This window comes from Desmodus rotundus, chromosome 4 (assembly GCF_022682495.2).
Source record: "Desmodus rotundus isolate HL8 chromosome 4, HLdesRot8A.1, whole genome shotgun sequence".
In the NCBI taxonomy this organism is placed as follows: Eukaryota; Metazoa; Chordata; class Mammalia; order Chiroptera; family Phyllostomidae; genus Desmodus; species Desmodus rotundus.
In genome coordinates, this window is record NC_071390.1 from 83,854,886 (window position 1) to 84,089,147 (window position 234,262).

Sequence of the window (234,262 nt, forward strand, 5' to 3'; positions counted from 1 at the left end):
TCTCTGGTCAAGCCAGAGATTCTTATAGGGAGTTAGAGGGAATTTCAGAGGGAAGCTTCCCAGGGGAAGTGCAGACAAGCAGCTCCTCCCAGAAGCCAGGAGGGGGAGCCAGGAGAGTGGCAGCAGGGCTGTGGGGAGCCCCCTGCAGCTCCTTCCCAAGCTTTCTCTCCCTCCTTGTGGCCTCTCTCTTTTCAGCAAATGAGTGGATCAAAAAACTATGGTACATTTACACAATGGAATTCTATGCCTCAGAGAGAAAGAAGGAGCTTATACCCTTTGCAACAGCATGGATGGAACTGGAGAGCATTATGCTAAGTGAAATAAGCCAGGCGGTGAGGGACAAATACCATATGTTATCACCTTTAACTGGAACATAATCAACAAAAGAAAAAAGCAAACAAAATATAACCAGAGACATTGAAGTTAAGAACAATCTAACAATAGCCAGAGGGAGTGGGAGGGGACAGTGGGGAACTACTATAAAGGACACATGGACAAAATCAAGGGGAAGGGTGGAGGTGGGGGAGGGAGGTGGGTTTGGATGGAGTGGGGTGAAGGGATGGTGAGAAAATGCAGACAACTGTAATTGAATAACAATACAATTTTTTTAAAAAGTAAATTACAAAAGGCAAAAAAATTATTTTATAGTACAAAAATGATAAAATTTTTTATAATGCAAAAAACAAGTATCTAAATATGAATAAATGAAAAATTGAATTAAAAAATTTTAAAAAAGAAAAAAAGGTTTAAGGGGGACACCAGCAGGTCTCTCCCCCATCCCCAGCCCCAGTCCCCCCATCCCACAGGCTGCTCAGAAGTAAAAACACAGGTCTTTATCTACCTACTCTAAAAACCAGAGGGTTGGCTGTGACCTCGAGCAAGGCAGAATATACAACCTTTATTTTTAATTGAAATCTTACATCATGGCTACAACTCATAATGGGCACATAAGTATTTATTACAATATATTCTCTATACTTCTTACATATGTTTAAAATATTCTAGGCTATAAGTTTCACAGAAAACTTTTCACAATCACTTTTATTAACTGGCCAAATACTGAACCACTTATAACTAAAAATAGTCACAGGGATGTAAAGTAGAGCATAAAGAATAGAGTCAATAATGTTGTCATAACCATGTGTGGTGTCAGATGGGTGCTACCTTTATGAGGTGGCCACTTCGTAAAGCATGAAAATGTCTAATCACTATGTTGTACACCTGAAACTAATATAATGTATGTCAACTGTAGTAGACAAATAAAAATTAAATTGTTTAAAAATAGAACACTGAATTATTTAATTTAGGTATTGTCTTCATTAATACAGTTAATTCTTTAAATCATTTAAATAAAATTCTCAGGTAATTGTTCAAAGATGATTTTTGACTTCAAAGGTAGATTTAGGAAGAATGAAGTGCTATTCATTTGACTGACTGAGGCTCAAGCTTCCCAATTTTTGTAAAAAAAATGGAAACAATTTTAAAGACTTCACCATTAATGCATTTTGGAAAGGATATATATATATCTATACACACACACACATATTCCAATCAGTATATTAAAATGCCTGCTTCAATCAGAAAATAAAAATGGAAAAACATGAATAAACTGTATTTAATCTTTTACATCCATGCTGAATTTACTTTATTGAGAAATAGCATTTATAGTTCTACTATCTTCCCATTTGCCTCTTGATTTTGGAACTGTCACAGCAATATCTTGGCAATGCTAAAATATATTTGTCACTATATAACATAAATGTTTCAGTGATGTTTGTTACAGATGGTAACTTGAGTTTTCCAAAACAGTGTACAATGGAACCTTGACATTTAAACTAGTGTGGTATTTTCAGATGATGGGAAGAGCCTGGCAAGAGAACAACACAGGGATTTTATTTACTCAGATGCTACCTGTCCAGGGAGATTAGTTTCTCCTCCTTTGTTTAAAGAAAGAAGTGGCTTTTTTTAAAAGTTCTTTTTAATTGGCTATGCCAAAAGAATTACAATTTCATAATTGACAATTTCTAGTAAGCCTCCTGAGCTCTAACGCATGTTCATAACTTTACATAATTCACAAGGTGGGTGTTTCTGCAGCTCTCTCGTTCCCCCGTGTTGCAGGTCAACGTAGCAAAACAAAAATGATCAAGGCTTTGAATGAACGGCAACAGAAAGAGTAAAAGCTAAAGCTGTACTCTTCAAGGTGTAACGCCCACCTCCCCCTGGTACTTATTCAACTGTGTAAATGGAAATGTGTATAAACAGTGCAGTTTCAATATTTATTAAAAATGGGTGCCCCGGGAAGATGTGACTCCCAACCACCAAGATCAAAGTAGCGAGCTGAGAGCAGTAGCAGCACAAGACTATCTCTTCAATGCCATCTCTGGTTTTTGTTTTTTGTGGCTGCCTCCAGCATAAGAAGGGTGCTCAAAAACATTGTCTAGCACTGGCTATTTTACAGTTTGACTCGTCCACAGAGATCACAGAACGTGAACAGCACGGACGCTTCCGGTGAGATTCACAACTCTGCCGCTGTCTCCAACTGTGACTGTCAGAGCAAGTCTGCTCTCCTTTGTCCTTTCCTCTCCTGAGAAGTTTTGTTGCTTTCAAGCCTTATGCCATCTAGAAACACTTTGAAGAGTTTATAGGGTATGTAGGATAGTCATCTAAGTTTCCTACCATTTGGTTTGTTTTAACTGACAATTTGTTCATAAGCAATAGACTAATCAGACAGCATTTGAATTTACTGGCTAGTTTCATTAATTGTAAAGGCACATAATTAGTGAGGACTTTATGAGACCTTTAATGTCATAACTTGTGGCCCATTGTTTGGACTTCTTCTGTTTGAATTGTGAAGTTGCTTACAGAGCTTAACTTTGCCCTTTTGGGCTTCAAGACTGCTTGCAGACCAGGCAGGCCCCTTGTGCTGACTGTACTATTTGATAAATTGCACTTCATGTGTTGTTGTATAGTAACACTCCCTGTAGCACAGTTGTGTGATCGGAGACAGCTGCTCTGTTCCCCAGGCCGAGGCGGACAGGAGGACCTGAGGAAGGAAGGCTCAGTCACACAGAGCCCTTGGTTGTCTTCTCACAGCTTCACCCGCTTGGCCACGGGGTCAGCCAGTGGTTGAAAGTCCAGTTACCCCACCAATCAGAAAAAAGTGATGTAGTTGATGGTCATTTGCCCCCTTTCAACGGTCCTTTGATTATGAACTCCTTGCAACCGTGCCTGGATAAACCCTGCTCTCGCCCCTCTGCCTAGGAGGGTGTGTGTCTTCAGCTCACGGAGAGGGCTATGTCCCTTTGATTCACAAATCACATGTGAATAAAACTCTTTTCATTTCTTTTGGACTTTTGCTAACACTGGTGTAAATCGAATATTGAAAGATGATGATGAAATTGGCTATTTGTCAATAAGGACAAATTGAAAATCCATCAACAACAAATCAATAAAAATACTGAGAAATTTCCTAGGCGCACGACGCTTGTCATTTCTTGATAAATGGCATTCTGATTTTACCCCCTAACTACCCCCTCTAACTACCCCCAGTTTAAACAGAAATAGTAAATATTTTAAATGCTAATGGGGTTATTTGAAGTACTTTATACAGATGTGACAGGTTTAAAATCTTGAAAAGATGAAAATGTTTTATTTTCACTTTCCCTTAAGTGTAATTCCTGAAATTCCACTATTGGTGACTCATTCACATGGTTTAACCAATCTTTTTTTCAGGTTTCTCCTGCTTAAAATTCAGATCCACTCAGGAGTATAACTCATTGAAACATACACATTACACTAATAATTTTGTTAAATAGGCTGTAGTATAATCAAGGAATAAACTATAACAACTTTGGTGAGGACGAATATGCAATGGAGGTCAGTTCAGGCCAACTGAGCCCCTTCCAGATTCTATGCAGGATGCTGAACAACAGATTCAAAACTCAGTAAGCATGGTCCCTGCCTGCAAGCTCCCTGAATGCAAACACGGGAAGCATCCTGGGAGAAAAGCCGGGGGGGGGGGGGGGGGCGGCGGCGCTGCTGCTAAAAGAAAAGGTGAAAGAAACTGGAGAGGGCCAGCCGGGTACTTGAAGCAGTGGAGGGACCGCTCTGCAAAGTACATGATTTTCTAACCACTTTGCTGTACATGCAAAACACACACAGAATAATAATGGGTATAAACTGTCATTGAAAAATAAATAAGCAAATAAGGGGAGGAAGGAAAGAAGGGAGAAAGGGAAGGAGGGAAGGAGGAAGGAAGAAAGAAAGACGAACTGGAGAGGGTAAACTGTAGTTACTTCACAGTTTTATTAATCCACTGGTCATAGCCATAAACTCTACCTCTTTATTGATGTTCTCTATTTGAATAGACAGTGATATCATATAATCTTTCATTTCCTTAAGCATGATTTCCTTGAATTATTTCAATATATCTATAATAGCTACTTTGAACTCTTGGTCGACCAAGTCTGCTGGGCCCACACAAAGTCAGTTTCTGTTGCCTGCTTTGGTGTGTGTACGCATGGGTCATATTCCCTATTTGCTTGTCTCATAACGTTTTTGTTGAAAACTGGAAATCTTAAATAATACAGCAATTCTGGAAATGAATTTTCTGTGTCCCCACCCCTACTTCTTTTTGTTGTTTACATGTTTGTCCTTTAGTGAAGTCCATTTCCTCTACATTGGGAAGCCTCTGGGGCTGCTTCTCAGCCGGCGCAGTCATGGCTGTGCACACTGGCGTCCCAGGAAGACAGTGGTTTTGGCAAGAGTCTCATTGTCCCCCCATCTTGCTGTTGAGCCTCTGCCTCTGTTGATACCAGTTCCGTCTCTCGGGTTCTACTCATTGTTGGCTAATTCATCTATTGTTTTCAATAATGACTTGAGATATAAATTGCTCTGTAGTTTGATCCTATTAAATTCAGGTCCCTTTGAGGGGTACTTTGTTTTTCTTTAAAATAACTTTGATCACATTATTTTTTAAATTGATTTAGAGAGAGAGGAAGGGAGAGAGAGTGTGATTTGTTTTTCCACTTATTTATGCATTCATTGGTTGATTCTTGTATGTGCCCTGACCAAGGATCAAACCTGCAACCTTGGCCTGTGGATGCTCTAACCAACTAAGCTACTTCACCAGGGTGAGCAGTAATTTTGAGGCCAGTCTTTAGCTGTCTTCTTAGCTGCTGTCTCCTTCTCTGGTTCTCTCTGGGAAACAAGCTGGTAAATAGTTTAACTTGTTGATCTCACAAAGTAAGCTGCCTCTCCTTTAACTGCTATAACCACCATCTGCATTGTTTTCAAGAGCACTCTGAGGCTTGAATTTTCCCATATTTTGTTTCAAACAAACCCAATTCACTTGGGGGAAGCTGCCTTGTAGCACTCTCCCCAGGGGCGATCATTTGTGCCACTGCTCCAGGCAGGGACAGTGAGTGGCCCATCCTCTCAAAGTGCCACCCCTGCTTCATGAGTAAGGTCCTGGGCTGGCAGGGCAGCCTCTGGTCTCACAGCTTCTCTCTCACAGCATAACAACTCCATCCCACAATTTGAAGTTGAATGGGGGAAGAGAGCCTCATACCTCTCAGCCACTCTTGCCTGGATGAGAGGCTCTGAAACGTGGATTTGGGATGAAGGCACAGGAATGAGAGATGCTGGCAGCCACTTCCTCCCGGGAGCTGAGTGGGGAGGTTTTGCCACTCCCACCCAGTGTGGTGCTTTAGTCCCACTGTGGGGGGGGGGGGGGGTGGCACAAGCTAGGGCCCCTGGGGAGTCAGATGTCAGACTCTCTTTTTACTAAAACTTAGTGGATTTTCTTAAACAAATGCTTCTTTATTTGCTCTATGTCCTTAAGAAAATTTTCAGAAATTAAAAAAAAAATTAAATAATTTTCAATCGTTATTGTTGTTTCACTGGGGAGAGGGCCTGCAGAGCCCTCATGCCACCATTCAGAGGTTGGCTCCCATTTATGTCTTAAAATTATTTATATAATATTGCATATATTCAAAACAATGGCATCACAAATGAACATACTATTTAATAACTTCTTTATTTACTTCATATATTGTGAACATCACTTTATTTCATTAAATATTTGTTCACAATATAATTTCTGGTATCTCCTTAGAATTCCACTGTATAGTCAAACAATATATTTAAAGAATCTCCTATTGATTATTTAACATAATCATTTTTCAATGAAATGAGTTGCATGAAACCACCAAAGATCAATTATGGGTTAAAATGTCATCTCTGATCTTAATATAGAATTGGAAGGAGCCCTATCATTCAGTTTGACTGTTTCTAAAAATTAGCTTTTTGTAAAGATTTACTACTTCTTTTCCCATGTGGCTTAACTATTTGCAACTAAAATTATTGTTGGAACTTATCTAGGAAGAGCCGTTTACTAAATTCTTTACTATGTATTGACATTTTTAATGTAGCAAGTATGTTTATTTTAGACAAAATTTTAAGGGAATTTTGAAATTCATATAAAAATATTATAAAACTAAAGTTTGTGTTTTATACTGTTTTAAGAATACAGAACTCAAATACTCTTGATCCTGTGTTTAAAACCTAGAATTTGTACTCTAAATGGAGCTCAATTTTATGAGAAAGAGTTTTGATATTGAAAGTCCATCCATTATCAGAAGGTATCAATCAAAGTTTGGGTTTGCAGAAGGTTTTTTTGTTTTATTTTGTTAATTAGGAAATCATCTCACCAAATTTATGGGGAAGAAATCTATTTCTCATTAAAATAATAAAAAGCTTTCAGAAGTGTTCAATAAGCTAGGGAGACAAGCAAGAGCAAGTATTGGGGAGTAAACCCACTTGGAGACTAGAGGTGAGGCCTGTTTTTAATTCTATACAGTCAAACCTCGATTCTCAAACACCTTCCATCTCAAAAAATTTGGTTCTTGATGAAGTTGTCCATGGAAAAAAGTGTCTTGGTTGTCACACAAAACTTTGGTTCTCAACCCAACAACTCTTTCATGCTGGTACCTGGAAAAAATTACTCAGTTTTCAAATAAATCACTTCTCAAACAGCCTTCCGGAACAAATTAAGTTCAAGAACCAAGGTTCCACTGTATTATGAAACAATAATAAAATATTAGCAGAAAAATGGTAGAATCTGAAAAAAAAATGGGTAATTTTGAGTTCTGCCACAAGGAAATGCAAAATAAAACAGAAAGTACAGAATTTCTATAAAGGTCATGCTTCTGGTAGACTTGTGATGTAATAATGGCTATAACTGTTAAAAGATAAAAGATAAAAGATAAAAACAGGAGGCTCTGCCCCCAGCCCGGTGCTGCAACAACACGGCAGAGCCCACCCACCCTGCCACTGAATGATGGGTCTTCAATCTGGCAACCTCAGCTCTCCCAACTCCTATAATCCTGGCAAGTATTCATTTCTAAACAGGGGATTAAATGCATTGTGGCTCCTAAATGGGATCCCAGAACAATAGAATATACTAGTAGAAAAGTGGTGAAATCTGAGTAAAGTCCATGAGTTAATTGACAGTAATGCACCAGTGTTAGTTTCTTAGTTTTGACAGGTACCGTGGTAAATAAAATGCTGACATTAGGAGAAACTTGGCGAAGCATATATGAGAACTTCCCACACTGCCTGTGTAACTTTTCTGTAACTCTGAACATATTCCCAAATCAGAGTTTATTACAAAGAGGAGGGGGACTTCACTAGGGATATACCTCTCTGCACACAGGACACACAACAGAGTGGCCGTGATGGCCTGATGGGAACGACAGAGGGGAGTATCTGAGACACCACATCCCAGAGAGAAGTGGGGATGCAGGGACTGGGAGAGAGGCACAAGGGGGCTTCCCTGTGCTGTAATGCCTACTCCGTGACCGGGACTGGTGGGTGCACGGGGTGTTGCTTTTATGACAACTCTGAACTGTACTTTTCCCTACATAGCCCTTCAATAAAAAAGAAGTTACAAAGCACTTCCCTATTACTGGTAAATGTTAGAATGAACAGAAAATATGTGAATAAATGAGATGTGTATGAGGGAAGAAGAAAACCTGGATAGGATCAGTTTTAACAGTTATTACATCCCAATTCTAAAATTTTCAGAGTGGGAAGGATCTTGGAAATTGCCAAACCCTGGCATGGACCATTCTTTCTGGGGAGCCCTGGAGATACTGATGCATCAGGGCCCGCAGGGCGCAGACGTCTGTATTTGAGCAAAGGTCCCAGGTGATCTCATGCACGTAAACACTGAACAACCCCAGGAAGGGCCAGTCACCAGGTCCTGGCTCCCTGCAGCTACAGACCAAAGGCCTAGCCAAGACCCCTGAGACATTCTGATTCTACCACAGAGAAACTTCAGTAAGTTCTACTGACCCTACAAGGATTATCAGAGCTTTGTCCATCATACTGGCTCTTTTCCTCTATAAATAACATTGAGTTTTTCCAATATAGTTTAGATTTCATATTTCCACTACAGCATCAGTACATTCATTATTTCTCATTTATTAAATAATGCAGATCACAGATTCATATCACATTAGCACTGACATACCTATTCAGTTTACAGGTGAGGAAACTGCTAACAGGTATTAGTGACTTGTCATGAGATTCTAGAATTTAATTTATTTTGGGTCAGTTAATTGAACAATTTCTCCCGTGTGGGAATTGTCTGACTACATAAACTATTAGTACCTAATATCTCTAGTTTATGACCTGGGTTCTTTCATAATTTAGTTCATTGTGATTTCCATGAAGGCTTCTGTTGAAAAAATCTGGCTGATAAATAACATGATGTCAAATGAAAAGAAGACAACAAAATACTTCATTGAATACTTAAATCAAGATGCTCCCTTTTGATTTTACTTTATATTTCAAATTTTAATTTATTGATTTTAGAGAAAAGAAGGAGAGGGGGAGGGAGTGAGAGAGAGATAATCAATTTGTTGTTCCACTTATTTATGCTTTCATTAACTGCTTCTTATACGTGCCTTCACCAGGGATCAAACCCACAACCTTGCTGCGTCAGAAAGACACTCTAAAGCAACTGAGCTACCAGGCTGGGGCTAGGGTGCTCCCTTTTTATGTGCAGATAAATGTAAATTAGAGAGGAATTTAAGAACATTTTTTAAGAAATAATAACTTTAGGTAAGCAATTGTAAGGAAGATGACAATCATACATGCCAAGGCTACATGATTCTGCCACAGGCCCCAGTGTGAGAGGTCGATGCCCTGGCTTATCAAGAATTCTTCTCCAGTACATCTGAAATGAAACAGAAAAAATATAACTGCATTCTTAGCATCAGTCCAGTGCTACTCATTATACTTGTATGTTCCTCAGTTAAAGAACCCTGTAGATTACCAAGTCTTAAATAACTATCACTTCACATATAATAGGTAACAGTTAAAGAGTGTGCACAATTTTACTAGATACCGTGCTAAGCAACCTGCTTGTAACAGTTTAGTTAATCCTTAACACAACTCAAGAGGGTGGATATTATACACATTTAAGAGATAAAGAGACTAAGATTTAAGGAACTTGGCCAAGTTCACAGTCACACTTTGAACCAAGGTGCTGTCCTCTCCTGATTCATTGGTTTACAAATCTATGATGCTGCTCTCTTCAAAAGGCAGAGACAGTTAGCAGTAATTTTCCACTTCCTCCCAAAGGGGAAAACCTCAGCTTTGACAGATGATGTCTAAGGCCCTTACCAATGCCATCAGAGCTCTTACAGAAGTCGGTACCCACGAATCAGCCATACAAAAGAAATGCAGGCTAAGAATTCTGAAAGTAGAAAAACAGGTGAGGAAGGGCTTCCTGACAGCTGCTCTCTGGCAGCTCTTGAGCCAAGACTGGAAGGTGCAGGCCCCTTGTGAGGTGGAGGCCTTAGTGGAAGCTGGAATAGAGCAGGTGGAGGACCGGCCACAGGTTAGATCAGCACCTGGTACTGAAAATACTGGCACAGCCAAAGGGATCATCTGCTACCATTTTTGTACGACTCATGGATTTTAGCAGCTCCAGAAAAAAAAAAAATTCACACCCAGATCAAAAGGGGGTGAATGGGCAGGATAAATAAACCTCTTCCTACCTAGAGGTTTCCTGGCAGTACAGTTGATCCTTGAACGATGCAAGGCACAGTCCAAAACCCACATGTAACCTTTGACTCCCCCAAAATTTAACTATCAATAGCCTACCGTGGAAGGAAACCTGACTCATATCAAAAACAGTCGATTATCACACATTTTATATGTTACATGTGTTATATGCTGTATTCTTACAATAAAGTAAGCTAAAAAAGAAAATGTTAAGAAAACTATAAGGAAGAAAAATAGATTTACAGCATTTATTGAAAAAAATAATCCCTGTGTAAGTGGACCTGCACAGTTGTTACCTGTGTTGATTAAGAACCAACCGTACTTCAAAACAGCAATTTGCGCCATTATTCAGCATTATTTCTGCTCACTTGAATGGTTGTGAGATTTAGAATACCAGAATTCTCTTCTCTCTCATTAATTAATGTATCAAAATCAAACCATTGTCAACAGTCATTGAAAAGGAAAGCATCATTTTATAAAGCAACATCCTCTAATTTTATTAAAATCTGTCTTTCTATTTTATTAACATTACCACCCCCCCAAAGTGGGATTTTCCTCTCAGCTTACTGAAATATGTGTTCCTTTCTGTAGAAGATACATCCTTCCATAGGCACTATTTCAAGTCAATTTAAAAACAAAATAAAAACTGTGCACTTTGATTTCATGATGCCTCTGAAACTTAGGAGGAAGAGACAAGTGCCGGGACTGTGGGAGGAAAAGCTTCACTCCCTTTCCAGTTCTGCTGCCCTTACTCCTGGCCATGGGCTGGGCTCACAGGATGCCATAAGTTGATGGGTCCATACACTTTACATGATCCAGCAGTGCAGATACTATAAGGTCTTTCTAAAATATCAAAACACCTATTTTGAAAGACCAATGTTCTGAAAATCATCTCACACCCATAAGCAAAACAACAAAAGGATCTTTTATAAATAATTCAAAAAACAGCACATAAGAAACCTTTCTCCAATATAAATACAATTTTGACTATAGTAAATATCTAGGAGTTGTACCATAATTTCATATGCATTAGTGGATAACAACCCAGTTTACAGGTAAGGAAATTAAGTCTCAGAGAAGTCAGTGTCCTGAAAAGGACTCATACCATCTCTAAGCCCGGCAGCCTTTCTCCACCAACACACAGAAAGCAAACCCATTAGGACGCTGAATGCAAACGTACATTGCAAAGCTACAGGTATCATTTCCTGTTACACTGAGCCCTGGGCAGAAGTTTTGTCCCAAAAATTCATTATGCTGCAAAGCCTGTAACACAAGGGGGAGCAAGCAAAGTAAAGAGTTTTAATTTCAAAGTTTCCAAAGAATTATCATGAGATCATCATGCTACTGTAATGTTTATTGTATTTCTGAAAACAAACTAGTCTTCAAATTCACAGTCTTTGTCACACAAAAGCAATTAAAGTGATTTTTCCTGGCATTCAAGAGAAATGGAGGAGGGATTTTGAATTCTTACAAAGAAAACTATTTTGCCAAGAGTCCTCTGGCTATATGACAACACAGTATTTTCCTCCTTGTCTCCTCAATGTTATAAACCTATCAACACTATCATGAAAATGATACCATGGTACTCAACGACTATTGGTAATTTATGGTAACATATTTTATACGGTTCTTTTTTTTTTAATCAAACCCAGTTATAATTCTTGGAAATAAGAAACTGAGTTATACTATTTTAAGACACAGTTTTCTTTATAGTTGATTATAGTCTAAAGCCAATAGTGGCTATGATATTATATGGTCTCCATTTTTCTTCTAATTTAACTTTCAATATAAAATTTGTAGTCTAGGCTCCCATCCTGTCATATATTTCCTTGTTGAGCTGAAACCAACTACATTTTTTACATCAGTTGGTGAATCTTCCTCCTTAACTGTATCTCCCCACCCCTCACCTCCCTCACACAACAATGTAACAGAGCACTAGTGATTATGAAGTTCACCCACAACTTAACAGGAAACTGTCCTTCACTGCTCCTGAAAGGACAGTCCTAGGAGACCTCCACAGCTCATGTCTGGGGACATGAGACAGTCAGGCTCTACTCTGGTTGCTCCTAGCGTGGGAACAGTAGGCTAGTCACAGGGACAGAAGAGAAGAACTTACCACATAGCCATATCGAGGAATGCTCAGGTACTGAAGCCACGAGAGCCAAGGTGCAATGGTCCGGAGATTGACCAACAGCCCTGAAAAAATCTACACAGAGCAAATGCAACATCAGAACGGTGGAGTGATTCCATGAAGAATTCTGGAGGTTACCCTCTCTAAGTCCCTACAACCTTATAAACATTTCTGCTAAGACCGACTCTTTCTTGAAGCTCCTTCCACTACTCCAAAGACTTACCACATCTTCTTTGCATGTGTATTCCTCTCTACAGCTGAGGCTGTTTGTGCTTTTAAAGGAATGACAGTATACCTATATTTCATTTAATCAGGAGATCCTTAATTGTCAAGGCTTTTACTTCGTCTGTGATGGCACCCAGCGGAAGGTCCGTAGTCCTGACTGTTCTAATGCTGCAACCACTACCTGTTCCCACCAACAGACACACACGATGCATCCTGAGTACCCCACGCCCCTCCGTACTTCCATAACACGGTAGGTGCTGTTATTGACAAGCGTTTGCATTCTGTCTCCGCATGAGTTTAGGAATAATTTGGGGTTCAGAATGCATGCCTAAAATGGCCCAAAGCCTGGACCTAATGTGGCAAACTGCAGCATAACATATGGCCAATACCTTCATTTAAAGCGACCAAAGTCAGTATTGTCATGGAGAGCCCAGGAAGGACCGCTCCAGCAAGATGTGGCTACATAAGAGGAGGTTCCTACAAAATGCCCCCAGCTGGCCCTCGCCCTGTGGGGATGGGCACAACAGTGACAATGATGCTGTGGGAGTGCATATTTCCAATCTAATAAAGTGTTCACGTGTAACATCTCTCAGTGATATATGGTTATACATGTGTTTCCAAAGCTCTCTATATAAGCCATTAATTAATAACAAATCAAAGGATCTAATGTGTCAAATGAAACATTTTTATATATTGAAGGACATTTTATTTATTGGATGACATTACTGGAAACATATGCAAGGTTTATCACTTTCACAATAATGTTCAGATAGGTCGTTTTCAATGGCAAGAGTGTGCTATTTACAAACTTTTAAATACATCTACTCCTAAAAGATATATATAGTAAGTAAATAGGCTAAGTATCCCTGTTTATTTGAATGTGCTAACTGGGTCCTTCACCTGTTCATTCATCTATGTGCGTGCAAGATTCCGGGACATGGGAGAACAAGGTTAGATAACCATTAAAAAAAAAGTAATCAGAAATATACTGATGTAAGGGAATGTCGAGAATCCAGAAAGGAGGGGACCTAGTACTGTGTGGACTTTGGAATATTTCCCTATTTTTAAAACAATCCATTTCATAATATAGGAGGACCCCATGCCACATACGGTTCTGTCTCCCGTGGAGCTCAGTCTTTCCCTTGGAAAGTATTTGATCCAAACAAACCATCTCAGCTGCTGAGTAAATAAGCCAGCAGTTCTCCAACCCCAGCATGGAAGCCAGGCAACCAACCTGTCATTTCTAAAGGCAGTCTTTCAGTTGAAATATTTCTGATTTTGAACTTCCCAGTCACCAAGGTTTCACTGTAGGCCACCAAGAAGCATCTTTGAAACTCTCACATGTAACAACATGTTAACTAAAGTGATAGTAATCACATCAGAACAGTAGCAAAAAAGGCTGGGGAAGGTAGAGAAGAAGCTGGTACACTCTCTCATATAAGCCATCTTTTAACAGATGGCTTCCTTAAAGCTAAGAGTCCCATTGAAAGGATCCTCAAAGCAGGTTTCCCCTGACAGGGGAACTTGCCGGAATGAAAGAGGGGAAATAACCACTTCTCAGAGAAACACAGTTCCCACTCACCATCATAAACACAAAGGAGATGGTCATGAGCAGCGTTGCTATGGACACCACACTCTGACCTGCTGCTATGGCCAGGGCCATAGAACTGGCCGAATAAGCCACCATCATAAGGGTGAACATCATGATGAAGAAGGACTCCACCGCTGGCTTCAATCCTTAGGGAGAGAAGAGGAGATTAATCCAACCACCTAGGTCACTGTGCGTCTGGGATTCATGGTTTATTGTGCAAATATTTTAAGAAACAATTACCAGAATGAAAACTTCACCCTCTATCCAACCACCCTGAGTCACCAATTTCATTGTGCCCCACATGACTGCATAGAATTATTCAGTTTTCTGGTTTACACTACTGCACGAGCACTTTGTCATGTAACACCTGTGCTCCTTGTTGTGTATTATTAACAGTTGCTGGGGGCCTGGGATGAGGGCTGGAGGCTACACATTGCCTGGACTTCTGCTGCCTTCTCCCTGAGAAGGACACTTGTCAAGAGCACATTCTTTTCACCCAGGCAGCCCCACTTTACTCACTGTTTGCTCTAACTGGGGGAGTGAGGAAACTGGGGATATCAGGATGACGCAGCACTTTCACTATCTGAGGGAGGGTCTGCAGAATGCAGGTCCCTAGACAGAGTACCATAGAGCTGGGGATTCAGGAAACACCTTCTACACTATAATGGCGTACTATTCCACGTCACACACTCTGAAGAGTTTGGGACAGCCGTAGGAACACTAGTCAGGAGCCTGAGGATCCAGGCTGTATGCCTAATTCTTTAAGACACATCCCTCCTTTGTAAAATGGGAGTTGAAACTCAATCAGTGTGTCTTCTCCTATGGTGCTTTGCCAAAATTATATATATTACTAGTGTCCGTGTCCGTGTGTACAGTGAAATATATGTAAATTCCGAGGCAGTGAGCCTGGGGAGAATCCTTAACACAATGCACACATGAATCTGTCTTCATGGACTAAAAATGTATTCTTACTAAAACAATAAACGCCAAAAGTTGCTATCTTTCAGTTTGTATACCTGTGTGTATACAGATACACACACATACACATATACACATAAGAACATAAATATATAGGTAATAAATATCACAGCTCCGGCCCCTCCATCAAAGTCTTAATCACTTATGAATTCTTTGCATGTCTGTATATGACACAAGCCATCACTGAGTAACGTATCATTTTATGAAAGGTATAAACATTGGCGTGGGAAAGTCTTGACATAAATGTGCTCGGAGAACAGTTATTTCGGAGTGGACACAACAGACAGCGGCTTCCTTATCTCATGGTTTGTTTTACAACTTTGAGAACCAAAAACATTCTTGCAAAAAGAAATCAACCTCCCCTCACATCCAACACGACAGACAGGTACTTTTTGTCTTATTGCTTACCTAACAAGAAGTAGGTTATACAAGTAAATATAATACTTGGTAACATCCTCATGGGTAGTAAATCAGATAACAGTTTCCCAAAGAAATAAGATGACACTCTGTAGTATCCACTGATATATTCATGCCTAAAAAAACAAAAATTCATACCCCGCAGCCCACATGAGTTGAGGAAGGCACAGACCCGGTGATTAAGCCACTTGCTCCAGAGATCTGCTGCCACCAGGGGTCTGTCAACTGCAGCTTCCACATCCCCCAGGTTAACCCACCACCCTCACCCAGTCAGCAGCAGGCACCATCTCAGGGGCTCGCCTCCCCTGATACATCACTCCCGCCCTGCTCTGTGCAATGACCCCTCTTCTCACTGTAGAATTCCCCCCTAAGGCTGCCCACTTTGCCCTCGGAACCTCCACTCCAGGTGAACGCATTCTCAATCTCCTCCCTCCCCTCCAACACTGGATTTCCTTGAAAGGCAGCACCTCCGCAGCTGATCTCAGCAAAGTCACAGGGGCTTTGCTTTCTCCCACTTCTGATTATGAAGGTGGTGCTATTCCTGATACCCCCAGTGCAGCCCAGGATCACTAAGCTCTTTTCACTTCTTCTGTTCCAGTGATGGAAAAACAACATGGCACATCTGCCTTCAGTAATCGTGCCTCCCAACTGTAGACCCCTGTCAGCCATCAAATCCTCTCTTCTCCCCAGGGAGGACCTAGATCCCTCCTCTTCCTGACATCCTCCTCCTGTGACTCCCAACTCTGCCACCAGCGTCTTCATCCTCTCCCTCTGTAACGACTGCTTTCCTCAAGCACGTACACATGGGAACATCTCCTCCAACTTTGAAAACATGAAACCAAACCAGCCCGCACTTTATTTCAGGCTTCCTTCTGGCTCTTTCCATTCTCCCTTCCATTGAGGGATAAGCTTGGTCTATATTCTTTGTCAACTTTACATCCTCACTTTCAGTTTAGGGTTTAACTTAGTTCTTTTTCTCTCTAAGCCCTCAAAACTTTTTATGTGAAGCTCGTCATGACTTCTTAGTTGCTACAACAAAAGCTCCTTTTCAGCCTCTATTGCTTGCATTCCCCGCACCATTTGCATCTGAGGCTATGCCCTAATCTTGAAAGTCCTTTTGCCTTGGTCACAGGCCCCTTATGCTCATGATTCCCCTCCCATTGGTCTGACCAAGTAACCCTGACCCTGGACAGCCCCCTTCCCGAAACAGAGACACGCTTACATAAAGAGCTTCTTCTCAACCACGAAGAGCTCCACGGATGATATACTACTGAAACACTGGTTGGTTGTCAGGAAGAAGAGCACCCCAGCTCTGCAATGAGAGAAGACAACAAAAGCACCGCAATCAATCAAACATTCTTAGATCCATCTTCTACCTGCAATACTCTTTCCTCAAGTGATATCTTATGACATTGAACAAGTGTTCAGGTTAAAATACTGAGGGGAGGGAAGTACAAGCCCCCTCGGGTCTCTCCCCATCCCAGTGTCTCCCCAGTGGGGCCCCTGGGACTCCATATGGCACAGGTTGAAATTCACGGTCCTGGGTTGCCATGGATTGAACTGCTCCCATAGGGATGTTGAAACCCTACCATTCAATGTGAAGGTATTTGCAGGTAGCATCTTTGGGAGGAAGTTAAGTTTAGATGAGGTCATGGGGGTGGGGCCCTCATGATGGGATCAGTGTCTGAAGACAAGGAAGAGATGTCAGGGCTCCCTCTGTGCCACGTGAGGTCTCAGCAGGGAGCAGAAAGCCCGAGAGGGCCACTTCAGAACCCAGCATGGTGGCACCCACTTCTTCCAAATTGTAAGAAATAGATATGTGTTGTTTAAGCCATCCAGTCTGCGGTTGTTATGGCAGCCAAAGTGATGATTACAAAGGTCATAAAAATGCCACCACCTTTAATTTTAACTAAAGAAAACACAAATATCATCCTAATGCATGAACAGAGAAGTAGTCAAAACCTGCAAAGGTTAGAAACCTCTCTTAGCCAGTTTGTCACAGTTGAGTAAAGAAAGAAGTAAGACAGGAGGGGACCAAGTGAAAGAGAGTGGAGGGAAAGCACCACCGACACCTCATTATGCACATTCATCTCACAGTCATGAGAAGAACCTCGTGTTGTCCTTGACAACCCGCTGCCAACGTGGCTTCCTGTGCGCTCAACAGGAAAGCAAATCACACTTCTAAAGGAACAAATACCATATGATCTCACCTTTAACTGGAACATAATCAACAAAAGAAAAAAGCAAACAAAAAATAACCAGAGACATTGAAATTAAGAACAATGTAACAATAGCCAGAGGGGAGTGGGGAGGGGATAGTGGGGAGAGGGTTTACCGGAGCTACTATAAAGGACACTTGGACAAAATGAAGGGGGAGGGTGGGGGAGGGAGGTGGGATTGGCTGGGGTGGGGTGGAGTAATGGAGAGAAAATGCAGACAACTGTAATTGAATAACAATAAAAATTTTTTAAAAATTTTTTTAAAAAAGGAAAATTAACTTGTGCACGTTTAAGAAGAGGAAGACTATTAACGCTTCCCTCTCAGTAAAATAAGGTCTGAAAAGAAAGTACTCAGTTCACCTGCACTTCGATGGAACAGTCCATTTTACGAAAGCATGCCAGCATCCCCAAACAGTGTGCACTTCCCTGCACAACCACACAATTTAATTGACATTGAGGACTGAGTGGAAACTAAGAGATGAAGTAGTACATTATTTAAATGACACAAAATTAAGAGAGCATTTTAAAAAATGTAAACCTAAGTGTACAAGCCCCAAAGCCCATAGACAATAAGTAATTGTTTTTAACACCAAAATAATAATAAAAATAATAATCAATAACTTAGGCAACAGGCTATATTAAAAGTAAATGTTTACAAAAGAAAGAAGCAAATAAAAGTTTTTTTAAACAAATGTTTATATAATCATAAATAATTGAAAATGGCCAGGCAACATTCAGCTCAACTTGCTGTTTTAAATCTGACAGTCCAACAGTGTTCAGTATGATATGAAACTAGTAGACACTGAATTGCCTTTTAAATTATAAGAATTTATTTTACACTACTAAATATTTCTTGCTAGAGAATTTAACATATTCATTTGTTCATTTTTATTTATTTATTTTTGACCAATTTTAGAGAAAGACAGAGGAAGGGAGAAAGAAAGAGAGAGAGAAATCGATTTGCTGTTCCACTTATTCATACATTTACTGCTTCATTCTTCTCTGTGCCCTGATTGGACATCAAAAGTGCAACTTTGGTGTGGATATCGGTATATGGGGACGATGCTCTAAAAAATGGAGCTGCCTGGCCAGGGAGAATTTAAAGTATTCTAATTCTTTTCAAGGTAGTACTCCATGTTACAATTACAAAAAAAAACCAAAACAGTCCCATCTACCTCCTCACATCAAACAAATCAAAAAAATAGAAAGGCAAGTAACTCTAACTGACATGCAACAAAATAAAAATAGATAAACTGGACTATGTGTGTCAAAGAACACTCCCAACATAGTGAAAAGACAACCCACAGAATGACAGAAAATATCTGTAAATTTGTATCTGATAATATGTGCCGTACACAAAGAACTCTTACAGTTCAACAATAAAAAATCCAGTTAAAAGGTAGTCAAAGAACTGGAATACACATTTCTCCAAAGAAGAGATATAAAAGGCCATTAACTACATGAAAAGATGTTCACCATGGCTAATCCCATTGCAAATCAAAGCCACAATGAGATACCAATTCATACCAAGTAGGGTGGCTGTTGGAAAGACAAACAGTAAGTGTTTCCCAGGCTGGGGAGAAACTTAACTTTGCTCCCTGCTTGGAGAAATGCAAACTGGTGCAGCTGCTACAGGAAAACAGGATGGAAGTTCATCAAAAACGATTAATAGAATGCCAAATTATTTGGTAACTCCACTTCTGGGTATAGATCCAAAAGAATTTAAAGCAGAGACTCAAGCAGATATATGCTTATACAAGCATGTTCATAACAGCAGTATTCCTAACAGGCAAAGGCGGAAGCAACCTAAGTGTCCATGAACAAATAAATGGATAAAGAAAATGTGGGCTATCCATACAATGGAATATTATTCAACCTTTAAAAGGAATAAATTCTGACACAGGCCACAGCATGGATGAACCGTGAAGATATTGTGCTAAGCGGAATATGCCAGTCCCCAAGGACAAATAATGTGTGATCCACTTACATGAGGCACCCCCAGCGGTCAAAGTCAGAGGCAGAAAGTACACGGTGGTTTCCAGCGGCAGGGCAAGGGGGATACAGGGACTCAGTTTGGAAATTTGAAAAATATTCCGGAGTTTATGTGGGTGCTGATGGTTGCACAACAATGGGAGTGTAATTAATACCACTGAGCTGCACACCTAACACTGGATAGGAGGGTAAATTTCATGTTCTGGGTATTTTACCACTATACACATCTGAAAAGTAACCCTTCCATTCACCTTCAATTCACTGACCTATCCTATGCCTCAGTTTTTCCTATACTTGTCTGAAATTCGTATTTTTAATAAATTTTCCTAACTTTGAAAAAAGTAATAGCACTTTCTCAAAGTCAAGATCCAAATGCACTTACCTATTCTGGATTCCTGTAGGATCATTTTTCAGGTCATAGAAAATGGCACCAATAACCAGTCCCAGGATGACTGTTACAATTACCTTTTCAAATAGAAAAAAAATAAAGGAGTTTCAACTAAAGGTAAAAACTTTATACACCATTTATTGTTACAATAAGCAAATCATTCCACTGAGGTAGATACTTTGAAAGACTTGGCCAAAGTCCGTGGGAAAATATAAAACAGTGCATGCTACTAGACTGCCCTCTAAATTAGAATAAAAATCAGTTTATGTGTGTGCTGGGGAGACTGAAGGAGAACGAAGCAGACTGCTGGAAAAGCTAAGATGCCTCCCAGGCCTTCCCAGGCACTGCCAGTTCACGCCCCGTTGGGGCCTCTGGGCCTGGGAATGCCAGATAGAGTGGAGAACAGCGCAGTGTCTAGCAGAGCCCTTGGGGGAGTAAAATAAAGTCAAGTGACTCAGAATTGTATTTAAATATAAGAAAAAAGAAACAGTAATAAAAATGTTAGCTATCCCACCATGTACCTTGGAATCTTCAAAATTAAAGTTAAAAAAAATTGGACACTCCCAATGCTTTGTTTATTTTGCATTCGAACTTGATATCTGACACTTAACAGATTATCAGTATTATCCTTAGGATGTTTCTTAAAGATTTCAAAATTCTGAAAGTATTTCCAAAGTCACCTTTCAAACATATTGATAAAATAATTAATCCTGCAATATTGTTGTATTTTTACAAGGTGCTTTTATGTTATTCCTTCTTGTATTTGAAAAAAAGCAGACAAACACTGTATAGGAGATGCCGTCTATGTATCTGGCCTCTGTTCTGAACAGAAAAAAATAAAAACAAAAAATTCCCTAATATGTGACTGCATCTTTGTTCAAATGTGTTTACCAACATTTCTCAAGGTGAGCTTTGAGGGATGTTTATGGCCATCACTACCAAAATTAATCCATAGTCAAATGTTTAATATACTAATAGAAACAATGAATCTCCAAGAGATATGATGTTTTCCAAATTGATTCGATCAGAAAACAGGTAGCACATTAAATGAACATTAACTCTTCTTAAACAGACAATCTATTCAGTCCAAGATCTTCCAAATATAACCTTTTGTTAAATGCATTGTCACAAGCAGTCCGATTCAAGTAATGATTAGTTCAAACCTCAGCACAGCTATAAAACTGCAGATAACAAGATTTATCATCAGGAAGCCATAAAACATTTCTTAAAAATATATTTTATTGATTATGCTATTACAGTTGTCCCATTTCTTTCTCCCTTTTATTCCCCTCCCCCTGCACCCCTCCCCAGCATTTCCCACCTTAGTCCATGTCCATGGGTCGTACATATAAGTTCTTTGGCTTCTCCATTTCCCATACTATTCTTACCCTCCTTACCCTGTCTTTTTTGTACCTATCAATTATGCTTCTTATTCCCTGTACCTTTTTCCCCTTTCTCCCCATTTCCCCTCCCCACTGATAACCCTCCATGTTATCTCCATTCCTGGGATACTGTTCCTGTTCTAGTTGTTTGCTTAGTTTGTTTTTGTTTAGGTTCAGTGTTGATAGTTCTGTGTTCGAGGACCCCGTGGGCCCTTCCCATGGACTCTCCTGTGAGACTGGGTGTTTCTTCAACACTCCAATCCCCACAGGTTTTTACAGCCAGAGATTTTGAGGCTTTCTTTTCTCACACTGGAACCCTGAGTTGCATGGTCTGTCTCACTCCCCAGTTGTACCTCTCAGTTTATCTGCATGTGAACGTGGGACCACCAAGTCTGCCAGCATCTTCCTCATAGCCCGGCTGCCCTTCTCTGCCTCTCCTACCAGTCTGGATGAATGTTTCTTCTTTAACCCCTTGCTTGGAAGACTTTCACAGTTCGGTTTTCTGGCAGTTCTGCTTGGTTTTTGTTTTTAAATTGGTTGTTATCCTTCTTTTGGTTCTGCAAGGAAGTGAAGTATATCTACCTATGCCTCCATCTTGGCCAGTAGCCACCATAAAATATTTTAATAGATATTACATGTTCAAACATTTAGAGAAGCAAAAGACATACAGTCAAGTTTAAAAACCCAAAACTGGTAAGCTTTGGCCCACAGGCCAAATAGGGCCTGTCACCTATTTCTACACTACACCTATCACACTACAGAATGAAGTCCATTACACTGTCTCACTGGTGACCAGTGGGCAACCAGGTTGACCTGATTCACCACACTTGTTTCCAAATGACATCAAATCCACTCTAAAAGAATAAAAATTTACCCTTGATAGATGGTACACAGAAGTGCTCATATTCTGACAGAAATGCCAAATTACAGTTACCAAAAATATCTAAAGCAATTAGCAGTGAATCTTAAAGAAGGATCCAGGCTTTCAGTATTAACACTTAGAAGGCAACACTACTGAAGTATGAAAATTATGCTATGCATGTTAATATGTCAGTAATGGTTCATCAGAGCCAACTATGGGTCATCTTTTAGAAGTCAACAGAAATTCAATGACTGGTAATAAAATTAACAAAAAAAACTGTCTAAATGTGTTTTCTTAGAAATGATGGACCAACACACTGAAAATACCAGGGTTTTGTATGACAGGGAGCTTGAGAAAAACAAAGAACCATAAGGGAGTAATAATCAACAACTCAACAACTCCAGCCCAAACAGGAAAAGCACATGATTTCATCTTAATGAGGAGAAATTTAATCTGAAAGTAGCAACAGCCTCACTGAGCACAAGTCAAGCTTGCTCACCACCTCTGTGTTCCTCGCAAACTGACTGTGGTGCCTGGTGTCTCTCAGAGCAGAACCCCCAAATGCGGAAGGTCAGAGATAAGGAATGGCCTTTGCACACAGGCTCTTCCCTCAGACAGCAGCAGCCTCTCCCACGCTCAGGTGCACTCACTGACAACCAGGTGAAGGCTTCCCTGACCACCTGACTTAAAATGCAAACCAACCCCTTTCCCTCTCTCCCACTTTCCCCTCTCATTTCCTTCTCTCTCTCTCTCTCTTCCTTTCTCTACTTCCCTGCTGAAAGTTTCCCCAAAGCCCATTTTTCCTTCTGCTACACTATACATTTTGTTTCTGTATGAATTTATCAACTGTCTCTCCTCATAAGAAAGTTTGTTCCAGAAGAGCAGGGATTTTTGCTTTTACTCATTTTGTTCACTGCTGTGTACAAGCTCCCCAATACAGCGCATGCTCAACGGGGACTTGTTGACTAAGTCAGGAAATGAACATGTGCAGCTACCAGAAAACCACAAACGTGATTTAAGAATTCTTTACTTCACCATTTTTGAATTTAAAAATTTCTGTACAAAAGTGATCTATTACAGCTTGTCGAAAGCAATAAAAATTTTTAATTAGGTAGTCCAAAAAACGCTCAAAAATTTTTCCTGTGTATAATAACTGTGTTTTATTTGTTCTATTGACTTTCTATATTCCAAATAGAGTAGGGATAAATAAATGGAAGGGTGGGTAGAAGATAACCATAACCATAAAATAGATTATATCAGAATCTAATGGTCACATGAACTTTCACAGCACAATTAGAAGAATCTGTCAGGTTACCTGAGCTATGGAGGCCTGGGGATTACCCAGCAAGTTTTTGAATGAACGCTTGGAGATCCATCTGATTTGATGGCAGAAGGAGGTGGCATAGGTGATCTCCTTGATGGCCCCACTCCTCTTCGTCTTCTGAACCTCTGAGAGTCGATCTAGTTCAACTTTCATTTCCCTGAAGAAGGCAGAGTTGATATAAAACTCAGCTAATTTTTCTATGAGTGGCTTATCTCTCTTGGAAGGCTCTTCAGTGTCCTTGGCTTTGGAATAAAAGTAGACAGAGGAAAATATTAATAAAATAACTGACTTGGCCATTTTTCTGAAACTCCCTCCTTAAATTCTTCCCTAACACTTAATTCTAACTTGAATATAAAAATTATTAGATCTGGCATTGCTTTACACACTAGAGAAAAAATACTCAGTTAGCCTGACTACTTCCATACCTGTATGAGTACTGCAGACCCACTGACCTTTCCCTAACGATAACATTTGTACCCTGGCTCTTTTAAAATAAATTTGCCAGAGGAAGTTGTAATTCTTAATAGAAAAACTTCATCCTTGCTTTTTACTATTTACAAATACATAGAGTTTTCTAAGTTTCTTATGTCAAAACACTACATTAAACCATGAGCCTATTTTTTAAGGTAAACTCCCCTTAGAACTGACACTATATTATAAATGATCATTTATAAATTAAATAAAAAATTCTTACAGCACAGACAAGAAAATCTGTGTTGACCGGTGCTATACACTAAATGTGTCCCCCCCAAATTCATATACTGAAACCCTATCTCCAAGTGATGGTAATTGAAAGTGGGGCCTCGGAGGAGTGATTAGGTCATGAGGGTGGAGCCCTTGTGAATGAGATTAGTGCCCTTATAAAAGAGGCCTCAAGAGCCTCCTCCCCACTTCCATCATGTGATGAGGCAGCAAGGAGAAAGTGGTGGTCCACCTATGAACCAGGAAGCAGTGACTCAACATATATAAAAATTTGTTGTTAAGTCACCTAGTCTGTGGTGTCTTTGTTACAGCAGCCTGAACAAAATAAGACACCTGGTGCCTGAGGGCAGCAGTAGTTCTATAAATTCCCAAAGCCACATTTCCATGAGCTACCACACTGCTCAACTCCAGGCAATTCAATTAGGCAGTAATCTGTGACTCTCGGCAGATGCACATACCTTCACCATCTTTGTCCTCTCTGTTTAACAGCACAGCAGAGGAGTCTCCATTAATGACATCGAGGAAGAAGTCTGCAGGGTTATTATAGGGCTCACAGTGGTGACCTTCAAAAAAAGGCAACTTAGGTACAAAAACAGGATGGTCTTAGAAAATAAAGACTCATTTCAAGGGGTGAGGGAGATGAGGCTGGGAGAGACAGAATCTAATGACTTCTCCCTCTCTTCTTTCTCTCTTCGGCCCTCACTCACTCTTTTTATATATTTCAATCACACAATATGTCAACAATACTGTCTCTTGGCAAAAATCATACTCCAAGCCAACCTTGAACTCTCAGAAAGCCTTACCTGACATAATTCAGGAGACCTGAAACAACTATCAGTATGCTCTGGTGCTTATGAGCATGTCTTCAAAAAAATAAACATCAGTCCAAGAAAAAAAAAAGTTGAAAAAAAAAAAGAGCTGTAGGTAGAATTAAAACTCCTAAAAGCAAGGTAACAAGCAAAGTCAGGCGGGGTGTGTTCTGTTCTCTGGGTTCACCTAGAGGCTGCCAGAATACCAGTACCCTCTCTAGCAATGATTACTCCTCCACCTATTAAATTAAGGTTCACATTATCATCTCTTACGCCGCTATAGTTCCAATAGAGAACAAATCACCAGGGCAGCATTATTAAGAGAAAGTGACCAGCATGGCACACCTGAACGCTTTACCTTCACTTCTGCCTGGTCATCTGAACTCAACTTGGCCTATAATTTGACTCTTAGATTCATCCCCCCTAGACTCCACAGACCCAGGTGTGTTAAATGACAGAAATTAAACAAAAACAAATTTTCAAAGATAGCTAGTGCCCTGGCCAGGTGGCTCAGTTGGTTAGAGCTTCATCCCAACACCACAAAGTTGTGGTATTCAGTCCCCAGTCAGGGCATCAAGGCATGTACAAGAATTAACCAATAAGCCCTGGCTACTGTGGCTCAGTGGACTGAGCACTGGGCTGTGAACCAAAAGCTCACTGATTCAATTCCCAGTCAGAGCACTTGCCTGGGCTGCAGACTAACTGGGGAGTTGGGAGCATGTGAGAGGCAACCAGTTGATGTTTCTGTTGCATGTCGATGTTTCTCTCTCTTTCTCCCTCCCTTCCCCTCTCTCTAAAAATAAATAAATAAAATCTTTTAAAAAAGAATCAACTAATGAATGCATAAATAAGTGGAACAACAAATTGATTTTCACTTTTTCTCTCTAAAAAAAAATCAATTAAAATATTGAAGATAGCTAGAAAATATTTTAAACTATATTTAGGGTCATGGAGTATCATCTATAAAAACATCCATATATCTGTAAAATACAGCAGACTGCATGAGCCATAAAAAAATAATTACACCTTTTCCTCTGAAATAGAACTAGGCAGCCCAGAACTGTTATGAATGTTGACCCACTGAAGTCAGACTCAGGACCAGCTTTCTGTTAACAGATAAGTCATTCATATCCACTCAAGGACTAAATCTGCAATCTAATGTTACTAGAAAATTAAGCAGCATTTCCATGAACCCTCAACACCAAGGCAGACCAATATCCCATGCAACAGAAAAAATAATAATACAGCCTTATCTGTTATGAGGCCAAGAAGACAAATGATGTGGGGTATTAGGCCTTTCCAAAACTGTTCAGTTAGACTAATAACTGATCATGAGGCCAATATATTTATTGAACTCTTAGGAAAAAGACACCAGAATTGAGAAGCAGAACAGATATGGGCCCAATAGAAATAGTCCTATGCATACACAGAGTAGGTGTGCATACTGAAATAGTACAAGAAAGAGTCCTAAACAACCAGCCAGGGTGCAAAATGAAGACGAATTCTAGCACCAAACTGACCGAGGGTCCTCTGGAGTGGTGGAACCCATAACATGACTACACAAAGCTCAAACAGCACTCCCATCCTCCTCTGCTCTCTTTTAGGACACTGTTAATGAAGCAGGAATGCACGAAAAGGCAGCCTCACCAGCTGATGCAAAGTACTCCAAAGCCTCTTGAGCAGGCCCATGGAACATTAGTCTTCCTGAGGCCAACAACGTGAGACTATCAAACAACTTGAAGATGGAAAAACGAGGCTGATGAATGGAGAAGATGATGGTTCGTCCACCTTTAGACATCCTAAGGTAAAGGTGAGAAAGTAATGAGTCATTACACATATGAATCTTGCACTTCTTAGCCAGAAAACAAACAGACATAAACAACTTTATTCCTGCCTTTGGATCATTTATTCCTACTTCAACTGGATTTTCTCTTACTAAATTCTCATCCTATGTCATCTCTCAGAGAGTATAGAGTACCTAAAGTCAATGCTCTTATGAAAAGACTATGGTTTTTTAAAGCATGACCATGAACAGTCCAGAATCAACCACAACATTAATTAAAAACAGATTCCTGGACAGTTATCCCAGACCTACTGAGTCTGGGAAGTCCGTATTAGCAAAAGTCACCCAGGTTACTTGTAAGTACACTCAATTTGTTTTGTTTTTTTGTTTTGTTTTTTAATTTTTATTGTTATTCAATTACAGTTGTATGCCTTTTCTCCCCATCCCTCCACCCCACCCCAGCTGAACCCACCTCCCTCCCCCACCTGCACCATCCCCTCCAATTTTGTCCATGTGCCCTTTATAATAGTTCCTGTAATCCCCTCTTCCCACTGTCCCCAACCCCCCCCCCCGCCCCCGGCCACTGCTAGACTGTTCCCAACCTCAATGTCTCTGGTTGTATTTTGTTTGCTTTTTTCTTCTATTGATTATGTTCCAGTTAAGGGTGAGATCATATGGTATTTGTCCCTCACCGCCTGGCTTATTTCACTTAGCATAATGCTCTCCAGTTCCATCCATGCTGTTGCAAAGGGTATAAGCTCCTTCTTTCTCTCTGCTGCGTAGAATTCCATTGTGTAAATATACCATAGTTTTTGGATCCACTCGTTTGCTGATGGGCACTTCGGTTGCTTCCAGTACTTGGCTATTGTAAATTGTGCTGCTATGAACATTGGGGTGCACAGGTTCTTTTGGATTGGTGTTCCAGGGCTCTTAGGGTATAATCCCAGCAGCGGAATTGCTGGGTCAAAGGGCAGTTCCATTTTTAGTTTTCTGAGGAAATTCCATACTGTTTTCCACAGTGGCCTCACCAGTCTGCATTCCCACCAACAGTGCACTAGGGTTCCCTTTTCTCCACATCCTCTCCAACATTGGTTTGTGGATTTGTTTATGTTGGCCACTCTGACTGGTGTGAGATGGTACCTCATTGTGGTTTTAATTTGCATCTCTCTGATGGCTAGTGATGCTGAGCATCTTTTCATATGTCTCTGGGCCCTCTGTATGTCTTCCTTGGAGAAGTGTCTGTTCAAGTCCTTTGTCCATTTTTTAATTGGGTTGTTTGTCTTCCTGGAGTGGAGTCGTGTGAGTTCTTTATATATTTTGGAGATCAGGCCCTTGTCTGAGGTATCATTGGCAAATATGTTTTCCCATTCTGTTGGTTCTCTTTGTAATTTGGTGCTGTTTTCTTTAGCCATGCAGAAGCTTTTTATTTTGATGAGGTCCCATTTGTTTATTCTTTCCTTTATGTCCCTTGCTTTAGGGGACATGTCTGTGAGGATGTTGCTGCGTGGAATGTCTGAGATTTTCCTGCCAATGTTTTCCTCGAGGACTTTTATGGTGTTACAACTTATATTTAAGTCTTTTATCCATCTTGAGTTTATTTTTGTGTATGGCTTAAGTTGGTGATCGAGTTTCATTTTTTTGCACGTAGCTGTCCAGATCTCCCAACACCATCTGTTGAAGAGGCTGTTTTTGCTCCATTTTATGCTCCTGCCTCCTTTGTCAAATATTAATTGACCGTAAAGACTTGAGGTAAGTACACTCAATTTGAGGACGTCTTATGACTAAATATTAACATAATGGTTCTATGCCCCATTCTCATTGACCAATGAAGTCTTCATGTCTTTAGGAAATGGTGTTCATTCTTCTGTCCTAATAATACATTTAACAATACTGAGTACTTACTATGTCTTTGTTAAATACTTTATAAATACCTGCATCTGAATTTTAGCAATATTGTTACAAGGCAGTCATAAAGCAACAGCATTACAACTTTTTATTTTACAGATAAGGTCTAGAGGGTAAGCAAGTGGCCCAAGTTGTTACCGTTGGTAAAGGCAGGGCTGGGATAGCAGGGCCCATGGCCAAAACATTGCTAAACCACCTCTACACAAGTTTTACTACTCATGAGTATAAGAAACAAAGTCTAAAATCACTGTTGAAAATGGTTATTGTTAAATATATTTCACGAGATGAATCACTTCAACTGAAGCATTTTCTAAAGCACCTATTATATGCTAGTCATGTGTATAAGTTTGTTCTGCCTCAAAGAGGATCAGGTCAGGAAACTAATCGTTTGAATACAATGTGGAATAGAAGTAGCTAAGGATCCTTTGTAAGCAAAATGGGAGACTATACTCCCAGTCTGAAGATGATATGAGATAGTGTGGCAAGGGGGCCGACAGGAATAAGCCACAAAGAAAGAGAAACAGTAGTCAGGGTGAAGGAACATGGAGAACCATGTGCGATGACAGGATCTGTTCAGGAAACTGTGTAGTTCAGTGTCATTGCAGAGTTGGGTTGAAGGGTGAAGAGAAGAGAAGCTAACAAATGAGTCTGCCTCAAAAAATCAGCCCATGATGAATCCCTTTGTTGAGAAGCTGGAACTTCACTCAGTGGGCAATAGGAGCCAGTGAAGGACTGGGAGCAGGGAAGGGGACTATTGTAAGAGCCACGCTGCTCCCAAGTCTGGACTGAGCACCAATGGCATCAGCATCAGTATCTCCCACCGCAGTGGAGAATCTTGGCCTCCACTGTGGAGCTGCAGAAGAAGAATCTGTATTTTAATGAGGCCCCAGCAGATTACTGTGCACGATGGAGCTTGGGTAAGAGCTCTCCATCATGAGGAAAGATGCTTGTGTGCTAACTAGTCCAAAATGTAGTAAAAGCATTTATAGTATTATCAATTCATTATTTTCTAATGAACACTGTCAACATAGTTACAAATGATTAAAAAAAATACCAGGGATATATTCTCTAAGTAAACTTGAACCCCAGACCCATTACTTGGCATCTTCATTTTATGTGCAATTGACACCTCAAACTTAAGAGGTCTAAATCCTCAGACATCTTCCCATAGCCACATTTCTTCTCATCCCAGCACAGGAGCTCGATTGCGAGAGCATGGGCATCGGAGGAAGCTGGGTAGTCATGGTGAGGGAGGGCCATATAAAGGCAGTATTTCTGGCATCTTTTAAAAAATATACGGGGCCAGGGAAGGGGAGGTTCCCAGGAATGGTGGGTACAGGGAATGGCCAAAGGGATTGGCTACACTACACAAATAAGTTCGCTGACTGTGCAAGTAAGCAAATATATGGAGATAATGAAAACCAAGTGTCTCACTGTCTGAAAAGTCACACACATGGGAAGGGTGAAGATGAAAAAGAACAATCACGTGTAAGTTTGGAATTGAAATGACTATAAACTCATGGAAAACTTCTTCACAGTAGAATGTGAACTAATATATGAGGAAAGAATGATGAAAATGGAAAATTGCCACTTGGCAACCAAATCACCACTGTGTCACACGAGTGGCCACAGGCAGCAGGGGTTAGTACAGGCTAACACTGGTGGGTGGGGCTTTGATGAGGAACAGGCTTTGGCATAATATCTGATTCTCTCCCCTGACTGAACACTAATCAATTACAAAGGGGAGCCTAGTCATTTCACAGCAGAGAAACCCAGCAGAAACAAACATGACCAGGCGATGACAGCTGACATCATCCACGGTGGGAGAAGTCAGAACCACAGAGCCCCTGATATTACACACCACGTACAGCACCTCTGTGTTGTCCCTGCCAAGAATTCATGGCCCGATCTCATCATGAAAAAACTTACTGGCGAGACCTAGGTTCGGGACCACCCTATGAAATGCACTCTCAAAGACCAGTGAGGAAGACTAAGGAACTGCTCAGGCTTAGAAAAGAGGATTTCTGGAGAGGATCCTGAGACAGAAAGGAAAAACAGACACTTCTGGGGCAGCTGCTGAGGTCTGGCTGGAGTCTATGGATCGGGTGGCAGTAATAGTATCAATGTGACTGCCTGGCTGGGCGGTGAATAAGGTGATAATGTACAAGGAGTTTCCTTATTTTTAGGAGTTACTCTCCAGAGTATTTAGAGGTGATAGGGAATAATGCTAAAAAAAATACTGATGTAGGTGTGGAGGAGGAAGAGGACAGAGGAAGAACAAAAACATTAAATACTGAAGAGTTTCGGAGTGTTGGTAAGGGGACGCAGGACTTCCTGGTATAAGTCTTGTATCTTTTCTGTAAGATTGAGACTTTTAAAAGATTAATGTAAAAAAAGATGTCAAAAAACTTAACTTTTCAAATTTCAATTCACACGATTGTCTCAGTCTTCTTTCTTGATAAAAGGAAATGCCATTCCCTTTACTCCATTCTCCCATTTCCCAGTCCCCCAACCTTAGAAGTCATCCTCTCAATACTCACACCCACATCCAATTCACACCCTAACCCTACTGGTCTGTCTGCAAAATAAATCCAGAAGGCACCCACTGTTTACCAGCTACTCCTACCATCTGGTCAAAGCCACAGTCATATCACAACTGAGCCACTATAACAGCCTTCTGGCTGGTTTCTTTTCACTCACCCTTGCCCAGCTGTACAGTTTGGGTATGTATTCCAGTGATGTTGAAACCAAGCATTGAAAAAAGAAAAAGTATATGTTTTTGAAGAGTCGGGCTTGCATTAAAAGGCTATTTGCAGGCCTTTATTTGAAAGCGTTCAAATGCTGTATGTCAGTAAAGTGCACCGTGTCCTGCAATGTTTATTATTTTTCATCAAAGAACTCACTGGTATGGAACAGGCAACGAGACGTAAGACAAAGGCGTGGCATATTCAGACTTAGTGCCTTCTGTCCCAACACAGCGACATGTCACCGCTGCCTCTCACAGTAGCCGGAGCGTGTCCGTGTGTGAAACGACACTGTGCTGGAGTGTGAGTCTGAGCCTTCTCTGAATCACTTTGTTTTCATTGGGTTCGTCAGACAGTTGTCATTGGAACATAAAGAATTACTTCATTCAACTTTAAGAACATTTCTATGTTTAGGCAATCTTAACTATACCGTAAATAAAACTGCTTTGCAATAGGTTTATTTCTTTTTGCTTTCATGCAATGTTCTTAAACATCTTTTGGTGGGTAAACATCACCATGCTCATTGATAAACCATTGGGTGTTGTTTTTAAATAGCAAATTTCTCATCATTTTATCCTGGGTCCGGAAAGGATGTGACTTCTAAAACAGCCACCATTAGGTTTCAAAAGCTGAAGTCCTAAAGCACGTGGGGAGACTGCTCTGCTAGACAGGGCATGCGCGGCGGTTGTGAGGAGACCAAGTCCTGGGAAGACATCCATTTTTCTTGTGTATTGAAATGTAGAATCATGGTATCTGTATGGCTGCTGGTAGGATTGTTTTTGTAATTCTTATTGTGGTATACACAGTATTGTCAGACAATTGAATAAAAACAGCTTTTCTAATGTAAGCGCTCTGAAAATGTTGATACTATATATGGGGGGGACTGAAAAAAAAAAGGAATTCCTTTATAAAAAATTCTATATTTATTTTTACAGGTTTAAACTTCAGCCACTTTCAAAGCACTCTCCATTTGATGCAATACACCTATCGAAACTTTTTCTACTGCTCAAAACAGTTTTTGAACTCGTCAATTTTGACGCCTTTTAGTGCTTCTGCTCTTTTTTGTTTCACCTCTTCTATACGGGCAAAAGATTTCCCTCTGAGGACTTTTTTCATCCAGGGAAACAAAAAAGGCATTTGGGGTGAGATTGGATGAATAGGGAGGGTGGGGCATGGGGGTCAGGCCTTGTTTTGGTCAAAAACTGCTTAACACTTAGTGCAGAGAGGGCAGGTGCGCTCATAAATCCCCCATCGTGATGTGGGCGAATCTGTTGAAAGAGTCTTCAAAAAAAAAAAGGATCCAATAAAGAGTAGTATTCTTACAAGAAGAGCAGATCAGGGCACACATACCAAGGGAATATGAAGTGAGGAAACAGAGAGAAGGTAGCTAAAAGCCAAGGAGAAAGGCTTCAGAAGGAACAATCCTGACACCACCTTGATCCTGGACCCCTGGTCTATAAGACTGAAAAAATGAATTTCTGTTGCTTAAACCACCCACTCTGTGGTGCTATGTTAAGCAGCTGAAGCACACTAATTCCCTCACCAACTCGCCACTCACCTTAGGTCACTGGGTTGTAGTCCCCCTGGCCTCCTGAGTTCCAAACACATTACTCACAGTCAGCTTCAGGGCCACTGGCTGTTCCCTCCAACAGGAACTCTCTTCCCCCGGGAACCCAGGTCCCACTCAAAGCTCAAATGGCACATCACTGAGGTCTTCCCTGACCATCCTTCTATGCAATATGGTACCCCCCCACCCCATCACATCGGTCTTCCCTATACTCTTATCCTGCTTCGTTCTTCTTCAAACACTTATACTTGTCGATTGTTCCCCTCCGAAATGAAAACGAAGAAATGTGTGTGTGTACTGCTCATTGCTGAATGCGCTGAGCCAAGGTTAATTCCTGGCACACAGCAGGCCACCAGATATTGCATGAATGCAAGGAAAATGTTCCCATAGCATTTACCTCTTCAGGAGCGAAAGGACAGCATTTGCCGTGCTTGAGTCTAAGCCAGTTGTGGGCTCATCCAGGAACAAGATAGAAGGATCGGTAATAAGCTCCATTCCAATACTCGTCCTTTTTCTTTCTCCTCCAGACACACCACGGGTAAACTGAGTCCCAACCTAACACACAAGTGGTCTCGTTATTAACAATAACAAACATAGCACTATTGTTTGTTGAGCTCCTGGCATGTGCTAACCCTGTAAGAGGCACTTCATCTCATGTCCTATTTTTTCTGAACAGCAAAGAAGTGAGTATCTGGGAGAAGAGGTGGGTCTCTCTTAAATTAAACTGAGGCTCAGTTTAGAGCTGGTACGTGGACAAGCCTGATATGATACCCATGCTTTAAACAGTTCTATATGTTCCTTGTCAGGTCAAATACTTAAGTTTTAAGTCAGAAGTTACAAGTTAAAGACATGGCTCTGAAATCACAGTCCAAAAAGGGAGATAAAGACAGGAGAGGAATAGGTGAAAGCATCTAGAATGTGTTCGCCTTCAACACCCTCGTCTTCCTCTCCCACCAAGAAAAGCCCTGAAGTAAACTCAAGAACTGGGCCCTGGCAACTAAGAAAGCCCACGTTCTCCCATCCAAAAATAAGTGGTAAACGATAGCAGCTCAGACTTCTTCTTCCAAATAAAATACAGCAAAATACACTTTACATAAGAGACTGTCAGAAAGCATCACACGAAGCGGCAGCCCGCAGAACCCCCCACCGTCATTACCACTAAGTCAGGGACATTGCAGGCGGTTAAACTAGAGCCGTGACAATCTGGAAAGCTCATCTTCACCCAAAGCTTCCAATGTCTTCCCAGCAAATCTTTCAGGTCTGTTCATCAACTCCAAACCCTTCACTCACTCATCTCACTCCTTCTTCCTAATCCTGCACGACCCACTTGGTGCGTTACTTTGCCTCTCTTGCCCACAGCTGTTATCTACACAAACTAAGGGAGCCTGGCACAAGCTGGTCTGGAAGCAGCACTGGCAGAAGGAAGGGAGGAAACAGAAGAGGGAGGGAGGGATGGGAGACAAAGTGCCATAAGGAAGGCTACAGGAAAGCAACGGGGAGGCTACACAAATTTAAATAATAAACACTGATTTCACTGAGGATAATTTTGGAAGCCAAAGCACAGCAAAATGAACAACCAGAGCAAAAGCCCTGGGATTTTCATTGTTTATGAATTCCAGAAATATACCTCCAAGGCGACAGAATGAAGTCTCCTGGAAAGACAGAAAGAAAAGCTAAAAGGGAAAGAAGAAAAACAGAAAGCAAGAAAGTTAGTGAACAGATTTGAATGAGACACTTAGTGTGGGGGAGGAGCAGGAGCTGCAGTCACACGGAAGGGACACCTGGCCTTTGCAGAGAACACGTGTATATGGGACCCACACCGTCATTCTTCACTTCCAGGATGCAATTGTTTTTTGATTTTCTTTTCCTGGTTAACATTCACCTTCCTATTATGTAACTAGTCATTGTTTTCATCATTTCAGAAAGCAGCCACTTTGGACCACCCACATTATGGAAAACTTCTGAATAAGAGTAACACTGGCCTCACAGGGGAGGTCCTATTGGCTGGCGAGGGTACCACCAGTTCTTTCCACATTACCTTGGAATCCGCCACTTTAGCCAGACCTAACTCTTGAAGGACCACATTTATCCGTTCATTTTTTTCATGATTCGTCATAGTTGATGGAAGGCGAAGAGCTGCTGAGAACTGTAAATTTTCTCTCACTGTCAGAGTTCCCATCACAACATCATCCTTAAGGCAAATGGATTTTAACAAGACATATGAGGTCTTTTCTAGTAACATCACTCTTTAGAACATATAACTTAATCCACAAAAATAACATAGCCCAGGGAATGTCTTGGCTAATGATGTATAATTATACAAATAACTCCATACTTGGATAACTACAAACCTCATGGAATAATTCTTATTCTCTATTTGTACAACTGAATAGAACACAGGTAAGGATGATTACTATTAGCAGACATTTCCAGAATGCTTTACACAAGGATTTCACAAAACATCTTCCTGTGGTAGGGCAAGGAGAGAGGTGAGTGCAGGGGACAAAATAAAACAGTTATATCTTCTGGGAATATGGTAAGTAGACTTGATAGCTTTGCCCTTAGAAAGGTCATATTCTATAAGTAAAAGAGTTATCATTGTCCTTAGAAGGATAATACCCTAGATTCTCCCTACCCTTTCATTTAACATACTCTTCATCATTGGGGAGATTATGAAAAGCTGGCGTAAGGAAAGTTCTTTCTATGCCCAGCTTATGTAATCGATGGGAAGCACACTAAAACTAAAGCCAAGGGACTGGCCAACATAGAACCGTGAAATCTAAAATGCAATTCCATGGACACTTACCTGTACCACATAACCTGAGACACACTTGAAGTTGGCAGGTCGAGGCGCTCCATTTATCAGAACATCTCCAAATAATCCCTGTGGATCTTTCCTTGCAGCTAAGATATCTAACAACCTATGAAAGGCCATACATGTTGTTTTTCAGCTACTCTGAATCCAAATTCTGCTCATGTCAAAAATTAACTGATCAAGAATTCTATGGTTCAACTATAATGACATATTTTAATACTCAACTTCCTTTTGTTAACTCTACACTATAACAAAGCCCCAAAACATGAAAACCAAGCACTGTCAGCAGAGCCAGCACTGGCCTCCCAACCAGCCCCCCAAGCTTTCTGGACTTTGGACTCCCAACAGGTAATGTGCTGCTTTAGCTGACACTCAAGCCTTCCCTTAATCCTTTGGCTCCTTCTCCCCATGTACAACGTCATCCCCTTCCTTTTCCACCATTAGCAAAAATCAATGCTGACAGGCGTATGCCAATCACCCATCACGTCCCATTAGTAAAGCTGACCTAATAAGACTTCCTGCTCCTCAGGGCAGAACCACAGCTGGCCTAACTGCATGTGACCATGACACCTAGAATGAGACTAGACGTGCAGCGAACATTCAACTAACTCCTGCCCTCATAAAAGCGATCTTTGAAAGCACATTAAAACTGCAAGGGAAAGCTTCCTGATGGTCCCTGTTATACTCACGAAGATTTGCCTCCACCTGTGGGTCCCAGGATGGCGTTCAGGCCAGGTCTCATGATCCCACTGTCAATGCAGAAACAGCCAATTTACTGGTTCAGCTGAAAACTGGTTCTAAAAATGTAGGGTCTGCATTCAGGACACTCAGTGACAGTTGATGAAATGAGACAGACAACCAGCACAAACCAACTTCTAAAGGAAAGAGAAAGCAACTTGACAATCAATGAATGTCAAGTGTGCCAATGACATCATCACCCTTCAGCCCCATATGAAAACGGCTCAGGTCCCTCTACATTCTTTCAGCTATTCTCTAAACCACCTACACTTTTTGCAAAAGGACATACAAATTTTCAAGGTTCCGGGAAGTAAAAGATTCCGGTAAAACATCTGTCACACTTATTTCTCCTTCCACAATGTCAAGGGCACCACAGGTCTTGAGTAGTGCTTGTTGGTAACTATTTCAAGTCAGCTCCTTTGCTGCCTCCTCAGGTTCTACATAATTAAGGAGTCAAAGGAGTTCTCGAATCGTCAGCATTAATGCTCTCACTGCTCAAATCTAGTCAAACCAAGAAACAATGTATCTGAAGTGAAATTTAGTGGCTGGAAAAAAGCACCTCAGATACTAAAAAGAAAACCTCATGAGTTCTTAAACCCTGATAAAATTATTAATCCAACTGTAAAAGTAAAACACATGCCCTAAAATACATCACTTTCTTTCTTCTAAAGGTTCAAATAGACTGGAAAATTGTTGGTTTAGACGTGGGAGACACCACGTTCCACTGGGGAAGACATTTAAGGACATACAGATGTGATGAAGACACTGCATGAGCCAAAGAAATTGCGTGGATGTTTGAGGGCAGAGAGTATTCAGACACAGAGCAAGAAGGTATGAAAAAATAAGTCAGAGCTGACTGTGCTGAGACTGAAGAAGACCACAAAAACACAGTTCAAGTTTCACCGTGAAGGCAACCAGTAGAACGGTAAGGAGAACACGCTGGAGTACGCAGAACGAGTGTCAGGTCCACCGCAGTTACACAGGCTCGGTGATGGAATGGAGGGCTCACAAAGCCCTTTCGAGACCCTGGTGTCTAAGCCACTCACTGTGGAATTGGTAGGTAAATCCAATTTATTTCCCAGAGAACAGTGTCTATTCCAGTGGAAGGTGCAAAGCAGAAGGCTATTTCATTCCCAGATAATGACTTTCTCAGAGACAAATACTATGATACACAACAGTTGTGAGTGATAAACCTCACAGTGCAGCTGTGCACAGCGCTTCCATCCCGGAGGACTCAGCATTTACTGCCTATTGTGCTGGAGCTGGCACAGGGTAAAATGCCGAGTAGTGGCCATGGGGAAAGGCAACTTCTACTTTGCTCACTAACTGAGGCGCCTCTCACTGAAACACTGGACAAATACAATGAGTTATGTGAACCGGGCACAAACTATAAGAGAGAAAAATATTCTTTCAGTGGCCTTTTCCCATGATGCAATAAGACATGCTAATGGTTGGGTGAACTTTCAAGGTGCATTTATCTGTAGTTCTTAATGTACCTTCTGCAGTAATAGCTACCTAGTCACTGTGTTTCTAAAATAACCAGAGATAAGCTTGTGCTTCTTCTCTGAGACTTCATTGCCAGAAAACCTTCCCAGGTTTTTAAAATACCTACTCAGAAAAAGGCTCACCATCCCTAAATGATTAACCCAAAAGTGAATGGGAAAAGCCGATGTAAGGAAAAGAATTCTAAGACAAAGAACTTCACAGGTCCCCGAGCCGGGCTTCCTTTGGCGCTGCACTCTAGCATCACAGAAAACAGTAATGGACAATCCTAACCGCAAGAGTTCCAGCGTGGAGCCGCGGCTAATTACCCCTCCATTCACTCAACACAATTATTCAGTGTCTACTACGTGTGCACATGGCTCAGAGCTGAGAATTAAAGTGTAGCCTTCATGGATTTTCCATTCAAGTTCAGGGATAAGCAAACTACAGGTGGTCAAGTTTTCTGTTTTCAAAAACAAAGTGCTTCCACGCTACAATGAGAGAGATGAATAGTTACTGCACAGATGAAAATATTTACTATCAGGGCCTTTGCTGACCTCTGTCACAACCCAAAGTCGACAATTCCCTTGTTGCCCCACCCCACCCTCCCTCAAAACACATTCCCCACCCCTATTTATTGCTTTACAGCATTTACATGCATGAAAGTCTCCCTCACTCTATCGCCAAACCTTGCCAACAAGAACAATGTCATGTTCTTTATCCCCCAGGCCCGGACACACAGCACATTCTCTATGATGAAAACTAAACACATGAAATGAAAACTAGCCACAGGATTCTCCTCTCATCTATTACATTCTCGTCAATAATGATAAATCTCATTTAATAGTGAGAAGGCAATGTTGTCCCCACAGCCTGGAGAGCTGTCTTTCCCCACCCTGTCTGAGCACACACACCGGCTCTACTTTACCCCTCCCTGCCCCTGGCCTTCCAGGTTAGGGGTAGGGTCGTCCATGTCTTCCAGCCCCTCCGTCACAGTAGAACAACACAGTGAAGTCTCGAGTTGTCTGAATCCTCCATTGGACTAGGAGATTGCTGAGAACAGAGGGCATACTTCTGTCACTAGAACTGGGCACAAAGTCAGGCTCCTAGTAGACATTCAAATTTGGTGAATACATGAGTCTCTGTACTTTAATAAATGACAACTACTTATAGGAAAATCAAATGTTTTCAATAAAAACAAGTATCAAGAAGCACAAAAAAATTTATGGAAAATAGGCATAGCCTGACCGGAAAGAACATTTAGTTACACTCCTACATAAATCATGTTCAGATAATACATCGGTCATTTCTGTTAGACTTTCCTTTCTTTCCTTTGTGTGTGAAGGTGGTGGACGTGCTGGGTGGAGGAGCAGCGATGGCCAGACGCAAGGTCACAGGTTGCCAAGGGAAGTGGGGGAAGAGAGGACACAGCTGGAGGGTGGGGAGGTTGCTTATATTAAACAATAAGAAAATTGATTGGGCAAATCAGTAATAATGTTAGAAGAATGAGAGCCAGGTTTTTCATTTTTTGAGATGTTTTACACACATGGAAATGTAGAAATAATCCTGGAGTATTAGGTCAAAATTGGAGCTCATGGGTTTTAATCTATGTACCCAGACAGAAAAAGGTTTAGATGTGTGCACGTGTACACGGACATATGTTCCCTGCGTCTGTCTGCTGAGAAGGCCTAGCAGCTGGGACGTCCCAACAGCCACGAACATTCCAAACACCCAGATCTTGCTTTGTAAATACAACACCCCACAAAAAGGAACATCAGCTCATTCCAGGTCTGAGGCGGGGTGAGCGCACAGTGAGTCAGTGAGTCTGGAACCTCTGCTGCGCCAACAAAATACTCAAGAAACGAAAGAATGAGTTTTTGAAAAGTAACAAACCTCCCTTGAAAGGTCTCCCAGTGACCAAATCAGGAACAACAGGAGTATCAAAATAAATAACAGTAATAATGCATTAGTATTGAATGCTACTGGATAAAATGTGAATTATGAGTCTATGCTGATATAAAGAAATGAATGAAAGTGATGAATGAAGCTTCTTCCTCTTAGTAGAATGCAAACCAGTCCATTTGAAAAAGAGAAATGAAAACAGAAATCACACTTTGGTAACAATCACAGTGATATTTATCCCTGATTCAGGCAGGACACCTCAATGGGGGCTGAAGTAGGTGGGTTCGGGTCTTATAAAGACTAAGCTTTGGAATGATGTCAGGGTAACTCCCCTAATAATACTTATTAGTTACAAAGGGGGAAATGGCGACATTGTGGTGAGGGCTGGCAGACACCAGCATGACCGGGCAGCGAGGATGAACATCACCTAGGGCTAGACAGGGAAGTACCTGGTTGGACGAGACTAAGGAGACACCATGTGATGGTCAGTCTACTGCGTGAAGCGCATGGTGGCCAACGGCCCCTTACGACCCACCCTCACCTGTTATGAGGTTTGCATCCCCTGGGCTGCTCCCAGACAAGGACCGAGTGGTTACGTAGGAGAGGGTCCTTGTTTCTGAAAAATACACGCTGGAAAAGTTAGGAATGTTAGAGGACCATGTGGATAGCTGACTCCCAAATGGTGCAGAAAAATACCGGTGATAATGGGTTCTCTAAAGAGATAAATGACTAGCAGACACCGTGAAATGTAAACAGGTGGGGAATCTGGGTAAAAGGGCTACGTTCCCACAAGGGGTAAACCTGAAATTATTTCAAATAAATTATTAATTTAAAAAATCTCCAAATAATACAGTGAATTTCCCTGAGGCCTATATGATATGCACACCTACTGGAATGGACCATTTTGTCCATAAATCTTTAGCGTTAATGAGGAAACACTGATATGCTAGGTGTGGGCACACACTAAGCACAATAGAATAATTTTTCATAAGACAGTATAATCTTCTTTTTCCACTCGCATTGTCAAATTTTATCTTCTTCCCCCACAGAGCACATCAGGTCCTAGCTCCTTAGTTACAAAAGTGAAATTACAAAATGCCCAAAGGAAAAACAAAACCGAGCTGCTCATCTGCCTCCTTAGAATACAGTGCCTGTTGTGAACGGGAGCAGTACTACCACAAGCCAGTCAGAACAAAGACAAATGAGAACAACCCTCTCTCATCTCAGCAGCTCTGTTTACTTGAAGCCAGCAAATAGGAGAAACATTAGAAATGCTACATTGAATAAAATGGGTGACCTTTGTCACAGATGCCTAAACCAGGAATGGGAGTAAATAAGACAGCACCGGTGATCTCCGAACCTTACCAGGGCGATCCCTTCTAAAGGTATATAAACATCTAATTACTATGTTGTAAACCTGGACCTAACAGAATATTGTATGGCAACAGTAATTAAAGAATAACGAGATTATATAAATACAGTGACTGAGTTTTTATGGATGCAGGAATGCACATAAAGATAACTCATGTACTCCTACAGTGGATTCCACTGAACCCTAAAAACATTATGAAGCCTTGAGCACATGACGATTTTAGTGTACTGAGTTACTAATCCACTAGCTTTAAAATGCAGGCAAAATACATGTACACTCGCCCACTATGCATTTTAAATCTATTCACCTGCCCACATTCAAATCATTTATTCCTTCCACTTAGCACAAGATCTGATGTAAACAACAGTTTCCTGACTATTACTTGCCACAAAAAACCTTGTCAGCTTCCAAAACATCAATAAATTCTATCTAGGCTTTTAGCAAGACCTAACAGCTTTGTGTCTACCATGTCTCCTCATGTTTTCCCTGTCGGGGTATCTTAACCAGGACAAGAGAGCAAGAATTCGGAAGTAGGTATGATAAGAGCTGTTGCTACAGAAAGCAAATTCTACCTAATTCTACACAGCCTCTGACCTCACCACCACTCAAACAATCTCACAGCCTCGTTTTCTCTTCCCCACCCACATGCAAAAATTTTCTCCACTATTTGTCATTTCCTAGCCTTCTGGGAGCAGTTGGCTGCTACTAACATAACAAAAAGACCACAGTCCCATAGAACGTACCAAAAAACATGAGAAATATCTGATTGTATATAGGTTAGAGGCAATACCTGGTGAAAGCTTTATACCACCCCTTCACACTCAGAGAGTTAGAAAAAGTGCTTGTTTTATCTAGAACAATTATTCCTCCTATCAGATAAACAAATTAACTGAATGAAATACATAGGCCATGGTGTCTGAGCAAACCTAGATGCACTCCCTCCTCCACAGTGAGGGAGAGTCAGGCTCAATTTTCTAGATATCAGGAAAACACAAACAACCCTAATGGCCAGCATCTGTGAAAGAATAGAGAGCTCTGGTTCCCAAGTAGGTTCTGTTCTCATTTCCCTCCTCACTCTACGGCCCACTCCACCACCACATGATGAATTTGTTGCTCGAGGAAGAAAATGATAATCATAGTTTTGCATTGATTTGGGCCCTAAATTCTATCACGTTGGATTTTCAGTGCATAAACTTAAGCTTACGCTAAAGTTTTCTTTATTAGTTTCTATCTGCCTGTACGTGGGGGAAAAGCATTAGATAGCATTAGATGAATTGTTCTAGATGGTAAACGACTATATAAACTGGCCATTCATTTGAAACAAGTCTATTAGAAAACCAAAGTACTCTCACAGTATATTGTCATTTTGACCTCCTGACTCCTGCTTCTAGAACATAAAGTGCAGAAGTACCTAAAGTGTCTGGCTCATAACGCACAGGACAGATCTTTTATTTCACAGAACTGAAGCTCAGAGGTTACAATTGTATCCCCACAATCAGGAAGCTGTAAGTCACACATTCAGGCCTCTTTCCACTAAACCACAGGGCTCACCCAGCAAAGGCTGAATGACACAACAGTTATTCGGATTCTCAAACAAAAGGTGATGCAAATGGTACAGCCACTTTAAAAACAGTCTGGCCATTCTTTTACAAATTAAGCTTATACCTAACATGTGATCCATCATTTCACTCCCAGCTGAGACAAAAGAAATGCAAGTATGAGTCTGTGTATCTGTACAGACATGTACACAAATGTTCTCAGCACCTTCACTTGTAAAATAGGCAAAACCTGTTATGTTCACGGTATATCATTAAAGCTATTTAAACAAGATTTATGCACATACTTGACATTCGTCAGTATTTCTTTCTCAATTGTTTTCCTTCGAAGTAGAAAGCCACTCTTCACTTTTACTCGATAGCAGATGTTATGGAAACTTAACACAGCCCCTTCAGGAAACGTCTTCAGGTCATTGGGGGTCGTCCCGGGGAGGCCGCTGGTGTTTGTTTGTGACATCGGGATAAAAACTTGGTCATTCCCGGAAGACATCTGGAGAGCTCCTGCCCTTCTGCAGAGGGAAAAGCAACAGTAAGTTGATCGTCCAGAAAATGAGACTGTACCCACGAGCTAGAGGAACACTTAAAACAAGAGTGTTTTTATAAATGTCCGGTTATAAAACTAAAAAGTCTTGGGGATCTAATATACAGCCTGGTAAGTATTGTGCAATACTCTATCATATATTTGAAAGTTGCCTACAGTGGATCTTAAAAGTTCTGATCACAAGAAGAAAAAAAACCTGTAACTGTTTGGGAGGGATGTTAATTAGGCTTATTGTGGTGATCATTTCACAATATATACAATTATTGAATCTTTATTTTGTGCACCTGAAACTAATGTTATATATCAATTAAAAATCAGTAGTCCTGGCTGGTGTGGCTCAGTGGCTTGAGTGCCAGCCTGTGAACCGCAGTGTCACCATTTCGATTCCCAGTCAGGGCACATGCCTGGGTTGTGGGCCAGGTCCCCAGTAGGGGGTGTGCAAGAGGCAACCACACACAGATGTTTCACTCCCTGTCTTTCTCCTTCCTTTCCTCTCTCTCCAAAAATAAACAAATAAAATCTTAAAAATAAAAAAATAGTAAAAAGAATGGAGATCTAAGTCTTTGAAAAAAATGTAAAATACCTCATTAGTCAACTTTATATTGATTACACATTAAATAAAAATATTTTGTATATATTGGGTTCAATAAGATATATTGTTAACATTAAAAAAGAATGAGTCCACTTTTAACTTCCCTGCAATAAACAGCTTCCAATGAAGAGTCCATATTGCAGTGATAAAAAAAAAAAGCCTTGGAACTCTTATCACAGAGGCAGACACAACTCTGAATACATAAACTCCAATTAGATATCCATTAAATATCAAATTAGTAAATAAGAAGAATATGAAAATTAGTCAAAACTCATGAAACAGGAAAAGATGAGTTGGAGTTAAACTTGTCCAGCTTGGAAAGCATATGACTCAAGATCAGGGACAGACTACATGATCACCACCCCCTATTATTGTTTTTGATATTTTGGGGGTAATCTTGGAGTTTATGACATGGGTATCACCAAAAAAGGCTTAGCCAGGTAGGTAGGGACAAGAGAAATTTCTCTGAATTTGTAGGTCCAAGCTTTCTATCACTGTTTATAATGCTATTTCAATCAGTTAAAAAGGTAAATTTTAAAATAGTTTAAGACATAATCACTTATTTAATGGGAGAACATAAATTCTAGGTTTAAAATTAAGTATAAAAATTATTAAGAAAATCAAACCAATATTTAATCAGTTAAAGAGCTTAAAATGAAACTTGAGTATTAAATTAATAAATGAAGTTTAAAATGTTTAAGTAGGGAAGTTACAAAAAGTCCTTTAAAAGATTTTATTGGGGTAAGAAATTAACAGCTTGTGAATAGGTTTAAAATATAAAACGTCAACTAACATAGTTTTAATTTTAAAAAATCAAAGTAATCTATGAAGAGGTATCTCTCTTGCTATGATGGAGTAGCTGTTCAAAAGCAATTATCCACCTTCTGGCCAAGATAGAGGAGTAGGTAGGTACTGTGCCTCCTCACACAACCAAAAGAAGGACAACAACAAATTTAAAAGTAAAAAAACAACCAGAACTGTCAGAAAATCTGACAACCAAGGAGTTAAAGAAGAAACATTCATCCGACCTGTAGGAGAGGCAAAGCCAGGAAGTCAGGCAGAGAGGACTTGTGGCAGGCAGCAGCTGGTGGACCAGGCACTCCCACATGCGAATACACTGGGAATAACAACTGGGAAGCCAGACAGACAGTGCAACCAAGGGTTCCAGGATGGGGAAATAAAGCCTCAAACCTCTGACTGAAAACACCTGTGAAGGGAGATTTCTACAAAGCATTTAAGGAAGAACTAACCCCTATCCTTCACAGACTATTCGAAAAAATCCAAACTGATGGAAGACTCCCAAACTCTTTTTATGAAGCCAACATCATCCTAATCCCAAAACCAGATAAAGACACAACGAAGAAAGAAAACTTCAGGCCAATATCGCTAATGAACATAGACGCTAAAATTCTCAACAAAATATTAGCAAACCGCATCCAGCAATATATTAAAAAGATCATCCACCATGACCAAGTGGGATTCATCCCAGGGATGCAAGGATGGTACAATATTCGCAAATCAATAAACGTAATACATCACATCAACAACAGCAAAGACAAAAATCACATGATCATATCAATAGATGCGGAAAAAGCGTTCGATAAGATACAGCACCCATTTCTGATAAAAACACTCAGCAAAGTGGGAATAAAGGGAGCAGTCCTCAACATAATTAAGGCCATATATGAGAGACCTACAGCCAACATCACATTCAATGGACCAAAACTTAGAGCTTTCCCACTAAGATGAGGAACAAGACAAGGATGCCCTCTCTCACCACTCCTATTCAACATAGTATTGGAAGTCCTAGCCACAGCAATCAGACAATAAAAAGCAATAAAAGGCATCCAAATTGGAAAGGAGGAAATGAAACTGTCACTGTTTGCAGATGACATGATAGTGTACATGGAAAACCCTATAGACTCCACTCAAAAACTACTCGACCTAATAAATGAATTTGGCAAAATAGGTGGATACAGAGTCAATACCCAGAAATCAAAGGCATTCCTGTACACCAACAACGAAACTGCAGAAACAGAAATCAGGAAAAAAATCCCATTCGATATAGCAACAAGAAAAATAAAGTACCTAGGAATAAACCTAACCAAGGAGGTAAAAGACCTGTACTCAGAAAACTACACAACACTGAAGAAAGAAATTAAGGAAGATACAAACAAATGGAAGCATGTACCATGTTCATGGATTGGAAGAATTAACATCATCAAAATGGCCATACTACCCAAAGCAATTTATAGATTCAATGCAATCCCTATTAGAGTACCCATGACATATTTCACAGATATAGAACAAACATTGCAGAAATTCATATGGAACCATAAACGACCTCGAATAGCAGCAGCAATTTTGAGAAAGAAGGACAAAGCAGGAGGTATCACAATACCTGATATCAAACTGTATTACAAGGCCACGGTAATCAAAACAGCCTGGTACTGGCATAAAAACAGGCACATAGACCAATGGAACAGAATAGAGAGCCCAGAAATAAACTCAAATCTATACGATCAATTAATATTTGACAAAGGAGGCAGGAGCATAAAATGGAGCAAAAACAGCCTCTTCAACAGATGGTGTTGGGAGATCTGGACAGCTACGTGCAAAAAAATGAAACTCGATCACCAACTTACGCCATACACGACGATAAACTCAAGATGGATAAAAGACTTAAATATAAGCTGTAACACCATAAAAGTCCTTGAGGAAAACATTGGCAGGAAAATCTCAGACATTCCACGCAGCAACATCCTCACAGACATGTCCCCTAAAGCAAGGGACATAAAGGAAAGAATAAACAAATGGGACCTCATCAAAATAAAAAGCTTCTGCATGGCTAAAGAAAACAGCACCAAATTACAAAGAGAACCAACAATATGGGAAAACATATTTGCCAATGATACCTCAGACAAGGGCCTGATCTCCAAAATATATAAAGAACTCACACGACTCCACTCCAGGAAGACAAACAACCCAATTAAAAAATGGGCAAAGGACTTGAACAGACACTTCTCCAAGGAAGACATACAGAGGGCCCAGAGACATATGAAAAGATGCTCAGCATCGCTAGCCATCAGAGAGATGCAAATTAAAACCACAATGAGGTATCATCTCACACCAGTCAGAATGGCCAACATAAACAAATCCACAAACCAATGTTGGAGAGGATGTGGAGAAAAGGGAACCCTCGTGCACTGTTGGTGTGAATGCAGACTGGTGAGGCCACTGTGGAAAACAATATGGAATTTCCTCAGAAAACTAAAAATGGAACTGCCCTTTGACCCAGTAATTCCACTGCTGGGATTATACCCTAAGAACACTGAAACACCAATCCAAAAGAATCTGTGCACCCCAATGTTCATAGCAGCACAATTTACAATAGCCAAGTACTGGAAGCAACCGAAGTGCCCATCAGCAAACGAGTGGATCCAAAAACTATGGTATATTTACACAATGGAATTCTACGCAGCAGAGAGAAAGAAGGAGCTTATACCCTTTGCAACAGCATGGATGAAACTGGAGAGCATTATGCTAAGTGAAATAATCCAGGAAGTGAGGGACAAATACCATATGATCTCACCTTTAACTGGAACATAAGCAATAGAAGGAAAAAGCAAACAAAATATAACCAGAGACATTGAAGTTAAGAACAATGTAACAATAGCAAGGGCGGGGGTGGGGGGTGGGGGCGGGGACAGTGGGTAGAGGTGATTACAGGAACTACTATAAAGGACACATGAACAAATCCAATGGGGAGGGTGGAGAGGGGGGAGGGAAGTGGGTTCACCTGGGGTGGGGTGAAGGGATGGGGAGAAAAGGCATACAACTGTAATTAAATAACAATAAAAAAAAAAACAAGCAAAAAAAAAAAAGAAAAGAAAAAGAAAACACCTGTGAAGGTTGCAGTGGCGAGAAAAATTCCCAGCCTCACAGGAGAGTTCACTGGAGAGACCCACAAGGTCCTAGAAGGTACACAAAATCACCCACCTGGGAATCAGCACCAGAAGGGCCCAATTTGCTTGTGGGTAGCAGCAGGAGTGACTGAAAGCCAGCAGAGAGCTGAGCAAGTGGGATTGTGACGTGGGTCACCCCTTCCCTGGCAAATACATAAGGCTCCACCCCTTACAACAAAACAGGCCCACAGAGAAAAAAAAAGTGTCCCAAACGAAAGAACACATCAAAGCTTCAGAAAAAATACAACTAAGCAATGAAGAGATAGCCAACCTATCAGATGCACAGTTCAAAACACTGGTAATCTGGATGCTGACAGAAACAGTTGAGTATGATCCCAAAACAGAGGAAAAAGTACAGACTATGCAAAGTGAAATAAAGGAAAATGTACAGGGAACCAACAGTGATGGAAGGAAACCAGAACTTAAATCAACAGTTTGGAGAAGAAAGAAGAGATAAACATTCAACCAAAACAGAATGAAGAAACAAGAATTGAAAAAAAAATGAGGAGAGGCTTACGAACCTTCAGGACAACTTTAAATGTTCCAACATCCAAATCATAGGGGTGGCAGAAGGAGAATAGGAAGAACAAGAAATTGAAAACTTATTTGAAAACATAATGAAGGAGAATTTCCCTAATCTGGCAAAGGAAATAGACTTCCAGGGAGTCCAGGAAGCTCAGAGAGTCCCAAAGAAGCTGGACCCAAGGGAAGCACACACCAAGGCACATCATAATTCCATTAGCCAAGATTAAAGATAAGGAGCCAATCTTAAAAGCAGCCAGAGAAAAGGAGACAGTTACCTACAAAGGAGTTCCCAGAAGACTATCAGCTGATTTCTCAAAAGAAACCTTGCAGGAAAGAAGGGGCTGCAAAGAAGTATTCAAGTCATGAAACACAAGGACCTACATCCAAGATGACTCTATCTAGCAAAGCTATCATTTAGAATGAAAGGGAAGATAAAGTGCTTCTCAGATAAGGTCAAGTTAAAGGAGTTCATTATCACCAAGACCTTATCATATGAAATGGTAAAGGGATTTGTCTAGGAAAAAGAAGATAAAAACTATGAACAGTAAAATGACAACAAACTCACAACCTACAACAACCAAACCTAAAACAACAACTAGAACAGGAACAGAATCACAGAAATTGAGATCACATGGAGGGTTATCAGTGGGGAGGAAGGAGAAAAGGGGAAAGGTACAGGGAATAAGAAGCAGAAATGGTAGGTACAAAATAGACCTACCTAGGGGGAGGTAAAGAATAGTATGGGAAATGGAGGAGCCAAAAAACTCACGTTTGACCCATGGACATGAACTAAGGTGGGGGAATGCTGGTGGGAGGTGGTGTGCAGGGCAGAGGGGAATAAAGTGGAGGGAAAAAAATGGGACAACTGTAATAGCAAAATCAACAAAACATATTTTAAAAAAAGAAAACATATTTTAAAAAAAGAAAAGCCTTTAACCTTTCAGTAGAACAGAGCCATTCCCTGGCCAGAGATTGCCTGCTCCCATTTCTTAGGAAGTGTACTTTCCTTAATAAATTTCCCGCTTGCTTTGCCTTACAATACCTGTGTGGTCAGTCCAATCCTTTGTTCACCACCGCCAACAGCCTGGACCCCATCTCCATCTCAACACAACAATCTTTCTCAGATGGACAGCAGGGCAATAGTAACTCATGAGTTATGAATCAAATCATTAGAAAGGTATAACTGACACACACCACCCTGCTGATGCACATTCTTCCAAAAAACCCAAACTTTTTAGACTTCTAACATCATAATGGAACAAAGTATTACTCTAAGATGAAACAAATAATATATACCAATAATTACGAAATACAGAAAACACAATACCTCAACACCAAATTAACCTCAAAGTAATCAATCTCTAGTTAATACACTGTACTGGGTTAGACGACTCACTAAAAGTAACTGCCTGCAAGTAAACATTCATCCTCCTATGGGGAACAGCCCTCTGGGCACAGGTGTTGCTCTCATTGGATTAGCATTTTATACACACACACCCCCAAATCCCATCTAATGTCTTTATAACAAAAATCAGCTTCCCACCTTGCTGCTGTTTCCTTGCTTCCACAGCATCAGCTTGTCCTAAGTGGGCTTTTATCACTTTCTGTGTCCTAGACCTAAATAAAGACTACAGATCCTTACATGAAAGAGGAATCCAAATGCTTCCCAACAAACTGAACCTCTTACTTTGTCATCTGGCCTGATGACATCTCTTGGCCAGCTGGAAGAGTCCTTTCAAACAGGATCTAGGGTCTTGGAATTAATGAGATTCTTTTCCCCTTTTCAGCTGTCTGTTTTTGGTGGTCTACCTATGTCACTTTCCCCCTCTTCTTATTGCTTTGTAACTAGTGTGAACTATTTTTACTTTTTGACAAGTTCGAACAGTTTTCTTCTAGAGATGCTGGTCTATCTACTATAAGAATGGTAACCTGCATTTAAAATGCCATTTTCCTCTATATTTTACTTTTACCATGCTCTTAATCTGAGAGTCCATTTTAAATGGAGTGCATAATACAGTGAAAACTGCACATAGTTAAAAAAAAGGAGTCTACAGGTGGATTCTGAAGTTCTCAGCAGACACCTGCCCACAGTGCAACTATTGCACATGCTGCTGGGAGCCTGGGCCTTCCTCTTACATGTTTTTTCCAGGGGTAACACTAGGAAGTGGGGACTTGCACACTGTCTCTCAGTCCAAATGGACATGCTGTGCAAACCCATAGGTCCAACAATTTACTGAGGCTAATGCCAAGAGGTTATAATCCTGACAAGAAGTTAGGGTTCACAAGTCATGTCAGGTGATTGCTATAAACTTATGAATGAATGAAATGAAAGGATAGTATTAAATATCATTAGGGAATAACTGCAAATCTGAATTTTAACTCCCATAAATTAACTCTCGCATTTTAAATGTCCTGAATTGATTAATGGATTTTCACATTGCCTCTGATTTGACAGATCCACCCTGAAGCATCCAGGGTTGACACTCCAGTCACATCCCCAAAATGCTCAGCAATGTACAGCTGGAGTCAGACCACTGAAGTCTTCAGGCCAGGGAGCAATCTGCATCTGGCACTCTAGGCCCCCACAACACTGGGGCAGAGTTACGGTGGTACCGAGGAAAAGATTGGTCAGACAGAGAGGAAGAGACCGGTCATAGGAGGTTTGTACAGTCATCAAGAAGCCACTGAGGCCTTTTAAGCAGTAAAGTTGCATGACACTAATTTTGGTTTTAGTAAAAACACCACTCTAGCTACTGTGTGGCAACTCTGGAAGCAAGAGCCAGTCAGAAGGCTATTGCAGAAAACCAGGTGAGACATGCTTGGACACGGGGATGGGCCTAGGTGATGACAAGCAGGATGTCGAAAGGTCAAGGGCTCAGCTCCAATGCAGTAGGTTTTAGATGTCTGTGAGATGCCCAGGAAGGAATACTTTCAGTTAAAAAACCACACCACCCTCTTGGGATCTTCATTATCCAATAGTTTATTGCATTTCACTTTTTAAATAAGTCCTACAGATCCAAATTCAATTGAGCTTCCTAGTGTGAAATGTTTTCCACCAGGCATCAATGGACTTACACTGTCATATACAATTTTGAAGTTTAGATTTTGGTGACTGAAGGGAATTTCAAAAATCCATACTGATATTTGTCCTTGGTCTCCACAATCCCATAACCTTTTCTCTTCTAGTAATCTTTCCCTCCCTGCTACCTCAGCCATGTGTGCTCCCACCTTGGAATTGTAAATACAGACCCTGTCTTCTTTCAAACCTTTTCCATCTTTCATTCATTTATTTTTTCCATCCCATTCCCTCCATTTATGAGAGGCCAACTACACTAGGACTTCCTCTGCTTCTACCTTAGCTTGACCCTCTGCTCATGTAGCACTTCTCATTCTCTCTTTCTTACTCAAGGGAGGACATCTTTCCAGTAATGTCCACCACCCTCGCTTTTTTGTCCCAGGTATCAATTTTCCTTCTCTACTGATTATAAAATTTCTGTAACATTTCAACCTATTCCCATGTCCCTTCTCTTATTAATATGGTATATAAATTCCAAATTTTCACCATCCCCTTGAGTCATTCTTTCCTGTCCATTGGCCTCCATGTCCTCTCCCTCCCATTCCTTCTTAAACCCACTCCACTCCAGTTGTCATCTCACCCCATCCTCATATCAAAACTACTCTAAACTAAATAAGGTGACAGCCAAAGTGACATATCTGATGACCAATTTTTTTTTATTTTTTTAAAGAATTGTTCAATGACAGTTGTCCCCTTTTTTACCCCATTACTCTCCTCTGCCCTATCCACCCCCCACCTCCCACACTCAATCCTCCCTCTCCCCATTGTCTTTGTCCATGGATCCTTTATATGTGTTCCTTGACTTGCCCCTTCCCCTTCTTTCCCCCATTATTCCCCTTCACCTCCCCTCTGGTCACTGTCAGTCCACATCTCTGGTTCTATTTTGCTCACTTGTTTGCTTTGTTGATTAGGTTCCACTTAAAGGTGAGATCATATGATATTTGTCTTTCACCACCTGGCTTATTTCACTTAGCAGAATACTGTCCAGTTCCATCCATGCTGTCAAAAAGGGTAGGAGCTCCTTCTTTGTTCTGCTGCATAGTATTCCATTGTGTAAATGTACCAGTTTTTTGATCCACTCATTTACTAATGGGCACTTAGTTTCTTTCCAGCACTTGGCTATTGTAAATTGTGCTGCGATGAACATTGGGGTACATAGGTTCTTTTGGATTGGTGTTTTAGTGTTCTTAGGGTAAAATCTCAGTAGTGGAATTGCCTGGTCAAGAAGGAGTTCCATTTTTAGTTTCTGAGGAAATTCCATATTGTTTTCCACAGTGGCCTCACCAGTCTGAATTCCCACCAACAGTGCACTAGGGTTCCCTTTTCTCCACATCCTCTCCAGTACTTGTTGTGTGTTGATTTGTTTGTGATGGCTGTTCTGACCACTGTGAAGTGGTATCTCATTGTGGTTTTAATTGGCATCTCTCTGATGGCTAGTGATGGTGAACATCCTTTCATGTGTCTCTGGGCCCTCCATATGTCCTCCTTGGAGAATTGTCTGTTCAGGTACTTTGCCCATTTTTAGCTGGATTGTTTGTCTTCCTGGTGTGGAGTTGTGTGAGTTCTTTATGTATTTTGCAGATCAAACCCTTGTCCAAGGTATCATTGGCAAATATATTTTCCCATATGGTTGGTTCCCTTTTCATTTTGCTGGTTTTCTTTAGCTATACAGAACCTTTTTAATTTGATATAGTCCCATTTGTTTATTCTTTCCTTTATATGTCTTAATCTAGGGGACATATCAGTGAAAATGTTGCTACATGGAATATCTGAAATTTTCCTGCCTATTTTCTCTTCGGTGACCAATTTTTTAAATTAAAATACAATTCACAGACCCTAATATCCACCCTTTTAATATGTGGACAGTTAAGTGGTTTCTTCTGTATTGATGATCATTTCTAAGTCCTCATCTTAGGCAAACTATCAGCAACACTGAGAAAGTTGAATATTCTTTCCTAGAAATGCTTTCTTCCCTTTGTTTTCAGGACACATCAGGATGTTCAGCTCAAGACATATACCGTATTTTGTCATGTATAATGTGCACCCATATTTTTGACCCAAACTGTCAGGAAAAAAGCTTTTAATTTTTTGATTCAATTTTTTTATTTATTTATATTTAGATACCTGTTTTTTTGTATTTTAAAGGAATTTTAGCACTTATTTTTGAACAAATTATGGTACAAGAAATTTTATGCACAAATAATTATACAACACAAGAACAAGTACAAGGTATTTCAGGTACTACCCATGTATAATATGCACCCTTGTTTTTCCCTTAAAAATTTGGGCAAGAAAGTACACTTTATACACGACAAAATACGATACTTTTTAGATATTCAAGCAGAGATGAAGCAGATGGTTGGATGGTCTAGCATTCACAGGAGAGGTCCTAGAGAGCCGCGAAGATGGTGCTAAGGCCTTGTAACTGGGCAGGGTCAGAAGGGAAGTGATTGTTGAAATACTCCACTGCAGCCTCACCATTTTATTCAGTTAAAGGCATCCAATTTCCTGAAATCACTTATATGCCTCCTAGAGAACTTAATCATCATAAATCTCCCCAGAAGCAACCAGGAAAATTGACCCTTACCACCTGAGATGAAGATAAGCAGGCACACACCTAACATAAAGAAGAAAAAAACTGTCACAATACTGTGATATTGGAATTCCAGTCAAAGTGGTGGTGTAGATAAGCACGGCTCCCCTCCTTGCACAACCACATCAAATTACAACTAAACTATATAACAACCATCATTTATACCTGTCAGAAATCCAGCTGAATAGAAGTCTTACAACTATGGAATTAAAGAAGAAACTACATTGAGATTGGAAGGATGCACTGAGAGGTAGAACAGGCTGGTCCAGCACCCACATGTGGCAGATAAAAATCAGGATGGATATCTGAGGAGTGAGGCATCCCAGGCCCATGTCAGGCCCCCAGCCTAGGGTTCCAGTGCCATGAAGAGAAGTCCCCATAACTTCTGGCTGTAAAAACCATGAGGATTGAGGCTGTGGAAGACAGAAACTGCTGGAGCCATAGGCAATTCCTCTTAAAGGGCCCACGCACAGTCTTAACTTGGACTGACTCCCTTTGGGCTCCATCATGGGGGCAACAGATAAAAAGACACCAGAGACATATGGGTATAACTGAATTGTCTGGATTCAGGGCAAAAGTTGGGGGACAGTTTTATCCCAGAAAGAAATGCTGGCCAAGACCATTGTTCCCTTTCTAAGTGCTACCATAGCAGAGCCACAGAGCCAGCAGGCAGGTGCCATATCTGAGACTCAATGGATGTGGCGCACACAGTTTACCACACCTCAGTGATTCACTAAGGCTATGGCCCACCCAATTTTCAGGCCCACTCAAGTTTTTCCAATGGCTTTTCCATATAGATGGCCTGTGCTAAATTCTCTCAAACAAGCAAAATCTGGCTTCAACAAGTCCCACACTTTTTTCTCAGTAGCCCCAGGCCTGACACTAAGAGCAGCCAGTCTTGGTTCACAGCTTGGACTCGCCTGGGCACCTCCAATGCCAGCAAAGGTAGCAGCCATCTGCAGATTGCTTTGAAGCTTACACTGTGTGAACTCAGACAGAACACAACCAGTGGCTGACCTTGGGCATACTACCAGCAAGCAATGCTCAACCACAACAAGAGGGTGTACACAATCCACACAGTGGCCATACCTTGAGTACCCAGCTTGGGCAATAGGGGAGGTGCCACTGGACTGTACAGGACACCTACTATATTAGGCCACTCTACCAAGCCTGGAGATGTAGTATCTCTGCCTAATACATAGAAACAAATACAGGGAGGCTACCAAAATGAGGAAAAAAAGAAACATGGCCCAAATGAAAGCACACAATGAAACTCCAGAAAGAGATCCAAACAAAATGGAGACAATCAATCTACTAGATGCAGAGTTCAAAACACTTGTTATAAGGATGCTCAAGAAAATTAGTGAGGAACTCAAAAGCATTAAGAAAATAAAATAGTCAGAAATGAAGGATACACCAATTTAAATAAAGAACAGTTTACAGGGAATCAACAGTAGAGTGAACGAAGCCAGAATGAAATCAGGAATTTGGAATACAAGGAAGGAAAAAACAACCAATCAGAATGGCAAGAAGAAAAAACTATCCAAAAAATAAGGGTAGTGTAAGGTGCTTCTGGGACAACTTCAAGTGTAACAACATTTGCATTATGGGGATGCCAGAAGGAGGACAGAGAGCAAGAAATTGGAAACCTATTTGAAGAAATGACAGAAAACTTCCCTAACTTAGTGAAGAAAATAGACATGGAAGTGCAGAGAATGCCAAACAAGATGAACCCAAAGGGGCCCACACTAAGTCACATCATAATCAAAATTTCAAAGATTAAATACAAAGAGAGAATCTTAAAAGCAGCAAGAAAAAAGCAGTTAGTTACCTACAAGGGAACTCGCATAAGACTGTCAGATTTCTCAAAAGAAACTTTGTAGCCTAGAAGGGATTGGCAAGAAATATTCAAAGTGATGAAAAGCAAGGAGCACAAACAAGATTACTCTATGCAGCGAGGCTATTATTTAAAATTCAAGGACAGATGAAGAGCTTCCTAGGTAAGAAAAAGCTAAAGGAGGTCATCACCACCAAACCAGTATTATATAAAATGTTAAAGGATCTTCTTTAAGAAAAAGAAGAAAATGAAAAATATGAACATTTAAAGGGCAATAAATACATACCTATCAACGATTCTAAAAAACAAAATAAACAAGCATAACAGAAACATAATCATAGATACAGAGAACAACATTTTAGTGGGTGTGGGGGATGGGCAAAAAAGGTAAAGGGATCAAGAAGTACAAATTGGTAGATGCAGAATGGTCATGGGGATGTAAAGTACAGCTAGGGAAGAGAGTAGTCAAAGAACATATGTGCAATGATCATGGACAAGATTAATGGTACGGGGATTGCCTGAGGGAGTGGGGTGTGGGGCTGGGTATGAGAGGGCAAAGGGGAAAAACTGGGACAACTGTAATATCATAAACAATGAAACATAATTTTTTTTTAAATTGTGACATTTCCCATCTATTTTCCTAAAGGCCCATTTATCTTTCCTAAAAACCATCTGTTTTCCCTAAGTGCCCCTCTCCCATCCCCTTCTCTGGGTTTGAAGCCCCAAAGTCTAATGCCTCTCTTCTCATGTGATTAAATCTAATCTGCCTTTTATTTGCTAATCTGCCTTTCAACAACTTAATTTGCAGGCCTCCAATCACAACCTAAGAGAGTAGAGAAGGAGTTTTCTCTCCCCTAAACTATAGCTAGAGAAGAGCTTCAAGACTGAGCGAGCCATGTGGCTCTATTTAAATTTGTAGAGACTAGGAATAATAAGCAAGAGATAATGTGACAAAGTTAAAAATTAACAACTCCCTTTATTCCCACAAATTTCAAAACAAAGCACCTCTTTTATATATGGTAATCTGGTTCCTTACATGAAAAAGTCTCTAAGTAAAGGCCCAAGGAAGTGATTCTTGAATAAATCAGTTCAATATAACTGGGGGTCAGACTGAATACCTATGCTTCTTTCTACATTCTTTGACTACATTTGGGGGGAAGTAAAATATCACTGTCCTCTAGACACTGTCAAAATTTATGACAGAGACCTTAACCAAGATAGAAATTGGGAGGGATGGGGAGAAAAGGCATACAACTGTAATTGAATAACAATTAAAAAAAAAAAAAAAAGATAGAAATTGGGAGGACCTGCGGAAGGAGCTCTCACACCCTATGTCAGTAATAAAAAGCCACACAGGAGGAACTCTGTGGTTAAAACAAAGCTATTTGATTCTAAAAACCCTTCCTGCTTAACTTCTTCTCTAAAATAGAACTTTCTCCCTCTTACTCTACTCTTGTCTGTGGCTCATCGAGGCTGCATATACCAGATTACAATCTTTTTTTTTCCTGAATGAATCCTTTTGACACCTCACTGATTTTTTGTTTACAGTCAGCAAAATGTGGCAACTACTCAGTATTTGATATGTAGTAGTGATTTTTTTTTAATATTACTTATTTTCAATTCACTTAAATTTAACAGCCACATGTGGCTAATGGTTACAATATTGATTGATGCAGGTCCAAACCGTGTATTATTAAAAATATTTTTTTTTCATTTCTGGATTACTTTATGAATAACCAATCTTATAACTCTAAAAAAGACACATACACTTGTTTAAAATAATGTAAATGAAGCCACCTTGAAACGGAGCCAGAGCTGCCTTCCCAGAGGAAGTGACTTACACATCTCACTCCTCACACCTGTGGACTATCAAAATGGGGTAAAACGACCTTCCACACCGAGCCTAAAGCAGCTTCATTGTATGGGCCAAAAAAGAGGGGGGCGAGGAGGTTCTATGGAAACTAACCTCACAAGGTGATCTACTCATTCATTCCTACCTCGGCAGGTAAGGGTGGGGACTCACACTCCAGGCCTACAACTTGTTTAGTGAAAGGCTTTAAACCAGCCCTGTCCATTGTTCTTGTGCATCTAAGTTAACACACCCTTGAAATAACAGAAGTAACACCCCTCAAAGGGGAATTAACCCTCAAGGGAGCACATGATCTTGTTAACTATCCTGTCATCCAATCCCTGCTTGCTTTCTCCCATCTTCCCCTCCTTAATTTCAAATCTATTAAACAAGCTGTAAAACTTTTATTCTCCAAGGCATTTGAGATCTCGCTCCCCAACAAGTCCTAAATTTGGCTTAGATAAACTCATAAAAATTCTCTACATGTGTGGACTTTCCTAATGTTGACGATTGTAATCCAGATAACTGCAAAGTTAACAGGAAAACAGACATGAGCATCTTCTTGGGAAAAGTGCCCTGATACCTAGCTTGCAGGGTTCCCAGCAAGCAGCCTTTCAGCCAGTGTGCAGAAAGGGAACGAGAAGTACCATGCCTGAGGCTGGACATGGGCAACTTCACCCAGGGCTCAGAGTGTTGTATGTTCCAAACAAAGGGTATTGATGTTGTCTACACTGCATCCAAAAACAAACTGGTCCACATGAGGACCCTAACAAAGAGCTGCATCGTGCTCATTGACCGCACACCGTAGCAAGTGGGAACAAATCCCACTATGCTCTACCCCTGGACCACAACGGGTGGCAAAACTGACTCCTGAGGAGGGAGAGATTTTATTTGTTCGAGGGTTTTTTTCTCCCCTTTTTTTCTTTCTTTCTTTCCTGTTGTTTGTTTTTGTTTCTGAGGAAAAGGTACTAAACAAAAAAATAGTTACTGTTTCCTCTTTCCCCTTAATTTCTGCCTGGAAAGGTACATCAGCATTGGGCATCATCTTTAAAACCACTTCCCTGGTAAAAACATGCAACTGTTTGCACACGGTCAGCATCACCCCGGCAAAGGTGCCAGGTTTGGAAAAGTACTTTTTCCTTGTGTTTGTGTTGCAATGAATAAATACATAATTACAAGCTTATCAAGACACCTTAGGGGGCTTTTCTGGAGGTACCACAAAAGTAATAGTCAACCGGGAAAAATCTTTAAAATTCTCTTGTTCAAGTTGTTTTATTTTTTGTTTTGTTTTGTTTTTAAATTTTTATTGTTACTCAATTACAGTTATATGCCTTTTCTCCCCATCCCTCCACCCCACCCCAGCTGAACCCACCTCCCTCCCCCACCTCCACTCTCCCCCTTGATTTTGTCCATGTGTCCTTTATAGTAGTTCCTGTTCAAGTTGTTTTAAATAATAGAATTGCTCTTGACCATACCTAGCTGAACGTGGTGGGGTTTGCCGTTATTAACACTTCCTGTTGCACTCAGAATAAAACACCTCTTGTGAAACAGAGATGAACCATGATAAAATCTAGGCACAAGCCAAATGTTAAGTCCAATGCCCACTGACACCTCATGGTTCTTTGATTTCTTCAGTTGGCTGTCCTTAGGTATTGCCTCTTGGTTCAGATTTATTCTCCAAATTCGACATAACATTTTGTTGGTTATTATAGAAATTTGTGTCATTATAAAACTGTTTTTCATAGCTCAATGTTCTAAAGACACCACTCGGATAATGGTTGCTCAGCATTTTGAGGTGATCACCAAGGCCTGTCAGACTTCATGTGAGAAACCTCAAGAAATGACAGAAGGTATTTGCCCTTGCAGGGACGCGATGATAAAGCCTTCCTTTGTTCTGGCCCCCATGTGGCTCAAATGTGGCCTAAGGCTCCTAAGAAAAGCATGTTCCTTCCTATGGGGAAATGACATACAGGGAATGAGCTTTCCCAGTAAGGAGGGATGAATGATCTTTTTATTAACTGATCAGTGTTGCTTTCTGAGGACTGATCATGATGCTTTCAAGGAAAGATCTCAAGGACAAGGGGAAAATGTAAAAATAATATAAACAAAACCAGTTCAAAATGGAGTCACAATCGGGCACCTTTGCCGGGGTGATGTTGACCATGCGCAAGCAGTTGCGCGTTTTTACCTGGGAAGTGGTTTTAAAGATGATGCCCAATGCTGACGTACCTTTCCAGGCAGAAATTAAGGGAAAAAAGGAAATAACAACCATTTTTTTTGTTTAATATCTCTTCCTCAGAAACAAAAACAAACAGCAGGAAAGAAAGAAGGAAAAAAAGAGGGGAAAACCCCCGAAACAAATAAAATCTCTGCCACCCCAGAGGAACTGCTTTGCACTTCTTACTCCTCAAACTCTGTGTATGTTAAAATACCCTTTGGACTGGACCTAAAGCTGCACTACATCCCAGACAACTGTTTATAAAATCAACAGGAAAATGGCAGCATGACTACTGGACTGAAAACTAAAGAAAGTTTTTAGAATCAGTATAATTATTTTAGCTGATTGACACCTATAAAAATTCATTCCTTAGCTTATTAATACCCATAGAAATTCCTTCCTTCTATTCTTGTAACTATTCCCCTTCCCTTTCTCATAAAAACCCTTTGCCTTCACCTCCTAACCAGAATATTATTTGTGTTTCTGCCTGAATCAGTGCTTGCAGAATAGCTATTCTCTTTGATCTCAGATAAGTATGTGTTGCCTTTTATTTTTAGGTTAAAAGCATATCTCAAAGATAGGACCGAGGCATAGCTCCCCTTCACATATATTCAGACATTAGGATATAGCTTAATTAAGTTAATAAGCTAAAAAAAACTTCTTTCTCATGTAGAGCCTAATAAATGAAAATTGGTATGCTCATTCTGTTTTTTTCTATAAGCACTTATGGGTCATCATTTGAGAAAAGCTGGAAACTTTTAAAAACACTAAAACCTACCAATTTCATTTCTTTCCCGTAAGAGACTGAACACAAATTAGCAACCACAATTGGGTCCTCTGTAGTGTTTGTAATTTAAGGCATTGTTCCTATTTGTAGAGATACACTTACTAGGTCACAAATCTATTAAAGGCACAAAGTTACTCTGGTAGAGTACCTCCTGCAGAGTTACTCCTGCAATACTCTGGTAGTATTGCAGGAGATAGCATAGAAAGAATCCTGAGACACTGCTCCGCCTTTGCTGGCCAGCAACTATAGCATCCTGGTTGCCAGGCAAGACCTTTTAACACTTGGGTAGCAGCTAGGAAGGAGTGGCTAGAGGGAAATAAAGGCAGGGCCCTCACCATTACAATCTAACAAAGAACTTAATAAAGAAGGCTATTCTTTCCTTTATGTCCCTTGCTTTAGGGGACATGTCTGTAAGGATGTTGCTGCGTGGAATGTCTGAGATTTTCCTGCCAATGTTTTCCTCTAGGACTTTTATGGTGTTACGACTTATATTCAAGTCTTTTATCCACCTTGAATTTTTGTGTATGGTATAAATTGGTGATGGAGTTTCATTTTTTTGCATGTAGCTCTCCAGATCTCCCAACACCATTTGTTGAAGAGGCTATTTTTGCTCCTATGCTCCTGCCTCCTTTGTCAAATATTAATTGACCGGAGACGGGTTTATTTCTGGGCTCTCTGTTCTGTTCCATTGGTCTATGTGCCTGTTTTTAGGCCAGTACCAGGCTGTTTTGATTATAGTGGCCTTGTAATACAGTTTCATATCAGGTATTGTGATCCCTCCTGCTTTGTTCTTGTTTCTCAAAATTGCTGCAGCTATTTGGGGTCATTTATGGTTCCTGGAACATAATCAACAGAAGAAAAAGCAAACAAAATATACCCAGAGACATTGAAGTTAAGAACAATCCCACAATAGCCAGAGGTGGGGGGAAAGAGCTAGTGGAGAGAAGGGTTTTCAGGAACTACTATAAAGGACACATGGACAAAACCAAGGGGGAGGGTGGAAGCAGGGGAGGGAGGTGGGTTTGGCTGGGGTAGGGTAGAGGGTTGGGAGAAAATGCAGACAAGTATAATCGAACAACAATATTTTTTTAAAAAAGAAGGCTAAAGGCAAAAGCTCACACGTTGACCCAGTGATCCTGAGTCTGGTCCGATAAGGCTGCCAGGTGTCCCGAACAAGTAAACCATGATAGTGCAGGAGATGGGGAGCCCTTGAAATCTGTGTATTTCATCTTCACTGGCTGAGAAAAGGAAAACCTTGGGACTGTGCAGTCATCCCAAGGCCTGGAAGGGAGAAGGGGAGGGTGTCCACAGTGCCCAAAGAAAAAAACCCATAAAACAACTTTGGTTAACTGACTGCCTCCCATCACACGTGCAAAATGAACAGAGTCTGGAGCAAGATAATGATTTGGGCTAATAGACCCCCACACATACCTACATTTAGGTAGTCACATCTCATCCAGAAAGCTGGCACCACCTTTACCCACCAATCAAAATGTAACTTCTTCACCCCTACCCCACAAACCATATAAACCCTCAGAACAAAAACTGTCTCTCTTGGCCTCTTCTCTTGGCTCATGGCTCTCTTGCCACATGGGGGAATGGGGGTGGGTGTGGGGGTGGGAGGGCTCTGGCCACCCCTTTTTGGCCACTGGCTACCTGGGTGCTGTCCACCCAGGCCTTCGGCCACCATTATTTTTGCCACCCTTGCTTTTGCCCTCCCATTCACTAACAAACTTTGCCTGAATGCTAATATGCTCACTGACCTATAATTCTTTACTGTGTCAGCAAGAAGAACCAGGGTAATAGTAGCACATCTAGTGTCCAGATCTTGGATTCTTATAACATTCTGCAAAAATAAAAGGACCAGAGTGTCTTGAAAAAAAATAGTTGATATTTGGGTTGGGGCATGGAAAATGTACATTGAGCCTAGAGAATTTTGTGATAGCAGAAATTAAGAAAATGATTTAAAAGGGAGGAAGAGGCCCTTGAAAAGAATTAAGTGAAATGGAAGCAACCATGATACCAGATGCAGAGTTTAAAACAGTGGTTATAAGGACGCTCAAGGACCTCAGGGGAAGACTGGGTGATATCAGTGAGAACTTAAACAAAGAGATAGTAAGCATTAAAAAGTACATAAAAACCATAAAAAGGAACCAGTCAGAAATGAAGATAAAATATCTGAATTGAAGAATACACTAGAAGGAATGAATAGCAGGTCAGATGAAGCAGATGATTGAATCAGTGAATTAGAGGACAAGATAACTGTGAACACCCAAGCAGAGCAAGGAAATCTAAGGGATTTTTGGGACAATATCAAGAGTAACAACATCCACATCATAGGGGTACCAGAGGAGAAGGGAGTGAGCAAGGGATCAAGAACCTGTTTGAAGAAATAATGGTTTGGTTGCTCACTGGGTTAGAGTGTCATACCCATATGCCAAGTTGCAGGTTCAAGTCCCCATCAGGGCACTTACAAGGATCAACCAATGAAAGCATAAACAAGTGGAACAAATAGATGTTTTCTCTCTCTCTCGCTCTCCCTTCCTCTCTCTCTAAAATCAATAAATAAAAGTTTTTAAAAAGAAGCTACATCAAGACTGGCAGGAAGGCCATAAACACAGAATGAGCTGGTCTCACACTCTCATGTGCGGGATAAAAATTGGGAAGGATATCTCCCTGCAGAAGTGCCTGTTGAGGAGTGAGAAGTACCAGCCCCATATCAGACCCGCCAGCCCAGGGTTACTTTGTCAGAAAGAAAGGCCCCATCGCTTCTGGCTGTAAAATCCAGTGGGGATTGAGGCTGAGGGAGACAGAGGGTTCCTGGAGTCCCAGGAAGTTCCTCTTAAAGGGGCCCAAACACAGAATTACTCGTACTCACTCCCTCTGAGCTTCAGGGCTGGGTCAGCAGCTTGAAAGGCACCACGCACATATGGGGAGGAACTAAATTGTACTATATCAGGGCAAGAGACTAGGGGTGGAGGGGGAGCAGCTTTCTCTCAAACAGAAGTTCTGGCAGCGACCATTGTTCCTTTTCTGAGCCTTTCCCCAATAGGGCCAGCTGGAAGGTGCAAGAGCTGAGACTCCATCAACCTGGCTCACACTGTTTGCCCCACCCTGGTGATTCCCTGAGGCCTTGCCCCACCTACCTTCCAGGCCCACTAAAGGGTTTTCCCTAATAATGGCCATCTTGGCTCATGCTTCAGATTTCCCCAAAATCTCTCAAACAAGCAGCATCTGGACTCAGCTTGCCCTGTACTTCTCACTAAACGGCAGCAGACCCAGCACTAGCAGCAGTGGGCCTTGGTTTGCAGGTTGGCCCCACCTGGGCAAATCCAAGCCCAACACAAGTAGCAGTCACCTACAGATTGCTTTATAGCTCATGTTGGGTGGCTCCAGGAAGAACACAGGTGGTGGCCAATCTTGATCTACACCTCCCAGGAAGCCCCAGAGCCATTGAGCATACCCAGTGCAGCATCAGACCCCGCTGAAGCACCAACCAACACCTCCACAAGCAGCACAATCAAAGGGAGGACTCAGCAGGCACCAGAACCCTGCTAAAGCAGGTCCCTCTCTGTGGAGTGGGCACCTGCACAGCTGATCCTTCATGTTGGTTGGAGGTCAGTGGTCAAAGCCAGTCCTTGCATCCGACTGGCCTGGGGGTAAATCCCTCACATTGACATGCCAGCAAGCAAGCAATGCTCAAATAAAACAAAGAATGTACACAGCCCGCACAGGGCGGTGCACCTTGAGTGCCCAACTTTGGTGATAGGAGAGGCTATGCCACTGGACCCTACAGAACACCTACTAATTAGGCCATTCTACCAAGCCTGGGAGATACAGCCCCTCTACCTGAAACATAGAAACAACCACAGGGAGGCTGCCAAAATAAGGAGATTTTTTTTTTAAATGTCCCAAATAAAGGAATAGAATGAAACTCCAGAAAAAGAACTAAACAAAATGATGACAAGCAATATACTAGATGGGGAGTTCAAAACACTGGTTATAAGGATGTTCAATAAACTTAGTGAGAATTTTAACAGCATAAAAAAAATTACCAGTCAGAAATGAAGGATACACTAATTGAAATGAAGAATAATTTATAGGGATCAACAATAGAGGAGATGAAGCTTAGAGTCAAATCAGTGATTTGGATATAAGAAAGTAAAAAACACCCATCCAGAACAGCAAAAAGAAAAAGAATTAAAAAAAAAAAAAAAAAAAAAAAAAAGATGGGAATAGCATAAGGTGCTCTTAGAATCCTAAAAGCAGCAAAAGAAAAGCAGTTAGTTACCTACAAGGGAGCTCCCATAAGACTGGCAGCTGATTTCTCAACAGAAATTTTGCAAGCCAGAAGGGATTGGCAAGAAATATTCAAAGTGATGAAAAGCAAGGACCTACAACCAAGATTGCTCTACCCAGCAAAGCTATCGTTTAGAATGGAAGAGCAGATAAACAGCTTCCCAGACAAGAAAAAGCTAAAGGAGTTCATCACCACCAAACCAGTATTATATGAAATGTTAAAGGATCTTCTTTAAGAAGAAAAAAAAGATCAGAAATATGAATAAAATGGCTATAAACAAATCTATCAACATTGACTCTAAATAACAAAATAGATGAACAAGCAGAACAGGAATAGATTCATAGATACAGAGAACATCTTGACAGTTGACAGATGAGAGGGGGTTCAGAGGGATGAGTGAAAATGATGAAGAGATTGAGAAGTACAAATTTGTTGTTTCAGAATAGTCATGGGGATGTAAAGTGCAGCATAGGGAATACAGTCAATAATATTCTAAGAGCCATGCATGGTGTCAGATGGGTGCGAGATTTATCAGGATGGTCAGTTAGCAAGTTATGTAGTGTCTAATCACTGGGCTGTACACTTGAAAATAATATGTATTAACTGTAATTGGAAAATTAAAAAATGATGTAAAGAAATGCAGAAATAGCCCTGGCTGCTGTGGCTCAGTGGATTGAGTGCTGGCCTGCAAACCAAAGGGCCACCTGTTCAATTCCCAGTCTAAGGCACGTGCCTGGGTTATAGGCCAGGTCTCCAGTGGGGGTCGTGAAATAGGTAGCCACACATTGATGTTTCTCACCCTCTCTTTTTCTCTCCCTTCCCCTCTCTAAAAATAAATAAATAAAATCTTTAAAAAATAAAATAAATTTTTAAAAAATCTATTTAAAAATGCAGAAATGGATTTGGGATATGTGACTTTTAATATCATCTTGATGTAAAAGAATGTGTTTCCTAAGGAAGCTTTTGCTGAATTCCCAGGGTCTAGAACAAAGATGACCAATAAACACTTGTTACTATGAATCTACTTTTTTCCTGAAAGTGAAATGAGCTTCTATAAGTCTGCTACTAGCCAGGAAAATAAAACTATGCATCCTTACAAGTTATTTTCTTAACTATTTGCTAGATTTGAAATCTAACTTTTTTAGTCTTCTATTTTTCTGTTTTATTCTAACTTCTTTAGTATTATTTTTAATTATTATAATAAGCTGGTTAATTTTTTTAAAGTTAATCATTAAACTATCCACAGAAAAATTACAAAGAAGAACTCACTAATGCTCAAACACATCCTCCAAAGTTGTGGACGAACTTTATGTCTTGGGGATAAGAAAAAGATAAAATATATTGGTTAGTCCCTTTAAAGGTATTAATATTATCAAATTTTTGCTTCACCTTGTTGTAATTTCCATGCTCAATGAGTTTTTACTTACCAATATGAACTCTAGGTTCACACATTAGCAGAAAGGCAGGAGTTTTACCAAGCAGCCCTTATAACATGTGGAATCAGTTGCACCAACACACTGTTTTCAGAAAAAGCAGTCTGAATTTTCAGTTTGTATTTCATATTCACTTTTTTTATTTGTTTTATTTTTTCATTTTTTAAATATTTTTATTTTTAAATTACAGCTGATATGCAATATTACATTAGTTTCAGATGAGCAACATAGTGATTAGACATTTATATACCTTACCAAGTGATCACCGCATAAGTCTATTACCCATCTGACACTATACATACAACGTTACTAGAGTTTTATTGACTATATTCTCCATGCTGTACCTTATATCCCTATGACCATTTTTATAACTGGCAATTTGCACATCTTAATCTCTTCCCCTTTTTCACCCATCCCCCAGCCCCACTCCCATTTGGCAACAATCAAATGTTCTCTATATCTATGAGTTTGTTTCTTTTTTGTTTGTTCATTTATTTTCTTTTGGAGATTCTCCATATAAGCGAAATCACATGGATACCTATCAATAATTACTTTAAATATAAACATTCCAATCAGAAGATATAGAGTGGCTGAATGGATAGGAAAAAGGACACATGCTGCTACAAGAGACACACTTCAGATGGAAAGACACACACAGATTGAAAGCAAAGGGACAGAAAAAGACATTTCATGCAAATGGAAATTTTAAAAAGCTGGGGTAGTAACACTTATAACAGACACACACACGAAAAGACTTTAAAACAAGAACTAAAGAAGGACCCAGCAATTCTACTTCTGGGTATTTATCCAAAGAAACCCAAAACACTAATGTGAAAAGATATATGCATCCCTAAATTCGCTGCAACACTGCTTACTATGGACAAGGTATACAAGCGACCTAAGCGCCCATGGTTGAAGGAATGGATAAAGGGGAAGTACACATATACAATGGAATATTACTCAGCCCCCCCCCCCAAATCTTACCATCTGCAACAACATGGATCTAGGGGGTATTATATACTGTCTTTCATTTTCAGTATCAAATGCACCTGAGAGGGACTAACTAAAACCTAGACATCTCGATTTAACAGTTTTCTATCTTCTACCAAATGTACTCCCAACACCCACCAACCTTTCAAGCCACCGACATCCCAAGGGCTGTCACATCTCACCCAGCAGTTCAAGGGCTCTGATCTCAGGGTCCCCGCGCTTAGAGGCAGGGTTCTAATACACAAGGGCAGAGAGGAGTCCCCCAGACCTTCCCAAGGTCTGATTACCCTAAGGAAGCAGCTCCTGCTTCACAGGGACATCAAGCATTTGTAGTGCACTTTCCAAACCTGAAGTTTTCCACAATCTCCCCGGCTCCTTTCCAAGCTGCCTCCTTCCTACGCCAGCCCAGTCTCCGACCCTCTTCCCCATGTACTGGGTCTGTAACCAGGGATTCAGGACAGTCCCTGGAGCAAAGAAGCTCAACAGAAGCGACCTTCCCGGACCAACTCCCACAGCCCCACCCGCAGCCCACCCACTGCGCCTGCAAGTACCTCGCTAGCCCAGCACTCACGCACGCGGAGAACACCTGGGAAGGCGCCGGCCAAGGGGATCGAGTACACAGTCGGGAGCGCTGGGTGTCCCGCCAGAGCAGCGACGAGGCGAGCGGAGCCGGAGCTGACGCCGGCTACACCTCCCACGCTTAGGGTTGCGGGGCAGGTAGCTCGGAGGGCAGTGGCCCCTCCCTTAGCCACCCTGCCCTCTGGGGTCCGCGCCTCCCCCCCCCACCGCCCCCCCGCAGGGCGGAAGGCTTGGCGCCGCGCGCCTGGCTGAGATAAGCGCCGGGGCGTGCCCTCGCCCCCTAACTAGCACAGGACCAAGTACTGCACTGGACCTCCCGCCATCCTCCCCTGGTGTGGGTCACGGACACGACTGTCCCGGTCCGGCACTCCCAGGGACAAATAGAAAACTCTGTGTCCAGGGCTACGAAATGGACATTTGGGGACAAGCCCTGGTAATCACAGGATTCCACCCCAGAGGATCAATACCTGGTCTGGCCTGGATGGATTTGGTCACTGCTGGTGGCCCTAAGCACCAGGGGACACAGACACCAAGGCTTTTTTCAGTTTTACACGTTGCTCATGCAGATCGAGTAGGCAGTCTCTATTGATGAGCTTCTGAGAAACTGGGTTCCTGCTGCCTGGGGCCAAGAAAACCAGGAACTAAATCCACCAGGAGGAAATGGACACAAAACTTTTTGAATGCAAATGTTACTGGACAGTTTAAATGCAATCCTCACACTCCTGTAATAAATACTTCTTTGCAAGACACTGATTGTAAGTGGAAAAGAGATTATGCAGACTCAGGAAAAGAGCTGGTTATCTGACTTTATGAATGTGACAAAATTCACCTGCGTCCACTCTCAGAAATTAGTACTTGCCTCTAGATCAGTGGTATCAAACTCATTTTCACCGGGGGCCACATCAGCCTGGCAGTTGCCTTAGGACTGCAGGGGCAGCAGCTGGAGGGGCACCAGTAGTGAGTAGGGGCAGGCTGAGGTTTCTGGCCTCAGTGAAAGCAGAGACCATTGTCTCCTTTCTGGGCCCTCCCCACAGAGGCCCAGCAGACTGGTGCCCTATCTAAGATTCCATCAATATGGCAAACTCTGTTTGACCTACTTGGAGAACCCCAGAGATTCCACCCCACTCAACTTGTGGGCCCACCCAAGCTGCTTTTCCATATGAACAAACAAGTAGCAGCTGGCCTCACAGAGTCCCAGGCCTGAACCTAGCAGCCTAAATTCACAGGTTGGCTTCACCTGGAAATCTCCAAGCCCAGTACAAGTAACAGCCATCTCAGATTGCTTTATAGCTCAGGCAGGGTGGCCCCAGAAAAAACACAGGTGGGGGCTGATCTTGGCCGGAAACACCTGGGAAACCCCATGGCCAGCGCAACCAAGGGACAGCTACAGACCATGTCAGGCCACCACTAACCCGGCCCTGCAGAGCTGATCCTCCATGGAGGGCAGAGGTTGGTGGTGAGTGGTCACAGCCAATCCTTGAAGCTGACTGGCCTGATTAAACCCCTCTCATTGCTCTGCCAATAGCAACCAAGGCTCAACTACAGGAGGAGGGTGTACTCCGCCCACATGAAGTACTCGAGTACCCACCTTATGTGATAGGGGAAGCTGAGCCACTGGATCCTATGGGACACCTACTACATGAGGCCACATCACCAAGACACAGGGTCAAAGCAGCCCTACCTGATACATACAAACACAGGGAGGCGGCCAAAGTGAGGAGACAAAGATACTGACCCAAATGAAAGAACAGGTCAAAACTCCAGAAAAAGAGCTAAATGAAATGGAGATAAGCAATCTTATCAGATACAGAGTTCAAAAGGCTGGCTATATGGATGCTCAAGGAACTTAGTGAGGATCTTAACAGCATTAAAAAAAGAGCCAGTGAGGAAGAAAGAATACACTAGTTGAAATAAAGAGCAATTTACAGGGAAACAACAGTAGAGTGGATGAAGCCGAGAATCATATCAATGATTTAGAACATAAAGAAGAAAAAACAACCAATCAGAACAACAAGAAGAAAAAAGAATCCAAAAAAAATGAGGATAGTGTAAAGCAAACTGTGGGACAACTTTAAGCAACCCAACAATCACTTGATAGGGGTGCCAAAAGGAGAAGAGAAAGAGCAAGAAATTGGAAATCTATTTAGAAAAATAATGAAAGAAAACTTCCCTGATCTGGTGAAGGAAATAGACATGCAAGTCGAGAAAGTACAGAGTCCCAAACAAGATAGATGCAAAGAGGCCCACTCCAAGACACATCATAATTAAAATGCCAAAAGCTAAAGATAAATATATGGGGGGGGGGGTTGGGGGAATGGGTGAGAGGTGAGGGGATTAAGAAGTACAAATGGGTAGTTACAGAATAGCCATGGGGATGTAAAGTACAGTATAGGAAAGGGAGTAGCCAAAGAATTTACACATGTGACCCATGGATGTGAACAAAGGTGGGGGGATTGCCTGAGAGAGTAGGGGTGGGGTGCTGGGTGGAAGTGGGCAAAGGGGGGAAATCAGAACAACTGTAATAGCATAATCAATAAAATATATATTTTTTAAAACCCCAACATGATAATAAGTTGAATATAGCATTGTGCCAAAAAATGAAAATAAACCAAAAGCTTATACATAGAAAATAGTTGGCAATATGAGAAAATATTTGGTTTCTGGGTAGTAATGTGATTATTTTTTCTTCTACTTTAGTGTCATTTTCTAAATTTTATACAATGCAGATACACAGCTCTTATATTGGAAAAAAATGAATGTTTAAAAGCAAAATAGATAATGTCAGTGTTTATTTTTAGTCAGTGAAGTATACAAATAAAGACACATGACAATACTTAGAGTTATATCCTCATCCAAAATAGGGCAAAAATCACTAAAATAAGCAACAAAAACCTTTCTGTCTTGTTTTTAGTCTAATCTTTAAAATATTTTAGCATTTCTTCATATTGATATCAATTTATTTCCTAACTAAAGTTATATTACAACCTGACCTCACCCTAACACTTTCTCAAGCTGATCATTCCCATTCTGTTTGACAATGTGGCCCGAGCACTTGAGATGTTGCTTCCTGGCAACTGTCATCAATTTGGGCTCCAATAAACTCTTACAGAATTTTTTCACAGGTTTGAACATTTTTTATATCAACGACAAATTCAGATTAAAGCTGAATTTGAGATACAGCTGATGTGGAAAAAGCCTTTGGGAGCTTCTTATCTGATTAAAGGCAGGGCGTTCAGAGAGTAAAGCTGCCATAAGTCCCCTCTCATCAGAGATTAAAGCCAGCATTACATAAATGCGTTGCATTGTAAAGAAATGAGGTAATTCAACTATGTTAGCATTTTATTTTGGACTAATTATTTCCAAATGCCTTATTTTATCTTTTAGGTTTGGGGTATTTTAGAACATAGAGAAAACCTAAAGGTGACTTTTCTAATGGACTAACTAATTTGCACGGTCAAAAATTAGGAAAATAAACAGACCACAGCTCTCCACCCTCAACGCCCCACCGCATGACTTCTGTTATTTCACCTGAAGAGAGTAACTGTCCAATATTTATACAGCCTGTTATTAGGACTTCCATTCATTGTGTTCTCAGTCTGGCACTTTTTTGTTTCCATTTAATGAAACTTTTTTTCTCTCTCTTATTAAAAATCAAGCAAGAAAAAAATCATCTATACCCATCAGCCATATACAACTTGCTTTTAGTCTCTTTCTATGAATATATATATTATTAAAAAACAAGAATGAGCTTATATACAAAGCACAGGGATGAAGAGCACCATCTCTAGGTTTGCATAGCCTGTTCTGAATCCTGGCTCTCTCACACCCTAGCAATGAACTTGAACTAGTCACTTAGTCTTTAGGTGGTTACTGGTGATCAGGGGAAACAATCTCTCAAGGTAGTTACAGAGATGAATGAGATGATGGGTGTGTAAAGCACTGAACAGTCATTATTACTGGTTAGCACTCAGTAAATGGCTATTACTATTTTGTAAACTGCTTTATTGTAAACATGGCTCCCTGTCATTCAATATCTTGCTGCAACTTTATACTTCATGGCTGCATGGTGTTCAGTTGATTTTATGTACCACAATTAATTTAACCAATCCTCCTCTTATTCACAACACATCCTTGTAGCTGTCATTGCACATGCCCAGATAAATTCCAGAAGGGGAATTGCTGGGGCAAAAGGTTCTATCAGTTTAAACATTTTTATACACATAGACAATTTTCCCACAAAAAGTCTGTGCCAAATTTACAGCCTCTCAACAATTTAAAGGGTTGCTTGCTCTCCTAAACTTTCAGAAATATTGGATAGGATAATAAGTTTAATCTTTAAAAATTTAATAGGTGGCAAATGGCACATCAGTGTTTGAATTTATATTTCTTTGAAAGTGATTGAAAGTAAACTTTTTAATGTTTAATAATCACTTGTGGTTTGTAATTTTTCTATGTGAGGCTTTCCCATTTCTTTCTGTGAAGTGTTCAGATGGCTGAACAAGCAAACATGAAGAGCCTGGAAGTCTGATGACATCACTCTCTGCTGGACTATCCCCAAGGTTGTTGAGGTCCTTGTCATGCTTTATGAGCCTTGCAGTCAAACCACAGAATCATCAAACTTAGGACTTTGTGACAATCCTCTCTGACAGCTTTGGGGCCATGTGGAGGCCACACCCTTGACACACACTGGAGATCTTCCGTGGGCTGTAATGGGGTGAGGTGTCACCCTGTGTTTTTTTTAGGCAGTGTACGTGGACATAATAGACACGTAGGGACAATGACTTCCAGTGAAGGGAGCAGACAGACTCGTTCATGAAATCACTTGAACCCCTGGGAAATCTGGAGGGGGAGGGGAGGGTGTAATACTCCTTCCTAATAATCACACCAGTGAGGGCCTTGCTTGCACGGTTTTCACAAGGGTACCAGTGCTTGATGGAATGTCAGTGAAGGATCCAGGCAAAGGATACAAATTCACTTAATGTTGATAAAGAATGTGGCTTATGATACAGAACGGTAACCGAAGCAGTCTTCTCATTAAAGGAACAAACTTCCTGGGCCTGTTGCTCCATGAATCATGTGCTGTAATATCAAAACTCCCATATGGATCTATGAGAGGTTCTCTTCATCATTCTCATAGGATTTTTAATATCCTCCTAGCCTCTCCCAGCTGCCCTGAGTACTCAGTCTATTTGTCTACCAAGTCACCAAGTGCAAGAAGCTGATAAGATCCCACCCCTATATCCCACAGAATGCTGGCTTGTGCTGGTTCCACCCCAGCAAGCAAGATAGGTGGTTTCCCCTTATCTGGGGTGGGGAAATATCCATCTACCCCAATATCCCTATCCATCTACCCTATCCTAAGTAACCCCTGAGAACAGCAATTTCCAGCCCTGACTCAGTTAGCTCAGTTGGCTGGCCATTGTCCTGCACAGGGAAAGGTCACTTGTTACTATTCCCACCCAGGGCACATGCCAGGGTTGTGAGTTTGATCCCTGGTCGGGATGTGATAAATGTTTCTCTCTCTTTCTCCCTCTTCCCTCCTCTAAAAATAAATTAATTAAAATTTTAAAAAAGAACAGAGATTTTCAACCAATGTGCCACAAGAAGTTTTAAAACATGGAATACCCTGACTATTTTGTCAGGGACACTGACCTCTTTTCTCTTAGATTGTCACATAAAAATGACAATAGCCAATATAATAGCCATCTAGCATGACTAAATCAAAATTATACGTATTTTTCCTCAGATCAACAAAAAATATATAGATTTTGGCATGCCACAGAATTTTAGTAATTAGCTTATGTGAGCCATGAGATGAAAAGGGTTGAGATCGCTGCCTTAAAGCATGTCTCATGGTGTGGAGGATAACCATGGCATCTCGCTGCCTTCCGGGCAGCGCTTCTTCATATGTAAGTGCCCTTGATGACTCTTAATGTAATGACAGAGTTGCCGTCCTCTTCCTCTGGCCTCTCAGCCCCAGGAAATTTTCGCAACAACATCCACTGTTTCTATTTTCACTACCTCTCCAAGTTAAAGCAAATAAAAGGCAGTGCAAGAGGCTGTGTACATCAGGCTCCTCTGTGGCTCCTTGATGCACTCTGTGGAGAAAGGTCAGTCTAGCGGCTTGAGCACTGCCAGGTAAGTGAAGGAATGGAGGCAACATACACAACCCTTGCCAAAGATTTCAACGTCAGAGAAAAGTAGAACTAAAGGCTTCCTTGGGGATCAGAGAAAATGTTTCTTATTTGATTTAAATTAGACAGGTCAGGATATGTGTTCATGCCCAGATACAAGCCATAAAGGAGAAAAACGTTAATTAGTCCAGTCAGGTCCCTTTTGAAGCAGAATGGATATGGTATACAAAGGAGTTAGCAATAGAGAAGAAAACTTTTTAAAAATTATAGTAGAAGGGAAGGGACTCAGGATGTGTCCTCATGTAGATAAATGTTTTAATTAGAGAAAAAAGAAGAAATTGAAAGGAATGTCTGGCCCATAACTACACTTTCTCTCTGAAGTTGGAGGATCTGCAGAGAGTGTGGGCATGTATGCGAAGACAGGGGATTTGAGAAAATGATGAATACCGGAATAAGCCTGTGTTTGTTTCCTATGGCTACAGTAACAGATTACCACAAACTAGGTGTCTTAAAACAACAAAATTTTGTCTTGCATTTCTGTAGGTCAGAAGTCCGACACTGGCCTCAGTGGACAAAACTAAAGGTGTCGCCAGATCTGTGTTCCTTTCTGGAACCTTTTCCAGGTTCCAGAGGCTGCCTGCACTCCTTGGCTATGGCCCCCATTCCTCCAGCATCCAAGTCAACACCCTGCATCTCTGTGACCCTGCTTCTGTTACCACATCACTTTCTCTGACTCTTATCCTCTGCCTCCCTATTTTACTTTTATGGATCCTTGTAATTACATTAAACTCACCAGATAAATGAGGATAATCTCCCTACTTTATTTTTTATCAACTTTAGAGAGAGAGAAGTGGGGGAAAGACAAGTCTCAATTTGTTGTTACACTCATTTATGAATTCATTGGTTGCTTCTTGTATGTGCCCTGACCAGGGATCAAACTTGCAACCTTAGTGTATCAGGACAATGCCCTAACCAAGTGACCTACCTGGCCTGACCTACCTGGCCGGTGCTAACCTCCTTTTAAAGTCATCTGATTAGCAAAGTTCATTTCTTTGGCAACCTTAATTCTCCATTGCTAGGTAACCTAATCTTCACATTCTGGCTTTTAGGGCATGTACATCTTTGGGAGGATGCACAGAGGATGTACACAGAGAATGATAAGGTAGGGACGCACCCAGAGCCACAGAGTTGCTGTGAAGATTATTTTAACTGAAGGCATTTGAGATACAACTGATGTGGAAAAAGCCTTTGGGAGCTTCTCTTATGTGATTAAAGGCAGGGCGTTCAGAGAGTAAAGCTGCCATAAATCCCTTCTCAGAGGAGCTTCACCGCCAGGAAGAAGACTCACACCTGGATAAGAAATTGCATAAACAAACATTAGCAAAAATGGTCTCACTTCCATCTGTTTCTCTAAAAGCATCTCTCTGACTCTGCTTGTGTTACTGTAACAGGGTGCAGGGTCCCAATAATAATCCCAATACCATCAGACTGGGTTCTTTCGGAATCTTTCATAGGTGACTAAAACTTCTCAGAGGACAACAAAAATAAAAGATTGCTTGCTGTTGGGATGAAGGACTTTAGGGATACGAAAAAGGAGACAGGTCTTGACTGCTAAATGACAATGTGCTCACACACAGATACAAAAATATCATCGTGAACTTGACCACACAAAAACAGCTGTGCGTTTTAATTGAACTAAGAATGATCTTTAAAAATCTCAGGAAAAAAAAATACATGTTAAAAAATCTCCTGTTTTGTTCCTCAGGCCTCTGCAGCTTTACTTCTATAGCTTTCAACTTCATTCTTTAAATTCAGCCACACACCTCAAAATTATGCTCAGTCATTGTTTTCCTGATGTCCTCAAAGATTTCGCATGTTCCTAGGATCCAGATTTTCACATGATAACTCCCATTTCGTAATTTCCTGTCGCGGCTCTTCCGGGATTATCCACAATGTGGGAAACTGTGTGCCAACGGCCCGCTCCTGCTGAGCAGCAGTGTTTGGTAGACCCAGCTCCCTCTAGTGGGCAGCGCTGTCACTGCCAGTCAACGCCACTACTGCCATCACCCCAAGGGGCTACACTGTGCGCTGTTGCCTGTGGTTAAAGCCGCTGAGATGCCAAAGTAGCTCTGTGGGTACCCGAGTCACCTACACACCAAAGCGTGCAGTGCTTTTCGTTACACTGAGTCAACTGGGTACGGAGGTAGGGCTGCTTATACCCTGGGTTTTCAAGCGATTCAATTAAATTACTTGTTTCAGTTAAACCCAGAATTTCTTCCTCCCGAAAATGTGCTTGAGTCCATTGAGGGCTGGCCTAGGGTCAAATCGAAGGGATATAAACTATTCCACCACGCTACTCGTTATATTGTTGAGCTAATCTTGTCTGCCTAGCTTCCTGTTCCTTTAGAATGAGCCTTTCCCAGATGTCCTTGGCTCCTCCTGGGGGACCCACCCTACTCATCCCTCAGACATGTCCAAATTTAATCAGTAGAGCATAAATGAAGTTCAAACTGAACCCACAGACCAGAGGTCAGAATTTATTCACAAATAGCAGTTACCTTTTAGGGGTTTTTTTTTTTGTTTTTTTTTTTTTGAGTTTTGCTGATAGCAGCACTGAAGAATAAATCACCGCCGTTTGTTAGTGTGCCACAAAATTTCCTTACTTCACTGGCCTTCACCCCTTTTCCATGACCTATCCACAAGGGTATGTTGTAGGAAGCCACTAAAAGAAACATGATTTGGGCAAGGATGCTAGAAGGGGACCATTTGCTGCTTTGCATAGTGCCTTACATGTTTTTCTGGAACCTTTTTACACTATGAACTCTCCCACTGTCATATTTTCCTCATTCCTTTGATCAGCCAGAAATTTAGAGTCAAATCTGCAACTTACCTTGTAGTGGGTTGAATTGTGTCCCTCAAAAAGGTCTCAAACCCCTGGGAGCTATGAATGGAACTTTAGGTGGAAATAGGGTCTTTGCAGGTGTAATTAAATTAAGATAAAGTCATCCTGGATTAGGATGGGCCCTAGCTCCAATTACTGGTGTCCTTGTAAGAAAGCAGGATGCAGAAACTCAGAGATAACACCTGGAGGGAGGAAGACCACGTGAAGACTGACGTAGAGATGAGAATGATACAGCTACAAGCCAAGTAATGCCAGAGATTGTTGGAAGCCACCAGAAGCTAGAAAGAGGTAAGCTTCCTTACCTAAAGCTTTCCTAAGGAGCCCGTGACTGCTGACTTCAGACGTCTAGCCTCCAGAAGTTTGAGAAAATAAATTTCCATTGTTTTAAGCCACTCAATTTTGGGTGATATGTTATGGCAACTGTTGGAAACTAATGGAAGTTTTGGTGCTGATAACTGGCACTGCTGCACCAACCTCCCAAAATGTAGAAGTGGCTTTGGAATTAGATAATGGGTGGTAGTTGGAGGAATTTTGAGGCATATAATAGAAAAGAAAATAGACTGCCTTAAAGAGATTGTTGGTAGAAATATGGACATGAAAGAGATTCTGGTAAGGGCTTAGAAAGAAGTAAGAACTGTAGAGAAATCTATCATTTCAGAGAATACCTATATTATCATGGACAGAAAGTTGGTAGAAATAGAAATGTTAAAGGTAGCTCTGGTGAGGTCTCAGAGGAAATGATAAACATGTTATTGACACTAGGGAAAAGGCAACCCCTTTATAAAGTGGCAGGAACTTTGCTGAATTATCTTCTGCTGTTGGGTGGAAAGTAGAACTTGTACGTGATGAACTTCAATATTGAGCTGAGAAGATTTCCAAACAAAGTATGGGAGGCAGAGCTTGGTTTCCCTTTGTTTCTTATAGTAAAATATGACAGGAAAGAGATACACGGAGGAAGGAACTACTAAGCAAAAAAGGAACCAGAACTTAGTAATTCTGAAAATTCTCAGGCTCCAAATAGCAAAAAATGGAGAGCACATTCTGGAAGGAACATCAAGGGTATTTCTACAGAGATCAGGTGCGTGAGTGTGACCCATGGATACAATCCACCTTCTCAGTGATGCCAGGAATACGGGTGAATTTATCCAGGAAACAGCTGGGGAGGATCTTCTTGTCTGATGACCTAGACCCTCATAGAGCACACAGGAGACCCAAAAGTTTCTTGAGAACTTCTATCAGCAGAAATACTCTACGCTGGACTGAAAAGGGGAAAGACAGAATGAAGTAAAGGCCATCAGACTTACAAAATTTTATATGGCTACAAATGTGTCTTATCCTTTCAGGAAGAGAAAGAATGACTCCTGTTATGGGCTGAATTGTGTTCTCCCAAAATTCACATGTTAAAGACCTAACCCTCAGTATCTCAGAATATGACTATATTTGAAGATAAGACCTTTAAAGTAAGTAAGGTAAAATGAAGTCATCAAATATAACTGATGTTCTCAGAGGAGCTTCGGACACACACCCTCACTGAAGAAAGACCATGTGAAGACATGGAGAAGACAGTCATTTGCAAACCAAGGAGAGAGGCCTCAGAAGAAACCAGCTCTGCCAACATCTTGATGTTGGACTTCTAACCTCCAGAAATGTGAGAAAAACTCCTGTTGCATCCAACCGGCCGTATTTGGTATGGTAGCCCTGACAAATGAACACTTGGTGTAAGTGAGGAAGAGGGCCCTCCTGCCAGGTCCTGGCCAAGATAACGACCGACACTATTTTCATGCAGCTTTCCTTCATCCGCACTCACTTCCACTTCCAGGGGAACCATGCCCACTCCTGACAACGAGTGTATGTCGTGTCCCTTAGACTCCTAATAGGCAGGAACGATGATATTACTTCCATATCACCCAGAAACTTGTGCTATGTATTAAAAAGGCTCATGCAATGCTTGAGGATTGATTTATAAGTTCTCTAAACCTTCATTTGAATCTGAAGTTCAGGTTTACGGAACCAAGGGCAAGAGTTCATAGACGGACTTTAAGAGCTTGTCCACAGCTTTCATCAAATTCTCAAAGGGACACCTAGCACTTAGAAGGTTAAAAAGCACTTAAGCTTTGACACTGGCTTTTGTTAAACCCTTCCCCCCAGTGCCCATGTTATGTAGGTCAGTTCATATTCAGTGATGCGATAAGCTCTTCATCAGTCAAAGTTCCCCCATCACATTTAGACACTGGATAAGCTTTTAAATCTGAGCTACAGCTCCATCCGTTAAGTGGGCATTGCTGTAGGTTTACTGTCCTCAGCTTCATGAGCTGTATTTTATAAATGTATTTTATAAAGTCATCACTCTAAGTCTGTATAACTTTTAAATAAATAATTCTTTTCCTTTTCACCAGTCTCTGGCATTGAGAGACATCTTTCCTCTGGCCGCGGGCAAAGTGAACCTAGTAGGTGGGGAGGAACCCCCAGAGACAAATGGGGGGTTCCTTTTGGTAATAGTATACCATTCACTCCCCACCACAGGGTCTGTTCTGTAACATTACCACATCACTTTTTCTGACTTACCTAGAAGTCCTTTGTCTTCCTACAGAAGCCCTTTCCCTCACTCTCCTCTCCCCTATCAAGTTGCTTTGTAAACCTCATAATCTTATCTTTTCTCCCTCAATCTGTCTGTTGTCAGTTAACTGTCAGTTCCAGCCATGTCCCACTGGACCTAAATTGGTAGAAAGTTTTTCTTCCCAACACTTAAGGGCCTAGAGAGATCACACAACAATACCAAGAAACTCTAAGATTGGATTGTATAAATGTTGTGGCATTAAAGCCACACGTGAGCATGGTTTGCCCATTCACAAAGAAGTGAAGATGGAGAAGATTTGAAGGTTGAACAAATTTTCGGATATGGTTTTGCTGAAATGGTAGGGTAATAGAAAAATGGAGCAAAAAGTTAAATGGGTGAAATGATTCATCACTGGAGAGCAAAACCAGGTAGAATGGGAGCCATTAGAAGGGTCACTTAAAGGCTGAAGAGCTGAAACAGGAGGATAAGGTCACTGAAGAGGAAATTGACATTTAATATTGCCATTCCAGGTTTGGACAAGTCCCAATGTTTGAACATGACAGTAAGATTATGGGAAGTGGAAGGGAGATGTATTTGTCTTCTATTGCTGAGTGACGGATTATCAATTTAGTATCTTAACACATCTGTTACCTCACAGTCCTGGAGGTAATGAACTTACGTAGGCTAGACTAAGCTCTGCTCAGGGTTTCACAGGGCCAGCTCCTCCAGGCTGTTTTCCTCTTGTGACTCCCTCCATCTTCAACGTAGCTGAGTCCTTCTCAAACTTCATCTCTCAGGCTTCCCCTTTCAACTTTTTAAAGACTCCTGTGATTAAATCAGGTCCATTTTGGTAATCTCATTACTTTAGAGTCAACTGATTTGGGACATGAATTACAGTTGCAAATTCCTCAGAGCAGTATTTAGATTAGTATTTGATTAAATAACTAGTGGGTGAATTGGAATCTTGGGGGGCTTGGGGAGAGGGGGATCTTTAGAATTCTGACGACTCTTGGAGGAAAAGTTGAGATGATCAAAGAGCACAGAACCTAGAATGGTGGGTTGGTCATCCAGCTAAACACAGACTTTGCCAAAATAATAATCATCTTGAAGAGGAAAGAAAGGCCAAAATCCAGGTGTCAAAAGCTAGGCATGTTAAGAGCCCAGAATCTGGAAGTCAAGAGACCAAGTAAGAAATGAGTCATTTGGTTATAACGTTCACAGAGGGAGTCAAGCTCTGAAAAATGAGCACAGAGGGGCAAAAAATAAAACATGATTAAGCACTTACAATTAACCTGCAGAGCCAGAAAGTGGCATAGTCCACGCAAAATAGGCTGAAAGATTAAATGTTGAGAGTTCACCAAGCTAAATTTCACATAGCCATAAAGTCTTCTGTATAAGTAAAGTTTTTAACTGAAATATGACATTCATGCAGAACAAGTAGAAAATCTAAGTAAACAGCTTGATGTATATTTATAAAATGAACATGGCTGATTGATTATCAAAACCCCACTCTCTTATGCTCCATCCTAGTCATTGTCCCAGAGGTAGCCACACTTCTGATTTCTGTAATTATGCAAGAATTTTGTCTGGTTTTAAACTGTGCATCAATTAAGTAATTACTCTTTTGAGTCTGCCTCTTTTTATTCAACATTATTTGTATGAGATTTGCCCACATGTTTTTACATAGTAAAGATCTAACAATTTTAAACTCTGCATAGGATTCCATTGTACAAATATATTTCAGTTTATTCATTCTATTATTGATAGCCTTTGGATTGTTTCCAGTTTTTAGATAGACCCTAAAGGGTTAGATCAGGAAAGAATTCTAATGGCCAACTAAGCCCATCACCCACTAGAATGGCACAAGTGGAGGTCTGAAATTTGAAATCATCTTCTCCCCTTGATTATGCCTACAACAGCATAAAGAAAAAAAAACTTAAAGAGAAGATCAGAGTTGTAGAAGAAAGTAAACACATTAAGCATGGTTCCGTTTCTCCCTCCAGCAGATGCCAGCCACTCCCCATTAGGCAACATTTTCCTAAGAGCTTTCCTTGCTTTAGTTCCTGTGATTGACAATGAGGAAGAGAAAATAACACAGAAATGGGGAGGCAGATGTCTAAATGGATAAATCATAACGAAAATGGTATAATACGCGTTTTACCACCAGGAGTAGTAAAACTAAGTCTATATGGGGATGAGGGTCATGGAACGCTGAGATGGGAGAAAACCTCTGAGCTTAGTATGTCCATAAGTTTTAAAATTCCTGGGTGGTTGGGGATACTGGAAAAGTTTTGGGTACAGATACTGGTGATGGTTACACAATATTGTGGGTGTATTTAATGCCACTAACTTGTACACTAAAAATGGTTAAAGTGATTAATTTTGTGTTATATATATTTTACCACAATAAGACTTTTTTTTTCTAGACAGTTTTTTTTTTTAAATAGCTTGTTTCATTTTGTTAAAGGTTTCTAATATGAGCTCATGGTTCTTTTGGTTCATTTGTGGTCATGAATTACCAATACTCGTTTTTGAGTTATGGTGTAATTATACATTAGTACTACAAACATTGATTAGGTGTCTCCTGATTATTCGAGCATGAAGTTATTCTCAACTCCAAAATGCTGTCCATCACTTTCCACACTGTGCCTTGTGTTGTAGTAATTTGTGAACCTGCGCCAGGTATGTCACAGCTGCTCAATAATATATGATGAGTAATCAAACGAGGGAAAGACTGTTTCATCTTCCAAACTAGAATGAGTGTAATGAGAAAAAAAAAATGGAGAAATGCTAGATTAAAATAAGTTAACTAAGTAGGTTTCATCATTGCAGGACATGTATAGAATATTTGCTTTTTAAACCTATCCCCCAAGAAGTATCTCAAAGGTTGTACTCTTTTTTAAATATTTTATTGCTTATGCTTTCACATTTATCCAAGTTTTTCCCCTTTACCCCCCTCCACCCAGCCCGCCCCCACTTCCATAGTCAATTCCACACCGTTGTCCATGTCCATGAGTCATTCATACATGTTCTTGAATAATTCCTTCACATTCTTTCAATCAGTCGCCACTTCTTCCCTCCCCTCTTACAACTGTGAGTCTACTCCATGATTCTGTGCCTCTGGTTCTATTTTGCTCATTAGTTTATTTTGTTCATTAGATTCCAATTATAAGTGAGGTCATATGGTATTTGTCTTTCACTGCCTGGCTTATTTCACTTAGCATAATCCTCTCCGGTTCCATCCATGCTGTCATGAAGGGTAGGAGTTCCTTCTTTCTTTCTGCTGCGTAGTATTCCATTGTGTAAATGTACCACAGTTTTTTTATCCATTCATCTACTGATGCGCACTTAGGCTGTTCCCAAATTTTGGCTATTGTAAATAGTGCTGCTATGAACACTGGGGTGCATAAATTATTATTGAATTGGTGTTTAAGGATTCTTCAGGTATATCCCAGCAATGAAATTGCTGAATCGTAAGAGTTCTATTTTTAGTTTTTTAAGGAAATTCCATACTGTTTTCCACAGTGGCTGCACCAGTCTGCATTCCCACCAACAGTGCACTAGGGTTCCCTTTTCTCCACATACTCACCAGCACTTGTTTGTTGATTTATTAATGATGGCTATTTTTGGCAGGTGAGGGGATAGCTCATTGTGGTTTTAATTTGCATCTCTTTGATGATTACCTGTTGAGCATTTTTTCATACATCTAAGGGCCCTCTGTATGTCCTCCTTGGAGAAGTGTCTATTCAGGTCCTTTGCCCATTTTTTAATTGGGTTGTTTATCTTCCTAGTGTTGAGTCATACAAGCTATTTATATATTTTGGAGATTAGCCCCTTGTCCAATGTATCATTAGCAAATAGGTTCTCCCATACAGTTGGTTCCCTTTTTGTTTTGATCATGGTTTCTTTAGCTGTACAGAAGCTTTTTTAATTTGGTGTAGTCCCATTTGTTTGTTCTTTCCTTTATATCCCTTGCCCTAGGGGATATATTAGCAAAAAATATTGCCATGAGAGATGTCTGAAATTTTACTGTCTATGTTTTCTTCTAAGATTTTTATGGGGTCACAACTTATATCTAAGTCTTTTATCCATTTGAGGCTTATTCTGGTGTATGGTGTAAGATGGTAATCTAGTTTCTTTTCTTTTTTTTTTTTTTTGCATGTACCAGTCCAGTTTTCCCAATACCATTTATTGAAGAGACAGTCTTTATTCCATTTTATGCTATTGCCTCCTTTGTCAAATATTAATTGACTATAAAGATGGGTTTTCCAAGCACAGGTTATTTACCTCCTTGGTTTAAATTAATTCCTAGATACTTTATTCTCTTTGTTCCAATAGTAAATGGGATGGTTTTCTTAGTTTCTATTTCTTATAGTTCATTACTAGTGTATGAAAATGCCATCAATTTCTGAATATTTGACTTTGTCTCCTACTATTTGGCCAAACTCATTTATTAGGTTGTAGTTTTTTGGTGATACCTATAGGGTTTTCTATGTACACTGTCATGTCTGCAAATGATGACAGTTTTTCTTCCTTCTTTCTGATTTGGATGCCTTTTATTTTTTCTTGACTGATGGCTGTGACTAGAACTTCCAATACTATGTTGAATAAGAGAGGTGAAAATGAAACCCTGTCTTATACCTGATCTTAAGGGAAACAATTTTAGTTTTTGCCCATTGAGTAAGATGTTGGCAGTAAGTTTTTCATATTGGTCTTTATTATATTGAGGTATACTCCTTCTATTCCCACTTTGCTGAGTGTTTTTATTGTAAATGGTTGAATAATTTTATCAAATGCTTTTTCAGCATCTATTGATATGATCATGTGATTTTTGCCCTTCATTTTGTATATGTGATGTATTACATTTATTGATTTGAAGGTATTGCACCATCCTTGCATCCCTGTGGTGAATCCCACTCAATCATGGTGTGTGATCTTTTCAATGTATTGCTGGATCCACTTTGCTAATATTTTCTTGAGGATTTTAGCATCTATGTTCATCAAAGATATTGGCCTGTGATTTTCTATACATTTTTAGAAAGAGGGGAAGGGAAGGAGAAAGAGAGAGAGAGATATATCAATGTGTGTTTGCCTCTCATGCGCCCCCTACTGGGGACCTGGCCTGCAACCCAGGTGCCCTGACTGGAAATCAAACCTGTGACCCTTTGGTTCACAGGCCCACACTCAATCCACTGAGCTACACCAGCCAGGGTATGTAATTTTCTTTCTTTGTTGTGCCTTTACCTGCTTTTGGAATTACAATACTACTGGTCTCATAAAAGGAGTTTGGAAGTCTTACATCTTCTTGAATTTTTTGGAATAGTTTGATAAGGATAAGTGTTAGTTTTTCTTTGAATGATTGGTGAAATTCACCTGTGAAGCCTTCTGGTCGAGGGCTTTTGTGTGCCAGGAGTTCTGATTACTGCTTCAGTTTCAGTAGTTGTTATTGGTCTATTCATGTTTTCTGTCTCTTCCTGATTCAGTTTTGGCAGATTGTATGTTTCTAGAGATTTATATATTATGCCCAAGTTGCCTAATTTCTTAGCATATACTTGTTCATAGTAATTTCTTACAATCCTTTGCATTTCTGTGCTATCAGTTGTTACTTCTCCCCTTTTACTTCTGAATTTATTTATTTGGGTCCTCTCTCTTTTTTCTTAATGAGTCTGGTTAGAGTCTTGACAATTTTGTTTGTCTTTTCAAAGAATCAGCTCCTGGATTTGTTGATCTTTTTATTTATTTATTTTTTAGTCTTTATGTCATTTATTTCTGCTCCGATCTTAATTATTCCCTTCCTTTTACTTGCTCTGGGCTTTGTTTGTTTTGGGTTTTGTAGTTCTTTTAGGTCTAGGGTTAGGTTATTTATTTGAAGTTTTTCAGTCTTCTTTAAGGAGGCCTGTATTGATATGAACTTCTGCCTCTCAGGACAGCTTTTGCAGTGTCCCATAGGTTTGGGGTTGTTGTGTGTTCATTTTCATTTGTTTCCAGGTACTTTTTGATTTATTCCTTGATCTTATTGTTATCCCATCCATTATTTAATAATATGCTATATTCTCCATATATTTTAATGATTTGGGTTTTTTTTCCTTGAGTTGAGTTCTAGTTTCAGGGATTGTGATCGAGAAAATGCTTGATATAATTTCAATTTTCTTGAGTTTGTTACAGCTTATTTTGTGTCCTACTATGTGGTTTATCTTTGTGTATGACCCATGTGAATTTGAGAAGAATCCATATTTTGCTTCTTTGGGGCAAATAGTTCTGTACATATCAATTACATCCCTTTGTCTAGTGTGTTGTTTAATGATATTATATCCTTGTTGATGTTTTTGTCTGAATGATCAGTCCCTGGTTGACAGGGGGTTGTTAAAATCCCTTACTACTACTGTACTGTTCTCAATCTTTTCTTAAACTCCTCCAGGTTTCCTTTATATATTTAGGTGCTCCTACATTGGGTGCATACATGTTTACAAGGGTTATATCCTCTCGTTGGACTGAATCCTTAAGTATTGTATAGTGACCTTCTTTGTCTCTTATTATGTCCTTTGTTTTGAAGTCTATTTTGCCACACAGAAGTATTGCTAACCCAGATTTTTAAAAAATCTGCATTGTATGGAATATTTTTTTCCATCACTTCACTTTAAGCCTGTGTAAATCTTTTGTTCTGAGATGGGTGTCTTGTAGACAGCATATACATAGGCCATGTTTTCTTATCTATTCAACTACCCTATGTCTTTTGATTAGAGCATTTAATTCATTTACATTTAAGGTTATTATTAATAGGTACTTATTCATTGCCATTTTTTTCCTTTGTACTTGTGTTCCTCTCTCACTCTCTATTTCTTCTTCTTAAAGCAATCCCTTTAACATCTCTTACAATGCTGGTTTGGTGGAATTGTACTCCTTCAACATTTTTTTTTGTCTGGGAAGATCTTTATTTCACCTTCCATTTTAAATGAGAGCCTTTCTGGATAGAGTAGATTTGGGTGGGGTCCTTGCTTTTTATTACTTGGAATATTTCATGCCAATTCCCCTCGCCTATAGTGTTTCTCTTGAGAAATCAGCTGACAGGCTTATCAGAGATCCCTTGTAACTAACTGTTTCTCTCTTGCTGCCTTTAAGATTCTATCTTTGTCTTTAAATTTCACCATTTTAATTGTGATGTGCCTTGGGGTAGGCATCTGTGGGTTCATCTTGAGTGTGACTGTCTGTGCTTCCTGAACTTGCATGACTTTTTTCCTTCACCAAGTTAAGGAAGTTTTTTTTCATTATTTCTTCAACAGGTTTTCTATCCCTTACTCCATTTCTTCTTCTTCTGAATCCTTATGATGCAAATATTGTTGTTTCATGTTGTCTGAGAGCTCGCATAGACTATCCTCATTCTGTTTAAGTCTTTTTTCGTTTTGTTTCTTTGACAGTGTTTTTTCCACCTTGTCTTCCAAATTGCTGATTCAGTCCTCTGCTTCATCTAGCCTGCTTTTAATTCCTTCTAGTGTATTCTTCATTTCAGATATTGTATTCTTCATATCTGTCTGATTCTTATTCATAGCTTTTATATCATTTTGCATGCTGATATAGTTTTCTTTAAGTTCCTTGAGCATCCTTATAACCATCAATTTGAACTCTGTGTCTCATAATTTATTATCCTCAATTTCAATTAGTCCTTTTTCTAGGGATTCTTACTTTTCTTCCATTTGGAGGTTGTGACTTTGTCTCCCCATTTTGGCTGTATCTTTTTGCTTGTTTCTATGTATTAATCTGCTTTGACTCCCTGGTTTGTGGGGTAGCCTTGTGTGGCAGGAGTCTTGTGGTGCCCAGTGTTTCAGTCTCCTTGATCCCCTAATCGGATGCTCTAGGAATGCTCTCTGTGTGGGTTATGTGGACTCTTCTCTAATATTTGGGCCCTGATTTCTGTTGGCCCATTCACTGATTGTATCTCCCTTCCAGCTATCTGTCTGTGAGGCTCTACCCCTGCCATGTTTTGTAGGTACTGACAACAGGAAACAAAACAACACAAAAAACAAAATGCAAGCAAGCGAACTTCCCCCAACTACATAGCAATATCAATGACAAAAGAGCAAAGAACCATAAATGTGGAAAGATAAACGGAATAGTAGATAAAGGGGAGAAAAAAAGAAATAGAGTAAGAGAAGACCAAAGGAGAGAAAAGTGATTATGAAAGGAGAAAATGGACGAGAACTAATATGACTAATGGACTTGCAGAGGAAAATGGGGGAAAAGGGACAAAGAAAGAGAGAGACTAACAAAAATAAGAAAAGTAGAAGGGAACAATGGGGTGATCAAAGGTAGGAGTAACATAAGGATAGGAAAGAAAAAAATACAGCACAAAAAAATAGAAGAAAAAGAAAAAATAATATTAAAGACTTTGAGAAAGAAAAAAATAATGATTCTTTTGCATAGAAAGCCATATATGGGGGAATTTAATGTCTTTTTAAAATTATATTTAATTGATTATGCTATGACAGTTGTCCTGATTTTCCCCCTTTGCCCGCCTCACCCAATACCTCCCACTGCCTGAGGCAATTCCCCCACCATTGTTCATGTGCATGGGTCATGGATATAAGTTCTTTGGCTACTCCATTTCCTATACTGTACTTTACATCCTCATGGCTATTCTGTAACTACTTGTTTGTACTTCTGAATCCCCTCACCTTTTCACCCATTTCCCCATATCCTCTCCTACCTGGCAACCATCATAAAGCTCTCAGTACCCATGATTCTGTCTCTGTTCTTCTTGTTTGCTTAGTTTGTATTTTAGATTCAATTGCTGATTGATTTGTAATTTTTGCCATTTTATTGTCCATTGTTTTGATCTTGTTTTTCTTAAATAAGTCCCTTTAACATTTCATATACTCATGGTTTGGTGATGATGAACAATTTTAGTTTTTTCTTATCTGGGAAGCTCATTATCTGCTCTTCAATTCTAAATGATAACTTTGCTAGGTAGAGCAATCTTGGTTGTATGTCCCTGCTTTTCATGACTTTTGAGTATTTCTTGCCAATCCCTTCTAGCCTACAAACTTTCTTTTGAGAAAGCAGCTGACAGTTTTATGGGAACTCCCCTGTAGGTAACTAACTTATTTTCTCTTGCTGTTCTTAAGATTCTCTCTTTATCTTTAACCTTTGTCATTTTAGTTATGATGTGTGTTGGAGTGGGCCTCTTTGCATCCATCTTCTTTGGGACTCTGTGCTTCCTGGACTTGCTTGTTTATTTCCTTCACCATATTAGGGAAGTTTTCTTTCATTAGTTTTTCAAATAGACTTCCAATTTCTTGATTTTTCCCTTGTCCTTTTGGCACCCCTATGATGCGGATGTTGGACTTCTTGAAATTGTCCCAGGGGCTCCTCATACTATCCTCATTTTTTTTTCATTCTTTTTCATTCTTGTTGTTCTGATTGGTTGTTTTTGCTTGCTAATGTTCCATGTCATTAATTTGATTCTCAGCTTCATCCACTCTACTGTTATTTCCCTGTAAATTGTTCTTTATTTCAATTAGTGTATCCTTTATTTCTGGCTGGATCTTTTTTACGCTATTGAGGTCCTCACTAAGTTCCTTGAGCATCCTTATAACTAGTGTTTTGAACTCTGCAAGGTTGCTAATCTCCATTTCATTTAGCTCTTTTTCTGCAGTTTGATCTTTCCTTTCATTTGGGCTAGTTTCTTTGTCTCCTTGTTTTGGCAGCCTCCCTATGCTTATATCTCTGTATTAGGTAGAGCTGCTTTGACTATGTGTCTTGATAGTGTGGTCTAATGTAGTAGGTGTCCTGTAGGGTCCAGTGACACAGCCTCACCTATCACCCAAGCTGTGTACTTGAAGTGTGCTCTTTGTGTGGGCCGAGTACGCCCTCCTCCAGTAGTTGAGCCTAGGTTGCTGTTGGCAGATCAATGGGAGGGATTTACCCAGGCCAGTCAGCTGCAAGGACTGGCTGTGACCACTGACCACCAACCTCTGCCCTCCCTGGAGGATCAGCTGTGTTGGGGTAGGGTGGTGGTGTTCCAGCATGGTCTGTAGCTGTCTACCAAGTACACTGGTCCTGGGGTTTCCTGGCTGGTAGAGGCCAAGGTCAGCTCCCACCTGTGTTTTTCCCGGTGGCCACCCTGCCTGAGCTATAAATTCACCTGAGATGGCAGGTACTCATGTCTGGTAAATTCTGTACCCAGGATGGGCTTAGCTGCTCAGTAAAGCTGGGTTTTATCAGCACTGGGTCTGGGAATATGACTGCAAATAATCAAGCCATCACTGGATCCACCTTTGTCTGTCTCTGCCTACAAGTCTGCTGTCAGCCTTAGACTAGTTGTTGACTCAACTGTTTCTCACAGGGCTTCCGGTAGAATCAGAAAGTTGGGACTCCTGGATCTCCCACAGTAACTATCTCTCAGACTTCAGGGAAGCAGATGAGTGAATTCCTTCCCCCCACCCCCAACCCTGAGCCACTTGTCTGAGTCTGTTTGGGATCATTTTCCTGTACTCAGCAGGGTGGAGCCCATAGTAGGTTATTGGGTGGGGCCTCCAGAGTACAGGTTTTAGGTCTTCCAGAAACCAGGAGGGTGTCTATGGCTCTCCCATGAGGGGAAAGAGTCTGTCTGTTTCCCAGGAGAGTGTATGGTATTGCTGTGCCTTACAGCCAGTCTCTGGCATGCCCTGAGTTTGTGTATGTTGCTGTCTCCTCATTAGTCTGTTAGAAAGATTAATCTGGTCATGTATAGAATGGATGAGGGATGTGGGAGGGCAGAGATTAATCTGGAAATGAAATATGTAGACTGAGGTAGAGCAATGATAGAAAAGATGCAGGATGGGAGAAAAGAAAGAATAACAGAAAATAAAACACACACACACACACACAAACAGAACAAACCAAATGAAAGGAAAGAAAAGATGCAGGTTAAAGCAAGTAGGATTCCAGGGAGGGATGGCATAAGCAATATGCCACAAGATAAGGTAATTGCTTTTCCCCTGGGAAGGGCTTGCTCTTCTCAAGAAAGATGGCTGCTGCAGTGTCCAGGTATCCCTCACTGAAGCCCCCACAGCTTCTCCCTTTCGTCGCTCCCCAGTGCCTTCTACTCTAGACTCTCTTTGCACAACTCCATTCTGTACCACCTTCCCTTCACTGGGGCCCAGGGCGAATGGTTGCAAAACACGAAACCCATGCTTTGGCCCCTTTAAGAGTTAAATGAAAAAAAAAATAGTGGCTTTGTCTCCAGTGGGTTTGACTTTCTCCAGCAGAAAAAAACCCAGTGGTCTTTCACCACTGGATGCTGAGGAGTCAGCTGATCTCAGCACTGGCACTGTGTTTGGGAGCCTGGTTTGTGCACCTGGCTTCTCTCCTCTCAAGGGGAAGTTCCCACAGCCTGGCCACCCCCTCAGCCAGCCACCCATGTGAACAGGGCCAGCCTCTTAATCAACCCCACCCCTCCTACCAGTCTCAGTGTGATTAAAAGTCTCCTTTTTAGGTGGTCTTCAGTTTATTTTAGGTGGCTGTTCCCCTCTTTAGTTTTATTTACACTTTGGTTCTTGGAGGAGGTGCAAGACTTATTCTCCTACTCTGCTGCCATATTGCCCCTCCTCAAAGATACTCTTGAACAGAAATGTGAGAGAATTTTCTGGGATACATTTGTGGAGGCCTTGAATTCCAAACCAAGGAGTTTAGACTTATTTTGAGAGGAAGGAACTATTGAAAGCTCAGTGTAGAAGGATGACATTGCCCAAATAGTCTTTTAGAAAGATTAACCTGTTCATGTACAGAATGGGTGAGGTATTTGGGAAGGCAAAGATCAATCTGGAAATACATAGACTGAGGTAAAGCAATGATGGAAAGTTTCTAAGGAAAAGGTCAAGAAAAAAACATTATAAAGGAAGAATTTATAGTACCTAGTAAATGATAGAATATTAACGGTAAGAACTGACTTTAAGATCTCAAACCTGAGAAGCTAAAAACTTTGTACTGTCACTATTGAAAATCATGAGCATAATAAAACCTCAGGGCATTTTCTCAATATCGCACTACTCAGAGCTTTAAACACAACAGATACTTAATAAATATATATTGACTGAATAATAAAAGTGAGTTTACCTTATATAATTTAGGGGCCTATCTACTCTTACCTAAATCTGCTATGTTGTAAAAATGGAGGAGGGTTTCATGAAAGACTTACCTCTTTCATATGATATATTCCTGACTACTATAAGTATTAATTGCCTTTAGAAATAAGAGTTTATTCAGGGGAGCAACTACAGTTAAAGTGTAATGAGCAATAAGTGATTCATGATTCATTACACAATGTCTTAGAATTTTTTCACATTTGGCTGTTATGCTTGGTAATATAACAGCTGATGTTGATAAGGCCAAATGCTTATAGCCTCACCCAGAACCCATATTAGACGAAGAAACATACATTAATTGTTCTGTGTATGACAAAGCCATAGGCCAATCTAGATGTACCCAAGTTTCACCTCATCTATACAACTTTCGCTAATTGATGCTTGGATGCCTCGATTTCTTACCTCACATTAACAGTGAAAATCCCTATGTCACAGGGTTGAATTAAGATTTTTAAACATAATATATATTTGGAAGACATATGTAACCTTAATTTTTATCCAATGCCAATAATGACAAGTACTTACTACTTGCCAGGCAATGTTCTAAGTGCCTTCTCATTTTGTGGGGTTTTATTAAACTTCATTCAACATTCACAATTTAAGTGGGTTCTATTAAAATCTTTATTTTGCAGATGATGAATCTGAAGTATAGTGAGATTAAACAATTTTCCCCAAGTCTTATAGCTAGCAAACAATTTATGCTCACATTTGGCTCTTTGTATTAGTACTGATACAAAAAATAACGACACCATTATTTTTTATAAAAATTGCTTAAAAAATTAGGAAGAAGAGGTAAAATGAATCTGCTCACCCTTCAAAATCCCCCTCAGCTACAATGGACTAAAACAAAGGGGACAAAAACAAGTAAAGCACAGGCAGTTGCAAATCCAAGATAAATATCTCCAGGAAAGAAACCCTAAATGGTAAGAATCATTAAATCTTAGTGATAGAGGGCCTTAGGTCTAGAAGCAGGTAATGGTAACATGGTGGTAAGGAGTTTGGCCAAATAAAGGGAACTAAAAGTACACAGAGCAAGGGACTGGAGCCAGGTTCATGTCCTGAAGTCCAGGGCAGGGATGGGGCTGGCCAATTATAAAAGGGGTGGAAGTGGTGGGAGACAGTGTTGTTCAACTCTGCCTCAGGATTTGTGGCTCTATTCTGTGGGTGGGGAAGCTCCCCCAGCCCATCTTGCCTCCCTCATAACTAGAGGCCTGCACCACCCCAAAGGAGAGCAGTGGGTACTGAGAGCCACTGGAGTGGACCTCTGACTGTGCAGTGCCAGGTCTCACCCCTTGCATCCGGAAGGTCTTTAACACTGCTAGATTAGCTGGGGTGCCCCCACCGCTTCTACTCTGTAACAGCACTTCCCAAATCAGATTCTTCCTCAAAGCAAGTGTGTGCGATTCAAGCCACTGTCCTGGCCTTATCCAGTCTCAGTAATTTGTTAAGACTGGTAATGAAATAAATCATGCTAATCTTAAAAATATTTGCTGTTAAACTCTGTCTAGGGGTGTCACCTATGGGATTCTCCAGCGATAGGAAACAGGAAGAGGAAGACAGATATACAACCTGAAGGACCTTATCCACTGCCCCATGTCTCTTCATCCTCCTTACATATTTCCACATCTTCCTCCCTCAGTGGCTGGATCTTATATAATTTTCTCAGATATATCTTCTAGGCCATTAATTCTCCAAACTGCTATAGTAATCTTCTGCTTAAACTTCTATCCATTTGCATTCTTACTTTCAATGATCAGCGTTTTTTTTTTTAATTTCTAAAAGTAATATGTTGTTGTTTTTCAAGTTGGCCTAATCATTTGATAAGTCTCCAGTTCTTGCTCATGGGTTTTTTTTTTCTTGTTTTAGATTTTATTTATTTATTTTTAGAGAGAGGTAAGGGAAGAAGAAAGAGAGGGAGAGAAATATTGGTGTGTGAGAGATACATGAATCGGTTGCCTCTCGCATGCCCCCAACTGCGGACCTGGCCAGCAACCCAGGCTTGTGCCCTGACTGGGAATCAAACCAGTGACCTTTTGGTTAGCAGGCCAGCACTCAAACCACCAAGCCACACCAGCCAGGGCTATTTTCTTTTTTGTTAATTGTATTTTTTTCCACACTGTTGTCCATGTCGATGAGTCCTTTTTCCTTTTTTGCTCAATTCCTCCACGCCCTACCCTCCCCAACCCTTAGCTGTCAGCCTGCTCTCTATCTATGAGTCTGTCTCTGTTTTGCTTGTTAGTTCAGTTTGTTTCTTAGATCCCACATATGAGGGAAATCAGATGGTATTTGTCTTTCTTTGACTTGCTTATTTCACTTAACATAATGTCCTCCAGGTCCATCCGTGCTGTCTCTTGCTCATGTTTTCAATGCCCTTTTTCACATTTAAAAATATTTAAAGTAGAATTATTATTTATTTTAATTCTGATCATTATACTCTCTGAAATCTTTGAGGTTCTGGTTCTGTTATCTATAGCTTACCAGATTTCTGTTTTATCATTTTTTATTGTGAGGTTTTTGTTGGCTGTGTATCTGCAGGAATTCCTTGAGACTTGCTTGTGGGTCTGTTCACCTGGGAACATCTGTGTTTTCTTCTCCCTCACATCTGGAGAAATTACCCATCCTAATAGCCTTTAAGTTATAGGCTTGTGTTTCAGATCACACAAATAATATGCATTTGGGTCCCAGACCATGTATGACTCTGCCAGTGGCTACAAATGCTAGTTCACTTTTTCTGAGAGTATGTTTCTTGAGTGTCCAATAGTAGAAAAGGCCCTTCAGCCTGTATACTTGTATGTGTCTTCTTGTTTCCTATCACTGGAGAAGCCCATAGGCAACATCCCTAGCCAGAGTTTATCAGCAAATTTTTTTAGAATTAATGTGATTTATTTCATTATCAACTGCCTTATAAACTGCGCCATGTGATGGTTTGATCTCCTACAACCTTGGCATATTGGGACGATGCTCTAACCAACTGAACTACCCGGCCAAGCCTAAAATTCATGTGTTTTAAACTTCCAAATATTTGCTATGGTCTGAAATTAACTCAGAGAGTTTCTTTGTCAAGAATGAAGCTCAAAATGTGAATTATTATTTTAAAATTCATTTTTTTCATAAGGGAAGTTTCCAAAGTTGTAACTAGACAATTTAATCATCTATGCTTAGGACAGTGGGCAGAAAAGATACCCTACCAGATGAAGTTTTCTCTCCTATCTCTGACAAAATAATATAAACAACATACAAAAACTTTTTTCAGTCCTGCACTGGCTTCAACTAGGGGCAGTACATGCCCCCCGCAGAGGATGTTTGGAAATGTCCAGTAGTCTTTTTGGTGTCATAGTGTCTGAGAGTTGCTATGGGCATGTAGTGATCATAGGCCAAAGGTGGAAAGCATCCTGTAAAATAAGCAGCAGTGTCATATCCAAGAAATAATGGCCAAATCCAATGTAATAATGATTTTTTTCTGTTTCCTTCTAAGAGTTTTATAGTTTTAGCTCTTTGATCCATTTATTTTAGTTAGTTTTCTGCCTATGGTGTAAGGAAAGGGTCCAACTTAATTATATTGCATGTTGACATACAGTTTTCCCAACATGATTTCTTTAAAAGGTTGTCCTTTTCCCTTTGAATTATCTTGGTACCCTTGTTGAAAATCAATTGACCATCATATCTGCATGGGTTTATTCCTTGGCTCTCTATTCTAATTGATTGCTCTCTATGTCTGTCCTCATGCCAGCCCTACTCTGTTTTTATTATGGTAGCTTTGTAGTAAGTTTTGAAATCAGAAAGTGTGAAACCTCCAACTTCCTTCTTTGTTTTCAAGATTACTTTGGCTACTCAGGGTCCCTTGAGATTTATATGAATTTTAGAATGGGTTTTTCTATATCTTCAAAACTGCCATTGGAATTTTCATAGTGATTGCATTCACTCTGTCAATCACTGTGAATAGCATTGTCGTCTAACAATAATAAATCTTCAAATTATGAACACAGATGTCTTTTCATTTATTTATGTTTCATTTCATTTCTTTCAGCAATTTTGTGTAGTTTTCAGTGTGCATGTCTTTAAACTTCTCTGTTAAATTTATTCCTAAGTATTTTATTTTTTGAAGCTATTATAAATAAATTGTTTTCTTAATTTCTTTTTCAGATTGTTCTTTGCTGAAGTATAGAAAATTAACTGACTTGTGTGTTAATTTCGTATCCTGAAACTGCTGAATTTGTTTATTAGCTCTAACAGGTTTTCTTGTATGTCTAGAATCTTTAGGGTTTTCTACATATAAGATCATGTCATCTGTGAACAAAGATAATTTCACTTTTCTTTCCAATGGGGATACCTTTCATTTACTTGCCTAATTGCTCTGACTAGAATGTGCAAAACCGTGTTGAAGAGAAGTCGTAAAGGTAGGTATCTTTGTTTTGCTCCTGATTTTAGGGAAGAAGTTTTCAGTCCTTCACCATTGAGTATCATGTTAACTATGGGTTTCCTTATATGGCCTTTATCATGTAGAAAAAATCTCTTATTCCCAGTTTACCGAGTGTTTTCTTTTAAATCACGATTGGCTATTGAATTTTGTAAAACACTTTTTTCTGCATCAATTGAGATGATCATGTGGTTTTTTCCCTTCATTCTATTAATGTGGTGTTTTCATATGTTGGGTTGTTTTTGTATGTTGAACTATCCTCACATCCCAGGGTTAAACCCTACCTGGTCATGGTGTCAATCCTTTTAATATGATGCTGATTTCAGTTTGTAGTATAATGTTGAGAATTTTTGCATCTATACTCACAGAAGATATTGGTCTCTAATTTTTTGTTTTCATTTTTTTGGTTTTTTGTTAGTGTCTGTGTGTGACTTTAGTATCAGGGGAATGCTGACTCACAATATGAGTTAGGAAGTGTTCCCTCCACTTTAATTTTTTAGAAGAGTTTGAGGAGGATTGACGTTAGTTCTTTTTTAAATACTTGGTAGAATTTCCCTGTAAAGCCATTGGTCCATTGTTTTGCTTTGTTGGGAGGTTTTTGAATACCGATTCAGATTTATTCAGATCTGTCCAGATTTTCTATTTCTTAATGAGTTGGTTTTGGCAGATTGTGTGTTTCTAAGGATGTGTCCATCTTATCTAAGTTGTCCAATTTGTTGACAGACAATTGTTAGTAGTATTCTTTGATAATACTTTGTATTCCTATAAAATCAGGCGTAATGTTTCCACTTTCATTTCTGATTTTAGTAATTTAAATCTTCTCCCTTTTTCCTTAGTCAATCTAGCTAAAGGTTGGTCAATTTTGTTGATCTTTTCCAATAAACAAGTTTTGGTGTCAGGGCATTATTTTTATACTTATAAATATACCTACTTATAAAATATGATATAGTATTTAGTCCATAATTTTATAACTGTTTATTTTGGTATCTTCCTTATGAGAGTGTAAATTACTTTTTAAGGCCAGTTGTTTCTAGCTTTATGATAAATACTCAAAAAATTCATTATTAAATACATGAATGAGATAAGGTTAAATGGGTATACAAAAACAAACGTACATAAACCAGAAATGCAAAGGAAGCATGAGGTGGTTTGAGGTAACTGTATTAAGTTGGGCCTTATATATTGAACCCAATACAATGGATCAGCGTGAGGTTTTTTCCTTTGTTATTATTTAAAACAGCAGGCATTGACGTGGATTTCTATTATTAAAGCCTGGTTTCTACAGAGTTGAGTTCTTTCTCACTTCTCTTTGATGCCTAAATTTCTTTGTCATAAGCCAGCAAATAAATCTCTAGTCTTATCAGGAAATACTGATTTTCTCACTTTGTACTCCTGCCTGAACTGAACTCAGGACTCCTGATGTTTTTGTTTGTCCTCAAATCCAAGCCTGGCCTCCGGTGCTCTGTCAGACCTTGCATACAGGCATTGCAAGTAAGTCATTCAAACAGGCAAGTATTTATAAAATTAGAAAGGCATTTGGTTAATTGTACAGTCCCTTTTAACTCTACCAGTCCATGATTCTGCTAAAGATGACTTACTAAGCTTGCTGAGTTTAAATGCCACTGAACTGAAGTGAGGCTTCAAGGACTCCACAACCTTTCATGTAAATACTGTTTTCAACACATTTTAGCCCTTAAGAAAAATGAGAAGATAAGCCACAGCCTGAGAGACAATATTTGCATATCATATATCTGATTAAAAAATTTTCTATTTATAACATGAGTTTTTTCCCAATAAATAAAAAACATTTATACATTTTGGCTCCATTCTATAAATTAAATGAAAAATGCAATATTGCACATGCCTTTTTGAAATTTATAGAATAGAGGAACAACTTGTATCCAGAATACACAAAGAAACCTTACAAATCAATACCAAAAAGATAAATAGCACATTTAAAAAATGGTCAAAAGGTTTAATAGCTATTTCACCAAAGATATATGAATAACCAATAACCTCATGAAAAGATGCTCAACATCTTTAGTCATTAGGGAAGTACAAATTAAAATCACAATGAGATACCACTTCACACTAGAAGAGCTATAATAAAAAAGAAAATAACAACAAGCGTTGGTGAGAGGATGTGGAGAAAACTGGAGCCCTCATACAGTACTGGGGGGAATCTAAAGTGGTGCAATTACTTTGGAAAACAGTTTGACAGTTTCTTTAAAAGTTAAACATAAATTTACCACGTGACTCAGAAAATTCACTCCTAGGAATCTATCCAAGGGAAATAATAACATACTCACACAAAGGCCTGTAAGTACATGTTTACAGTAGCATTGTTCATTATAGCCAAAGATTGGAAGCAGTCTGAAGTACATCCACTGGTGAGGAGATAAACAAAATCTGGTTTATCTATACAATAGAATACTGCTAAGGAGAAAAATGAATATTTCATGCTACAAGATGGATGTTCCTCAAAAACGTGCTAAGTGAAAGAAGCCGAACCCAAAGAATGTAGGATTTTATTTAATGAAATTCCTAGAGTAGGCAAAGCTACAGAGTCAAAAAGTAGATTAGCGTTTGTCTGGGACTTGGGGTGGTAAAGGAAAATCACTACAAATAGGCATGAGGAATTTTTTATAACATAACTCTTTTTATAATGCATTCAGCAATAATCAATTACAACATCTTATAAATGGACCCAAAAGACTCTACCCATATACTTGCATCAGTCCATTGTCTAATTTAAGATTTGTTTCCACATCCAAAGTAAATTTCTTTTTTTATTATTCTTTTTTAATTTAAACATTTTTTTATTGCTGTTCAATTACAGTTATCTGCATTTTCTCCCCACCCCTCCACCCACTCCAGCCAAACCCACCTCCCTCCCTGACCTCCACCATCCCCCTTGGTTTTGTCCATGTGTCCTTTATAGTAGTTCCTGAAAACCCCTCTCCCCACTATCCCCTCCCCACTCCACTCTGGTTATTGTTAGATTGCTCTTAACTTCAATGTCTCTGGTTATATTTTGTTTGATTTTTTCTTTTGTTGATTATGTTCCAGTTAAAGGTGAGATCATATGGTATTTGTCTGTCACCACCTGCCTTATTTCACTTAGCATAATGCTCTCCAGTTCCATCCATGCTCTCACAAAGGGTATAAGCTCCTTCTTTCTCTCTGTTGCATAGAATTCCATTGTGGAACCAACAGTATTGGAAAACATATTTGCCAATGATACCTCAGACAAGGGTCTGATCTCCAAAATATATAAAGAGCTCAAATGACTCAACTCCAGGAAGACAAACAACCCAATTAAAAAATGGGCAAAGGACTTGAACAGACACTTCTCCAAGGAAGATGTACAAATGGCCCAGAGACATATGAAAGGATGCTCAGCATCACTAGCTATCAGAGAGTTGCAAATTAAAACCACAATGAGGTACCACCTAACACCAGTCAGAGTGACCAACATAAATAAACAAACAAATGTTGGAGAGGATGCGGAGAAAAGGGAACCTTAGTACATTGTTGGTGAGAATGCAGACTGGTGAGGCCACTGTAGAAAACAGTATGGAATTTCCTCAGAAAACTAAAAATGGAACTGCCTTTTGACCCAGCAATTCCACTACTGGGATTATACCCTAAGAACCCTGAATCACCAATCCAAAAGAACCTATGCACCTCAATGTTCATAGCACCACAATTTACAATAGCCAAGTACTGGAAGCAAACTAAATGCCCATCAGCCAATGAGAGGATCAAAAAACTATGGTACATTTACCAAAGTAAATTTCAACCATATCAAAGGAGCTTTCTAGAAACCACAGTAATTTGTGTCTCACCGTCACTAAGGGCTAACAGGTTTGACAACTTTTAAGTGCCCTCAAATCCCCAACACACTTTGACCAATCTATAAAATCTTCCAGTTCCATCTAGAGAAGGAGGGGCCTCAACCCATGCCCTAGGCCTTTTTCTTGTTGAAAGGAGAACCCTCTGGGTCAGAGGTGGTGCTGAATGCCTTAGGTGAACTCCAGCCTGAAGTTCTCGGCAAGATTAGAACAGGTCTCCACAAGGGGCCTTTCCTCTTGGTCTCCTCTTTAAGCAATGTGGTCAGGCCAGAATGGCTTGCAACACGGGGTTAGTCATGCAGAACTGTTATCTCCACTCCTGGGTACGATGGGCTGTGCTCCCTTATTTGTAGTCAAGGAACAAGCTTCTATAGCCTCACTGGACTTTTGACCTAACTCATTCTTTATGTTATTTCTTTCCAACCTACTATAAGAGTAGACTTCAGTGCATTTTAACACAACCACTACCTATTGTCACCAAACACTTGATCAATGAGGTCTGCTACTCTCCCACAGGGCCTACTTAGTCTATACTTGCTTAGCAACCTAAAGGATAGTTTTCACCTGCACTTTTTTTGGAGGAGCATTGTTACCTATCAGCACCAGAAAAGAGAGTTTTATCCACAGAGTCAATCTGCCAAAAGCATGTGGGGAAAATTCCTATCTAGTGTTGCCTCTTTTACCGAAAGACTCAGGCCAACTTTTGCTGCAGTTTTATAGCAGCAACCAGTGCTCTCTCAGAAACAGGATACTGGAGCGTGTGAAAGACAGCAGTTGTTCTTTGACTACACAAGAGATTTTGTGTGTGAACCCTCTTACTTTATTTCAAGTATTGTTAACTAACGAGGACCAAACCCATAACCTTGGCATATCAGGATGCTTCTTTATCCGAACGAGCTACCCTGAATGGGCTTGTTGGGTATTTTAACTCCCCCTTCTGATGAACATCCAAGACCTTTGATAATGCCATCTGCAACTTGCCAATTAACAAGATATCATTGTACAGCGAGAACTTTCACATCAGAAGAAATCTTCTCTAATACCATAGAAACATCCCAGCTCAATGCCCTTTAATACCAATTGCACTTTATTATACAGTTCATGAAATTAATCAGGACACAGGCCTCTCAATGACAAAATCACTTTTAATTTTTATCTTTCATTCCAAGTTCTATAGCTGTATTCAGACACTTTTCACAGGAACACAGTCCAGGGATATTTTATGCAGACTCTAAAGCACCAGCTTCAAGGAGACCATGTACTCTTCTCAGCTGGGAAGCCAGGCTATAAGGGGGAGGAGGACAGCGGGCACAAGTGGAGTAGTAAGCACAGGTTTCCAGGAAGCTTTCTGAGATGACAGAAAGGTTCTAAAACTGGATTAGTAATGGTTACACAACTCTATCAACTTACTAAAATTCATTGAATGGTACACTTAAAACTTATCGTAAATAAATTTCAATAAAGCAGCTTCTTAATAGCCAATAAATAATGTCTTCATTCTAAATATAGAAAGTACTTATTTATTTACAACTTTTAAGAAATTGTGCAAAAATATATTGTATCCTTTCATGTACTATCTACCCAAGTTTAAGATTGGAAACGTATGATTTAACAAATGCTATTTTGTATGTATTTCAGAATAAATCTTTCCTGGTCATCTCTGTTTAATAAGAGAAAGTCATAAAATTGTCACATGAACAAAACAATTTAAAAAACTGAAACCAGCGGGGGCGGAAAAATAAATAAATAAATAACTGAAACTATTTCCAACTATTAGTATGTGAATTAGATTTTTCTCAATACTGTACAACTAAAACAAATGCTGAAATACATGTATTTTAGAAGCTTTGTGCAACTATAACAAACCCTTTTCATAATATTTTGGTGTTCATCAAAAATACATTGTTTTTATTGACTAACTCCCTACTAAGTAAACACTATAAATTTTTTTAAATATATTTATTGATTATGCTGTTACAGTTGTCCCATTTCCCCCCCTTCACTCCACTCCATTTTGCCCACCCCCTCCCTCCCACATTCCCCCCCTATAGTTCATGTCCATGGGTCATACTTATAAGTTCTTTGGCTTCTACATTTCCTAAACTATTATTACCCTCCCCCTGTCTGTTTTCCACTTATCATTTATGCTACTTATTCTCTGTACCTTTCCCCTTTCTCTCCCCCTCCTACTCCCCTATTGATAACCCTCCATGTGATCTCCATTTCTGTGGTTCTCTTCCTGTTCTAGTTGTTTGCTTAGTTTGCTTTTGTTTTTCTTTTAGGTGTGGTTGTTAATAACTGTGACTTTGCTGTCATTTTTACTGTTCATATTTTTTATCTTCTTTTTGTTAGATAAATCCCTTAAACGTTTCATATAATAAGGGCTTGGTGATGATGAACTCCTTTAACTTGACCTTATCTGAGAAGCACTTTATCTTCTCTTCCATTCTAAATGATAGTTTTGCTGGATACAGTAATCTTGGATGTAGGTCCTTGCCTTTCATGACTTGGAATACTTCTTTCGAGCCCCTTCTTGCCTGTAAGGTCTCTTTTGAGAAATCAGCTGACAGTCATATGGGAACTCCTTTGTAGGTTACTGTGTCCTTTTGTCTTGCTGCTTCTAAGATTCTCTCCTTTTGTTTCATCTTGGGTAATGTAATGATGATGTGCCTTGTTGTGTTCCTCCTTGGGTCCAGCTTCTTTGGGACTCTCTGAGCTTCCTGGACTTCCTGGAAGTCTATTTCCTTTGCCAGACTGGGGAAGTTCCCCTTCATTATTTATTCAAATAAGCTTTCAATTTTTTGTTCTTCCTCTTCTCCTTCTGGCACCCCTATAATTCAGATGTTGGAACGTTTCGAGATGTCCTGGAGGTTCCTAAGCCTCTCCTCATTTTTCCAAATTCTTATTTCTCATTCTTTTCTGGTTGGATGTTTCTTTCTTCCTTCTGGTCCACACCGTTGATTTGAATCCCAGTTTCTTTCACATCACTATTGGTTCCCTGTACATTTTCCTTTGTCTCTCTTAGCATAGCCTTCATTTTTTCATCTAGTTTTCGACCAAATTCAACCAATTCTGTGAGTATCCTGATTACCAGTGTTTTGAACTGTGCATCTGATAGGTTGGCTATCTTGTCACTGCTTAGTTGAATTATTTCTGGAGCTTTGATCCGTTCTTCCATTTGGGCCATTTTTTTGTCTTGGCGTACCTGTTATGTAAAGGGGCGCAGCGTTAGGTGTTCACTGGGCAGGGTAAAGCTGTTTGCTGCGTTGTGATGCTGTATGTGGGGGAGGGGCCAAGAGCGAGCAACGGCGCCCGCTCCACTCTGCCGGATTTCAGTCACTCCCTCTGCTGCCCACAATCAAACTGGGCCCCTCTGGTGCTGATTCCCGAGTTGGTGGGCTTGTGCTCACTCTAGGCCCCTGTGGGTCTCTACAACGACCTCTCCTGTGAGGTTGGGAGTTTCTCCTGCTGTCACCTCAACCCCTACGGGTGTTTTCAATCAGAGGTTTGAGGCTTTATTTCCCTGCGCTGGAGCCCTGGGTTGCGCTGTTTCGCTCCGCTCATCCCACTTTATCTGTGTGTGAATGTGGGGCCGAGGGAGGGGACTGCTACCCACTGCACTGCCTACCCCGATCTCTGCCACTCTGAGTCTGGCTCTCTCGGTTCGTCTATGCTTGAATGTGGGGCCGCGGGTCTGACTGCCTGCCCTGGTAGTACCACACTCCGCCAGTCTGGGGCAACATGAGTCCTCTCTGCCCCAGCTGCCCGTCTCCGCCCCTCCTACCAGTCTGGATGAATGTTTCTTTTTTATATCCTTGGCTTTCGGACTTCCTTGCAGTTCGATTTTCTGTCAGTTCTGGTTGTGCGAGGAGGCGCAGTGTGTCTACCTATGCCTCCATCTTGGTTCTCAACACTATAAATTTTAACATATAAATAGTAAATATAATTTTGTATTTTAGTTATAAATTTTAATTTTAATTTCACTTATTTTTTTACAAGGTTTCTGTCTCTAAAACAAAAGAAATCTGAATGACTCTGGACACAGGTGGCACAAAAAGATCAAGCTTAACTACATTTTCTTTAGAAGCAAGTCTAGTTTAAAAGAATACCTCAAAGGCTCCCGTGAAGGTAAATGGGATTTTATTTAAACAGCAGAGATTTAACTTCAAAAACTTCTTTAAAAAATGAGGTGCTCCATTTCCTCCTTTACCCCATGTTGCACAGAAACCCGGAGTGCTCTTCTCCTCTCCCTCTTTCCTCTGACTACAGTCCACACGTGGTGACTGGAGCTCCCATCGCTACCTTGGCTCTGAGACGGCTTTGAGAGTGGAAGCCTCATATGGCAAAGCACCAAGATAGAAGGAATGCGGGTCCTAGAACGGGGGTTCTCGTTACACTGTCTCTGGAATGCCTACCTAGATTTCTTGAGTATGAGAGAGAAATGTATCCATTATAATGCCACTGTCCTTCAATTATGCTTAGTCCTAATGAGTGTACAGAGACCGGGGTGGTACAGATAGAAGGAGTGGTAGGCACAAAGGCTCTGAGACAGGAAGTGCTTGGCATCTACAAGGCAAAGCAAGGTAAGTGTGTCTGCGGGAGGGGTAATGGGAGGGAGAATGTAGTGGATGGGCTGAGGGCCAACAGGGAGCCACACAGTATAGAGCTTAGTGGCTCCCTGGTACTTTGAGCATTTATTTAGATGTGGGAAACCATGAGAGGTTTTTAAGAAGAAAGCACCCTGAATGGTTTATATTTTAAAAGAATCTGTTTGTAGAGAACAGACTGATGCTAATGTTTAAAAATTCTCATAGTGGGTATATAAATCTCTACATTTCTTGTATATGTTTAAAATATTTTAGGTTTTAACATTCCATGGAAAACTTTCTCTTTTTTAACTCCTTTTATTTTTTTATTTTCTAAGTATATTTTATTGATCATGCCATTATAGTTTTCTCAATTTTTACCCTATTATCCCCCCTCCCCCCTGCACCCTCCAGCCCTCCAGCTTTCCCCTGCCCTTAGTTCATGTCCATGGGTGGTACATATAAGTTCTTTGAGCTCTCTGTTTTCTATACCATTTTTGACCTCTCCCCACCTATTAAATGCCTACCAATTATGATTCTTCTTCACTGTACCTTTTCCCCCCTATTCCTCCCTTCCCTTCCTCACTGAAAACCCTCCATGTGATGTCCATTTCTCTGATTCTGTTCCTGTTCTAGTTGTTTGCTTAGTTTTTGTTTTCCTTGTTTTTCTTTCTTCTATTTATTTAGGTTCAGTTGTTGATAGTTGTGAGTTTGTTGTCATTTTACTGCCATATTTTTTATCTTCCTTTTCTTAGATAAGTCCTTTAACATTTCATATAATAAGGGTTTAATGATGATGACCTCTTTTAACTTGACCTTATCTGGAAAGCACTTTATCTGCCCTTCCATTCTAAATGATAGCTTTGCTGGATAGAGTAATCTTGGATGTAGGTCCTTGCCTTTCATGACTTTGAGTACTTCCTTCCAGCCCTTTCTTGCCTGTAAGGTTTCTTTTGAGAAATCAGCTGATAGCCTTATGGGATCTCCTTTGTAGGTAACTGTCTCCTTTTCTCTTGCTGCTTTTAGGAGTTTCTCTTTGTCTTTAATTTTGGGTAACTTAATGATGATGTGCCTTGGTGTGTTCCTCTTTGGGTCCAACTTCTTTGGTACTCTCTGAGCTTTCTGGGCTTCCTGGAAGTCTTTTTCTTTTGCCGGATTGGGGAAGTTTTCCTTCATTATTTGTTCAAATAAGTTTTCAGTTTCCTGCTGTTGTTCTTCTCCTTCTGGCACCCCTATAATTCAGATATTGGAATGTTTCAAGTTGTCAAAGAGGCTCAAAAGTCTCTCTTCATTTTTTTGAATTCTTGTTTCTTCACTCTGTTCCAGTTGAATGTTTATTTCTTCCTTTTCTTCCAAATCATTAATTTGAATCCTGGTTTCCTTCCTGTCACTGCTGGTTTCCTGAGTATTTTGCTTTATTTCATTTTGGGTATCTTTCATTTGTTCTTTCATTTTTCAACCAAGCTCAATCAGTTCTGTGACCATTTTGATTACCAGGGCTTTAAAATCTCCATCAGATACATTGGCTATCTCCTCATTGATTAGCTCTTTTTGCTCTGTTCTTTCATTTGGGCCATATTTCTTTGTTCAATGTCCCTGTTAAGTTATAAGGGGGTGGGGCGGTAGGTATCCACTGGGGCAGGGCAACCCTCCTTGCTGTGCTGTGGCACTGCCTGTGGGGGAGGGGCCAGAGAGGGAACAATGCAGCTCGCCTGCTCGTCTTTAGTGCACTTTCCAATGGATCTCGTGTGAGACTGGGTGTTTCTCCCACTAGGGCAACTGCCGTAGACCACAGTCAGCTCTGAGGCTCAGTTTCGCCTTCAGCCAGCCTTGCCCTTGCAGCTTGCCACCTCGCCATGGTTTTTTTGAGCCAGCCCAGCCCACGTGGTCCATAGCCTTACTGCTCTGGTTGTTCTGTTTGATTTTTTCTTTAATTCCTTGGTTGTCAGAGTTCCATGCAATTTGATTTTCTGGTGCTTCTGGTTGTTTATTGATTTTAGGTTGGTTGGTATCCTCCTTTTGGTTGTGCAAGGAAGCGAAGGGTTCCTACACTTCCATCTTGGTTGGAGGTCCATGGAAAACTTTCTACAATCAACTTTATTAACTGGCCAAAGTAAACACTGGATCATTTATAGCTAGTTTTACAATGACCTATCAGAAAAAAGAATGTGTTAACACAAAGGGTTTGGTCTATATAGAAATTGAAAAAACCAGCCCAAGAATGGTTGAGAATCCATGTGGTGGGTCAGCTCAGAGAGCTCTGCATTGGAATCCTGTGTCTGGGTTTTACTAACCGGTTGAACGATTTAACTTGAAATCATTTAACTTGCCTAACGTACCAAACTGTAATAATCATTTCTAAGGATTATGTGAGGACGAAGTGCTTTGCATAGTCCCTGGCACAGAAGAAGCATCACATAAATGATGCCTTTATTATTATTAGTCACAATTTTTGGAGTTTGAAAGTAGTCAACCACACATTTCCTAGACTATTCTTACCCGCCCCCTGTCTATTTTCCACCTATCATTTATGCTACTTATTCTCTGTACCTTTCCCCCCCTCTCCCCCTCCCACTCCCCTATTGATAACCCTCCATGTGATCTTCATTTCTGTGGTTCCGTTCCTGTTCTAGTTGTTTGCTTAGTTTGCTTTTGTTTTGGTTTTAGGTGTGGTTGTTAATAACTGTGAGTTTGCTGTCATTTTAACTGTTCATATTTTTTATCTTCTTTTTCTTAGGTAACTCCCTTTAACATTTCATATAATAAGGGCTTGGCGATGATGAACTCCTTTAACTTGACCTTATCTGAGAAGCACTTTATCTGCCCTTTCATTCTAAATGATAGCTTTGCTGGATAGAGCAATCTTGGATGTAGGCCCTTGCCTTTCATGACCTGGAATACTTCTTTCGAGCCCCTTCTTGCCTGTAAGGTCTCTTTTGAGAAATCAGCTGACAGTCTTATGGGAACCCCTTTGTAGAGTTTCAAGTAAGTTTTCAATTTGTTGCTCTTCCTCTTCTCCTTCTGACACCCCTATGATTTGGATGTTGGAACATTTAAGGATGTCCTGGAGGTTCCTAAGCCTCTCCTCATTTTTTTCAATTCTTGTTTCTTCATTCTGTTTTGGTTGAATGTTTATTTTTTTCTTCTGCTCCAAATCATTGATTTGAGTCCTGATTTCGTTCCCATCACTGTTGGTTCCCTGTACATTTTCCTTTATTTCACTTTTCATAGCCTTCACTTCTCTCTCTATTTTGCAACCATACCCAACCATTTCTATGAGCATCCTGATTACCAGTGTTTTGAACTCTCCATATGAAATGATGGCTCTCTCTTCATCACTTAGTCATATTTTTGGAACTATGATCTGTTGGTTCATTTGGGCCACATTTCCTTGTCTAGGCATGCCTATTATGTTGTAAGGGGCAGAGCCTTAGGTATTCTCCAGTGAAGACAACCCACCCTATGTTGTGGTGCTGTATGTGGGGGAAGGGTCTGAGAAGGAATAGCAGTGTTTGCTCAACTCTCAGCTGGCTTTCAGTCACTTTGCTCACTACCCACAGGCAAACTGGGCCCTTCTGGTGCTGATTCCCAGGTGGGTGGGTTTGTGTACATTCTAGGACCCTGTGGGTCTCTCCAATAAACTCTTCTGTGAGGGTGGGAGTTTCTCCAGCTGCTGCAACCCCCACAGATTTTTACAGCCAGTGGTTTTGAGGCTTTATTTCTCCTGTCCTGGAATTCTGGGTTTCACAGTCTGTCTCACTCCCCAGTTGTTCCTCCCAGTTTATCCGCATGCAAATATAGGACCACCCGGCTGCCAGCTGCCTTGCCTGCCAGGTCCTCCAGGTCCTCCAGCTTCCACCCTGTCATGAGTTCTCTCTGCCATGGCTGCCTGTCCCCACCCCTCCTACAAGTCTGGATGAATGTTTTTTCTTTAACTTCTTGGTTGTCAGATTTCCATACAGTTCGGTTTTCTGGCAATCCTGGTTATTTTTTGTTTTTAAATTTGTTGTTGTCCCTCTTTTGGTTGTGCGAGGCAGCAAAATGGATCTACCTACACCTCCAAGTTGGCCAGAAGTAGAAATGCAGAATTTTGTGCAGCATCACAGATAAACAAAGTCAGAATCTGCACTTTTATCAAGATCCTTAGGTGATTCACATGCACATTAAGGGTTGAGAAGGTTCTCAACCTGTTTGCATGTTGGAATCTTCTGGGAGAGACTCTGACTTAATCATATGGGTTTGCCTGGGTTGAGGAGACTTTAGAAGCTTCTGCAGGCTACTAAAAGTTCAGTAAAATTTGTAAAGAAATCTTAGAAGCCAAGATCACAGCACAAACATAAGTGTAGTACTATCAGTTTTAGTTCACATGGTTTTATTAAATGCAGTATTCTATGAGCTGTCCCCAACATTGGAAAGTATCCATTAATGCCCCCCAACAAATTTAGGAGATTTTACTTGTAGAATGTTGTGTTTCAAAAGTTTAGTAGCATAAACCCCTCCTTAGTTTCCCTTTTCTCTTTCACCCTCCTCCCCAAATTCTTGACCCTAAGAGGATAGCTTTTCTATTAAATATAACTTTAATGAAACTGTATGGTCTTCAGCAAAGCAATGACGAAGTGAGATTCCACTTATAACTACGACAAGCTGGCATAAATGAAGGCATTTTAAAATAGAGGTGGGGCAGCTATTCTGGAGGAAATGCCTTGCATGTCTTGCTCCTTGAAACTTTGGAATGTTTGAACTGGTCAAAAGAACTTTTGGACTTGGCCAGAGGAACACTGTATTTCAAACAACTCTTTGTAAAGCTAACAGGAAAGCAGACATCCTGACTACCACAGGACTCAAAGTAAAACACATTCTTTAGAATTAGCATCCTTAGTTTATTAGCACCCAATAGAAATTCCTTCCTTTTACTCATGTAATTACTTCCTTTCCCTTTCTTATAAAAACCCCTTGTCTTCACGCCACCATCAGGACACTTTGGATAGCTATCTGAATCAGTGCTTGCTGAATAGCTATTCTATGATCTCAATTTAACATTTGTTGCCCCTCATTTTGACTTTTTAAAATTTTTAGGTTAGCATAACCAGTGAAAATACTAAAGGTGATTCAAAAAATTGTACTGCAGATCATTTAGGAACTGGAGAGATGATAATAGAATAGGGGAAGAAATTGAGGAAGAAGCGGAGAGATGAAAATGTTCCCAGACAGGGGCCAGGTGCTGAGCCAGTCTGCCTCAGGCTGGCCAGTTGTGTAAGGGTTCTTTACATCATGCAGGAAAGATTTCACAGCATGAGTCCAGGTGATTTTGAGAGTATGTTTATTAAAGCTGGGGACAGGGAAGTAAGGAAGGGCTTAAGATAGAAGGAGCAACAGGAGAGAGACTAGGCGGGGCTGCTTTGTCTCTCTAGAATCATTATGGGAAAGAAGTGAGCCAAGGTGGGGCTGCTGTCCACTCACTGGAGAGTCAGAGAAAGGGGGGTTAGGCTAGGATGAACTGACACTGTCCCTTGCTCCCCTGGTTGCAAGTCTCACGGGGACTCTTAGAGTTTAGGAGATGCACGCCTGTGGCGGAAGAAGAGGGAGAAGGGAAAGGCACATGTATGCTCCCAGGAAGGAGAGCACCAGCTGGGTCCTTTGTTTTGAAGGTTTTAACGACTGGGGGTTTAGGGGTGATCTTAGGGGAGAATCTCAATAGAATATTCATGGGCTTTCCCAGGTGTGTCCTTTCAGGGTCTGGTCTCCACTGATTGGTCAGCACCAGGGCAGGGGGTCATTTGTTATTGCAGCTGGTCCTGGCATCACCAGCCTGGTTTTGCTACTTTTCTGGGCCTGGAGCTGAAAGAGAAGAGAAGCCTAGATGTTATCTCCAGGGAGGAAAGGTCAGGGAGTCTACACTGAATAAGCAATGATATACCAGGGGAGGAAAGGCCACCCTGGGGAGAGGTTCAGCACCTGTTTTGCCTGTTAATAAGCACCTGGGGCCCTCTGCCCTGGGCCTTGATGACCTTCTGTATCTGGCTGTAAATTGCTTGGCCAGGTTGTTCAGCTGTCTCAGTTTGCCCACTCCACTCGCCAAGGAATTTTCCTAGCTTCTTACTATACTGCCTGAAAAGAACTAAGGGAAAGACCACAGTGAAGAAGTGTCACCTGTCTTATAAACTGTTAATGACAGTTGGATTCTAACAAATGGATTCGATGATCCAGGGCTGCAGCTAAGTGACAATCATGGCTAGTTTCCAAAGAAAGTTGTTGTTAATAAATTGTAGGACTATTTTGCCAAAGTGGTTTAATTAGAATGTTCCAATATTGGAGCTCCAAAATAACTTGAGAGCTACACCTAAGAAACTAGTTTTTCTTTAAACTGAAGAAAGAAAAGGGGCAACTGACTGTTACTGATGGTGTCAAAATAGAAATTTTGCACAAGGTTAATTTTTACAGATTAGCCTGTGATAGTTTTTCTCTATTTTTGCACCAGAAAGTCTTAAAGCAGCAACTGGACCAAAGGTGTTTCAGTTCAAAACCTGAAAAGAGAGATAATCATCTGCATATAATTATTCCCTTTTAATCACTTTGCAAATCTTCTCTTTCCTCTTCTCTGTTTCTCTAGTTTTCTTCTCTTTGAGTAGGAAAGGATTTTCCATCTTCTAAAAGAGCCAACATGCCCCGCCTAGAAAGCATTCAAGCCAGGTAGTCCCTTGCTACAGAAAGATATTGACTATATTTGCTTAGGGCACTGATTGGACAGGGGCAAGAACTTTGCTGTAGATGTTCAAAAACCAATAGCATGGGCAGAAAGTAGCTCACCCTCAGTTGTCACGGGGGCTCACGTGTATGTAATAGTTTTGCACATCTTCAGTACATTTTAGGTTCTGGATCAGTTGGCCTTACTTGCCAGAGCAAGAAAGCTCCATCTTATTTATTTATTTTTTCTGTTGCCTACACTAAAGGGGCATAGTTGATAGTGCTTTAAAGGAATAAAGGACTTTGGCTGCTTTTGGTGAAAGGGGATTGGTTATTCTCTCCATCAGAGGAGGATTAATTGCATTGTTTTGGAGGCATTGGCTGTGGGGATTAGGACATTTATAGGAGTATTTGATTTTATAATTAGAGTAATGGGTTCTACATGGAAACAGACTTGAAATCTGGGGCCTAAGCTGCCATGATCTTTATCAGTTAAATACAAAATAGGTTTTCGAATCCTGCAGAACAGGAAGGTCAGGTTGGCCTGAACAATGCTACAAAGCCTCTTAAGAGTGCTGCCAATTCTTCGTTTTGGCTTTACTTTCTTAAAGCTGCTTCCTCCTTGGCCAAGAGCTGTTCATCCTTTCGTGAAGCAGTGTACTAGCAGGGACACATCAGGAAACATCCAAAAAACTCCTGTAGTTCTTTTTCCTTTGGTTTCTCTAGCAGAAAACCCGACAGCTTGTCCGTCCTCTTTCCTAAAGTACAGCCATCAAAGCTGTTTGTGTCTTCAGCTCTTCTCTAACGAAATGCCTGAAAAGTCTTTCAAAGACCCCAGAGATTCCAATATTCCAGTGCATCACTATGCATATTATCCCTCTAGGTATGAGGTTTCTGTGGTAAAACCAGGATTCTAAAAATTATGCAAGCATTAAAGCCCTAGGGTATGTGTTCCAGTTACATTTTGAGTTGCAAAAGTTCCTTTCTGTTTTGGAACAGTCAGGGTCTAAACTTTTCTTTTCATACTACCTTCCAATATACACACTGATTCCAAATCACTTGGGGTAACAAAGAATAACCATGCAAATATAATACAAACAAGCCACAGATGCATACTTCATTCTGAAATGTCACCTTCTTCTTTCCCTTTCATAAAAGAGACTCTAATCTTTCCTTTGTATGTGGTCACCAGTCTAATCACTGCTTTCTTTACAATATTTAAGAATCTCCATTCCCTCAGACCTTAGCTTATCCCTTTATTACTTATTTTTGCATTGTTTTCTAGCTATTCTCTGTTAACAACAATCTCTCCTCTAATCCAACCTAAACCACCCTACACTTTGTTCCCGGTATAATCTTTATTCTAGAACCACCACTGCCTGTCACATCATGGCCTGTTAAAACACTGTATGCCCTTCTCCCTACTGAAAGACTCAGCTCCAAACTCCTGAGGCTGAGAAGCACAGCAACCACAGCCTTGTGCGGGGAGACCTTTCCCCCTCTCTTCTTTTCTAAGACAGCCGTGAGCAATGCTAGAGGGTCAGTGTGCGTCTCCTAATCGCACTCATATTTCCTCACTTCTGTCCCTTTGCTCACACTCTTGTTTCTCAGGCCTTTCCCCACTCTCACACCTTCAAATCCAAGATATTTTTAAGGCCAAGACTTTTTAAAGACCAACCTTCTCCATAAAGTATTCCATGACCACTCTAGCCTGCAATAGTCTCCCCCTACTTTGAGCTCTTAACACGTTCTTGTTTCCATTCATTCGGCATCTTAATAACTTACTGCCTCTTATATGTCTCCAAAACCACCATCTTGTTTTATCATTTAACTTTGAGATGTTTACATCTTATTCCCTCAACGAAATCATTAGCTCCTCCATTCAACAAACAAAAGGTGGAGCATAAGTAGATTACAGTTGTTCATGTGGAAAGTAACACAATGATTAATAAATAATGACACAAGAATAAACTCTGTGTTTTGTGTACTCACAACTGTAAACCTACTTTTGTCGCACCCTGTATACACTGGGTTTACCAAGTGCCAGGAACTAAGCTGGGTGTGGGGAGAAGTCACTGTTTTCTCCTCATACTACAGATCTCAAAGCAGTATTTTGTCAATTCATAACAACTTGGTTACCAGAGATGCTGCCACACTCTTCATCCAATGCAGAAATCTGTCAAGGGCATTAAAGAATATTAAAGGCTAATTTTAATGAACATTTTCTAGGTCTTTAACTCTGTAAAATGACTATTGCATGAGTTTAACTGGCTCCCTATCAACTGGTGTGGTTTTAAAAAACCCATTTTAATATCACTATCAGAAGCAGACTCCGTAATATGGTTTACCACCAAGTACTACAAACGGAGCTGGAGCCTAGGCTACTTCTTTTAAACCAAAATCTTAGAGATGTGGAGTTGTCGGTGGTTTGAACAAGTGCTCCTCTGCCACTGAGACCAGGAGGACGTGCAGTCTGTTATGGGATGGTGAGATACACTAAATTTAAGTTTTCTTGATCCTTTCCAGGGAGGCTTTTGTGGGCTAAAGTCCTATTCAAAAGTTTACTTGGGGAAGTTTCATGCTTATGTGAATTCCCCATATGTACACATTAAAATTTGATTTTTCTCCTATTTAAAAAAAAGTTTACTTGTGTTTTAAAAATTAATCTTCAGTAAATAAAGTTACAAATTCAAGACTCTACTTTTCCCTAAACCTATAAATTCAGTTTGCAAATGCTATTGCTCTATTTGTAAGTCTAGCAAATTTTATTATTTTTAGAGATCTTTCAATAATGATTGGTCTAATCTGCAAACACAGTCAATTAAATACTCCCACTTTAAGCTGTACTTGGAAGAAAAATATTTACTTTTCTTTAGTGTGTTGGGGGCCCCTCTAGACCACCCCCACATTCAGAGATTCATGGAAGAATTCCGCAATTCATGGAAGGATTTACAGAACTCGGTGTATGTCACTACTCATAGCTAAGATTTATAGGGACAGTTAGGACACACAGCTGGAAAGACACAGGCAGAGTCTAGAGCCTCCCTCTGCAGTTCCTTAGGCCCTCTTCCCACCCCTCCCCCACCCCACAGGGTCATACAGAGCACACTCCTCTCAGCAATGAAAATTCAATAACAAGCTGGCTAGAAACTTAGAGCCCAAGGTTTCTATTGGAGGCTGGGTATGTAGACACATTCGGCCTAGAACGTATCAAAATTTCAGACTCCCAAAGGGTGGGCATTCAGCATAAACTATATTGTTTGCACAGCCTAAGCAAAATGAAGCATTCTTATCAGGTAACTGTTAGCTGTAACACCCTGTGACTCAACTTGCCAGATGCCAGCCAAGGACCAACCTCCCCAGCAGGTCTTTCTAAGGATGGCAGTCTCCGACTTGCATGTTAACTCTTTTCTGCACACTAAGGTACTCCCACTTTCTAATTTAACAAATGAAAGTTTACCAAGTGCTTGAATGACCCATATAAAGCAAATAATTAAAATCATAAATATGGTCAACCTTAGTTCTTTTAAATGTTCCATCATTTTCTACAAACTTAGTAAGATTTCAACTTTCAATCGAAAACCTAAATCATTTATTTAATTACACATTTGCAATTGGACAGGTAAAAGTGTTTTCATATACTAATAGGCCAAACTCTATTCGATAATATAAATATATAAAATAACAACTAGGAGGATATTCTTTAATATAAAAATGTTAACATGGATTTATCTTAAACATTTCTGTGATTAATCTCAACTCTTCCTAGAATAAAAGATGCTTTAATACAAAAGAAACTAAATGTCACACTAGCACCATTGGCATATACCCTAACATGTGACGTAGCATGATCTGGAAACTGGAGATTTTTGCAGGAAGTGATTTCTTGCCCCGCCCCTGATTTGTGCTGGATAGGTAACTCCAAGATGAGTTGTTGTGATACTCTTGCATTTATGTTACATATTAGCTAATTCTTCTGAGTGCCAACTGACCTCTGCAATTTATTCTAGATTAAGCATTGATAGGATACTGCTTTGTTTTTTAATTATGAGAGGAGAACGTAGTGTAATTGTCATGTTGGTCTAAAGTGAAAACCTTTTCAATATAATGGAGTCTTTATTCTTTCATATTCCTGCTATCTTTTAGGACCACACATTTTTTTTAGATACCAAAATGATATCACATTGAGTATCAGATATTCACTGCTTATGGTTTTATCTATGTGGTCACAACTTTCAAAGTCATTTCCCCCCTATTTTTTAGAGTAGTTTTATGTTCTCAACAAAACTGAGTAGAAGATGTAGAGATTTCTCATGTATCCTCTACTCCCCCTAGCAAACACACACTTCTCTCCTGCCAACACAGCCCACCAGAGTGGTGACTCATCGATCAATTGATGAGCCTCCATCAACCATCACAGTCACCCAAAGTTCATAGGTTATATTAGTATTCACTCTTCGTGTGCCATCTATGGATTTTGACAAGTGTATAATGACACATTATCCATCGTGGTAATATCATACAAAATGTTCTTCCTGCTCTAAAAATCCAATGGCAACCACCAATCATTTTACTATCTGTATAGTTTGTCTTTTCATTGATGTCATATAGCCAGAATCATGCAGAGTGTAGGCTTTCCAGATTGACTTTTTATTTAATGATATGCATTTAAGTTTCTTCCATGTCTTTTCATCATTTAGTATATATGAGAAATAGCTCATTTCTGTTTAGCACTGCACAACAGGCCATTATCTGGATGTACCGTAGTTAATCCATTCACCTACTGGAGGGTATCTTGGTTGCTTCCATTAGGGCAATTATGAATAAAGCTGCTTCAAACATCTATGTTGAGGTGCTTGTGAGGACAAATTTTCAGCTCATTTAGGTAAGTATCAAGGAATGTGACTGATGAATCTGTGTAAGAGTATGTTTCATTTTGTAAAGAAACTGCCCTAGCTGGGTGGCTCTGCAGATTGAATGCTGGCCTGAGAACCAAAGGGTTGCCGGTTTGATTCCCAGTCAGGGCACATGCCTGGGTTGCAGGCCAGGTCTCCAGTAGAAGGCTCGCAATAGGCAACCACGCATTGACGTTTCTCTCTCTCTCTTTCTCCCTCCTTTCCCCTCTTTCTAAAAATAATTTAAAGAAAGAAAAGAAATTGCCAAACTGTCTTCCAAAGTGGCTGTCCCAATTTGCTTTCCTCCAGGAATGAAAGAGACTCTGCATCCTGACCAGTATTTGATGTTGTCACTGTTCCTGTTTAAGGTCTTTCAAATAGCTGTATAATGGTATCCATTGTTTTAATTTGTAATTCCACAATGACATATGAAATGTTTGTTTATTGTATGTATTATTACATGTATTAATATGTCTTCTTTGATGAGGGTCTGTTCAGGTTTCTTGCCCATTTTTTAATCAGGCTGTTCTCTTATTGATGAATTTTAAGTGTTTTTAGTATATTTTTGCTAACTGTCTGTTATCAGATATCTTTTGCAAATATTTTTTCCCAGTCTGTGGTTTGTCTCCTCATTCCCGCTATGGTGTGTTTCACAGATCAAATGTTTTCATGTTAATGAAGCTCAGCTTAACAATTAATTTTTTGATGCCTTTGATGTTATATCTAAAGAGTCATTAGGTATAGGTGACCTATACCCAAGGTCAGCTACATTTCCTCCTACGTTATCTTCTAAGAGTGTCATAGTTTTGTATTTACTATTTAGGTCTATGATCCACCTTGAATTAATTTTTGTGAGGTAGATTCATTTTTTTGTATGTGAGTGTCCATTTGTTCCAGTACCATTTGTTAAAGACCATCTTTGCTCCATTGTTTTGCCTTTGCTCCTTTGTCAAAGATCAGTTGACTATATTTAGGTGGATATTTTCTGGGTTCTCTATTCTGTTCCATAATCTATTTGTTTATTCTTTTGCTGATGCCACATTTTCTTGATTATTGTAGCTTTATAGTAAGTCTTGAAGCCAGGTAGTGTCGGTCACCACCACAATGTTGAAAAGAAGTGGTGAGAGGGGACATCCATGCCTTCTTCCTTATCTTCATGGGAAAGCTTCTAATTTCTTACCATTAAATATGATGTTAGCTGTAGGCTTTTCGTAGATGTTCTTCATTAAACTGAGGATGTTCTCCTCTATTCCTAGTTTGAGGAGGGTTTTTAATCATGAATGAGTCTTAAGTTTTGTCAAATGCTTGTGGTGCATTTGTTGGTAACAATTATATGATTTTTCTTCTTTAGCTTGTTGATGTAATAGATTGCCTTAATTTATTTCAAATGTTGAACCCGCCTTGGATGCCTAGATAAATTCTACTTGGTATATAATTTTTGGTGTATAATCCCAAATTGTGTATAATTCTTTTCATACATTGTTATATTTAATTTGTTAATATTTTGTTGAGAATATATGTTCTACGTCATGAAAGATATTGGTTGATAATTTCCATGTAATGTCTTTGTAATGGTTTTGGTGTCAGGATAATGCTTGTCTCATAGAATGAGTGGGGAGTTAGGAAGAATATTTCCTTGCCTTTCATTTTCCGAAAGGGACACTAGAGAAATGGTATACTTTTCCCTTAAATGTTAGGTGGAATTTCCCAATGGAGTTCTTGGCATGCTGTTTACTGTTTTGAAAACTTATTAGTTATTGATTCAATTTCTTTAAAATATAGATCTATTCAAATAGTCTACTAGCCTTTTTTCTTTAGACAAGATAGTTTTATTATTTTGAGGGGCTTTAAAATAGTGTTTGCTATCTACTTATTATCTGGAAGAATTTTCTATATCAATTAGTCTAAAAATTGTTATCTTAGATATACTAAACAATCTAATTCATTTGTGTCTAATAACTGTGGTTCTGTTCCTGTTCTAGTTGTTTGCTTAGTTTGCTTTTGTTTTTGTTTTAAGCGTGGTTGTTAATAACTGTGAGTTTGCTGTTATTTTTACTGTTCACATTTTTTATCTTATTTTTCTTAGATAAATCCCTTTAACATTTCATAGAATAAGGGCTTGGTGATGATGAACTCCTTGAACTTGACCTTATCTGAGAAGCACTTTATCTTCTCTTCCATTCTAAATGATAGCTTTGCTGGATAGAGCAATCTTGGATGTAGGTCCTTGCCTTTCATGACTTGGAATACTTCTTGCCAGCCCCTTCTTGCCTGTAAGGTCTCTTTGGAGAAATCAGCTGACAGTCGTATGGGAACTCCTTTGTAGGTAACTGTTTCCTTTTCTCTTGCTGCTCCTAAGATTCTTTCCTTCTCTTTCATCTTGGCTAATGTAATGATGATGTGCCTTGGTGTGTTCCTCCTTGGGTCCAGCTTCTTTGGGACTCTCTGAGCTTCCTGGACTTCCTGGAAGTCTATTTCCTTTGCCAGATTAGGCAAGTTCTCCTTCAGTATTTGTTCAAATAAGTTTTCAATTTTTTGTTCTTCCTCTTCTCCTTCTGGCACCCCTATAATTCGGATGTTGGAACACTTCAAGATGTCCTGGAAGTTCCTAAGCCTCTCCTCATTTTTCTGAACTCTTGTTGCTTCATTCTTTTCTGGTTGGATGTTTCTTTCTTCCTTCTGGTCCACACTGTTGATTGCAGCCCCAGTTTCCTTCCCATCACTATTGGTTCCCTATACATTTTCCCCTGTTTCTCTTAGCATAGCCTTCTTTTTCATGTAATTTGTGACCAAATTCAACCAATTGTGTGAGCTTCCTGGTTACCAGTGTTTTGAACTGTGCATCTGATAGGTTGGCTATCTCTTGGTTGCTTAGTTGAATTATTTCTGGAGCTTTGATCTGTTCTTTCATTTGGGCCATTTTTTTTTGTCTTGGCGTGCCTGTTACTTAAAGGGGCGGAGCCTTAGGTGTCCACCAGGGTGGGGAAATGCTGGTAGCTGCGCTGTGATGCTGTACATGGGGGAGGGGCCGAGAGGGAGCCATGGTGCTTGCTCTGCTTTCTTCTGGTTTTCAGTCACTCCCTCTACTACCCACAATCAAGTTGAGCCCCTTTGGTGCTGATTCACAAGTGGGTGGGCTTCTGCATGCTCTAGGTCTCTGTGGGTCTCTCCAACAAGCTCTCCTGTGAGGCTGGGAGTTTCTCCTGCTGTCACCTCAACCCCTACAGGTGTTTTCAGTCAGAGTTTTGAGGCTTTATTTCCCTGCACTGGAACTCTGGGTTGCGCAGTCTGTCACCCAGTCCACCAGCTGCTGCCTCGCTGGCCAGCTGCAACTTTACCTTCTCTGTTCCACAATCCACCACCTCGCTTGGCCCACCAGCCTCCACCTTGCTGAGAGTCCTCTATGCCTGGCTGCCTGTCTCGGCCTCTCCTACTCGTCTGGATGAATGTTTATTCTTTATCTCCTTGGTTGTCGGACTTCCATACAGTTCAATTTTCTGTCAGTTCGGTTGTTTTTTGTTTTTAAATTGTTGTTGTCCTTCTTTTGGTTGTGCGGGGAGGCACAGTGTGTCTACCTATGCCTCCATCTTGGCTGGAAGTCCCTTCAGGGATTATTTTAAGAGGGCGCTGTATCCCAGGACTCTTGAAGACACAGAGGCCACCATTATGTGAAAGACTGAAGACATCTGTGACTGAGTCAAAAGTTATTCAGAAGAGGTAGTGTATGAAGGAGAAGGGGTTTTAGGAATAACTTAAGCAGTTAATTTTATTTTTTCTTTAGGAATGTATGAAGTAACATATCTCTAATAGAGCTCTTAGAGTTCTAGAGCTTTTTCAGTAAGTAGAAAATAAAAATTCTAAATGAAAGGAAAACATTTTTCAGTTTAATTAGCAGGGATTGTGCTGGTATATAAAATCATAATAAAATAATAATGAATTTTGGATTCACGAGAATATGGTATTGGCAATATATTGAGTTTTTTCTTGCCAAAAGATAACCTAAAGGCAAAACAAATATCCAAACAAAAATCTCTTTTGGTATTCACCATTTCCCACGATTGTCAATGACTTTTGACCCAGTTTTAATAGGACTGAAAAGTTTTCTTACGTTTTGTGCCTAACTGTTGGTCCCCTCTTTATACATATCTTTAAAAAGACATGTCGTTTTTAAAAACCTAAGCACCCTCCACAGGAGAATTGCTTTATGGGTGTGGCAGACAGGTTTAGAACATTGGAAATCATATATGAATTGGTAACTAAATATCTCTTGATGTCATTAGATATGATTACATATAAGAATGTAAGCAATCCAACATTTTTGTGTCAGTTAAGGGAACAAAAACAAATATGTAAACCCATTTGTAATTGATTTTGAAATGCTCTCCCCAGCAGCTTTAACTTCCCACTTAGTTATTAGAGTCACTTCAGTGATTTAGGATGCAGCTTCAAAGCAAAAGGAATTGTAGAAACAATCCCATAAGATTAAGAGTGTGCTACCTGAAACTAATACAATATTGTGTGCCAACTACACATTACTAAAAAAGTTTTTGAAGAAAAGTGTGCTGCCAATAGTTAGAGATAAATAAATACATTTTTAAAAAGAATAGCATCAGCAAGAGTTGATTTATTTGAGTTTGCTAAGAAGAGAGAACAATTTGGTTTATTAAAAAAGAAGAGAATGTGGCAGAGCACTTAAAAGCCATATCCAACATCTATTTTTTAGTGTCCTCAGCACGTAAGTAGTGTCCAAAAGAAGAAATAATTACCATATAATATAATATAAAAGACAAAAGATAAACAATAAAGAATTAATGGAGCCCTGGCCGGTGTGGCTCAGTGGGTTGAGAGCCAGCCTGCAAACCGAAAGATCCCCGGTTAAATTCCCTGTCAGGCCACATGCCTGGGCTCTGGGACAGGTCCCCAGTGGGGGCAAACAAGAGGCAACCAAATGATGTTTCTCTCCCTCTCATTCTCCCTCCCTTCTCCTCTTTCTGAAAATAAATATAAAACTTTTTAAAAAACAGAGAATTAATAGAATTTAGGGAACACTTCAGAATACTTTCAAATGACCAAGATAATTTGAGGAATAAAGCAGTTCTCTTGCAAGTCGATATAGTCAAACTATGATTGCATTGAGGTGGGGGAGTGAATAGGATGGGCAATACATGTAATTAGGGAGGTAGGTTGGAGAAGAAAGTCTTTCTTGATATTCTCTTTAAGACACAATCAATTTTGGTCATTTTTCTCTTCCTAATTTGTGTGTCAAAAGTGTTTATAGTGATTTTTGGGAATTAGAGCTTTCGGCATACAGCTAGCTCATGATTAAATTGACTATGCTCACATCGCGTAGGGCCTGGTGTGAGCATATGTCCCAATTTGTACAGGAAAGACCCAGTTTAAATGTATTGCCCAAAGTAATTATTAAGTGTGCCCCCTTTCACTCTAAAAAGTAAATATGGCCCCTGGCCACTGTGGCTCAGTTGGTTGGACATCATCCTGCAAAGCAAAGGTCATGGGTTCAAATCCCGATCAGGGCATGTGCCTGGGTTGTAGGTTGGGGCCCTTGTCAGGGCTTGTACAAGAGGCAACTTATATTTCTCTCCCTCTCTTTTTCCCTCCCTTTCCCTCTCTTTAAAAGTAAATACATAAAATCTTTAAAAACTAAATATGGTGGGACTTTTGGTCAAGATGGCAGTGTAGGCAGACATGGCTTGCTTCTTTACACAACCACATCAAAATTACAACTAAAATATAGAACAACCATCACTCAGAACCATAAGAAATTGAGTTGTATGAAAGTCTGTCAACTAAGGAATTAAAGAAACCACATCCATTCAGACTGGTAAGAGGAGCACAGATGCAGAATGAGCTGATCCCTCACCAATGTGTGGTAGATAAAAATCCAGGAGGGATATCTAGGGAACAAGGTGTCCCAAACCCCTACCAGGCTCCGTAGCTCATGGATCCAGTGCCGAGAAGATAAGCCCCCACAACTTCTGACTATAAAAACCAGTAGGAATAAGGAGGTGGAAAAAAAACTGGAACCCCAAGCAATTCCTCTTAAAGAATCCATACATGGACTCACCTACTCAGACTCTCTCACTCTGAACTCCAGCACTAGGGTAGAAGCTTGTAAGGCATCAGAGGTACACAGGGAGAAACTGAAGTGTCTGGTATCAAGGCAAGCAGAGGCCATTTTCCCTTTTCTAAAGCCTCACCCCACAGAGCCAACAAGCTGGTGCCATATCTGAGACTCCATCAACCTGGCTAACACTGTTTGACCCCCTTTGGAGATCTCCAGAGACTCTGCCCTACCCAACCTTCAGGCCCAACCAAGCTGCTTTTCCATGTTTGTAGTTGGTCTTGTCTCATGCGTCAAACTTCCTAAATCCTTGCAAACAAGCAATAGCTGGCCTCAGTGAGCCCCAGGCCTGGCACTAGTTCATACAAAATACAAATCCATCAACAATTGAATCTAAAAGAAAAAACAAACTAAGCAAACAAGAAGAACAGAGACAGAATCATGGATATAGAGAGTGTTTTGATGGTTGCCAGAGGGGAGGGAGGTGGGGGAAATGAGTGAAGAGGTGAGGGATTAAGAAGTATAAATAGGTACCATATTTTGCCATGTATAATGTGCTCCCGTGGATAGTACACACCCTAGTTTTTGGCTCAAACTTTCAGGAAAGAAAATCATTTTAATTTTTTAATTCAATTATTTATTTATTTATATTTAGAAACAAAACCAATTATCATATTCTAGGGTATTATTTTGCATATGGATACCATTATCGCTTTGTAGAGTTACACTTTTAACACAGAACCATAAATAAAAGAATGAAAAAGATTTATATAGATATGGAATTAGTACCACCCATGTATAATGTGCATCCTTATTTTTCCCTGAAAATTGTAGGCAAAAAAGTGCATTATATATGGCAAGATATAAAGTACAATATAGGAAATGGAGAAGCCAAAGAACTTATAGGCATGACCCATGGACATGAGCAGTGGTGTGGGGATTGCCTGTGGGAGCGGGGGGTGCTGGGTGGAGAGGGGGACAAAGGAAGAAAATCATGACAACTGTAATAGCATAATCAATAAAAATATAATAAAAATCAATAAATAAATTTAAAAAGTAAATATGGTTGCCCTAGCCTTAGAGAAAAACACAAATAATCTTTGGCTAGGCTCTGGCACCCTATTTTGATTAAAGCATGAAAAGTCTTCACAAAAAAAAAGGGGTTTTGAGGTTACATTGGTGGATTTCACATTCTGATATGCTATTCTGAGAGGAGAAACCACCACAAAAATATGAACATCCCAAAGTGGATCACCTACCCACTTCCCCCCAAACATCTCAGCTTTGAATTTCATGCCTTCAGACTAATCACTGAATGCCCGTGATGGTTGTTGCTATCTTTGGACTCCTGGACCCTCTTCCCCCATCCAGTACACTGTCACGCTCTCTAACACTGCTCCTGTCTCACTTCTTGACACATTCAATAGCCACATAAGTGATTTTCCCAGTACGCTGGCCTCTGACTACCTTGAACTTCTCTAATGCTTTGTTTCCCACCTGCCTCTGTTGTGCACTCCAAGGCCATAGCACAGACATTCTCATTGTCAATCTTATGTTGTATATCTCACTCCCTGACTACCCTATTTCATCTTTCCACCTAGGTCCTTCTTGTAACCCAACTCCATTAAACTTTTGACCACCACAGGGACCTAGCATCCATTAATTTTACTAGTATTTTACTATGCTTCATCCCTCACTGTTCTCTTTAGTCTCCATACCAGCTGAAATTTCATCATCATTCGTTATAGTAATACCCTCACAAACAACCTTAACTCCCTCGCTTATCTTTTGCATTGCCACTTGCTTGGCAAAACTGCAAACTCTAGCCAAATTCAGTTCTCCCCCACTCTGTGCCTACATCTCTGCAGCTGAATGTGGGTAGAGAAAAACCCATAAGAATAATGATTTATCTGATTTTAAATTTCATGATCAAGAATGTTAATGCTGGGACTTCTCAATGGTGCCCAGTAACGCATACCCTATTTCCCTATCCCATTCACTTTTCTACTTTCCTCTTTTAGTACGTCGTGATTTCTTTGTCTTCAGTACTCTCTCCCATAGTCATTCTCAGCTGATAATCTTATTCCTTATTTTACTAAGAAAAATTCAAGCAAGTGAAAGAGACTTCTAGGTCCCCTGCAATGTATGTGCTCACCTGTGAGTACACTTTGCCTTCCCTCCTATTACTCTGCACAGATGAACCGCCCATGCTCCAGTCTAAAGCCAAAGGCAATGTCTTCTCTCTTCAGTAAATCCCATCCCCTCTTTCCTCATTCAGTGAGAACAATTTTCCCCTTTCTTTTCTACATCGTCAGATATATAGATAGTATTACCTACATGGTACATATTTATGTACTGTATACTTATGTATCTATATAAGTATATCTACATACATATCTACCCCTCTCTATAGAATCATTCCCAAAAGCACAAAAACATGTTGCTATTTATTTATTTCATCTTAACATCTCTTCATTTTCCAACCACTGCTCTATTGCTGTGCTCTCTTTCACAACAAAACTCTTCAAAAAAATTCTCTATAGTGATTTCCCAAGTCCCTCTCTCATTCTCTCCGAAGTCCACTCAATCAGAACCATGAGACATAACACTAAGTTGTCATTTTAAGCCTCTTAGTTGTGGAGAGGTTTATATGCAGCATTAAGAATGGGAACAACACCCCAGGGAGGGCAGCTCTGGCCTGCTCTGTAAGGAGAGAGCCTATCCCCTGAGTTTACAGGACTGTCCGCTGGTGTCTGCAGAAGCCTGGGGAGGAGCAGAGAGTATAGATTCTAAGGGTGTCAAGCCAATGGAGATAAACTATAATAATCAAGCCAAATTCATTGATGTGGGAAAATCTCAAATAAACAATCTAACTTTATGCCTAAAGGAACTAGAAAAAGAAAAACAAACAAAGCCCAAAGTGAGTAGAAGGAAGAAAAAAAAAGATCAGAGCAGAAATAAACAAAATAGAGTCTAAAACGAGAACAATACAAAAGATGGATGAAACCAAGAGCTGGTAGTTTGAAAAGATAAACAAAATTGATAAATCTTTACCCAGACTCAAGAAAAAAAGAGAGAGGACCCAAATAAATAAAATCAGAAATGAAAAAGTTGAAATGACAACTGACACCACAGAAATACGAGGCCAACCTGAAGAAACAAGAAAAAAATCTCAACTGAACACACTGACTTGGGTCAATACCCCCAGGTTTTCCTTGGTTGGAATGCCGAGGATGGTACTAACAGTTTGAAAAGATTAGCTAACAAAAGCCAGCACTCAGTGGTAGTCTAGTGTTAATGAGGCTGAAATGCCAGTAATTGCCTAGCATACTGCAGTAAAAAAAAAAAAAAGTTGAGAAACAGAAATAGACCCTTACAAGCAACCTACTTAGCTACCTCTTAACTAGACCTCTCCAGGAAGGTCACCAAGACTCTAGAAATACATTTGTGAGGCAGGCACCAGCATCCTTGAAGAGCTCTGTAGGTCAGAGATACTGGCGAGTGAGGCTGCAATGAAAATGTAGGGGTGCCCTAACCTCAGTGGGAGTGATGGCATTCGGCATGGTAAAGGCCAGGTCTAGTGCAACTGCCAAAGGAGCCGGAGGGATGGAGCACAGAATCGGTGTTTTGACCTGCTGTGCTTTGTGCCCACTAGATGTCAGTAGTGCACACACACATCCCTTTCGCCAGGTGTGACAGCCACAGTGTTTGCCAAACCATTGCCCAGTCCACCATGGGGAGGCAGGTTACCAGAATTAAATACAATAAAAATACAGAAAAACTTGAGTTTCAGATTCAAATGATTGCATGTGGGCATATTTGTACTAAACATTATTTGTTCTTTATCTGAAATTAAAATTTAACTGGGTGCCCTGTTGTCTATTTGGCAACCCTGAGGGGCAAAATCACTCCTGGTTGAGAACCACTGATCTGAGACAGTGCTTCTCAACCTTTTAATGAGCTGAGATTCTCATTAAAACACTAATTCTTGGGACCTATTTCCAGGATCCTGGTTTAGTATAACAAGAGTAATATCTATAAATTTGCATTTTTTAATCTTCACCCAAGGACATTTTTTTTTCATTGCTTTTAGAAAGAGAGGAAGGGAGAGAAAGAGAAACATTGATGTGAGAGAGAAGCATTGATTGGTTGCCTCCCACACTTAGACCAGGGATTCTATGCACCCAGACCAGGGATCCTACCGCTGCCAGACAGGGGACTGAGCCCGCAACCTAGGTATGTGCTCTGACCAGGAATCGAACCCACAACCTTTCAGTTACAGGATGACCTCCAACCAACTGGGCCACACGGGCCATGGCCGAATTTGCATTTTTAATGAGTTCCCAAGTGTTGCTAATCTTTCTGGTCTAGAGATTCATCTTACATAGTACTTCCCCAGAAAGAGTTGCTGGGTGACTATACACTTGAGCAAAGAAAATGTCCAATGCTTCTGTGGATTATTAGATATTACCCCTGAAATTACATGGACCCTCAGCAACACAAAATGCCACCAGGTTAAACAATTCAGAAGAATGACTTATGGAGATCAGCAGACAGGGGAGAGTCTTGGCCTAAGTTAGTCTAGCAATGGATCCCCACATGGAGTGACAGCTATTATGGTAGGAAGCATCATATGGAATCCCCTGGAACTGCTGTCCCACTCCTACCTCCCCTCTTCCCAGTCAGGAACCCAAAAGTAATACCACATCCCTGAGAGAGTTGCAGGGATTAATGCTGACAAGAGAGACTGAAGATATAGGGGCAGTGATTTCTCCAAACTCCCCACAGAGCTCACTTTTCTTAGCTGGTACAAAAGACAGACTTATCATAGAGAACGACAGTAGGTTATTGCGATCTTAATCAGGTGGCGATGCGGATCTCAGCAGCAGTTCAAGATGTGGTATCTTTAGTGGAAACAATACACCTGGTAGCTGGTAGTCAACAACTGACCTATCAAATGCTTTCTCTTCCTTTCTAATCAATGAGGAAAGTCAAATGCAATTTGCATATACACGTACATTTCTATTTGTGTCCTCTCTCCCATCATCATGACATAGTTAAGAAGGACCTTGATGATATTGACAACCCAGAGGACATCATGCTGATCCTATATATTAATGTCATTATGCCAATCAGATGTGGTAAGCTGAAAAAAACAAGCATCAAAAATACCATATTTACATATTGAGGTGCAAAAGGGTGAGAGTTAAACTCTACAAGATTTAGTAGGCCTTTGCTGTCTGGCACATGTTAAGACAGCCTTTTGAAAATGAGACACAAATTGCAGTACCTTGCACTCCCACCACACAGGAAAAAAACACACACCATACTTGGTGGGCCTCTTTCCAATTTGAAGGCAATCTATGCAGCCTTTGAACAGCTGCTCTGACCCATTCGTTTGATAATCTGTAAAGCTACCATGTTTGAGTGGGACCAGGTATAAAGAAAGACCTCCAGGCTTCAAGAGGAGCTGCTCTGCTACTTGGGCGCTGGGACCTGTCAGACCAAACAAACGGTATCAGAAGGGTCTGCTGCAGAGAGGGACTCGGTGTGTGGTATCGCTGGAAGGAATCCTTAGTAGGATCCCCCCATGGCACAGACCTCCAGGGGCTGGGAAAACCATATCCTCCTCTGATGACAAACATTCTCCCCTGAAAAGCAGCTTGTGGCCCTGGTTTTTGAGACTGAAATTATGACCACATGGCACCAAGTGACTACGCCACCTGGGTTTCCCATCACGAACCACAGAACTGGATGTACACATCCAGCAACCTTCCCATCATAACATGGAAGCAGTATAGAGGAGAGCAGGCCCCTGCAGGTACGACCGGCTGGCTCCAACTACCAAGCACACCTTATCCTACCGCTTTCCTACCTTTTCCTCAACCTGTACGAGTGTCCTGTTGGGGAATTCCCAATGAGCAGCTCACAGAGGGGAATAAAGTGCAGGTCCAGTCCTCAGACGGATCTGCAAATGGTGCTACACTGACCGATGTGGATGTCCACTGTGCTACACTCAAGCATGACCACAGAGGACCATGCAGAAGGGAAGACATCTGCATGGACAGAACTTTAATGGATACAGTTGGCTATTTATTTCATGGCCTGACGTATCCATAATGATTTATGGGCAGTGGCTACTGGATTGGCCAGTGCCTTGGGGACTCCGAAAGAATGATTTGAAAAGTTGGTAACAAGCTGTACTGTGTATGGGCCTCTTGCAGTGACACAAAGTGTGAAAATATTTGTGTGTCATGTATATACCCAGCAGAGAGGATCCATGATGGTGGGAGCTGTCAAACAGCAGATAAGCAAGAGGATCTACTTTGTGAACACCAGGATGCCTCTTCCTTAAGGCATCCCAGTGCTTGCTCAGTGGGTCCGTATTCAAAGTGATTATAATAGCGTGGGCATGGAAGGAAGTGTGAGCAGTAACATGGGTTTCACCTCCCCAAGGCGATATCTAGTGCTGAGTGTCCGATCTGCCAACAGCAGAAGCTAATACTAAGCCATGATATGGCACCACTGTCCAGGGCAACAGGCGGCCACCTCGCAGCAGTTAATTATGGTAGGCTCCTCCCATCCTAAAGAGAACAGCTCTTTTTGCTCTCAGGGATAGCTACGTATTCTGGGTAAATACTTACTTTCCCTGCCTGCAGAGCTTCTGCCAATGGGTATCCAGCATAACCCTGCTCTGACCGTGGGCCTATGTTATGACCAAGGAGGTTTGAAAATGGGCTCATGCTCTCAAAATCCACTACATACTCTCCTCATGCAGAAGCAGCTGGCTTGACAGAACAGTGCACTGGCCTGTTGAAGGCTCAATTATACTGCCAGCTGAGACACTGTGAAAGGTTAGGTTTCTGTCCTATAGCATGAAGTATATGCCTTAAACAAGAAGCCAACGTTGCACAGAGCCAGAATGCGCAGGTGTGGAGACCATGGAGAGGAACAGCTCCTCCATCTACAATGGCCTGCTAGGTATTTCTCTAACATGTTAAACACACTTCTGCCTCCATTGCCTCTCCCCAAATGCTTTCCTCCACTCTATTTAAACTTGTAAAACCTGTTTGAGCCTTCCTGATTACCTCTGCCCTTAATATATTTTTCTCTCCAGCCCTTCTCACCTTCTAACATACCATATTATTTGGTTATTGTTTACCACCTCTCTTCTCCCATTAGAAGGTAGGCCGTACAAGAGCAGGGTTCTAGTTCATTTACTGCTCTATCCCCAGTGCCTAAGACAGTGCCAAAACATAGCAGGTGCTCAATAAGTATTTCTAGATTGACTTGAGTGAGAATCATCAAAGTTCTCGGGGAAGAGTAGACAAACGTCTCTTGTCTGTTATCTTTATCCACATTAGGGTTTGGCTAGCAATTTTTCTGAAAAAGCCTAGATAGTAAGGATTTTAGCCTTGTGGGCCATGCAGTCGCTGTTACAAGCACTGTACTCTGGCACTGTAGCATGAAAGCAGCCACAGACAGCAGGCACGGGTGGGCGACACATGGAGAGAAAAAAGGGTTTGCTGAAGTGCTGGGAATCAGGAGGCTGAGAAGGGAGGTCATACAGAAAGTCAATGAAAGGAAATATTTTACCGAATAGAATTGATTCATTTCTTCTTCATGCCTTCTCACTCCACCATCACAGCTAATACTGGGAAAGTTAAATTTTCAGTTTGACTTCGACTTTTGAATATACGGTATACATTTAAATTTCCCGTGGAGTACCTGCACTAGTACAACCTCCAGTGGAAGCTCTTTTTCTCACTAAGCTGCTTTTATTAGTTTATTCCACTTGTATTGAGCATCTGCCATGTGCCAAGAACTAAGTGTTAGATACAGCTTTGAATTCGACAGAGACCTTATCCTCAGCAAGCTTACATTCTGATGAAGACATATGATAAATATTCATATAAATGTATAAGTAAGAACATTTCAGATAGTCATATATCCTACAAGGAAATTACATAGAGTAATAGGAGGTTTCCTTGAGGAGATACCATTTGAGCTGAAAACTGAATAATAATAAGTACTAGCCATGTGAAGACATGAGGGTAGACTTCTTTTTTCTTTTATCGTGGTAAAATATTCACTGCATAAAATTCACCATTTTTAAAGGCAGTTTCATGACATTAAGAACTTTCACATTGCTATACAACTGTCACCTCCATCCGTCTCTAGAACGTTTTTCATTTTCCCAACCTACAACTCTGTAGCCATCAAACATAACTTCTCCCTCTCTCCTCTCCCCGGTAGCAACCAACTTTCTACCTTCGGTTTCTATGAGTTTGACCACTGTAGGTATCTCCTGCAAGTGGAATCATACAGTATTTGTTCTTTGATGGCATATTTCACTTAGCATAATGCCATGAAGGTTTATACATGTTGAAGCACGTGTCAAAAATTTTAAAGCGGACCTTGCTGCTGTGACTCAGTGGATTGAGTGTCAGCCTGCAAACCAAAGGGTCACAGGTTCCATTCCTAGTCAGGGCACATTCCTGGGTTGCAGGCCACGTCTCCAACTGGGGGCGCACAAGAGGCAACCACGCATAGGTGTTTCTCTTTTTTTCCCTCCCTTCCCTTGTCTCTAAAAATAAAATTAATAAAATCTTTAAAAAAATTTTAAGGTGGAATAATAAAATAATATTTCATTATATGCATATACCTATTTCGTGGTAGTCATCGGTCCATGGACACTTAAATTTTACTTCCACCTTTTGGCTACTGTGAATAATGCTGCTACAAATGTGGGAGTGCAGATCTCTCCTTGAGTGCCTGTTTTCAATTCTTTTGGCATATACCCAGAAGCAGAAATGCTGGATCATATGGTGATTCCATGTTTAATTTTTTCAGGAATGGTCAAGCTGTTTGCCTTAGCAGCTGCACCATTTTTTTTTAATTTTTATTGTTATTCAATTACAGTTGTATGCCTTTTCTCCCCATCCCTCCACCCCACCCCAGCTGAACACACCTCCCTCCCCCACCTCCACCCTCCCCCTTGGTTTTGTCCATGTGTCCTTTATAGTAGTTCCTGTAATCCCCTCTTCCCACTGTCCCCGCCCCCGCTATTGTTAGATTGTTCTTCACTTCAATGTCTCTGGTTATATTTTGTTTGCTTTTTTCTTCTATTGATTATGTTCCAGTTAAAGGTGAGATCATATGGTATTTGTCCCTCACCACCAGCTGCACCATTTTTAATTCCTACTAGGAAAGCACAAAAGTTCTAGTACTTCACATCCAAGCCAACACTTGTTATTTTCCTTTTTAAAAACTTCATCCTAGCCCTGGCTGGTGTGGCTCAGTGGATTGAGCGCTGGCCTGAGAATCAAAGGGTGGCTGGTTTCATTCCCAGTCAGGGCACTTGCCTGGCTTGCAGGCCAGGTCAGGTCTCCAGTAGGGGGTGCACAAGAGGCAACCACACAGCCATGTTTCTCTCCCTCCATTTCTCCCTCCCTTCCCCTCTGTCTAAAAATAAATAAATAAAATCTTAAAAAAAAAATTCATCCCAGTGGGTACAAAGTGATATCACATTGTGGTTTTGATTTACATTTCCCTAATAATTAGTGAGGCTGAGCATCCTTTCCTGTGTCTATTGGCCATGTCTTCTTTGGAGAAATGCCTAGTCAAGTCCTTTGCCCTTTTTCAGTTGGGATGTTTGGCTTTTGTCTTTGAACTGTAGGAGTTCTTTATGTGCTTTAGATATTAACCCCAAATCAGAAACAAGATCTGCAAATATTTTCTGCCATACCGTAGGTTGTCTTTTCACTCTCTTAATAATGTTTTTGTTGCATAAAAGTTTTTAATTTTGATTAAGTCCGATTTATTTAGTTTTTCTTTTGTCGCCTGTGTTTTTAGTGTCATATCCAAGAAATCACTGCCAAATTCAATGGCATGAAGCTTTTCCCCTATGTTTTTGGCTAAGAGTTTTATACTCTAGCTCTTACATTTATGACTTTGGCCCCTTTTTACTTAGTTTTTGAATATGGTACAAGATAAGGATTTAACGTCATTCTTCTGCATTTGGCTGTCCAGTTTTCCCAGCACCATTTGTTGAAAAGACTATCTTTTCCCCATTGAATGGTCTGGCAACCTTGACAAAAATAATTTTATCATATATATGAGAGTTTATTTATGGACTCTCTATTCTATTCCATTGGTCTGTATGTCTTTCTTTACTTCAGTACCACAGTTTTGGTTACTGTAGCTTTGTTGAGGGTGGTGTTTTAAATCAGCAATTTCAAAGAACTAGAGCTGGGATCAGCAAACTTCTTCTGTAAAGAGCCAGATAGTAAATATTTTGGGCACCACAGGTCACGTGGTGTCTGTCACAACTACTCTACCCTGCTGCTGTAGCCCTAGAGTAGCCCGAGATGATACATAATCAGATGGATGTGGCTGCGTCCCAATAAAATTATCTGTAAAAACTAGGTGGTGGCATGAATTTTCCCCAAAGGCAGTGTGTAGTTTGACACCCTCTGGACTAGAGGTCACATTTGGGCATTTTCAAAGGCCTGAAGGAAGGTCAGTGTGATTACAACAAAAGCAAGAGAGGAGGGATATGAAATGGGCGAAGACTTAATTTATTCTCCCTCATCCATTCACTCACAAACATCCACCAAGGACATATTAGAAGCTAAGGGTTTGAACTACATAGGAGTAAGGTACAGTCCTCAGCCTCACAGAGCTTTGATGTAAAGAAGAGGCATAAACTAGGGAGTTTTAATACAGTACCACATTTCCTTTCTGAGTCATGGCATATGCTCCATTCCATCAGCTGGACCACGGGATCCCTGCTCCATGCTTTACCCTACTGCCGAAGTTCAAGGCTTTGTTAATTCTCTCCAGGATGACTGCAATAGTCTATTCAAACAGGTCTCAGCCTTTAGCCTCATATTCTTCCAAATTAGCCCCCATACTGTAGCAAGAAAGATTTCTAAAATGCAACCCTTCCCTGGCCAGCGTGCCTTAGCTGGTTGAAGCATCATCCCATGGACCAAAAGGTCGTGGGTGCAATTCCCAGTTGGGGCATATGACTGTCTGGGTTGCGGGTTTGTTCCCAGGTCCCAGCACATATGAGGCAACTGAAGGATATTTCTCACATCCATGTTTCTCTCCCTTCCCCTCTCTTTCTAAAATCAATAAGCATAAGCCCTGGCTGGTGTGGCTCAGTGGATTGAGTGCGGGCTGTGAACCAAAGGGTCACCAGTTCAATTCCCAGTCAGGACACATCCCAGTGGGGGCCCAGTGAGAGGCAACCACACATTGATGTTTCTCTCCCTCTCTTTCTCCCTCTCTTCCCCTCTCTCTCAAAATAAATAAATAAAATATTTTTTAAAAATAAGCATGTCCTTGGGTAAAGATTAAATAAATAAATAAATACATACATAAATAAATTAAAATGCCATTCTAATTGCACTCCTCAGCTTCAAACTATGTTAATGACTTTCATCCTTCTCAGAGCCAAATCCAAGCTTATAGGAGAGTATGTAAGGCCCTACGTGACTGGCGTTTGTCAATGTCTCAGCATCATTTACTCTCTCTCCTTTGGGTGGGAAGTGCTAGGTGATAGCCCAGAACACCCACTCACACACACACATAAGAACATGTTTATCTTCCCTGTCTGGTGTGGCTCAGTGGGTTGAGTGCCAGCCTGAGAGCCAAAAGGTCACTGGTTCAATTCTTGGTCAGGATGTATGCCGAGGTTGTGGGCCAGTCCCCGGTTGGGGGTATGCAAGAGGCAGCCAGTCAATGTTTCTCTCTTTCTCTCTCTCTTCACCTCTCTCTAAAAGTAAATAAAATCTTTTTTTTTAAAAAAAGAACATGTTTATCTCATGATTAAACTCTGGGGTAACAACACCGACATCAAAGGAGAGCACTTGGTATCTGTGTGAATTCTTAATGTTGGTATTTCTATTGCAAAGTACAATTATGAATTGAGCAAACTTAGTAATAATAAGACTAAGTAATGAGCCATTTAATCCTCACAACTACCTTGTGATGTAGGCAGTGTCATTGAACCCATTTTACAGACTAGGCAACTGAGACGACATAATTTCCCCAGGATTGCACAGCTTGCATGTCTGATGGTATCAATATTCAAACCCAGGAAGTCTAGCTCCATGATCTGTTGTTAAGCACACTAAGTCCCCTCACTAAACTGTAAGGATGCTATTTTGAATTATTGACTGACGCCATGCCTGTAAAGCATGGTCTCTGAATGGTAGCACTGAGATCACCTGAACGTTTACTAGAAATACGAACACTCAGACCTGAGCCCCAGCCTACTGACCCACATCCTTTGGTGCCAGGGCCAGAATCTGAGATTCGGCAAGCTCCCCAGGTGATTTTTAAGCATGACACCTGCTTTTAAACTTTTGTTTCTGGGGATTAAAGGCCTAAATGGAGGTAAAGCTAAGACGACACATAAAAAATGTTGACAGAAGAAATAGAAAATTGATCCTTTTTAACGCACAAAGTTTTGAAATAATGACATAAAAAGACGACAAACCCTGGCAGAGAACAACATCAATTGTTAGAGGTCTTGTGAAGACACTGAAGGAAAGGACAGGATTAACCTGAACCACGCGCAAACAAGCCTCAGATTAAATCGGGAATACCCACTATCCAGCCACACATGTGCCTTTTAGCAAATTGCTTAAACAGACTCTCAGTCTCTTCACTGAGAGGTTAAAATAATAAGCCCTGTGACTTTTACCCCAAGATGGTTGTGAAAAATCAAGTGGGATAATGCTTTGATGGAAGGATAATGCTTTGCGACCACACTTTGTATGGAAGGACAGCACGGTGATCGATTTCATTGTCTGCTGTAACTCTTTACAGAAGAATATATGCATTTTCCCTAATCCTATTCAAGAAACAGGATTTTGAACCTTGCAGTGCAGTTTGAAGAAGACCTACAGCTGGAATCCGGGTTTGCTCTGGGCTTGGAAAGAGAGGGAACGGCCTCACCTAACTGAATGAGGCCAGTGTTGGCACCGTTTGCCAGGCCCTCTAATAACAAATAATATCATTTTGTTCAAAGTTGTTCCATTATAACGTTGATGAGATGCCGTAGAAACTTAACTCTTATTTATTATATCAATGAGCTTATGATAAAATTGTTTCATTGTACATCATTTTGCTTAAAGTTGCAGGACTTATCAACAATGTTATGTGAGGATTTACTATATATGTCTCTGAACTCATCTGAAGCTTTGTAATTTCTCCCCACAAAAATGTGTTTAATTAAAATCTGGGATAGCTTAGGCTAATATTCAGCCCTGTATGTTCTTACTGCCTACCAAAGATTTGTTATGGTGTGGGTTATTTACAATAGCTTCTATTCTGATTGGTCAATGCTTGTACCACACAGGTTGTTAAATTTTTTAATAACACTCCTTGTTATATGCTGTGACATAAAGGAATGTCATTGGACACTTATTTCAAACAGAAGCAATTCCCCTCTGTCTGGGATGGTTTCACGGGTTCATACCGGGCCTCTAGAGGTCTATTCACACCTCTGACCTTTCATTCCATTGCATAATCCTTGACTTAATGACAAATAGTTTCAGCATGTTTATTAAGATAACAAAATTGATAATTTACCTGCTCTGTCTCAAGCACATTTCTCCAGCTGAGCAAACACGAGCTACTAGTCTACAACTCCCATGCATGTGTGGGAAAGAATTCTACTTCTGGGCCGAGTTTCTTTCATTCATTTTACAAAGCCATGTTGTCCCCAGCCAACATTCTTTTTCCCCTTCTTTCTCCCATTTTTTTGTCCCCTCAACTAGGGACAGAATAGTTACCTTTTCCTATCTACTTATATTTTTTTCTTCTTCATTTGTCTTTGGATTAAAAGCTACTTTCAGATTAAAATATGTTATTTAGAACAGGGAACTACTTGGTTTAAAGAGGAACATAGACCTCTCACAAGAAGATAAAACATATATTCCTTACCCAAATTGATTTTAAAAAATGTAATAGATTCATATGCTTACAATCTTTACATCCAAACAGTAGGAGGAAGATATCAGTTATTTTTCCAGCATACATAATTTTTAACTGAAGATGAAATGTCCAACGTGATCACTGACGACACCAGTGCGAGGCATGCTATGGACACCTAATCCCTCGATTAAAAAACCACAGAAAGACTTCAGACTCTGCTCCAAGTGGCCCATGGCACCTAAGGAGCTGCCTGACATCTTCTCTCCTTGGGGTGACTTGGGTTACCACACCCAGGAACTGTTTAGCAGAAACTCCCACACTTAGAGATACCCCATCAAAGAAGGTACAACTGGGGGGGGGGATGCTGTATGATTTTTTTTTCCCTCAGGCACCCTACATAAAGCACATGCTTGGCCACGTTCCTTCATTCTGACGGCCCTACTCTAACCCACTTCACCCCCAGAAGCAAATCACGTTGGGGGTTGAAGCCCTTGTTTGCTCACGGCCTCACTCCCGGACCAGCAGCCCTGAAGTCACCTGGGACCTTGTCAGAAATGCAGAATCTCAGGCCCACCCCAGACCCACTGAATTCTAAAGAGCCCGCTTTTTAACAAGAATGAGAAGTACTGATTTAAGGGACATATTTGTTAAAGCGCATACCAAAAATGAATCAAGATTCTGTGCTCAGTATGAACATTTGGAAAAACAGAAACAGGCAACTAACTCACCTCAGTTACGGTGCGTGATGCTGGTAGAAAAGCAGCGCAAACCTAACCAGACGAGGCCATGGTGCTGCACTTGCAGGTCTCCCTATAGAGACTTCCACCAAGATCCATGTTCCTCAAGGTCCACAAGTGCCCTCTCTCAGCTCTCCGGAGGAAAGGGAATCAGAAAGGAAACTTATCAGCCCAGGGTACGTCCCGCAACACCAGAAGAACTGAGGCTTTCCAAAAATAAACTGTCTTTGAGGAAATGTCCAGGGTCAAAAGGACAGTTTTCAGATCTCCTGGAGTCCCTTTTTTCTCCATTAGCTCTTATTCCCACATCTTTCTCAACCACTGGAATTCAAACTGACGACCGGTCTGCCTGGAATCCTTTTCCAGCGTTCCTGGCAAGGAAACGGGAAACAGAACAAAATTCACGTGTCAGAGAGATATTTTTACACCTTCCCCTTTGTGCAATAGAATCCTGATGACAGCGTCTCTAGAGCTAACAACTTTAAAAAGGATCAAAACCAATTCTAGCAAATAGTTTTGCCCTGTATAAACTTCCTGTCTTTGGCTAGCTCTGACGTAACCGGGGGTCTCTTTTCATAGGTCCTGCCTTCTAGCAAAAAAATTATAGGCAGGAAGATAACACAGATTTGGAAAGGAAGTGAAAGGAACCGAAGCAAAGACAGCATTAAGTTTCAGTGCAAAGGTCCCAACAGATTTGAAGATGAGAGAGAAGCTATATTTAGAACATGCTATTCTTTTCAATGTTCTCCTCTTCTTTTTTTAAGTATATTTTATTGACTATTCTATTACAGTTGTCCCATTTTTCCCCCTTTGCTCCCTCCACCCTGGAGCCCCCCTCCCTCCAACAATCCCCCTCCTGCCCTCCCCCGCCCCACTTAGTTCATGTCCATGGGTCATGCATATAAGTTCTTTGGCATCTCCATTTCCTATACTATTCTTAACCCTCCCCCTGCCTGTTTTGTTCCAACCAATTTTGCTTCTTAATCCCAGCACCTTCCCCCCTCCCAGCTGATAACCCTCCAATTGATTTCCATGCTTATGAATCTGTTCTGGTTGTTTGCTTAGTTTGTTTTTGTTTTTGTTTTGTTTTAGGTCCAGTTGTTGATAGTTATGAGTTTGTTGCCATTTTAATGTTCATAGTTTTGATCTTTTATTTTCTTAAATAAGTCCCTTCAACATTTCATGTAATAACGGCTTGGTGATGATGAATTCTTTTATCTGGGAAGCACTTTATCTGCCATTCATTCTAAATGATAGTTTTGCTGGATAGAGTAATCTTGAATGTAGGTCATTCCTTTTCGTCACTTTGAATACTTCTCACCAGCCTCTTCTTACCTGCAAAGTTTCTTTTGAGAAATCAGCTGATAGTCTTATGGAACTCCTTTGTAGGTAACTCTCCGCTTTTCTCTTGCTGCTTTTAAGATTCTCTCTTTAACTTTAACCTTTAACATTTTAATTATGATATGTCTTGGTGTGTTCCTCTTTGGGTACAACTTGTTTGGGAATCTCTGTGCTTCCTGAACTTTTATGTCTATTTCTGTCACCAATTTGGGGAAGTTTTCTTTAAATGTTTTTTTGAATAATTTTTCAGTTTCTTGCTCTTTCTCGTCTCCTTCTGGCACCCCTATGATTTGGATGTTGGCACTTTTGGAGATGTCCCAGAGTCTTCTTATACATTCTTCATTTTTTTAAATTCTTGTTTCTTCTTTCTGTTCTGGTAGTATGTTTATTTCTTCCTTTCATTCCAAATTGTTGATTTGAATCCCGGCTTCCTTCCCTTCACTGTTGGTTCCCTGTAGATTTTTCTTTATTTTACTTAGAGTAACCCTCACTCCTTCCCTTATGTTGTTGCCATACTCAGGGAGTTCTCTGAGCATCCTGATCACCAGTGTTTTTAACTCTGCATTAATAGGTTGGCTTTCTCATTCATTTCATTCTTTTTCTGGGGTTTTGTTCTATTCTTTCATTTGGGCCATATTTCTTTGACTCCTTGTTTTGGCAGCCTCCCTGTGTTTGTTTCTGTGTATTAGGTAGAGCTACTTTGACTCCCTGTCTTAGCACACCTGTTAAATTGTATGGGGCAGAGCCTTAGGTATTTGCCAGGGTGGGGCAACCCGCTTCAAGGCTTTGTGGCTCTGTGGCTCTGTGTGGGGGGAAGGGTCAAAGAGGGGACAATGCCACCGCCTGGCGGCTGGAGGTTTGCCTGGCACTTGCCCTGTTTCCATTTACTTCATCCACTTCCCATATGTGATTGTTGCCCTTCCAGTGGTTTCCCTGGTGGTGAATCCCAGAGTGGGTGGGTTTGCCTACACTCTAACTTCACATGGTCCCTTCAAACAGATGCTCCTGAGACACTAGCAGTTTCTTCCACCACTCCGACCCCCACTAGTTTTTATAGCTAGAAGTTGTGGGGCTTTATCTTCCCCGTACTGGAACCCTGGGCTCTGCGATCTGGCCTGGAGCTAGGATCGCTCGCTCCCAAGGAGCCCCTCCTGATTTTTACCCACCACACATGAGTGTGGGACTGCCTGTTCCACCCCTGCCACTGCCACCTCTCACCACCTCTCTGAGCCACACTGCCTCTCCACCCATTTCCACATCTCCACCCCTCCTACCCCTCTGGATGAATATGGCTTCTTTAAAACCATGGTTGTTGGACTTCTGTAGAGTTCGATTTTCTAGCAGTTCTGGGTGTTTTTTGTCTTGAGGTTCTTTGTAATTCTTCTTGTGGTTATGCCAGGAGGCGAAGCATGTCTACTCATGCCTCCATCTTGACGAAAAGTCTCAATGTTCTCCTCTTCTAAACCAGAAAGGTATGACTGCATTAAACAGGTGTTTGATATTCTGAAAACATGATGATGTCGGCGAAATAATGGCATTTACTGAGAGTTTCTGGTCCCACTCTTGACCAGCCTTAACAGGTTTTTTTTAATCCAAACCTTCTCAACTATAAAATAAATATAAAATGGTGATAATAGTAGTTCCTTCCTTGCAAAGTTGACATGGTAGTAATATGAGACACGCGAAATACTGATTACTGAACTGGCCATTCTCTATATTTAAGTCACTGTCCTGAATCATCCCTCTATTGTGCCCAGTGAGGCATTCGATAAATATTTATTTAAATGAAATGAAAGTTAAAAAAATCTTGAATGGCTAAGAAATTCCATCTATTTATTTTTATTATTTTTTTACTGTAGTAAACTATTTATAACATCAAATTTGCCATTTTAACCATTTTCAGTGTTTGATTCGGTGGCAGTACTCACATTCACGATATAGTGTAACCATCATCTCTCTATTTCCAAAACGTTTCATCACTCCAAACAGAAACTCTGTAATCATTAAGAAATAACTCCTCCAGGTTTTTTTTTAAATGTGAGGATCATTTTTTAATTTGGGGGAATCCTCCTTTCTTCTGGTAGTAGTTTCACTTTGAGTTTATTCTCCAAAAGAGAAAATATTGTACTTAAATCCCCAAAATAGCATAGATGACTCTCTTAAATAATTTTGCATTTAATCACAGAACACAACAAATGTTTGAAATGTGTGTGAAATTATTCCTCATTCCAGCTAGAAGCAAGATTTAGCACAAACGCTGCAATAACTGCTGCCATGTCTGAATATACAGGGGATGGCAAAAGTCAGTTTGCAGTTGTGAGTACATGAGACACGCAGTGTCTTCTTGTATTATTGTTTACTAATTATTGTGTTATTTTCCGTATGAACAACTGTTAACCTACGTTTGCCCACCCTGTATATGAACTTTTAAATGTGTTCTACCTTTTAAGCAGCTTAAATTCATAAGGCTAATTATTTCCTTTTGAAGGGAAGAGAGGAACTAGCACTAACTGATGGCCCCCGGGTACCAGCAAGGACACATATCTCATATCACTCTTTACTATAAACGTGAATAAGGACAAAATTATTTATGTGATGCTGCCGTGATCCTTTGTGATAATTTTCCTAGTGACTGCACAGCTGACCATTTTGTGATGTAAGCATTGGCAAAGCAGGGGCACCTGTGTCCCTCTGGTGTTTAGCTGACCAAAGCGTGTGTGCATTCTGCCACTAGTGCAGTTGTCTCTGTAAGCAAGACCTGGGAGGGAAAACCCAGACCAGCACAACATTAAGAACTTCCTAATCAATGGCACACTTCAAAGAAGTGCACAAATATACATAGAAATATTCATAGAAATGTACATAAAAAGTTCATGGCAGAACTTTCATTCCAAGGTTTATTCTAGATCAAGGAAAGCTAACCTGGCAAATAAAAGTTTAAGGATAATTAAACACATATTTAAAATAAATAACCATGATTCTAAGGAGCAGCTTGGGTCTGCTGGGGCAAAAAAAGGAAGGTAAGACACGGATCCCATCCTCCAGGGGCCAACATCAAGGTTAGGCTGACCAGACTAACACATGTGACCTAACAACAGTGCTGGCTGAATGCCATGTTGGTTCCGGTGTAGGTAGGAGGAGAAGAGAGAGCCCAGCGTAGAAGCAGATTGTGGATAGAGGCTCCCTATTTCCTGTTGTCGTAGACCTATGATGGACTTGGCTAGGGTGACCAAGGGAACTCTTAGCAAAGCTCAGAGTAACTAGGCTCAAGCTCTCATGATTTCCATTTATTCCAGAACAATAAACATTAGGTAAGTCCTTTCTTAAGAAGTAACCTAAGCCTCTTTTCCAATAAGGCAAATCTAATTGATTCCAATTTAGAAAAGATATATTGCTTTTCTAACAGAATGTAACACACACTTTAATTTTCAAATTTCCTCTCATGTTTTATGTTTCATGTAACATGTAATTTTATGCTGTTAAATATAATATTAAGACAACAGTAATTCAATATAGGGGGAAGAGGGAGAAAAGGAGGTTGGAAGGAAGGAAGAAAGGAAGGAAGAAAAGAAGGGAGAAAATAAATTAGAACCTAAATATTTACTATAAGGTTAAATCAAATGTAGCATGTATATATAATGGAATATTATGAAATACTTAAAAAGAATGAGATAGAAACATATGTACTGTTTTAAAAAAGAAACATCTTCAAGACATATTCATTGTAAAAAGCAAACTGCTGATTAAAGTAGAGCATATAAAAGTTAAAAGCCATGCACAGAGACAGACATGCACATGCCCCATCACAAAACAAAACTGTATTTTCATATGTACCCATCCATGTGTATAATCACACAGAAAAACCTCTGGAAAGACATGGCCCAAAAATGGCATCAATCTCTGGGAAATATGGGATAAGAGGTAGGAATGCTGTGCTGGAAATATACATCTCTAATGTTTAAAGACTTCCCAGCTTGCATTCATATATGTACTTTCCATTTCTCTCAGAGTAACAGCCAAAGACCTTTTCAATCAGTATATTGCACCCCTACTTCTCTGAGCTCACTTTCCCCTTTACTGATTCTAATGTAGCCAGACCATGTCCTTGCTGTATTTCAAATACACACGCATTGACCTACCTCATGGCCTTTGCACTGGCTATTCCCGTTGCCCAGAATACTCTTTCCTTATTTATCTGTATGGCTCACTTCCTTCTAATTTTTTTTCAAATGGTAACTGCTCAGTGAGGCCTCCAAACTTAAAATTGCCATTCCTCCCACTAGCATTCTTGATCTGCCTCATTTTATTTTTGTTGACAGCACTCATCACCTTCTAACATATTAGGTGATTTTCTCATTTATTGGATTTTTATTTGCTTTGTTTGTTGCTATATCTGTAGTCCCTAGAATTGCACCTCGTATACCAGTAGTTCCTTGATAAAGTGTATTAATCAATTCACAATTCTTCACAAGAATATACTCATATATTTTTTCTATACATGATTTTTAGGAATCATAGATAACCACCAATCTCACAAATCAAAAGCAAATTCTAAAAAGCGAGAGTGAAATATTTGAGGACTTCCTAAGCTGTGTGGAACAAGATTTGAAAATGTCTGGCTCAAAGCTAGACTTAAGGTGGAGTTTATGGGAAAGAACTTACTGAACAGAAGCCCTCCTATTGATTTAGGCACACTCTCCAACAATGCACAATATCTTACCCTGGAATATCTGTTTTTTCAAACAACTAGGAATAAATCAACCATTCCTGGGAACCTCTGTGAAGTCCTCGGCTATTTCTTTAAAGAGGCAAAGGGCCAGTGAAGTGCTCTTACACGTTATAAGGTCAGCACTGTGCCAAAGGTGAAGAGTTGTAACAAAAATCATGTTTACTAATTTTCTGAGGTCTTCTTTATTTCTTTCAAAAAATGTAAATCCCTAAGATTGTAGATGGAATTTAATTCCATCTTACTGAGCAGATACCGAACTCTTTGAAACAGGGAAGTAAGAAAGGTTTTAAACAGCAGCTTCAGCACCTACTTCTGAGAGCAGCCAAGTCCTTCAGCTGGAGGTGACTGTCATCCAATGCAGTAGCATGGCAGTGGGGAGGAAGCCCCCCTCCCGCCCCAGTTCACAAGGTGGGAGGTAAGGAAAGAATGCTTTCCTGAATAATGCGTATGTCCAATGTGTCCATCCATAGACTGTAACCTTTATGAAAAGTGGGGCATCAGCGGTACCCCAGTGCCTCAGGCAAATGTTTTGCCAGTCCTATTTCCCCCCTGGCCCTGACCATTCCTCAGTGCTCTGAGAGGCAGTAGCAGAGAGCATTTCTTAGCTTAGCCATTTGAAAATTACGGAAGGACCTTTTCCAGTACCCCAATCTTGTTTTGTTTCCCAGACTGTTGGTTTATAATGGGGTCTTCAGAATTCTCTGAAATGAATCCAAATTTCTGATAATCTATTCCTATGTTCCAGGTTGTGGAAAAATTGCTCCAAAATTTCTTTAAGACTTAAAAGAAACTCTAAGTCTTAGTAATTGTTTACTAAGGAGTAAACACTCTATGGTGGATGTTTTTATTATCAAGATTCACAATGATCATTTATAAGTTCCTCAGTACTTGAAGTCTAGATTTCTCATTTTACTGACTCTATTATAAATTTCTGAGGTAAGGGCCACATGTTAGCCTTTTGTAGTCCAAAAGTGTGGTGCTGTTCACATAGTAATTGCTTAATCAAGGCTTTATAGTCAGCATTATAAACCAAATGATAATATAAACTAAGCCTATAAATGTTACTTCAAATAAAATCATACTTGTGGCAGAACATTGAAATGCTGAGTCTCCTTCATTGGCTGCTTCTGAATTTTAAAATCCAAGCACCACAACAGAAAATTAGCAACTATGACAAATTTTCCTGTTTAACGCTTCATACATGTCATGTGCAAAGCTCTAGGAGAGGGAAGCTCAAATCAAAGCAAGTATTTTTATTGGGCAGACCAACCTCAGCTTTCTTGATTGCCTGGCAGGTTTGTGTGGCTGTTGCTTATTAACATTCAGAGTCTGAGAAATCTAGGTGCAGTGAAGTTTATGACTGGTGCCTACATTAGCTCCATAGAGAAGAGACTCTCAGACGCACGGCGCTGCTTGAGTCTTCTTTTGAAGATCTAGACAAACAGTAAATTTTGTATATTTACATAATTATGCATTTGTATGTTTCTGGATATCCTCTATAGCAGAGAAGGCAAGGGGAAGTGGCATGAACAAGGAGAGATTTAAAAATAATAAAAAATTAGAAACAATTGATGTGCCCCACAAGAGAAGAATGTGACGTAAACTGTGGCATATGATACCATAATTGCAAACATCTGCACAGTTATGGCCTATCTCAGGGGTATAAAATTCATTTTCACTGGGGGTCACATCAGCTTCGCGGTTGCCTTCAAAGGGCTGAATGTAATTTTAGGACTGCATAAACATAACTACTCCTTAACAGTTAAGCGAGGACTCGGCACTGCCGCTGGGTAGAAACAAGGTGCCAGGCCAGATAAAACAAGGTGGAGGACCAGATTCAGCCTGCGGGCCTTGTGTTTGCCACCCGTGGTCTGCATCGATACGTGGCGTATACACTGTCTGGGGAGGAGAAAAGCATTTGCTCTACTCTCCTAGGTGTAGTTCCAGGGGACCTGTGAATTAACCTGACAGATTAACAGGAGGAAAAAAAAATGTTTATTCCTATGGAAGTAGCTAGAAGCTAGTAGTTAAAGTTTGAGGCATAACCACCTAGCTTAGTAGGGAAGAGAAGGGAGTGAAAAAAGGCTTCTGTGAGAAGAACAAATAGCTTTCTGTATGAAAGACAAGTGGGTTTTTAGAAGAAAAAGTGGAGATAAGAAGGCTTGTGATAGCATTTGTTTATGAATATGTGAGTGGTCTTTTCCATCTTCTTCATGGCCATGCGACTCCCCCAGAGATAGATTTGTGGTAGGTTTACTCCTGGTCTCTCAGTAACACAGTTATTTATATTCTTCCTATAATTCCTCTTTTTGCAAGGATCTACCCTCACGTTTGAAAATAAGGCTCAGAAATCAGATAACTTTTCTTTATTCTAAGTATGTCGTTCCTGCATTCCTAACTTTTTTGAATGCCTACTATGTGCCAGACCCTGTGCTATTAAGATTATTTAGAAAAAAGACCTAGTCTGTGCTTTCAAGGAATTTACAGCCTAAAAGGGAAGAAGGGGAGGGAAACAAAGAGTTATGATATAGGGTAATTAGTGTTAGAATAGAAGTAAGAATTGGGTGACCCTGGCCATGTAGCTCAATTGGTTAAAGAATCGTCCCAATAAACCAAGGTCATGAGTTTGATCCTCTGTCAGGGCACATACAAGAATCATGCAATGAATGTATAAATAACTGGAACAACAAATCTCTCTCTCTCTCTCTCTCCTCTCCCTCTCCCCATTCTTCTTTCTCTCTAAACTTAATGAATAAATTTAAAAAGTGAGTATTGGATATCATAGGAAAAAATATAAGGGAAACTCAGTCCAGACTGAAAGTCTCAGAACAAATACCCAAGAGGTAATGACATCTGAATTTTGAAGTTAACCAGAGAAAGAAGTTGGGAGGTGTGTTAACAGGGGGAGAGAAATGTACACACATTGGGATAAAGCTTAGGAAGGAAGGTTGCAAGTGGAAGAAATGCTCGAGTGGCAGGAAGTAAACCACAAACAGTCTTTTATGCAACGCCAAAGATTTTTAACTTATCTAGGAGCTGAGATTGATGGAATGGAAACATGAGCATGCAGAGACTGGGCTGTGAGAATGGACGATGGTGATCCTAAAGGCAGGGAAATCAGCTGGGAAGCTACAGTGTCAGTGTGATCTATGGAAAAGGCAGTAAAGATAGAGCAGAAGAGACAAGTTACAGACACGAAGGAGGAAAGGGGTCTGAGTGGGAGGAGCTGGCGTTCCTCAAGACATCTGGATTAAAAAGAATAGATGTGGGTGGGAATTCCATTTTGGACATGTTGAAGTTGAGGTGCTATCTTGCAGCCTATCAAGGCCAGGCAGGTTCACTTGGGATTCAGGCAGACAGAAGAAAAGTTGTGAAGCCGTGGGGATGCTTGGCATGCCTTTATTCACAGGTGGGTGATCCATGCAGCTGCAAGCAGCATGTCCCCAGTGGGGAGCCCCTGCCCCCTTATATACTAAATACAGACAAAGCCTGCAGGAAGCCAGGATACATTGTATAACACAGCAGGATTCTGTGCATGCGAGCCCACTCAGTGTTATGAGAGCCATTTATTGGACCCTGTCTCAAGGCTATGAGAACCCAGCTTATCTTAGTTTCCTAGACATCTGGGTGAGGGAGCCAGACTGCCTCTGTTTACCCTACAGGTGCCCACCAGACCTCTGAGTGGACATTTCCAGCCTGTGTCTGGATATTTTCATTTGGAGATTAGGAGAGAAAAACTGGGCCAGGGGTACAGTTGGAAGTGATCAGTATACAGGTCATGAGAATGTACTGGCTTGCACAAGGAGAATGCACACTGAGAAAAGAGTTGAGGTAGACCTGGGAACACCAACAACCAGAGGTCAAGAGACTGAGAAGTGGCTGTTGGATATTTAGAAGGAAAACCATAAAGGTATTGGGAGAGGAGACTATTTCAATGACAGAATATCCAGGAATGTTGAATACTTGCAGAAAGGTCAAATAAAAATAAAATATAAAAAGAATCACTGTGCTCACTGAGTCACTGTGGACCTTTGAGATGGCTCTTTCATCAGTGTGGTGGAATCAGATGACAGAGTGCTGTGAATGGAGGAGTGAATGAGAGCTGGGGAAGTGGGAACCACCAATGTAGTCAGGAACGTAGTCCACATGTTTGGTTAACTTTTCTATTTTGTCTTGGTCTTTTTTTTATTAATTTTTTAATTGTTATTCAGTTACAATTGTCTGCATTTTCTCCCCATCCCTCCACCCCACTTAGACTTAGTCTTGGTGTGCTTTTTTGCTATGTTCTCTCCTTTTTCCCCAACATATTTTCTAATTATTCCATTCTATCTGGTTTCCAGTGAATACCTACAGAATTCTCTGGTTCCTTCTGGATTTTCCCCCCCATCTAGTTATTAATGTATCAGTACTTACTAACCTTATCTGACTTCCAAAGTGGAAAATAACTAACTTAAGGATGAAATAGGGCGGGGTTTTAATCCATAGCCAGCATCCTTAGGCAGTTGCTTTTTACAAAATTTTTAGTACATTAATTGGAGTAACATTGGTGAATAAAATTGTATAGGTTTCAAGTGACAAAGCTATGATACATCATCTGTATATAGTATTGTGTGCCCACCACCCAAAGTCAACGCATCTTCCATCATCATATATTTGACCCCTTTAACTTTTACTAACCCTCACTCCTTTCCCTCCAGTACCTACCATACTGTTCTCTGTGTCTATGAGTCTTTGTTTGTTTTTCTTGTTTGTTCTTTTGTTACTTTCAGTTTTATATTCCACATATGAGTGAAATCATACGTGACATGGCCACTGGCAAGCAGTGTCCACAGCATTGTGGCTGAGACAAGACAAATTCACATGGACTACTGAGTCCTGTGGAGGAAAAGGGATGGCTGAGCCACTCTCTCAAGGGGAGAGCACCCCAACCCTTGCCTTGACAGGCTTTTATTGGCTTAATTTGCATAGGAATACAGGGCATATATATACAAAAGCTCAATCACTGTCAGGCAGTAATGATCAAACAACAGATAACATTCAAAGAACTATGGGGGCTTACTTAGAGTCAGGGTCAGAAAGCTAAAGGGTCAGAAAACTTTGGGGAAACAAACTCATTTCATGCTTGGACCCTTATCATTTAAATTGAGGGTATTAGCAAAGCAGGCTTTCACAGGATTTTATGAATTCTTTCTTAGGCCTGATCACCCCAGGAAACCCACCCTTTCCAGCATAGGGCCCCACCCACCTCCAGCCCTGTTTCAGGCTTAAGACGAGCAGGGGAAGTAAGGCAGCCAAGAGATTAGGAGACTTCTTGCAGACAGAATGAGGAGTCAGGCCATGTCAAAGCCAAGGGGCAAGGGTCCATCACCCCCTTTCTCCATAGGCCCCCAAGTCCTTCCCTGAGGGCTCCGTCGTGACTGTGCCTGTCTTAGGTTGTCCCTCCCTTGAGGAACCTCACCCCTTATTGGCTAACCGGTCATGCACTGGGGGCCAGGCAGGGTGAAGTAAAGTGGGCAGAGGCTGTGCCCCTGTCAGAGAGATAAGCTTTGTCTCCTTAGTGGCTTAGGGTCTCAAGGTCTCTCGTTCAGCCTTAGCCATGGGGGGGTTACAGTCTCTGAAACCAGACAGAGCAGTTCCCAACACATATGATTCTTAACTTTTTCTGTCTGACTTATTTCACTTAGTGTGATATTCTAAAGGTCCACCCATGTTGTTGCAAATGGCAGTATTTCCTCTTTTCTTATAGCTGAGTAGTATTCCATTGTATACATGTACCACATATTCTTTATCCAATCATCTGTCAAAGGACCCTTGGTCGTTTCCATGTCTTGGCCACCATGAATAATGCTGCAATAAAAACAGGAGTGCATATGTCTTTGCAAATAAATTTTTTCAAATGTTTTGGGTAGATACCCAGAAGAAGGTTGCTGAGTCATATGGTAACTCTATTCTTAATTTTTTGAGGAACTGCCATAATGTTTCCATTGTGGCTGTACTAGTTTACATCCTTATCAGTGGTGGATGAGGTTTCTTTTTCTTCACAACCGCTGCAACACTTGTTGTTAAAATAATTGTCTTGTTGATAATAACCATTTAACAGGTGTGAGGAGTTATCTCATTGTAGACTCAATTTGCATTTCCCTAATAAATAGTGAAGTTGAGCATCTTTTCATATATCTGTTGGCCATTTGTATGTCTTGTTGGAAAAAACGTCTGTTCAGGTTCTCTGTCTATTTTTAAATTGGATTCTTTATTTGTTTGGCGTTAAATTGTATGAGTTCTTTGTAGATTTTCATTGTTAACCCCTTGTCAGAATTGTTTGCAAATATCTTCTCCCATTTGGTTGAGTAGCTTTTTGTTTTATTGTCAGTTCATTCTGCTGTGCAGAAGCTTTTACTTTGATATAGTTCCATTCATTTATTTTTCCCTTTACTTTAATTACTTTGGGGATCAAATTAATATAATTTTCCTAAGACTAAGGTCCGTAAGTTTAGTACCTATGTTTTCTTCTATATAATTTATTATTTCAAGACTTATATTTACTCTGAGAACCAAGATGGCGGCGTAGGTAGACACACTGCGCCTCCTCGCACAACCAGAACTGACAGAAAATCAAATGACAAGGAAGTCCGACACCAATTAGATAAAAAAGAAACATACACACAGACCAGTAGGAGGGGCAGAGACCGGCAGCCAGGGCAGAGAGGACTTGCGTGGCCGTGGCGGGACCGAGACTGGCGGAGTGTGGGACGAACGGGGCAGGCAGTCTGACCACTAGCAGACCCTGCGGCCCCACATTCGCGCACAGATAAACCGAAAGGGCTGGCCTTAGAGTGGCGGAGAATGGGGCAGGCAAGCAGCGGGTAGTACCCCGCGGCCCCACAGTCCGCACAGATAAACCAGGACGAACAGCGGGAAGCGAAGCAGACCGCATAACCCAGGGCTCCAGCGGGGGGAAATAAAGCCTCAGACCTCTGATTGAAAATGCCCGTGGGGGTTGGGGTGGCAGCAGGAGAGACTCCCAGCCTCATAGGAGAGGTCATTGGAGAGACCCACAGGGGCCTAGAGTGTGCACAAGCCCACCCACTCTGGAACCAGCACCAGAAGGGCCCAATTTGATTGTGGGTAGCGGAGGCAGTGACTGAAATATGGTGGAGAATGGAGCAGGCGCCATTGCTCCCTCTTGGCCCCTCCCCCACGTACAGCATCACAGCACAGCGACCAGCATTACCCTACCCCGCCGAACACCTAAGCCTCCGCCCCCTTAAGTAACAGATGCACCAAGACAAAAAAATAAAATAAAATAATGGCCCAAATGACAGAACATTTCAAAGCTCCGGAAAAAATACAACTAAGCGAGGAAGAGATAGCCAACCTATCAGATGCACAGTTCAAAACACTGGTAACCAGGAAGCTCACACAATTGGTTGAATCTGTTCGAAAACCAGATGAAAAAGTGAAGCCTATGCTAAGAGAAACAAAGGAAAATGTACAGGGAACCAATAGTGATGGGAAGGAAACTGGGGCTGCAATCAACGGTGTGGACCAGAAGGAAGAAAGAAACATCCAACCAGAAAAGAATGAAGAAACAAGAATTCAGAAAAATGAGGAGAGGCTTAGGGACCTCCAGGACATCTCGAAACGTCCAACATCCGAATTATAGGGGTGCCAAAAGGAGAAGAGAAAGAACAAAAAATTGAAAACTTATTTGAACAAATAATGAAGGAGAACTTCCTGAGTCTGGCAAAGGAAATAGACTTCCAGGAAGTCCAGGAAGCTCAGAGAGTCCCAAAGAAGCTGGACCCAAGGAGGAACACACCAAGGCACATCATAATTATGTTACCCAAGATGAAAGAGAAGGAGAGAATCTTACAAGCAGGAAGAGAAAAGGACACAGTTACCTACAAAGGAGTTCCCAGAAGACTGTCAGCTGATTTCTCAAAATAGACCTTACAGGCAAGAAGGGGCTGGAAAGAAGTATTCCAAGTCATGAAAAGCAAGGACCTACATCCAAGATTACTCTATCCAGCAAAGCTATCATTTAGAATGGAAGGGAAGATAAAGTGCTTCTCAGATAAAGCCAAGTTAAAGGAGTTCATCATCACCAAGCCCTTATTATATGAAATGTTAAAAGGACTTATCTAAGAAACAGAAGATAAAAAATATGAACAGTAAGAATGACAGCAAACTCACAGTTATTAACAACCACACCTAAAAACAAAATAAAAGAAAACTAAGCAAACAACTAGAACAGAAACAGAACCACAGAAATGGAGATCACATGGAGGGTTATCAACAGGGGAGTGGAAGGGGGAGAGAGGGGGGAAAGGTACAGAGAATAAATAGCATAAATGATAGGTGGAAAATAGACAGGGGGAGGGTAAGAATAGTGTAGGAAATGTAGAAGCCAAAGAACTTATATGTATGACCCATGGACATGAACTATAGGGGGGGAATGTGGGAGGGAGGGGGTGGGCAGGATGGAGTGGAGTGAAGGGGCGGAAATGGGACAACTGTAATAGCATAATCCATAAATATATCAAAAAAAGACATATTTAGGTCTCTGATCCATTTGGGTTTAATGTTTGTATATAGGGAGAGACAATAGTCTACCAGTAGTTTCATTCTTTTGCATGTGGCTTTCTGACTCTCCAGCACCATTTATTAAAGAGGCCTTCTTTTCTCTATTGTGTGTTTTTTGGCTTCTTCGTCAAAAATTATTTGCTCAGCCCTGACCAGTGTAGCTCATTTGGTTGGGCGTCGGTCATCAATTCAATTCCCAGTCAGGGCACATGCCTGCGTGGTGGGTTCTGTTGCGTATGAGAGGCAACCAATCAATGTCTCTCTTTCATGGATGTTTTTCTCCCTCTCTTTCTCCTTCCCCTCCCCCTCTCTAAAAATAAATAAAAATCTTTTAAACATTATTTGTCCATATATGGATGGTTTTATTTTAGGGCTCTCTATCCTGTTTCATTAGTCTGTGTGTCTGTTTTCCTGCCAATACTATGCTATTTTGATTGTGATCACTTTGTAGTATAGTTTTAAATCAGGGAGTGTGATACCTCTGGCTTCATCTCCCCCCACCCCCGCACAGGATTGCTTTGGCTATTCAAGGTCTTTTGTGGTTCCACACAAATTTGATAATTTTTTTGATTCTATTTACTTTTAAAAATGTCACTGGGATTTTCATGGGGATTGCATTAAATCTGTATTTTGCTTTGGGTAATATGGCATTTTAACTATGTTGATTCTTCCAATCCATCAACACAAAATATCTTTTCATTTCATTGTGTCTTTTGCAATCTCTTTTAATAATGCTTTGTAGTTTACAGTATATAGGTCCTTCATATCCTTTGTTAAGTTTTTTCCTAGGTATTTTATTCTTGTGGTTGCAGTTGCAAAAGAAATCACTTTTTGGTTTTTTTTCATCTCTTTTTCCAAAACTTCATTGTTAGTATCTAGGAACGTAGTGGATTTTGTATTGGGCAGCTTATTGTTTCTAATAGTTTTTCTGGTAGAGTCTTAAGGTTTTCTATATAAAAAATGTCATCTGAAAAAAATGACACTTATTTCTTCCTTCCCAATTTGGATGACTTTTATTTCTTTCTCTTCTTTGATTTCTCTGGCTAAGACTTCTATTACTATGTTGAATAAGAGTGGTTAAGAGTGGACATACTTGTCTATTTCCTGAACTTAGATGAAAAGTTTTCAGTTTTTCACCATTGGCTATGATATTAGCTGAGGGTTTGTCATATATGGCCTTTACTATGTTGAGGTACTTTTCTTCTATACCCATTTTACTGAGTGTTTTAATCATAAATGGATGCTGCATCTTATCAAATGCTTTTTCTGCATCTGTTAATAAAATTATATGATTTTATCCTTTATTTTGTTAATGTGGTGTATTACATTGAATCATTTGTGTATGTTGAACCAACCTTGTGCCCCTGGAAGGAGCCCCATTTGATCATGATGCATTATTTTTTTAAAGTATTGCCATATTTGATTTGCTAGTATTTCATCTAGGATTTTTGCATCTGTATTTATCAGAGATATTGGTCTGTAGTTGCATGTGTGTGTGTGTGTGTGTGTGTGTGTGTGTTGTCCTTGCCAGGTTTTGGTATCAGGCTTATGTTGGCCTCATAAAATGTGTTAGGAAATACTGCCTCTTCTTCATTTTTTTAGTCCTTACCTGAGGACCTGTTTATTGATTTTAGGAGAGGAGAAGGGAGGGAGAGACAGAGACAGAGAAACATCAATGTTAGAGAGAAATACTGATCAGTTGCTTCTCTTACCTCAACTGGGACTGAACCCACAACCTAGGCACGTGCCCTGACCAGGAATCGAACCTGCAACCTTTCAGTTTATGGGATGATGCTACCATCAACTGAGCCACACTGCAGGGCATCTTCTTTAATTTTTTTAACGTGTTTGAGTAGGATAGATATCAAATCTTTGAATGTTTAGCAGAATAGTATTCACTAGTAAAGTCATCTATCTAGTCCTGCACTTTTGATTTTGGGGAGGTTTTCAATGGTTGTTTCAGTTTCCTCTCTGTTGATTGGTCTATTTAGATTTTGCAGTTCTTCATGATTCAGTGTAGGAAGGTTATGTATTTCAAGGAACTTATCCATTTCTTCTAGGTTATTGAATTTGGTGGCCTATAGTCTTTGTTTTCTAGTATGATCCTTTGCATTTCTGTAATGTCTATGGTAACATCTCTTTTATATCTGATTTTGTTCCTCTGCAGGTAGTTTCTCTTTATATTTTGTATCTGCAGGTGTTTTGGTCTGTATAGAAATCCTCTCAAAATAGCCATGGGTTGGAATTGAGACTCTGCTGAACAGAGGCAGCTTTTTCCTCCACTTCTCTGTCCCTTTCTGGGGAAGTATCTTCTCTCTGCATACTCAAAAGTATGCGCATTATCTAGAAATGGCTGTGCCGCTTTGACAGGACCTCTCAATCTTAGCTCCTCCTAGGAGATGGCTAGAGAGCCTGACCATCGTTTTGTATGGACTCGTAAAAGAATCTGATAGGTTGTTGACTAGCTAAGGGTTGGCTCTATTCAAGATCATGTCCAAACAGCAAGAAGTGCCGGTTGATACAAGCACGGCCACCCAGGCCAAACAGTTAAGCAAGAGCAATGACTAGGGTGAAGTTCCAGGGAATGAGGGTTTGAGCTGAACAGAAGCCCCTAAAGGACCTTGAACACATCCCTCCCTCCTTTCAGTCTTATCTGAAAACTGGATGCTGTGTTGTGCTGCCTAGAACCTACCTTCAGGACTACCTCCCATCTGCCATCCTCTCCAGCCATTTCCCTGGGCGGAAGAGCCTGCTCGCCAACAGTTAACGTCCTCTTGCCAGTCAGTCTGAATCCATCGACTGGTTGGTGTTGGGTTAAGAAAGACTGTTTCCCAAAGTCCACCAGCAAGTACTAGGAGGAGGCCACCAGTGAGTGAGTTCGGCGTCAGAGGTGGGTTTCTGTCCCAGTCTGGTGCAGTCGCCACTGGGGAAAGGACATGGGAAAAGGAAGGAACAAGAAAAGGAAACAAAAGTGAAAGGGGGAGGGGAAAAAGGCAACTAGCTGTCTGGCATTTGACAATGGATTGAAGGAATAAAGTTCTCTGGTGCCAAAGGTCTGACTCTCTCACAGTTGCCAAATGAGTGAAGGGTGCACCCGGTGCCTAGGGTATGGGCACCAGGGTAGGAGGGGGGATGTGAGGCCCCAGATCAGCCCACCGGACCCTGAGAGCAAGGAGGGTGCCGGTCCCACCACCCTAGTGGCTTTTTCCGTCTCACCTGTTGAGCAGAGCACCTGGGCAGAGCCCTGTCTTCCTGGTGTGGGCGCTTCTGGTCAAAAGAGGAAGAAACCACGAATCCTGGGCAGCAGCCACCACCAGCCAGACCCCCTGCTCCCCAACCCTCAGGGCCAAAGCACCAGAGTGCGTCTCTGTCAGTGCTTGTGTGCCACTGGAGTAAGGCCTTGTAAATGCAAGGAGTGTGGAAAATTATTCACCTACATCTCCAGTTGCACTCAACTCCAGAGCATTACACTGGCAGAAAGCCCTGTAAGTGCACCCAACGTGGGCCATTCTTTGGCCAAAGCTCCAGCCTTATTGTACAGAGTTCACACTAGAAAAAGCCTTATAACTGCAGTGACTGTGGAAAATCCTTTGGCCAAAACTCCTGCCTCATTAGCCTTCAGAGCATTCACACTGAACAAAGACCTTATGAGCGTAGTGAATGTGGGAAAGCCTTCAGCCTAAGGTCTCACTGTACCTGGCACCAGAAAGTTCACACGGAGCTAAACCATAGATGTGCAGGGAATGTGCTGCTTCCTTGTGCACTATGAAATCAGAGGAAGCCTTTGTGAGGGACACACCTTCCTGAAGTAGAACCTTACACCTGCACATGCACAGCAGGGAGATTCCCCCAAGTTCCAGCCATGCGGCAAGCTTCTGGAGCTGTATTGCACTGCCTAAGCTGTCTGGGGCCTCTGCCGAAATTATGTCACTGCCGATTTCTATGGCACAAGTCATCTCAGTCCTGCCACCTGTTAGGTCCCCATAATTTTTGAATAAGGGCCTGGCATTTTTGTCTTGTATAAAAATATGCAACTAGTCCTCCTTTGGCCATCTGCCTTCTAAGACATGACTTGAGTCTCCTAGTCTTTGAAAGAACTTACTTTTGACATGCAACCAAAGACTGTTACTTCACTGGTTACATCGGTCGCCACTAAACCTCTTTGGTTCACCTACCCAGGTGAACACCGCTGTGTCTGGTATCTCACTTTCCTGTCCTTGGACCAAGCTTCTCCGGGGAGATAATCAGCCACTACCTTCCCCAAGCCCTGCAAGACCCACCCTAGTGTTACTGCAGACATAGGCAGTAGGTTCTCAATAAATGCTTGTCATTGATAGGCTGATTTATTGGGCTCTCATAAGTGATCATCGGATCCCGAGCTATTTAAAGCAGCCATTCTGCGCCCATTCATTCACACTTGCTCCCCAGTTATGCTCATTTGACTTGGACATAATTTAGTTCTCTATCCTAGTTCATTTAGGTGATATATGCTTAGTTATTACCCCTAATATATTTATCTACCCACAAAGTTAGAGTTTCTGAATCATGTCTTTATAACTATTTCATGTCCAGCAAAGATCCTTCTGTGGATGGATGTTAGTAGATGTTCAGCAGAAGTGAATTGGTTTTGCTTTTGCTAACGTATAAGGAGGTATGGTAGAGTAGAAGAGACATAGACTGAAGTCAAAGGGGTCTGGATTAGATCTTGCTATTATTAGCTGCTCGAAGGTTCCCTATCCTCATCAATAAAAATGATAATCAAAAAGGCTCCCCTGGCTTTTCCTGTGGGAGCCACCAGGGTGAGAGCAGTGTAGCCTCCTCTCCACGCCATGGCCTGTGCTTGTCCATTGGCATCGGTGCACTCTGAGAAGGGGGAATCATCTGGCAGAAATGTCACTTTTCCTGCTGTGTTCTAGGCTCCCATTCGACAAGACATTGTGAACCATGTTCACATCAACTCGTGCAAAAACAATGGACAGCCCTGTGTGGTCGGTGAATTGGCAGGTCATCAAACCACTGCTGAGTCTTGGGTGCTGGTAGAGCTGGTTTGAGTTCCCAGAGTTCAAGGTGGTGGGACTCATCCTTCCAGCCAGGGTGCTTTTGGAAATGCGTCCTGTGGGCCGCATGTTTGCACCAACCAAAACCTGGTGCTGTTGGCACCACAGAGTGAACTCAGCACAGAAGTGATACGCCATCTGCTCTGCCCGGCTGCCTCGGCTGAACCAGCACTGGTCATGTCTAAAGGTCATCGTACTGAGGAAGTTCCTGAACGTCCTTTGGTGGATGAAGATAAAGTTGAAGGCTATAAGATAATCAAGGAGGCTGTCTTGCTTCTTAAGAAACTTAAGGTCTGGAATGATACCACGAAGATCTATGCCTTTCAGTGAATGAGAGCTGGCAAAAGCAAAATGAGAAACTGTCGTGATATCCAGCACATGGGACCTGGTACCACCTATGTAATGAGGACAGCAGTATCACCAAAGCCTTCAGAAACATCCCTGGAATTACTCTGCTTAATGTAAGCAAGCTGAGCATTCTGAAACTTGCTCCTGGTGGGCACGTGGGCCATGTCCGCATTTGGACTGAAAGTGCTTTCACAACTTAGATGACCTGTGTGGCACTTGGCGTAGAGCCGCCTCCCTCCAGAGTAACTACAACCTCCGCGTGCACGTGACGCTCAGTGCAGACCTCGGCAGGATCTTGAAAAGCCCAGAGATCCAAAGAGCCCTCCCAGCAGCCACCACACAGTTCAATTCATTGCAGAGTCCTGAATAAGAATTCTCTAGGCTCTGGGTGGATGAATCAGCAGCAGCACTAGAAGCCAAAACAGATGAGAAAGGGTTCCAGGCAAGAAAGCCCATGGGAGGGAAGGAAAGAAGGCTGTGGATGGGACAAGGCAGAAGCCTTTGGTGGGAAAAAAGGCTGCAGTTACCAAAACCCAGCAGCTTAGAAGCCATCAGATCTCTACCACAGAAAGAAGAAGCCTGATGCGTAAAATTAAATTTGTTTATTCCATAAAGGTCAAATCACTTTGGATAGCTAATTCTGAATAAAAATGTGATCAAAGGCAGTGAGAAACATGTAAAAAACAAAGCTTCCCTGTGTGGTGGTTGTGAAGAATGAGATAACATATGCAAAAGAGCATAGCCTGAGACCCTTGGTGTTCATTTTCCCTCCATCCTCTAACAGAGCAACCTTAGTTGTTCCTGCAGGGCTGCTCTTTCATGTTTGGTTCAGAAAGAGATTCTGAACCTTATTTATAAAACTTACACTTTACAAAGGCCGGGGTGTCTAAGGAAGCACAAACAGCTGAGATCATTCCTTCACTATCAGATACTACATTTAGCTTACTATTTAAGATCTAATACCCATTTCCCCACTAAGAAAATTAATTCAATGCTTTAAGTTACTCATTCAACAAGCATTAATGATTAATGATTCAACGAACATTTTCTCCTCATTGCTAAAGAGATGAGTGCCAGGTATGGAGTTTGAACAAAACGGGACAGCTCTCTGCTGCCATGGTTTACAAAGTCACCTTGAAGGCATGCGTTCTAGGAGAGACCCTTGTGCCAGGGCATTGCAGCCACTGCATTTTATTCAATCAGACACGACATTAAAAATTGCTTGTTAAATGAATAATGTCGAGTTCTGCACTATCGCTGTCGAACACCTGCTTCTAATTTTTAATATATGGATATGCAGCAGTGAAATACACCACAGGCAAAATGAGGCAGAAATCATGAACATTTTCCTCTGATGTACCAACAAATATTTTGGAAGAGGAAAAAGAGACAACTGTTGTTTTAGATTAAATCAAAAAGATTTGAATAGAGAGTATACTTTCGCAAAGATTATTCACATTAATTCTGCAGACATCCAGAATTTGTCCGCTAAAAGAAATTTCCAGCCATTCACTGACTCTAATATTAGTGCTCACACGGTCACATAATTAATGTTGGTAGGTCCGGAGGCCAAATAAACAGTTCAATTTTGAAGTGTTTAATGCACATACTTTATTAAAACTGTGTTTGTACACGGAGATATGTGATTTTAGTCTGTTCAGTCACTCAGTACATACATTTAAAACAATGCTCAAAGCAACAATTACACCCGCTCGCTATAGGAAGTGCTACATACCCAAGTAGCACTTGGATAAATTATAAAACAAATGTGTACCGGGACACTTCAGCAGAGAGTACATTAATTTCAGACATACCACGCTGCTATATGAGGTACTAGAAGCCAATGGCAGATGAGTCATTCTTGGAGGTGGAGGAACTCCACGGTTTCACAGCCCAGAACTCTCACTACGACCATCAGTGAACCATTTCAACCATCTACCAACCAACGGGAGCTGCCCGAGCCAAGTGTCCTCATTCCAGATGCCAAATGCAACAGGCAGGCAAGCACAATTCGGCTTCTTATCTCTGCTTAAATCATCCAGATAAGTGAATCTAATACAAAAAAATGTAACCCAACCAAATGTGTATGTCAATTTTCAGACACGGGTATGTGAACAACTGAGGTGCTAAAAGAAAATACATGTTAAACTGTTAAATGCTAAACTTTAACCATCCCTTCCCACCACCCTGCTTTGAAGCATTTTCTTACTGTCACATTACCATAAAATTAAATTTTTGTCCATTTCTAGTGAGGAAACTAAATGTCCTGTCTGATATTTAAAAGGTAGCATAGGTCTACACATTCTCTGCCAAGATTCTTAAAAAAAAAAAAAAAAAGTCAAATTCCACTCTGAAAAAATAATTTCTATTTAGATTATGCCCTGGTAATTCTTCAAAGTAATTTTTTAAAAGGTTGGATCTCAAGATAAGTTCATATCATAGAGCACAAAGATCAAAACTAATCCCTCCAAAACTATGTTTTTTCAGAAAAAAAATGCAGACTTTGAAGCACTTAACCACAAAGATCTATAACAAATGAACAGCTGATGGAAAGAAGGACAGCATTTACTTTTGAATATCTTAACTTGTGAAAAGTAACAAATTTCAAGATCATTTGCCAAATAAATGCTGGCAACTAGTTTGGCAACACATTTTACAAAGATGACTTATATGCTACATACAAACGACAAACTTAAATAGAATTGACTGAAATTTAATTACATTAGCATAATTTATGTCATACCTAAATCTACATGGTAATAGCCACATGGCAAATTTAGTTATAACCAAACAAAACTATGTAAGTCCTTTTTTCACTGCCATTTGTATAATACCCAACAGTAGACTTAGAAGCCTAATACGTGTATGCTTATCTTTTACAGAAGAAAACAGTGTGCAAGTTATTTGACACTGTGGCTTGAAAACCAAACACGAGTATGTTTTATGCCTTAGTCAAAGTTAACTGGCTTTGGGTTTTACCGGCTTTTAAGGTGAAGCAGAGCAACGCCTGATCAACACCTACACACCCTACAAATTTCTCTTTGCCAATCTGGCGATCCACCTCAATGCATCAGTGACTCAGACCTTTGAACTTGATAACATCACTACCACCCTTAGTTTTTAAAGTAAAAGAGGAATAGCAATGTGAAGAATTCAAAACAAAAATGAAACTTACACCTTTAAGTATCATTTCTGTTTTAGAGTTTTTGTTTAGAAAGTCTCCATACTCCTAAATGTAGCTTCCATATTTATGTTCCAGGACCTGACTCAGAAAGAAGAAGGAAGTTTTCCAGCTTTCCTAGTCTTCCTTTGGGTCCTCACTTTTCTGACAACAAATACGAGACTATATTCTCTCCTGTAATATTTTTCTGTGTTTCACCAAACTTTCTTGAAAAAAAAATTGAAATATTTCTTTACTGTCCCTCCCCCACCAAAGGATGACTCCTGATTAATATAAACTAGAAAACTCGAGATTTATTCTCTTCCATTCTCAAAAAAGTAGAAAATGTGAACATGTATCTTGAGCCCTCCTCCTTCTAATAAGCCTTTAGGTAAAACTAAAAAAGTCAACCCTGAAAACTGAGAGTTGAAGATATCTAGTATACCAAATTTATCTGTTTGGCTTTTCTTCTACAACAAAACCCCATGTCATTCTGAACATACAGTGTTTTTCTCACATCCTCTTTTACATGCAAATTACCATGTAACAATACAGCTTCAACAGGCTGGTTCTGTTCCTGGGTTTTCCACATAAATCACCCACCATAAAATATCTCCTAAAGCCATTCTTCATGTTTCTTCATCTGTCAATAACATTGGCTCACCACTGTCGCCCTGCACCCAGTTCGTCAAGAGCCCTTAGGCTCTTATAAGGGCTTTATATCTTATAAACATACAGATAATTTAAAACTAACTAATGTAGGAGCTATGCAGCATTGTTCCCTTTAAATTTTATGTTACTCCAAAATATACAGTTATACATACACTCACACATATAACAAATTTACACTATCTGCAAAAATAAGCTGCAGATATAATTCCAACCACAGATTTAAAGATTCACATTTTAACAGCAAACCTATATGCAAATATAAGAAAGTATAGTTTTATGCTCCTAAATTACATAGCAAGCTGAAAATAGAATGTTTTAATGTTTTAGATTTATCCTTTTTTATGAGTCTTAGAAACAGGCAAAAAGGAGGCATAAACCTCAAGCAGTATCCCTCAATATGGTATTATTACTGACAAATTATCCAACTTGCTTACTCTATGTAAAAAGTGATACAAACATACTATATACAAGAGTTAAGAGACAACAAATGAAAGTTTATACAAGACACTTGATACCACTGGTATTTAACTTTGTATAGCTTTGACCAAAAGGACTCTCAGCCTGTGCATTCTTTTACAATATGAAGGAATAGTCATATCTCTATAGTATTCTTAGCTACAGAATAGGAATGAATTGGGGGAAGGGAGGAACCTGCTCACAGAGTTGAAATATACAAGTATACCATTTATAAATATGTATATAATTTATCACATTATCTGAATTAATTTCTTTTGCATTGTTACATTTATCAGTTTAATGGTCCAGGATATAAAATACAGTAACAGTGAACTCAGTTTTCACAATTACTCCTTGTCATAGTTATTAAAAATTAAAACATCTGTTGATAACACATTGAGTAACTGTCAAAACACTACTTAAAAAAAACTTGAAGAACCTGTTCAAATGGATAAACAAAAATGATCAAAAGAAGCTCATAGCTGCCTAAGAGTTTTTAAAATTAGAAGTTTAACATCAGCAAGTATATCAAAACCACTTTGCACATGCTCACTCAAAGTAGAGACTCCCAATATCTGTAATTACACATATTTATACTGAGTATATACAGGTGAACATGAACATGATGGGTATTTCTGAAAAACTACTACATAAATGGCTACTACGTTGACACTGCTTGTGCACTAATCTAGTGAGTCACAGGGTCACTCTGGTACCATTGACCTTTTGATCTGATCAGGTTCTTGATTGTATTTAGTGAAAAACTGTTGCACAGAAACTCAAACGTCCCAGCAAGCAATCAGGCCCATCGTCCACTGGAGGCAAAGCTTCTGCTGAAGGAAAAGTTGATTTCGAAATTCTTGTATTTTCCCCAAGCACCAAAAGGCACTACTATTATAGTACTGTTATCTTCAGCACCGTACTGTATCGCCTGCAAGGTTTGGCAGGAGGGAAGAAAAAAACACTGGAAATTAGAGTCTGTACAAAGAGAAACCATCCTTCCTCTGGAAAGTCAAACTGATTAACACAGTTACTAACCCAATTATGTCACAGTGGTTTGTGATTCTTTCCCCATGTGTCAATGCCCAGTTTATTATTCAATTGCAGATGACCCAAAACAACTATATTAACTATATTCCACTGCAGCAATTTTGGCAACAGAAACACCGATAGACTAAGATAAAAGATATGCAGCTCCTGAAGAAGAAAATACCTGTAAAGCATTTAGCATAGGGACTAATACAAGGTAAAGATTCACAAGGTGTTAGTCCTTACTTAGCAATTCTGCTTCTAGAAATTCAGTCTAAAGAAATAATAACCTTAGGAAGTGGATGTGTATAAAGATATACCTATGAGAAAGTTCATGTCCTGGCTGGTGTGGTTCAGTGTATTGAACGCTGGTCCGAAAAGCAAGGGATGCTGGTTCAATTCCCAGTCAGGGCACATGCCTGGGTTGCAGGCCAGGTCCCCACTAGGGGGTATGTGAGAGGTAACCACACACTGATGTTTCTCTCCCTCTCTTTCTCTCTCCCTTCCCCACTAAAAATAAACAAATAAAATCTTTGAAACCAATAAAGTTCATTATACTCCCTACAAAATGGAAAAGGGGTATAAACTAAATTTCCTATAATAGAACTATAAATCAATTTCAGGAACTAATTCAAACAGCGAATGAGATAGTCAGCATTGTAGTACTTGGGATTATATTTAACAGCAAATGTATTGCAAAAGACCTCACAGCCTCGGGCTAAAACTGTGAAGGAAAGGGTTGATTAAAATATCTGATGAAAACGCTTCAAAAAATAAAAAAGTTTTACAAATTGAAAGACAAAAAAATTGCAATTTCAGACAAAGTACTAATATACTTAATATATAGCAAGTTCTTACAATAACCATAAAAAAGACAAAACTGCCTATAAGATAATGGAAAAACAGGCTGTACACAGATGAGAAATATAAGCTATAAAACATGCTAGTAAAATGTAAATTGGAATAGTATCTCTGGAGGACAGTTTGGCAAACATTAAGTTTTAGAATACTGTGTATTCTTTTCCTAGCAACTTTACTTAAAGGACTTTACTCTAAGAAAACAATACCTAAAGAAAATCGATATGCACAAGTAGATATAAGAATGTTTATTATATAGTGGTCCCCAATAATAGGGGAAAGTGAATATAAACTAAATTTGCTGATTAGGGAAACTGTTAAATGAATTATGGTACATAATTATAATGGAATGCTACGCAGTCATCGTAAATATCATTGCCCTCGTGACTCAGAACACATATCTCAAAATAGTAGTTGAAATTAGGAAAAGAGTGATCATCAGTGGAACTGGGCTCGTTTCCTTAATCCCGGGAGCACACATAGTAACCAAGTGAATAATTCATGCTCACCCACTTATTTTCAAGCTAGTAATGTCCTATGTCTTCATTACAAATAGTAGTACTTAAAAGCTGGGGCCATGCTGCTCTGCCTAGGGAGTAGCCTTCTCTCTGTCCCAGTGCTTCACTAATAAACTCTTTCACTTTAAACTCTAAAAAAAGTTGGGGCCTAATTGGGCCCCCCCAGAATTGAAAATGTAAAAATCGGCCAATGCAAACATAGCTTGTTGGATTAAACTGTGCCTCTAATGATCAGTGATGGCTCTAACTTAAAAAGCTATCTCTCTACCCTGGCTGAATAGCTCAGTTGGTTAGAGCGTTGCCCCAACACGCCAGCGTTGTGGGTTCAACCCCCAGTCAGGGCACACACAGGAATCAACCAATGAAAGCATATATGGGTGGAGTAACAAGTCAATTGTTTTTCTCCCTCTTTCTCTCTCTATAAAAATCATTTTTTAAGCTATCTATCCAAATGGAGTATTAAACGTGGAAATTTTACATGTTCTGTACTGGGTATTATCCAGCTTCCAAATTTTAGCTCTGACTGGCATAGTGGCATACAACACACCCAGACACATTTTTGTATGTTTTCTCACACACCCACTCTCAGAAGCCAGAAGTTGACATGCTATAGCGTTCCTATATTGGGCGACCACATGGAACAGTCTAGTTTAATAGTCAAGTGATTAGACTTGGGCAATTGACTATCATTTTGAAGCCCTACACACAGTAAATATTCTTCAGCTTGTTTTGTAACCTTGAATAAGTTACGTAACTTCTCGGCCTCTATGCCTCAGCTTTCCTCATCCATGAAAAAGGGGAGATACTAGCTCCAACCTCACAGGGTAATTGTGATGATTATGTGAGTCAAATATATATAAACAGAAGGGTATCTGGCACAGAGTAAGCAATATCAGTTATTTACTATTATAACTTACTATTGCTGCTACTATTATCTCAAGATGTGTACAAAGCCAAAAAACACACATTGCACGTTTTCTTGGCATATCGATTTTACTTAACTACTTGGGAGAATTGTCAAATTTTTTTTTGATTGAAAATATTATGGAGTCAAGAATAAAATTCATTGTAATGCTGGAGCTAAAACACAAGATTTCAAAGAAAGGAAGCCTGTGCCCCTCCAGGCTGTACCGAAACCTGCACTTGGGTTTGTCCTCGCCTCCCTGCCTTGGGACTTGGGTCTAGTAGAAGCTCTGCTGTGTCACCTGTTCAGTCACTGCATGAGCCGCTTCACTGGGAGCATGGCACTGACTGACAAAGTCACAAATCTCTTGGCTGTTCACCATGAAGTTAATTCCATCCGTAGTGAGGACCAGGAAGCTGTCGTCAGCGTGATGCAGCTGCAATCAGAACCAAATTCACAGGATTAAAGCCACACACGGCCCTAGTGTAAAATCTTCATAATTCAAAGATTTTATCTGTTTGTTGAGTGGGCATCTGTGTTCGCAGCTTGTAGGCAAAACACAGTGAAAATGTAAGTCCTATATTTATGGCAAAAGTAGCAACATTTAGCTTCAGCCACCAAGGACAAACCAAATAATTACTTAGTAACACCACAAAGAAAACAGCCAGATGGCCAAATGCGAGAAGCTGCAAGATATAATGGTTGAAAGCACTGTCTGTGGAGCCAGGCTTCCTGGGTTCGAAGCCTACCTCTAGTTTTCAGCTGGGCAATCATAGGTAAGTTGAGCTCCAGATGCTCTAGATTTGTTTTCTCTGTAAAATGGGGCAGTAGTAGCTATTTTGAACATAGACTGGCTCATAGGAAACCCTATATAAGTTGTTTGTTAGATGAAATGAATGTAAGTGGGCTATCTATAGACATGAAATCATCGTTAATTAACAAACATTTGCGGCCATTACGGGAAGCCTACACTGCACGTACCAGAGTAGGACAGGGGTTGCAGAGAAGGCAGTGTCGGCTCATGACCGGGCACATGCTGGGCCAAGTGCAGGGTAATGTGGGCATTACTCAGTAGCATGCAAAGGATGATGTTGCAAGAAAATAGAGGTGAGGCAATTATTTAGCTTGGTGGAAAAGGAAAGTCAGGGTCAGCTTCAAGTGGAGGTGATGCAAAGGACCAGGTGCAGGTGAGGACGGGCAGGAGTGCCATTCTACCAGAATTCCACAGTGGGTAAAAGAGACCAACGTCATCCTACAGTGGGCCTGGAGGAAGTATCTTATTTTGTCTGAAAAGACTGTCTATCCTTTCCTTCATTATTCCCTTTCAAAAGTGATTTTGACTTCATTTAAGGCTTCCAAAAAAGCTTGTAACTGGAGACACCCTGCATTCATTCCCTGCGTGTATTCGCCAAGTGTTTACAAGTCCTTTCTTACCTTAATCCTCTTCGTTTCAGGCTCTGCTATCACACCACTGCTTTTAAGATCCAAATCTCCAAGACTCCTTGTCATCGCAAGTCTGCCATTCACATGAGGCTGTCCCAAACTATTCCAAACTACAAAGCCACCACATTTCTTGATCCTGGTCAAAAAAAAGTTAAGACCAGAAAACCAGGCATGGTTAAACTGAATCATTGAATCAGTTTAAAAGGCAAGGTTTCATTTCTATGAAGTAGACAGAAAAGAACATCCTCATGAGCTGGAGGTGGTACCTGTCCTTTTCATCTTTTCTTTCTGGAGTATGGTCAGTGGTCAGCTTGATGGCTTTTCCTTTTCTACACAAAATAGCCCGGCTATCCCCAACACTGGCTACGACCAGTTCAATACCGTCTCTCAATAGGGCTACCGTTGCAGTTGTACCAGATGTCAGAACGGTTGCTGTAAACATTATGAAAAAGAGTACAAATTACTGACATTCATATGATTGGAGAGGGAATTTTCATTACAAAATAAAACACAGGCATGTTAAACTAATGCTGAAATGTATCATTTTGATTTAACTAGAGCTATGCAAATAAAATGCAAATGAACTATATAAGTAAGAGCATGCAGAGAAAGAAGTATTTGATTCAGTAACAAGGCTCCATGCAAACAAAAAAAGTTGCTCTCCTAACTTGGTAAATAATGCATCACTGTCCCCAAATGTCTATTTATAACAAGAACTGACATGAACTTGTCGTAATTATCATGACACCTTTGTGTGTACATCAGGTGTCAAAATTAAAAGCACTGCATTTTAATTAGATTGGCTAGTAAGTCAGGGTGACTTAGGTCTACTGAGCCCACTCAGGCGAGCTGACTTTTCTGTAATCTACAGACTCAGAAGGTTTTCTCTTCCATTTCTTACTATCTTGTGGAAGTATTATCAGTTAATAGGCTAAGCAAAATATGACGAGGGCATATCACTTGCTTTTCAATAGCTATATTTTATATTCTCACTATCTACAACTGTTTCAATTTTATAAATGTTTACCAAGAAAAATCTTAAAATGGTTAAAGGCTCACATTCTTGCTTGTTTATAGTTGTAGTCCTCAGACATGAAACAAAGTTACAGCCATCATTTTATTAGGAGAAAATTGGGGAGTGGGGTGGGGAGGGGAATGAAATTCATTCGGGTTTCCCATGAGCTTGGAGTACGTAGTTAACACTCCTAGCTCCAGCAGGGTCTGACACAACCCGTCTGTGTCCTAATGCAGGGCAGTACTGCCAAGTGCTGCTCCTGTGATCGGGCCCTGAACCCAGAGCGTTTCCAGAATATTAATCTTCCCTGACCAATAACAAAATTAATGTTACTTGTCTTGAGGTCACCACTGTTTCCTCCATCCAATCCAAACTGCATTTGTTCATCTTCCTTCAGATTTTTCTAACAGCATCTACCCTTAATTTTTACTTCTTGTTTTAAAAAATTTAAGGTACATTGAGCCTTGCCAAAGAGAGAATGCTGTGAAATTATGGGTTAAAAAGTAAAGCAATTGGAGGAAATTGCAAAAGATAACTAATTTAAAGCAGGTATAGTCTTTTGTAACACGATTAATTCTTTAGAGCATCTAAACAAAATATTAAAGTGATTATCCAGAGATGGTTTTGACTTCAAAGGTAGATTTCGGAAAAATTAAGTGCTACTGATTTCATTGATTTTTTAAAGAGACAATTAAAAAAATGTCACCAATAATGCAATTTGGAAAGGTACATACTTTTTTTTTCCAATCAGTATATGAAAATGCCTGCTTCAATCAGACAAGTAAAGTGGAAAAACATGAATAGAACCTTCTTAATATTTTATATACATGCTGAATTTTCTTTATTGAGAAATAGCACTTATAGTTCTACTATCTTCCCATTTGTCTCTTGATTTTGGAACTGTTGTGCCAAAGCAATAATATCTTGGCGATGCTAAAATATATTTGTCACTATATAACATAAATGTTTTATCATAAGTCCAAGTGATGTTTATGTTACAGATGGTAACTTGAGTTTTCCAAAACAGTGTACAATTGAACCTTGACATTTTAACCACTGTGGTATTTTCAGATGATGGGAAGAGCCCGGCAAGAGAACAACACAGGGATTTTATTTACTCAGATGCTACCTGTCCAGGGAGATTAGCTCCCTCTCCTTTGTTTAAACAAAGGAGCAGCTTTTTGAAAAGTGCTTTCTAATTGGCTACGCCAAAAGAGTTAAATTGCATAAATGACAATTTCAAGTTCAGCTGTTCAGGGTTATAATTCACGCTCTGCCACCTAGGAATTTGAAAGAGGTTACATCTTTACCAACCCAACTTCACAGTTCCAAAATCCCAGAATCTAAGGGAAAGTTTTCAAAACTAACTGTTGAGTCTGGTTTGCTAAGCATATAAGAATACAAATATTAAATCGACATTTATTTTCATTTAACATTTATCATAGAAGTAAATTATTCTCACTTTTTGCCCTAACAATAAAACTATAAAACTAAAACATCTTTCAATAGGTCTTAACACTCACTGGACATTTTCTACTGCCAGGCATCTCAACTAAAGGGACAAAGAGGATGTGGGAACCTTCCAGTAGTCCAGGCTAGGAACCGCTGGACTCCTTCACCTGGGACAAAGTTAAGCAGATCTCTCTTTCCACTGAAGCCCAGCATATAGTGTCCACGGGCTCCAGGTCTAGAGCTGCTGACCAGGCACAGTTCTCTGCCACAAATAACACACACGAAGGCAAATGGGAAATTCACCCAGGAATTGTGCTCAAACATTACAAACCTGCAACACAGGGGAGGGCAGAGAAAGAGCTGCAAAATAAGGGAAAGGGTTTTTATTCTGGTGAAGATTTTACTTGCAAATTACATGATATTCCAGGAGATGCCAAATCAAAGATTGCAAAACTCAGTTTTCCCAAGTTGATGGTATTTTGTAGTCGAGTCTATTTTCTAATCACAGAGTAACACTTCTTAGTTTTGTGGTTTCCCAAGGTGGGAAAAATCATATACTGGGTTGGCAAAATGTTTGTTTGTTTGTTCTGCATAAGGTAGCTCTAGTAGTGCTTAGTTGTCTTTAATATCATTTGAAACAGTTTTGTTAGGCTGTATTTTTACAGCTGTCATATCAGTGTGCATTTAAAAACAACTTATCAAAATTGGAGAATTTTGTGTAGCCATTTTAATATTGAAGATGGAAGAAAATAAGCAACATCACGGACATATTATGCTTTATTATTTCAAGAAAGGTAAAAAAGCAATTGAAACACAAAAAAAGATTTGTGCAGTGTATGGAGAAGGTGCTGTGACTGATCGAACCCGTCCAAAGTGCTTTGATGTCCCAAGGTGGAGATTTCTCACTGGATGATCCACGATGAAGCTGATTGCGATCAAATCGAGATGTTAATTAATAATCAATGTTATACTATGTGGGAGTTAGCTGACATACTCAAAATATCCAAACCAATAAAGCTATTGATGAAAATGAAAAAATGTGTCTTTTGTTTTATGGAAAGAAACCAAACGAACTTTTTGGCCAACCCAATACAAATGCATGTGCACCAAAGCCGTGGCGATGCAGACATATGTCTACATACTTCCACACTGTCCCACAGAACACACGCGCAGTCTTGAAGGGTAAATTAGTGCCTTTACGGGGCTGCAAAAAATGCACTTTATATTCATTTGGTAGTGCTACCAGAATTGCCCCAATACCAGAAAGGAAAATTCAGGGTACATTACTGAATATTGTCAACTCTGACAAGCAATACGCAGATAGAAGATGTGAACTACAATATACCACCAAACTACTGAGATTGAAATAAATACCCAGGAGGACTCAAAGCACCTCTATAACAGATACAAGGAGTACCACACTTGTTATGGAGCTCAGTGCAGGCATTTATTATGTAAAAGTCATCTTTTCAGTAGAATGATTATTTAAATAAAAGCTAGTGAGGCTCCTGAGCTCTAACGCATGTTCATAACTTTACATAATTCACAAGGTGGGTGTTTCTGCAGCTCTCTCGTTCCCCCGTGTTGCAGGTCAACATAGCAAAACAAAAATGATCAAGGCTTTGAATGAACGGCAACAGAAAGAGTAAAAGCTGTACTTTTCAAGGTGTAACGCCCACCTCCCCCTGGTACTTATTCAGCTGTGTAAACGGAAATGTGTATAAACAGTGCAGTTTCAATATTTATTAAAAATGGGTGTCCCGGGCAGGTGTGACTCCCGACCACCAAGATCAAAGTAGCGAGCTGAGAGCAGCAGCAGCACAAGACTATCTCTTCAATGCCATCTCTGGTTTTTGTTTTTTGTGGCTCCCTCCAGCATAAGAAGGGTGCTCAAAAACATTGTCTAGCACTGGCTATTTTACAGTTTGACTTGTCCACAGAGATCACAGAACGTGAACAGCACAGACGCTTCCGGTGAGATTCACAACTCTGCCGCTGTCTCCAACTCTGACTGTCAGAGCAAGACTGCTCTCCTTTGTCCTTTGTCTCCTGAGAAGTTTTGTTGCTTTCAAGCCTTATGCCATCTAGAAACACTTTGAAGAGTTTATAGGGTATGTAGGACAGTCATCTAAGTTTCCTACCATCTGGTTTATGTGACAGTTTGTTCATATGCAATACACTAATACTGTCATTTGAATTTATTGGCTGTTTAATTGTAAAAATATACATGACTGGTAAAAATTGAATATAAAACTTTTCAAAGGTGATGAAATTAGCTATTTATAAATAAGGACAAATTCAAAATTCATTAACAAATCAATAAAAATATTGAGCAATTTCTTAAGGGTAAGACTCGCCCTTTCTTAATAAGTGGCATTCTGGTCTTACTCTCCTCTAACTACCCCCCCAGTTTAAACAGAAATAGTAAATAGTTTAAATGCTAATGGGGTTATTTGAAGTACTTTATATAGATGTGAGTTTTAAAGTTTTGAAAGATGAAAATGTTTTATTTTCACTTTCCCTTAAGTGCAATTCCTGAAATTCCACTATTGGTGACTCATTCACATGGTTTAACTAATGTTTTCTGAGGTTTCTCCTACTTTAAATTCAGATCTACCCAGGAGTATAACTCATTGAAACATACACATTACACTAATAATTTTGTTAAATAAGCTGTAGTATAATCAAGGAATAAACTATAACAACTTTGGTGAGGACGAGTATGCAATGGAGGTCAGTTCAGGCCAACTGAGCCCCTTCCAGATTCTATGCAGGATGCTGAACGACGGATTCAAAACTCAGTAAGCATGGTCCCTGCCTGCAAGCTCCCTGCATGCAAACACCGGAAGTGTCCTAGGAGAAAAGGCGGGGTTGCTGCTGCTAAAAGAACAGTTGAAAGAAACTGGAGAGCGCAAACTGCAGTGACTTCACAGTTTTATCTAACACTGGTACTATTCCGGTCTATGCCAAAAAGAATATTATCCACTCTTGTAACACTGACACTGCTTTAGTTGTTACAGAAAACTAAAAGAAAAAAAAAACCTTAAAAAAATGTAATTTAAGTAACTTTGAAATCTGAAATGGTCTATTTTTTTTTAATTTAATCTTTATTGGATTTTAAGTTTTATTTTTTTAGTCACAAATTCAAAAGCTAAACAACATAAAGCATTCTATCTTTAGTGGCTTCAACATATATATACATATATATATATATATTTGATAAAATAGGTGCTAAATGTCTAAAGGCAAGTTTTGCCATTTTTTAAAGTTTAGCAACTTAAGAAAAAATTTTTAAATGTTCTCAAAGTACTTATTAAAAAAACAAACAGACTAATTGATCTAGAAAAATACAAAATAAGCCCTGGCTGGTGTGGCTCAGTGGATTGAGTGCCTGCCTGCAAACCAAAGGGTAGCCAGTTCGATTCCTAGTCTAGGACACATGCCTGGGTTGCAATCAGATCCCCAGTAGGGGGCGCATGAGAAGCAACCACACATTGATGTTTCCCATTTTCCCTCCCTTACCCTCTCTAAAAATAAAAAAATCTTAAAAACAATAATACAAAATAAGATTTAAGAACAGCAATGTCATCTAGACCTTATTTTTTAATACATTAAGCATCATCTGTCTTGCTTTATCATACTTGCAAACAAATGCCCATTAAATGAAAAACAAATTTTAGAACCTTATGAAAGTTTTGATCATTAACTCAAAGCATGTGACAGAGGAACTAAATTAAATGAATATAGTTTAATTTCATTATTAGAAATGGATTCCATTTTTATAATTAATTTCTTTGAACAAGCTCTGTTTATGTGAGAAAGGCATCTTTAGTAAGTTTTTTAAAAATTAGCAAGTTAAGTAAATTCTCTCCCTAAGTTCAAAATTTCCTTTAGTTACAATTTATTATTTAATAAATGACAGGGGTCCTTTATTTAACACTGACTTTATCATTGTTTTCAGTATCTTTGTTGATGAAATCCTTTAAGAAAGGGATGACTGCATCCATGAAGGGTTTATGTTTTGGACTGAGGCCACATTCCCAGATGAAATTTAACATTTCTTCTGAAAAGGTTGCCCAATGAGTTCTGCCTGTTTATGGCACAGCTAGGGCACACTACCCGCACTACAGCTGATAAGCATCCTGGTATGAGATACAACCAACCTGGTTAGGGGAGAGATAAGCATACCACTATGGATACCAATATTCAGAGTTATAAAAATAAAATGATCAGAAAATGTTTTAATGTCCTCTTCTCCTTTACATATTTTACCCTTTGAGAACAAGAGATAAATCTTATGCCTAAAATTTATCCTCTCTCAACCCCTATTTTTCATAAGGTGAAGGGTCAGCTGGAAGTCCAAAGGAATGAAGGAGAAAATGGACCTGAATGACATCCAAATGAGAAAATGAATCCCTGACCAAAGAAATGGACTATTTTCTGAGGCATATGATAATGGAAGTTTCTCAAAAAATAGCAGGAAAAACTTTTAATGAGTCATCCTAGAGATATCTTCTCTAATTCTCATTATTAAATATTCCCTTGAGAGAGGCCACAGTCTGTACCATGAAAACCCTAGCAACAACCCTTTACCTTTCTTTAAGTTTCAGTTCCTTATTGGGAATTGGGGAGAATTCCCGTCCCCAGGCACTCGAACTGAAAACTGTGAAAATGACATTTCTGTGGTGCCCTTTGACCTCCTTTAAACAAAGGGATGAATCAAACATAGATTAATATTATTGCATGATTCATGTTCATTCTGTAGGGATACATTTATATGTTTGTTGCAGACGTTTTCAAGATTAATTTTATAACCAAAAGTTATGGGGGGCAGCTAACTAGAAAACATTAACTACATTTTCCTGAAATGGTTTTGATAAATTTAGTCAAACGCCAAAACATTTTGCTTTCAAAATTTAAGGACAAACAGTACACAAAATTTTAAATTCACCTTATGTTACTTCCAGCCAAGATGGAGGTGTAGGTAGACACATTATAACTCATTGCACAACCAAAAGGACGACAACAACAAAATTAAAAACAAAAAACAACCAGAACTGACAGAAAATCAAACTACATGGAAGTCTGACATCCAAGGAGTTAAAGAAGAAACATCCAGACTGGTAGGAGGGGCAGAGATAGGCAGCCAAGGCAGAGAGGACTTGAGGCAAGGCGGAGGCTGAAGAACCAGGGTGGGTGAAGTGGCGGCTAGCAGAGTGGGCAGTCCCAGCAGTCCCACGTTTGTGTGCAGATAAACCAGGAGGAACTACTGGGGAGCAAGACAGACCATGCAACCCAGGGTTCTAGCCCCAGGAGATAAAGACTCAAAACCTCTCACTGAAAAAAACCTGTGGGGGTTAAGGCCACAGGAGAAACCCCCAGCCTCACAGGAGAGTTCATTAGAGAGACCCACAGGGTCCTAGAATGTACACAAGCCCACCTACCCAGGAATCAACACCATAAGGGCCCAATTTGATTGTGGGTAGTGGAGGAAGTGACTGAAAGCAGGCCAAGAACTGAGCAAGTGGCATTGTACCCTCTCGGACCCCTCCCCCACATACAGCACCACAACAGTGATGTGAGTTGCCCCACTCTGGTAAATACCTAAGGCTCTGCCTCTTACTATGTAACAGGCACACCAAGACAAAAAAAATAGCCAAAATGAAAGAACAGATCAAGGCTCCAGAAAAAATACAACTTAGCGATGAAGAGATAGCCAAACTATCAACCTATCAGATGCACAGTTCAAAACACTGGTAATCAGGATGCTCACAGAAATGGTTGAGTATGGTCACATAATAGAAGAAAAGTGAAAGCCATTAAAAGTGAAATAAAGGAAAATGTACAGGGAACCAACAGTGACAGGAAGGAAACCAGGACTCAATGGTGTGGACCAGAAGGGAGAAATAAACATTCAACTGGAACAGAATGAAAAAACAAGAATTCAAAAAAATGAAGAGAGGCTTAAGAACCTCTGGGACAACTTTAAACGTTCCAATATCCAAAATATAGGGGTGCCAGAAGGAGAAGAGGAAGAGCAACAAGTTGAAAACTTATTTGAAAATATAATGGAGAACTTCCCCAATATGGCAAAGGAAATAGACTTCCAGGAAGTCCAGGAAGCTCAGAGAGTCCCAAAGAAGCTGGACCCAAGGAGGAACACACCAAGGCACATCATCATTACATTAGCCAAGATTAAAGATAAGGAGAGAATCTTAAAAGCAGCAAGAGAAAAGGAGACAGTTACTTACAAAGGAGTGCCCATAAGACTCTCAGCTGATTTCTCAAAAGGGACCTTACAGGCAAGAAGGGGCTGGCAAGAAGTATTCCAAGTCATGAAAGGCAAGGATCTACATCCAAGACTGCTCTATCCAGCAAAGCTATCATTTAGAATGGAAGGGAAGATAAAGTGCTTCTCAGATAAGGTCAAGTTCAAGGAGTTTATCATCATCAAGCCCTTATTATATGAAATGTTAAAGGAACTTATCTAAGAAAAAGAAGATGATCAAAAATATGAACAGTAAAATGACAACAAACTCACAACTATCAACAACCAAACCTAAAAAAAAAAAATAAATAAACTAAGCAAACAACTAGAACAGGAACAGAATCACAGAAATGGAGATCACATGGAGAGTTATGGGGGGGCAGTGGAGAAAGGGAGAAAAGGTACAGAGAATAAGCAGCATAAATGATAGGTGGAAAATAGACAGGGGGAGGGTAAGAATAGTATAGGAAATGTAGAAGCCAAAGAACTTATATGTACGACCCATGGACATGAACTAAGGGGTGGGGAATGTGGGAGGGAGGGGGTGTGCAGGGCAGAGGGGTATAAAGAGGAAAAGTAGGATAACTGTAATAGCATAATCAATAAAATATATTAAAATAAATAAATTGAATAAATAAATTCACTTTGCATTTAACAAATTTTAAAAACCACTAGTTACAACAGGAAAACTGCAAGCCTTTTTAAGAACTAGGAGAAAAAAATATCCATTCTAATTATACAAAGTAGTATATATTAGTGATTGTCCTTTCCTGTCTAGAACCAATTAGAAATTTTCTCCTCGCCTGACCAATTACTGTCCTGGCTAGATGAGATTATTTTGTAGTGTATTTCAGTATTTGCTCATCAGATTTATCTTAAAAAACCCCAAAATAATAAACACTCTCATAGTATGGATATCTTGTCCATAAAATGTGCAATCAAACAGATTTAAAAAATTTTTAATCTTTTTAAAATTGAAATGCAACATATGAATCATTTTGGAGCTTCAATTTCTGAAAAATTCTCGAATATATTTCATTTAAAAGTAAGGTGCTAACATTAGTTTGGATTCCAAACAGCATTTAAAGTGATTCTTCATCTAAAACCATTTTCCACATAAACAGTCTTACAAAAAAAACTGACATTAAAATTTCCACCCCCAAAAGGCTTAAACTGTTCCCATTTTATCCAGACATTCCCCAGGGTCCTAAGGAATGCGGTTGTTTTACTTACCATCAGCAGATACGTGGGCGTGTCTGGCAAAGGCTTTATCTATTTCTAAAAAAGCCAAGGTCAACACAGTTTCCAAGTTCTTCTCCTTAGGAAGCAAATCCCTTTGTGGGGAGAAAAGAAGAGCCCCCCCAAAATCATTTTACAATAGGTGTCTCCTCCTCTTCCTCTCATCTCCTGTCCTCCTGGTCATTCTAGTGAGCACACTCCATACAGCAGCCCTCCGTGGCTTGCCTTCAGATGCTCATTAAGTGTCTACTAATTTAGAGGCATAGTGATAAGCCACTAAGGACACTAAAATAAAAGTCCAAGCTCCACCCTGGCTGGTGTGGCTCAGTGGACTGAGCACTGAACTGCATAAAAAAGGGTCACTGGTTCGATTCCCAGTCAGGGCACATGCCTGGGTTTTGGGCCAGGTCCCCTCTTGGGGGCGTTTGAGAGGCAACCATGCATTGATGTTTCCCTCCCTCTCCTTCTCCCTCCCTTCTCCTCTCTAATTAAGAAAAAAAAAAAATCCCAGTTCCCATAATAAAAAATTAATCCTCACTACTGGAACTCTGAGAGGTCAAGAGTTCCCTTATATTAAATTAAGCCACTGAGTGGAATAAGGCAAAACATACTTAAATGGACTAATGAACAGTATGAACAACTATACACAGGAAAGCAAGAAACAGTCATGGCTACATCTCTGTCACATGTTCTCCCCCTCTTTTAATGTGAGCTGTAGTGTGATCCTCAAAAATACATTGTAATAATTGCATTAAACTATGTAAAAAAACCTCCAAAATACCCACATTAAATACATTTTCCCCATACTAATGCTAATTATTTAAATTTATTATCAACAGGTATTCAAAGCTATTCATGCCACTTGAGAATATAATTACCATTTATTGATGCATTAGGAGCCATGCACTGAGTAAGGAATAAATGCTTCTTATGAACTCTCATAGTACATGAGATCCTCCAGGGGTGTCCCACCTTTTGACATCTTTGGGCCACACTGGAAGAAGACAACTTGTCTTGGACCACACATTAAATACACAAACACTAACGAAAACAAACAAACAAAAATCTCATAATGTTTTAAGCAAATTTACAATTTTATGTTGGGCTGCATGAGGCCCATGAGCTGCGGGTTGGACACCCCTGAATGATCACAAATCGAGTACCATGGATTCTGGTTGTTAAAATGAAACAATGGGCCCAAAGCAGGGTCACTTGTGCTCTGCTCACATCACCAAACCAAGGTTTAATACCTTACCTAATTGCAGTACCAATATTTCCCAGCAATAGTAATGTTAACCAGTCAGTCCAGAATTTTCTGGTTAGCACCAGTGAGGTAACCTGCCTCATAGTCCCTTTCCATCCCTCAGGGGAAGACGTAATGTGCTCTTTCCTTATTCGTTTCCCTCTCTGCCTACAAAGCCTTCCATTTTGTTGAGCTCCTCCGAGCTCTTTTCTATTTGCTAGATGGGCTGCTAGATTTCGGAATTGTTCAATAAAGTCAATTAGATATTTAAAATGTGCTTGGTGAATTTCTGTTATTTAACACCATCAATGCTCTCACCAGGGGATTTGTTGAAACATTTATTTCTGAAATGGTAATAATCATCGGTAATGAAAAACATGCAGAAGCTACCTCTGGTTCATAAAACAATTATAAAACCATTCAAATAACTACATTAAGACAGAATATCTCAGCCAAAAAGTGAAAGTTTAAACATAAGCGTAAGGCCAACCGCAAAGTCAAGAGTGAAAGTCACCGTACGTACCTGATGCGTTCCTCCATGTGGGTGTGACAGAAGTCAGCGGCGGCCGGTCCTCCGTGGCCATCATATACCGCGAAATACAGGACCTCATCGGTCAGCTGAGCAAAGTCAAATCTGTCTTCATTCTCTTTCCGTTTGCCAATCTGTGAGGAGCAGCCCACGTTTTCCAAGCTGATTTTGGGTATCGGCTTGCCATACTTAATGCTGGGCGGCAGCAGAATTGGCTCATCAATGCGGTTATCCCAGATCCCAAAATTATCCCAGGTGGCTGGACGCCCACTACCATCAGAGTCAAACCGAGAAAACCTGGGCTCTGAAGTGGAGCTGTGGCGTGTGGGTGTCGCCCGACTGTTATCCTGTAGCAGGCGGGAGCTTAGCAGCACTCTCCTCACCTGGTTCCCACCACTTCTAACCAAAGTAATTAAGGCAGCTGTTGACATAACTCAAATCCAAAGGACTCAGTAGTCAGGAAAAGGCCAATGGAACAATAATGGAATGTCGTCCCCCCAAAAATGATGCCACTGAATAGAGAGGGAGAGATTAAGAGAGAGACTCCATCAGTAATTTTGAATATAACATATATTATTAGAAATTACCAAAACTGAAGGCATTAAAGAACATGGCACCTAAGAGCCAACTTCTAAGGACAGCGCATCAACGTTGACCCACTATTTACCCCCCCCATTCAGAGTTTAAATTCTATAAAAATTTGACAATGTGCACATATCATATAGTCAAGTTTTAATTTACAGTCACCTTGGGATCTTGTTAAAATGCAAATTCTGACTCTGCCTGGATTGGGCCTGGGACTCTACATTTCTAATCAGCTCCCTGGTGATGCCTGCCTAGTCCATCCAGCAGGCCACCCTTTGAGTAGCAAGAATATAAAATATAGGTGTAAATTAATATTCTTCCCTTTATTAACTCTAGTGCTCTGAAGAAAAGAGGCAAATATTACTAACAAAATTTCTTACAAGAGATAGAAATAAGAGAAGAAAAAATGACTGGTTAATAGAATGTTTAAGGTTGTTCTATACCCAACGAGTGTCCCAGTCTTAGCAAAGACACACCTAGGATCTAAACTTTGTTTTGTTTCAAGATTTCTCCACTTACTAAACTTTACATACGTAAGCCGTACAGGCAAACACTCCCAGAAGTACAAGGATAAGCCAGTTCAGATGCTTTTCCCTTTGTGGTAGACCCTCATGGGGAAGGCGTGCGATCTCAGGAATTGAGTGGCACTGCATTTCCGACAAGCACCCCTGATCTGCGAGCAACTGATCTGTGCATTTACATTCGCAGTTACCCTTTCTCACACCGCCCCAGGAGCCCGCCCACACTCACTGCCTACACCTCGCAGCAGAGTATGAACTACATTTTTTGAAATGATTATTCTGTACCTCCACTTTTGGACTCTGTCCCAAAGCTAAACCTAAAAGCTCTTCTGGGTGTGGTCAGGGGGAATTCCTATACCCCTGCTAGGGTCGCCCTTCCTACTAGAAGGGCTGTGTCTGCCATTTTCCATACAAATTACATTCTGAGCAGAAGTTTGTTGTTAATTTCAGTGTCTCTGGTTATATTTTGCTTGCTTGTTTGTTTTGTTGATTAGGTTCCACTTATAGGTGAGATCATATGGTATTTCTCTTTCATCACCTGGCTTATTTCACTTAGCATAATGCTCTCCAGTTCTACCCATGCTGCCGCAAAGGGTAGGAGCTCCTTCTTCTTTCTGCTGAAGGTTATATTTTATTCAGCAATAATAAATGTCAAATGAAGGTGATGACTTGCGGAGAAATGCCAAACTGTAATGCAATTCAGCAAGTAAGAGAACTAAGTACTAATTATTGATGGAGATAATTCACAAAGCACAAAATTACTGATGGAGAAAAAAGTAAAAACTTTACATGCATTGATTAGAAAACTCATTCATATTTGCAGAGTGCACTAGAAATTAGCAAAGTGTTCTTTTGGCTTCAGTCTGAAAGCATGTATACCACATTCAGCCTTAAGCCATTTTGCAGTCACACACCTACTTTAAACAAGAGTTCTAAAATTATAAACAATAAGTATTGGGTAAAGTTCATCTTCAGTTTGTATAGGATATTCTTGCCCCCCTTCTCTATCCTCCAAATATAATAAATAAATAAACAAACAAACAAATAAAACGAAACAGACCTGCATTCTCAGCAGGAAACAAATACCCACTGGAAACATTATAAAAGAATGAAATGGAATGTAAGTTGGACTGTTTCTTTAAGCCCACATATACTACAATTAATCATCAACCTAGTCTCCTTCCTCATTTATTATCTGCACAATCATCTCAGAAAGTAAGCAGAATAGTCATAGAGAAACATTTCCTTTAAGGGCTACTATTGGCATAGATGAAAAATGAGGCCAATATATAGCTAGTTTACATAATTAGGTCAGCATCAATTATGCAAGCTAGAAACTTTGTGTGAGAAGTGGTTCCACCTTCTTTTCCATTGGCAAACACTAAATCACATTAATCTCCCCATATTACCAAGGAAACTATTTAAATGGGACCTGTGTTCCCAAGCTAAATAGCAACTTTGAACTAAATCTGCACATCAGAAACGTTTCCTCCATTGCTTCAAACCAGGAATCAGCCAACATAGGCCCCAGCTCTCCAAATGCCCATAGAGATGTCTATACACCAACTAGCAGGCAAGAGTAGAATTGATGATGTGAACAACATACAAGAATCTTTAAAAAAACCAATGAGTGTTCTTTATAATGAAAAGAGTGGAGAGCAAACCAACAAAGAAATATTTTTATTATTTGTCAGATCAATTACAAATTGGCATGAATTTATCATTCTGCTGACTAAAAAAGTTATTCAGGAATCCTTTATGTCAATCTCTCAATCAAAAATCAAGGCTAGCTAATTTTTATAAACAATTTTAACATTTATATTCAATCTTCAAATGTCAAGGTCATCCAAAAGGATCACAGGACAGAAGTAATTTTTTCTTGAAAGCCACTGAAGACACAGAAATGTCACAGCAAAAGTTAAATGGACTAGGAGCACAAGAACATGTTATGCTAATACACCATATTCTACTAGCAAAAATAAAATTAAAAAACTCTGGTATGCAAGAAAATAAAGATAAATAACTTGATTGGAATCCTTGCTACATAACAGATGGATAAGATAAAACAACCTAAAGTGCATGGACCATCATAGACCAGAAGGGGAAAACATGGGCAGTCTTCCACGTAGACCAAGCTGTTTTCCAAATCCTTTTTATGTATGGCACAAATTTACTTTAATCACATGAATTTTTAAAAAATTCACACACAAAGCCCTGTATAGTCTACATATTGTCAATAAATAAACTGAAAATACTTTCCTTTTTCATCAGTTTCACATTGATTTGTGTGACCAGGTCTGCTCCATCTTCCTCTTCCTCAATAGTTTTACTAGCTAATCTGATATTTTGAAGTCCTGACACAGAATTCTGAATAGTGAAAAGGGTTGGTTTAACAGTTCTGACTGTGGGGAGGGAGGGAGGGTAATCTCATCAGTGGGTTAAATGGAAGTGCAGTAAGTTGTGAAAAGCATACAAATTCTACACAAGATTGCTGGTGAAGCCCACGCCCTGAGGAAACCTCAGGTGAAGAGCATCAAAAAGGAAAAAAAGTGCATTTAGTTTGTAGTAAACTTCTGAAGTACATATTTGATTTAAAAGTCCAAGGGCGGGGGTGTGAAGAAAAGCCACACATATAACTACAAGATAGCTATGCCAATTTTATACTTCGTTTTACTCCCATTTTATAATCCCTCAATGGTTTAAACACCTCAGGGTAGTCCAAGTTTATTTTTGGAGAAGAGAAGCACTCACTGTCTCTGGCAGGAGAGTACACTTGGGATTTGCGTTAAATTGCTCTCGACTGCTGAAAGCAGGTCAAAAGGGCAGTTTATGTTGTCATTTTAAATCCATGCCAAAGTTATTCAGGAGTTCTAAGAATTAGTACTACTGAAGCCTGCTTAGATTTATCCCCCCAGCAAAAATATTTTTAAGTATTCTTATCTGTCCATCATAAAGTGATACTTAGGTAATCTTTACATCCCTAACTTCCAAAATGGAAACACAAGCTAATTTCAACATTAAATTAAATGTTTCTTTATTAACTTTTTAAAAAACAACCAATGCATCACAATAAATTCAAATGACATTGACTGCTCCAGGATGTATTTTGGAACACTTGGACTCTACTATCTTCTCTATCAGTACCCTGGCTAGGAGGGAGGAAAAGAAACTCAACTAGTCTACCCAAGGGAAAAAGAAACAACAAAAACTCCAAATGACTTCCCTTAGGTTTGATAGGAACTTTTGTTTAATGTGTGAATAGAGAAAAGAATATGGGAGTGTGAGAAATACTCATTCTAATTCCACAGATATCTCTTAAAACATTTAAGTTAATATGGATACAACTCAAAGACTATTTCAAACCTGTACCTTTACACTCCACTGAAGAATTTTCCTTTACATTCTATTCTATATCCCCAGCACCTTTCCCCTCTTCTTTCCCCTTCTCTAATATTCCAGCCAAAGGAGATGCCTGTGTTAGCAGTCAACAGAGTTCTTTAAGGTTGTAAGAAAAAAAAAATCATTAGCAAGATCTCACTACTCAAAAACGAGTTCTAACATATTTTATTACAGAGCTGCATCTGTTCTTTCTCTAGAATACAACGAAACCATTGCTTTTGTTTTGTTTTGGTTTGGTTTTTTTTTTTCAGGTCAATTACAACCTGTCACCTCAATCGCTTATTCTGAAACCACCAGATAACCGCCTTCTTTCCACCTCACTGACAGAGGGTGAAATGGACTTTTAAAAGGCCTTGTTGCACATTTCCAGTCTAAAGCTCAGAAAAGCTAAGGGAGCTTCAGAAACTCCAAATTCCCTGGATATTTCCACCCATAGTATCGTCTTTTGCCACCTCCTGTGAAAACTAATCTACAGAAAGCGGCAGCTTAAAAAGACATCACCAGTCACAGGCCTTGAGCTTACAATGCTCTCCTGGCAAAGCAAAACCCACGTCTTCACTTCTTCACCTACCAAGGTTCTGTCTGCATGCTTCTCTATTCTGAGCCCCTGAAAAGCTAGCCCTTGCACGGCTCAGGATCATGGGCTCGGCTCGCTGACCGTAACAAACACAATCCAGTTTGACACATGACAGGAAGCAAACCCTCCTGCCCGCGCAGCACTGCAGATGTCTGGGTTTTCCCTAGCACCGTCCGCCGCCGGTTTTCCACCTCCCAACCACCCTCTCCACTTACAGATCCCGGGTGTTGCCCACGTCTCCTTCTCCCCGACGTCCCGGGGTTGGGTAGGGCAACGCGGGGCCTCATTAAAGGGAAACGCGAGCGGACAGCCCTTGAGTCTCTTCTACCAGCCCTTCCGTGGTCCTTTCCACCCTCCGACTCAGCTCACCGCACTTGCTCAACTGGTGCCTCCAGCCAGCAGTCAAAGTCAAGGCAGAGCGCTGGGTATCCACAGGAAACAGCCGCTGCCTGCGGTGCAGCCGGATGGGCCCTGCCGGGACGAGCCGCTTCTGCCATCAAAAGGAAAGAAAGCGGCGCAGAAAACACAGACACTAACGATGGGGCTTGACTGAGGGGGCTGGGGAGCCTAAACCTGTATTTCCCCTTACCTCCTGGGAAACCGTGCCCGATTAACTCTCCATTCCAGTCCGGGAGCGGTGGGATGCGACCCGGTCTATAAATAATATTATAAAAGATTAAGAGAAGTAAATGCAGTGCACTCTAGGCTCTTACCTAGCGATGGTTATGTGCCTGGAAATTTTTTAGTTATCTAACGGAGGTCGGGGTAAGGGCTTTCTTGGTCTGTAAATAAAATAGCCTTCTCCGCTATGTCTGATCTCTGGAACAAGCAGTCAGAACAGTCCCTGGCTCGCCTGATGGAAATTCTCGAAAGTGTGTCTCCCGCAGTCTGCCAGACCGAGAGCCGGCAGGGGTGGGTGGGGGAGGAGAGTTTGTTCCCGCAGACTGACGGCAGTTCCGGCCAATCCGCGCTTGGAGGGCGGTGATCCTGACGAGAGGCAGACCAATCACAGATTCCGATGGAAACGAGCCTCCCCATAACTACGATTTGACTTGGCTGCCCTCTAACTGTGCACTGTGGAGCGACGTCCACTAGGACCAGTAGCGGCTCTCGGTGACACCCCGACGGTCTTGGAGCGCTGGCCAATGACGAGGGAACTCGGTGATGGGTGGGGTCGAGAGACTGTACCGAGACTGGGTCGAAGACTCGAGCTGCAGGGGTGTCCTTTGGGTCATAGGGGCGGTGGTTGTGACAACTAGGAAACTGAAAACGGAACGCTAACACTTTGCCTGTGCAAAGGCGCTTGAAAGGCATCTGGTTCATTACTATTCTTTGAAAAACTCACAGCTCAGCGTTCTGCATAACTGAACAGGCATCTTGTGACCCCTTGGGAATGTCGACTCATTCATTGGACAAGTATTTGTTTATGTAGGATCTTTTGCATGCTAGGCACTGTGCTAAGCCCTGGAGATACAATCGCAACTCAAATAGACCTGATAGCTGCCTTCACTGGCAAGGAGGTAAGCAAACAAAATAACAAATGTCACGGAAATGTACATGGTATGGATATAAAGAATATGAGGAGGTTGACATTAGGTATGGAGGGTTGTTCTAAGAGAACTTTATAAGATAATATTTAAATTGAAATTGGAAGAGTAAGAAAGAATCAGTTAACCCTGAAACCAGGAAAGTAATGATTTTCTGGGCAGAAGGGAAATCAGAGCAAAGACAGCTTGCCATTTTAGAAGAACAGAAGGAAGGCCAGTGTGGCTCCAGTATAGAGTTAAGGAGAGAGCAGTATGGCATTAGGTGGATGAGGTAGACAGAAGCCAGACCATGTAGCCAAGTCTTGGAGTTTGCATTAATTTTAAATTTGCCCTCGCCAGGTAGCTCAGTTGGTTAGTGTCATTCCTATAAGCCAAGGTTGCAGGTTCTATCCCCTAGTCAGGACACATACAAGAATCATTCAATGAATGCATAAATAAGTGGAATGACATATCAATGACTCTCTCACATCAATAAATAAAAAATTTTAAAAAATTTAAATATAATGGGACTCTACTGAGGCATTTTAAGGAAAGGAGTAAAATGATCTGATTAAGACTTCAAATCACTTCGGTTACTGTGTTGAGAACAGGTAGACTAGGCTATTGGGAGACTGGGTAGGAGACTATACCAAAAGAGACACAATGTACGAAATGACCTGTCTTAACCTAGGGTATCACTGGAGGTAGGGAAAAGCAGAGATTCCCCCTGACTGGTATGGCTCAGTGGACTGAGTGCCAGCCTCCAAACCAAAAGGTTTGATTCCTGGTCAGGACTTCAAGTCAGGATAGGTCCCCAGTTGGGGAGGCAATGCATCACACATCCGATGTCTCTCTTCCTCTCTTTCTCCCTCCCTTTCCATCTCTCTAAAAATAAATAAATAAAATTTTTAAAAAGAAAGATTCAAGATTTTAAAGATAAATTATTACCTTGTTTGACATATTAGATGTCTTGATTCCAAGACAACTTTTGTTATTGAATTTATTGTGATGACATTTGTTAATAAAATGATATAGGTTTCAGGTATATGATTCTACAATACATCATCTGTATATGTGTTGTGTGTTTACCACCGCAGGCCAAGACAGCTGTTTGAATCCAGTTCATTGAATACTGTGTTTGGAGAGTGATTCCCACATTGATGGATCACAAATTCTAGTAATGATATTTGAGGCTTATTACATGTGCTGAAATTTATTTTTCATGGGCTTTCTGAAATTTTCTTTGCTTTTAACTTTTTATGAAGTATTTTACATGTGTGCTTTTGTATACATATACAGAAAAAGTATGCATATCCCAGGTCTATACAGCTCAATGAGTTTTCACAGTCTGAATACACCTGTGTATCCAGCACCCAGATCAAGAAATAGAGCATTATCGGCCTAGGCCAGGTGGCTCAGTTGGTTAGAGCGTTGTGCCCATAAGCCAAGGTTGCAGGTTCTTTCCCTGTCAAGGCACATACGAGAACCACTAAATACATAAGTAAGTGGAACAACAAATTGATATCTCTCGAAAGAAAGAAAAGGAAGAAAGAAAGAAAGAAAGAAACTATTGACACCAGGTACCCCATCACTCTGCCTTTCAGTCATTGCCTATCCTGACTTTCAACAACATAAATTAGTTTTGCCTCTTTTTGTACTTGATATATATATATATACATGTAGAATCATAAAGTATGCATTCTTTTGTGTTTGACTTCTTGGCAACAACAAGGAACTGCTAACATGGGGATTTTAAGCTTCTTAGTATAAACACTTTGAATCATCCTTCTGTGTTTGACCTTCTTTTAAAGCACTTGCAATCTGCATGCTCAGCATTTGAGAACATCAAGACTTTGCTACATTCTTTTACTATAATACTGCAATCCACAGCCATATGATAAGCAAGATCAGTTAGGCAGTCCTAAGAATGTGAGTATGTTTGATGCTAATACAGTTTTGGGAATTAACTTGAAAGCCATACCATTCTACATTGTACCGGAGTTGATTACAAATGAAGCCAACAGTTTACTTCTTTTGAATTATATACTTCTGCCCTTTGAATCTCTCATTAAGCAAGGCTTAATGTAGTACAAATGTGCATCTACTCAGCATGAGAGATCACCATATAATGTCCAAAGAAACAAGTGAACATGACGTCCATGGTTTTTAAAACTTGAGCTCCTTTTTTATTTCAACTTAATATTTTAAAGAATTGAACCTTTTGATAATAGTGACTATTGGGACATTATACCCAAAACAGGTCATGAGGCTTTGGGCAGGTGCATGGCATGGGAGCTTGTAAAATATAAAGTGAGGACATAAGAGTTTTGAGTAAACCACTTGAGATTTAGGCTAATGAACTACCACAATAAAACTATTCAAAGATAAACTAAGGCATATTAAACACTTAAAGAGTTTATTTGAGGAAATATTGATTGGAATTGGGTGGCACTAAATCAGAAGTGGTTCGGAGCACCGCACCAACAGGAGCTAGAGGCAAAATTTTATAGAGAAGATGCACAAGCAAAACAAGGAAATTATTTGATTGGCTAGAGCCTAAGCAATTACCTTTGAAGAACAGAGTGAAAAAATAAAGTGGAGTCACTGTAGTCAAGCTGCTAAATTACTAAAAATAAGTAGCTTGAGGCATGAGAAAATGGTTTTATTCTTTTAAAAAAAATTTGTTCTTTCATTGATTCCAGACAGAGGGGAAGGGAGGGAGAAAGAGAGGGAGAGAAACATCAGTGTGATACAGAAACATCAATTGGCTGGCTCTGGCACATGCCCCAACTGGGGACAGAACCTGCAACCCAGCCTGTGTCCCAAGCAGAAACTGAACCTGCGACCTTTAGGTTCGTGTAATGATGCCCTACCAACGGAGCCACACTGGCCAGGGCTGATTCTATTCTTATTTTAACTAGCCTGGAAACTTAAACTTTTGAACTTTCCAGGCCCCCTAGTGTGTGTGTGTGTGTGTGTGAATGCCAATTTATCATGTGTCAATACCTGGACACATACCAGACTTCCAGATAATCCTCTGGTTACCCCCTGAAGGACTCAAGTATCTAGACCACCTAACATCCACTTTACATCCGTTATCCAGACCACTGAACATCTGACTGATAACTGTCCTGGACCAACCCTAGGGCTAAGAACACAGGACTGATTCATCTCAAGAAAGTACTTTTTATTATAAGAACTCTTAGCTTTTCTTCTTCATCTTATTTGGTCAAGTGTAGGTGACTGTTTGTGATTGGTTGTCCTTAGGTTTCTATTTCTCAGTCTGAGGCAATATAGGCTTAAGTTTTGGTTTGCTTAAGTTGAGCTACTAAGGCTTTAATGTCACCTCAGCCTAATGGCCCTTTGTTTAATATAAGCTAACATTACTCATTTCCTAATTAGTTACTAATATTCCCGGAAGCCATATAGTAATAATAAGTGATAATGGTACTGAACCAAAGTGGGATTCGGCTGCCTGCTGCCACCAATAGGCAATTTCCGGAGGTAGGGGTTCATGAGAAAGAGGTCTTTACTCAAATGGTCAATGAATGGAGGGTCCCCATCATCACGTTCATCAGGCTCATCTCTTCTGCAAAACACAGGCAATACTGAGCAGGCACCAGCAAGACCAAAACCAAAGGCAGTGCACAGAACTTCTGCTCCATCCTTACTTGTCTTCCGGAGCCGGAGATGGCTAAGCGGGCAGCTGTCGGGTTTGGGGTCCCTCCTGGAGGCTACAAGTGTTGCCAGCGCCACCATTGGCCACGTGGCTTCCAGGGCCAGAAGATCCCACAAACACCTGCCGAAATCTCCACCAAGTGGGTAAAAAGCCTGTCCCTTCCTCCCCTTGAGTTTATGTAAGTTACCCATGTGGGCCAGACCAGGTGCCTTTTCTCAGCCCAAACTTTTGCATGCTCTGGCAGGGACCGGGCCCCCCAACCAAACCCTTCTTCACCCCCGGCTAGACTGACAGGTTTTTCTGGTACAGCACCTCCCCCACCCCCCCACCCCGCCTCCATTTTGACCTCTAGGTGACCTCTGTGACACGTGTGCTTGCCTTTCCCTGGTCCCACCCCCAGTCAGGGACCGGAAGTGGGTAGCAGGGCTTTTCCCTTATCCAGTTATTTTTGCTGGCTTTGCCTGTGCTCAGTGCAATGAGCACACCATCCTCCTGCCACCATCTTGCCCAGGAGTGGGGCGATCTGCCCTCAGGAGCAGCAAGCGCAGGATCAGAACAGAATTCCCAACGCTAGTTTGGTTACCCTGGCAACGCAACCTCACCTGCCGCCTTGGGCGGTTCGGGTCTGCTCTTTCCGCCCCTCCTTTCCCCGCAGTCTGGCCAGGCTATCAGTATCAATAATTTAATTAATATTCACTAGTGAATAATTAATTATTTTCTTATGTAAAAAAATTAGACTGGATACTTTTGTATACTCATAAAGTGTCCCAGAGTACGCAATCCCAAAATATGCCTCTTTGGCATACGGATTATTTTGAGATAAAGGCAATTCAGAACCAGGAAATGCAGAAAAATTTCTTTACCTCCCCCTGCCTAAGGATGGAGTATAAATTTCTCCTTTTGTAAAGTAAATTTATTTATGGAGAAAATTTCCATTTATAATGGTGTGTCTAGGAAGTACCAGGAAGAGAGCTACTCCTAGAAATAACTTTTATCACCTAAGAGACTCTTACCTGCATAACGAGATGACACTTATTTACCATACATTTCCTCCCCTTACTTCCCATAACTTGTCTTCCTCACCCAGAAGCCCCAAATCCTTCTTTCTTTGTTTAGTCTAAGGTAGTATATTAACCTCAATCATCTCGCCTGCTAGTGCCTTATTTTTTCTGTGAAATTTCTATGCATACTTACATAATTAATTTTTTTAATATGTCTTTTATCAGTTTAATTTCCAGGGTCCCAGCCAGTTAACCAAGAAAAGTAGAGGGAAAATATTTTTTCTTCTTCTACATTAAATCAGCAATTTTCCAGGTAAATATCTGTATGCTACATTTGGCCTCATGCTAAACACAGAGACCAGGGATATTAGGATATATTTTTCCACAGTTCAGGCTGTTCTAGCCAGAATTTCTAGGTCAGATGTCGCTTCTCCATGTCACCAGAATAATTGCCAAAACAGGAACACAGAAAAATTTTAAATCTTTTCCTTGAACCCAAATGAAACTTGTAGCAGTGATTTTATATCAGAATATAATTGTTGTTTTATTCTTATGTGTAATTTACCTCCACAAATATGGAATGAATGGATTAATCCAATACCAACAGTACAAATATTTGAATTATCTTTCTATTACCACCTCTGACTTTTTCTATTTGACCTTATTCAAGTATTTAATATCACTATGCACCATTCTCATACAAGGCTGTTATGAGGAAAATTGTATTTTATAAATGCATATTACAGAAAAAGTTTTAAACAAAATTGCACTTTGTTATTTATAACAAAAGTTCAAAATCAAGGAGATGAAATGTGATGGACATTAATACCATTTGAGGACAGTTTCTGGCAATTTTTTTCAGTGTGACACCATAAGAACTCGTTTTTCATGGAAACATTTCTAAGGGCCACTTCCCTCTGCCATTGTAACCAACAACGTTCCAGAGAGTGGCTGCTCCTTCTGTCTGGGTCCATAAGTGACTATGAATAGCAGAATCATATGAATAGCTGCAATGCATAAGGGCCTTACAGCATGAGCAAGCAACAACTTTTGTTGTTTTAAGTCACTGATATTGTTTGTTACTGTATCTTGAGCTAACTTAACCTAGCTTATCACAATCAATACAAACAGCAGCTCCAACTCAAAATTATTTGGTTACATTTTTCATGGGGCAATTTTAGTTAAAGAGAAATTTTTACTTAATTTTTTCAATAATTTTTCATGAAGTTTCTACTGTATTTCAGGTACTATGTAGTTAGGCTCTAGGTTTATAGCAATGAATGAGCAATATAACTGGTCTCTGCTAGCAGGAAAATTGAGAGGGGGCAGAGGAGACAGTAGGCATATAACTAAATATGATGAATGCTGTACCTGGAAGAGTATGGCATTCTCTAAGTATTATCCTAGCAGTCTTATGGTGTATCTTCCCCTTTCTATTTCTGTCTGTCTCTCTTCTACGTTACGGCTTTTTCAGTAACTGAATACACAAGGCTACCTAGGAAGAATGAAAGAAAAGAACACATTTCTAACTCTTGAGAAGTATCTTGGCATTATAGAAAATGTACCTTGCTTGCACCTTGAACTTGGCCTCCAAAATTGCTTTCGACCAATGTGTGGCATCAGACAAGTAGCTAACTTTGCAATGCCCCTGTCTCAATAGACATAAAGTAGTACTAAATACAACCTTCCCTGGCTGACTTACATAATTACTGCAAGAATTAAATTAGGCAGAGAATGTAAGTTCCCATAAAAATAGTGTTATTCTTCTTTAAAGATTTTACAGTGCATTGGAGGAGCCTATGAATAGCCAGTTTTTAAAAAAATAATGAAAATACTTGGTCCATCTATAAAGCAACATATAAACACATTGAAGTTAATATTGTACACTTTGTGGGAAATGACACAGAATGACATTGTGAAAATTATGCCTTTGATAATCTAAATATCAGTGTTTATTGCCAAGTAATATCTGCTAATATACTGCTATTAGGATGTGGCAGAAACAGGCCAAAAATTCCCATCATCTTCATAAAAACTATTCAGTACTTTTCTTGTCAGTAGAATGAAGTGAATATACAAATAACTAGTTTTATACAAGTGAATAAACAACAGAAAATGCATGCAGTATTAAAAATTGCCATTGTCTTTGAAATCTGTGATTTCAGAAGTATGTACACTTTTGGCCTGATGAAAATGATCTAATTTTCGAAACTCATTTTTTTATTCTGCATCTCATGTAGATTACAGTTGAGAATCTCAAGGTAATATTGTAAGAGATGATGAAAGGCACATTTGTCACCGTTTGTCAGGCAACCAAAAGCATGAGTTATTGGTATGCACAAACACACCCCCCTTTTTTGTACACAGTGTGGGCGTAGGTGCTGAAGTGCTTTTTTATTGGTTAGTTTCTCTTCCAATGGCAGAAAAGGAAGTATTCTGAGGTAATTAGCATACTCTGGGAAAGTACCCAAATATGTTCCCCACCCTCCACACCTCCCCCCCGCACCTGCTGCAGTGTTAAATATAGACTTTTAAAACAGACTTAGCAGTATACCGGTTAAAAGTTACTTTGGCTTTGGATGATCTAGATTGTATATACAAAAATATTCCAGGAAAAGTTTAAAAAATTTAAACTAATAGCACATAATGGTTATGCTATGAAAAGTAAGCCAAAAAGAAAGATCAGTTTTGTTACACATACTTTAATATAAAGAAAATAGAATTCACACTCCTCCAAGGTTGAAAGCGGGAAAGATTTTCCCAGTTTACAAAGGGCAAGAAAAATGGTGTTCCCTACCCCCACCCAACCTTGTATGTATCATAGGGAAGGGGCCAGAAACTAGAACCTAGGAGAGAGCAGAATTACAAAAAAGAAAAAAAGGAAAGGGGACAAAGAGAGGGATATCAGCCCACCCACAGGAGGGGCCACTGCGTGTCCTGACATGGAACCCAGTGAAAATAATAAGGAGAAAGATGCTTGTGCTCCTTACTCATGCCCTGTGTATAACGGCATAACGAAAGGCTGCATACTGTTTCCTACCTGTTCTCTCTTTCTCTGGTTCCTCCTTCCTCCTAATTCTATACTCACTGATACTTTTTTTCATCTTATAGTATTGTTTCACAATGCTTCATTAGCTCTCTACTTCCAAAAGAGGGAAAAAATCAAAAACTTGTAAGGCTGGTGGTCAAACATTTCTATGGGTTGTTCAACCTAATAACCACTGCTTTCCTAATCAGACCCTCATTCCAGCCACCTTCATCATTTCCTAAATGTGCCATGAGCCTTCTTGCTTCCTTGCTTCCTCGCCTCTTTGCAAGGAAACCTTAATATTTCTCCTCTCAGTTGTCTTAAATCTTCAGAATTAGGAAGGTTAAAGTGAAGGGTTGCCATGTGGTGACCAGTTGCTCGTGCTCTTATTGAAGAAGCGGGATTGAGTATCACTACGTGCCGCAAATAAAAATAATAATTGCTACCTCTATTAGGGTATTCCAGAGGGTTGCGTGTGTGAGTGGTGAGAGAGATAAGTGTGTAAGGGATTGGCTCGTGAGATGTGGGGGCCGGCCAGTCCGAATATGAAGTGAGGGAACAGGGGAAGAGACCATGTACATATCTGAAGGAAAAGTGGTCTGGCAGAGGAAAGGGCAAGCGCAAAGGCCTTGCAGCAGAGGAGCAGGCTGGAAACTGGGGGAGAGATGATGTTATTGCTCAGGTCCCAACACGACCTGGAGGCAGAATTCCTTCCTCTGCTACTCTTTTTCTCTCAAGGCTTTTAACTGATTGAATGAGGCCCATCCACATTATGGGAGGTAATGTGCTTTACTCAAAGACTGATTTAAATGTTAATTTCATCTAAAAATAACTTCACAGGGACATCTGGACTGATATTTGAACAAATGTGTGGGTAGATTGGCCTGGTCAAGCTGCTATAAAATTAACCATCACCCTAACCTGTACAAATGATTATTCAGGCCAGACACTGTTGTAAATGCTTTACATACGATGTGTGTCTGGAAAAACTCCAGCCATTAATATAATGAGAACAGTTTGTACGACATCGCTGTAATCTTGCAGCCAAGGAGAGTGGGCTGGAATGCGCATGCGTGAACAATGATAATTTCACTATTATTCATGGGGGCAGTAGACACCATTGTACGGTGTGGCCATCACATTCAAAAACAACTGAGCAAGTAGTGCAATGAATTTGCATCAAATTTTGAGTTAAGCTTCAACATTCCTCCATGGAAACTATTCAGATGATTCAGAAGGCTTTCAGGAACGATGCAATGAGTACAGTGCAAATAAGGTGTGGCACAAATGCTTCAAAGATGGTCAAGAGTCTGTTGAAAGTGATCCACGTTCTGGAAGGCCTGCAGCAAACAGAACACCTGAGAATGTTGAACATGTTGATGGGCTGCAATCAACAAAGATCAGCGACTGACAGTGCAAGAACTAGGAACTGATCTGCGGATTCCAAAAACTACTGTGTCTGAGATTTTGACACAGGATCTTGGCATGAAATGTGTCATGGAGCAGCTGCCAGAGCAGAAGGAACGTTGTGCTGCTGTTGCTAATGACTTGATTCAAACTACCACCAATGAACCAGATTTCCTGAAGAAGGTCATAACTGAAGATGAATCATATGACCCCAAATGAAGGCCCAGTTGTCCCAATGGAAGTCATCTGGTTCTGATGACTGAAGAAGGCACGTCAAAGTCGCAGTAAGATCAAGACCATGTTAACTGAGTTTTTTGATTGGGAAGGTGTTGTCCATCTCGAGTATGCCCCTCCAGGCCAAACAATTAATAAGGAGTACAACCTCAATGTTCTGGGCCTGTTGAGAGATTGAATATGACAAAAACAGTTGTCTATGGCTGCTGTGCCATAGACAACTGATAATTGGCAGCTTCATCAAAACATGCCTACTCATGCATCACGTCTCATGCAGAGTTTTTCGGTGAAACATCAAATCACCCAGGTGACTTAACATCCCTACAGCCCAAATTTGGCACCTCGTGACTTCTGGCTTTTCCCCAAACTAAAAATCACCTTTGAAAGGGAAGAGATTTCATACCATCAATGAGATTCAGGAAAATATGATGGGGCAGCTGATGGCGATTCTAACAAAAGATTTTGCAGAGTGTTTGGAACAGTGGAAGAGACACTGGGAAAACTATGTGAGGTCCCAAGGTGCCTACTTTGAACAGGACTGAGGCATCATTGTTCTATGTACAATATTTCTTGTATCTGGTATTTTCTTCAATAAATGTCTCTATTTTTCATATTACATGGCTGGATACTTACACTAACTCAGTAATTTTTTTAAATGGAGAGTAATTTTTAAATTTTATTTATTTATTTTTAGAGAGAGGGGAAGAGAGGGAGAAAAAAGGTAGAGAAACATCCATTTGTTAGAGAAACATCCATTGGTTGCCTCTCACATGCCCCCTACTGGGGACCCGGCTTGAAACCCAGGCATGTGCCCTAACTGGGAATTGAACCAGTGATCTTTTGGATCACAGGCCATACCAGCAACAGCTAACTCAGTCATCTTAACAACCTTGTGAGACAGGATTATTATTATCATCCTCATTTTACAGATGAGGCACAGAGAGAGTAAGTAGCTTTCCTGAAGTCGTATAAATTTATAAATGATGACTCTGGGACTTGAGTCCTTCCACCTGGCTCCAGAGTTTGTTTTTAAATACTGTACTATTTTAAATACTGAACTCTCAAGAAAAAAAAGTGAAAGCTGGACTCAGTGATACTTTATGTTCTTCCCACTGCCCCACAGACACCTTCGTTTGCCTGCCACGAACAGCTGTTAGATGTCAACTTCCATATGTCCATACAATGGCTCTTTGGTGTAGGTAGTATTATCCCTGTTTCACAGACAGGGAAATTCTGAGACACAGAGAGGTTAATGGCTACACAGTAATATGTGGAATAGAAGATATTGAAAACTAGAACCCTTGACCTTCAAAGAAAATCCCCTTAACCACACTGTCTCTCTGTACATAGTTTATCGATGTAAAGGTGTTTCTACTCATTTCTGTTTCAGAGTTTAAATTACTTTTTAAAAATTAGGTTGTTTGTTTTGATGTGTTCCACAAGTGAGATAGATTTCTGACTAGTTCATGTACCACGAGTAAACATAGATTGCAGCTAAAAAATGAATAATAAAAGATCATTTCATGTTTTATCAGGTAGAGATTAAATAGTATCATCTGTTGGGGGCCTGTGTGCTTAGAGAAAATGCAAGGGGAGAACCCCTCACTCTGAAGGATGAGAGTGGCAGCAAGTGAGCAGTAAGAGCAGATTACAGACTGAACCTGAGAGCTCAAAGTGCAGTGACCCTTCCAGCCTCAGTTTACGGCAGTGCCAGCCCTGATATTATCAGTCATCTACCAGTCTAAGTCTCTTGAAAATGGTCTTGTTCTAAATTTCATTTCTTTGATTACAAATGAATCAAGCAACTTCTCACTTTTTTGGTCATATATATTTCTTCTATAAATTGCCTATTCATGTGCTCTATTGATTTTTCTATGCATCCATTTTATATTGATTGATAAGGTAAAATAGAATTTCAACACACATTTCATTATCTGTATTGTGTATAACAGAAACGAACTTTCAAATGAATTTTATTTTCAGGTAATTATTTAAACTATTCATGGCAAATCCATATTATGGTAATCCATGCAGCCATTTCCCCACAAAATGTACAATACCAAGAATGAACTGTGGGGGTTCAGAACTAGCAACCCCAAGATGTACCTCAGTGCTCTGCCGATTACTTTAAGCTAAAGGCAATTTTAGCTTCAAGCTCAAGAGAAACTTCTGACCCTCCCTTTAACTACCTAGAAGAACTTGAGTTAGGGACCTTGCCCATAATACGAGATTATCAGAGATAACCTCTTCTGACCTATCTATAGAGCAGGACAAACTTCTATGTACTTAACCTCTGTTCTTCTTATTATCTTGCAATAACCTTTTGAAGCTCCCAAAGTTCATTGCCTTATCCTTAGCTCAATCCCCGATTTCTCTCTCTGAATTCGTCCTGCATGTGGGGTCTCTGACTCTCATGTATGTGGGGGTTCCCATACACACGTATGTATTAAATTTGGTTATTTTCTCTTGCTAATTTGTTTTGTGCCTATTTGGTTATTAGACCAGCCAGAAGAACCATGAGGGTAGAGGAAATTTGTTCCTCCCCCACAGAACCCTAATGTAAACTATGGACTTTGAGCAACAATGATGTGTCCGTTTAAATTCATTGGCTGTGGTGGGAATGCTGATGATGGAGAGACGGAGCGTGCGCGTGTGTGCGGGGCATGGGCTCCGTGAGAACAGCCTGTGCTTTCCGCTCAGTTTTGTTCAGAACTTGAAACTGATCTAAAGAGTAGTCTCTTTTTAAAAAGTATTTGACATGCTCAGCTACTATCTAAAATCATGTATTGAATGTTCATATTTAGATCGTTTTTAAGTGAGTACACTAAATATGAAAATATGTTGTAAATATAATCTAACAGTACAATCCTAGATTCAATTCTGTAAACATGTATTTTTAAATTCTTAAATCATACTGTTGAATCAACTTTAAATATTTTTTGAATAGACTATTTTTGAGAGCAGAGTTTGGTGTACCACAAAACTGAGTGGGAGACACAGATATTTCGCACATACTCCCTACCACTACACAGGCGCCATAGCTATTAATCTATCTATATTGACGTGGAAAGCTACTCTCTCTCCATAGATATGCATTAAATAAATAGTATTTGCATGAGTAAACGGCCATTACTGAACAAATAAGGAGAGAGAGTTTTAACAGAGGAGAGGAGAAGGAAGAGACATTTTCTGAGCGGGAGACAATGTCAGAGGTGAGCAAGCCCAGAACAAGGTAGGGTCCCAGAAAATGACAGGAACTAATAAAAATTCCTACCATTTATGAGGTTGTCTAAAGCCAAGAACGACTCTAGATATTTCATGCATTAGTTATTTAACAGTCCCTGAAACCATGATTTGAGAAATACTACATCTCCATCCCTACATGAGGAAATTGGGCATAAGGTTAGGAAGCCAGCCCTAGGTCACAGTTTATAAATGGCTGGGTGTCTCTAGAGTCATGTTCTCACCCACCACTATATTACACAGCCTCTTGGAAGAGGCAAGTATGAGGCCACTGAACTCACACTTCACCTACTTCACAATATAGCCCCGAGTCAATCCTCCTATGGTCTTAGTGCCTGCCCTACAAGTAGTGCAGAAAAAATACCTATAATTTTGCAAAGCTTTGCTACAGCTTTGCAAGTCTATGATAGAGTCCCTAGCTTTACTGCCTATTTTTTTGGAGGAGTTATGATTGCATATGGTGTGAAGAGATGGAACTAGGGCGTGCCTGGGATGCTGGAAATTTGGCCTATAATCAGATTGTAGTTCCCAACTCTATGGTCTTGGGCAAGTCTCTTTGCCTCTCAGAGTTTGCATTTAATGTCCTGAAAAATGAAGGAGAAAAGGATGAAATGAATTCAAACTGTGAGAGAAGAATGAACTTTTCTCTACCGTCAAGGTTCTTCTGGCTCGTCTAATAACCAAATAGGCACGAAACAGATTAGCAAGAGAAAATAACCAGATTTAATACATGCATGCGTATGGGAACCCCACATACATGAGAGAGTCAGAGACCCCACATGCAGGACAGGTTCAGAGATAGAAAGGAAACACAGGTATATGAGACATTCTGAGCTAGGGAGGAGATGAGGTGTCTCGGGGGTTTCAGAGAGTCATTGTAGGATGTTAAGAAAAGCAGACATTTCGTAAACAGAAGTTTGCCCTGCCCTATAGATAGGTCAAAAGAAGTTACTCAATAATTCCTTATTATGGGCAGGGTCCCTAATTCAAGTTCTTCTAGGTAGTTAAAGGGAAGGTCAGAAGTTTCTCTTGAGTTGAAGAGAAATTGCCTTTAGTCCAAAGTAATCTGCAGAGCACTGAGGCACATTTGGGGGTGGCTTTTTCTGAACCTCCACAAGAGGTACCTCCCAGCTCTAAACTTCTCCGGTCATATTAACTTCTGGACAAGCAAAAAGACTCCCAGGCCTGTCCTCTCCTGAGCTCCCAGTTCAGTCTGCGAGTTAAGAAGGAAGGTGACAGGTTCCCCCAGTGGCAGAGCCTGCTGTCCTGCGATCCTTATCCACAGTAAATGCGCTGGGCTGTGTGCCCTGCCTTCTCAGCGGCAGATGGAAATCCAGCCTCCTTCTGGAATAGAACGTTCTACATCAGTCACTTAAAAACAGACAGAAAGTGAATTCACCTAATTTCAGTGTGGCCCAAGGCCGCAGAATGAGTGAGTTCTGTTTTGTTTTCCTTCCAACTGAGGTCCTTGCCAGGAGGCTGGTCTCAGTCTTCGAAGAGCACAAGTTAGCAACACATGGCAACAGCACAACAGTTTAAAGCACAGATCCTTAGGGTTATTTCTGACTTTTTAAAACCTGTGGTAATAGAACTATTGTTCTGTTAAATAGTCCTTATCTTTTAAAAATAAATATTGAAATATTATGAATGAAATCTTATAACTTGGCTTGCTCCCATATAGTCCGGTGGAGGTGGGGGAAAAGTGGGCAGAGGTACAGATGAAGCAAAACTGGTCATGAGGGTGAAGGAATTAAAAAAAAAGATTGGCCATAAATTCTCATTTGTTGAAGCTGGGTGTGATAAATAAAGGGTGGGGCAAAAGTAGGGTTACAGTTGTGTATATGGAAAATAATACAATATTAATAAATAAAAAGACAAGAATGAACTCTGTTTTGTGTACTCACAAGTCTAAACCTGCTTTTGCCCCACCCTGTATGGTCATTGCCTTTGGTTCCTGGTATACAGCTCCCCAAATCCTTTGGGACTTTCTGAATGATAGAAGAAAATCCTTTATTTGAGTAAGGATGGTGGGCCCGTAGATCCTTTATGATAGGGGTTGGCCTCTAGAAAGACCAAAGCATGATCAGAGGATTGGAATTTTCAGCCCCATCTCCTGACCTCTGTCTGGCAGGGCGATTCAGCTGGAGATGGAGCTAATCACCAGTGGCCAGGGAGTTGTCGGCCATGCTTACGTAATAAAACCCCTGAGCTGAACACATCCCGGTGCTGGCAGAGTGGGGCCCCAGTTTTCTGACAAGTATAATGCTAAACAGGCAAATACCGGATGTGTGTACAGATCTTACACCAAAACCGTCCCCAGAAAAACTACTCTGGTGTTTGGGGACTTTCCATCATCCCTGCTGCTTCCGGAGAATTTTGCCTCCTTTCTTCCTACTTCCTTCTCTGGCCCACACCCAGTACTCAGTGACCTCTCAGCTTGCCTGGTGGCTCAGACTGGTCTTCAGTGGCCAGCCTGGAAGAGTTCAGAGAAAGAGGAGGGAAATATTCCTAGAGAAGGATGTGCTAGCCATATAGCTGTTTATTCACCACCTTCTACCCTTTTGGTCCAGAGCACCAGCTCTGGCTCCTAGAATGAGAGCCCAGGAAAAGTTGCCAATGGGTGTTCCCTACAACTCGAATGCCACATGATTTTGCCACTAGTGTTCATGTGCGCGGGCCTGGCTCTCTGATGACCGCAGAGCCTCCACACCAGCACTGCCCATCGCCAGATGTCTATGTTGCAGGAGAGAAATGAACTTCTCTCCCATTTAAACAACAATCATATTGGGATTTCTGTTACATGCAGGTGAGCTTAATGCAAATCAATACCAGATCTTTCAGACCGAACACCTTGGATACCTAGAAAATATCTGGTTGCCTCCGTCACTGCAGTAAATTCACAGAATGGTTACTCCCAATCTGCACCCTTTTAAAAGTCCTCCATGGACTGCGTGTTTCAAGGACACGCAAAGCTGTGAGACTTTATTCTGCCTGTCCTCCAGTGGGTTACAGAGGAGACAGACTCTAGTCAGAACACAAGATGGTGGAAATAAAAGGGAAGCAGACACATCCATGTTGGAACGTGTGGAAGAAAAGAAAGGTGGTCAAAGCCGTAATCTGAGAGGAATACACCATCCTATTTCCAGGCCCCACAGCACCTCATCTTCTAACCCAAGACCTCCTGTTCCCTGCTCCTTCCTTTCCTTCACCCTCAGGCGGCTGCAGGCCCATACACGAAGCAGCCAGCATTGCTGTGGGCTACTCCCAATACCACTGCCCAGCAACAGAGACCCTGAGGGAGAAGAAGTCTCTGGTACAGAAGGAGTAAGAAATGTGCCCAAAGTCACACAGCTACAGTAGTGGAACCTGCGTACTATTTGCCTCTCCTTTACTGTGCTTACTTTCCTAACAATATAGATGTCACCTGAGATGTTATACTAATCCATTCATTTATTACTTCATTCACTCATCACACTGCTATTAAATATCTTTGATGTGCCAGACATGTTGGCATGGTTCTGGGCAAAGTATTAGACACAGTCTCTGTCATTGAGTAGATTATAGTTTACTGAGAAAGTCAGACCCTTAAACATATAATTACAGCACACCTGTTAAGTGCAAAGGAGGGGCCACCTACCAAGTAAAATGGAAACAGAGAGGAGGCAATGACTAACTTTGCCTGGGGTTGCTGAGAAAAACTTCACAGGAGAGAACATTTTTTTTACTAGTGTCTTTAAAGCTAAATAGTAACTCATTAGTTAAAGAATACTAGGAAGATCAATCCATGACAGACCTAGGCAGGCCTAGGAGGAATGGAAAATCACCAGGCGGGAAACTACACCATGGGAAACTGCCTGCCGACCCTACCCAGGACAAACAGATGCTCGCCTAAGATTGGGGTCTGGGGTCGGCCTATCTGCCATAACAGGATGCAGCTTTAACCCGAGGCTTGACAAGATGTATCAAGAGCAATGGGCAGCAGAAACATCAGCCAGCAACCAGCTCTAGCCAATCAGACTCTGACACCCCAACCAGTTACCCTTTGCAGGTTTTTGTGCTTAAAAACCCTGCCCTAAGAACACCGAGCGAGTCTTAACCTCCCTTGGTTGGCTCCACTTTCCCCTCTTATTCCCCACAATAAACCCTGCTCCTTGGCTCGCTGTGTCCATCTGGTTTCTTGAGCGACTCCGACCTAACAATGCAAAGAAAGGCGAGACCACACGGGAGGCCTGGAGTCATGCCAGGGCAAGGTGTGGTGCCAGCTATGGTGATGTAAATGGGCGGGAAAGAAATAGAAGGGTTTAAGGATAAGAGATGGAGCTGGAAACAGAAGGACTGTTGACCACACTCAAAGGGGTTTAAGCTGAAGATTAGTGTATACATTCTGTATTTTAGAGAATCTGGTGCCATTTTGAAGAATATCATGGCTAGAAGATCCTGTGGAAAGGGAGAACCAGCTGGTGGCTATTGCAACCATCTAAACTTGAAAGTCAATAAAATCAACTAAAGCACTGGAGAGGAAAGAATGGATATGAGAGATATTTAGGAAAATGAAACAACAGAACTTAGTGATTGCTTGAGACTAGGAGAAAGGAGTGATTGTGTGGCAGGGTAGATAGTGGTGACAACCAAGGAGTACCTCACATACTACAAGATCTCTTTGGAGCAAAAATCTGCTCAGGTTACATTGAAGCAACCTGAGTCGGACATCAGAAAAACAATAGCTCACTCACACATAGATAGCTATGTAACTCTTACAACGTAGGCATTGTTTCAATTATGAAGTGGGATTATTTCAATTAATCCTCACAGCTCCCCTAAAGTAGGCATGACCATACCAGCATTTTACAGATGAGGAAATTGATGAACAAAAAGGTACACTGGTCTAAAGCCATCCAGCCAGTGGATGGAGTCAGGTCTTAAACCCAGCAGTCCATCTGCACACTGCTAGAGCCTTTGGGGATGAGGGTGGAGTGCGGTGCTGGGAGTGGGGGTGGGTGATGCGGCACATTACAGGGCAACTTCCTACAAATCCCCTTTAAGTGTCTCTCTCTCTTTCCAAAGTTTACACTCCCAGTGGCTGCTAATCTCTTTCTCCTCTGCTCTACTGGGCTGCTACACTGCTCATTTTGAGAGCTTCCTTCTTCTGCCTGGCAGCTGATGTTCCACTTAGTTTGGAAAATGTGACCCTCCTAGCCTAGCAACCCTCCTAGGGGAAGCGAAATCCTTTCCAGACCTGTTTATTCTGAAGAGAATCAAACGCTGATTTTAATTCCAGGGGAAGATGTGAGAGAAGGAGAAATCTGGGAGTGTGAAAGAGCTAAGGTATTGGATTGGATTTGGGGCTTGTTTTGTTTGTGGTGACTCAAGGATAATCAAGTGGAGTTGAGAAAAGAAAACACGAGGAGAGTGAGTCAGAGGTTTGAAGTTCTTTTGAAAATACTTAACAAATGTTTGGTTTCAGACACCACATAGGAATACTCAAACAGCATCTCTCTGGTCATTACTTTTGGTATTTTGGAAAGTAGCCCTGTACACAGCTAAATATTTTTTATAAATAACTTTGAAAAAGAAACTAAACCAATTATGCATCAGTGGCTGAGACTGTGAGGCCTATTTTTTTATAGGCTTTTTTTCTGAAGGTAGTTTACAAACCATATTCTGGAATTTGCCATTTGCTCATGAGTAAAGATGCACATAGGAACATGTGTCATAATATATGTACAAAAAACTTGATAAATACATGTAGGAAAAGTTTGTAATTTTATTAAAAAATTTTTTCTAATTATGAAAAATGCATGGTGGCTATTGTCAACATAAAATACAGAAGTTAAAGAGTTCACCTTAATATTTATTACATATAGGTACTATGAACATTTCAGATGCACTCCCTTCCAAACTTCCCTCCTTTTATTTCTTTTTGATTATTGCATTTCCTTTATTTTATAGTTATAATTATCTCTGGTGTTCCATTTCAAACATAGCTATTTCTTCTACATGGTGCATAACTTCTTACTTTAAAAAATTGTTTAAAAATTATAAAAGTAACCCATTCTCAATGTAAAAATATTTTTTAAAGTCACTTAGTAACAAAATGTCTAGAAGAAAAATATGTTACTCCTCCTTTCCCTGGCCCCATTCTCCAAGGTCACTTAAGCAACAGTTTGATTAAATCCACAAGTTTTTCCAAAAGTAAAGCAATTCTTGGGGTTACTTATTCTCTCTCATACCTGTAATCTAAATAAAAGTGAGCACATTTTTCTAAAATGTTTTAGTGCTTTTTCTAATGGTTTTTCTCTTTATTTTTGTAAACAAGAAGTATATTTAAACAAGATGCTTGACTTGAAGGAAAGTATCTAGGAGTCATTGTTTTTAGAGTAATTTACCCTACTTAGAGTCAGAGTGTTCTACATGTAGCAGCTATGTACAAAAAAGTTATAAATTGTCCTTGGTTTTATAATGATAAATGAAAAACATTTTGTTCCCCAACCAAAAAAGGTATGCAAGGATTTTTGTTGTTTTTCTTATTAAACAATGAGAGCAAAATAACTTACTGGAATATAAAAGTAAGAGCTGAACGAGCATGTCACCATGGAGAAAGAAGGTATTTTTCACAGAACCAGTGTTTTCTCCCATCCCATCTCCATCTCATGCCGGTCAAACATATCATTGGCCATTTACTTTTAAAAAATGCAAATGCTTGTGCACATACATCAGTTACTTTATGCACAATAAAGGAATGGGGAGGGCAAAAATGAAAGAAAAGGGAAAAACTGTACAATAGTAGTCAAGATGCAGTGGCCTCAGATTGCATTGCTGTACTTGAGAATGTCTTCTTGGTCTGGAGGAACAGGGTAAAGTGGCAAGGTCACCTTTTAGTAGACGCCTCCTGTCTGCTGCTGGCACACACCATGCACCATTTCCAAATGTGCGGGTTTGTCTCTTTCATTGATGGGATGGCCGTCAGACAGGACTCCGACCTGCATCATCGACAAACCCTATTGTTCATAACAGGCTTGCATCAGCTTGCTGAATAGTGTATGCCTCTTAACCTTAAACCGCCCCACAGAACCCTCCTGCCCACCACCCTCACATTAATAGGACCATTGTTCTCATTCTTGACCCCTTCCTGGGGCTTTCTGTGGGTCATGGTGAGCGCTGGAGTCTCCTCAGCTGCTGCTTCACAAAAGAGGTTCTGTGCACCAAATGAGCCTCTAATGGTTTTTCAGACTTTTTTTTTTGATGCAATGTTTTTAAACAATTTGTGTATGGTGAAATGTTGCTAAAACACTGGAATGCCAGTTTCCTTTGCTTTGAATTAACTGGAGGAAGATTTTACACCAAGGGGGTCAGTGGTATTGTTGGAATGCAGGCATTCCTTGAATTGAGGCTAATTATGGACTAGATGTTCTTCTTTTTTGACCTTTGTTCAAAATAAACTGTTTGGGGATAACTTTAGATTTACAGAAAAGTTGCAAAGATAGTACAGTGATTTCCTGCATATACTCTACCCAGCTCCCCATCATGTTAGCATCTTATATAAACATGGTATGTTTATCAAAGCTAAGAAATTAACATTAGTATAACACTATTAACTACAGACTGTATTTGGATTTTACTAGTTTTTCCACTAATCCTTTTTATGTTTCAGGAGACAATTCAAGATAACCTCATTTTGTAACTGAACAAAAAAGAAGTTTGGCTGTCTGTTGCCACAAAAGCCCAAGTCATGGAGCAAATGCTGGTGCAAAAGAAAGGGGTTTTATTCAGGTGCTGCCTGATCTGGGAGAATGGCGGGCTCGATTCGAAGTCCATCTTCTCTTTCTGCCATCAAAAAAGTCCAACCATCCTCAGCACGACCAGGACACAAGCCAGTGTCCAGAGTTCCTGCTCCAATTTAAAATACAATCCTCTGGAGCCTGCAGGCTGTTGCTGAGCACTCGTAGTCCTCATCCAGGTAGCTTAGCTTGTTCCTGGCTATTGTTCATTTCATGTTCCCCACAGGAGTCTGTGTGTGGAGCCAGCACGGTCATGGGCCATGTGGCTGCGTACTCCTGGGAGAGAATGCACACACACCTGGGAGTGCATCACCAGGTAGGCGAGAGAGAGAGGCTCCCCCTGGAGGCCATGGGCCTCGTGGTCCTAGTAGTTCTGTGGCCCATGGAGAGAACAGGTGAGCACACCATGTGAGCTCATGTCATGAGCAAGAATGAGTCACAAGCCCCAGGCCTCTTTGTTCCCCAGGGATTATATTAGCTTGCATGTGGGACACACCACGTGCTTTCTCAAAATGACCATTTAACTTCCTATACTTTCATGCACTTCAGGTGGGTCCACCTCCCAACAAATACCTTCTTTCCCCAGGCTAGTCTGACAGGCTTCTTGGGTCCGTGTGTCTGTCTTACCCTGGTTCCACCCCCAATCTGGTACTGAAAGGAGAAGGAGGGCTCTTTTCTCTATTCAGTTATCTTGCTAGCTTTTTGTGCTCGGTCCCTCTCCATTGATATTTCTAACTTTCCACATGCTCAGTGGAAGAAGCTCCCTCTGCCGCCATCTTGGTCAATGGGGGAGACTCTCCAGTGCTCCAGACAGACTCTACCTGTAACGATTTCATTTAGTTAATTTACCTTTTTAATTCCATTGTATCATTGCCTCTCCAGGAAAGATTATGGGTAAAATGGGTTAGAGGAAGAACACATATTCAAGATAATGTTAGCAAAATGAAGTTGTAGTTATTGGAATTTGGGGATTCTTGGTGTATGTTATTTTACTTAATCATCCTTCTACCTTTGGGCAAAGTTATTTGAGGTGTGGCTGAACCAAAATATCATTTGTGAAATCATAGTGGAAATCATCATCTTGTGATTTGAGAACTGAGTGATGTCAGACATGACTCCATTCTCAAAAATTACTCCTACCGGACAACCATTTTCCTGGATATTACAACCACAGGGATTTGCTTACCACTCTGGATAGAAGATGTCTCCATATGTCTTCATTAAAGCTGCAAACCTTCATCTAAATTTATAAGGTCTGTTTGTTTAGTGGATTGTCGAGCGAGTGGTTAAAAAGAAAAGGCTTGGGTAGGTGTGTAAGGGAGTAGCCGAAGGACTGGTTTGGAAACATAGGGAAGAAGCGGGACCACATTCTGGCTGTGCTGTTGAAGGAAATGTGCTCATGGAGCTGGATGCCTAGAGGTGTGTGCATGGGGGTAGGTGACAGGGAGGAAGGTTGGAGAGGAGGAAAAGTGAAACTTTAGAGGAGATAAATTTCTGTAAGATAGGAAAAGACAAATCTGGTCTTCTTTATAGCTTTCCTGCAGCTAAATCTGTACTATGTAGAACACAATGCTTAAAACACCCATGAATGTTGTTGGCAGCATTTACACTGATACAGTCCTGAAAATATTGAAACATTTCCATTTCAGCTGGTAAAGCAGCTGCTCCCCTGAGCTAGCCAGCTGCCCTGCCCCTCCCCTGGGACCTCTGCCAGAAGGGTTACAGCTGCCACCTCAGGGAGCTTCCAGAACCCTGTCCCAGCAACAGGGCGCCTGGGTCCTTTCTGAAGACTGAGACAAAGCAAGGAGCAAATGGTTGCACATCATCTCTGGCGATAAAGGCGATGTCCTAGGTCAGTGAATTTTCAAGCTTTTTCATCTCATGGCACACATAAACTAATTACTAAAATTCTGTGGCGCACCAAAAACTATTATTTTTTGCCAATCTGACAAAAAATAGGTATAATTTTGATTCATTCACACTGAATGGCTATTGTTGTATTGGCTGTTGCCATTTTTTTTATTTGACAATTTAAGGGGAAAAAAGTCAGTGCCTCTGACTAAATAGTCAGGAATTATAGGTTTTCAAGATTCTTGTGGCACACTGGTTGAAAATCGCTGTCCTGGATCATTTGTCACATGCTAAGTGTTGAGAGGATTCCAACTATCAAGGCTTTCTGACTCAAACCAGGTTTCTACAGTAGAAATAGCATCCCTCCATCAATCGGCCTTAACTTACTTTTAAAAAAGTGTGGTAAAATGTACATGACAAAATTCACCATCTAACCATTTTATGTGTATAGTTCAGTGGCATTCAGTTATTTTTGTAGCCTTATTGCCGTGAAGCAAATCCTACCCTATTCTGACTATTCCCTGACTAATGGACCCCTGGTGGCCCGAGAGGCCTGTGCTCTGGCTCACACTGTCTCCTTCACTTAGAATGCTTTGCTCTTTCATCCGCTCACTAAAGCCTGAATACAGGGTCCAGCAGAAGTAATGCCTGCTTGAGTGTTGTTGGTAGGGTAACAATATGGGTGTAGTCATTTACAGTTTTAATTTGAACATTTCACTGAAAATATTGTATGGTGTGCTTGAGTGGGATATTGTTATGTTACAGCATTACATACTTATGATTTTGTACTAAAAGATTTTGTAATAAAGAAGGGGCGTTATTTGTGCTGGACCCTGTATAACTCAGCACGGCCACTAGATTTTCACTAATCTCTCACTGCTGAGAGTAAGCCCTGCTTGCCCTGAACTCTTGGCACAGGATTTTAAACTCAAGTATTTCCTCATCTGCCTTGCATATCATTCGTGTGTGTGTGTGTGTTTACGTGTTAACACCTTCTAGACACATGTTTCTCAAAATATTATTCAGGGATCATCTATGTTAGAACTGTCTCCCTTAAAACAATTAAGATGCTTGGCCCCAGGGCCAAAAATTCATTTAATAAATCTAAAACAGGGTCCAGAATCTGCATTTAAGACCCTACAAGATATGATGTGTACTGAAGTTTGAGGGCAAAGTTCTAATCTAGACACTTGCTGCTGGAACTGTAGGTGCCGTGTCTTGCTTGGCTCCACATCGTTTGCAGCACCTAGTTCTCAACACCCAACACACCTTAAATTGAGCCACACAGCTCACTGTATACCAGAAACATGAATGTGCTTTATTGAGAAAAAAAAACACACACAGTTGCCTCTGTGTATTAGACAACTGTTTGTTTGTTTTGCATGACTAATGTTTAGTCCTGTTTCTGCTAAAATCACCTCAATTTCCTTGTTTTCCTGTGGAAACTGTTCCCTCCCAGTATTACATGATATAGTTCAGATGGAGTTAAATCTACTTCCTGGCTCTACAAGTGGGAATGCTAACCAGGCCAGCCTTGGAAGAGTAACAATTCTGGCCACAGTTATTTGTTAGAGGTGTGCATATATGCCAAGCTGAGAGAGGAGTGGAACAGGGTAGGGATGGGCAGGGTGCCATTCTTAGCACTACAGTAAGCTCTTTCTGTTGGTGTTGCTAAACTGGAATCTTACCACTTGAAGTCACTTCATAGTTATGATAGAATGAAGCTATCAAGGAGGAAAATAGAGGCTAGAGATGGGTGGGAAAGACAATGTCCTGAGGACATCATTTGAGTGCCTAGATCACACCTTGCCTGAAGTTCACTCATTACGATCCTAGGTATTAAGCCAACCAATCTCCTTTCTAATTTAAACAATTTGGTTGACTTTCTTTTGCTTACAACAGGAATCTTGACATATCTTTCATGTTGTCCTCTACCACCTGACACTGTGACCCAAGACTTTGAGTCTTGAGCTTTCCTTAGCTCTCCATACCAAAACTAAATATCCAATTATGATTTCACAATTACAGCCCAGGCCTATTCAGACTTGTGCATGAGTATGATTTAAATTCCCCTGTCAAAACAGCCTTTATGTACTTCTGTGCTCAACCAATTTAAATGAGAATGTTCTAGAGGTCATTTTTCCTGGGTAACTTCCCTGACCTCCACACTTCTTTATATTCCAGGTTAAGAGGATCACTTCTAGTTGCCCTTGCTTACCCTTATTCAACCTTCTTATTTACTCTATAATTGTGTCTTACCTTCTTTCCCAAGTGGAGTTCCTTTTGCAGAGTAGATGAGGCAGGAGACAGCATAGGAAGGACTCCGAGACTGCACTGCTGTTACTGGCCAAAGTCTAGCATCCTGGTTGCCAGGAAACACCTTTTACCACTTGGGTAGAATGAATAGTAAACCAAGGGAGGCATGGAGGAGGAAGGAGACGTTTCTCACACGCTAACTCAGTAATCCTGAGCCTGGTCTGATAATATTGCCAGGTGTTCCAACATCACAAGAACACTATGTTAGCAAGAAAGAAAGGGAGTCCTTGAAATTCTACGTCCCCGTCTCCACTATCTGGGAAAGAAGGCCTTGAGTCTGTGCTTTCATCCCAGGGCCTGGAATGCGAGAGAAGGTCCACGGTGCCCAAAGAAGAAGCCCATGACACAACTTTGGTTAACTGTCTACCTCTGGTCACTATCTCTTTTACAAGGGAGTCCCTGATGCTTACAGAAGAGCCCATAGCTAACCTTGGAAAGTGCCCCAATTTTAATTACCTGCCTCCTGTCACGTATTTGTTTTACAACAAGATGAACAAATGGAGTCTGGAGCAAGATAAGGATTCGGGCAAACAGACCCCCACACATACCTGAGTTTAGGTAGTCATGTTCCCCCAGGTAGTCATGTTAATCAATATGTAACTTTTTTCTCCTATCCCACCAACTATATACATCCTCAGAAGAAAGGACTTGCTTTTTCTCTCTTGGGGACTCAGGGCTCTCTTGGGGGCTTGAAGCAGTCTTGGCTCTTGGGCCACTGGGCCTCTGGCCACCCGGGAGCTTGCCACCCTGGTCTTCAGCCACTCTTACTTTTGCCTCCCTGCTTTGCCCTGAAACTTTGCCTTTCATCCCTCACTCTAGCTAGTCCCGTTCTCTTCCATGGGAACGGATCACTAATAAACTGATTGCATGCTAATAGATTTGCTGATTTGTAACCTTTAGAAGTGTCAGCAAGAAGAACCAGGTCTCTCCCATCAACATAGGTACTTGACATACAGTTATCAAATAAATGGATAAGTAATGAGTGATGGTAATAATTACATAAGTGAGGGAAAACTGGTCTCTTTTCCCATGCTTTCTCTAAGAAGATCACAGAAAATCAGTGTAGGTTTGGCTTGGTTTCTCACTGTAAGATTCAGACTTTTTCACTATAAGCTTGTAAAGCAAAGTCACTTACTTCCCTGTTTCTCATTCTTCACAATTATTGCACAACATGTTTGAAAATGTTAATTATTAATCACTTCAAAGACTTTTGGCTAAGATCAAGTGAAAATATTAATCAATAATATTGTTTGAAGACGCTATGTATGTAAAGAGCCCAATTTACCCTTGATTTTTGTGTACATTCCAATGAGATATTACTGACCTGTAACACTTCTCATTTTATGCTGACACACTGCATTTCCAACTGGGCACTATTCCAGGTTGTAGAAAGTAAACTAAGCTCTGGATGAAAACAATTCCTCAAATTCACATTTTGTTTGAACTGGAACATACCTATTCATCAGGTAACATCTCTAGTCAAGTGGCCTTTGGATGAGATTTCTACTCATACCTGAGATATCTGACATACTTTCTCCAGTAATGACTAAGAAATTAAAATGGACATCAAAAGTTTGGAACTTTAAACAAAAAAACAACTCTGTTTAGAAGGCTGATATTTTAGAGAACTATCCTTTTAAGGAAACAAACACAGAGTAGCTAGCATATCTGAATCTCACAATTGTGTTTCAAAACTTCCCATGTTCTATCTCAGTACAGAAAACTTGAAAAATTAAGAAAAGAAAAAGGTCAACCATTGTTTTGCCACCTTAATAAAAAATATTTTAATTTCCAATAACTTCATTCAGTCTTTTTCATATATGTATTTTTAAGTTGTAAGCAGAGCAACATATATAAAATTTCAAATCCTGCTTTTTTACCTAATATAATATCATAGCATTTTTCATGCTGTTTTATGATTCCTTGTATTTATAATTATTTGATCCTGTATAATATTTCATTTAAAAACATACTATAATTTTCTTAATTATTTTTGAACTGTTAGAAATGAAGCTTGTTCCAGCATTTTGCTCTTTGGTGTGATGAATACGTTTGTATATGGGGATTTTTCAGTGTGGTAAATGGTTTTTCAAATATCCGTTTGACTAAAATCAAAGAAAACACAGTCTTTCTTTCTTTTAGTACCATGGGGCAGGAACCAACTTTCCTCTACCCTTAAGGTACTTTTGGCTGGTCTATAATCAAATAGACGTGAACAAATTAACAGGAGAAAACAACCAAATTTAATGCGTATGTATGTATGGGAACCCCACATACACGAGAGACAGAGACCCCCACATGCACCAAAGGGTTCAGAGACATAAGTGGACCTGAGGGCATTCTGAGCTAGGGATGAGGGAAGGCACCTTGGGGCTTCGGAAGGTAATTGTAGGAAGAGCACTTGTTCAGTAATTACTAGTTTGCCCTGCTGTAGAGAAGATAGGTGCAAGGTCAGTTCTAGTGACAGCTCTTATCATGGTCCCTGCTCCTAATTAACCTCTTTGAGATATACTTGGGGGCAGGGTCTCGAGGGTCTTTACCACTAAATAATCCACATATCACTGAGGCGCTTCTTGTAGTGAGTTGTTCTGAACTCCTATAGTACCTTTGTCAAGACACTGATTTTGTATTCAACAAACATAGGATTGCAGTACAAAAGCCTGAAAGAGACCTCGGAAGAAACAGTTTTGCCTAATTTCTATAAAATTTGCAAGAGATAGTATAACACAGTAAAATGCTCTGTCTCTCTGATTCCACCAAATCCGTGTTGTTGCCTCAGCCTTCAGGCTAGTAGCTTCCGCTGTAGATATGCTTATCATTAAAAGAGTTCTGCTTGTGGCCTGAGGTTTCACAAAACAGCCCCTCCCATTGCCCTTCTTTTATAAAAGAAGTCTGCACTCTATACTTTCTTAAGATGGGTTTGAGGAACTACCAGGACTCCCATCTTTTTGGTTGGTGCGATTGGCACTTTTTGGATCAATAAAACTTTCCTTCCTCCAAACTTTGGCATTTTGCATTTCGGCCTTTCTAAAGCAGTGGACACACAGACTTTGGGCTGATAACAACAGCCATCCAACTTTAGTAGGGTCACTCCACTGGTTTTAGAATTGCTATTGCCGTATTCATTATGGACACATAAAACTAATGTGTGAGTTTCTGAGCCAGCCCCTCGGGCTTCCTTTTATGAAACTATTGCCACTACCCCTCCCCCACTCCAGTAACTTCTATCCACTGATTTTAGTTATTAGTTATTTATTTGCCATTCTTCCTCTTTGTGCTCACTGTCTTCTGTTTCTCTCTCCAGTTCCTCTCCACCCTTCCCCACCCTGCTTTCTGACCCAGGAAGCTGGCCCGAATAGACTAAATTAGCTCTGGCTAATGGAGCCCCCAGCAGGGAAGAAGAAGGAAGAAGGCAGGGTATTTACTCTCCTGGTTGCCTCCCTGCAGGATCACTTAAAGCTGGCTATGTCACTACATTAAAGGTCATAGTTCTTCTCAACATGACCTTCTTTACTAAACTTGAGTTCTCGTTTCTGAGTTTGGTTAACGAATCTCTTGGAGGTCCCTTCAGGCCTGCAGGTAATAGCCCTAGGATACTGCGCTGTCCCTGTTCTGTTCACAACCTATTTAGACTATTTTAATTTAAGCAAGGCATCTGTTTCCTGTTTTGCTGATTTATTCTACATAGGCATACTAAATGTAACCAGATTGTTACAAAACTGGATTTATAAGTATTTGCCTTGTTGATACTGACGGTTGAGTGGCCCAGAAAACATTGGCAGGAGGCGCCCTGCTCACCTCTAGTATTCATCACTGCATTGCTCAGTTACTTCACAATTCCCTGTCAGAATGAGAAAGAGCCCTGACTGGCACGGCTCAGTGGGCTGAGCATCATCCTGCAAAGCTAAAGGTCTCTGGTTCGATTCCCAGTCAGGGCACATGCCTGGGTTGCAGGTTCCATTCCCAGTTGGGGGCGTGTGAGAGGCAATGTTTCTCTGGCACATCCACATTTCTCTCCCTCTCTTTCTCCTTCCCTCTCTAAATTAATAAATAAATAAAATCTTTAAAAGAAAAGAGTGAGAAACTTCACTAATGAATTTAGATGACAAAGTTCATCCTCAAAGGCTTATAAACTACAAGAGTTTGCTTTCTTTTAAAGTTCAGATTTTTATCTTATGAAAATTTTTATGTTACATACGTATCTGTGCCAGAGCTCTTATAATAATAGCATGAATAGGCCTCATGGGAGATTAATGTGTATTTTTCCTTAGTGAGTGTTCAGTGCCTAGCAGGCAATGGATGAAATAATAACTCTGGTATTCACAACTTTGAGGAAAAAAAGGCAACTTCTCTGAGGGCTGTAGTTATTACATATCTTTAAGACAAACCTCCTGTAGAAACTGAACTAATTCTTCCAAGCCTTTGGGAGCATTATTTGGCAAGTTACTTTCTGTGTGTGCTTAATCTATGTTCTCTTTTTATAAGAAAAAAATTTTTTGGAGTATTAAGCACATACAAAAGGGATTAAGGCATAGTAGTATTACTAGGTTAATTGTTTCTTTTTAGAAGGAATGCTTCAAACTGGATAAGAGGGAACAACTGAAAGTATCTCAAGTGTTAACTCAATTTATTATGTCATTTTCTTGATATGGTTCTCCTTCTGATTACAGTTGGATTTGTTTTGCTTTTATAGAAGACAAGGTTTGGATCAGTGAGTGAAAAAAAAAAAAAACGTAGCAGGTTGAATCAAAGCCAAGGAAAACTTGGCTTCCTCACTGTGTATTGGGCAATCTTCTCTTCTATTTTTTTTTTTTTTTTTTTTTTACTGGATCTCATCCATTTCCATGTCTCCAATTGCCACTCATCACAGATAACTTTTAAAATAAACCTGAAGTGCAGACTTATCTGAGCTCCAGATCCAGACATACAACCATCTTCTTGATGTTGCATAGGGGACATGTCTCAAATACCTCCAATTCATGACCTTCTTTCCCACACTCAGATTTGCTTCTCTTCTGCGTTCTCTATGTCAGAGAATGATGCCACCCTGTACCCAGTTCATAAGCCAAACACCAAGGGATCACCCTTGACATGTCATTCTCCTCATCTGCTCATCACTCCTCATCCACTTTCTCCCCGAAGTATATCTTAAACACATCCACTCTGTGCTCCAGGGCCAGCTCCCTAGTCCTGCTACCATTACCTCTTGCTCTTTCCTGGGCAACAGCCAGCTGCTACCTCATACCTAACTGGTTGCTCAGCACCACTCTTTCTTTCTTTCTGACTCGTTCTCAGATTACAGCTCCCGTGATTGTTTTGAAATGCAAATATGTTCATGTCACACACACACACACACACACACACACACAGATTTCCTTCTTCATTAACATTCAGTTGACTTCCTTTTACTCTTATAAAAAAATTTAATGTGGCCTATAGATTGCTGCAGGTTCTGGTCCTGTTCTACTTCTCCAAACTAATCTTCATTCCACTCTACCGCTTACTAACTGTATCAACCTTGGATATGTTACCTTTTTATTTCTTGGTTTCTTCATCTGTGAAATGAGAATAATACTGGTATCTTCCATTTAGGATTGCTGGAAGGATCAATGTAAAGTGCTTAGGACTTACTTAGTAGGTATGTGACAAATGTTAGCTCTTACTAGCACACCTTAGCTCTTTCAGTCACTCATTTTTCTCTCAGAAGTGTTATACTTCCTTTCCCCACAGGACCTTTGCACAATATGTTCACTGTGTTTCCTTTAGCACCGATTCCTCCCATCATGAACTGGGAGCCTTTATGGTCTCAATTACTAGATCAAGTCCTTCTATTACCTGATTTCAGAGCAACCTATAGCTTTTGTTAATAGCACTTATCATGATTATATTTTTATATTTATTTAGGTAACCACATGACTAATGTCTTTCCCTCTCTCTTGGTTGTAAATCCATGAGACAGGGAAGATGGGACCATTGTTCCCTGTAATGTTGTATCCTTTGCCCATAACATCTTGCCTGGCACTGAATAGGTATTCAATAAACACAAATTGAATGAATGAAAAGAACTCTTATTGTACCCTGTGAGGAGTTCCAAGGCAACGGGGCTCTCTGCCACGGTCCGCAGCTGCCTCTTACCCTCTGCCAGACAGCACTATTTAGTGAGTGGGCAGGAATAGGTGTTTCTCAAGGAAGCTTTCCTGACCACAGACACCTTATTAAGTTTCTCCAGGATGTTGATGATTATTCCCTTCTCTATGTGTAGGTCCTCCCTGAGAGGACTATTTCTAGTAGACATATGGTTAGAAAACCATGCCCCTACATATGGCCAAACCTAAAGATACAAAACAGTAAAGTCCACTTGAAGAATCTCGGCAGGAGAGTTTCGTCACTGAAGTCTATCTTGACCAGGGGGTGTCAGACAGGTTGATGTACTGGCACTTTGATTGCCTTTTTCTCAGGCCTGCTTCTAGGTTGCCCCATTGTTAACTTGCTCCTTCGTTATAGTGCTACACAAGGGTGAAATAATAATAGCCAACATTTATTGGGTATTAGTGTTTGCTATTGCCAGGCACTATGCTATGCATTCTCTATACATTATTTCACTAATTCTTAATTAGAGAAAGGAAACCTCTCAGGTAAACGCTTATCCTCATTTTACAGTTGAGAACATGGAAGTTTGGTGAGATGAAGAAACTTGCCTAACGTGCCCAGGCCAATGTGGCTCAGTTGGTTGGAGGGTCGTCCTGTAAACTGAAAAGTCATGGGTTCAATTCCTGGTCAAGGCATATGCCCAATTTGCAGGTTTGATCCAGTCAGAGCACATATGAGAGGCAACCAATTGATGTTAAGCAGCTAGACTTGGGGGCTTAAATACCATTAAAAAAGCACTTACCTAATGCTATAGGGCCCAATTTTTGAAGCCAGGTAGTCTGATGCCATGGTCCGCACCTTTAGATGTGGCATCACACTGCTTAGGAACAGCCAGTGATGTCTTACTGGTCTTAACTCATTAGCCTCTCATCCACTTGGGTAAGCACCAAAGACCATTTAAATGACTCTCTTAAACTTCCAAACACATTGTGAGTAAGGACATCATGTACCTTGGGTAAGATGGCAAAGTTACCCAAATTCAAAACAGAACATGTCTTGATCTGTGATTGGTACACCATGGGTGCTGGCACAATATAGGCACTCAGTAAATATCTATTGAATAAATGAATGGTACCCACTATTTATACTGCCATGCAGTCTTTAATTGGATTATGAATATTTTCCAATGCGATTTCTCTGCAATTCAGCATCCTCTCCAAAAACGTTAAATGAAGGATTTTCTTCGTAATTCATTGTCTATGATCCAAACAATCGTAAATGCACAACCTTGACAACCATCCATCCATCCCACAACCGTTTATTGCCCAAGATAGAGTGGTGTGTCCTGCCTTTGTCTTACTAGAGAATGGACTCATTTTTCTCTGACGACTGTGTAAGCTGGCATCCCCCAGTATTCTCTCCTTCCGTAGTCAGGCCTGCCCTGTGTTTCTATCCGTGATGCTCCACACAGGCCTGCAAATTTTACCTGCTACTATCACCTGCTACTGATATCCCAAGCAAGCCCTTCTCTCTCAAGCCTGACCTCCACTGTATCACAGCAAGTGGCTTGCTATAGATTCCATAGTAAATATGACTTTTAGAAACCATTTCTATTTGAAGTAAACTCATTGTAACAAAAAATAGTTCTTTTCTCTTATTATGAAAAATATGTGTTCATTGCATAAATTTTAAAAAATTCCATATAAGCCCCCCAAATAACTATTACATAGATAACATATAAAGAGCCTATACAATATGCGAAATGCTGAACTAACAAAATTGCGTTACTATGCCAATTTTACAAATGAAGAAAATTCACTGGGATCTGAGAAGACATTCTTAAGATCCTTAGCTGGAATGTGTAAACCTGGGTTTACATTCAGGCCTATCCAGTTCTAATGCCAACAATCTCTACCACTGACATGTTTTTGAAAGTTAGTTAGTATTCTGTTGTATAGCTGTACCAAAATACTTAGCAGTATCTTCTCTATTATTGTATTTTCAGATTGTTTCCAATTTTTAAAATATTAGAAATAGCACCTGAATAACATTAAACTTTTTGTTTGAAGTGAAAATAGTATTATTGTTCCTCCCAGAGTGCATAAGTAAACTATGCTTACTATTAAAAAAAATCAAGAAATACATGAAATTATATGGAGGAAAGCATCATTTGAAATTCTACTACCCTGTAATAACTACAATTAATTAATATTTTGCTGATCATAGTTTTATGTCCTTTTTATTCAACCACACAGGTACACTGTATATTATTTCACATAAATGGAATCTCATATCTCTGCCTCTTCATTCCCTACCTCTTCAATGTATCTTATATTTGGAAGTAGACAGGAAGTCCATTATTTATTTTACAAAAACTTGGATTGTTTATTTTACAAAAAAAAGAAAGAGAAATCACTTCTCTCCAATTTGCTCTCCTCACTTAAAAATATGCCATGAAAATCCCTCCAACAATTAGTGGTGCAGATCTAACTCACTTTCTAGTGATTTCACAATCATTGATTGTGGCATATTCAATCATTCCTCTTTAAAGCAAATTTCATATAGTTTTCTTTTTTCTCCTGATAATCCAAAAAAGTTTTAATCAACATCCTTGTACAAATATCCTTACTTAATAATATGCCTGTATTTCTATGGAACAGACTCCCTGAGGTTGTTGTCTTGTGAGACTTTTAAACCTAGGCCAAGGGTTGGCAAACAACGGCCCATAAGTCAAATCTGTCCACTTTCCTACTTCCCCATTTTTATATGGCCTGTGACCTAAAAATGGGTTTTTAAAAATTGTTAAAACAAGTTTTTAAAAAAGAATAATATTTTATGACACATGAAAATTTTATAAAATGTAAATTTCCATGTATAAATAAAATTTTATTGGACACGGCCATACTCATTTATTTATACACTGTCTGTGCTACTTCCATGTTACCAATACAGAGCTGAATAATTATGACATAGAATGTATGGCCTGCAAAGTCCAAAATATTTGCTATCTGGTCCTATATCTGGGTCTTCAGTAAGTATACATAGGTTTACTGACCCCTGACGTAGAGTTCTCTTACTGCTATTAAATGGGCAGGGTAACCATTGTATATATAATGTATATATAGTATATACATTTTATACTATATATAATACTATGTATATGATGCTATAATTATAATTATATACTATATATTATAATTATAATATATACTATATACTGCAATTATAGTATTATACAATATTATATATACTATAATACTATGTTATACCATATATACTATATATAATATATATTAAATGAGCAGAATAACCATTGTGTGTATGTGTGTATATATGTGTATATATATATGTTTAGGGCAAGAGAAAGAAAAATTAATAGCTAAGGAATTGGGGGATATATTTAAGGACATATTAGAAAAGTACATATTTTGATTATTCCCTCTGTATAAAAATAATTTTGATATTCAGATTTTAATAATTATCAGCATAGGAATAATATGTATGGTGATGGGAAGTACATTCTTTGAACAGGTTGCAATTAGAAAAGAAGACCTTTGTTTCTTTAACTGTAAGAATAAGGACAGAAATCTCGGAGTCAAGTTCAGCTTATTTCTTCTTTCTTTGTGTCTGTCCTACCCATAATGCCTTTAGCTGCCTGGAGATGGGCCAGCATCCAGCAGCTACTCTGCACACCAGGCTAAAATAAGCAGGGACTTAATGTGAGAAGGCACTTGTTAAAAAGCGTAAGTGAGCAGGCTGACTGACTGATGACTAACACTTGGCAGAATCAGCGAGAGGATATTGGATTGCAGATGAATTTCCTTAGCTCTGAACACAAAGGCATGCATGGTAATGGAGCCAGGGAAAATGCCAATGGGAAAAAAATCCGTATTTTTAATAGTTAAACACAGAAAAATAACTGATTTTCTTTCTCCTTAGAAGTATCTAATGTTGACTGTTGTAATTAAGGTTGTCCTTAAAATAAGCAATTGAAGTGAATAGAAAATAATATTGAATGTAAACTGCAACTGAAAAACAAAATTTAAAAAAAGAAAGTAATTAAGATTTTACAGAAAGTTAAGAATTTCAGGAATCAGGGGAAATGAGTGTATAGGAAAACCGGTCAACAGGTCACAGGGGGCAGTTGTGAGAATTTTCACATTTTGGACCCTGTCATTTTTGTTTAAGTGAGAAGTTCATTTGTTCACCATAAGTAGAAGTAATGCCCTAGCCCTGATCAGTGTGGCTCAGTTGGTTGGGCATTGTTCCACAAAGTGAAAGGTCACTGGTTCAATTCCCGGTCAGGCCACAAGCGTGGGTTTAGGGGTTGTTCCCTGGACCAGGGGTGTACAAGAGGCAACTGACTCATGTTTCTCTCACACGTCAGAAACATCGATGTTCCTCTCCCTCTCTCTCCCTCTCTTCCCCTCTCCATAAAAATTAATAAGTAATGCACTAGCCTAGACTTTAAAAGAGAACAATCCCTCCTTTCCTTTTGCCATAAGGCATTCTAGATCTGTTCAGACAGCCAACATATATTGATGGGGTGCCAGTTCTCATCTAGGGACTGGGCATTCCCAGTAGCATAGCAGCCAGAAAGCCAACATTCTCGGAGCATGCAATTAGGTGGGAGAAGGAAACCATCAACACAGTAAATTAGTACATTTTATAATATCCAATAGTTAGAAGCTGATCTATGCAATGGCAAAAATAAAGCAGGGACGGGCGGCAGTGAAGGAGTGGGTCTAATCTTAAATAGCATGGTCAGGAGATCCCTCATGGAGAAAGTGACACCTGAGCTTCATACATGTCAGGGACAAGACACCAGACAGAGGGAAGCTCTGGTGCAAAGCCTCCTAAGATGCCAACTATGCCTGGCATTGTGGAGGGCCTATAAGACGTCCAGGTGATTAGAGGGAAGCAAGCAAGGAGGAAAGTACTTAGAAAGGAAAGTACTTTGGAGAGTTCAGGGGCTGGTGGCTGGATTGTAGAGCCTCTTAAGCTTTGGCTTTTACTTTGGGTGAAAGGAGTGACATTCTTCCTTAAGTGGAGATCTGAGATCTAACGTCTAAAATCCACTTCTAAATCTCCATATCTTCTGCCACCCTGTTTTGTCCCTAATCATCCACCCTCTAGAATATCACTGTATCACCAGGGCCACAGTTAGGAAGGAGGCACTTGCCTCTCATGCAAAATGTAAGGGGCAAAGGGTGTGCCAAAAATCTCAGTTGTCACTGATTATCCTTCTGCCTCAGTCTCTGATATGGCACAGCCCAGCCCGGTTATTGATTCTATCTTTGTGTAAATTTTAGTATGAATTATGGACAATAGGCTTTAATTTTGATATTTAAAATATAGCATTAAATATTATTTGAGTATTGGGGTTTTTTTTGGCACCCCTCCCCCTTAAATGTTGTGCCCAAGCCTGTGCCTCACTCACCTTGTCTTAGTCCCACTCTGACGTTGTCTCTTCTCCTGGTTTCCCCAGCGTCAGTCTCAATGGAGGGTCTGTGAACAGTTTCTGTAAAGGCTATATAGCCAACAGCTTAGGCCCTTTGGACCGTCAGTTTCTGTCCCACTCTGCCATCGGAGCACAAAAGCAGCCATGGATTATAAGCAAACGGATGAGAGTGGCTGTGTCCTAGCAGGTTGGAGAAGGTCATTGCAAAGACACTGAGCCTCTAGCCAGACCAGGGCAATCTGAGTCTCCTGACCTACTTCCCTATCCTTGGAATGTATGCTCTGCCCACTGTTCCCACAGTGAGAACCATTTTTAAGGATGCAGCCCTGAGAGATCAGTGTGTTGTTGAGATCACCTGCACTATACGTGCAGCTGAACTCCTTTACAGCCTCTAAATAAACTTTGCAGATTCTGGGTGTAGAGATCTACTGTCTTGCGATTGTCCAATACAAGCCTTGTACGTAAGTTTCCTCGCTTATCAAACCTACCACTGACCGAATCCAGAGTGGCTGCCTCTTTCTGCAATCTCCCTGCGCCCTCTGTGTACAGGAGCCAGTTGCAGATTTCATCTGGGAAGCTCCTAAGGTTGCAAATCAGCAAAGTAAAACTTTCTTAAATTTGAATTTCATGTAATTGTCATGTGTCCTAAAGTATTTTTCTTCTTTGTACTTCCCCCCAGTCATTTAAATATGTAAAAATCATTCCTAGCTCCCAGGCCATACAACGGCAGAGGGCAGACCAGGGTGAGGAGAAGCTTAAGTCTAAGCTGTAGACGGCCTGAGAAGGCTCTTCCCAAAGTACTGTTTTCTCAGTGCTTGTAGTTACTTAAGCATCTCCAGTCAACCACATCGAGGGCAAACTCAGGGCCTCTGTGTTTTGGCCCAAGCTTGCTACTGAAATTTGTTATCCTCTCTTCCCCCAAATACCTATTCTGTGTGGAATAGGTATTTGTCTCCTCAATGTCCTCTAAACAAACCAGGTTCATTGTTTGCTACCTGCTTTTGACCTTGTGGCTCTTTTTCTCTAGCACGCACCATCCCTTCTCTCTCCAAAATCCCTGCGAGATCATCCTCCTTTACTGACTCCACCAGCCACTAAGCAGCCTCCTCTTTTTCTTGAATTCTTACAGCAGTTGTCTAAATTGTAGTGTATTTTCATTTTTCTTTGTTTTACATGCATATGGATTGTGTTCCAGATGAGATTCCTTATCCTCTGTAAATCCTTTGGAGTGCGTAGGTCAGAGCTGAGCACGTGGTGGAAGTCTGATACTCACTCAGGAGCTAATTAATACTACCTAGTAGTATTATCTCTTCTCTTAAAATTGAATAGTCAAACTGGACAGCTGATATTCTTACCACTCTGAATTTTGGGCAAGATCATTTTGATTGGATGCACAGACCATCTCTGCTCTTTTGCTCCTTCATCCTGTGGTTAGTGGCATTTTTGTTCCATGTCATTTCTCAGATTGCTATCACATTGCCTTGCGACGTGCTGCCCCACTTTCCCCTCATTCTCCAGTTAACAAAAAGGAAACCCTCAGTTGAAACAAGAGACTTGTTTGACCACTTTTAGTTAATACACAAGGAAAAAGAAACAGTGATTTTATTAAATACCATTTAGATGGCAAGCAGTCTGCTAGCAATTTTAGACAAGGTAGGAATGTTATTCCTGATTTTCAGATAAGGAGACTGAGGTTCAGAAACCTCCAGTAAGTCATCTGAGCCCAAGTGGTGGAACGAGTCAGTAAGTGACTATAAAGGAATTTTAAGAGGTTTAACATCAGTGATAGAACTGGAGAAGTCAGCTCTCTTCCTGCTCTTGCCTTCATCTCTGTATCTGGCCTTCTATCCTCACTCCTACCAAACGTCTAAAATTCATGCTGCATTGTGAGATGACGCGTGAAATTTATAGCACAGAGTCTGACACGTGATACTCCAAAAGTGTTGTTTTCTTCCTCCTAATCTCTTCCACTTCTATCCCCCAACCTCTACATACCTCTTAAAAATTGAATGGCTATTTAAAATCCATATCTAAATTTTACTTCATGTTATGAGTCATAAAATTACATTTAGGGTAGGAAGTCAAAAGGGCAAATATTTAAATGTACACTCCAGAGCACATAACCGAGAACCCAGCATTTGCTCTGCAAATTCTTGTTGACCTAAATTGGCATTTGAGAAACTTCTCTAGGTTTCAATATAAAATAATTGGGTCTCCCATTTGACTGAATCATAGTGTTCTCGTGTTCTACTCCTTTCGGTGGTTCCCTATGGTTTAATAAAGTTCATGTTGAGGACCTGGCCTATCACACCTACCATGGCCTCCTCTTGTCTTTCCAGCTGGTCACCGGCAATACAGTCACTCTAGGCCCCAGGCAAATTGGTCTAGCTAGTTGACCTCCTCGGACAGAAGGGTTTAAAGATCTTTGACTTTTTCACTTTAAGGCTTAAAGATTATTTAGGAAACCACTCTGCATCTCACTACCTGTGTTTCTTTGTTCATGCCATTTCTCCATTTCTAAATTCTTTGCATCCATTTCGGTCAGTTGAAATCCTGCACATTCCTTAAGGTACTTTGCAGTGGCAATATTACGAAACTTAACCTGACCTCTTTGGCAAAAAGTGATCCCCCATTCTGTCTCTGAGTGCCCAGACCTTTCGTTTGCTCCCGCTGTGACAGACTTCATATACAACCTTTACCATAGTTATTAGTGTCCCCATTTCATCTTGTCTGTTAGATTTAATCATCTCAAAACAGAAATTTCATAAAGTTTCTCAACCGGTGCGCTGTATAAGTGGGTAATTCGGTAACTGAGAAATAAATGAATGAATGAAGAGTGAACATAAAAATGATGTTGGCAATTCTCTCCCCCTTTTAGAAAAAAGATATTAAATTACTCTATAAACTACTGACAGCCAATAGTTCCTTAAGGAGAGGGTGATGGGTTTTTTTGTTTTGTTTTGTTTTTGTTTGTTTTTTAGCTACAAAACAATCTTTGATGGAATCTGAAATTTGGGGGAAATATTTTAAAGTTCAACTTAGGAGCTGAGAAAACAAGTGTTGACCAGTTTATTTACTGCAAATATTGCAGTAAGAAAGTAAAGTTACCACATTGTTATGTCAGCTCATCAGAATGCAAGGATATTTCAGCTTTGGCATCACTTATAAAATAGAAGAAAGTGATGAGTAAGTAATAATGAGACCCCACTTCAAACAGGTGGGTCTTAGAAGAAATAATCCCCAGCTTTTGATGTAACAATTTAGGGAAACACAAACCTATTTCTGATGACAAGGGTGTTGGGAACATTATTTTAAGTAAACTGAGCTCTGATCACAAGGTGGGTAGCAGTGCTTGTTATATACAACTTGTTTTAGGTGAGTCCTCAAATCCACCCCACTTCTCTCTTACCTGTCTTGCAAGCAGTTTCTGATTGAGAGTGTGAAAGTGACTCGTGATAGAGTCCCAGGAACACTCCGGAGAAGGCGAAAGAGAAAATAGGAATGGGAGGCCAAGAAGGGATAGATATTGCCAAAGTCCCATGGAGGGTAAATTTGGCTCAGTCCCCTGAGGAGTCCTGGGAGACATCAGGGGTCAAGGCGGCTGAAAAGAAATACAAGACAAGCCGCCTGTGCCATTTTAAATGTTGAAGTATCCAAATTCAAAAAGAAGGTGAAATTAATTTTAATAAGATGTTTTACTTAACTCCCTATATAAAAAGTTATCACTTCAACATGCAATCATTATAAAAATTATTAACTAGATACTTTACATTCTTCATACCAATTATTTGAAATCAAGCCTGTATTTTACACTTTCAGGACATCACGATATGGACCCTCCACATTTCAAGGGCTCAGTAGCCACATATGTTGGCTACTGTATTGGACAGAACAAGTCTAGGTGATTCCTCAACAACACTGATCAGGCTAAGGGAGCTGAAGTATTTTTTTCTCTCTAGTCCTTGGTTAAGGGCAGCCCCTGGGCATGTAATCCCAGGGACTTCAGTGTTCCTTGCAGGCAGCCAATCTGAGGTGAGTCCCACAGTTTAGGAGAAATGATCTCTTCTCTACCTTGTAGGACCCCACCTGTATCAGTGCACCAGCTACTGTTGTTGTGAGGGGCTGCATTTGGCTTCAGTGAATGTTTTTGAAGACTTTCAATGCCTTTGCCCATTTCATGATGGGTGATTTACAAGCTCATCTGCCCACACTGCTGAGTGTTCAGCAGTTTTTGACAAAAAAAAAAAAAATGTCCTGACCCCCATGCCCCACCCTCCCTATTCCCTTGATCTTGCCCCAAGCAACTTTTTTGTTTGTTTCCCTGGCTAAAAAAGTCCTCAAAGGGAAACATTTTGCCGATGTGGAAGAGGTGAAACAAAAAACAGCCTAAGCACTAAAAGGCATCACAATTGATGTGTTCAAAAACTGTTTTGAACAGTGGAAAAAAGTCAGGTGTATTGCATCAAATGGAGAGTGCTTTGAAGGTGACTGAAGTTTAAACAGGTAAGAATACACAATTTTTTATAAATAAATTCCAGGGGTTTTGGGTTGCCCCTTGTATAGTCACTGGGGATAATTATATTATCTACACATCTGTTCCAATGTGTGTATGTTGTTGGCACCCAACATTTTCTTAAATAGAATATTTTATTAGAAATCCATTATTTTATATAGAATTATACAATTTAGGCTTAATTTTATGCAACACAGGTAGTGGTGTTTAAAAGACCGATTTGTTTTTGAGACATGCAGGTATATTCCCTTTCTGAATCCACGTTTATTTCATGGATGATGGTTCTTAGAGTTTTTTATAGAAATTTCAAGAAAAATAATGTAATTTTTATAAAGCTAGAAACACACTAGAATTTCTAGGCAGTTCTGTATTTGCTTCTAACATTTCAAAGTTACTCTGGTTTCTTGGGGCCCACAGGCCCTCACTGATATTCCTGAAGTCCAAAGCTCCCGAGATGTTTGATGATTTAAGTGCATCCTGAAGTTTGCATTCTCATGGAAGTTCCCATAAACTTAAACTGTGACTCATTTTTGACACTTTTGATAACATAATTTTCATACCCATCAAATAGCTCTGCAAGTCTTTAAGATTCTATTGCAGTCAAGGCAATTCACTAATGGGAATAATTTCTAAAAGTTTAATTTTATTATAAATGAATTCCTGTGTTTCCTTGAGAAAATTGGGATGCTTTATGTGTTTTAAGGGTGAAGGTTCTAGAATCAGACTGTCGGGGATAATATGGCAGCCATACCACTTAGTTGTGTGACTTTGGGCAAATTACTTTACTCCTGAATGTCTTCTGTTCCATCTTTTGTGAAATAGGAATAATAATTGTATATACTTCATAGCGTCGTATGATGTACCAGAATATTCCATGAAACACTCTGATCACAGTGCCTGTCACTTAGGAGGCACTTCATAAATATTAATTCGTGGTCAGTAGAAATAAGACGTATCATGGTTGGAGTTTCTCAGAGTTCAACAGGAGGCAGTTTGTTATATCCCTTCAATGATTTTTCCATTAACTCAACTACCTGAATTTCTATATTCTGATTCAACTTCTCTTACATACTAGCAAGAAGTGGTAAGGGACACAAGTGTGAAGAAAATTTTCATAAACTTCATGACACAATAATGAACACTCCTGGTGGACACTATAATACAGTCTCTCATTTCGAGTTGAATACATTGCTTTATCCTTTCCCTCCAACTTTTCATCGTGGTTCCCATAATGAACAGGGCTAGGGGGAGTGGAAAGGAAGAAAACATCTGGAAAATGGAGAATTTACCTGAAAAACAACAGTTCAAATGAAACAGGATGGAGAGTGTTAAATGCTAAGTTTAAAATCCCTGCCCAATTGCTAGCACAGATGCTTGAATATAAGTTTGGATAAGTTCTAGAAAATAACTGTTTTGTGTAGCATGACTGAATTCTTAAACCCTGCCATCAGCGTTAACTTCATAATTTGTGGGGCCCAGTGCAAAACAAAAATGCAGAGTTCTTTGTTCAAAAAGTAGAAAAAAAGGGAAATTAAAGTTATTAAAATATAAAGCCTTTTCTCTTCTTCCACAGCCTCTTTTTCAATTTGTCATAGTGTTTTTATTTGCTATTTAATGTTGTTCTAACTAAGGAAAATTAGAATTTTAAGTTATTAGTGTGAATTTTACCTTTATCTTTAAATTGTGCAATACCTGTGTTAAATGCAAACATAAGCTATTAATATGTAAGCAATCATCAAAATTATTCAATTTATCTTCTATAGTTCTTATGTCCATGTGTATTTCATCCTTATCAGAATGATGGAAATACTGTACAAAACTAACTCCACAGTTTTATTCCACTTCTTGATACCTGCATGTTCTACTAGCACTCTAATTTTGGCTTAATGATAAGGAAGGCCTGAGAGGAAAAGGAATTATGGGTTGCCTTATCTTTCTATGTCATTATTTTTGGCCCAAGTGCCTGGCCAATACTGAGAAATAAAAGGAGTAAGAAAGGGTGTGATAGGGTTCCTTGTCTTCTTTCTGGATTGGAAGGCAAGTTCTATTCAAACGGAAAGTGTGGCCTCTAGGGGTTGTCACTGTCCTTGCTTACTCAGTCGGAGATGTAACCTGCTCACCTATACTAGCTTGGAGTCTCATTGAACACTCACACATTATGGATGCAATAGTTTTGTGCTCATCTTGGGGGCATCTTGAACACCATATGCAAATAGTGTGGCCAAAAATAGCAGACACGTTGCGTATATGTGCTCTGCTCACACATATGCTCCAGTGTTTCATGAAACTTCATTTATAAAACACAAGTTCAAAGGTAAAATTGTTAAGCATTTCAAAACAGAAGAACATTAAACTAAGCATGGCCCTTCTGAAAGCGGGGCCCAATGCAACCAGCTACACTGATCACACCCTGGAAGCCACCCTACCTCCCACGTGCTGGGACCAAATATCTCAAATTCTTTGCTGGTTGTGGAGAGACTGCTCAGTGCAACCTAATAATTCTCTCCTTCCTTGGTAACAGAACTCGTTTTATTTGGAGTTGTATGGTACTCAGCTAAAAAAAAACAAAACAAAACATTTTTCGGCATCTTCTGAAGCTCTTATAGCCACGTGAACAAATTTTGGTTAATCAGATGTATGCAAAAGTGTTGTATGGGTTCTTGGGATAGCAGCCTAATCCCTCCTTTCTAGCTGCTTAAAATAGACTCGTGTAGCTAGAACTCCAGTAGTCATCTTGGGACATGGTGATGTTCCAAGTGAGGTTCCTGAAGATGTGCTTGAAGGTGGAAGTTAGGTTCTCAAATGAACTGGTAACAGATGCCTGAGTCCCTGCAAAACCACAGAGCTGCCACATGAGCCTTGGCTGCTTACCCCAAGACTTTTTATGTGTGAGAGAAATAAACTCGCAACGTGTTACGATAACGATGTAGTAATAATATAACATGTGGGTATAGCATTTTGTATTTTTCTAAGTAACTTATATATCAATAGCTTCCAATGAGCATGAAAAAGAAAATCATAAAAATCCTTGTGGATAATTATAAGACTACATAAAGGAAAGAGATGTCAACCTTAATCTGCCAACCATAAAAAAAATAGATCAAGTTGTCTCCTAAGATTAAAGAACTCAAGATGACTAATAGCGCCATCTAGAGTTAAACATCAAAATTACTATTTCTTATCTATAAGGAGACTGAAAGGTCGGGGTGGAGCAGGTTGTTTTTCCCCACTAACTTGTACTGGCTATCCTAATTTATCATCCATTGTGAAGAATCGCTGGATGACATCGGAGGTAACTGGGATGGCAGATGGAATGTCCTCATAAACGAAGCTAACACATGGAGTGTGTTCCACTTTCTGTTTGTCAGTCTACAGGCTGTCCTGGCTAAGTAGCACAGAGGATGGTCTCTGAACTCAGGAAGGGGTTAAAGCAGAAGTGGGTCCAGGAAGGGATGGCAGAGGAAAGTAATGGAACTGCAAGGTCTCTCCCTCTTCTCAGAGGTCCTTCCAGCTGATCTTCAAGGACTGACCTCAGGTCTAATTCCCCACCTTCTCTCTGGTTTATTTGGTCTTTCCTGAACCCCACTGTGTTCCACATTGACCTTTTATAAGCTTTTCCTTCCTCTCATTCCCTTTCCAACATACAGGGTGTTGCAAAGCTTAAATGGGGGAATGTCCAGTAAAAGAAACTGGTATGTGGTAGGCAGTTAGAAAATGTTATTTTCTTTTCCTTCTCTCATTCTCCTGTCTTCCATAAATCACTGCTAGGAAAAAAAATATTAAAAAAGAAAAATAAACTATCTGCATGAGATGCTAGGTATAAATAATCTTCAAAATTTGATTTTAAAGACATAATGACACTCCATTTGGAAAACCCAGGTGTTCTCCGAGAAAGAGAAGTTCATCAGACATGGTTATATATTTATAGTGGAAAGAAAAGCCACTGGGCTATTGTACTCACTCATCTGTAATTTGAGACCATTCACTTTCACCCTCGGAGCCTAAGTTCTTTATCCCTGAAATAGGAACAGAGTTCCCTTTCATGCCCACTTCCTCTAAGCTTATGAGGTTAAAATAGCTTGAAGGATTTTATAAAGTCTAAAGTAAATACTAATATGAACAATTATTATATTTTGTTTGCTTCACATCATACCCATAGTGGGCATTCAGTAAGGATTTAAAAAATATATTAACCATGAATTTCACCTAATTAACTCACCTCATAGTCACTGAGTGCTGATTAAGTATCTCCTGAGCACCCACCCCCCACTTCTTCCGGCCAGACACTGTATATTTAGCATGTATTGTATAAGAGACACCTCGCTAGGCTTTGGTGAGGCTATGAAGATGGTTTTGAGCACAGAGTTGGTTGGGTAATGTAGCAATATAAAGTGTAATTTGTATCATGTTGGGGAGCATATTCAGACTAAGGACATCATTTACTGGGGAAGTTCAGAAAAGAATAATTGATGTTGTGAGTCCAAGGCTTCACAGAAGTGAGGTATTTGAGATGTTAGTATTTTTTCAAACAGAAATGAGGAAAAGGAAATTCTAGGCAGAAGATACAGAATGAACAAAGGTATGGCTATGGAAAAAAGCAAGTAGGAAAAGGCAAGTTGTTCATTGTGACAGTAGTCTGTGTGTGTGTGTGTGCGCGCACCCGATGCCTGTAATTGTTGGTGAAATGCAGCTGGAAAGATCAGTCAGAAGCAGATCACGGAGGGCCTCAAATTATACACAAAGGATTTTGTATTTATTTTTTCTGCAGTAATACGCCTGAGGCAGGAGACAGCATAGGAAGGACTCTGAGACTGCACTGCTGTTACTGGCCAAAGTCTAGCATCCTGGTTGCCAGGAAACACCTTTTACCACTTGGGTAGAATGAATAGTAAACCAAGGGAGGCATGGAGGAGGAAGGAGACGTGTCTCACACGCTAACTCAGTAATCCTGAGCCTGGTCTGATAATATTGCCAGGTGTTACAACATCACGAGAACACTGTGTTAGCAAGATAGAAAGGGAGTCCTTGAAATTCTACGTCCCCGTCTCCACTATCTGGGAAAGAAGGCCTTGAATCTGTGCTTTCATCCCAGGGCCTGGAATGCGAGAGAAGGTCCACGGTGCCCAAAGAAGAAGCCCATGACACAACTTTGGTTAACTGTCTACCTCTGGTCACTATCTCTTTTACAAGGGAGTCCCTGATGCTTACAGAAGAGCCCATAGCTAACCTTGGAAAGTGCCCCAATTTTAATTACCTGCCTCCTGTCATGTATTTGTTTTACAACAAGATGAACAAACGGAGTCTGGAGCAAGGATTCGGGCTGACAGACCCCCACACATACCTGAGTTTAGGTAGTCATGTTCCCCCAGGTAGTCACGTTAATCAATATGTAACTTTTTTCTCCTATCCCACCAACTATATACGTCCTCAGAAGAAAGGACTCTCTCTCGGGGGCTCTTGTTGCTTTTGGCTCTTGGGCCACTGGGCCTCTGGCCACCTGGACTCAGGCCACCCGGGGGCTTGCCACCTTAGTCCTCCGCCACTCTTACTTTTGCCTCCCTGCTTTGCCCTGCAACTTTGCCTTTCACTTCTCACTCTAGCTAGTCCCATTCTTTTCCATGGGAACAGATCACTAATAAACTGACTACATGCTAATAGATTTGCTGATTTGTAATTCTTTACATGGGTCAGCAAGAAGAACCATGTTTCTCCCGTCAACAGGCCTACAATCATTAAAGTGGGTATGTGATGTGATCAGACCTGCGTTTTCTGCAGATAACTCTTAGGAGAGCATAAAAGATTGATTAGAGACACCAGAAGTTATTGCAAAAGACATGAACTGGGTAGGAGTGGCGGAGACATAAAGTGCATAAAAAATGACACATTGCTGATATGAGCCTACACCCTTCATCAGCTAATTGATTAGGGGAGGGTTTTGCGATGGGGAGGGAATATAAGGTAGATTAGAATTTTCTAGATGGAATGGTTATGAAAACATGCCATTAACCTGAAGAAGACACTGGAAATCAGGGACCAAAGACTAGAAATTAGCCCTGAATAGTGTAGGTCAATGGCTTGAGCACCATCCCACAAACAGAAAGGTCACTAGGTTTCAATTCCCAGTCAGGGCACATGTCTGGGTTGCAGGCCAGGGGTTCAGGTCCCCGGATGGGGGCATGTGGGAGGCAACTAATTGATGTATTTCTTACACATCAATGTTCCTCTCCCTCCCATACTGCCTATCTTCCCCCCATTCTAAAAATAAATAAATAAAACTTGTTTTAAAAAGAGTCTAAATTAAACAGGCTTTCTAATTAAATTGATTAGTGTTAAAATTCTGCTACTTCCCTACCATGGAACTTCAAAGCAAGTCACCAAAAGTCTCCACCCCTTGATTCCACACCCACAAAATGGGAATTACATTAATACTTATTCTACGTGATTGATGTGGAGGATGCATGTTGCTTATGTGCCAGCATCCATCCCCTACTTCTTCCAGCAACAGGCCCAGCCTTCACCTGGGAGTCTGCCTACCCCTCCGCTCAGAACCTGCGCATGGGTGAGTCTATCCCCACCTTGCAGAGAGATCTGCTAGGTGATTGACTCCATCTCCTGGCACCCACAGTGACTGGCTCAGGGGTAGGCATGTGACCCAAATTGGGGCACTGAAGGCATCACAGCTAAACTTGCCACCTCAGAGGCGATTCTGGAGCCATGGAGTACACTGTGGAGCCTGAAGATGTAGCCTTCATAACAACAGGCAGAGTAAAGGAATACAGAGAAATGGAGTCATTAAGACATGAAGTCCTATTGACAGGAAGCAATTCCTGGAATTAGCCATGCTGACGTGTGACTGTCAAAAGTGACTAAATTATGCTATCTGTGTAATAACAAACACCCCCACCCCAATCTCAGGGCCTGGCAACAACCAAGATCCATTTCTCACTCTTGCTATATACATTAGCTGCAACTTTGCTAAATTATTGTTTTTAATCTGGGACCCAGGATGATGGAGTAATCTCTATCTGGATAATCACCAGTTGTTGTAATAGAGGGGGGAGAAGGGAAAATAAGTAATGGTCCTTAAACCATCTGCCTGGAAGATGCTTCCTGCTTGCATGTCATTGGCCAGAACAAATTCACACGCTCAAGCTTGAAGCCATAAGGAGGAGAGCAGCAGCAAATATTTTTGAAAAACTATGCGATCTATCAGTAAATTTCCCTTTTGCTTCAATGAGCTTAGGTCATATTTTTTGTCACTTGCAACTGAACCTATCTTAACTAAGAAAAGCAGGTGAAATAATTAAATTAGATATTTTATATAAAATAGTCAACATATGGTAAACATTCAATAAATGGAAACTACTATTTCCAAGTGCATAAACACACATGAATGGATAATTTTACCTTTCTCAAGCAATAACAGTACAATTTCTTTAATTTATGTTTTATTCACTCAACTCACTAACATTTAATGAATTCTTTTAATGTGGTAGACATTGTACCAGGTGGTAGGGATACAAAATGAGCATAATATATTTTAGTTCAATAAATTTTTTCTTAAGAAATAATGTAAGGGTTCAGTGTCTTAGGCTGATAATATCAAATCCTCACAGTTTATGACTGAGGAAGGTAATAAACGTTTAGGAATTACTATTCAGAAGAAGGTAGGTAGTAAATGGTATATTGTAAAATGGAGCCAGAAGTATGAAGGCTATTCATTTAGTCACCACTCATCAAGCCATTTGTCCAATACATACCTGTTAGCATCTACCACGTGCCAGGGACTCTTAAGAGTGAAAAACAAATAAAAACAAACAACATTTATTCTCATCTTCAGAGAACTTAAAATGTAGCAGTAAAGGGAGGTGAGCTGAGAGTATATAAATGGCTACTTTATATAAAAGTAAAAATGATAATGCTGACGAGGGATGACATTGTCAGTCACCAATGACCTCCATTTTGCCAAACCTAAAGATCAACCTGCTCGACAAACAAGTGACAGAGTTGATCAAACCCTTATTCTTCACTTGTTTGGTGCACACCAGCCTCCTTGATTTTCCTCCTAAGACCAGTGCTCTGTTATATATGAGCCATACTCAACCCCCTGGACGATCTCAGTCAACCACCTGCCTTTAAGTATTATCTCTACACCGAGGACTGCCAGCCCTATAACTTCTCTCCACAAGTCTAAATAGTTTATCTCATGTCTTCCTTTCATACCTGGCATCTCTCAGTTATCACCAGACTGGAGTCCTGATCCTCCAGCCCCAAACTGCACCTCCCTCAAGGTACCCCACTGGTCACCCACTTGTTCAAGCTGACCTTGCAGAAACCCCAGTTTTTCCCCTTATTTCCTCACATTTCCAGTCCATCAACAAGTCTGCAGACTCTGACTTTAAAAACATTTTGAACGTGATCCTAATCGTTTCTTCTCTCCTCCCGCTAGGATATCACCTTAGGGCCAGCATCGTCCTTGTGACCTGGACTCCTACAGCAGCCTCTAACTGGCTTTTCTGCTTCCATGTTTGTTCTATTATCTCCTACACAGCAGCCAAAATGCTTCTTTTAAAACTAAAGTCAGATCATATCGCTTCTCTGTTCAAAGCCTTTCCATTGCTCCCCTGCAACCTCTGCCCTTAGGTGAGAGCATGACTCATTTCTCATTTCCCAAGTTCCCTCCTTCTCTGCTCAAATGTCACTTCCTATTTTCCTTGATATTTTATCAAAAATAATAGTTCCTTTGGTCCCCACCCTCTATTCCTTTACTGTTTTATTTTTATGTTGCCACCTGACCTTGTGCTAAGTATTTAGTTATGTGTTTATAAATAGGAGAATGTAAGCACCATGAAGATTTTGCATTTCCATTACCAAAAACGGCCTAGAAGAGGGTTGACACTCAGATGCTTTTATTAAGCATTCAAGGAATTATTCAAACACATTACGAATTATCCATTATATTGTCCCAGCATATTATACTTGCTGTATTACTGTCCACGTTTCATAGACATGGTAGGTGAGGCACAGAATCATGAAGTCACTTGCCCGC

The 234,262-nt window shown here is 40.3% G+C and overlaps 2 protein-coding genes, 1 long non-coding RNA gene and 1 pseudogene across 13 annotated transcripts; 2 read left to right on the forward strand and 2 right to left on the reverse strand.

Moving 5' to 3' along the window:
- Positions 1–6,672: 6,672 nt before the first annotated feature.
- On the reverse strand, positions 6,673–137,690 carry LOC112317785 (broad substrate specificity ATP-binding cassette transporter ABCG2). 7 transcript variants are annotated; one of them, XM_053923258.2, is made up of 16 exons: positions 68,711–68,793; positions 43,246–43,467; positions 36,598–36,657; positions 35,900–36,014; positions 35,132–35,284; positions 33,491–33,648; positions 26,742–26,893; positions 24,744–24,848; positions 23,575–23,825; positions 20,010–20,092; positions 16,639–16,728; positions 15,408–15,532; positions 14,013–14,167; positions 12,191–12,280; positions 11,255–11,337; positions 6,673–9,241 (listed from the first exon to the last, which is right to left on the reverse strand). In XM_053923258.2, exons 2-16 carry the CDS (start codon positions 43,446–43,448, stop codon positions 9,094–9,096), a joined length of 1,971 nt encoding a protein of 656 aa, XP_053779233.1. In that variant the 5' UTR covers positions 43,449–43,467; positions 68,711–68,793; the 3' UTR covers positions 6,673–9,093. The 7 variants fall into 7 exon arrangements, with proteins under 7 accessions (XP_053779233.1, XP_053779232.1, XP_053779231.1 ...); XM_053923257.2 differs by lacking the exon at positions 68,711–68,793 and adding an exon at positions 68,236–68,416; XM_053923256.2 differs by lacking the exon at positions 68,711–68,793 and adding an exon at positions 68,216–68,416.
- An 18,952-nt stretch (positions 137,691–156,642) lies between these two features.
- Positions 156,643–160,342, forward strand: LOC112317712 (large ribosomal subunit protein uL4-like; annotated as a pseudogene).
- On the reverse strand, positions 158,805–183,973 carry PPM1K (protein phosphatase, Mg2+/Mn2+ dependent 1K). 4 transcript variants are annotated; one of them, XM_024574902.3, is made up of 8 exons: positions 183,676–183,973; positions 183,456–183,576; positions 177,999–178,516; positions 176,227–176,327; positions 166,525–166,690; positions 166,250–166,394; positions 165,117–165,251; positions 158,805–162,437 (listed from the first exon to the last, which is right to left on the reverse strand). In XM_024574902.3, exons 3-8 carry the CDS (start codon positions 178,433–178,435, stop codon positions 162,306–162,308), a joined length of 1,116 nt encoding a protein of 371 aa, XP_024430670.1. In that variant the 5' UTR covers positions 178,436–178,516; positions 183,456–183,576; positions 183,676–183,973; the 3' UTR covers positions 158,805–162,305. The 4 variants fall into 4 exon arrangements, with proteins under 4 accessions (XP_024430670.1, XP_024430669.1, XP_045039644.1 ...); XM_024574901.3 differs by lacking the exon at positions 183,456–183,576 and having other exon boundaries at positions 183,800–183,973; XM_045183709.2 differs by lacking the exon at positions 183,456–183,576.
- A 316-nt stretch (positions 183,974–184,289) lies between these two features.
- LOC123478113 (uncharacterized) lies at positions 184,290–206,256 on the forward strand. 2 transcript variants are annotated; one of them, XR_006653243.2, is made up of 4 exons: positions 184,290–184,606; positions 188,215–188,430; positions 189,518–189,605; positions 204,856–206,256. It is a non-coding gene; the product is annotated as an uncharacterized lncRNA (long non-coding RNA). The 2 variants fall into 2 exon arrangements; XR_006653242.2 differs by lacking the exon at positions 204,856–206,256 and adding an exon at positions 193,161–194,652.
- Positions 206,257–234,262: the final 28,006 nt, after the last annotated feature.

Coding starts and splice junctions, on each gene's coding strand:
- LOC112317785 (XM_053923258.2), bottom strand. CDS start 43,448: ATGTCTTCCGGGAATGACCAAGTTTTTATCCCGATGTCACAAACAAAC. Junction 24,849..26,741: donor GGAGTACTTTGCATCAGCTG/GTGAGGCTGCCT, acceptor CTTTTTTTGAAG/GTCACCACTGTGAGCCCTAT. Junction 14,168..15,407: donor TATAACCTACTTCTTGTTAG/GTAAGCAATAAG, acceptor TCTCTCCCTAAG/GATTGAAGCCAGCGGTGGAG.
- PPM1K (XM_024574901.3), bottom strand. CDS start 178,435: ATGTCAACAGCTGCCTTAATTACTTTGGTTAGAAGTGGTGGGAACCAG. Junction 166,395..166,524: donor AGAAAAGATGAAAAGGACAG/GTACCACCTCCA, acceptor TTTTTTGACCAG/GATCAAGAAATGTGGTGGCT. Junction 162,438..165,116: donor CTCATGCAGTGACTGAACAG/GTGACACAGCAG, acceptor CAAACCTTGCAG/GCGATACAGTACGGTGCTGA.